The sequence below is a fragment of the Dasypus novemcinctus genome, chromosome 27 (genome assembly GCF_030445035.2).
Source record: "Dasypus novemcinctus isolate mDasNov1 chromosome 27, mDasNov1.1.hap2, whole genome shotgun sequence".
NCBI classification, from domain to species: domain Eukaryota; kingdom Metazoa; phylum Chordata; class Mammalia; order Cingulata; family Dasypodidae; genus Dasypus; species Dasypus novemcinctus.
The window spans coordinates 25,276,783-25,559,089 of record NC_080699.1 but is presented as its reverse complement, the minus strand read 5'-3'; the positions used below and the strand labels follow the sequence as shown (position 1 = coordinate 25,559,089).

Sequence of the window (282,307 nt, the reverse complement as noted above, 5' to 3'; positions counted from 1 at the left end):
CAGACGGGTTGAAATGAATGCAGACCAGGCAGCATGGCAGGGGCGTGAAGGCAAGGAGGAAAACAGAGACAGCCTCCAGAGTGAATGGAAATGAGGAGAGACTGATACCAAACAACCTCAGCTCTGCATGGATCTATTAATGTAGCATTCTGCTTTTTTTATCTTGTTCAGCCTAGTTAGAAGAGCTACCACCTTTTTCCATCACTTCCCTCCTTTTGCCAGAGACCACCAAAGACGAACTAAGCCAGAAGGGCCTTACAGATATCTGCTCAAAGGAAGCAAACTGGTCCTCAGGCACGTTTTCTTTGGTTGAATAGTGCCATTTAAATTTTCAGATTGGTTATTAACATGTAAAAATCAGATTTTACATTAAACTACAGATTTCTTGTTTTTCTTGAAAAGCCACAGATGACCTGTCAATATTTCCCTGGCACTTTCTCCCAGTAAAAGCTGACTGGCTCTGAGAACAGGCTGCCCACTCCAGCAGGGCATAAACTCTCCAGTTTGCCACAGTCCCCACCTTACCCTATTGTACTGGGCCCACTACATTCACAGTTTCTGTCTGTTTGATCCCAAAAGCATGTGAGCCCTTTGCAAATCCAATTCCCTCATACTACAGATAAGGCAACTAAGGCCCGAATGGAAAGTGGTTTGACTGAGTTCACACAACAAGCTGTTGGCAGAGCCAAGACAGGAAACCTAGTAATTGCTGGTCAGGTTTTCACTCTTCCTCATTTGACAATGAGGGAAATACATCTGCCTTCCCCTACTTTGCATCCTTGCTGCCTAGCCTAGCATGTGGCACATGGTAGGTCTTTTAAATGCTTTCAAATAAAGGAATGTACAGAGGAATGATTGATTAAATGCCACTTTTTTCCAACTAACTTTGAAGTTTGCCTCTCTGTGCTATTCTGGCTCTACCCTCCAAGCCCACCCAAATCACCCACTCCAGGCCTAGCTGCCTCTCCCTGGACCAGAGCTCTCCTGCCAATCTCTGTGCCACGGGCCTTGCTGAGATATGATGGTGGCTGGGCTGGTAGGCCCAACATTCCTGTTGTCCTCTATAGTAGCCAAGTATAAGGGCTGTTCTCATTTTTTGGTTGCCTGGCATCTTTCTCTCCTTCTTTGGTAACTGTGCCTTGATTTTTTTCCTTCCCCACTCTCAGTCCATGGGTTTTGTCCTAGATTTGATGCCACCTTCTGCTCCCAGAGCTAAGGGCTGGGAGAATAGGCTGATTGGCTTAAACCAAGGAGCACAGTCCAAGAAATCCACTCCCCTGGCTTTGGTGATCAGTTCAGTGATGCATACCTACTCCAAAGCTGATGAGACAGGAGGAGACAGTCACTTGGTCCTCTAGAAAAGAGATTCCCTGGAAGCGGCTAGCTGCCATTGTGGGGCTATGAAGAGAAGGCTTACCTGAGAATGGAGTCAGTGCTAAAGAAGCTGAGTAAGGGGAGGAGGAACTGGCTCCCTAATAAATCATCAGAGCTCTGAATATAGCTGTACCCGGAGTTGACATACCCCCTGCATGGTGCAGTTATGTGGCCCAACAAATTTTATTTTTTGCCTAAGCTAAGTTGGGACAGGTGTTCCATCATTTGAAACAGAGAGAGGTCCTGGGAATGGGGTCACATCCCCTAAGGAATGGAGGGCATTCGAGTCTGGACTCTTTGGGTTGCAAGTGATGGACACAAGGGCCACACTGCTGCGCATCCTTCAGCCAACACGTGTGGCCCTCCTCCTGTGCCTGGGGATGGCCGTCACAGCCTAGGGGCAAAAGAGGTGAAACTGCTCTTGGACAGGTGGGGGAGATCCAGCAGGACAGCCCAGGCTTGTAACCATTTAAAGGTGCTTGGACCAAGCAAAGGGTAACTACTAGAGGAATTTTTTATTTTTCCAATTTAAAAATAATCCTTGTTTATTAAAAAATTGTATTATTAATAAAGTTTTAAATCACCCATAGGCCTACAAATCAGAGTAATACTGTCAGCATGTTTTTCCTTCTAGCCTTTCTTTACACAATTTTTCTATTTTTGGGGATAGTTTTGAAATTGTGATCCTAGCCTCTTCCTTCTCTACATCTGATACCTGACGCAGAGGTCTGTTTTCTGAGGCCGACCACAGCCAGAAGGGGCTAGAAAAGTGGCTCACACACAGCAGGTGGGGGCAAGCGGACCACTCACTGGAGAGTGCTGGAGGAGCCTGGGAGCTCTGCTTTCTCTCCTTCAGCGCAGCGAGACGCTCTCCACCTCGCTCCTCTATGGCTAATGGGAGTCGTGGACTTTGGCATCACTGGGCACGAGGGGGCCCCTGCAGCAGGTGTGGCCCTCCCACTTCCTCGTTCACTTCCTGAGCTAGTCAAGCACCTGAGAGCACCCCTGACCACTCCCCTGTGGGATCCGCCGTTTCCTGAACCTCATCTGCCCACACGGGGCAGGCCTGCCAGGGAGATTCCCAGTCTGTTGGCGTCGTCTCAGGGCTCCCCAACTCCCAAGGTTTGGATTTGGGGCAGACGGCAGGGTGGGGGCGGGGAGCACAAGTTAGCTGCAGGTCTAAGCTAAACCGTCACATTTTATCAGAGAATTGGGGTGATTAGAAGGGGACCATATGTCCCGGTTTTCCTGGGACAGACCCAGTTTGTTTGCCTGTTCTCCTGGCATAATTATCCACAAATCCACTTTCACTCTGTTTTAGTCTACTAGGCTGCCAAAAGCAACAGAACAGAAATTGGGTTGACTTCTAATATGGGAATTTATTAGCTTACAAGCTTACAGTTCTGAAGCCATGAAAATGTCCAAATCAAGGCACCATCAGGCGACGCTTTCTCCCCAAAGACCAGCTGCAGGGGATCCTGGGCTCCTCTGCTATGGCGTAAGGTACATGGCAGCGTCCGCTGGCTTCTGCCTCCTCTCCCGGGCTTCATTGCTTCCAACATCTGCTTCCATGGCTTTCACCCTTCTTTCTCTGAATTACATTCTCCCTTAGAGGACACCAGTAAGAGGATTAAGACCCACGCTGGACCATGCCTCAGCTGAAGTAACTTCATCAGAAGGTCCTGCTTACAATAGGTTTATACTCACAGGAATGGATTGGCCTTTAGAACATGATTCTCTGGGGTCCATATAGTTTAAAACCATAACACACTGTGCTCGCTTCAGCAGCACATACACTAAAGTTGGAACGATACAGAGAAGATTAACATGGCCCCTGAGCAAGGATGACACACAAATTCGTGAAGCATTCCATGTTTTTTATATGGGAACCTCTTATGTTTTTTAATGTAACATTTTTTGTGATCTATTAACTTTAAAAAAAGATAATTAAAATTTTAAATTAAATTTTAAAAAAACATAACACACTCTCAAAAGTGTCTCTGTTTGAGCAGTAAATGATAGGGTGCTTGCGTAGATTAAGAGAATAAGTACTTCCTTCTTCTCTGGCTAGTAATTCTTGCTGTCATCTCCAATGGTGAAGGGGAAGCATGAATGATATGATTTAGGGCCCCAAACTCCTTCCAGTGGCTTAAGTGCCATAGCTTGGTTTTAGCAAGGTCACTGTCACCAGAGGATGTTCAGGTCAAGGAAGCAAAAGGACAATTAAGACAGCTGCTGGTTGATTAAGCTGTCACCTGGCTCCCAGCTGATGCCCACTCACCCTCATGCCTCCAATGCCCTCTCGTTTGTCATCATCTAAGTCCCGAACCTCTCACCTCAACCTGCACTGTGCACCACCACACTCCATATTTTTTCCCGGAGCCCCCAGCTTCCACTCTCATTCTTCAGCCTCTCGGGTGGACACTTTGAACCTTTCACACCTAACTTTCAGCTCCACTTTGCCGTGAGCTTCCTTGGCCGTCCTCCTTGATTACAATCAGTCTCTGGCTTTGCTGCCTCCAGCTGCCAGAATCAGCTTTCCTGTCCAGCCCCACCTGTAACTTGCACCCTCCTAGCTCTAGGCTGCAACCGCAGGAGTTACCTTGCCATGACCCAAACTCTGGAGACTGTAACCTCCACAGTTTTTCTTCTAGAAGTCCCCCTATTTCCTGCCCTATACTCCTGCCCCATCTTTAATATTTCCCCCTAGCTCCTTCTCCTACCAAGATAATCATATCTCCTACACCATTAGACCTTTGCTTATTTCTTCATTCACTCATTCATTCACTCATTCATCCTTTCAGTGTTAATTAGGTGTCTGTCAGGGCACCAGGCAGAGAACGCAGAGGTTTTCCCTCTCCTTTGCTTGTCACTGCTGCCCTGGTCACTCTGCTCTCTCCCTAACCTAACTTCTCCAGGAAATGACCTGTTCACAGCTTCAGTCTACTTGTTCCCACTCACTCCTCAAATCTGCAGTCTTTGGCCCCATTGATAGACTAAAACTGCCCCAACCTTAAGCAACCTCTAATCTACTTTCTGTCTCTATAACATTTTGCCTATTCAGTGCATTTCATATAAATTAAATTTATGCAATATGTGGTCTTTTCTGACTGGTTTCTTTCATTTAGAATACTGTTGTAACATGTATCAGTACTTCATTCCATTTTATTGCCAAATAACATTCCATTATATGGAGATACCACACTTTATTTGCCCTTTAATCAGTTGATGGACATTAACATTTTGAAGAGCAGAAGTTTTTAATTTTAAGGAATTTTAGTTTATCAGTATTTTCTTTTTATGTTTTTGGTGTTGCATCTAAGAAATCTTTATCTAACCCATAGTCATAATGATTTTCTATGCTTTCTTGTAGAAGCTTTATAGTTTCAGGTTTTACGTTTATGGCTGTGATCCATTTTTAGTTCATCTTGTTTAAGTTATAAAGTATGGATTGAGGTTTATTATTTTGCATATGGATGTCCAATTGTTCCAGAACAATTTCTTGAAAATCTATCCTTTCTCCATTTAATTGCCTTTGCACTTTGGTCAAAAATGAATCGGCAATATATGTGTGGATTTATTTCTGGAATCTCTAATCTTTTCCATTGATTTTTATGTCTACACTTTCTCCAAAGACACACTATCTCATTTCATTACAATTGCACTGAATCTACATTTGAGTTTGAGAAGAATTAATACCTAACAATATTGCATTTCCGGTTCATGAACATCGTTTATTTGGGTTTCTAATTTCTTTTGCCAGTGCTTTGTTGTTTTCAGCATACAGATTATACATTTATTTTGTAAGGTTTATACATAAGAATTTTATGGTTTGGTGTGCTATTATAACTGACACTGGGTTTAATTTTTTAACTTCCATTTCCAATTGTTCATTGCTAGAAATTATATAAAACTGATGAATGTGTGGTATGTATCGAATGGTAGAACTGTATAGTGACCTTGTATTCTGTAACCTTGCTAAATTAATTTATTAGTCCTAGTAGCTCTTTTATAGACTTTTGGGTTTTCTACCAAGATAATCATATCTCCTGCAAATCGAGGCTGTTTCATTTATTTATTCCCAATCTGCCTGCCTTTTACTTCTTCTCCTTACCATGTTGCCCTGAGGACCTCCAGTATGGTGCTGAACAAGAGTGGAACGAGCAGCCATCCTTCCCTTGTTCCCCATCTCGGCGGGGAGGCATTCAGTCTTTCACTATTGAGTTGAAGTTAGCTGTAGATTTTTCACAGATGCTTTTTACCGGGGTACAGCTCATTGAATTACATACCACAGTTTAGACATATTCTTAATCTTAATCCGCATCCCCGTAAGTGTGAACTCTTAAATTGCATCTGTTGAAGATGTTATTTTTAATTTAAGGGTGGCCCACCAAAGCAAGCTGGGCCTTTCTGTGCAACTGGAGCCTTCATAAAGGGAAAAGAAGCTGGAAGCCAGGGCCAGAAAAGACCACAGAGAGAAACTGGAAGTCAGCAAGAACCTAAAGAGAAAAGAAAGTTTGTCGCCATGTGGCAGCAAAGCAAAGCAGCCCAGGAATCTCCAGCAGGCAGCATCAGCACACTGCAGTCTTCAGGGGGAATGAAAGCCTGATACATTTTTTTCCCCCATTTTTTAAGTATTTTTTAAAGATACTTAGATTACATAAATGTTACACCAAATATATAGGGATTCCCATATGTCCCATTCCCTGTACCTCCTATACCCTCCCACATAAACAATATCCTTCGTTACTGTGAGTTTTGCCTATTTGGAGCCATATGAATTTGATGTTTTAATTTTTCATTTCTGCAAAGAATGCTGTTGGAATTTTGATTGGAATTGCCTTCAATCATTAAATTGCTTCTTTTTTTAAACATATTTTTTATTTATTTTTAAAAGACACATAGGTCACACAAAATGTTACATTAAAAAATACAGGAGGTTCCTATATGCCCCACTCCACACACCCCCCACTCCTCCCACATCAGCAACTTCTTTCTTTAGTGTGGTACACTCATTGCATTTGATGAATACATTTTGGAGCACTGCTACACAGCATGGATTATAGTTTATATTGTAGTGTTTACACTCTCTCCCAGTCCATTCAGTGAGTTATGGCCCGACATATAATGTCCTGCATCTGTCCCTGCAATATCATTCAGGACAACTCCAAGTCCCGAAAATGCCCCCATCTCACACCTCTTCTTCCCTCTCCCTGCCCTCAGCAACTCCCATGGCCACTGTCTCCACATCAATTATATAATTTCTTCTATTGCTAGAGTCACAATAATTCTATAGTAGAATACCAGTAAGTCCATTCTAATCCATATTTTATTCCTCCATCCTGAGGACCCTGGGGTGGTGATCCCCACTCCACATCTCAATTGAGAGGGGACTTCGATTGGTGAATGGGAATCTTGTGCCTGCAGCTGTAGACTCTCTCGGTTCCCTGGGGTGGTGGTTATCTATCCTCACCTCCCTGTCAGCTGACCTGGGTAAGTCCAACGAACTGGAGGGTAGGTGCTACCACACCACTGAGGCTCAGGGCCCAGCTGGCACATGGACAACCCAGAGATTCAAGTCTCCTAGGCATACACCAACCCCAGTGCCAACCACAGGTGCAATAAAAGGGACAAAAGATGCATGTGTAGAGAAGTCTCATCTGAGTCCAACTCCATCACACTCAGCAGAACAAATTCCAAAGTAGCTGCCAGTATCTTGATGTTGAACTTCTGGCCCCTGAAACTGTGAGCCAATAAGTACTTGTTGTTTAAGCCGACCCATTGCGTGATATCTGTGATAGCAGCTCAGGCGAACTTAGATACAGATGAAGTAAGTTTCCTTTAATTCCTAGTTTGTATAGAGTTTTTATCATAAGTTGCTGTTAAATTTTATCAAATGCTTCACTCTCAATTTTAATGCACTGTGATATCGACCTCAGAATAGATAGGACAATAAAGCAGAATAGAGAGCTCCGCGACAGATCTATATATATATGGGCCATTAACATATGGCATAATTGGCATGACAAAATAGTGGGAAAGGGGGGAAGCTGAGCTTAGCAAAATGATTATCCATATGGAAAAATGAAATTTTATTCCTTTCTCTCACACGTTTAAAAGTCAGCGCCAGATGAATTAAAGACTAAATGTGAAATACAAAATGTTTAAGAATTTAGAAGATAAAATGGAAAATATCCTTCTAGTCTTGTTTATTAAAGAAGACACAGAAGGGAAATGGATGTGGCTCAAGTGACTGGGCTTCTTCCACCTACCACATGGGAGGTCTCAGGTTCAGTTTCCAGTGCCTCCTGGAGAAGGCGAGCTGGCACAATAGGTAGGCATGGTGAGCTGATGCAACAAGATGATGCAACAAAGAGACACAAAGACAATCAGAGACAGAACAAACCAGAGCGTTGAGGTGACTCAAGCAATTGAGCACCTCTCTCCCACATGGGAGGTCCCAGGCTCGGTTCCCATTGTCTCCTAAAGAGATGAGCAGACACAGAAAGCATGCAGCAAATGGGCATAGAGAACAGACAGCAACCTCAAACAACGAGGGGGGGTGGGGAATAAATAAATAAGCATAGATCTTTTTAAAAAGCTGCAAAAGCACTAATCATAAAAGACATAAAGGTTAATACATTTTATTACATTAAGATTGAGAATGAAGCATTTAACAAAATTTAACATCCACTCATAATAAAAAAAATTCTATGCAACCCAGGAGTTAAAGAGAACTTCCTCAATCTATTGTCTTAGTTTGCCTGAGCTTTGTAACTTACAGGTCTATAATAAATCTTGATACCCATTAGGACAGGTCTCCCCTATTCTTCTTCTTCAGATGTATCTTGGTTATTCTTTCACTTTGTTCTTCTTAAATTTCATTTTTTAAAAGACCCTTTTGGAATTTTGACTGATGTTACTTCAATTCTGTCCATAAATTTGTAGTAAAATACCATATCTCAAAAATTAAGTCAGCCTATCCAATAAATAGGATATGTTCCCCATTATTTAGATATTCTTTTTTTTTTAAGATTTATTTATTTTTTTATTTATCTCCCCTTCTCCCCCCCCCCCCCCCCCCCCAGTTGTCTGTTTTCTGTGTCCACTTGCTATGTGTTCTTGTTTTTGTCCGCTTCTGTTGTTGTCAGCGGCACGGGAATCTATGTCTCTTTTTGTTGTGTCATCTTTCTGTATCAACTCTCCATGTGTGCGGCGCCATTCTTGGGCAGGCGGCACTTTCTTTCACGCTGGGCGGCTCTCCTTAGCGCATGGGGCTCCCCTACACGGAGACACCCCTGCATGGCGGGGCACTCCTTGCGCACATCAGCACTGCGCATGGCCAGCTCCACACAGGTCAAGGAGGCCCGGGGTTTGAACCGCGGACCTCCCATATGGTAGACGGACGCCCTAACCACTGGGCCAAGTTCACTTCCCAGTATTTAGATATTCTTTAAAGCCTCTCAATAAAGAGCTTTAAATTTCTATGCTCAGATTTTATATATCTTTTGTTAGATTTATTTCTAGTTTATTTTGTTATAGCTATCATAACAAAATTTCTTAATTTACAATTGACTTCTGCATATAACTGATCTTACATACAGTCACTGTCCTAAAACTCTCCTATTTTTTCAAATAATTTGTAACATCTACTCTTTTGGATTTTCTATATAAAAATTATATCATTTTCAAGTAACAATAGTTTTATTTCATCCTTTCTGATCATATGTATGTGTGTATGTATGTGTGTCTTAACACTGAAAAGAACCTCCAATACAGTGTGGAACAGGAGTGATGATAGAAGGCATCCTTGTCTTCTCTATGATTTTATAGGGGATGTTTCTAGCATTTTCTCACTTAGAATGAAACTTACTGTAGGCTCTTTGTCAATTTCCTTTTTCAGGTTTTAGAATTATAGTCTATTTCTATTTACTAAGAGTTTTTATCAATAGATATTTAATTTTATTAAATATTTTCCTCCATCTCTTGAGATGCTCATGAGGTGGATTTTTGTTTGTTGTTTTTTTCAGAAAGTACCAGGAATTGAACCAGGGACCTCGTACATACAAAGCAGGCACTCAGCCACTGAGCTACACCCTTCTCACTCATAAGGTTTTTGTTTTTTAAAGATTTATTTTTTATTTATTTCTCTTCCCCCCCCCCCCCCCCCCCGCCCCCAGTTGTCTGCTCTCTGTGTCCATTCGCTGTGTGTTCTTCTGTGACGGCTTCTATCCTTATCAGCGGCAACAGGAATCTGTGTTTCTTTCTGTTTCGTCATCTTGCTTATGTGTCAGCTCTCCTTGCATGCAGCGCCACTCCTGGGCGGGCTGCACTTTCTTTCACGCTGGGCGGCTCTCCTTATGGGGTGCACTCCTAGCCCGTGGGGCTCCCCTATGCGGGGACACCCCTGCGTGGCAGGGCACTCCTTGCGCGTGTCAGCACTGCTCATGGGCCAGCTCCACACGGGTCAGGGAGACCCGGGGTTTGAACCATGGACCTCCCATGTGGTAGGCGGACGCCCTATCCATTGGGCCAAGTCCAATTCCCCATAAGGTTTTTCCTTTTTACTTGTTCAAAGACATTTTGGTTTTGGAATTTTATCTTGTTATCATTATTTTATTCAATTTGCTAATCTTTAGTTTAGGATTTTGCATATATATGATATAAATGAATGTATAATTTTCATAAACCATTCTGTCCCTGCCTGATTTGGGTAACAAGGTTATATAGCTTCATAGAATGAATGGGAAGTATGTCCTTTTTTTCTATTATTTGTATGATTTGAATAAAATTGCAATTATAACCTGCTCCTTAAAAATTTGGTAGAACTCTCTGGTAAAAATATGGGATGCTTTTGATATTATAGGGCTATTAAGATTTTTTTTTTTTAATTTCTTCCTGACTTAGTTTTGGTAAGTTATATATTTTCTAGGAATTTGTCCATTTTATCTAATATAACATTTATTGATATTATTTGACAGTATTTTATCCTCTTTTTAAACATTGTTATATCTATAATAATGTTTCCCTTTCACTCATAGTGTTTTATATTTCTCTCTCTGTTAGTAACACCACAGGTTTGTCTGTTCATCATTTTTGAGAAACCAACTTTTAGGTTTGTTTAGTCTATTATATCACTGTTTTCTATTTCACTGGTTTCTGCTCATATCTTTATTATATTCTTCCTTCTACTTTCTTTGGACTTAATCTGTTATTCTTTTACCAACCATTTAGGTTGTATACTTACCATATTATTGTTCTTCAGCCTTTTTTCTTTTCTAATATAAGAATTTAAAATTATAAGTTTCCCTTGAAGTTTTGTTTTGCTGCATTTCACAGGTTTCTTTTTCCTAAGTTTTTATATATAGGATTTTCATTACTGTTCATTAAATTCTTTTCAATGTGTTTTATGATTTCTTCTTGATTAATGAGACATATAGAAGTTTAATTTCCAAATATGGAGAGAAGTTTTAATTACCTTTTCACTGTAAAGATCTAATTGAATTTTTTTGTGAATAGAGACTCTATTATAATAATGCTTACTCTTTGAAATGGGTGGAAAATGTTAAATGATTAATTTTATAAATATTCCCATGTGTGCTCAAAAATAATGTGTTCTCTGTTGGCTGCCAAATTTTATATAAGTCCATTAGAACAAGCTTGTTAATGGTGACTTGCTTTCATATATACATAAAGTTGCTGATATATTTTTGCTTGTATCACCTTATATGAGGCATCATAAGGCCAGATGCAGATTGAGAGAGAGTGAGAAGAAGAGTTCGAGAGATTTATTACCCCCACAGTTCCCTGGGGAGAACACAGCATGCCATACAGAGAAAACACCAGGACCAGGCAGAGAGAACAAAGTAGAACTGAGGAAGTATCTATTGTGGTTTCTGTGGCAGCCTAGGATTGACTGGCTGTATATGAAAGTGGGTGGAGATTGTTTGCTTGTCAGTGGACTGGGACCTGGAATTACCTAGGAGTAACAAAAGTAGAGGTGGGTCTTGGCCACCTAGGGACACCTATAGATGTTAAAGCATCAATTTACACAGGGTAGGAAATGTGGCTAACACCATTGGCCCTGTGATGCTTTAACGTCATCATCTTTAGTATAGTTGGGGAAACTTTGGGTGTGATATGGAAGATATTTGTGCAGGGCCTACCTGTACAGTGGAGGAAACCTGTAAAGTACAGGGAATGAAGTGACCTAGAAGATGGTGCAGCAGCAGATTACAAATTAAAATAACTCAGAGAGATGCAAGAAAATAAGTCAGAAGCGTTAGGGGCTAGTGGTATTTGTTGAATAATTTAGTGAAAATATGGAAAATATCTTCCTTTAAGCGTTGTAGGGTCTTGCAGTCAAGTCCTGCCCAGTATTATTAATCTCCTTGGGGTAGGAGGTTCTATTGATTGAGCATGCTCTCCCTTGGGTGGCTAAAAGATAATCAAATATCAGTCAATCATTGTATGTCCTCCCATGGCCCCCTGGGTGGACTGTGGGAGAGTGTGGGCTATGGTGTGGACCATTGACCATGAGGTGCAGCGGTGCTCAGAGATGTATTCACCAAATGCAATGAATGTCTCATGATGATGGAGGAGGTTATTGTTATGGGTGGAGGAGTGGGGTGGGAGGGTGGGGGGTATATGGGGCTTCATATTTTTTGAATGTAACATTAAAAATAAATAGAGGAAAAAAATTAAAAATATATATATTAGTCAATCATCTATTATCCTATGAGTCAATGAATCTTGTCTTTGATTAGCTAATCTAGGGCTATTTATACTTTTAGGGCAAAGAAGGTGAGTGTGCTGACATTTGTTGTTGGCTTGAATAATCTGGATTTGTCAGGCCAGACTGGTCATTCTTGGGTCTCACCCACCATATCCAGTAAATGGAGCCAATTGTTGACCAGCACATCAGTGCTAGGATTCCTGTGTGAATTGGCCTAATTGTGCTTGCTGATCGTTGGGTCCCCTCCTTTTTCAAGTATATCTAATTAAGGGATGGAAAGCAGCAACATTCCACCAAGTGCCTGGACTTATGATGGTGACTGTGGCAACATCATGCCGCTGTTGCCACAGGTAATCTCCAGGGACCCTCCAGGTAGCCAAGGGATCTGGGGGAGGGGTGTCCTCTTCTAGCACCATGGTACCCAACAAGGGACTGAGGACGGGGAGGCCACCACATCCTGCAGTTGGAAGATGCCAAAGGGCCCAGGGTTGGCTCCATCTTGTACCAAGGGTTCTGCTTTCATGACCCAAGGACTAATGGGCAGCTGGATACAAGCTCAGGGGCTCATGAGGGTCTCCAATTCCAGAAGAGGCCAGTGTGAGGCCAATAATTGCCTCTGTAACATTGTATAGAACAGGCGGAGGAGAACAGTTTCTTGTTCTCTATCTTCACTTCCAATATGGTAGCCACCAGTAGCAATTGACCAATCAGCACTTGAAATACAGCTAATATGACCGAGGAACTAAATTTTTCATTTAATTTCATTGTAATTAATTTAAATTTAAATTTCTTTAGATAGTCAATGTGGTTAGTGTCTAGTTTATTAAACAGTGCAGATCTAAAAAGCATTGTTTTTTAACAGTACGCATCTTTTAATTTATATGAATAATACATGTAAGCTCTTAATACCTTAATACCTGGTCCTTTCCTTTTAAAGCCTAGTTCCTAGATAACATTTTGAAAACTGTTTCACTCACTCAACATTGCATCAGCAACATCTTTCCAATTCAATTAATGTACTTCTCAAACACTAGCACCTACTTAATGATAACACTAATAGGTTAGAAAGTATATCATGAAATTGGATTCCAATCACAGTAGAACCAAAAATCTATATTAGGATAAATTTTTAAAAGAATATGCATGACACAAATAAAAAATCCTGAAATATTTCACTAAGGTTTTTTTTTTTTAAGATTTATTTTTTATTTATTTCTCTCCCCTTCCCCACCACCCCCACCCCGGTTGTCTGCTCTCTTTGTCCATTCGCTGTGTGTTCTGCGTCCACTTGGAATTCTTGCCAGCAGCACCCAGAATCTGTGTCTTTTTGTTGCGTCATCTTGTTGTGTCAGCTCTCCGTGTGTGCGGCACCACTACTGGGCAGGCTGCACTTTGTTTCGCGCTGGGCGGCTCTCCTTACGGGGCGCACCCCTTGCGCGTGGGGCTCCCCTACGTGGGGGACACCCCTGCGTGGCAGGGCACTCCTTGCGCGCATCAGCACTGCGCATGGGCCAGCTCCACACAGGTCAAGGAGGCCCGGGGTCTGAACCCTGGACCTCCCATGTGGTAGACGGTCGCCCTAACCACTGGACCAAATCTACTTCCCTCACTTAAGTATTTTTTTAAAAAGGCAACTAGAAAAAGAACAAAGTAAAGCAAAAGCACTGATAATTAGAAATGGGTGAAGATAGCTTGGGTGGGGTTTGAGGCTAGAGCTCCTTTAACTAGAAGAGTCAGGGGGACATTTCAGGGGGGGTGATATTTTGAGCCAACACCTGAGGTATGAAAATGAGTCAACACAACCATTGACATTTGGAGCAAGATAATTCTTACCGGGGGCCGCCCTCTGAGTGCAGGATGTTTAGCAGCATCTCTGGCCTCTACCCACTAAATGCCAGTGGCACCCCATCCCCCATCCCTGCTGTGACACCCCCAAATTTCTCTAGATGTTGCAAAATGTCCCATGGTGGTGAGGGGAGCCACGCCAGGAGAAAACCATTGTACCAGACAAGTAAAGAGGAAGTTCAAGGTCCTGACTGTGGAAAGGGTGAAGCTGGCAGGGACTAACAGAGTCTCAGGGGTGGTGCTGCTGAAGGTGACGCAGGCAAGGCAGAGCGGGGCACGGGGTCTGTGCCCGTGGCCCCTTGTGAGAGTCTGAGTTTCTAAGAGAAATGAGGAGCCACGGAGCCACTGAAGAATTTTAAAGAGGGGTGGGACGCGATCTGCTTTAAATTTAAAAAGTCGTCGATTTGAAAAATGGGCTGTAAGGGCAGAGTGGAATCAAGGGGAGCCCTGAGGAGGCTCAAGGAACAGCACCTGGAACGGCGTTCAAGGGCTCCGCGCACCACCAGGGGGCAGACTTCTCTGTGCTTCCGTTTCCTCATCTGTAAAATGGGGGTGATAATAGTAAACCTACCTCACAAGGCAATGTGAGGATTCAGCTGAACTAGTATACGTAATGTACACAGAACAGTGCTGGCACACAGCAAGTGCTTTATGAGCCGTTTACTCTTGCATTACTCTAGGTGGAAGATGAGTAAGCTTTGACTGAAGGTGATGAAATTACTTCCGCGGAGGGCTGCAGCTGTAGAAGGCTGTGGAGTTATGATCAGGCGAAAGCACAGAGGGAAGAAGGAGAAAAGAGAGCAATATAGGAAGTGGGCAGGAATCACAGGTGTGCTTGGCACACGGGCGGTGAGGGAAATGAAAAAATCATGGATGACTTCAGGCTTTTGGGCTGAAGCAACAGCGTGGATGGGGTCCCATTTTTGCTCTGGAAAACACTGGAGGTCATTGGAACATTGGATTTGAGATGTCCATGTGGATAAATTAACTAGTTGATTGGGGGGTCAGATCTCAAGAGAGAGTTCTTAGCTAAAGATATAAACTTCTTCATCTTTTGCAGAGAGAAATATTTACTAATATAGTTTAAATTGAATAATAATATTAAACAGCATTCAAGTTCTTTGGAATGTGTCCAACAGATAGATCGCAAACATGTAAAACAACTTTTGAACAAATAATTAACTGAAGCATTGTTTGTAGTAGCACAGACTGCTATTCATAGAAGACTGGTTAAATGTAATGTAACATGGTGATAAATGGAATATTATACAACCTGTAAAAGAATAAATCAACTTTATATATCTTGATACAGAATGATCTACAAGAGACATTGCTTGATGAAAACCAGCAAGGCACATAACAGCATGTATAATAGACTACATTCATCTAGTCCCCCCAGGAAACAGATTAGCTAATACTGGAATTTGCCTGAAATAGTTCTGGAAGATACACAATTGTTAACAATGTTAACAATGGCTAGAGGACAGGTATTGATGAAAGATTTACCCTCCTCCCCCTTTTTTTAGGAAGTACCAGAAATTGAATCTGGGACCTTGTACATGAGAAGCAGGCACTCAATCACTGAGCAACATTGGTTTCCCAAGAGAGTTGGTTTTTTCATTTGATTGTTTGTTTTTTGTTTGTTTTAGGAGGTACTGAGGATGGAACCCAGGACCTCATACATGGGAAGCAGGCACTCAGCAACTTGAGCTACATCTGCTCCCCAAGATTTACATTTTACACTATGCTCTGTAATACCATAGCATTTGGAATCACATGCAAGTATTACAAAAATGTTTAAGTATATAAAAAATTTTTAAAGATTTGGAGAAAAAAAAAGATCACTCTGGTGGCAATTTGGAGGAAGAGACTGGAAGCAGGAGTCCCAACTAGCAGGCTACTGTAACAGTCCAAGCACGAGATGATGAGGACTAGGGCGAGGGCCGGGCGAGCGCCGGCTACAAGAGGCACTTCACAGATAGAATTTGGATTGAGGAAAGCGAATCCCAGGGTTTTGGCTGAGAAGGATCTCACACTGAGTCACTCCCCCAGGGTGGGTCTATTTTCCTAGAACTCATGATAGAATGGAAGGCCAGCGAGCTGCCTGGGCTGGGGCCAAGGCCCAACTGAAGAGAGGCTGCTGTCCAGGGCGCAGAGCGGGGTGTGACCGGCCAGCAGTGAGCGCCAGCCCCGCCCCGCACACCACCCCGTCCTGTGGGCGCCTGCCCTGATCCCCGTGCTCTCGTTCAGAGCACCTGGAGCTCACATGCTTTCCTACCCAGCGCGCTCTGGAAACAAGAGCATCCCAGGGACATTCTCCGCCTTTCCTTCCTGCCAACAAGCAGCAGAAATGGCTCCAACATAAAGAAAAGATTCCAGGCTTTTCTTCCTCTCCCCTAGCTGAGAGTTCGATTTCCCTCCTCTTGGGAGCAGCCTGACCCAGAGTAGCTGCAGGAGGCTTCGGTTATATGTTGCAGTCCCATTGGCTGCAGCCAGCTGGCCCCGGGTCCCGGGTACTTGTCAGCCTCTTGAGAAGGAGTCAGGGTTATTACGAGCTTGTAAATCAGGAGACCGCGGCTTGCTGACAAAGCCGTTTTGCTGCAGATGGATCCTGACGATGGGAAGTTGCGCTGGAGGTAGCCTCGGACAGCTCAGAACTCTGCCTGTGTTGGTGTTTTTTTTTCCCCCTAAAGACTGATAATAAAAAATAAAGTAAATGCGAACTCTGCTCACATTCCACAAGGATGAATCTTGTTTATCCCTAGGCATAGCTGTATCTGCCAAAAAACTGCTAATTCGTTTTCCCTTGACTGGAGAGACTGAGTGGGGGAAGGGGGCAGCTATTTTCACCTCTCAGGCGGCCCTTGCTGGCCCTGCCCTGGCTTTGGGCGGATGGGGAACCGCTGAGCTCCGCCGAGGCAAAGCAGCGAGCATCTGTGCCCAGTGTGGCTGTACAGGAGACAGGCACAGGGAAGATTCTACCCGAACATTTCACTAGTCTCCCTTGTAAAGGGACACTGTGACACTCTCTCAGTCCCCGGTTCTATGGGAGCCAGCCACCCACCTCTTCACCTCCAAACCCCCCTTGAGAGGACAGGGGCCACCTCACTCACAGAGTTCCTCAGTCTTATACCTTATACCCTCAATCTCTCTTCCCCGGCATTTCCCAAGCCAGGGCCTTCAGGCTGCAGCTCCCGCTCTCTCCTGAAACCGTCCACGCCAAGTGGCCTCTTTACTGCTAAATCGAATGATCCATTTCTGTCCTCACTCGACTCCACTGGCCACTCCCACGATGAAACTTCCCCGTTCCCACTGGCCGTTCTCTCCCAGCTCCCCTTGTCCTCTGGCCACGCCTTCTCGGGTCCACACATGCTTCCTGGGTGCTGGTTATTTGCCAGCCACCACCAGGGAGCTACCCTCTGCTCAGACCTTGCTCCTCGCCTTCAACCCAGACCTCTGCACATGGGTGTCCCATGGGGACCTCAAACTCAACCTGGCCAAAACCGAACTCATGATCGTTTGCCCCAAAGCTGCCTCCCCTCGGTGAATGGGACCTTCAGAGTAGCCACGCCAGAAACGTGGGGGTCCTCCGAGGCACCTGACCCGACACAGCCAGGCAGCGCCCACGCGCTGTGAAGTCTCCCAACTCTGGGCCTCTCCCATCTGTCTCATCTTCTCCATCTCCACTGCGCCTGCCCCACCTCAAGCCCTCATCCCCTCTCAACTGAACTCCTGCCCCTGGGCTCCCAGGTTGCTCTGCACCCACTCTGGGGCATCCTTCCAATCCCAGATGCCTCAGACTCCTGCCTGCCTAGCCGCATCCATGGTCCCCACTGCCTGCTGGGAAAAGTCTAAAATCTTTAACCTTTTGGTGGCCTGAACCTCCATCTCCACGTATCAGGCCCAGCCCCCCTCCCACTCCACACTCCACCCATATGGACCTTCAGAACACGCAGGTGCCCTGATGCACTTAACGCCCCGCCCCTCGGCTTCAGAAGCACCCTGCGGGCAACACCTTTCTTCCCCTTTCCAGAAAACCACCTCTGCTGTCTGCCAAAGCCTCCTTTGAATTCCCTCCTTTTTTGCCTTATAGGCAGCACCGAGAATACTCAATTACTTTTATTTCTTTTCATGTTCATGAAAAAAATATTGAGAGTCTACTTTGTGCCAGAAGCCAGAGGCTCTAGAGTTACAGCAGTAAACAAGACAGGCACGGACCTGGCCCCAAGAAAGTGTCAACCGTACCACCCTGCTTCCCTGGAAAGGCCCGCCGCTTGGCACATTCTGCAGGAACAGAGAACCACCTGGGCAGGAGAGAGCTTATGCGGCGCTCCAGTTTGTCCCTCACAGTCCCCAGGGTAGCCTTTCTAAAGAACACATCTGGCCATGTCACTTGCCTCCAGTTTCATGACTCCCCCAGGCCCCCATTACCCAAGTCCAAGCAGGCAAGGGCTGCATCAACCTGCTCTTTCCCAGTTCTCCAGTGTCATCTCTCAATTTCCACTGCCTCAAGCAACCCCAAACTGCCTGTATTTTCCCAGATCTGCTTTGCTTTCTTTTGTCCCCTAGGCCATTTGTTCATCTCCATGCTTTAAATGTCCTCATCCCTCTCGCCAGATTTATTAGTTACCTAGTGCTCTGTGACATGCCACCCCAATTAGGAAGTAAAGGCAATGGCAATTCTGTGGGTCAGCAGTTCGGTCAGGGATCAGCTGGGATGGTTCATCTCTGCTCCACGGGCTGGGCTCCCACATGCCTTTGTGGTCAGTTGACATGTGGGCTAGGGGCTGGGTATTCCTGGAGGGGCTCGCCCAGTGCCTGCCAAGTGGAGGGGTCTGTTAGCTGGAGCACTTCTGTTCAGGCTTCTCCATGTGGCTAGCTCTGCCTTCCTCACGTGGCAGCTGGGTTCCAAAATGCAAGCCCACGTGGGCAAGCACTTATCAAGTCTCTGCTTGCATCACATTTGATAAAGTCCCATTAGCCAAGGCAGGCATACGGCCAAGCCCAGAGTCAACGTGGAGAAAGTGTGAGTCATTGGGGGCCATTAATGTAGGAATCATTGTCTGCCCTCTGTCCCTAAAATGATGTACACCCCACATGTGATGTCCCACTTGTGAGATAAGTTTCACTCTTTCCCATGCCCCCAAAGTCTTAACCAGTCATGGCATCAGGCTCAAAGTCCATGATCTCACAGTGTACAGCAGATCTGGACGTGGAAGAGGTTCCTGGGGTTCAACTGATCAGGTATGCCTCCTCTTGACCTAGAGACCTGTGAATCTGGGAGTATAAAATGGTGTAGTCACTGCTGAAAGCACCATGGCGGTTCCTCAAAAAGTTAAGTATAGAATTATCATATGACCCAGCAATTCCACTCTTAGACACATACCCAGAGAACATGAAAACAGAGACTCAAATACTTGCACACCAATGTTCATAGCAACATTATCACAAAATCCTAACAATGGAAACAACCCAAGTGTCCATCACAGATGAATGGATAAACACACACCTGCACACAATGGAATATCATTCAGCCATATAAAGGAATGACATTGTAAGACAGGTTGCAACATGGATGAATCTTAAAAAAACATTAGGCTGAGGGGAAGCAATTATGGCTCAAGCATTGGGCTCCCGTCTACCATATGGGAGGCCCCGGCTTGGTTTCCCAGGGCCACCTGGTGAAGGCAAGCTGTCCCACACCCTGGAGAGCTGATGGCCCATGCCATGGAGAGCTGGTGCAGCAAGATGATGCAACAAAGGGAGACACAGAGGGAGAGACAGTGAGAGACATGGCAGACCAGGCAGCTGAGGTGGCTCAAGCGATTGAGTGCTTCTCTCCCACACCGGAGGTCCGGAGATCAGTTCCCAGTGCCTCCTAAAGACGACAAGAAGACAAGCAGACACAGAAGAACGCACAGCAATGGACACAGAGAGCAGACAGCAAGCAGCAGCGGGGGGGAGAATAAATAAAAATAAAATAAATTGAAAAAAAGAGAGAGAGAGAGCACTCTGGGCAGGCATTACCCAGAAGCATTAAGAAAATTAGGCTGTGTGAAATAAGCAAGGTCCATAAGGACAAATAACTGTATGATTTCATTTGATGAAATATATAGAAATAGCAAATTTGTAGAGACAGAAAGTAGATTAGCGGTTCCCTGAGACCAGGTGACTTAGTGGTTACAGAGTATAGCAAATTTTGGAAATGTTTGAATTTTTTTAAAAAAAAGAGATGCATGTAAACTAAAAAGACAAGATCCTGCCACTCCACATACCCAGAATATAACAGTGAACAGAGCCAGGACAGCTTCTGAGGACGCGCCCACTGAAAGGGGGGAGAAACTGGAGGCATGTAGCAACCACTGGTTGAAAGCGATTCAACCAAGCACATGATATCAGGACTCAGACTCTGGGAGCAGCGGATGTTTCTTGAACAGGGCCCAGTTCTCTTTGGTTCGTTCTTACACCCTCTGGGCTCTTGGTTCTGCCTTCTAAGAGGTCCTTTTTTTCCATAAGAAAAGGTCCATGTTTATATGGGTCAGCTTTCTGACCAGAGAAACTGGAGACCCAGGAGACTTTTTTCATTTTGAATTGGCACAGTCCCTTTTAGACCAAACAGGAGTGTTTGCCAATGTAACACTCTTCAAACTTTATAGATTTGCTGTTAATATTATTGTTGTTCACTCCATGCACCAAAATCCAATTACATAATTCATTTCAAGCAGATTCTATTATGCTGTGAGTCACTGTCCTTAATATTCTTAAAACTCCTTCTGTTCAGCTGAGATCTGAGGCACCACCTTACATCTTCCTGGGGTCTTAACAAAAAGTCCTACAGCCATACCTGTGATTTATTCTTTACCTTTAGGTCAGTTCTTATTTTGAGAATCTTTCACTTGTTCGAGAAACTGGAAATAAGAACAGGTTTTATTTTCCAAACTGCAAACTGGATAGGTCCTTCTTTAATTCATCTCTCTTAAAATACCTCATCCTAACAGCTAGAAGCATTCAAATGACATTCAGTATTCTGTCTGTAGATCTCCTTAGTTAAATAATAAATTCACTAGGTACATTTTCTATTTTTCCAGTCCCCAAAAAATTTCCTTACTATTTTGCAGCCTCCCCTAACAATTCCCCCCGCCAAGATGGCTCCCTCATCTGTTTGCTGGTGGTTTTGTTCGTTGTTTTGCTAACGATCTTGCTCATTGTTTTTGCTCATTGTCTGCTCGTTGTTTGTCTTCTTTAGGAGGCACAGGAACTGAATCCAGGCCCTCCCATGTGGGAGACAGGAGCCCAGCTGCTTGAGCCGCATCTGCCCACCCTCCCCTAACAGTTTGTCCATCATTCCTCCAGCCTGCACAACAACCTCCCTACCGCTTCTCTGGTCTTCATCCACCAGTGGGTCCAGAGCCACATGTTTAGATTTTTAAGGCAGCACCACATTTCTAAGTAGTGATTTATGTATCAGTTAATCATCATTACAGAAAAATTGCTCAAAAAACTTCAGTGACCTAAAGCAACGATCATTTTATGTACATGGATACTGTGGTTCCAGAATGCAGACTTGTCTCTGTTCCACAATATCGGGGGTCTCAGCTTGAAAACTCAAATAGTTAAAGGGATAACTCAAACAGCTTGGGGCTAGAACTATCTGGAAGCTTCTTTATTCACACGTCTGGAGCCTGGACTTGAATGACTGAGGACTGAGCTCACCTGGGACTGTCCACCAAAGCAGTGCCTCTGCGTGTGATGGCTTCCTTACAGCGCAGTGGCCACGGGGTGGCAAGACTTCTCACACAGGGGCTCCCGGCTCCAAGAGCAGTGTTCCAGCATCGCTTCTGCCACACTGTTGGTTGAAGCGGTCACAAACCTACTAAGATTCAAGAGGAGGGGACGGAGACTTCACCTCTCAATGAAAGAATGACAAATAATCTGTATCTAAGATACAAGCCACCACACTTGGCTTGTCGGAGACGGTTCATTTCAGCTGGGACTCCTGGGTCAACTGGGGTCTGGTTCATCCCAAATGGCAGTCGATGAGAGCTGGGGTGCCACCGTTCTCCAAATGGCTAGCTCAGACTCCCTCACAGGGCAACTGAATTCCATGAAGGCAAGTCCCAATGCACAAATGCTTATCAAGCTTCTGCTTGCACTGCGCTAGCTGGCACCTGGCCAAGCCTAGGCTCAGTGTGCAACAATCTACCACACCTGGGCAATTCCCACTCCACTATAAAGATTCTTAAGATTCAGCTAGAGCCTCAACTCCAAAGAGAAGTGGCCCTGACAGACAGGACCAGCCGATGTCCTCTGGGGCTCCCAGTCCCCTATCCACCTCACTCCCTCTGCACTGAACCAAGCGCCTTCTCACCATCTTCAGGCCTTTCTGTCTCCCTCACTGAAACAAGGCTTTAAGAGCAGACAGTGCTCTCTCATCTTTCTATTCCCCACATCTGGCCCTACGCCTGGAACGGAACGTTGATAGTGCTCAGCATTCTTTTACTTGATTAAACCTTCACAAATAAAATGTTTCAAACAAATATGCTGAAAATTAACCATCTCCATGGTTGCCTCGCCTTCTCTCCCTCTGCCCCTGTGTTCTAATATATAACCTTTTTCAATTTTTTACTTTTCACTCTCCCCAACCAGACAGCAGCCCCTCGGGGCACTCACCTCACTGGGGAGGGGCAGGGAAGTAGTTCCCAGATTTTTTGAACAGAGTAGTAACATTGTCAAAGATTAAGGGTCAACAGAAAGTTGCCTCTTTTTTTCCAGATAAGGATGCAAACATACGTACCATCCATCACCACCATTCTAAGAAAGGTGTAAACTTGAAATGAAATATAGCCCCTCCCAAGGGAGGGCAGGTGACAGCCTGAAGCTACGTTCAGCGCTCGCGGCAGGGTCTTTATGTTTCTTATTTCTCAGTGGAGTCGGTCTAGCACGGGAGCAGGGGAGCCTGGGATGCAGACAGTCCAGGCTGTGCCTCAACTAATTGTCTGACCGCTGACACAACATGACCCCTTCTTGGACCTCCATTTCCCAACCACGAAATGACAAGGAGGCTTCTGATACCTCTGTGATTCTAGAAAAACAATCCGATGACACCAGTGAGTCCTGAAGTGTGAATGGCTGCCAGTTCCGTGGCCGGTCTTAGAACGTGTGTTGTTAGAGGAGCTTCTTGCCCCATGGGTCCCCAGCTGGGGCCACTGGAGATGGTGGGAGAGAAGAGATCTAAGGGGCCAGCAGAGAAGTCTCTCAGGAAATCTTGCCTTGGGTAATGTCCCTTAACCCCTTCCTGCTTTCAGCGCTCCAGGACTGCCCGTTTTTCAATCTTCTTCCCTTCGCCTCTGTGTCCCATCCCAGCCCCCAGAATGTCTCCTTTGAGCCATCACCGCCGTCCAACCTGGAACTCTGCTTAAGCACTCTGCCACGCCCTCTACACTCCCCTCCCCTTCCTGAAGGCAAAGTGCTTGGAGACACAGAAAGTAGGCCAGGCCCTGGACCAGGACCAAAATAGCACAGCGGGGCCTCCACCTGCAGCCCTCAGAGACAGCCAGAAGGGAGTCTGGGGGCTCATCCAGCTGGGAACCAGAGACCCACTGCCGTCAAGCGGCTTCTGGAGAGCCTCAGGTCCTGCCAGAAAAGGCACCCTCTCCAGTCCCTAGCCGGGGTGGAGAGTCGGGGCCCCAAGCTAAAGTGGTTGTGTTCAGAGAGGAACGCTCCCTGGACTGACGAGCAGAGAGCTGTTAAGCGGGGAAGGACACACAGCCGTGGAGAGACACACAGTCATGGAGGGACAGGGAGGAGGCTGGTGGGTCTGGAGGGCAGCAGGGAGACTGAAGAACGTGAGGCGGAAGAGGTGGGCTGCCAGGGACCAGGACCCCAGGGCCCTAAAAGTTACCCTAAGAACAGTGAGAAGCCTATGGACAGGGTGGTCTTACCAGATGGGGGCTCCATGGCCCCCGGGGAGCGTGTGGCAAGTGCAGGTGCAGCGGCTCCACTACTAGATGAGCAGGCACCAGGTGGGCAAGGGGAGCTGCATTCTTCACAAAAGCTTTCCCAAAACTTCCGTTGTTCACCAAAATCAATAGCTTCTGGACGCTTCCACGGGAGGGAGAGGGAAGCGACGCTCCCACTGGGGAGCCCGGGCATGGCCTTCCACAGTGTCATTACAGTAATGGAAACCGCGGAGAAGTTGCCAGGGCTTTCTGTGAAGAAACAGCAGAGACGGGCAGGCAGGCTCTGAGAGACAGGGCCTGCCCACAGCACGTCTTGACCAGAATTCACCAAGAGGTCCCAAGGATGCAAATCAATCAAATCAATCTTTGGTCAAAAAAATTCACTGCACCTGTGGCTTGGAGATGAGCACCGGCAGTTGGTGGGGAGAAGAAATGAGGGCTTCTGGTGACATCAGATTTATGGGGCAAGGAGAGGTGCCTCGGGGGACTAAAAGCTTGGCCTCAGCCTCTTGCTCTCCAGTTGGTCCCCGTCTCTGTTTATTTTTTCCTTCTCTTGCCTGTCGTCTGCCCTTTACCCTCTCCCTGGGCAGGCAGGCAGCGTTGCTGAGCAGCCAAGCGCTAAGGGACTGCAGCTCCGTGGCCCAGGCCACCTGGCCCTTCCACTGACCAGGCATGGGTGAGACACGGGGATGACAACACAGCAGGCGGGGGCTGGTGACTGCGGCCAGGGTGCCATGTCCCCAGCCTGATAGATGCAGCGCTCCTTTCTTTGTCTGAAGACCTAAGCATCAGACGGCCTGGAGGAAATGAAATGGGAAAGAACCTTCCAGTTGCCTGGACCCGGGAAGGCCAGGAGCTGAGGGAGGTGCCAGGGCCCAGAGCTGGGAGCATCTGCCGCCCCCCTGCTGGGCTGGGTCTTCCGGATGGGTGAGGGGTGGCACAGGCCTTGCTTCCATTGTGGAAAAACACCCGACCAGCTTCCTGTGGGAGGCAGGCTGGAAAGGCCCGACTCCAGCGCTTCCCACTGGAGGGACTGGAGGAGGTGGGCTGGAAGGGGAAGGAGGAAGAGAGGACACCGCCCAAGGAGTCGGCCTCCATCCTCCTCCGCTGCCTCCCTGAATTTCCCACAGCTTTCTGAAGAATAGGCCAGAATATTCAGGTAAAGCCTAAAAAGGGAGCGATCACTGCGGGGCTCTGGGCGGCGGCGGCGGTTCCTGCGGCCCCTCTTGCTGTCCCCGCGGGTTCCCCGGGTCCCCGGCCAGGCCTGCCAGCCCCAGGGCCCAGGGCCCCCTCGCTCTGCGGCAGCCGGCCCACTCCCACCCCGGCACGGGACCGCCTCCTCCCCACCCCCCACCCCGGCTCTCTGCCCCCCTCAGCCTCTGATTGGCTGAGCCCCGGCGCCCTCCCCGCTCCCCCGCTCTCCCTCTCCCCCCACCCCGGGTGAAAACTGCGGGCGCAGAGCAGGGTGCAGCAGCTGGAGGCGGCCGCGCGTCCGGAGGAGGCTGCAGCGGCCGAGGAGCGGAGCCCAGGTGGGAGCGGGGGCCAGGCCGGGGCGGCGGCGCAGGGGGGTCCCGGGCGCGCGAGCGGGCCCCCCATCCCGAGGCTCGGGGAACGGTCCGGGGACGCCCTTGGGGGAAGCCGCGCCGGGCCTGGGGAGGGGCAGGAGCGGGAGGCAGCTGCGGGCCCGGGCCGCGCCGACGGCCCTCCGCTGCGGGCGCGTCAGTTTCGCCCACCCGGGGACGGTGGTCTGGGGCTGGGACGCCGGAGACCCGCGAGACAGGGTGCCAAGGAGGGCCGCGGGTGCCGCGGGCCCCCCGGGCGGCCCAAACCCCGCGTGGGTGGGGGGGGGGACGCGGGATGGAGGTTGGGGGACAAGCGGGGAGGACTCTGCCCCGCGACGCGGCGGCGGGCTGGGTGCGCGGCGGTGGAGGAAAGGGAAACCGCAGTGCGCGGGCGGGGGCTGGAGGCGGGCGGCCGGCGGGGGAGGGGAGCGTGGAAATGGAGGGGATGGGGGAGGGGGCCCCGAGTGGGAACGGAGGGAACTGGAATACAGAGCTGGAATAAAGCTGGGGCTGCACGAGCGGGGCTGGAGGGAGGCGGCGCAGCGCCTCGGGGGGCTCGGGGCGGCGGGGTCACCCGCCTCGAGCCCCAGGCCCATTTCTCCGTTCCCTAGCCCCGATCGCAGCACCCCTCTGCCCCTCCTCGGTGACTCAGTGCCGGCGAATCAAAGCCAGATGCTGACCCCTCCCCCTCCCCTCCGCCCCCCACCCCCAGTGACGGGGCCTCGGTGTCCCGCCCCCGCAGCAGCGCGGCTCGGGGGACCTAGACGGTCTGGAGAGCAGCCGCAGGCACCCGGCCCGCAGCCTCGCCCGCCGCAGGGCTCAGCCCGGCACCGCGCACTGGGCGAAGCGCGCACCCTGCGCTCGCGCCAGGAAGGGACCCGGCGCCCTGGCAGGCCCGCGCCTCCTGCGGCCCTTCTCCGCTGGGGACCCTCTAGGCTGGCGGCTCTATGTCGCCTCACCGGGCTGATGGTCCAGCCTAGGCTGCAAAAAAGACTGGGAGGCCACTGAAGCCGGACTGGAAACTGCAGCCCCAGAAGCACCTTTTGGCTCCTACGCCATGGGAAAGCGCTCTCATTTTCCCTCACCCACATCCCGGAAGCTCCTTAGCCAAGGACAGCCCTATCTGGGGACTCCTTAGCCACACACCTGCCTGGCATCACCGCTAACCATAGTCATCTAAGAGAAAGGAAATTACCGTTTGTATAACACTGGAGCAGCCCGAGTGCCAGGTGTTCCTCCTCTTTCTTAAGCTGGTCACAACCCTATGGCTAAGACTGATTCATTCTTTTTTTTCCTTCATTATCTTTTGAGCATCTGCTCTATGCCAGGAGCTGTTCTGGGCATTGGGGACTTTTTCTGAATAAGAAAGGGAAGTCCGTGTCCTCATAGGGCTTATATTCCTGAAGGGGGAGAGGGGTGAGGTTGTAAAGACAGTCACATATACTCCAAGTCACCCAGCTACTAAGTGTCCAGTGGCCAAGCTCAGACACCCACCATTACAGGGCGTATTCTAATGTACCCCCCACATACCCTGTTTTCCCTAAGGGGAAAAGAACCAAGTGGCAGTGCTGGGTTCAGGAGGGGGGATGTACAAAGGGGCTTGGATGCCCAGCCTGTGGCCATCGTGGCATGTCCCCAAGGGTCCCAGCCCTAGCGGTAAATGCATTGGCCTGCCTTGTTTCTTGGCTGATTCCTGTCCTCTCCCCACCATAGGTCCAGGACTGAGCTCTCGGCACCATGAACCCCGCAGTTGGCATTGCTCTCCTGCTGGCAGGTACCAGGCAAGGGGCAGGGCTGGCAGTCCAGCCACCCTGGCTCCCTCCCCTCAGAGCAGCTAGCTTCTTCCCCACAAGCTTGGAAGGTGGAGGTGTTTAGGGGGAGAGGGACCTCCTGCATTTCTGAGTCAGTGGTTCCCCAAACCTAGCTGATCTAACTGCCTGGGGTGGATTTGGGAAACAATTCCCTGAGTCCTGTCCCATACCACTGAATTGGAATCCCCAAATAGGAACCAGGAGCCTGCATCAGCTCCCCAAGACTTGAGCCCTTGGGCACCCCTGGGGTGGAGAGAAGGGCTCAGAGAGCAGAGCCCTGTGCCCTCCTGGCCAGGTCCCATCTCTGCTCTTGATGTGGGTGGGGAGTCCCCTCCTTCCCAGGCCCCTCCCAACCCGGAGGGGTCACTGCTGGTGCCAGTTTTGCAGATGGCCCGAGGGCAGAAGGTGACCAGCCTGACGGCCTGCCTGGTGGACCAGAGCCTGCGCCTGGACTGCCGCCACGAGAACACCACCACCTTGCCCATCCAGTATGAGTTCAGCCTGACCCGTGAGACGAAGAAGCACGTGCTCTTTGGTACCGTGGGGGTGCCTGAGCACACGTACCGCTCCCGAACCAACTTCACCAGCAAGTACAACATCAAGGTCCTCTACTTGTCCGGCTTCACCAGCAAGGACGAGGGCACCTACACCTGTGAACTCCGCCTCTCTGGCCAGCCTCCCAGCATCTCCAACAAGAATATCTCTGTCTACAGAGGTGAGGCAAGCCCCCAGCACGGCCCAGGGAGCTGCGAGAGGCACCTGGGGGGCAGCGGGCAGCAGGCAGTCCCTGGGGTGGGCTGGCGGGAGCGTGGCCCCAAACGCCCCCTGCTTTCCCCTAGCTGCTCCCTGGTCCCCTGGGGGGCCCTTGGCACTTCCTCCATAACTCTGGGGACATCACAAGGCCTCCCCAACCTTCCTTCCCCCCATCTGGCAAGCAGGGATGGTTCTACCTGCCTCACCCACCTCACCCATGATGGTGTTAAGGATTTTGAAAGATGTTCAAGGGCTCAGGAGCTGCAAATGGGAAGGATAGTTGGTCCCAGCCAAGGTGTCACGCGGCCCTCTTCATTCCCGCCTGCCCCCCACCACTACCACATTTTCTCTCCGCAGACAAACTGGTCAAGTGTGAGGGCATAAGCCTGCTGGCCCAGAACACCTCGTGGCTGCTGCTGCTGCTGCTCTCCCTGCCCCTCCTCCAGGCCACGGACATCATTTCCCTGTGACTGGCTGGGTCCACGGAAGAAACTGGAAGCCACTATGCCCAGTCCAGAGATCCCACTTCTCTGTGTCGGCGGACCCCTCCCCCCACTCCCTCACACACCTTGGGGAGAAATGGGGTCCCCACCCCTTACCGAGAACCCCAGTGCTGCATGCCATGGTCCACCCACCCCCACACACCCTCTCCACATGCCACTGGCTGTCTTTTGTACTCTTTGTTCCAGAGCTGCTTCTGTTTGGTTTATTTAGGGTTTATCCTTCCTTTCCTTGGGGAGTTGGTGAAAAGAGAAGCCAGGGTTGGGGATCTGGTGGAGAGTGAGAGGATGGGCGGGGTCACGGGATGGGGGGGTACCCAGACCCTGGAAGTCACCTTTGCCCACCAGAGGGAGGGGGCTGAGGAGGAGCGGCGAGGGGGCGCGTTTGGGCCCAGCACGCTGTGCACTGCGCAGACTGCTGCTCGGCAGGCAGGGATGGCGCCCAGAGACCCCCGATGCGGAGGCGCTGCCAAGCCTCTGCGGCTCATTACGGGAGGGAGAGGGCGAAGTGTCCAGAGCATTTCAGCCACACCAAAAAACCCCTCTGACCATTGCGGAAATCCCCGGCGTACAGGCCAGGGCGCCCTCCAGGGAGCAAAGCTGATGGTGGGCTGGAAAAGGGACCTTCCGCCATCCCTACCTAAGGCAACTAAAATTAAATGAGCCTACTGACTTCCAGATAGGGCCCCAACCAGTAGCTGAGAGGGTGGCAGAAGAGGACAAGGCCCCTGCAGGCTGTCCCGAGCCCCGAAGAGTTTCCAGAAGTCTAAGAGCCCAGAAGAGCACCCAAGTCTGGGTGGAGGCCCGGAGCCTGGGAGTCTCTGACCCTGCGGGAGGCTCTTCTCCCTCTCCCCCATGGTGCCAGCCCCTGCTGGCTGTGCCTGAGCCCCTCAGGCAGCCCCCAGCCCCACAGGCCTGCCTTCTCAGGGACCTCTTGGGGTGGAGGGAGGGGTGGCCACAGGCAGGCCACGCCTCGGGGAACGGCTTTTCCCAGCACCCAGCTCCCCGCCCGGCGCCCTGTCCCGTTCTCTCACCGTGGGTAGTGCCACCACAGCTTATGACATCTCATCGAGGAAAAAGAAAACTGCACAATAAAACCAAGCCTCTGGAATCTGTCCTCACGTGCGCCTCTGCTTTGCTCCCCCATCGGCCCCAGGGCCCGCCTCCCGCAGCCAGGTGTCTCCATGAGCAGGGGGGCCAACTTGCAGGCGCCGGGCTCCCCTCTTCCCGGTAGCCATTCTCTCCCCGTCCTGTTCCAAGCCTCTGCCCACCCCTAGGGGCACACCGCTTCGTGCTGGGCTGCTTTTCAGAATGACTCTAACCGACATGTTTGCTCAAATAAACGAATGTTCCCTCTCCACTGACTCATCTGGCTGGAAGGGCAAACCCACCTGCCAAGAGAGGGCTGAGCCTCCCGACCCTGATGACACGTGGCTCGACGCTCACGAGCCCTGAGGTGCTGAGTCGGCTTTTTCTTAGATCTGGGTTTTCTTCAGCTATGCTGCCTCAACTTACCCCCGTTATTGAGAGAGCAAGTACTGGGAGCAGGGAGAGGAAGCAGGGGAGGGGGAGATGGTCCACACGCCGGATATGGGAGGAGTGGGGTGAGAAGGGTGGAGGGTATATGGCGACCTATTTTTTGAATGTAACGTTTAAAAAAAAAATAAAGGGAAATTTTTTTAAAAAAGAATAAATGGTTAGACTGGGGGGAAAAGATGTAAGGCAAGAACCTAAATCCAAATGAAGGACCAAAGAGGACACAACAGCGGCCGCCCCTGTAGGGGTGGAGCGGGAACACTGAGACCCCCCCCCCATCCCTAAAAGGGGTAGGCACAATGTGAAAGAGCATCGAGGCCGCCTGGCACTGGACCGGGGGCCAGGGGCTTGCGGGCTCCAGCTCCTCGGAAGACTTAGCGGCCGGGTGACGGAGGAGCGTGGACTGCCCAGAGGCTGACTCATTTGGTATTTGAGGCTGGCTGGGATGATTTTGATTAAAGGCCCCAGGTCTAAATTTATTCCGCCGGCTCTCCCTCTTCTTCCAGCTCCCGGCTGCACCTCTGCCTCTGCGGTGGTCCCCGCGGTGACTGTGCCCGGGGGGTGGTGGGGGGCTCGGAGGAGGAGGAGAAGCTGCCGGCAGTCCAGGCCTGAGGACAGCCCGTCCCCGTGCGGGGCTGACAGGGCACAGACAGCCTGGGGAGCCCCAGAGCGAGGACGCCCCTGGACGGGGCCCTCTGGTTCTGCCCCGCCCAGCGCGCCAACCCCTCCCACCGCGGACCCCGCGGAGAGGACCAGGCCCCGGTGAGGAGGGCCTTTGTGGGGGACAGGGGCTCAGACCAGGGAGCCTTGTGAGCTCCGCCCTCGGGGAAGGAAGAGCTAAGGGTTGGAGGCCTCCCTGGAAGGACTTGGGAGCCAGGAGTGCCACCTCCATGGTAGGATGGGTGGGTTGGGTGGGGCGGTGAGGCCCTGGCCCCTGGGGCACTCGCCCTCCTGGGCCTTTGTGGCCTCCTTTGTTTAGCTGAAAAGACCAGCAGCTGTGCTCTGGGAAGACTGCAGGGAGACCATCCCCCTCCACGGCCATGGCCCCCTCCACGGCCATGGCCCCCTCCATGGCCACGGCCCCTCCACAGCCACGGCCCCCTCCACGGCCACGGCCCCTCCACAGCCACGGCCCCCTCTACACGGCCACGCCTCGGGGAGAAGCAGCCACAGCCTGGAGGGGAGAGGGTTAACTCAAGAGGTCACAGAGACCATCAGAGGATCAGGGATACAGGAAGGCAGGAAAAGAAAGGGGCGCCCGTATAGCTCAGTGGTTGCACACCTGTTTTTCAGGTACGACCTCCTGGGTCCAATCCTTGGTACCTCCTAAAAATAATAATAAAATTGTGTACAGAATTTGAAAGAACATTTCTTTTAAAAAGGGCAGGCCTGGGTCAGGAGGCCTTGTGGAAGCTGTGGGGTGTCTCAAGTGAGGAGGATAATGGGAAAGACAGACCCCAGACCCCACCCCACCCCCCTCCGCCCACTCCCCTTTCCTTCCTCCGTGTCAGCCCTCAGCCAGCCCTTATGGGGTGGAATTCTTGCTTGTGCTACCAGCAGAAGCCCCTCTCCAGGCCCCTGTTCCTGGACTGGACTGTCCTCTGAGGCAGAGGAATGTCATACCCAGGGAAGGGTCAGGCCGGTTTCCAAAGGATGGTGAGACGCAGCAGCTGTAAGGACTTACCTTTACCTGTAAGCAAGTCCAAGGTTAAGAGCACAGCACCTCTCAGTGCAGCTGAGGAAGCACGGGGAGCTGGGGGTCCTTGGGAGGCCCCGCAAAGCCAGCAGGGCTGTCGACCCCTCGTGGCCCTACGGGAGGGCTTCGGGAGAGGGGAGGGATTGCCTGCCCACCCAGCCTCTCTGCTTCAGAAGCCTCAGTCCTAGAATTTTGTCCCCACCCCTCAGGAAAAGCATGTCCCGCAAAGACGGGAGGCATCTTCACCTGGCCAGGGGAGGACAGGGCATGCCTTGTACAGAGGGCAGAGGGGGCAGCGGGGGAGTGGAGGTCAAGCTTGGCTCCCCACGAGGAAGGAGGCGTCGGGGGCTGGAGCTGCCCTGTGACAGAGGCGGGGAGGGCCGGCCAGGGGGCCTGCTCGGATGGCGGCTGGAGGTCAAGTGGGTAGTGGAGCCGTTCCCTGACTTCAGTGGGAGCCTGGACTGGGTGACCTTAGTCACTCCACCCTTCAAGGCTTCACTTCTTGGATTTGTAAAATAAGATGGTTCAGGGAAGCGGATGTGGCTCAAACGATGGAGCTTCCGCCTACCATATGGGAGACCCGGGTTCAATCCCTGGGGCCTCCTGGTGAAAAGGAAGAGAAAGCGTGCCTGCACAGCAAGCCAGTGCCCGCGTGGTGAGCCAGTGCCCACACGAGTGCCTGCTCAAGTGCCCGCGTGGTGAGCCAGTGCCCGCTCAAGTGAGTCGCGCAGCAAGATGATGATGCATTAAAAGAGAGACGGGGGAGAGTCAAGGTGAAGCACAGCAGAAACCAGGAACCGAAGTGGTGCAATTGACAGGGAACCTCTCTCCCCATCAGAGGGCTCCAGGATTGAATCCTGGTAAATCCTAGAGGAGAAAAATGAGAAGAGAAGACAACACAGACAGCAAAAACAGCAGAGCAGGAGGAGGGGAAGGGGGGGAAATAGATAAATCTTTAAATAAAATTTTAAAAAAAAAGATGGTTGAGCTCAAATCATTGTTCTGTACAACAAACATTACCACCTGGAGGTGCCTGGCTCTGTGCTATGACACAGCCTCCGCTGAAGGAGGCCACAGTCCAGGAAGAAGCGAGTGGTACTGATTGCAGTGTAATGTGGTAAGTGCTGTGAGGCAGGGAAGCTGTGGCAGGGAATTTATGGAACCCATTAATTAGAACTGGCATATGTGGCCCAGTACAAAGACATTTCCCAGGCTCCCTTGCAGTGAGATGTGCCTATGTGGTTAAGTTCTGCCCATTGCGACATGAGCACAAAATGGCATGTGTAATTTCTATGAAGTGTTCTTAAAAGGAGAAGGCATATTCTGCCCCTCTCATCTTCCTGCTGGCTGGAATGTGGAGTTGATGGCTGGAGCTGGAGCAGCCATCTTGGACTATGAATGGAAGCTGTGTGTTACAAATGACCAAGCACAAGGTAGAAGGAGCCTGGCTCCCTGGTGATGGTGGAGCTGCCACAGCAGCCATGGGCCACCTTGCTTAAACTACTGATATTTGGGGTTTCCTGCACTTACGGCTAAACCTAAACCTACATGAAAAAGAAGTTAAGACACAAAGGAGCATTTTGGGGTGGTTACATGGGTGCATAAATTTGTCAAAACTGGGAAGTGGATGTGGCTCAACTGATACAGCATCCATCTACCATATAGGAGGTTCAGGGTTCAAACCCAGAGCCACCTGGGCATGTGGTGAGCTGGCCCACGTGCAGTAGTGCCGTACACAAGGAGTGCCATGCCACGTGGGGTGTCCCCCACATAGGGGAGCCCCACGTGCAAGGTGTGCACCCTGCAAGGAGAGCCACCCCATGTGAAAAAGTGCAGCCTGCCCAGAAGTGGCGCCACACACACAGGGAGCTGATGCAGCAAGATGACACAACAAAAAGAGACACAAATTCCTGGTGCTGCCAAGCATGCAAGCTGACAGAAGAACACACAGCGAATGAACACAAGAGAGCAGACAACGGGGAGTGGGCAGAAAGGGAGACAAATATATATTTTTTAATTGTCAAAACTTATCAAACTATGCACATAAAATGGATGCATTTCACGAAATGTAAATTATTCCTCAATAAAGTGCTACAAGGGTACATATGTAGGACACCTTTGCTAGGCTAACAGGCTTCCCAGATGACGAGTCATAAGGAGTTAGCACAAAAAGCAGACTATTTTTCTGTAAGCTGGTTACAAAGAAAGAAATTTTGTTTTACTTCTTCTCTATCCTACCAATCCTTAGAGTTAGTGGAAGCCAGTGCAGGTTCAGTCTGAGGCCAGGCCTGAGCTTCTCTCTAGGGGAACAGTCCCATCTGCTGGTTGATAGAACAGCTCTCAGAGCACACAGGCCCAGCCTCAGGGTCCCTGATTCATCCAATACTCATTCAAACGAAGTGTATAGTCCAGGCTGGTCCCTATACAGGGTAATAAACAATACAAACAAGTTCCTGCCCCTAAAACAGAGATTCTAGTGCGGGAGATGGACAATAAACAAGTAAACCAATAGATAAATAAGATAAATATAGACTGGGATCATTTATATGTAGGTAGTGAGAATAAGGCGTGGCCCTTTAGGTAAGATGAGCAGGGAGAGCCTTAAGACGTGGCATTAGAGCTGAGACCTGAAAGATGAGAAGCTGTCACCTGAAGAGCTGCAGGAAGCGCAACCCAGGCAGAGGGGCCAGGAAGGGCAGGCTCAGCGTGCGCAGGCGAGGCGGGCCCCAAGGTGTCACTGAAGAGGCAGGCGAGGGCCAGACCCCACAGGGCCTTGGAGGTCATGGTGAAGAGTTTGAATTTTATTCTAAAGGCAACAGGGATATGTGAAAGGATTTTATCTAAATAATGTTTCATTTCCAACTGCTAAAACAAAACCGCACCATGGGTTGTCTTAAAAAATAGGAATGTATTGGCTCACAGTTTCGAGGCTAGGAGAAGTCTAAAATAAAGGCATCGGCAAGGCGATGCTTTCTCCCATTCTGAGGCTGTGCGTTGGCAATCCTTGGTGCCTGGCTTCTCCATCACACAGCAATGCATATGACGGTGTCTTTTCCTTTCTCTTCTGGGTTCCGTTGACTTCCGCTCTACTGGCTGCTCCCCGTGGCTTCTCTCTGACTTTCTCCGTTTATAAAGGATTCCGGTGATCCGGATCAAAGCCCAACCTGCTTCATTTGGCCCACGCCTTAACTGAAGCATCATCTTGAAGATCATGTGTAAACAGGTCCACACCCTCTCGGACATGGACCAGACCAAGCACAAGGCCAAACGAGGGTACACAGTTCAATCCACAGCAATGATTTTAGCAGATCCCTCTTGCTCCTCTGTGTAAAATGGATTGAAGAAGAGTAAAAGTAGAAGCAAGAAATCAGGAGGACGTTGCAGTAGTTCTACAAGAGATCATGGCAGCTTGGACAAAAACTGTAGGGGCAAAAATTGAATTGGTGAGTTTGAGATACCTTTAGAGTTCAGAGAAGACTGGTGAAGTCTGAAGGTCTGTGGATTTTACCCACACCAGTTTCCTTGTTTTGATATTATACCACAGTCATGTCAGATGTCACCCCTGGGGAAACTGAACTGAGTGAAGGGAACCCGGGATCCACAACCTCCTGTGAATCTATAATTATTTAAGAAGTATTGTTTTAATTATCAAAAAAAATTTTAAATGAAGGTAAGTAATAACTCCAGAGGGAAGAAACAAGAATTATAGTCATAGCACATGATATGGCTTAGCCGTGAACAATATTTATATGGGCATACTAATGTAAACATTAGTGACTTTAACCAAATATTGGGATATGACTATACTGGGGAATGGGAGAAGGCTACATGTATGTGTTGGTGGGGAGGAAATAGGTATGGAAAAGAGCTAAGTAAAAGCCTCATTTTCCATAATTGAAAGTCAGTAAATAATACTTAAAACTGAAAAATCAAGTAATAGTTAAAAAGAAGAGAAATAACTATAAATATAAGAAATTTGGAGACGAGTTGAAAGTGGTAGCTTTGGGGAGTGAGAATTTGGGATGGGAAGAAAAAGGGTAATAATACTTTTTATCTATATAAACATATTAGTTTTTGCTCAATGTAAGTTGATAACTTTAGAGAACTATATTAATGCCAAAAACAGAAGACGTGTTTGTTAATGGTTTGGTTGTGGCAGGTGAGAGAAAGGGAGAAGGAATCCAGAATGACCCTTGGGTTTTTGCTTGAACAATGAGAAGATGATGATGCCATTTGTTGGAATGAAAAGGACTGGAGGAGAATTGGGGTAGGGGTGGGGATATGTTAAGTCTGAGAAGCCCGCTAGACATCTAAATGGAATTATCAAGAAGACACCCAGGTATCCCAGTCCCGAGCCTAGCTGAGAGGTCAGGGTTAGAGATAAAAATTTGGTAAACATCAGCATTTGGGTGGTAGACATCAGCCATGGGACAACTATGATCATGTAAAGAGAATTATAGAGAAATAATTGGGCCCAGGACTGGAATATGAGCCCATTCAATATTTAGAGGTTTGGTGAGGGAAGGAGAAGCTAGCAAAGGAGATTTAGGAGCAGCCAGTAAGGCAAGAGGGAAGCCATCAGTCTGTGGAGCCAGAGAAGGAAGGGTTTTGAAAAAAGTGATCAGCTAGGCCAACTGCTGTTAAGAAGTCAAGTAAGATGAGGACTATGGTAGCTAGTCCCCAAAGGTGGCCCCCTAAAAACACTATGTCTTTGCGTCATCCCTTCTCCTTGAATCGAGGTGGCCCTGTGTCTTATGACCTGTAGTGCCTGGTAGCAGTGATGGAGTATACCTTCCAGGAAGGTCATAAATTTTGTAGCTGACACCTGGTTCTCCTAGAATGTTCACTTGGGACACTCCCTCCTTGAACCGAGCTGCCATCCTGAGAAGCCCAGTCACACAGAATGGCCACGTTCAGGTGCTCCAGTCACCAGCCTTGGGTAAATTCCCAGCAAATAGTCCCTAGCAGGCATGGAATGAGCCATCTTCGATATCCAGCTCAGTCGAACCTTCGGATAACCCTAATCCTAGCTGCTGACAGCAATGTCATGGGAAACCCCAAGTGATAACTCAGCTGAGCCCAGTCAACCCACCATAATGAATTGTTCTTTAAAGCCACTAAGTTTTGGGGTGTTTTGTTATGCAGCAAAAGATAATCCGAATGGAGACCTTGACAAGGGCAGCTCACTGGGATAGTGGTAACAGAAGCTAGATTGGAGTAGGTGAGTGGGGTGAATGGAGAGTGTAGTCTTCCTTCTCAGGAAGCTTGACTGTGAAAAGAAGCAAGGGCCAGTGAGAGAGGTGGAGTCAAGACGAGTGTGTTTACTGTTAGGATGGGAGACACCAAAGTGCAGTGTATGTTGATGGAGATGATTCCTGGAGAGAGGAAAAGACTGATGAAGAAGGTGAAGAAAGCAAAGAATCAGAGTCTTTGAGAAGGTAAGGAAGGAAGATCTGGAGGAATTAAGGCAAAGAAGATGGATGTGGAAGGCGGGAGGTTTATAAGCCCTGAGAGTGGCAAGTTCAGGTGTTTTCACACAAGTGCCTTCTATTTTGTCGAGGAAGTATGAGAGGATGAGGGGGCAGAGGGAAGTGCAGGAGGTTTGGGGAAAAAGGCGATATAAAATAGTCCGATTACTTCCTGGGTCTGACTATGTGAAGCTTAAATTTGAAGAGCTCACCAGTGTAATCAATCCAGCATTAGACAAGTATTTTCCGTCAGGCTCAGGAGTGAAAATTATAGCTGAGCCGGGCCGCTATTATGTTGCATCAGCATTCCCACTTGCAGTGAAATATACTGCCAAAAAAAAAAAATTGTATTAAAGGAACACACAGTCTCTGACAATGAAGATGAATGAAGGGAACGCACCTTTATCACGTGAATGACGGAGTATACGGGTCATTTATTTGCATCCTTTATGATCACGCTCGTGTAAAGCCCCTTCCTCAAAGGAGACCCAAGCCAGAGAAGTATTATTCCTCTAGCATCCGGGGACCCACCTGCAATGGCCTTGAGTGCTGTGAGCTGCCCAAAATGCACGTGGGCAACTGGATGCTGTTAGAGAACACGGGCCGCTCACCCGTTGCTGCTGCTTCCGATTTCAGTGGACTCCAGAGGCCAATTATCTACTTTGTGACGTCAGGGCCCACATGGCAAGTCGTGCAGCAAATCAAGTCACAAGTTTCTGCCCAAAGCCAGCGCTCTGCCCGTGTCCTGTGCTTGGGAAAGTGGGGTGAAAGGCCACCCGGCCACTTGTGCCCCGGCTCAGATTCATGTGTCAATATCATTTATGAAGCTGTTAACTGTGAGCTTTAGCTCGACTAGAGGGATTTGGGGAGGCCATTTAATGACTGCTAGTTTTGAAATGCCCTGATAAGAGAAGGGTTGGCACAGGTGCAGTGATATGGAAGACTAGGAGACAGGGCCACACATATCTGTGTTCCTATGGAAACCATTTGATTATGTTATATATGGGTTTTCATTCACTTGCACACGTGCTTCTAAAGATGCCCCTCAGCTGCCGAGCAAGCATTTGTAGCTTGTATAATGGCAGAATGGGCCAAAAGCTTAGAGTTGTGACCTGTTTTAAAAATTTATCTTAAAATTTAAAAAAAGTCCTATCATAAAGTGGGTGTGGGAGCAGAATTCTAAAAATAGCCCCTCAAGATTCCACAGCCCCTAATCCTGGGAACCTGTGAGTGAGAGGAGTTGTCCCCACATGGTTGTGTTACATTACATGGCATAGCTGAGCTAAGAAAAAGAGAGGTATCCAGGAGGGCCTAAGCCAATCACATGAACCCTTAAAAGAGGAGAACTTTCTCTGACTGGTGGCAGAAGAGGAAGGTGGAAGATGAAGCCAGCGTCAGCGCACGGGGCGATTTGGCGTGCCACTGCTGGCTTGAGGATGGAGGGGCCCCCCGAGGAGGGGGCAGCCTTAGGAGCAGAAGGCAGGCCCCAGCTGGGAGCCAGTAAAGAAAACGGGAACCTCTCACCCACCGCAGTAATGAACTGGATTTTGCCACCAACCTGAACGGGCATAGAAGTAGTCTTCCCCCACGCCTCCAGATACCAGCCCAGCCTGGCCTTGATCGTCGGCCCTTGTGAGACCCTGGCCCGAGCCCACCCACACGCTGACGTACACAACTCTGAGACGACCAGCAGGTCTTGTTTTAAGCTGCTCAGTTTGGGCGAAGGTGCCCAGCCACAGAAGAAAATCAATCTCGTGGGGAAAGACACACGCCAGGGAGACATACTTAAAATACTGGGCAGCACCAAGTATGTACTTGGATTGTGGTCATGAGTATGAAGTGGACCCAACTGGGAGATTTTCTCCGGTACCATCCCTCTGCCTGGGAGCAGGCACAGCGAGACAGGTAAGGCGGCCTCAGCTAGGGCCCACATTCTTCCAGGGGCAAGAGCAGAAGAGCGAGGAAGGCACCAAGGAATGGAGGAAGGTGGTTTGAAAGGAGAGAGATTACAAACCTGCATTAAAGACTCCAAGCTGTGGGGGAGCATCTTATCAGCCGGTGGTGCAGATAACAGATCTAGAGAAAGAAGAAGTGAAGAGATAAAAAAACTACAGGCCCAGAGCACAATGTTAACAATCTGAGGCAGAATGTTTTCGACATAATTAGAGAACAACAAAGGATCCCAAGGCGGGGTGAAAGCTGTATTGCTTGAGGTCAGGAGAGGCTTCTTTCCGAAAGAGCATGGTTCATGGTCAGCACGTGCCTGGTTGATTTTGCTAAACCAAAATGTAACCTAAAACCAATGAAAATTTGAATTCAGAATTAGCAGCAAAATCTCCTGATAAGAAAGTATAGAAATTTTCAAATTTTAAATTTGTGATTATTTTTTAAAAACGAAAATATCACACTTTTAGAGTTAGTTGAAATTTCTAAATTAGTTGACTATTATGTCCACAAGATAAATCAAAGCAAGAAGAATTTAAAATATGCCTTCGCATCCCCTTCAAGGTCTCTAGTACACTCCATCCAACTTCTGCTCCTAGTTCCATTCCTTCCCGCTTAAAATCACAATGTGGAATAAAAGCCAATGATAAATTGACTATCATCAAATATTTATTGAGCAATTACTATTTGTAAGGTATTGTGAAATTAGGAAAAGAAATCATACTCAAATTTAGTCTGAATCTATTATATATGTATATAAAAAATAAACAATTCGATGAGTGAAAAAAAAAAAAAAAAAAGGGCAGGCCAGAGGATCGTTTGGATCATCCACATGTCTACATGGGTGATGAAGTCACTGAGAATGACAGGAGAAGGGGTGGAGAGGGAGACAATGAGCCAAGAGCGAGGTGTTAAGGAGTCAGAGAGTGGCCCAGAGCCAGCAGATGACTGCATCCAGGAAGGTGGCGATAGCATAACCAGATGGCAGTGGCTTCAGAGGGCAGCTGTGCTCAAAGGAGGAAGGAAAAGAGCAAAGCCACTTACCCCAGCACCTGCTGGGAGGTGTGTGGGGATAAAAGTAAAAAACAGGCTCCTCTTAAAAGGGCTTCTGGAAATGATGCGCTCAGGAGACAGCTGGGATTCACGTAAGGCAAGGAGATCAAGAGAACCTTCGGAGAAGAGCTTAAGGACAAAGCAGGGTTCGCTCATCGCAGAGCAGTGCCAGGGGTCTGGGAGGATGGGGGGGCTGGGGAGGGCTGGGGGCTGTCTCAGATGAGGTACAACCTGCATATGACAGGGATGCCCTGGATGCTGGGTGCCTGGGGATGAGACAGACAAGGAGAACCCGCAGGGCAGTCCATGGAGACAGTCACTGAGGACACACTGGGCAGTCGTTTACACTACGGATCTGACACTTGGTCCCACGGTCTGGGGACAGCCACACCCTCCCATGGTGCGGCCAGTCTAATGAGACTGCGCCCTCCTGCTGCGGGGCCCTGGGGCTGGCTCCACCACTGACCACAAGAGTGACTTAAGCTCCTTGAGGATAGCAGGCATCGGCACAGCTCTGGGCTCAAACTTTGGGGCCGTGCCCGCCATCTAGACCTGAGCTGCCCAATAGGGTAGCCCCGAGCCACACGTGGGCATTTCAGCCCAATGAAACAGCCAGTTCCTAGTCCCACTAGCCACGATTCAAGCGCTCCAAAGCCACCTGTGACTAGGGGCTGCCATCCTGGAGAGAGCAGAAAACATTTTCATCATCACAGAAAATTCTAACGGACCAAGTGGGACTAGACCACGGACATGGATTGCTTGAACCACCGCCCTCAGAAGGCAGAGCGGTCCAGCAGGGCCCGACCCCCTGAAGGGAAGGCAGAGCCAGGGGCCTCGATGGGACTGCCTCTCAGCCTAGCCCGAGGTGAGGCTCCCCTTCAGCCCCAGCATGGCTCAGAGTAGAACACCACCTCAGAGCCCAGGACACGGTGCCACGAGGCCCAGGGCAGGAAGGTTTCTCCTTGGCCCTGGTCCAAGGCCCGCCCCCACTCCCATTCTTTATTTCCTGCCCCCGCATGATTGACAGTGGAGAGTCTGCCTTCTTCAGAGGGACGAGGCGCCACCGTCCACAGGGCCAGGCCAGGCCTCCAACCCCAGCAAGGCACTCGCTGCTCACAATACAGAAATGCGTCGTAAGCGTCCATCTTAGCCAGTGTGGGACATGAGCAGGAATGGAGGGCGTCTACAGTCCGTCCAGCCTTCTCACGTTCTATCCCTTGGACGAGGCAGGACGTCTACCCCTGTCCTCCCCAGCCCTCTGTTTCTCTCCCCAGCTCCCACAAACATTTGCCAGGCCAAGGTCAGGCAACAGGGGTTTTTTGGTGGTTGTTTTGTTTTAAGGAGGTTCTGGAGATTGAACCCAGGACCTCAAACATGGGAAGCAGGTTCTCAGTGACAGCGATATCCGTTCCCCAATGAGAGGTTTGTGTTTGTTTGTTTTTCCCTTTTTAGGAGGTACCAGGGATCAAAACCAGGATCTCACAGACAGGATGCAGGTGCTCAACCACTTGAGCTACATCCTCTTCCCAAGGCAGCAGTTTTCTTCTAGCACAGGACACAGGACTCTCCTACAGGAGAAAGAAATGCTTTTCTCCCTCCTTCCCTCCTAAAAAAGTAAGATGCCTAAAAATAATTTCCATGCAACCATATTTAATAGTCTTCTCAGGCCAACAGTGGGTACTCGCTTTCCATTCCAGAAACTAAAAGGCCTTAATAGCGAATTTCACAAAGTAAAGAACTGGGCGGCCCCAGGGTGAATCGAGGCTCCCTCTCTAGAAACTGCACAAGCTTGCAACTCTTAAATGAAAGGTTTTCGGGCTTTTCCTTGTCAACGCTTCAAATATCACAGGATCTCCTCTCAGACAGGCCCTCCTTTACAGAGGCTGCCCCAGAGCTGGCTCTGAGCCCAGGGTGGTGTCAGGAAAGGCAAGAGCAGCTCGAGGTCCTAAAAGCCAGAAAGCACTAGATGTCTCCATACAGAACCAGATGCAGGGACAACACCTAACTCTCATGTACATTAAAACAAACAGGATTTGGGGAGCGGATGTAGCTTAAGTGCTTGAGCGCCTGCTTCCCACGTATGAAGTCCTGGGTTCAATTCCCGATACCTCCTATATAAATAAATAAATGACAATTTTTAAAACCTGGATTTATCACTCTCTTGTTGAAGATGCAGGGAGACCCTGAAAGCGCTAAAAAGTATAATAGGAAATTATACAACACACATTACTGCTGATGTGAGATTAATTGTAATGTTTGATTTAGTGAAGGTAAAATATTTATCAGGTACTTCATAGGTCACTCAAATCTTTTCAATCTTATTGTTGATCAAGAGGCTTCAATCACAAAACCTACTACTCTTTCAGAAATAACCGTTCTGGTTGAGGAGGAGAATATTATCAAGCCAGGAGAAATATAAGAAAAAAATACAGAACAAGGCAGAGGCAATGGGGATATAGAGACAAGAAGTATTACGAAATGTTGGAGGATTAGAGAGACACAGGACTCATTTCTCCCCCAGAGGACAAGCAGAGATGGTCTGAAAAAATAGTCTGGGGTTTAGGGTACCAGGGGAAGGCTGGACACCACCCAGAAGAGAGAGGGCCAAAGGAAAAGAATCTCGATGGGAAAACTCCAGGAGTAGAAGCTGCAGCTGCTGGCAACCACTCCCCCACCCTCAGAGCAGACAGCTTTGAATTTTCTGGCCTCTGGCCGGTGGCTATAGACAGAGGGGGCCACAGGGATCGAGTCCACCTCCCCAGAAAAGGGGAGAGAGAGGGACACAGCCTAAGGTTGATTCAGCTTTTGACCCACAAATTTGGTCTGCTGTGTCCCACGAGCCCTTCCAAGCCAGGTGAGGTCACACACACACAGGACTAAAGAGATCCAACCCTCTCACTCTCCCTCTCTACTGACTGGGACTGATTGTTGAGGATGCAGGAGGGAGTGGGATTATTTCCTACCAAGGAAAAGGGAGGCGGCTACCAGCACAGGTTGGAGAAGAGCCTCTAAGAAAGTTTGATTTGCAAGGCCCTTGAGGCAGGATCCTCTGTCACATTGTCGGGGTCAGTGTTGCAACAAACACATTGTGGCCAGGGTTTGAACTGAGGGCTGTCAAACAGCGTTATCTGCTGGTGGACCAAGGATATACACAGGAGGAAATTAAAAGTAAATAAGAGAGGCTTTTTTGCACCTTTACAGCCTTCCTCCCCAAGGCCCTGGAAAGTTAGTCTGCAACCCATTACTGGGTCCGTGGCCCAGATTTGAGCAACTAAACTGGGATAATCCTAAAGAGCTAGAACAGGTTGAACCAAGAATCAAAGAAGAGCAGTAACAGACACCACTAAATCCCTAAGAGAGAGAAACTGAGCATCAGCATAAACTCACCATCATAATTAAATGCTTAGACATCAGCAAAAAAAAGTAAAAGCCATAACTAAGAAAATGGAATATATGGCCCAAGCAAAATAATATATCAGGGGAAGCGGACGTGGCTCAACTGATAGAGCATCCATCTACCATACGGAGGGTCCAGGGTTCAATCCCCAAGGCCTCCTGACCCTCGTGGTAAGCTGGCCCACGTGCAGTTCTGCTGAGTGCAAGGAGTGCTGTGCCATACAGGGGTGCCCTGCATAGGGGTGCCCCACACACAAAGAGTGCGCCCCATAAGAAGAGCCACCCCACGTGAAAAAAAATACAGCCTGCCCAGAAGTGGTGCCACACACATGGAGAGCTGACACAGCAAGATGACACAACAAAAAAGAGATGCAGTTTCCCAGTGCTGCCGGATAATGCAAGCAGATGCAGAAGAACACATAGTGAATGGACACAGAGAGCAGACAATGGGGGGGAAGGGGAGAGAAAGAAATAAAATAAATCTTTAAAAAATAAAAGAATATATCAAAGCCCCAGGTGAGATATAGCATGTGAGACAACTAATCAATAAGATTCAGGGAAACGGACTTTGGCCCAGTGGTTAGGGCGTCCGTCTACCATATGGGAGGTCCGCGGTTCAAACCCCGGGCCTCCTTGACCCGTGTGGAGCTGGCCATGCGCAGCGCTGATGCACGCAAGGAGTGCCATGCCACCCAAGGGTGTCCCCCGCGTGGGGGAGCTCCACGCGCAAGGAGTGCGCCCGTGAGGAAAGCCGCCCAGCGTGAAAAGAAAGTGCAGCCTGCCCAGGAATGGCGCCGCCCACACTTCCCGTGCCGCTGACAACAACAGAAGCGGACAAAGAAACAAGACGCAGCAAACAGACACCAAGAACAGACAACCAGGGGAGGGGGGGAAATTAAATAAATAAATAAATCTTTAAAAAAAAAAAAAAAAGATTCATACACATCTCCTAAGTCAAACCAATGAGTTGAAACACAATATGGCTAAAGAGATAAAGGACATCAAGAAGATGCTGGGCAAGCAGAAAGAAGAATTTAGAAACCTGAATAGAAAAATAAAAGAGCTAATGGGAATGAAAGGCACAGTAGATGAGATAAAAAACACATTAATATCTGTACATCAGTTTCAGTAAATACAGTATGAATATGTAAAAAGATTATTGCTGTGGAAGGGAAAAGGGTTTTATGTTGGATATGTGGGAGTACTGTATATTGTATATATGAATTACTGTAATCCAAAACTTTTGTGAAGATTAGCTTAGTAATTAGGGAAAAAAGAAAAGAAAAAGTTAGGACATAGACACTGAGGAAAAGAGGGAAGTAGTTGCCTTGCCAATTTGCATACAGGGCAACAGTTATTGCAGTGATGGAAGGCAAAATATCAAAAAGAAAGCTTTTGCATTTTAAAATTTTTTGATACCCCAATTTATTTTTACCCTAATTTTTCTAAATTAATATGTATTCTATATCTAACCTTTAAACTCATCACTATATTCTATTTTACTATTAATGGAACCTGGCAATATATTGGGCTTCACTTTTGAAGAAGTTTGGATCACAGAGAGGTTCAACAATGGCAGGGGAGGAATACTGGTGTGGGGTGTTATTGACAGGGGACACATGGTAGGCAGGGAGTTCTCCAGGGCATATATCCAGAGTACATAAAAATGTTTGGATATTTTCATAGTGGTTACAATTAAAAACAACAACTGAGGGAGTGCTGAGTTCCTAGCCAGGGGAGTGCTATCACAGTCCCTAAAGGAACAGCAACAATCCCCCAAGTGCAATGGCAAAGACCAAAAAAGAAGGAAGGCCCAACAATGAGCCCCTGATACTAATGACTATGCTTGTGAGCCTGTGCACCTGAAATAAGAACAAGGCCTAGAGCTGCAGAGTGCCTAAGAGTTACCTCCTGAGAGCCTCCGTGTTGCTCAAATGTGGCCAGTCTCAAAGCCAAACTCAGCATGTAAATGTGTTGCTTTCCCCTCAGCGTGGGACATGACTCCCGGGGATGAGCCTCCCTGGTGCCGAGGGATTACTACCAAGTACCAGCTGATGATGTAACTAGAAAATGACCTTGAATAAAAGGGTCAACTCGGACCAGCAGAATATCTCAATCTACATATAATACCAGGAGTTAAAAATGATTTTTGACCTGAATAAAAGGGGGAAATGAAAAGGACAAAGAATTTATATGGCTATGAGTCTCCAAAAAGAGCCGGGAGGTTATCAGAGGGGTTGCCCTTATGCACAACTGAGCAGAGTCCCAGAGACAGATAAAGTAGATACAACCCCAGGTATTGGTTCTTCTGAGGGCTACAAGACCCACAGGTGCTATGGTCATGGCAGATGAAGTTCAATGCCATCTCAGCTGGCCCTACTTTGGAGTTTGTGTTTCTGTGTGATGGAGCTGGACTTAGATGTGATCTTTGTCCACAAGTCTCTCCTGTTACTTTTACCGGAACTGTAGTTGGTGCTGGGGTTTAACGTATACCCAAGGGACCTGAATCTCTGGACTAACCATGTGATAGCCAGGCCCTGAGCCTCAACAGACTTGCAACTCCTACACCCTGGTTTATTGGACTTACCGCACTAAGCTAACATGGAGGTGAAGAAGGTCAACCACCACACCAGGGAGCCAAGAGTGCCTACAACTGAAAGCAGGAGAATTGCATCCAGCATCCATGTGGAATCTAAGCCCCCTCTTGATATAGATGTGGAGTGGACACAACCATTCTAAGGTCCACAGGATGGAGAAATAGAGTATGGATTAGAGTGGATTTACTGATATTCTATTCATGAACTATTGTGATTAGTAATTGAAAAAAATGTGGCATTGGTGTGGAGAAAGTGGCCATGGTGGCTGCTGGGGGTAGGGAGTGGGAGGAAGAGATGTGATGTGGGGGTGTTTTCGGGACTTGGAGTTGTCCTGGGTGGTGCTGCAGGGACAGTTACCAGACATTGTATGTCCTCCCATGGCCCACTGGGTGGACTGTGGGAGAGTGTGGGCTATGATGTGGACCATTGACCATGAGGCGAAGCAGTGCTCAAAGATGTATTCACCAAATGCAATGAATATCTCATGATGATAGAGGAGGTTGTTGTTATGGGGGGAGGAGTAGGGTAAGGGGGATGGGGGGTATATGGGGACCTCATATTTTTTGAATGTAACATTTAAAAAATAAATAAAGACAGAAAAATAAATAAAAGAAAAAAAATAAAATGTATTATTTACTTAAAACACACACACACACACATTAGAGAGAAGTGGATTTGGCCCAACGGATAGGGCATCCACCTACCACATAGGAGGTCCAAGGTTCAAACCCAGGGCCTCCTGACGCATGTGATGAGCTGGCCCACACGCAGTGCTGATGTGCGCAAGGAGTGCTATGCTACACAGGGGTGACCCCCACATAGGGGAGCCCCACGTGCAAGGAGTGTGCCCCGTAAGAAGAGCCACCCACCACAAAAGAAGTGCAGACGGCCCAGGAACGGTGCTGTACACATGGAGAACTGACACAGTAAGATGACGCAACAAAAAGAGACACGGATTCCAGGTGCTGCTGACAAAAATACAGGCGGACACAGAACACTCAGTGAATGGACACAGAGAGCAGACAACACGGGGGGAAGAGGAGATAAATAAATAAATAATAAATCTTTTTTAAAAAAAACACACATTAGAGGCTTATGACAGAGCAGAATCGAAATTATAGAAGAAAAAATAAGTGATGTCGAAAACAGAACATCTGAAATTGAAAAAAGAGGAACAAAGAGAGAAAAGAATGGAAAAAAATTGAGCAGGGACTCAGGGAGTTGAATGATAACACAAAGCGCAACAATATACATATCATGGGAGTTCCAGAAGGAGAAGAGAAGGGGAAAGGGGCAGGAAGAGTATTTGAGGAAATAATGGGTGAAAATTTCCAAACTCTCATGAAATAAATGAATTTACATGTCCAAGAAGCACAGCATACCCCAATAAGAATAAATCCAAACAGACCTACTCCAAGACATATACTACTCAGAATGTCAAATACCAGATAAAGAGAAAATTCTGAGAGAAGCAAACCATGACTTACAAGGGATGCCCAGTAAGACTCACTGCAGATTTCTCATTGGAAACCATGGAGGTGAGAAGATAAAATTAGGATATTGAAAGAGAAAAATTGCCAACTGAGAATTCTTTTATCCAGCAAAATTGTTCATCAGATTTGAAACTGAGTTTAAAATATTCACAAATAAACAGAAATTAAGATAATTTATAAAAAAGAATTTGGCTTTGCAGGAAGCATTAAAGGGAGCCTTACACATCTGCACACCCATGTTCACAGTGGCTTAATTCACAATTGCCAAAAGTTGGAAACAACCCAGGTGTCCATCTCCTGATGAATGCATAAACAAATTGAGGTGTATATACATGATGGAATATTATACAGCAGTAAGAAGAAATGAAGTCGTAAAGTATATGACAACATAGATGAACCTGGAGGACATTATATTGAGTGAAAGAAGCCAGACCCCAAAGGACAAATACTGTATGATTGTGGTATTATGAACTAAACATGTTGTGTAAACTTATGGAGTAAATAATTAGAATATAGGTCACCAGAAAAAAGGAGGATAGAGAATGGAAAGCTAAGGGTTAATCTGTGCAGAATTGATAAAAAAGGTGGTTTGTAAATCTTTGAAAATGAATAGAAATGGTTAAAGTATATCATGGTGTTTGTAACTTGCAGTGGTTGAAATGGAAAGTTTAAGGTAGTGTATGTTACTAGAAGGAAAACTAAAAACTATAACATGGGTCTCTATAAAATAGTAAAACCTCATTTAAAACACAAATATGGGTGATGTTGCATATATAAGACTTTTTACAAAATATAAATACAAATATCCTAGAGAGAAGGACAAAGAACTGCAGCTATGTACAGCAGGGAAGCATAGAGAGACTGAGAGGTGATGAGTTTTGGTTGGTTGTTTGTTATTATTATTATTGGAAAGAAAGTGCTCTAAGAATGATTGAACTGATGAATGCACAAAGATGCGATTACACCAAATACCATTGTTTATACACGCTGAATGGATTTATGCTTTATTAATACGTATTTATAAAATTGATTTGTTAAAAAAAAAAGGGGGGGGGGGAGATCTTACAGCCAAAAGAAAAAGACAGGAGAGACTTGAGAAGAGTGAAGAAGAGAAGACAATCAGAAAGGATAACCAAAAAAGTAAAATAACAAAAAAAATAAGATATGACATGAAAGCCAAAGAATGTCAGTGGAAGTAAATAATGCTTTTACAGTAATATCACTGAATGTGAATGGATTAAATTCTGTAATCAAAATATATAGGCTGACAGAATGGATTTTTAAAACATGAACCATCCATATGCTGCTTACAAGAGACCCACCTTAGACCCAGGGATGCAAATTGGCTGAAAGTGAGAAGCTGGAAAAAAATATTCCATGCAAACAGCAACGAAAAAAGAGCAGACATGGAAACGGACTTTGGCCCAGTGGTTAGGGCGTCCGTCTACCACATGGGAGGTCCGCAGTTCAAGCCCCGGGCCTCCTTGACCCGTGTGGAGCTGGCCCATGCGCAGTGCTGATGTGTGCAAGGAGTGCCGTGCCACACAGGGGTGTCCCCCGCATAGGGGAGCCCCACGCGCAAGGAGTGCACCCATAAGGAGAGCCGCCCAGCACAAAGGAGGGAGCAGCCTGCCGAGGAATGGCGCCGCCCACACTTCCCGTGCCGCTGACAACAACAGAAGCGGACAAAGAAACAAGACGCAGCAAAAAGACACAGAAAACAGACAACCGGGGGAGGGGAGGGGAATTAAAATAAATAAAAAATAATAAATCTTTAAAAAAAAAAAAAAGAGCAGACATAGTGACATTAACATCAGACAAAACAGACTTTAATGAAATGTTAAAAGAGACAGAATCAAACAGATATGGTCCCTACTGGAAATAGGGAATACAGTGAGGTGATATTTTTAATTATTGGGTTTGTTGCCTCCCTTTCCCCCCATATCCCCACTTTAAACAAGCAGCCAAGCTCTTGTGCTTATGCCTCAGTGGAAGGACGGAACAGCAAAAAGCAGGAGGGAGCGGGAAGCCCCTCTGCTGAGGCTCTGAATTGCGGAGGCTCTGAATAAAACAGAATGCGTTCCCAGCCTGGCAAAAGATGTGGAGAAAATACCTTCTATAAAGCAAGGCCTCCCACGGGTACTGCAACCTGCCAGCAACCCCATCAGCACCGCCAGTGGGCTGGTGTCAGGGGGCAAGCGAAAAGAGCACAGATGTCAGTGGGTTCTGTCCTCAGGGGCCTGAGCATCCGGGAGTGGAACATCCCCAAATAGGGTGTTTTGTTTTGTTTTGTTTTTTAGGTATCTGGGACCAGGGATTGAACCCAGGACCTCATAGGTGGGAAGCCGGCATTCCACCGCTGAGCCACATCAGCTACCCTGAGTTGGTTTTATCATTTGTTTGGCTTGTTTTGTTTTTGTTTTTTCAGCAGGCACCAGGAACCGAACCAAGACCTCCCATGAGGGAGGTGGGCACACAACCACATGAGCCACATCTGTTCCCCCAAATAGGTTTTTTGTTGTTTTTTTTTTAATTATTTATTTATTTTTAAAACTTACATTCAGAAAATATGAGGTCCCATTCAACCCCACCGCCCCCACCCCCCACTCTCCCCACAGCAACACTCTCTCCCATCATCGTGACACATCCATTGCACCTGGTAAGTACATCTCTGAGCTTCACTGCACCCCACAGTCAATGGTCCACATCATAGCCCACATCATAGCATAGCCAAATAGGTTTTTGAGATCTGAGGTCAGCGGATCCTGGCTCTTTTTCCCTAGGTAAACCTCCAGGAAGGAAACAAGACCAGAAAGAGGAAAGACCGCAGAGGGGAGCTGGAGGCAGCTGGGACCTTGGACAGCGTCACACACCCCAGGTTCCTGGGCAGCTTGAAACCAGGATGATTGCTACGTGCCCCGAGGTGACCTTAGAGACACCAGCCCGGAAGAGGCCAGGCAAATGGGAACCAGGCAGTAGACCTCTAAGTGGGTCCTGGAGTGGCCATTTCACAACAAAATCTGCTTCCTTCATGCTTTGGCAAGACACACAACACCCTCCCAAAATTTAGGCAATCCCTGGGGACAGGAGGGGCGATTCCCCTAGGTGACAAAAGTAAAGTTTCCACCACCTCCAGTAGACCAGGGGCTGGCTCAAAGTAGAAATGCAGTTAGGTCACCGAAAGCAATGAAACGTTTCTTGCACGTGTGAATTTGTAGACTAAGGTAGTACCTCTGTAAGAGTTAAGGAAGAGGGAGAAGCTAAAAATGACCAAATTTCTGGCTAAGGAATACAATTGTGGTGCCATTCATGGGTGTGGGGAATAAAGGAGGGGGGGCAAACAGTGGAAAATGATGGGTGTGAGGTTTGGTTGTGTTGAGGCTGAAACAGTGAGGAGACATCCAAGGGTATACCAGGAGGCTTTTGGATAATTAGGACTTGTCCTCGGGAGTGAGGTCTACGTATTTTAGCATCACCAGCCATATAAGTAGCAGCCAATGTGTGAGTGAATAGTGGATCATGTTGGTTTTACGCACTCACTCTACGCCAGGAATTTTAAGCTTTTTATGCATATTAATTCATTTATCCTCGAATTAACCCTACAAGACAGGTACTATTACTATCCCCATTTTTAAAATTGTGGTAACATACATATAACACAAAATTTTCCATTTTAAGCCATTTTTAAGGGTGCATTTCAGTGAAATTAATTACAATGCTACTATCACCACCATCTATTACCAAGAATTTTCATAACTCCAAATAGAAACTCTGTACCTATTAAGCATTAATTCCCCATCCCCCCCTTCCTCCAGCTCCTGGTACCCTCTAATCTATTTTCTATCTCTATTAATTTTACTTATTTTACATAATGGAATCATACAGTATGTGTTTTTTGCATCTGGCTTATTTCATTAAACATAATGCTTGCCAGGTTCATCCGTGTTGTATCATGAATCAGAACCGCACCACACACACACTTTTTTTTAACAAATGAAGAAGCAGATGGACAGAATTCCAGGTCTCACAGCTGGCAACCAGGGGAATGAGAAGTTATCCCAGGAAATCTACAGTCTGCACAAGTAATCACCATGCTGTAAGCTACACTGGAAATAGAGGATCAAGAAACATGAGAGGAAAAGGAGAAGGAGCTGACAGAGACCTAGAAGGAAAACCAGAGAAGTATTGTGCCATAAAACCAAAAGGAGGACCCTTCGGCATAGCCGTGGTGGCTAACGCAACCCCTAACCCATCACAGCTGCTGCAGCTAGAGCTTGTGGACAAGTGTGTAGGATCAAGAATTCACATTGTGATACAGAGCGATAAAGAAATTGTTGGCAAGATTCATAGACTTTTGAAATCACACCAGAAGGAAGGAGGATTACTATACTGGATCAGATTTTGCTAAACGGAAATAATAGAACATTGCTGGCTCCTGGAGAAGGACCTAAAGTATGAATGGATTTCCTTGACATATGCTAGATTCTGTTTTGTTTTATAATGGCAACAAAATGGAATTTTTATTTATTTATTTTTTACCTTTCACTGTTTAGAGTCTATCAAGTCAAGCTTCCCATTAAAGGGAAATGCTTTGAAGATGTCTTGTAAATACCTGTTTTTGTAAGTTATTCAAGATTATCTTGGGAAAAGGAGAAAACAATTTGCTGTTTGAAGACTTTAAAAATAAAGCCATTTTTAATAAAAATTAAGAATAAAAAAGGAGGAAAACATGAAGAAGTAACTAGTGGGATCAAATTTGCAGGAAGTCAAGTAATTGATTATGACTAAAATGTGTCTGTTGGATTCAATATCTACGAGATTAGTAATGACTGAGTAAAGGCAGTTTCCTGAAGTTGGAGAGACAGAAGGCATGTTATGTATGTTTGGAGAGACAAGGAGGTGAGGAAATTCAGTGTGCACAACCCTTTCAAGAATATTATGAAGAAGAAAGAGCTAGAACATAAGATAAAGATTTGACTTTGCTTTTTAAAAGGAAAGAAGTTGGAGCTTATTATATGTCCAAGGGAAAGTCGGTAGGAAAAGAGAGTTTTAGAGACACAGAACTCCAAACATGTGAAAGTAATTATGGATGTGCCTAGAATGCTGACTGGAGATGCTTTCCATTCATGATTTGATCGTTTTTACCCTGACATGGGTCCGTAATGCTGCCTGACAACCACACATTATTTCCACAGTCCATTCACTCTCCCACTCTCTAGTACAGGAATTCTCAAATGGTGGTCCCCAGACCAGTAACTTCCGCAACGCCATGAAAGTTGATAGAAATGCAAATTCTCAGTCCCCATCAAGATCTATTAAATCAGGAACTTTAGGTAGGGGTTTGAAAGGCTCTCCAGGTGATTCTGGTGCACTTTTTTATTATTATCATTATTATTTTAGGTACTGGGGCCAGGGAACCCGGGACCTCGTACGTGTGAAGCTGGTGCTCAACCACTGAGCCACATTGGCTCCCCTGAGTTGATTTTTTCATTTATTTTTGTTTTTAGGAGGCACTGGGACCGAACGTGGGACCTCCATGTGGGAAGCAGGTGCTCAAATGCTTGAGCCACATCTACTCTCCCATGCACTCTTAAGTTTGAGAACCATTTTTCTATGACTTTTATCACTCCTCTTCTCTAAATTTCCAAACCCTTCCTTTCCATCCTCACTCTCAGCCAACCTTGCCTCCTAAATCACTTAAGAAAAGAAGCTATTGGGAGAAAACTTCCACTAGTTTCTATATCGTTTTCATGTCCCTAACCAAAGCCAGCACCTCCAGCTGCACTAGAGCTCCCCCACCCCACTCCCTGTTCATCAGGGGCATTGCTCAGCTAGTCTTCTCCTCTCCTGCATTTATTTATTTTTTTTTAATATTTATTTATTTATTTTTTAATTACATTAAAAAATATATATGAGGTCCCATTCAACCCCACCGCCCCCGCCCCCCACTCCCCCCACAGCAACACTCTCTCCCATCATCGTGATACATCCATTGCACCTGGTAAGTTCATCTCTGAGCATCACTGCACCCCATAGTCAACGGTCCACATCATAGCCCAGACTCTCTCACGTTCCATCCAGTGGGCCCTGGGGGGATCTACAGTGTCCCGTAATTGTCCGTGAAGCACTATCCAGGACAACTCCACGTCCCGAAAACGCCTCCACATCTCATCTCTTCCTCCCGTTCCCCACACCCAGCAGCCCCCATGGCTACCGTTCCCACACCCATTCCACATTTTCTCTGTGGACATTGGATTGGTTGTGTCCATTGCACACCTATGTCAAGTGAGGGCTTAGATTGCACATGGGTACTGGATGCACTCTTCCCGCTTCTAGTTGTAGACACTCTAGGCTCCATGTTGTGGTGGTTGACCTTCTTCAACTCCATGTTAGCTGAGTGGAGTAAGTCCAATAAGTCAAAGTGTAGGAGCTGAAGTCTGTTGAGGCTCTGGGCCTGGGTGTCATATTATCAGTCCAGAGATTCAAATCCCCTACATATATCTTAAACCCAGCACTAACTACAATTCCAATAAAGTAGCATGCAAGTCTTGTGAAAAGAGATCCCCTCTGAGTCCATTTCCATCACGCAGAAACACCAGCTCCAAAGAAGGGCCATCTGTCATGGCAGTGAATCCCTTCTGCCATGACCATAGAACCCGTTGGTCTCTTTATCCCTCAAAAGAACCAATACCTGGTCCTCTCCTGCATTTAGTTTCACACTCCATCGGATCTTTCCTTCAGTATACAAACATGTAGTTATTTTGCCTGGTTTTTTTTTAATCTCTTCACCTTATCTCCTCTTTTAGTTCTCACCCAATTTCTCTTTCCTTTACAGCAAAACTCTTCCAAAGAGGCATCTACACTGGTTGCATCTCTCCTCTCCCACTCTTTTTCGAATCCATCTAATCAGGCTCTCACCCCCAGCACTCCACCAAAACTGTTCTTGTCAAGGTCACCAACAATCTACTAGATCAATTATCAGATTCATCTTACTTCACCTCCGTGCAGTGTCTGACACTATTGAGCGTTCCCTTCTCTTTCATAAGTTTTCTTTTCTTGGCTTCTGGAACACCACCCAGAGAGCCACATGGCTCACACCCTTGCCTTCTTCAGCTCATTCAAATGTCATCTCAGTTAGGCCTTCTCTGATGACACACTACAGTCCCTGTTGCCCTCCCTGCTTCGTTTTTCTCCATAGCACTTCCTTCAACCTAACATACTACATATTTCACATATTTGTTTATTATCCTTCTGCTTCTACTAAAATGTAAGTTCCTTGCAGAGAGGGATTTTGCCTGTTTTCTTCACTGCTGGATCTAGGAACTCCGTACTTGGCTGTGTAGTGCTGGAATAAGGGTCCTAAGGAAACAAAGGATTGGAATCCAGAAAGCATCCTCTTTCCCCAGTCACAAAGCAGAGGGAAAAACGGATGCAGACATGTAGGCAGAAATTTAAGGATTTCCCTCCTGATGTCCCTCTCTTTTTCTAGTATTTCTTTGTACTTCCCTCTATTTTCTCTGGGAATAGACAAGGGGGGCTTGAGGAGGAGGAGGAATAGAAATCCCTGTCCTGGAGAACAGGAGGAGCTAAGGGCACTTGGAAGGGTGACAGTCCAGATGAAGTTCAAACCCGGGATCTACCTAGTCGTCTAGTAGTGTGATTTTCTTCACCAGCATGCAGAGAGAGGGGAACGGTTATACACAAGGGATGAGCAGCAAAAATTCAAGTTTTGTCTCAGCTTTTTCTCGAAAGACCAGCCTGAATCCCTTCCACTAGCTCAGGGTCTCCGTTTACCCCGACATTACTAATCACTAGTCCCACGGAAGTGAAATGAGCAGGGAGTGCCTTTAAGGGCAAGAAAAAGATAAGAGATGGAAGACCAGGGCCACTGGGTGGCCAGGTGGGAAGGAAAGGGAATATTTCAACATTCCTAAAAAAGTGGAAGTTGATATGCCCCGGGGCTTAAATCCCGGGCCTTCTCCTATGACCTCCCCCCCCCCCCCCCCCATTTTCCAGTACCTTCCAGTTGCCCCGTGGCGTCCCATTCCAGTCCACTGCTTTCCGTGCTCCACCCCCTTCAAACTCTCCAGCTTTTCCTCCACGTGGAACGCTGTATATGTCGGTTGCCTGGGAAACCCTAGGTGGGCGGGGCCCAGTGACGCCACAATAGGAACAAGCCAATCGCCGTGACGCGGCTCAGTGACGCGCGACGCGGGGTGGGGCTTTGCCGGCCCGGGAGCAATGAGGCGGCTGCCCGCTGGGTGGCGCCGTTTGCCCGGAGAGATCCTTTCGGGGCCCCGGGCGGAGGTGGGGGAGAGGCGGGCAGGAGCCGAGGCCAGGGAGCCCTCTGCGTCAGCTGCCGCTCACTGCGCCGCGCCAGTACCAGCCGCGACTCGCCCGCAGCTCCATGCCTGTTCCCGGCTCGACTCGTCCATCCTCGGAGAAGAGGCAGGTACGTGCCGCGCCACCTGTCGGAGATCGGGGAAGGGGGAGGCGGAGGTCAGCGCCGGCTTGAGGCTCGGAAAGTGAGGTGTCACCGACAGCCTCGGCGAAGAGGACCTGGAAATGGAGGGGGGGAGTCAGCGGCGCGGGGGGACTCCAGCTGCGGGCTCCAGTGGCGTGAGGGGGGCTGCCCGCTGCCACCCGGGGTGCCAGGAGGACCATCTGTGCGCTCATCAGTGTGTTCTAAGGAAACGCCGCTTCGGCGGGTCCGGGGCGCTGCGCCCTGCACGGTGCGTGCCCGAGCGCGGTGCTGGGCTGACCCCCGCCTCCCCACGTGTGCGTACCCCTCCTCTTCAAGCCCCGGGGGCTGTCTCTGGTCAAGTTTTGCCAAAGGAAAGGGGGCAGGGGGCAGCGATTAAGCCGAAGAGGAGAGTTTTCCACTAATCTCAAACCAGAAGGAAGCATCTTTGAAATTCCCACCAATCCCAAACCAGAATCAGGCATGCGAGTTCCCAGGGAAGGAAGTTACACTTCACCGCGGAGGGAACCCGGTTAACCCTCCCTAGCCCTCCTGAGTGAGCAGCCCCGGGCCTCCTGACCTGCCCGCTTGGAGAACGGGGCCGCGTGGGAGATTGTGGAAGAGGCATGGCTACGAAGTGTTCGTGGGACCTCGTGAAGCCGAGGAAGGGAGAGCGGGGCCGGGCGAGGGCGGGGCATCTCCCACTCCTCTGGTGCTGTCCATGCCAGGCTGGTGGCGCAGTGGGGCCTGGAGGGCGTCCCCTTGAGTGCATCATCAGAACCTGGGGCTGAGTCAGGACCTCTGCTGAGACGGGCGGAGGCACCGGCCGCGGGCACTCCCAGTCCTCAGGGAGTGCCATCGAGGACCGGGGAGCAAGACAAGTGCTCCAGGCCCGGGAGGCCGAGGACCCTGCCCCTTCCTCTTGCGACCCTGCCCAGCCCAGCTCTGCTGCCTCGGATCCTTGAAGGCTCCTACAGGTAGAGTAGAACCAGCCCGCAGTGGCCGGCCCTTCTCCAGGAGGCCTGGCGAAGGTACATTTGCTAGAGTTTTCTAGGCAAAGAGGGAAGCAGCCCAAGTAGACTTGGCCCTTCTCTGCTTGGTGGACGGGACATCCTGGGACTACGGCAAGCCTCGTTTGCCGTCCTGAGTTAGGGGACACGGACTCATTCAGAAGGCCTTGGGCAGTTCCCTGGCATCAGGATAGAGCCCTCCCCAAGGGGGAGGTAACCTAGAGTCCTTTTTCTCCCTAGGAACGTTCACCTGGCACGGAGCTACTACCACTACCACTAATTATAGTAATAAGTAATAGAATTCTATGTAACAATTATCGTTTATGAGCTCTACTATGTGCCAGGACATGTATAAATACTTAATTTAATCCTCACAGCTCTGCGAGGTTTTGTAGTAGTCATAGTATTCCTGGTTTGCAGATTAAATAACTGAGGTTCAGAGAGCCTAAGTGACTTGGCCTCTATCACTGTGCCAAAAAGAGAAAGAACTGGAATTTCAGCCAAGGCCTAGAAGAACATTATGCTAAAATAGAATTGGACGGAAAGCCTGCGACCTGGCCCTCTGTCTCCCTCTCGTTAGCTGTGTGTCCTTGGGCAAGTTGCTTTAGGTCTCTGGGCCCACAAAGCTTGCCGACGCCACCTCAAAAAACTAAAGGGGTCAGACTAGCACTGGGGCTCTTTGTTCTCGAATTCTGTGCCCAGCGCCCCCAGAGAATACTCGTTCTGTATCATTTTGCCTCAGATGCCACCCTGAGCCCTCTTCCCTCTCTCCATTTCTGTTTCCCCTTGAGTCTCCCTCTTCCACTTCATAGAGCCCCCTTCATGAGTCCTGGTAGGGGCTCCTTGCCTGGTCCTGGCCTGCCCCTCGCGGGCGGGCACACCTCTGCCCCTTTAATTCTCCCCGGGCTTGGAATGCAAGTGAGTTGCCGCTAGCCATGGCTGTGAGGTCAGATAAGATACTATATATATCAGTCGGTAACCTGAGCTGCGGATTACCCAGCCCCAGTCAGTCTCCGGCTTCCAGGCTCTTCACTGTGTTCCCTGCCCTGCTGGGGAAGGAGAAGCCCCCAGGTCCCATCCAGGGCCCCTGGACACAGGTCAGTAGCTGCCCCTTTGGCATCGGAGCTTCACAGGGCTGCCATCCAGAGACAGACGTCAGAGAGTTTGGGGTGAGCAAGGAGAGGTCGCCCTGCTGGGCTGGGGGGCTGCTGTGGGCCAGGCCATAGCCTCCGGAGATTGAGGACAGACAAAAAGTCAGGCCCTAGCAGAGGCAGGTGGGCTGGGACCCTCCCCTGGGGCGGAGGTCACCAAGAGAGTGCCTGGCCCGTAGTAGTTGGGAGAGAGTTTAAGGATACCAACCCTGCATGGAGGCCCGTTTCTTTGCCTTGTCCTGGAAGTGCAGAGATGGCCACCCCCAAACCAAGAGGCACCCTATAGACACACGGCCTGGGGCCCACCCACTTCTTCTCCACCAGTCAGGATTCCTGCCCTAATCTCCAATCTCTTTGTCTTGCTTCTTCCTTCCTCCAGCCCTTGGGGAACTGCTGGGAGATAGAGGCCCAAATTCCCTTGGCTGACCCCCCACCGAGGCAGGCAATAGGCTTAGGCACTAAGCCGGTGCGTCCCTGGGGGCCAGCCCCTGACAGTGGAGCTGCTGGAGACAGGCTGGAGGGGCCGGGCGGGGCCGAGGTGCGTGGGGCTCGAGAGGAAGAGACAGATCTCCCCCACCCCCCGCGCCACTCTGTCCCCTCCATCCTCCACACCTGCTGGGACATCCCTCAGCCCATCGCATTTGACTCCCTTGACTCGTGCCCAGACAGTGCAGCAGGTGACCCGGGCAGGGGAGCCAGGCAGCCTGGAGGGTGAGGAGGAGAGTGTCGATGGAGGGGGGCAGGGCCCCTCCCTCCGCCGTCCCCACCCTGCAGGCTCAGCACCTCAGTAGCGCCTGATTCCAATGAGGTTAGCAAGCAGCTTTGGGAAGCTCTGAGGTCACCCGCTGTGGACGTTCCCAAGCACCTGGAAGGACTGGCTGGCACTCCCCACTCACCTGTCCTGGGCACCTGGGTAGGAGGAAGGGGACTTTACCCTTGTTTGGGCAACCCGGTACTCTCCATCCAGGCCGTGGCAGGGTCTCAGGCCAGCATGCCTTCAACCCGGAGGCTCAAGGAGCCAGAGCAGACCCAGACCCAGAGAAGGTTGCTGGGACGTGGGGCACCACCTGCCCCTTGCCCCAGGGCCAGGAGTGCCTGGGATTCCTGGGCAGCAAGTCCCTCCCCTGGCTGGGCAGGTTGGGGAGGCCTTCACGTGAGCGACAGGAAATGACAGGGGCTGATGCAAGCGGGTTGGCGGCCCCAGGGAGCGGGGTTCATCTTACCCCCTGACTCACCTCATGGGGGCACCTGGGGGAGTGGGTCAAGCCATGGTGAGGAGAGGACTTTGGGGAGCATATCCCCCACCAGGCCCTGGGCAGGGGCCCTGGGCTAGGGCTGGCTGCCGGCGCCAGGGGACAGCAGGAGCGTGAAATGGAGGCCTGCTGGACCATCTCGCGGCCGATCAGTCTTGCTCTGGGGCTCAGGTTGCACCTGGCTTGGCTTACATTCGCCTGCAGTGGAAAATCCACGAGGCCGCTCCCACGGGAGTCAAGACCCTACTGCTGCCCGCACAGTGGGTGCCTGCAGTCCGCAGTGCCCCCGCAGCGCCCCCAGCGCAAGGAGAGGCCAGGGGTGTGGGAACTAGGGGCCCTGGCAGGCAGGCCCCTCCCCACCCAGCCTCAGGGTGACTGGACAGTCCACATACCGTCCTTTGAAACCTGTCTCTTCCCTTATCTGTAAATGGGCATCATACCAGCACCTACTGCTTGGAGCTTCTGTGAGGATCCAGGGAATTAATGCACGGTGTCCCAAAAGCCTCTGTGCAGGTGTAAGTGTTAATAACTTCAGAAAGAGAAATGCGAAAATCGTCCCCGAAAACCTTCCCATGACAGTGTATTTCAGTTTCTTGAATGTTTATTTTGTTTTTGTGAATTTTGAATCTAAGATTTTTCATTTCATTTCAATGTAAGTGATTAAACCTTCAGAGGGTGATGTTTGTAAGTCTGAGGCCTTGATCCTCCTGGAATAATTCAAGCTCAGAACTGCACTCAGACTCCTGGGACCCGGTTAGAGGAAGGGCTCTTAGAAGAGCGCCAGGTGCTGGGCGAGGGCCCTGCCTGGGCATTGAGGCAGATGAGAAGGCGGGGCGGAAATGCTCGTGACGTCTCAGCACCAGGCCCTGGCCAGGGGCGCTGGCTGCGTGGCCAGGGCTCGGCTCCCGTGTCGCGGCAGAAAGCGGAGTCCTTTGTCAGACAGGAATGCTGCACCTCCCCAGAGGGGAAACTGAGCAAAGCACTGGGGAATGTCGGGCAGAGGAGAGCCGGGGTGCCTCGGCGGAGACGGCCGGAGGAGGCCTGGCGGGTGGACTGCCCCCAGTGTGCCGGGCACCTGGGGAGGCGCGGTGTGGGGCCGCATGCCCATACTTGCCTGCTCAAGGAAAACAGTGAGAGGAGCCCGGCAGCGGGGCCCCTCGCTGGGCGGTGGGGGGGGGCCAGGGCATCCCAGCCAATCGGCTCACCTCCCACTGCCCATGAAAGGGCCATTCAGTGCAGCGCGTTCCCGTGGCAACCGGGAGACTCGCGGCCATGTGAGTGCCCCGTCCTGTCCCTGTCTTGTGCAGCAGGGCTCCGGCCAGGGCTCCCGCCCACTCGCCCGCCCGTGGTGCGCTCTGCGGCCTCCAGGGACGGTCGTGCCAGGTAATGCCAAGGGGCGCCAACCCAAGCGGTCTTTTCAGCTGGACTCTTCTCAAGAGTGAAACTCGGGGTTTGGGAGCGGGATTAGGCATGCCCTAAGCCTGAGTCGGCGGGAGACAGGGGAGCACTCAGATTCAGGGCTGAGAGGCAGCTGCCAGGGGGTGTCAGGCATGGCATGACTCCCCGGGGGCTGCTGGGGGGCGGGCGAGGCCTGCCAGTTGCCTGCCAGATTGGAGCCAACAGGAAAGCCAGGATTTAGGACCTCTGCTGGGATTTAGGAGTTCTGCTGGGATTCAGTGGGCCAGAAGCTGTGGCTCCACCCCCAGCCCCCAACCCTTCCCAGGGCTCTCTGTCCCTCTCCACTGTACCTTGTTTGACCCCAGCCCTTCTGCGTCATCGGCAGGGCCGGGAGAGGTCACAGGCTTGGGGCACTGCCTCCTGCAGAATACCAATTCCCTGAGAGCCTTGGGGGGTGGGGGGTGGGTAAGGAAAGAGGTAGGAGGAGCCATGAGCTCAAGCCGAGGGCGGGGCAGGGGCGGGGCAGGGGCACGTGTCTCTGATTGGCTGCCGGGTGTCCTGGACCCAGCTCTGGGGACCGCGGAGTCTCAGACTTTGAATTATTGATGGAGTTCTCCAAAGCGAAACAGAGCAGCCTCATCCCGTGGCCTCTGTGTGTCTCCCCTCTTCCCCCCGCCCCCCAAACTTCACTTTCTCCCTTCTTTGTTCTTCTAAAAGCTAATCCAATGGGAGGAAAGCTTGGGGTTTCCCTCTAATCCTGAAAGGATCTTCCCCCAGTTACCTTTTCTAGAAAGGGGTGAAGGCTGGGCTGGAGGGGGAAGCAGAGTGGGCAAGGGAGTGTACGTGAAGGGTAGGGGGGTCCCCAAACCAGGCAGGAAACTGGTGGCCAGTCAGCATGGACCTGGCCTTTCTGAGGCCAGCTCATTCTAAGAAGTGCCGGGGGTCTCTGGCAAGGCCAAGAATTTCCGTTCCGGGCCTATATGGAGACTGTCACCTGCTAATGTCCCACCCCTGCACCCACCTGTGGACCAGGTTTCTAGTGCCCTCTGACAGGCTCTCAGCATTTAGGGCTTGGCATCTCCTCCCCTCTGTCCTGATGGGCTGGGTGGCCAGCCAAAGGCAGGCTGTGGCCGCCCAAGCCAGTGTCTGCTGAGCGGGTAGGTGTCTGCCCACTGCCTGCTGATCTCACCAGGGCTGGAGGGCGGGGGAGCCTGGCACCCAGGGTGCAGTCAGAGGCCGGCCAGCAGGGAGCCAGCCAGCCTGACATTACTACAGACACCACGGGAGGAGCCGGCTGCCCGGCAGGGACTGGGCAGGGGATAATAGCCACTGTCGTTGCTCAGCACTTTCTCGTGTTATTATCTCATTTATTCCTCACAACAACCCGGTGAAGGAGGTATCATTATAATGATTATTATACTCGTTTTACGGGTGAGGAAAACAAGGCCAGAAGAAGTTAAAGGACTAGAGCAAAATCTGCCAGCTGGTCGGTTGCAGGGCTGAGTTAAAACCAGGGTCTGCATATGCCAGTCTAGCTTTTTCCAGTAGCTCTGTCCCCCCAGGTCTCCTCCCACCAAGAGCCCCTGGTGGCCTTCAGGGAAGGGGGTCTGGTCCTACTGGAACCCTCCCGGTGCTTTGCTCCTCTCCCAAGCACATTTGCCCCTCCACCTCCCTGGTAGAGCAAGGCTGCACTTTTAGGGTGATGGAGGGACTCTGGGGGCCCTCAACCGAGCTTCAGTTTGATGGGGAGGGGTGATTCAAGGTAAAGTAGAAAGAGCCCTGGACTGGACATCAGAAAGACCTGGAGTCCAGGCCTGGCCCTGCTCCTGGGTGACCTCGGGCAAATGACATTGGATTTCTCACCTGTACATCAAAGGGGTTACAATGCTTGATCTCTTGGGGCCTCCTACGCTCCACGTTCATAGATCCTGTGCTCCTTCCCCAGACCCCACCCAGCCAGCAGCAGGGATGGGGCCGGGGCACGCTGCCTGCAGTGCAGGATTTAGGCCTCTAGGGGGCCCCCTTTGCACAAGCCAGGTGTCTCCTTGAGCACTTGGGGAGGGATATCTGCCCGGCAAGCCTGGGTTGCCCCAGAGCCCTAATCCTACTTAGAGCAGAAGGCTTCGCTCAGCGAGGGAGGGGGGTTCTGCTGCATAAGCTCCCCCCACCACGGGAGCAGGCAGCAGGTGCTCTGTGTCCCAGGAAGTTCAAGCTCCCCCTTGCCCCATGCTCTCCTCCACCACCCCTCCCAGTTAGGTCCTCTCATGCGCCCCCTTCTCCTCACAAGGGATCTGACCAAATGACCCTAAGGTCGTTCCAACTCAGGGGACCTGTGACTCCAAAAAGACCCCTGCTCTCCTCGCCAGAGACCTCAGGCACCAAGAGGGAGCAGGTCTTAACTCCTGAAATGTCAGTGTTTTCAGTCCAGAGCCTAAGCTGGGAGGAGCTGAGGAGAGGAACCTGCTGAGATCTGGATGGCCTCCTGTGCTGGCTTGGAGGGCGGCGGAGGTGGGGCAGCCCCTGCCTGGTTTGGGTGCTGGAGGCGAGTCCTCGAAGGATGAGCTGGGAGCGCTTTCCCCATGTGGCTTCCCTTGCACGCACACACTGAGGGTGGCCACACCACGGGGCCCTTGTGCCTGCAGGCATGTGTGCGCATGACAACACAAGTGTGTGCACGCAGACGCAAGTGTGTGCACACAGACGCGTGTGTGCCTATCCCAGCAACAGGACAGACGTGGTCCCTGGTTGAGACCTCGCTTCTGGCCCAGCTGGGGACGGAGAGCAGGTCCAGCAGGAGCCTGGCACCTGGCAGGCCCTTTGACAACTGGTCTCCTTGTCTTGCAGCCCATGAGGCTCCCAGTCCCCTCTGAGTGCCGCCCTGAAGGATGTCCCAGCTCTCCTCCACCCTGAAGCGCTACACAGAGTCGGCCCGCTACACGGATGCCCCTTACGCCAAATCGGGCTATGGCACCTACACCCCCTCCTCCTACGGGGCCAACCTGGCCGCCTCCTTCCTGGAGAGGGAGAAGCTGGGTTTCAAGCCGGGGCCCCCCACCACCTTCCTCACCCGTCCACGTACCTACGGGCCGTCCTCCATCCTGGACTATGACCGCGGCCGCCCCCTGCTGAGAGCTGAAATCGGGGGTGCTAGGCGGGCCGAGAGCCAGACCCGGGGCTCCGAGCGGCCTTCGGGGAGTGGACTCAGCGGAGGCAGCGGATTCCCTTACGGAGTGACCAGCAGCACCCTGGGCTACCTGCCTGTGAGTGCCCGTGACCAGGGCGCCACCCTCACCCAGAAGAAGTCCAACAGCCAATCAGACCTGGCCCGGGATTTCTCCAGCCTCCGGACCTCAGAGAGCTACCGGATAGATCCCGGGGGCCTGGGCCGGAGCCCCATGCTGGCGCGCACGCGCAAGGAGCTGTGTGCCCTGCAGGGGCTCTACCAGGCGGCCAGCCGCTCCGAGTACCTGGCCGACTACCTGGAGAACTACGGTCGCAAGGGCAGCGCCCCTCAGGTGCCCACCCAGGGCCCTCCCTCCCGAGTCCCTGAAGTCCTCAGCCCCACCTACCGACCCAGCGGCCGCTACACTCTGTGGGAGAAGGGCAAGGGCCAGGGCCCGGGCTCCAGCCGCTCCAGCTCCCCAGGGCGAGACACCATGGTGAGTTTACCCCTTGGGGACTCGGGGGGTGGGCTGGGGAGGCAGCCACTGAGGTAGAAGAGCCAGGGCAAGGGAAGGATGCCTGGAGAGGGAGGTCACGTCCAGACGTCTGGTGCCCTCATGGGTCAGTGGCAGGGCCTTTCCCACTCTCCCTAGGCACCCACTTCGGGACTTGTGCACTCGGGCTCTGTCCAGCAATGCTCTTGGGAATACTGAGCTCCCACCCTCCACCACCAGGATTGCATTTCTCCCCCCATTCGGGCTTTTCCTCCCCATCCCAGAGACCTAGCTTATTATTATGTGGGCACAAGGCATCAGGGAAGGAGAACCTCCGACTGACACACCTGGCTCAGGACAGCAGTTCTTATCCAATGCCTTTGCAGAAAATGGTAGAGAAATTTTTGTCTAGGGTCTCGGGAATGCAATACCTACCTGGGCTGGAATGAGGGCAGAGATTCCACTGCATGCAGATTGAGGGCTGGCCTGGCCTCACTGGCACCTTACCTGCCCTTCTGGGACACTCTGCATTTTCTGGGATTGCAAGTGGGTGGCAAGCTCCCAGAGGATGAGAAAGAAAGCTTGTCTCTGTGTCCCTCACCATGTGCCTAGCACAACATGGAACTCAACTGACCTGCTGATTACATGGACGGATGGATGGGTGGATGGATAGATGGATGGGTGGATGGATGGGTATATGGATGGATGGGTGGATGGGTGGATGGATAGATGGATGGGTGGATGGATGGATGGGTGGATGGGTGGGTGGGTGGATGGATGGGTGGATGGATGGATGGGTATATGGATGGATGGGTGGATGGGTGGATGGATGGGTGGATGGGTGGATGGATGGATGGGTATATGGATGGATGGGTGGATGGGCGGATGGATAGATGGATGGGTGGATGGATGGATGGGTATATGGATGGATGGGTGGATGGGTGGATGGATAGATGGATGGGTGGATGGATGGGTATATGGATGGATGGGTGGATGGGTGGATGGATAGATGGATGGGTGGATGGATGGATGGATGGATGGATGGGTGGATGGGTGGGTGGGTGGATGGATGGGTGGATGGATGGGTATATGGATGGATGGGTGGATGGGTGGATGGATAGATGGATGGGTGGATGGATGGATGGGTATATGGATGGATGGGTGGATGGGCGGATGGATAGATGGATGGGTGGATGGATGGGTATATGGATGGATGGGTGGATGGGTGGATGGATAGATGGATGGGTGGATGGATGGATGGGTATATGGATGGATGGGTGGATGGGCGGATGGATAGATGGATGGGTGGATGGATGGATGGGTATATGGATGGATGGGTGGATGGGCGGATGGATAGATGGATGGATGGATGGATGGGTATATGGATGGATGGGTGGATGGGTGGATGGATAGATGGATGGGTGGATGGATGGGTGGATGTGTGGATGGATAGATGGATGGGTGGATGGGTGGATGGATAGATGGATGGGTGGATGGATGGGTGGATGTGTGGATGGATAGATGGATGGGTGGATGGGTGGATGGATGGATGGGTGGATGAGTGGGTGGGTGGATGGGTGGATGGATGGATGGGTGGATGGGTGGGTGGGTGGATGGATGGACAGTTGGACAGACAGACGGATAGACAGGTGGGTGGGCAAACACATGGGCAAGAGGATTGGGTGGTGTGTCTCCTCCATTCCCTTCCATACCCTTCCCCTACTCCTAGGGCATTTGCCTTTTGGAAACAACATGGTGCCAAAGCAGGAAATACTGCTTAAGGGGCTTGTCCGGACAGATAGCGCAGGGCTTCAGGCAGGGCATGGGTCATAGACCTGGAAGCTGGTCATGACTAAATGTGCCAAGAGAACAACTGTAATAACGTTACTTAGCGAGTCTTGGCCTTGCTGGGCCTTTTGTGAAGTGCCACGGTGGCTCCCAGAACACGCAGACCCCGACAAGGCAGTGGGGGCTAGCGCTGGCTAGAGGAATGGGCGAATGCGCATGTGTCACGACAGCTGGCACGGGAGAGAATTACATGCTCTCAGAGGGCCGTGCGCTGTGCTCAGGCGGAGGACGGTTTCGTTTCGCTGTGTCTGGTGCTGCTCATCCTAGGGCACCAGGAGAGGGTGGCACTTGGTGGCGAGGCCTGGGTCCTGGAGGCCTCCCCCCTACTCAGAAGAGAAAGATTCTTTGTGGGAGGCTGTGCTCTCCAAGTGGAGTCTGCAGACTGCCTGCCTCAGAAGCACCTGCAGGGCTTAACAACTGCAGGACCTGGGCCCCACCTAGACCCCCAGAATCCAACTGGCTAGGGATGGAGCCTGGGAACCTACGCCCTCTTCCCCAGCCCCGCCACTCTGCACGGCTGAGGCTTCCTCTTGCCTGCAGGCCCGTTGTGGAGAAGACTGCTGGGCAAGTCCATTCCGACAGCCTCAGCCTCCTCCCACCCAAGCACATCATGCCCTCTCTGGAGTCCGACCCCCCCAACCTTTCCATAGGGGACACCCTGGCCCCAGCCCCACCCTGCTGTGGGCCAGGGTAAGGGGAGCAGTGCCATTCTGAGAGAGAGCAAACCCAGGAGGGAACCCGCGGGCAAAGTCCTCCACGCCACCACCCTCCTTCCATCCAGAAGCCACTCACAGCCCTTGCTTAAAGCACCAGTCACACCCCGACAACTGAGCAAGGGTTCTACTCTGAGCTCACGCCCCAGAAAACACTGCCAACTGGGAAAGGCCCCTAGAGAGCAAGGGGGTACCCTCATCTAACTCACCGTTTCTCAGCCCTCTCCTGCTCCTGTCCTAGAGCTGATTGCCTCTCGCGGGGCTGAGAACCATCCCTTCTTTGCAGCCCTCCATTGGGGGATCTTACCTTCTCATTCATTCATTTACGGCACTCACTTACGAGCAGTATAACCTCAGATGAGTTCCTTAGCTTCTGAGTCAGTTTCCTTCTCTGTAAAATGATAGTTACTGGGAGGAATTAGAAGGTAATGCATGTGAAGGTGCCGGCACGCCCTGGGTCCTCAGTCAGTGCTCGTCCTCCTCTTTTTGTTTGTTTTTGTTCTTGTTTTTTTACTCTTTAGCGTTGGTCCTCCTTGAGCTCTCCCAGGTGCTTTGGGAGGCAAGAGATGTGTGAGCCAAGGTCCCTGCCCTTGGTGCATTCACAGTTAATTTGTGGAAATAAGTTCTTCAGTAGTTGCCAGGGGGTTTTGAGCAGCCAGAGGTGGCAGGGAAGGGCGTGTCTGAGGCCGGGACAGGCTGCCCGTGACCCTGGGAGGAACAGTTTTCCTCTTTAACCTTGGACACCTACTATCTGAACTGTACTTCCTCATCTATAAAAGTAATGATGGGGGAGTGCATGAAGCTCAAGTGTTGAGCGCCTGCTCCCCGGGTACGAGGTCCCGGGTTCGAGCCTCAGTACCTCCTAAAAACAAACAAACCATCAACTCTCATTGGAGAGTGGAATTAGCTCCATGGTTAAGCGCCTGTTTCCCATGTACCAGGTCCGCGGGGAGGGTCCACCCCCACCCTGTGGGAGGGACAAAGCCCATCTAATACGGGCTGACTCCTGCAGACTTAAAGCTCAACTGACGTTTTGAACATAACATTTTGTGGGATCTATTCATCTTTTTTAAAAAGACAATTAAAAAAGCCAGGGTTCACAAATGGAAAAAAAAAAAAAAAAAAACACCTCACCTGACGTTCATAAAGGGACGTCAGAAGCAGGCCCGGCCAGGGAGAACAGTTCTACCCAGACTCAAGTCCCCTCATTAGTAGCAACAGCCAACACACACTTGGAATAACAGACTCAGCTGAGCGTGAGTAAAGAACTGGGGGGGGGGGGGGGCGTCATGAATACTGAACAAACCCCCACCTCGCTTGCATGAGCACCAACAAAATGCCAGTCCACGAAGGGTGCAGCTCAGCACTGAGATCACGAGAGCGTGCCCTGCGCCTCCACCCCCAGCGTGAAATGCAGATAAGAGAAGAGGGACGTGATGGTCCAGAACCTGAACGGGGAAAAGCTTTCACTACCCCGCGCAGCACCCGGCCCCCGTCATCTCCCCCACGCCGCCCCTCCCCTCTTGTTCCCGAGCCTATGGAAGGACAAGCTGTTCTCGCTGAGCCCTGCCAGGGCTGCGCTTGAACCCTGCAATCCTTCCTAATCCTCCTCCGCTCCACCCCCTCCAGCTGCTCCCTCCCCGGCCCTGGCATTCTGCCTGCAGGCCTCAGCCCTGCCCTGCCCAGGCCACCCTCTTCCCTCCCAAGAAGAGTCAGGAGTTGGCCCGGGTCCCTCCGGAACAGTCACCAGGCTGGGGCACCTGCTCCTCACAGGCACAGCCGGGGACTGAAGCTCAGTCTCGGGCAGGGCTCCTCCCCCCACCCCCAGGGTCCCTCCGCTCCCCTGCCCCCTGCCCTGGGATCTGTTTCTAGGAGTAAAGGGTCTGGGAAGCCAGAGTTCCTGGGTCCTAATTGCCACTGGGGCTGCTGACTCATCTCCCAAGGCCGTGGGCTCCAGCTGTTCAGGGACAGGAAGATTATATAAGCTGAGGTCACGTGATTTTCCTCTTGGGTGGGACTTTGAACTTGAAGGCTGCCCCGTAGAGACTGCAAGTTGAAGATAGCGGGGGTCCCCCTGGAGCTCCTGGGTGAAAAGCCCCACCTTCCTTCGTTTCTGGTCCCCTGCCTTCTCAAGCTCCTTGCTCCGCCGTGTTGGAATGCATCTTTGCTGGCCTGTATGTCCACCCTGGGGCCTGGCCGCCATCCCCAGGGCCACCCCTAGGGCTCACTCAGCCACCCAGGGCTGTTGCGCTGCCTGAGGGTCCCATGTGTTGGCAGAGTGGGAAGGTCACTCAGAGGGGACCTCATGGCAGAGGGGCCCCAGGGCTGGAGCAGGACAATCTGCTGAGAAAGCAAGGGCCATTGACGTGTGGTTGGTCATGAGACACGGAGGGCTCCATCCCTTAAAGACGCCTGGCCGCTGGCCGTGGTGCTGCGGTACCCAGGCTCGATTTCTCAATCGGTGCCCAGCACCCTCCTCCCTGCCGCCCCCCACCCCCCAACACACACCTCCTCTCGGGATGTCTTCAGGAGTTAATGGTGCTGGGGGGTAGGGCTAAGCAATACAGAAGTTAAATCAAGCCTGGAAAAATGTTCCTTGCCCCTGGGGGAGCCGCTCCACTGACCACTGGCTTCGGAAATGAACATCATGTTCAGAGCCCAGAGCTGCACACGTGGCCCCTGGCACCCTCTCCCCTGGATGGAGGCGTGAAACTGGTAACCCTGAAGCAAGCAGGGGGAGTGTGGGGACTCTGGAACCCAGCTGGTCCAGACCAGACTGCCAAGGGCACAGAGGAGAGCAGAGCTGATGCGGCACAGCAGAGCTCCCTGCAGCCTCCCGCCACGGGGCACACCTGCGGGCAGAAAGCCAGGGCCAGCCCAGCCCCTAACACTTCATCCCAGGCTCCTCCAGTCTGTCGGTCAGTCGGGCCACCAGTCTGTCTCTTCAGGGGTAGCGGCAAGCACATGCCAGGAACCCAAACCCTGCATCGAGCAGCCAATTAAGATCTGAACCAAGTGGGATCCTGGCAGAAGCTTGAATTTATTTACACTCCATCTCGTGCCAGGAAGGATGTGAGGTGAGGACAAGGACTGGCCCCCGGCCCCCGGGAGGCTGGCCGAGCCCAGGGTCTGAGAAGGGGCCGTCTCGGCTCGTGAATCAGCCCAGCTCTGCGTATATTTGAGGCACAGAATCACAGAGCCAGAGCCAGGGTCAGATGCCAGAAGTTAGCAGTGGCAGTGGGGAGAAAGGGTCTCACAGGGGGCTTGGCTTGCAGGAATGAGCCACGGGTCTTGGTTGGCCCAGCCCTCCAAGTGTCCTGCAGGCGTCGGGCCTTCTCCGTAAGACAGTCCTCCATGAACTCTGTCCCCTCACCCCGGCTTCTCCAAGACCTCCCAAGCCAGAGCTTTCCCCGTGTGGGCCTCCCTGTTGCCGGCCATCCTTCTAACCTTCTGCATCCCAGGAAAGGGGAGGGTGAGTCCTGGCAGAGTGCCAGTTGTCCTGGAGTGGAAGTGGCCAGATTACTGGGTTTCAGTCTTGGGGACACCAGCCAAATGCTGCACTGGGAGATCACCTTCCAGCAGCATGCCCCCCAATATGTTGGTTCAAAACAAAACCTGACACACCCTCCCTCTGAGGCGTGGTGGGACTCCCAAGATTCCCAGCACAGCCTGGTGGGCCCTCTAGAAGGATTTATTCAGCACCTCTGAGAGGACCCACAGCCCTGCCCCGGAGGGATTTCCAATACAAGGCACAGTCAAGACGAGCCCTGCGCAATCTAAGAATTTTTTCAAACATCTTAGAAGCAAACACTTGTGAAAACAAAGAGATAAGCACATTACGATAAATTAATACAGCATAAATTAAATGTTGGTAGTCTGGGGGAATGCAGTAATGGGGTGTTTCAAGCTGGGTGGCGTTAATTAGAGAAGGCTGTGTGGAAAAGCGGAATTTACAAGGAGATTGGCGGAAAGCAGGAAGGGCATTCCAGAATTTCCTAATTAAAAGCACGGGTTGTGCTGTAAGACAAGTCTGGGTTGAAAGCCCCACAGTCATTTACAAGCTCTGCGGTCTTGGCAAGTCGTTGGGCCTTCCCAGATTTAAGGTTCTTCATCTGTGAAATAGAGGTAATAGTAGCTGCGTCATTGAATTATTATGGAAATTAACTGGGATATAGATAGGTACATATATATTTATCTTTTTAGCCCAGCCTGGCATTTAATAATTTATCAGTGCTAGTTTGGTCGGTGGCAGGGGTTAGGGAAGAGCGAGGGTAGTGAGAAGGGAGCGAGCCTGCAGCCAGCCGGACAGAGTGACCTGAGGCTCTGGACGGGATGCAAAAGGCAGGTGCGGGGTCATTTCAGGGCACGAGGGCAAGCACTGCTGCAGAATGGCTGGCAAGAGGGAAACCTGGAGAAAACCAGGCTGTGAGTTTGGTCAGACTCTGGGCAAGGGAGGTCACTTAACATCAGCCCTCACATACCACCAGACCCGCCGCCCTGGCCCCCTGCCCCTACCCGCTGCTCCCACCACCACTGCCCTCTGCACCTGGGCCGCTGCCCTGTCGGCTCGTTCTCAGCATGGTTGCCGTGGTTGGGTGGCCCAGGGCACAGCCCATACAAGCGTCCCCACTCCTTCCCCATGTGGCTGTGTCGTGTGCACGGTGTGCCAGTGCATGTGGGGGGAGCTCGCCCAGGGGGACAGAAGGAGCCCGCAGATGAGTAACAGCACAGGCTGCTGCCTCCCAGAGTATTTTTAAATGCTAAAAATACTGGCTAAAAATAGCCAGCAAGCTCCAAACAAGAGACTTTCTCTAGGCAGATTCCTGTGGAGCCCCAAAGGAGAGGGGAGTGGAGCATCAGAAGTAAAATTCAAAGACCCCTGGCCCTCGGCATAGGTGCCCTTAGGGTCAGGGTATAATTCACCCACATGCGCTGAGCACCTGTTTTCACTCTTTCTGTTAACTTTCTCCCCACCTCCCAAAAACAAGTCAAAATTTGAGAATCTGCGAGAGATGGAGTTGGGTAATTGGTTAGAAAAGGCCGGAAAAACGTGCTTTCCTGGAGCCAAAAAGGATGGCTGACCTACTGTACCTTACAAAATAGGAGCAGAGTCTCTAGATAAAGGAGGGCTGGAGTAAAGACCGGGGCACGGAGGGGAGCTTATTCCGAGTACCCGGAAATCTATCTTCTTCGACTGGGTCCCTGGGCGCCCACGGACTGCGGACGCTGGTCTTCCACGGGGACCAAGTCCCCCCATTCTATACAAAACTTGGTGCGCACGTGCGTTTTCCCTGGAAGAGGCTACAGAGCTTTCGTTGGGTTCCCAGAATGGTCCGCAGCCCCCCAAAAGTTAGATATCGCAGGTTGCCCTACTGACACTTGGCCTTGGGGATGTCTTGTGCGGCCCCCAATGGCGACTCCCCTCCCCGCCTCCCCGCCAGTCCCATCCCTGAGGTCGGTCCGGGTGTCGGGGTGCTGGGGCCCGGAGGCCGGGGGGTCTGGGATCGGGGTCCGGAGGCCGAGGTCTCGGGGCTGGGGGCCGGGGATCTGGGGTTGGGGGTCTCGGGGCCGGGGGTCAGGGTCTGGGGGGCCGGGGATCTGGGGTCGGGGGTCTCAGTGCCGGGGGTCGGGGTCTGGGAGCCGGGAATCTGAGGGTGGGGGGCTCGGAGCCGGGGGCTGGGGCCGGGGGCCGGGGGCGCAGCCTCGCTCCTGCCCGCGTGCCGGCGCCCGGGGCGGGGCTGGAGCGCTGGCCCCGCCCCGGCGCGACGTCACGGGCCGCGGCGCCCGCGCGGCTGCCAGTCGGCGGGAGCGCAGGAGCCGGGGCCGGGGCGGTTGGCGGCGCGCGGCGGGAGGTTGAGGCGAGCGGGTGTCGCGAGCCCCGGAGCAGCGCCCGCGGCGGTTTACGGCCGGGCGCCGCGGCCCGGGACCTGTGGCGGCGTCGCCGGCCTCGGCGTCCGGGCAGTGGACCCGCGCGGGGACCCCCCGCGCCCCCTTGGCCGACGTTAGGCGTGGGGCCGAGCCCGCCGCCCGCCCCCCAGCATGCGCACCTCGTACACCGTGACCCTGCCCGAGGAGCCCCCCGCCGCCCCCTTCCCCGCCCTCGCCAAGGAGCTGCGGCCGCGCTCCCCCCTCTCCCCGTCCCTGCTACTCTCCACCTTCGTGGGGCTCCTGCTCAACAAAGCCAAGGTACGCGGGGCCCTGTTCCGGGACCCCCTCTCCAGGGCCTGGGCACCCGTCTCCTCCCCGGGACGCCCCCCCACCCCCACCCCCGCCGGCCGCGCGCCCCTCGGCCGCCCGGGACCGAGTCTTCCCCGCCCCCACCCATCCTCTCCCAGGGTCTCCCGGCAAGGAATGCCCCCTCCCCAGGTGATCCCACGCTTACTCGCAGCCCCCTCCCCTCGTTGATTCCCAGCCCCTGAATCCCCAGGGACCCCTTCCCCTCCCTCCTTCCTCCCCTCCCTCTCTCGCGACCGGGCACCAGGTGGCTCCTGGGCTCCTCATTCCTGGCACTATCAGGACAGGTGCAGGAAAGCGTAACCTTGACTAGGGAAACGCTGTTCCCGGTAGCTAGGACTCCTCCGGGGCCAAATCCCCGCGAGAAGGAGAGTCAGAGAGGGGCCGTCTCCCCCCACACACACTGTTCCCCAGGCCCCCCCCCCCCCCCCCCCCCCCGGTAGTCTGTCCCCGGTGTCCTTGGACCCCGTGAAGAGCAGAGAAGTTGCAGACAGGTGACAGAGCCACTCCCCTGCCCTTCCTCCCCTCTCCAGTTCTGCTAATGAAGTAGCCACCCCCGAGCACTGCAGGGGCTGAAGGCTGGGCACTGCCCCCGTGGGCAGGGGAGAAGGGGCCGGGGCTTGGCAGGTCTTATGTAAGAGGCAGCAGCTCCCCCGTTGGCAGTGTGTGCACCTGCCCGTGCCAGGGCCACCCCGGGCTCCTTGGCTGCAGCTGGCCCTCAGGGCTCAGGTGAAGGCACAGGGAAGCCCTTTACCGGAGACTTGAGCGTAAAGACACAGGCCTCCATCAGCCTTTCCTAGGGCACCATCCAGAGGTGCCGCCGCGGCATTAAGCCTCGGGGGGCTCTTCCTGAGGCCCCTGCTCCCTACCAGGGCGAATGCTGCCCGGTGACTGACGGGGGAGTGGTGACTGCTTGCTCCTGAGTCTCAATTAGGTGCACTGATGGTTTCATCTGGAGGAAGCTCCTGGTCACAAGGCAGCTCTTTGCACAGGAGCGCCAACGTGGCTGGAGCCGGTTTCTTCCATCCCAGGGAGAGGCTGGCCGCCCAGGGTCTCTCCCGGCTCGACCAGCTCTGACCTCTCCCTGTGAGCCCCCGGGGTAGGATTGTTTTCCCTATAAGAAAGGTCACTCCTGGGACATTTTGTTCCTCTCTGGAATGGAAAGCGCAGACTTTCCCTGGAGCTCCTGATTTCCTATGCATGGCAGAGGAATATCTGACCGGGTATGGAGCGGCCATGTCCCCCAGCCTCACCCCCCACTCCTGCCCCCTGACTCCTGCTTTCTCCCCAGAGCGCCTAGGAATTGGCAGGTGGGTTTGTGCTCGGGAAATGTCAGACCCAGGCATGACCCCCACTCTAAACACAGAAAGTAGCAAGGGGTCCTAGTTATGCCTTCAAGGAGCCTCCCCAGCTCCCCGCCCCCAGGCCGGTAGGAGGGTTAAAGCTTCGAAGCGTGACCGTGGGCAGTGACCGGTTCTCGACATCCCTCTGCTGGAGCATCAGTGTCTCTTTAGAACCCCAGAGCGCCGCAGGAGAAAGATGGCGCCCGTGTCCCACCCTCACCAGCGCACGTTGTCTCAGCCGAGGGCCCACTCGTGGGCACTGATGTGTCACCAGGGGAAGAATGCGTTCCTCCCACGGCCTGCTCAGACAGATGTGTGCGAGGCACAGGGAGTGAGAACTAATGAAGCATGGCCCAAAAGAGGACTAAGAACACAGATTCTGTAGTGGGCAGGCCTGGGGCTCTGGTTCTAAATGGGCAGCACAGGGACATCTGCTGTTTGGTTGGTCTGGGGTGGGGACCTCACCAGCTCTACCCAAAACTGCTGATGAGGTCTTGGTCCCAGGGATTGTCTCTGTTGGGGCCCTCTTACTGGAGCATCAGGGTTTAGCCTTTCAGAAAGGTAAGGTTCAAATTGTGCTTTGGGGCCACATATTAGCAGCCCTGACCGTCCCTCAAGGTGTTTATGCCCTACCTGCTGCCAGTAGGCTCTCCTCTCTCACTGCAGGTATAGAGCAGGGCTCCTTTCTGGGTATAGTTTTCTTCTGCACCTGTTAGCGTTGGACTGGTGACTGGCAGGAGAGGGATCCTCTTCCTTGTGGGGCCAGCAAGGCACTCCTGGAGAAGAGCCCTTCCTCGGCCTGCTCCTCCTGCCTGCCTTGAACTGACAGCCTCACGGGCTTTGAGCTGCTGACAGCCTGTAAGGCTGTCAGCACACGCCATGAGTAATTTTAGCTGCGTTATTTCAGGCTCCTGTTCTGATTGGGGTTGAGCTGGCCCCACGCATGCCCCAACCAGTGTTGCTCCACAGTTGCCTGCTCCTGGGTCCCTTCCCTGAAAAGAGGGGGTGGCAGGCTCGTCTCCAGACTGCTGCTTTAGCCTGGTGAGTCCTTTGGTTTTCGGACTCCTTGGAGGGATGCCCAGGATTGTTCGAGAGACCTTGACAAAGAGTCCTCAGAGTCCTCAGCCGCACACCTGTGCTCTTCCCAACCCCCTCACCAGCCTCCACAGTACGGACCAGAGCAGGGTGACACCTTCAACCAGGCGCTCCCCCCTTCGTGGCCACAATCTGCCATCACAAGGATTCCCAGCCAGGGGCCAGTCAGTGTGTTGAAACTTGAGCCAGGCAGGGAGGATTCTCCCAGCCTTTAATCAGCCCTCAGGAGCCGAGCTCAGGGAGAAGGAATTCCACCTGTCTCTGGCAGTTTGGCAGACTTGAGTTGAACCAAACTGAAGATCTGAACTTTGTTGCCGTGCACTGCCACTTTTCAAGACCTTCTTGAAGTGCCTATTGTGGCAGCTCCTTGCTATGTTGGACATCTAGGGGTACAAATCGAGGTAACTTGAGATAGTGCCTGAATTTGGGACTTGAAATTTCCTGGAGTAGCCAGGAGACAAATATGTCCCCAAATATAGGAATTCCGTGTCTCTGGTCTCAACTGTGGCAGAGAATGAAGTGTAATATAAGGATGGGGTGGGGGTGAGGGTGAATGCTGAGCCAATAAAAGAAAGCAAAGCCAGAATTATATTTTTGTGCATGTCAGACGCGATGGGCATCCCTCAGCCCTCTTGTCCTGCAAGGTGGGAGAGAGGGGACTATGTGCAGCCTGCTGCTCCTGGCTCCAGGGGGCAAGGACGCAGCAGAGCCTAGCGGGGGCCCAGCCTCTCTGTCCTCAGCCTTACAAGCCCTGTGTTCTCTGCTTCCAGAATTCTAAGAGTGCCCAGGGTCTGGCTGGTCTTCGAAACCTTGGGAACACGGTGAGTTCTTCGCAGCCTGCTTCTCTCCCGGAGTTTCCCGAGACAGTCCACCCAGAGTCCCCTCCTGGCTCTGCTGACCCCCTGGCCTCTAGGCCAGTCGGTACCTGTCCTTCCTAGCTGCTGTTTCACACAGCTGTTGGACCCTGCCTCGCCCCCGCCCCCAGAAGGAGGTGTCCTCTTAACTGTCGGCTCAGGTGCTTTCCTGGATCCTTCTCCTCAGGGACATCTATCACACCCACCCGCTGCTGTCCAACTCACCCACACCCTTTTGCACACCTCTATAGTAAATAATGGGCTCTGTCACCTGTGCCGTAGCGGGAAGCTGCCTCACTTTACCCCTTTCACCTCTGAAAGGAGGAACTCGGGGCTGTGGGAGGATTCATTTCTGGGGAACAAATGAGCCAGAGGAATGTGGGTACGAAGGGAACAGAGGTGTCCGACAGGGGTCTTGCCTCCCCGCTGACTCCCGGACTGTCCCCCGCAGTGCTTCATGAACTCGATCCTGCAGTGCCTGAGCAACACCCGGGAGCTGAGAGATTACTGCCTGCAGAGGCTCTACGTGCGGGACCTCAGCCACGGCAGCAGCGCGCACACGGCCCTCATGGAAGGTGAGGGCCGCCAGGCGCTGGTCCCCCCCCCCCACCCCGCCCGACACGTTTCCCACCTGCCTCTGCTGGTGGGGTGCTCTGTACTCATATCTCCCAGCTTGTTGCTTTGGCTCCTTTTTGTTGGGATTCTAGCGTCAGGGTTTCTTCTAGAAAAGGCCTCCCCCTCTTTTCCCAATAGAGTTTGCAAAACTAATCCAGACCCTATGGACTTCCTCCCCCAACGACGTGGTGAGCCCTTCTGAGTTCAAGACCCAGATCCAGAGATACGCGCCGCGCTTCGTGGGCTACAAGTGAGGGCCTGGCAGCGAGGGCCTCGCCCCGGGGCGGGGGGCGGGCGGCAGGTTCTCAGGCAGGGGGTTTGCTCACGCGTTTCTTGGGGCTCAGTCAGCAGGATGCTCAGGAGTTCCTTCGCTTTCTCCTCGACGGGCTCCACAGCGAGGTGAACCGAGTAGCCGTGAGGCCCAAGCCCAGCCCCGAGAACCTCGATCACCTTCCGTACGTGAGAGGGGTGTGGTGGGGGGTGCCAGGCTTTTGTGAAATTGAGGGCTTCTTTTTTAACCTACCCCTTTGGGGAGAATAAGCTTCGCTTTCAAATACTAAGGCTCTAGATCGATAGGCTGGTAAACCGAGCATGGTTTAAGCTCTGACCCCGTTGTCTTCCGCTCTCTGGTTCCCAGGGATGATGAGAAAGGGCGACAGATGTGGAGGAGATATCTAGAGCGGGAGGACAGTCGGATTGGGGGTAAGTGCGCGGGTGGGGCTGTCGGGCATGCCTCCTTGCACCGTGACCCGCCTTTGCCTGAGCAGAGCATGGAAAGCCCGAAGAGCCAGTGTCCTGCGGAACCTGTTTCTGCCCAGTGTCCGCCAGCCTGAGGGAGGAGCCGAGAGGACGCTGAGCAGAAGAGCGCAGGCTCCGCGCGTCACGGTTAAGCTTCTGTGTGCCCCTCTCCTCCCCAGACCTCTTCGTCGGGCAGCTAAAGAGCTCCTTGACGTGCACCGACTGCGGTTACTGTTCCACAGTGTTTGATCCCTTCTGGGACCTCTCCCTGCCCATCGCTAAGGTACACACCCTGTGGCCCCACTTTTTTTTTTTAAAAAGATTTATTTATTTCTCTCCCCTTCCCCCACCCCCCTGCCCCAGTTGTCTGTTCTCTGTGTCTATTTGCTGCATCTTCTTTGTCCGCTTCTGTTGTTGTCAGCGGCACAGGAATCTGTTTCTTTTTGTTGCGTCATCTTGCCACGTCAGCTCTCTGTGTGTGCGGTGCCATTCTTGGGCAGGCTGCACTTTCACACTGGGCAGCTCTCCTTACGGGTGCACTCCTTGCTCGGAGGGCTCCCCTACGCGGGGGACACCCCTGCGTGACACAGCACTCCTTGTGCGCATCAGCACTGCGCATGGGTCAGCTCTACACGGGTCAAGGAGGCCTGGGGTTTGAACCACGGACCTCCAATGTGGTAGACAAACGCCCTAACCAGTGGGCCAAGTCCACTTCCCTGGACCTGCTTTTGAAACCCCTGCTTTTACCCTTTCCTGCTGTTGACCTCAGCCCTTTGCCTTTTTCTCTTCCAGCGAGGTTACCCTGAGGTGACGTTAATGGACTGCATGAGGCTCTTCACCAAAGAGGATGTGCTTGATGGAGATGAAAAGCCAGTACGTCACTCTTGCAGCAGCAGCGAGGGGCCTTGCCTGGGAAGTGGCTGGACTCGGGCCCGGTCAGCCTCTGCCACAGGTCCTTTCTAACTGCGCCCGTCCTGTCTTTCAGACGTGCTGTCACTGCCGAGCCAGAAAACGGTGTATAAAGAAGTTTTCCATCCAGAGGTTCCCAAAGATCTTGGTGCTCCGTATCCTTCAGGGCCGTCAGGGTGAGGGTGACAGGCTGGGGACAGACGAACCGTGGCAGGCGTGCCTCCTGCTGTCGGTTCGCGGCTTCCTCGGCAGCGCTGCTGCCCGCGGGACTCTGGCCTCCCTGGCTGGGCTCTGCCCTCACCGCCTGCCCGTCCTTGACTCGTGTCAACCCCAGACCTGAAGCGGTTCTCAGAATCCAGGATACGAACCAGCAAGCTCACAACATTTGTGAATTTCCCACTAAGAGACCTGGACTTGAGAGAATTTGCCTCAGAAAACACCAGTGAGTATGGGGAAGAACCCACGGCACAGGTGGAGGCCAAGCGGGGAGGGAGGCCAGGACGCCTGGAGGCTGGGTGGGGCCGGTCCCCAGGGCTTGCCACCTCACACTTCCTCCTCAGACCACGCCGTTTACAACCTGTACGCTGTGTCCAATCACTCGGGCACCACCATGGGCGGCCACTACACAGCCTACTGCCGGAGCCCGGTGACGGGAGAGTGGCACACTTTCAACGACTCCAGGTGAGAGCGAGCGCTTGGGCAGGGCCCCAGCCGCCAGGCCCCCCCGTCCCACACCCGTCAGCCTGGCTTCCGCCCTGGCTGGATAGGACAGGTCAGGGCCAAAAGCCACGTGCCTGAGCCTGCCACTGGTCAGTCAGAAGATTCTCCAAAGGCCACAGCAGAGGTTGGCCCTGGGCGGGGAGCCCGCAGGCGCCCTCAGCCCTCGGCTCTGGGTCCCCGCGGCCACCCAGCGGGGCGCTGACTTCTCCCCGCTCTCTCCACAGCGTCTCACCCATGTCCCCCAGCCAAGTACGCACCAGCGACGCCTACTTGCTCTTCTACGAGTTGGCCAGCCCGCCCTCCCGCATGTAGCTGCCAGGAGCCGCGGCCCTTCCTCCCCTCCCCGCGGCGGCCCCACACCCTGAGTTTTTTAAAAAGAAAAGAGGAAAAAAAAAAACAAAAACCTGACAAATGAGAGAGAAATAAACTAAAATAAAGCTGCCGAGCAGCAGTTGGTGCAGCCTGGTCAGGGTCTGGGGCGAGGAGCCAGGTGCTCCCGGGCCGCGGCCCAGCGGGGACAACGGACAGGACACGGGACCCGAGCCGCACCGCGCTCCTTGGCGCCTCCTGCTTTCGTTCTTTGAGCTTGTGGTTTTCTCCGTGTGTGATAAACAACAGCCGGCTGCAGCGAGAAGGGCCTGGCGCGCCCGCGCCTCGGGGAGGACAGCGCCCTCTGGAGCCCGCCGGGAGCACCGCCGCCGGGCCCTGCGCTGCCCACCCCGCGCCCAGCTCGCGGGTCCGGAGCCAGGAAAACCCTCCAGCCAAGAGCCCTCTTAACGCTGCTAACTCCAGGGGCACAGACTAGGGGACATCTCTGAAACAAGCTCTTCTGGGTTTTCAATAGCCCACCCTTTTTTTTTTTTTTTAATTATTGTTAATACCATAACTAAAGTGTTCCGACCAGAGATGCTCTCCTTCACACCTCTTCAAGCTGGGATGTCGTGCTGGTCGTTTGTTTTTTTTTCAGTTCTTCAAATACAGCTTTTCTAAGGCTAGCCCCAGTGGTGCTAGGTGGGTGTTGGCCAGGCCCCCCAGCGCAGCCACAGCAGACCTGGGATCTGACAAGATTTTTTCTTAAACATTTTGGATGGAATCTAGTTGCCTCCAAGAATTGTGCCTTATAGTGTTTGGGACCAGGGGGTAACTGCCCCTCCCTGAAATAATCCCTCAGCCTCTTCCCTTTTCCTCAGTGTCATGTTCAAACCTGCTGGGGGAGGTAGGGGTCATCCCGTCAAGCCCCTGCCTCAGGTTCCGCTGTAGTGAGGGGAAGAGGAACAAAGGTCAAGGGAGACTTCCCGTGATAGTGTGTTAGGCCCACCCACCTCTCTAGCCCGTCCCTGGTCTGCTCAGCCGTGTGAAGGATAGCACAAGCCCCCTTTCCCTAGGGCTGCTCCCCTTTAATTTATTCCCTCTTAACATCCTTCCTGCTCCCTCACCCCCCGCCCCTGCCGTCTCAGCCTCCTAGACACAGGCCCTCTGGACCGAGTTTCTCAGGGACACCCACAGAGCCCCTCAGCTCCCCTCGGCATTGGTCTTCGGCCCCCCCCCGGGAACCAGAGCCTGGGTGTGTGGGGACATCTTGCCTCAGTCGTGTGATTCCCATGGGCTTGCTTTTGCCCTCGGTAGATGGACAAAGCCGCTGTCCCCGAGGTTAAAGCCGTTCAGCGCCGAGGCGTGGAGCTCTGTGCTGCTCTGCACACGCACCTGGCTGGGCCCGGCTGGGGCATCTTGGAGCTTGGAGGGTCGCAGTGCTCCTGGGAGGAGGCCTCGGAGAAGGACAACCCAGGTTTAGTTGGCCTGACACCCTCTCCAGGGCAGACCTGTGAACCTGAGCCGAAGGGCTGCTGGACACTTGTTTACTGTGTAAGCAAGAGTAGAAGAATGTTTGATGGACAGTGGAAACTTGTACAGAATAAACAGTAGCTTTGAGAAGTTGGTAAGTGATTGAATCTTGATTTCAGAGGGGTTTAAACGCAAAAAGGAATCAGCATATTAAGTGACTTTTTCAACCAGGTTGTAAACTCCCAAGTTTTGGGAAAAGTTAACTGCCCATTTTTTCATTTTAAAATGTTCAGTCCTACCAGAAAAAATAAGTACACATTTCAAATGCTGTATTTATCTAGATTCACCAATTAACATTTTGGTTTTTGTTTTGTTTTTGGGAGGGAGGAAACTGGGGTGAGGTGTCATGTCTCCATTTCTAAACACTTCAGCCCTGCATCTGCTAAAAACATTCTAAACAACCTCAACATTTCCACACCTAAGAAATTTATCACAGCTAACAGGTCTCTAAATGAACTGCCAACTGCTGGGATGGCCAGTCCGATGCTTCATGCCCAAAGCGTTTGGGTGTCTACACAGACCTGTGGTGAGCTAGAGGAGGTCCCAGCAGAGGCTGAAGAGGGCAAAGCTTGCTCTTAGAGCAAGGTGCAGTGTTCAGGGATTGGTCCTTGGCTGAAAGGTGTCAGTTTCCCCACTAAAACCTGAAAACAGCTGCGTTTGTGTTCTAAGTTTTGTTCTTTAAAGCTATGTTTGGGGAAGCGGATTTGGCCCAATGGATAGGGCGTCCACCTACCACATGGGAGGTCTGGGGTTCAAACCCCGGGCCTTCTTGACAGGTGTGGAGCTGGTCCATGCGCAGTGCTGATGCGCACTGGGAGTGCCATGCCACGCAGGGGTGTCACCCATGTAGGGGAGCCCCATGCGTAGGGGTGTGCCCCTTAAAGAGAGCCACCCAGCGCGAAAGAAGGTGCAGCCTGCCCAGGAATGTCACCGCACACGCAGGCAGCTGACGCAGCAAGATGACGCAGCAGAGGGAGAGACGCGGATTCCCGGTGCCCTTGATAGGGATGGGAGCGGTCACAGAGGAATGCACAGCGGGTGGATGTGGAGAGCAGACTACTGGGGGGGGTGGGAAGGGGAGAGAAATAATAAATAAATAAATAAATAAATAAATAAATAAATAAATGCTATGTTTTTGCAACTTCAAGTAGATTTAATCCCTTAAAGAGAGTGCTTCCTTTGGCTTTTTTTTTTTTTTTTTTTTTGCTTCCTTTGGCTTTTTAATTCTAAGTACTGATCTTAGAACTTGGAGAGCTGAAGGCTCCACCAGTTGAGTGCTCTATAGAGTTTCTTCCTAATTTCACTTCTCCAGGTACTGAAAAATCAAGGCTTACCCATTCTATCCTTGTTGAGACAAAAGCAGTTACTGTCAAACCTACCTCATGGGTGAGACAGCAGTGGGGGCGTTTTTCTGGGTATTTCCAAAGAGTGTAGAAGAAAAATTGAAAACTACAGTGGCCCAAACCTGGGACCTCTCCCCTTCGATAGGGGTCTCAGAAACTTCCCTGGCCTGCCCTGAGAATAGCCCGACCCAGGATCAGATTTAAAATGCTGAGTTCTCCAAAACCACTAGGGATCAGGAGCCGCTTCAGAATGGATAAATGCTGGGCTTACAGCAAAGTGGGCGAAGAGGTCCAGATGAACGGAGCTTTTGGAGCCCTCCCTCTCTGGTGCTCGCTGGAGGCAAGAGCCGCCCGGGGCATCTTGGCCACGTTCAATGGAGCACCAGTCAGACTTGGCAACGTCCAGGGCAGGGGCTCAATCCCAACCCGCTCCACCCTAATTCCCTGCTCTCTCTCAGTACTTGCTCTCATCCCCATGGCAACAGGTCCTGGCGCTACCCAGCTCCCTCCCACAGACGGGCCTGTCCGCGTGTTTCTCTGCCCACCCCACTTTGCCTCCCAGCAGCTTGTTTCCTCCCCGCTCTGTGCTCCAGGGCCAGTCTCCCCGGGGGTGCTGTGACCTTCCACAAGAGCCGCCCTCTTTTAGTGCCTCCGCTGTGACTTAGGAGACTGGGCTAGTGGATTTTGAAGGTGACTTTATTTATTTACCTATTTTTGAGGTACCAGGGGCCAGGGATTGAACCCGGGACCCCATTTGTGGGAAGCTGGTGCTCATCCACTGAGCCACATCGGCTCCCCTGAGTTGTTTTCCATTTGTTTCACTAGGTTTTTTAGGAGGCGCCGGGAGTTCCCAAGTGGGAAGCAGGTGCTCAGCCACCTGAGGTATATCCGCTCCCTTGAAGGTGATTTCTATACCTCTGGTTCTCTGATTCCATTTTATAGAAGTAAGATTTTTTAAGTGGCCAGGGCCCTTCCTGTAAAGCCTTAGGATTAGGGCTCTCACTTGGCCAGCGAGCACGCAGGCCTAGAGAAGGCTCACTCAAACCCACCTTGTTAGTGCAGAGTCAGGATGGAGCCAGGTAAGCTGAGCCCCCCTCGTCCCCTGTCCCTCTGAGTGCACTGCTTGTGGCTGAATAAACTGGCAGCGCTACGCAGGACTTCCAGCCAAGCCTCCAACCCTGAGTCTCCGGAGCTGAGCTGAGCAGCGCTGTAACCAGGGCCCTCCCTGACCCACACACACACCCCCAGGAGCAGAGCCGGCCCACTCCACCTCACCTGCGCAGGGGGAGGGCTGGGCTGAGCACCTCTGCACGCTCCCACGCCCCTTCCACCCTGATCACTGCGCAGGCAGAAACGAGCAACCGCGCAGGTTGCATAAGCAACGATGCATAAGGAGGCGGTGGAAAGAGACTAGCATATATAGTCCAAGCATATTGCTTACTTCCTCTGGGCCTCAGTTTCCTCGTCTGTAATCCAGGCGTGACGATTCCGACTCAGAGCTGTGAGTGCCAGTGAAGAGGATCGGGTGCCTGGCACATACTAGGTACCACGCTCAAGACACGTCCAACTCCTCCTCCCCAGGTTCCCAGACTGCCCCACCTTTGCTCCGTTGGGATGCTCGTGGCGGGTGGCAGCTGATGTTTCACTCTCCTGGCCCCTCGGGATGCTTCTGCCTTCTTCCCCAATAAGATAGTTGACAAAGGCTTAGGAACGCGTAGTCAGGATGACAGTGCCCAAGCTGAACAGAATTAGAGGCGTTCCAAGGCCAAGGGCTGAGCCCTCATTATGCCCCTGGTATTGAAGGTGACCTGCCTCTTGGAACTAGTGGTCAGCTGGCTGGACTTAAGCGCCAGACTTCCAGGCCCTTGGAGGCTAGGGAAGCTTCAGGACCCAGGAGGCTGAGAGGCAGAGCCGGCTGGCAGTGAGCAGGGAGATAGGAAGGAGTCCATTTGAGAGATATGGCAAAAGAAAAAGAGTCAGGCCCTGATGCACACCTGCCACACTCGCCCTGGGAGCCAGGGAAAGGAAGGGCATCCCAGACAAGAGGGGGAGCCTGGGCACAGGCCGAGAGAGGGTGGGCACAGGCAAGAGGCCACTGGGCCTGCAGGGGAAGGTCTGCACCGGAGAACTAGCGGAAGGGAAGGCTAGAGGGCTGGAGTCCTGGGACGGTACCGCTGACCCCACGCTGGCCTCACCCTTCCGGGGGCACAGGCTGTAGTGAGTGGGGGGAAGAGGACTACAGATGGGGTTGTATGTGTGTGTGTGTGTGTGTGTGTGTGTGTGTAGGACTACAGAGATCCAAGCTTTCAAGAATAAAAGGAGAAGCCTAATGGGGCCTGAAGGAAGCAGCCCAATAGGCACCAAGACAGAAGCAAGGAGCCTAGAGCTGGGGTCCCTTGCTGGGCCTCTCACCCTCCCAGGATCCATCCTCCTTCACACTGGGACTCGGGCACATGCTTCCTAACTGGCATTTTTGCCCATAGGCTCTTACCCCCAACCCATTTGTAATGGGTGGAATTGGGTCCCCAAAAGGGACACGCTGAAGTCTTAAGCCCCAGTGCCTGCACCTGTGACCTCATTTGGAAATGGGATCTTTGCAGACGTGGTCAAGGTAACACGAGGTCACACTGGATGGCGGTGGGCCCCAATCCACTATGACCGTGTCCTTGTAAGAAGAGACACACGTGAAGACAGAGACTGGAGTTGGGCTCCATGGGCCCAGGAATGCCAAGGACGCCACCAGCAGAGGCCAGGAAGAGGCCAAGAGGGGCTCTCCCCGGAGCCTGCGAGGGAGGCTGGCCCTGCCACGCCTTGGTTTCAGAGGCCTAGGTTCCATAACCAGAGGACGAATTCATCTTCTTTTAAGCCACCCACTTAGTGGCACCTTGTTATGGTGCTCCTAGGAAACTAAGACACCCATCTCTGAAGTTGATAGAAATAAGATGGAAAACGTAGAAGGAAAGAATAAAAGAGGGAGGGAAGAAAAGGACAAGGGAGAAAACTGAGGATCCTAAATCCAAGGTGGTGAAATCCAGCCCTGCTCCCAGCCCGCGGTCTGATTTGGGACAGAGGCACTCGACTTCTAGGGGGCCGTGGTGGGTGGAACTGTGTCCCCCATTGTGGACACGGTCTAGGTCTTGAGCTGCATTCTGGCGGGTGTGGACCTGTCCTAGGTAGGATCTCTTCCAGGTGCTACTTTGGGAAAGGTGCAGCCCCACTAAATCAGGCTGGCCTTTAATCGTATCACTAGAGTCCTTCCTGCGCAGGGCTAAAGACAGGAAGAAGCCACGGGAGCGGCCAGAATCTGGAAGCCAACAGAATCCAGAAGACAGATGCCAGGAGAGGCCACCATGTGCCAAATTGCCATATGATCCAAAAGCCAAGGACGAAAGGTCTCTGGCAGCCAGCGCTTCGGGAAGAAAGCATCGCCTCGCCGATGCCTCGAGTTTGGACTGCCAGCCTCAAAACCAGGAGCTAATTGATTCCCATCGTTTAAGCAAACGCAATGCATGGAATTTTGCTTTAGCAACTAGGTAAATAGGGAACAGTCTGGGAAATGGGAACAAAAATATCTCCCTTACCTTGCCTCCCCGGGCTATTATGAGGATCCGATGAGGGATGAGTTGGGGGTCAGCATTCGCCTTGACACTTGTGGTCACCTAGCTACACCACCGCCCCCACCCTGAAGGGCCTCCTCCCCTTTCCCCGCAAGGAGCCTGCGCCACAGGGCTGAGGCGGTCGTCAGGGATGGTCAAGGGCACGGCAAAGCCAAGCGAGAGGGAAGCAGCCCCCGCGGCTCTCCCCGCCTCAGCCCTTCCACTCTGTAAGAGGGTCTACTCCAACCAAGCTTCCATCCCACTTAAAAGGGATTAAAACCCAGCTCTGTGGGCCCACAGTGCCAAGCCGCTGCTCCTTCTAGAATTCCCTACCCAGCCAACCTCCACGTTCAGCCTATTAAAATCCTTTCAACCCTCAGACTTCAGAGGGAATAGCCCACCGTGCCAGGTCCCCCTGACACGCTCCCATCATTCCCACGCCCCCAGAGGCTGCCCCGGCTGCTTCAGCTTACTCTGGATGCACCCTGGTCTAATCGGCCATTCAGTCGTCTGCAAGCCTGTCCACTAAACCAGCAGTTTGCAAGGGATCCCTTTACCCTCTTAAAAATTATCAAGGGAAGCAGATTTGGCTCAAAGAATAGAGAGTCCACCTACCACATGGGAGGTCCAGGGTTCAAACCCAGGGCCTCCTGACCCGTGTGCAACTGGCCCACACAAAGTGCTGATGCGCGCAAGGAGTGCCGTGCCACGCAGGGGTGTCCCCCACGTAGGGGAGCCCCACGCACAAGGAGTGCGCCCCGTAAGGAGAGCCGCCCAGCGCGAAAGAAAGTGCAGCCTGCCCAGGAATGGCACCGCACACACGGAGAGCTGACACAACAAGATGACGCAACAAAAAAAAAAGAAACACAGATTCCCGTGCCGCTGACAACAACAGAAGCAGACAGAAAAGAAGAACACACAGCAAATGGACACAGAGAACAGACAACTGGGACGGGGGGGGAGGGGAGAGAGACAAATAAAATAAATCTTAAAAAAAAAAAAGCACCTTCTGTCCAGGAAGAGGCTTGACTCCCCAGATAAAAGCAGCCCAAGGCCATGAGAAGAACTTGAGGTGGGGAGATATCCTGGGTAGCTGCTCACCGAACCTGTCCCCTTTGCGTCTTCCCTCCCCTCTGCCACCAGAGGGCCTCAGCTGAGTGCAGGGTGAAGCAGGTGGGCCGTGCAAAGCCAGGGCTTTGGATTTACCCCGTCCTAGGTGCAGGGCCTGTCTCTGTAGTTTCCCTGTTTCTCTGTAGCTGTGTGACCATGGGAAAATCATTTCCCCTCTCGGAGCCTTAGTGCCATCATCTGCAGAATGGGTATTGCTGCTTGCGGAGTCATTAAAGGAGAGAAACTGCATGCCCCTCAGGCCGCGAGCCCAGGGCGAGCCCAGGACAGACAGCCTCTAAGCGGGAGCCGGCACAGCTGCCGCCGCCCCTCCTCTGGCCCTGCCCAGCCCCCGGCCTGAGCATGGCTAACGCAAAACACATTGACCGTCCCTTCCCTTGCTTCCCTTAGGACAGCTGGGCCAGGCTGGGATTTTCCAAGAGAATTTTGCTAAGGAATGAAGAGGCGTGAGACGGTCCAGCTCGCAGAGTGCAGGTCTCCTATCCCGCAAGAGCAGATGGCACCAACCGCCAGGCCCTGCCCAGACAGCTCCTGTCCCCATCCAGAACCTCGGGCTCCTTCTCCTCTGTCCTGCAGGCTTAGGGGTCTCAGGAACAGGCCACCGACTTCTCCAGATCCCCCTCATGCCAGCACAGGTACAGGCAGCCCACCCATCTTTTTTCTGACCATGGCTCATCAACTTGTCCTGGTCACACCGTGACCCAGCTTGGCCCGGCTTGGCACCAGCCTGATGGGGAGAAGCAGTGGGCAGCTGGCTGTGTCCAGGGCCCTTGGAATCATGGGCCTCGAAGCTGCCAGTGCCCTCTGCCCAGCTTCTTTCCCTTTCTCAGACCACCAAAGGCTGCCAAGCCTACAAAGTGGCCCATCGTTCTCCTCCTCCAGCCCTCTCTGGGGGCTCACTGAATACCTTGGGTGAAGTGAGAGAAGGGTGCTGCGGAGCACCCAGTTTTTGTGCTGGGTGAGCTCAGTCACTGCCTGTGCCTTTAAGAACTGCCCCCTGTGCCAGGGTCCTGACCTCAGCGTCCTCAGCTGAGTTGGATTAAGGGACCATTTCGTGCCTTTGCGAATTCCTGGCGGCTGCTGTCCCTGCCCCCAGCCAGGCACAGAGTAGCAGGAGCCCACGCGGTCCGCCAAGGGCAGCCGGGGAGCTGGGCTTGCCTGGCAGCGCTTCCCCTCCAGGCATAGAGGCTGCTCCTTAGGTGGGTGCTTTGGGGTCAGGGAGTGGGCCCTAGGGGTCTCGGGCTGTCACGGGGTTCCAGAAAGCCACGCAGCGCCTCGGGCCATGAGGGACCGCTCAGATGTCATCCTCCGGGTGGAGGCGACAGAGCCGAGCAAGGTAAGGGTCACACACAGGACCACCCTCCCGGACGCCAGCGCCCGCCTGCGGCTCCTCAGCCTCGCCGCTCCCTTCCAGACTGAGTTCTGCAATCCTGCTTTCGAACCCGGGACGGAGCCCGCCCGCCCTCCACCGGCCTTCCCGGAGGATGCCAGCGGCAGTTCCCGAGCCCCCTGGCACGGTAACCATCTCACCCCGCCCCCGGGGCTGAGGACGGGCCAGGGGTGCCCGAGGGAAGCGGCTCTCGCAGACGCCCCCTGCCTGCCCACAGGCCGGCGTCCCCGGGGGCTGCGGCCAGACTGCCACTTCTCCTGGCTCTGTGTGCTCCTGCTCGCCAGCCTGCTGCTGCTGCTGCTCGGGCTGCTGGTGGCCGTCACCCTGGCCCGTGAGTACCGGGGCCTGCTCGGAGGGGGACCGTTAGGACGAGGCTCCACGCGCCACATGCCGCGTCCGAGGGACCAGCACCCTCTGAATCCCACTCCTCCGTCTTCCTGCCTCCAGGCTTGCTACCTGGGGCCTCCCACAGCCCACTGCCAGCCCGAGACCCCAGGGCCACCGCTGGCACCCCTCCCAGGACCATCACCACCTCTCAGGCGACTGGGACCCCCAAAGCACAGCAGGAGGCTCGCATGAGCCCCACATCCCAGTCCGGTGAGCACTCGGGCAGATTTTCAAGGAGAATGGCCCAAGATGGTAGGGGAAGAGGTACCTTGGCAAGAAAAAGGCCTCTCTCCTCCTGACCTCTGACCCCTAGCCTCCATCTCTGCAGCCTGTGGGGGGCTCCTTCCCGGACCACGGGGCTTCTTCAGCAGCCCCAACTACCCAGACCCTTACCCCCCCAACACCCGCTGCGAGTGGCACATCCAGGTAGCCACGGGCCACACAGTACAGCTCAAGATCAACACACTCAGCACAGAAAGTGTGACCTCCTGTCTTTTCGATCGCTTGGAGATCTCTCCTGACCCTGAAGGCCCCCTCCTCAGGTGGGTCCCCCTGTCCCCAGGAGACCCTGGCCCTGTCTTGCCACCGAATCACTGTCTGGAAGGCAGAACCAGCAAGCTCCAGGGGGAGAGGCAAGACTGGGAGGAAACTGAGAGACTTGACCTTGGGGCCTGGCTCTGCTATCACCTTGCTGTTTGACCTTGGGAAGGTGACTTCCCTTCCCCGACCTCAGTTCCCTAATCTGGCAAGTGGAGCTCCTACTTGTCTTTCTATGATAAATAAGCAAGGATGAAAGTGCAGATGTTGGAGAGGACAAAGCTCCCAGGAAGTTCAAGGGGCCTTTGGACCACTGAGGGTCGCAGGGCCCAGGCAGGCCCCCTCTGGCTGGCCTGGAGCTCCAAGCCTCCATCACTCCCCACCTGGCTTCTCGCAGGGTTTGTGGGAGGGTGCCTCCCCCAACACTCAACACCAATGCCAGCCACCTCCGGGTGGCCTTCATCTCTGACAGCAGCGTGGAAGGATTTGGCTTCCACGCCTGGTACCAGGCTGTGGCCCCTGGGCATGGTGAGCCTTTTCCCTCCGGGTCCCCACCTGCCCGTTAAGCGTCCACGTCCCTCCCTACCACTGGCAAAGGGGGCGGAGACTCGGGGGGGTTCTGACTCTGCGGGTTCTGACTCGGGGGGCTCACTCCCAGGGAGCTGTGCACACGATGAGTTCCCCTGCGACCAGCTCGTCTGCCTGCTGCCTGACTCGGTGTGTGATGGTTTTGCCAATTGTGCCGATGGCAGTGATGAGGCCAACTGCAGTGCCAAGTTCCCAGGTGCGGCAGGGGGCCTGCGGGGCGCAGGGTGGGCACTCACTTGGGGCCTCTGGTCCAGGTTCAGGCTGGTCTCCCCAGCTCTGGCCCAACCCCGACCTCAGCACCCCCGGCGGCATCCCTGCCTGGCCTTCTTGTTTCCCCAGGGCCATGACCCCAAGTCTTGCTCTGCAGTCACCAGCCCTGGTTGGGTGGAGGCACCAATCCTGCAAGTTCACGTGCCCCTCTTCCTCCCTACAGGGTGTGGGGGGAATTTAACAGGGCTACAGGGCAACTTCTCTACTCCCAGCTACCCTCACCAACAGGTAAGTGCAGCACTTTGGGGGGTGGGGGACACACCTGGGCACTGGTAGGCACTGCCTGGTACTTGGGAAGGTCAGAGACCAAGAGGGTGGGAAGGAAATCGTATTAAATGCCTACTTTGTCCTCAGATGTTCCTGCTCTGGTTAGGCTGATGTCTGAGACCAGACAAGTTAAATGGTCCTTCCTGTCTCCCTCCCCCCCTCCAAGATGGCTCCCTCATCTTTCTGCTCACTGTCTGCTCGTTGTCTGCTTGTTGTCCCTGCTCATTGTGTCTGCTCATTGCATTCTTTAGGAGGCACTGGGAACTGAACCCAGGACCTCCCATGTGGAAGGTGGGTGCCCAGCTGCTTGAGCCACCTCCAATCCCCCCTCTTCCTATCTTAAGAGTCACCAGTACGATGGGCAGCAGAGGTAGCTCAAGCAGTTGAGCGCCTGCTTCCCACATACAAGGACCAGGTTTGATCCCTGGTACCTCCTAAAAACAAAAACAAACAAATGTAAAAAACCAACTTGGGAAAGCTGATGTAGCTCAGTGGCTAAGCACCAGCTTCCCACTCATGAGATCCTGGGTTCAATCGCCGGCCCTGGTACCTCAAAAAAGAGTCACCAATATGAACTGTAGGTGGGCAATGCCCACCCATTCCCTGCCTCGCTGGGGAAGGAGCCGCCTCTGGAGTTCAGGCTGGATGCCCAGACGGGGACTGGGGAAGGCCCCCATGAGGCCTCCTGTGCCCTCCCCAGCTCTGCACGTGGCATATCTCTGTGCCTGCTGGGTACAGCATAGAGCTGCAGTTCCACAACTTCAGCCTGGCAGCTCAGGACGGGTGCAAGCTTGACTACGTGGAGGTGTACGAGTCCAGCCCCTCGGGGACCCTCAGCCGCCTGGGCAGGTACAGCTGGAGCCAGGGATTGGAGCTGGGGATCAGCTCCATACTCTAGAATCTTCTGCTCAGGGCTGGGCCGACATTGGCCCTGACATATTCCCCAGCCCCATTTTCTTCTGCTACCCCAAGCCACAGCGCTCTTCACCGCCACCCTAGAAGAGGCTGGCACTTCCCCACCTCAAAGCCTTCACAACTCCCCGTCCCCAAAGGCCCTTTCCCTCTCCGCTCCCCGTCCCTGTGCTTACCCCTCCCCCCGCCCCTGCGGGGTCCAGGGACCCTCACTGATCTCCCCCATCTTAATCCTCTGTCCACGGAGCATGCGTGTCTCCCGCAGCCGACCGTCCGCTCCTTGCGTCCCCCCTCACCTCCGGCACCCCCAGGACTGCTCTCTGCTTTGGGCAGGTTCTGTGGAGCAGAGCCACCAGCCCGCCTCAGCTCCCCGCACCGAGACCTGGCTGTGATCTTTAGGACGCGTCATGGTGTCAGCAGCGGGGGCTTCTCGGCCACCTACCAGGCCCTCAATGCCACGGAGAGTAGGTGCCCCTGGACCAGGGAGCGTGGGCAGTAGAGGCAGCTCCAGGGGAGCAGGGAAGGGCTCTGGACCCTGCCGGGGCCCCAAGAGAACCCACGCCTCCTGTGCCCACAGAGCCCTGTGGGCCCGGAGAGTTCTGCCAGGACGGAGGGTGTAAGGACCTGCCGTGGGTGTGCGCCACGTGGAGAGGCTGTGCAGATGGCAGCGCGGCACACAACTGCAGCGGCCCCTTGTTCCCGCCCCCGGGTGAGGAGACTGCCCCGGGGCGGGGCATGGTCTGTTAGCGCAGCACGCTGAGCCATCCATCACGGAGGAACCATGTCCCTGTCCCCCAGATGGGGAGGAGGGGTGGCCCTCACTGCCCTGACTCTGGGATCACTTCTCCTGAGGCCCTCCAGGCAGTGGCAGCGGTGCTCAGTGCCACCCCCGAGGGAAGCAAAACTAGAAGGTGATGGCTGGGGCTTCTAAAACCAGACCATGCTCTAGCACCAGAAGCCTTCCACTGTCCCCCTCAAAACATGACGGTGAGACTTCATGTAGGAAGCAGGGGTTTCGCCCAGATGCCCAAGAGGTCCCTGCAAAGGATGGTGCCCCGTGTTCCCCGAGATCGAAGTGCCACGTGATGCCCAGGGCTGGTGACGGATGCTTGGATCGGCAGTCGAGGGTGACGGGAATCCTCAAAGTGCGCAGTGCATTTCTCCATGTTAGCTCCTGTGATTCTCACCCCACCCCCAAAGGACCCATGTAACAACAAGGACTCAGGTTAGGTGAGTACCCCAGGTCACACAGCGAGTGAGTGGTCCAGTGTGACCCTCCCCTCCTATCCCTGCAGAGTTGGCCTGTGAAGACATCCAGGTGGAGATGTGCATCGGTCTGAGCTACAACACCACAGCCTTCCCGAACATCTGGGTGGGCCTGGCCACCCAGGGGGAGGTGGTGGAGGTCCTCAGAGGCTACGAGGTACCCTGGGCAGAGAGGAGGAGGGATGCCGCACCCCAGGAAGGGCAGGGGGCCTGAGGGCAGATCTCCCCCTTCCACAGAGCCTGACGAGTCTCCCCTGCTACCAGGCCTTCCGGAGGCTTCTCTGCGGGCTGCTCGTGCCCCGCTGCGCCCTGCTGGGCAGCGTCCTGCCCCCCTGCCGCTCTGTCTGCCAGGAGGCAGAGCGGCAGTGCCTGCCCAGCCTGGCACTCCTGGGCACTCCCTGGCCCTTCAACTGCAACAGGCTGCCCGAGGCTGCTGGCCCGGAGGCTTGTGCCCTGCCCTGACCCGGAAGTGGCCCCCTGCCCTCTGCCTGTCCAGCCTCCTTTTGCCCATCAGGGTGCCCAGGCAGGGGAACAGAGGAGGGGGGCAGCATGGGGCCCTGCCCATCCTCTCTGGGGTCTCCAGGCTCCTGGGGCCCTCCCAGCCACCTTCCTGTCCCTTTGCTTGCTCAGGCCGCTCTGCTCACAGCCTAGGTGCTTCCAAATGAGCCTGGCCAGGTTGCTGCCTTCTGCCTTCTAGCCCGCCCGCCCCTTTTCCACCCGTTTTGTTTTGTTTTGTTTCAGAGTCTCACCACACCCTCTTCTGATTTTCTCATTTATACAATAAATATGTATGGGGTGCCTACTAGGGGGCAGGCCCTGCTCTAAGCGCAGGCCCAGGGGGCCGCCTGCCTCTGGAACTCTCCGCCCTTAGCTCCCCCTTGCATTTCTTCCCAGGACGGCAGGGTCCCTTCCTGGCCCGCTGGCTCGCACCATCTCCTTCCGGCTGCTCGGGGCTCCCTGCCTGTCTCCCACGGTTCTGCCTCTCGGTGCCCGGATCAAGCCTCTCCCCCTCCCTTCTCCCCCCCCCCCCCAAACGTTGGCCAGGCGCCCGCCGACACCACGAGTTATTTCCCTGCTATTTCCCGGCCCGGAGCTCTTGGCCCCCGAACAACTGGTTTCCTCTTGGAGTCTGGGAGGAGCGCAGCCAGCGGGGAGCGGACCGGGACCAGCTGGGCGGCGAGGGCGGGGGGTGCCCGGCCCGGGAGGAGCACCCGGGCGGGAGCAGGGGCCACCCAGAGGGTCCGGAGTAGCGAGCGCCCCGAAGGAGCAGCCCCGGGAGCCAGGACGGGGTGAGCCTGGAGGGGGGGGGGCTGTGGGAAAGCCTGGGCGGGGGCGCAGCCGCTCCCCGCCCTCGAGATTGGCTCCCTGGTTCTCGGGGGGGCCCCCCGCCTCGTCCGCCCCCCTGCCCCCCCGCGGCCGCCCAGCCTCGGGGAGATGGCGGTGGGGTGGGGACCGACTCGGCCGCGCTGGGCCGGGAAGGGAGCCAGGCGCGGGGACTCTGGGCCCCGACTCCAGGCCCGCCTTGCCCACAGGCTGCCAGAGGCCCCCGGCGTCCGGGCTCCCCGTGCCAGCGCCATGAGGCCGCTCCTCGCCCTGCTGCTCCTGGGCCTGGCGGCCGGCTCGGCCCCGCTGGACGACAACAAGATCCCCAGCCTGTGCCCGGGGCACCCCGGCCTGCCGGGCACGCCGGGCCACCACGGCAGCCAGGGCCTGCCTGGCCGCGACGGCCGCGACGGCCGCGACGGCGCGCCGGGGGCTCCGGGCGAGAGAGGCGAGGGCGGGCGGCCGGGTAAGCAGGGGGGCTGCCCGGCGCCCGCCCCTTCCCGCTCCGCGAGGGGTGGAGAGAGCCGGAACTCCGGGGACCCCCTCTGACCAGCCCGCCCCGCCCCCCAGATCCGCCCCAAGCCCTGCGGGGAGCGGCGGGAGGCGATGGGGGCCCTGGGTGCCGAGCGAGGCACTGGACGAGGAAGTGGCGGCCGGGGAGGGCTGACCCCGCCGCCGCCCTCGCCAGCGCCCTAAGCGCGCCGCTTGCTCCCGCAGGGCTGCCGGGGCCCCGGGGGGAGCCCGGGCCGCGAGGAGAGGTGGGGCCGGCGGGGGCGACCGGGCCGGCGGGTGAGTGCTCGGTGCCGCCGCGCTCCGCCTTCAGCGCCAAGCGCTCCGAGAGCCGGGTACCTCCGCCGTCGGACGCGCCGCTCCCCTTCGACCGCGTGCTGGTCAACGAGCAGGGACACTACGACGCCGCCACGGGCAAGTTCACCTGCCAGGTGCCCGGGGTCTACTACTTCGCGGTGCACGCCACCGTCTACCGCGCCAGCCTGCAGTTCGACCTGGTGAAGAATGGCGAGTCCATCGCCTCCTTCTTCCAGTTTTTCGGGGGGTGGCCCAAGCCAGCCTCGCTCTCAGGGGGCGCCATGGTGCGGCTGGAGCCGGAGGACCAGGTGTGGGTGCAGGTGGGCGTGGGTGACTACATTGGCATCTACGCCAGCATCAAGACAGACAGCACCTTCTCGGGATTCCTGGTGTATTCTGACTGGCACAGCTCCCCTGTCTTCGCTTGATGCCCGCTGGGAAGTGAGCTCACCCGGTCTTACTCCGGCAGGAGGCCCGAGTGCCACTGACAGCCACAGCCACTGGGAGGGCTGGCCCCCCAGAAGGCTGTGAACCGGCAGGGAGTGGTGGGGACCTCTCCATCCTGCTGCGGGCAGGGTGGGGGGCCAGAGGTGGTCTGAGAGCCGCCGGCAGCGTGGGGCAGTGGCTGGATTTCTGCCCAAGACCGAAGGGGTGTGCTCTGCTGGCCTGCAGGTGTGCCCGCTGCTCTGGCCCAGGACCCCACGCTGGGGTGCTCTCCTCCTGGCCCTCTGCTTCTCTGGACCCTTCCCCTGTCCATCCCTCCCGCTCCCAGGGCCTGCCCTTTTCTCAGAGATCATTCAATAAATCTACAAAACCCCGCTTCTGGCTTCAGCCTTTCTTCGTGGGCAGTGGGGATGTCCCGGTTCTGGGGATGAGGAAGGTTCTTAGGCAGGGGGCTATAGGGCGAGAGGTACAGGAAGCAGGTGGGGTGAGTGAGGCGCTGCCCCTCCCAGCTGCCACCTGTAGGCTGTGCCCTGAACAGGAGTGCCCGGCTGGAGGGGTGCCCTCCCGGCTAGGGGCTTTGTCCACCCGAGAAAGGGGCACCTTTTTCTCACACCAAAATGCCATGTGGACTGGGTGGAGCTGCCGTCACCACACACACGCCTGCCCGATCCAACACACAGGAGCCAGGATTCTCGTTCATGGATGTGCTGGCCGCGTGCCTGGTCCCTAGATGACAGGAAAGCTGTTTCTCTCTCTCATGCCAGGAGAGTGGACTGTCCCTGGTGTCGAGAGATAAGTCGTTTCTGACATGACCACAAGGGGGTGCGCCCGCTCCAGAACGCAGCCCTGATGGGGGTAGCTGCAGCTCCTGGTAACTGGGGCTGGCCGGGGCAGGGAATTGCAATCAGCCAATGGAATCGTGGTGGGGGTGGAGGAGGTCCTGGGCGCTCAGCTCAGGAAGTTTATCTTCTCTTGGTGTTGGGATGGGGCTACAGGGTAAGAGATAGCGGAAGCAGGCCGGGTGAATGAGATGCTGCCCCCGAGAGCTACCCGTCTGAGTTGATTTAGGTTGTGCCCTGGTGGGGGGCACAGTAAACAGAGTCTGGAAGGAGCCAGCCCTCCCCTTGCTCAGCTCCCTCTCCAGCCTATTTTCATAGTCCCTCATGGGGCTGGGGGGAAAGAAGAAACAGCAGAGCCCCCCCTCAGGCCCCCCAACTCTGAGGTCAATGTGGGAAAGCTCCCCCCCTGTGCTGGGCATAGCCTGGCAGGGTTGTGCGACTCAGCCTGAGGCTGGCACAGGCTCCCCGCCTTTGGCCTCCAGGACCAGCCCCAGCCCCGCCCCCCCCCCCAGCGGTGACTAACAAACCAGGCCTGGTCAGTTCCAGCTGCTCAGCCTCTCCGCAAGTTTCCTCCCGAACCACCACCACTAGCACCCCCACCCCACCCCCAGATTCCAGAAGGCTGCCCCCGCCATTAGGCTCTTGGAGGCAACATACAATTATGAGGGGGGTGCTCCCCCACTCTTGCCGGCCACGTGAGGGAGAATATAACCAATGGGAACTGCGCCCCACAGGTGAGCCACAGACGGGCCTCAGGAGAGCTGGGCTTCAGCTCCGCCCTCCTCAGGCTCCACGTCACGCCAGACCCTGTGCCAAGAGACACAAGGCCACCCACCCCACCGCAGGAACCCGCGGGCAGACTGGACTCCTGGCAGCAGGAACCCCAAGAGCCTTCTGGGGAAGAGCGGCTCCACAGGAAAAGCTGGGAAGGCTGAGTCCAGGAAGGGGAAAGTTCACATTCCCCTCTACAAGGGCTTAATTTCTGGCAACAGAAAAGAGGGAAGGCTTTCTGAAAGCCATGTGTGTGAGAGGGTGAAAGCAGTCCGGGCACAGCTGGCTTGGGCTCCCCGTAGCATGGCCTCCCATCCTATCTTCTCTCTTTCCCCATGCCCCGGCTTAAGCCCGGGTCCACCCCCCAGGTCACGCTTCTGGCTCCAGCAGGGCTGAAGGGCCCGCAGCAGCGTTGGCGGGCTGGGCCACGGCTCCTCCTTGCAGGCACACACGGAGGCTGGCAGAGCTGTCGAGAGAGCTTTATTCGCTGGAAACTGGACCAGGCAGATGCCCAGGGAGCTGAGTGCCCCAGGCCCTGACCCCTTTTGTTTGGACCCTAGTGAAATATGCACTGTCTGCCCTCCCCAGTGCAAGGAGAGACAAATGGAGGGGAATGCCATTTTTCTGTGATGTGGCCAGTTAAAGGGATTCTAGGGGAAATCTGGTTATCCTCCCGGGGCTCCCAGTGGAGCTGGGATGCCAGAGGGTACATGGTCCCAAAGCCAGGTGGAGATGTAACCCCACCTCCTCCAGGGGTGAACTTCTGATCCCAGACCAGGTGGGGAGAGGCAGCCTCCTAAGATCATGGCAGGCAGAAGTAGTAGCTCTAAGGGCACCAAAGCCCGCCAGGGCACAGGGGCTCTGCCTGAAAGCAAAGGTTCAAGATCGATCCAAGGCCCTTGAGTAACCAAAACACCCAAACATGTTGTGGTGTGGCTGCAGAAGCTGGGGTGGAAGCAGGAAGGGGGCAGGGAGAGGGCCTGCAAATCCCCAACAGAAAAGCCGGGAACAGGGAGGGCCAGCCCCAGAGGCTGGCATGTGGGCGGGCCCTGGCCGGCTCGAAGAGCACCCACAGTGAACAGTCTCGGGGCCCTTGCATAGTGACACACTCACCACCCTCAGCATCACAGGGACCAAGCAGTGCTGTTACCCTGCCCCTGCCCAGGTCATCGTCCAGAGTTCCCGTCCTGATGTCCTGGATGTCTGGCTTGGAGGCCTGCCATGACAGCCACTGGGGCAGGGAGGGGCTGCAGGCCAGGTCCGAGATCAAGAGTCAATGCCATCCCAGTGCAGGTGCTCGCGTGAAGTGTGGAGGGGTGGACAAGCAGGGAGGGGGCCTTCAGAGGTAGACATTGAGGGTCTGCAGGATGCCCCGGCGGCACAGGGGGCAGTTGCGGTGGTAGACAGGGTGGCGCATCAGGATTTCGGTGCAGGCCTGGCACAGGCACAGGTGCCGGCAGGGCAGGAGCAACACTGTCTTGCTCTGGTCCTGGCAGATGACACACTTCTTCCGCTCCTCCTGTTCTTTCAGCAACTTCCATGGGTCTTGCGCAACATCAGGCTCTTCCTCATTGAGTCTCTCCCGGCCCCGGGCAGGTGTCACTCTGGCTGTTCCCACCTCCTCCTCTTCTGCCTCCGATCTGGGCCCTGCTGCGGGAGCCTCCTGACCCCCAGTCCTGGCTGAGGGCACCCTCCTCGGGCCCGCCTGGGGGGCCCCAGATGCCCCTCCCCAGCTTGGCCAGCTTGCCAGCTGCAGGCTGCGGCTCCACACTCGGCGCCAGGCTTCCAAGTCCAGGGCAAGATGAGACAGGCGCACAACATCTTCTCGGAGCCGGTGGTAGGATGGCCAGGCATGGAGCTGACTGAGAGCCCAGGTGGCCAGCCTTAGGGTGAGGTCTGGGTGCAGCACGGTCACCGTCACTGCCAGCACACCAGCCAGCAACACCAGGCCAGGGAGATTGACAAGCACAAAGCTGGCCAGGAAGCGGGCAGTTGAGGCCAGCAGCTCCAGTGCCAGCTGGCAGGGGGTCCAGAGGAGGATGGCCATGGCCACAGCGCTGCTGGAAATGTGGCCCAGGAATGCAGCCACCACATCCGTCATCCTCCATAGGGGGCCCGTCACTGCATCCCACAGGGCCAGCAACAGGGAGAAGAGGTTCTGAGTGCCAATGAGGCAGATGTTGACCAGGCTGTTGACCACATAGGCCACCAGGCTCATGACGATGGCACAGATGTCACAGGCCTGGCGCAGCAAAGCATGGCCGTTGGAGACCACGCTGAGGACACCCCGGTGCAGTATCTCCCGGCTCCGCAGTGCCCCGTGAGAGGCGAGGTGCCCCAGGAGCTTCAGGCTCTCCAGGCCAGAGAAGCAGCTGTACAGCAGGGTACATAAGGCCTGCAGGCCCCCCAAGGTGAACCGGACCAAGGCTTCGACCAAGGCCAGCAGTGAAAGCAGGACCCCACGGCCCAAGTGCAGGAGACTAGTCAGTACCGTGTGAGGCAAGTTGTAGATGAAGGCCAGGAGCCAGGCCAGGGACGCCAGGAGGGAGGACACCAGCAGGAAGTTGAGGTCCAACACCAAGGTCAGCACGTCCAGTACCAGGCCCACCCCATTCACTACCAGGTACACAGCCTCCATGGCAGGGCTGGGGAGGGCAGCCTGGCTCTCGGTAGAGGGGGGTGTCAAGGTTGTCAGTGTTTTGGGGAGTCAGAGGTTAGTTTGTAAAGGAGGAATAAAGAATCTGGGAAAGAAATGGTAGAGGGATGTGGAGTCTCGGTAGCGAGAGGGGACGAGGTGTCAGTCCAGGAGTCCCGGGTTGGAAGGCGGGCTGGTTGCGGGCGGGACGCCAAGCATCTCTAAAGCAGAGGTGAGGCCGGGCTGGAGAAGAGACCTGGGCTCTGGAGGCCTGGTGGTGGCGGACCACGGCCAGCCACTGGGTCAGACGAGGAGACCGGGAACGGATGGGATCGGGCCGGGGCCGGGTGGGGGCGGCGCAAGCTGGGCGCGGGCTCGCGGTCCAGCTGCGCATATGCCCCTGTCCCCGCCCGGCCCCCGTCCTCGGGGCTCGTGGCGCTTCGCCCCCAAAGGGAGAGTGGAGAAGAGACTGAGCCTCAGCAAAGCCCTGGCGCGGCCTCTACTCCGCTGGGCGCCGCCATCTTGTGTGCGTAGGGGTGGGGCAAGAGGCGTGGCAAGGAGGGAGACGACGAACTCCGGCCAATCGGTGAGGCGCAACCGCAGGGACCGTCGAGCACCCATTGGTCCGTTCGAACGGCGCCCAACTATATTTACTCTTCGGAGGGCGGGAACGGAGCCAGAACAGCTCCGCCCCTTGGAGGTGGTGATTGGTCAGTGGACGGGCAGAGACGGGCTACGCTTCCCTAGCCCCGCCCTCTAAAAGAGCCAAACCTTGGACTTGGCTATATTTGGGGCCGTTCTTTTCTCCTTGCGACTAGGGGCGTTTTAGGCTCTTGGCGGCGGTGGCCGCCTCTGCTCTGGGCCCACTGGGATTGCGGCCTCAGACCCACGGCCTCGACGCCATCCATTCATTCAGTCAGTCATTAATCGAGCTCATACAATGGGTTAGGTAGGTCCACTCTGCTAGATAGGCATTGGGTATACAAAAAAATAAAAGTCAGTGCCTGCGCTCAAGCAATTCCCAAGGGAAGGGCTTTGAGTAAACAGATGGCTGCAGGGGATTCCCAAACTGCTATTTCAGACTGTTTCCCCAAGCTCCATCAGGTTTTCTCAGCACCCTTCGGAGACAACCTCGTTAGCTTTGAGGAAAGGGGACAGAACCCAGAAGTAGCTTTCCTTCCTGCCCTGTCCCCTACTAATTTTTTTTTTCACTTGTACACTCAGTAATCAGATATCTAATTGTGGTTGAGGACCTGCTTCCCATGTACAAGTCATGGGTTCAAGACCCCATACCTCCTAAAAAAAAAAAAAGACAATCTTTGGCTGAGCCTCTAGACTCCTCGGGAAACCATCCTTTTCTTTAATATTCAAACTATATTCAAAATATTTTGAGAAGCCTCGTGTTCCACACTAACTCCAAGGATAGTTGGGGAGTTTAGCCTTCTCCTAATCCCCATTTGCTTTAATTTCCTACTTGTATTGAATTCTCCTTTTCCACTCTGGCCTGGAGCCCTGAAAGTGTCTGTCCTCTTTACCTTTTCGTGAGCATTTACCTGAAGTCCTTCACTCTGCTAAGCACCACTGATAGAAAGCTGAGGGGTGCAGCAAACCTGCCCTGAGGCATTGGGGTTGCACTACAGAAAGGAATAACTGAAGTATTTAGAATGCAGTTGGTCCTCTCTCTTGCCTCTGTCATTCACCAACTCAACACTGTTTTCTCAGGCCCTTTCTCTTCCTCTGGAGATGAGTAGTGTATTTCTGCTCCAACCTAATTCAAGCTCTGAACACAAAAGGCCAATTTCTCTAAGCAAAAGAGAATAACAAAGGTTTGTTTTATCCCCCTGCCCAGAGTATGGTATGCTGTTGTAGTTATTGTTGCTGTCATTTATTTTTATTTTCCCACTGTGCACCCTTCTCCCAATTTTGACTCTTAGGAATATATGCCACTTCCCTTTCAAGATTCTTGGCCCCGCCACCCCTACCTTCTCCTCTTCAAAGGGCATCTTGGTTGATCTTCCTGCTGCTTTTTTTTCTTTTTCTTTTTTCAGGTGATACAAGGGATTGTACCTGTGACCTCATACATGCATATGTGAAGCAGGTGCTCAACCACTGAGCTATATCCGCTCTGCCTTCCTGCAACTTTTGACACCCCCAATCACTTCCTCCACCCTTGGTGGTCTTGGGGACATTGCCCCCTCCTGTATTCTTTGTTTGCCTCATGGCCTCCTCCCTTACATCTCTTCTGTACAATACCATTTCTAAATCCGTGTCTTCAGCCTGTACTTCTTCTGACAGACCCTGCATTTCACAAACACATGGGTTCCTCTGTCAATCAGAAGCCATTGTTCAGTGCTGCCACAGCAGTGCTGACAATCTTTGGAAGAGTCAAAAGATTGTATATGAGGGAGCAGAATTGGCTCAAGCGACTGGGTGCCTGCTTCCTACCTGGGAGGTCCTGAGTGCCTCCTAAGAAAAAAGAAGACGAGCACACAACAAACAGCCACAGAGAACAGACAATGAGTGCAAACAAGGGGGTAGAGTTAAATAAATAAATAAACTAAAAAAAACAAAAGGTTATATATGATATTCTCTGGATCTGCCCAAAGATGGAACATCTTGGTAAAACACATCGAATCTAACCTTACAACCACTCTTGGATACAAGATGGGAATGCTGACTAAATACTGTTAAAGCAAATAGATTTAATTTAGACAAAATACTGAAAGAGTTAAACAAAACAATAGAAGATCCTCAAATAAAGAGCAAATTATAGTTCTTAAGTGGGAAAAAAATTACTGTTGAATTCACACTACCCACAGATGTATGAGATGAACTGTTTTTGTTATTCATAATATTGACAAAAGTTTAACAAAGAATCTAATTTTGGCTGTTTTACTTTTTGAAAGGATTAAAAATATGTAAATTTTAATTTTAGAGAAATGGCTTTTTTCTAAATCTAAAGAAATTCCAATAAAATAGAAGGAAATTAAGCCTGACAATATACTCTGTTGACATAGCTATGGGGCAGCAGGCTCTTTCATACATTGCTGATAGGAAAACAAAATGTTACCACCCTTACGGAGGAGAATTTAGTGATACCTACAAAACTACATATCCAGGGAGTGGATGTGGCTCAGGCAGTTGGGTGCCCACCTCCCACATGAGAGGTCCCAGGTCCGGTTCCCAGTGTCTCCTAAAGAAGACAAACATGCATTGAACTGACAATGAGCAGACATTAAGCAAAAACAACAAGCAGACATGGAGCAAAAAACAATGAGCAAACAGACAGGGAGCCATCTGGGGGGGAGGGACAAAAAACGACATATCCATTTACCCTTTGACCTAGACATCCACTTATAGGAATCTATTCTTAAGATACATTTTCAACAATATGAAAAATATATATGCCCAAAAGTTATTTATTGCAGCATTATTTATAATTTGAAAATATCATAACATCTAAGTCTATGCAGCTGTTAAACCATAATTAAAAAATCGAATTAAGAAACATGGAAGGGGGAAGCAGATGTGGCTTAAGCAGTTGGGTACCCGCCTACCACATGGGAGGTCCCAGGTTCAGTTTCCAGTGCCTCCATGAGAAGGCAAGCAAGACAGTGCACACAATGAACAGACACAGAGAGCAGACAGTGAGCACAAACAATGAGGTGGGGGATTAATTAATTAAAATCTTTAGGGAAGCGGATGTGGCTCAAGCGATTGGGCTCCTATCTACCATATGGGAGGTCCAGGGTTCGGTTCCCAGGGCCTCCTGGTGAAGGCAAGCTAACCCACACAGAGTGCTGGCCTGCATGGCAAGCTGGCACAGCAAGATGACACAATAAAAAGAAGCACAGAGGAGAGAAAATAAGAGATGCAGCAGACAAGGGAGCTGAGGTGGTGCAAGAGATTGAGCACCTCTCTCCCACTCCAGAAGGTCCTGGGATTGGTTCTCTAGTGCCTCCTCAAGAGCGGACAAACAGACACAGAAGAACACACACAGTGAATGGACACAGAGAGCAGACAATGAGTGCAAAAACAATGGGGGTGGACAATTAACAAATGTTAAAAAAAAGAAAAAAAGAAACATGAAAGTCAAAGTCTGAGGAATTGTTCCAGATTAAAGGAGAGTAATGAGACACTATAAATGACTGCAAAAGGGAATTCTGGACTGGATCCCATACAAGGGGGAAATACAAAAGCTGGGGCAGACATTATTGGGACTATTGTCCAAACTGGAATATGAACTATAGATTAGAAATAAGTATTATATCAATTTAAATTTTTTGAATTTGTTAACTGTATGGTGGTTATATAGGAGTGTAGACTTGTTCTTAGGAAATACTGAAGCATTAACAGATAAATGGGGGAAGCAGACTTGGTTCACCTGATAGAGTGTCCACCTACCACATGGGAGGTCCAAGGTTCACACCCCGGGCCTCCTTGGCCCGTGTGGAGCTGGCCCATGTGCAGTGCTGACGCGCACAAGGAGTGCCATGCCATGCAAGGGTGTCCCCCGCGTAGGGGAGCCCCCCACACAAGGAGTGTACCCCCGCAAAGAGAGCCACCCTGCACGAAAAAAGCACAGCCTGCCCAGGAGTGGCGCCGCACACACGGAGAGCTGATGCAGCAAGATGATGCAACAAAAAGAGACACAGATTCCCAGTGCCACTGACAAGAATGCAAGCGGACACAGAAGAACACACAGTAAATGGACACAGAGAGCAGACAACAGGGCAGGGAGAGAAATAAATAAAAAATAAATCTTTAAAAATTAAAATTAAAAAAAGAGATAAATGGGCATGATGTAAGCAACCTAGTCTCAAAAGATTCATTAAAAATAAATAATTACACATAGGTACACAAATGAACATAGATGCTTGATGTGGTGAAAGAATAAAAAAGCAAAAAATATGGCAAAGCAATGAATCTGGGCCAAGGATATATAAGAGCTCTTTATATTATCCTTGCAACTCTTCTGAAAGTTTGAAGTTATTTCAAAATAAAGAGCTAAATAAACTTGAACCAGGAAGCAAAAACATTTGCATGATGGTGAAGAAGATTCACATACAAATAATCCACAAACCAATTTCTACAGAGACTCTCTTCTGGCTAAGATCTCAACTCAAAGAGATTTGAAGAAATGTAGCAACATATTGGTGTTTTGGGGGTTTTCTTCATAACCCCAAATTTGAAGAATTTGAAAGAAGTAAAACTTAAAACTTAAGAAATACCAAGTGGATCTAGATATTGCTTTAAGAGATGGTGAAAATTTCAGTAAAAGTGATAAAGACTTACATGATGAAAAAATATTCTTAATATAGTCTGGGATAAAATATTTATTATTTTATAATGTTTGAATATGTAAAATTTATGATTCATTTCTGAATCTAAGTATTGCTTTAAAATATTAGTAATACTTGTAGTTGCTAAGGCTTTGGTAGAGTGAAGTTTCTCCAAATGAAGTTAATTTTGTATCAAAAAACAAGAGCAACAATGATTCAAAAAGGTCAATTAATTTGACATTACTGGCAATAGAACATACAATGTGAGAATATTTTTATTATAACAATATAATTTGTGATTTTGTTGAAGTGATGGCTTGAAAAATAAATTTTATGGAATAAATACATAATGTATGAACTGTCTATGAGTTTATTTTCCATCCAAGTATTGCTGGTCCATCAGGAGAACACCCGGCATGTACAATAATAATTAAATTAATTTCTCTTGGACATATTGTTGACTTTGTCATATAAAAACCATAGCTTTACATAATTTCTTCTTTTATGACTAGAAGGTATATTTATCAAGATAGGGAGATAGAGGATATTTAACAGTTCATTTGATTTCTAACTTTCAAAGATCTAGACATATGGGAAGTAAGCTTCCATTTACACAAGCGGTGAACTTGTTCCTTCTATCCCTCTTTCAAACTATTTTTATTTAGTTCTGATCCTTTCATGGTTTCAATGTGAAGGTTAATAAATACATATATAATATGATATGCTATAATAAATTATATTCTGGCAATCACTCCATGATTAAGAGATCAACCTTAATCTTTTAACGGCTGTATAGGTATGGAGCTTACCCAGGGGATTGTTTCTAGAGGATGCAGTGAAGTGTTGTGTCCCACCTCAGGTTGGCATGGGAAGGAGCAGAGGCTGAGAAAAAGGTCTCAGGCACGCGGAGGTGACAGAGGGAGGATCGCCTTCTGGTGTGGCTGCCTTGGCTTGCAGGAGGCAGCTTCCCGAGAAGCGATAGGACATTTCCAACCCGTCATACAGGGACAAGAGGGGCCTGAGGAGGGAAATGCTACCTGGGAAAGTGGGCCTTTTGGTTGCACCCCTCTGGGGCTCGAATGCCGTTGGATCTAAAGCAGACTGGATACTGCCCTGCTCAAAACGATTCATACACACCCCGCCGCTCTTCACAATTTGCCATGGTTTACAAACCCTCTGTAATCTGGCTTCGTTCTTCACTAACTTCTTTCCTCTCTCGCAGGATACTAACCAGTTGCCAAGTGTTGGTTTACACAGAGCATGTTATATCACTTTAAACATCATACTCCATAAGCCCGTTTACCTGACTACCTACCAGTCATCCCTTAAAATGCAGCTAGGTGTCTCCTCTTCCAGGAAGCCTTCTTTGATGACTTGGGCTGGGCTAAGTACCTGTTTTGTGTACATACCTGCATCCTGCTACTTGGCACGTTACAAGTGTTTGCTTGTCTGTCTTCTTCGGTAGAGTTCCAGTTCCTCAAGCACGTGGACCTTGTCTTACTCATCATCTTGTCTTTAGACCCCAGCTTTGTTCCTGACATACAACGTCCTAAAGCCAGAAGCAGGACTGTGGGAAGATGGTGGAGTAGGAAGCTCCTGGAATCTGTCCCTCCATCAGAACCACCGGTGAACTGGAAGGAACGGTTTGAATCAACTATTTTGGAATTCTGAAGTCTAGTGGAACACTGTGCAGCCTCCAGAGAAGACCTGGAGGAAGAGGCTGGTAGCTCGCAGTGATGTAAAGAGCAGTGAGCTTCACCCTCTGTGCAGCGGCTGCCTATCCCCATCCTCCAGCCCCCGGGCAGGGCGGCAGTGGAGACCGCAGCCCGGGCTCCTGGCACAGCTTGCTGGTGCAGGGCGGGCTATAAGGACCTCGTCCTCCCCAGTCCTGAGAGTGGAGTCTGAGCAACTGCTTTTGATCAGCTACTTCAGATCACTGGGCTTTGAGGGCAGCTCTTGTCCAGACCCCAACCCCACTCAGGCAAAAACTGCAGAGGAGTCTTTAAGAGGCACTACTTTTTACAATTTCTTTTTTCTTTTTCCATTCTTCATTTGGGAGCTAAATCATTTGGAAAAGTCACAGATTGATGGCTCCAGCCCTCAACAAAACAAAACAAACAAACAAATAAAAGTCAGCAATCCCAGAGGAGTGGGAGAACTCAATTTCCAGTGTTAAAACAACAAATACTCAGAATGTCCAGTTCTATACACACACACTCACAAAATTACAAAACAAAGAAACCGGAAAGTATGACACATTCACGGGGCAGGGGGCTGCGGGGAGCTTGCTAGAAACCATATCTAAGGAAGTGCATACATTGGAAATATTAAAGACTTTGAAACACCTGTTCAATGAGTTAAAGGAATCCATATACAAAGAACTAAATTAGGAAATGGAAACACATTGTCTAAAAGAAATAAAAAGATGGAAGTGGTTAAAAGGAAACAAACAGAAATTTTGAAGTGTCCAATAAATTAATTGAAATGAAAAACTTATTAGACAGATTTAACAGCAGATTTGAATAGGCAGAAGAAAAGACAAGTGAATTTGAAGGCAAGACAGTTGAAATTATTTAGTGTGAGGAGCAGAAAGGAAAAAAATTATGAAAAAAAAAAGAAAGAATAGAGCTTTAGGGACCTGTAGGATAGCATCAAGCATACCCACATCTGTATCAGTGGAGTCCCAGAAGGACAAGAGAGAGAGGAAGGGACAGAAATAGTATTTGAAGAAATAATGGCCAAAATTTTCTGAAATCTGATGAAAGACATGAATATACACATCCAGGAAGATGAACAAACTCCAAGCAGGATAGACACTGAGAAATCTACTCTATAATGTGTAGATTTCTCACCATTATAGTGAAATTATATAAATCCACATTATATAAACTCATTATATAAACTCACATTATAGTGAAATTGCCAAAATCCAGAGACAAAGAGAGGGCTCCCCAGTAAGATTAACAGGGGATTTCTTATCAGAAATCATGGGGGAGCAGATGTGGCTCAAGCAGGTGAGTACTTGCTTCACACATGGGAGGCCCCAGGTTCAATTCCTGGTGCATCAAAAAAAAAAACCAAACAATAAATAATAAGCAAACAAACAAACAAACAAAAAAACTCAGGAGAGCTGATGTGGCTCAGTGGTTGAGCACCAGCTTCCCCACAAACAAGATCCTGGATTCAATTTCCAGCCCCAATACCTCAAAAATAAAATAAAAATTAAAAGAAAGAAAGAAAGAAAGAAATCATGGAGACCAGAAGACACTGGGATGGAATGTTTAAAATCCTTAAAAAAACAAAACAAACAAAAATACACCAACCAAGAATACTATATCCAGCAAAATTATTTTTCAAAAATGAAAGAGAAATTAAGACAGTTACAGTTAAACAAAAGGTAAAAGGATAGGCCACATGTTAGGCCACAAATCAATTCTTAATAAAGTTTAAAATATTGAAATCATACAAAGTATCTTCTCAAACACAATAAATAAATCTAGAAATCAATAACAGAAGGAAAACTGGAAATTTTACAAATATGTGGAAATTAACTAACACACTATTAAACAGTCAATGGGTCAAAGAAGAAATCACAGGGATAATTAGGAAATATCTTAAAATGAATGAAAATGAAAACACAACATACTGGAACTTATGGGATGCAGTACAGGCAGTGCTTAGCGGGAAATTTATAGCTCTAAATGTCTACATTTAAAAGAAGAAAGACCACAAATCAATAACCGAACTTCACACCTAAAGAAATTAGAACAGAATTTCTTAGACCAGAGATAGAGAAAAGAAAGAGAGAATCAACAAAATCCAAAGTTGTTTTTTTAAAAAAATATCAATAAGATTGACAAACCTTTAGCCATATTGACAAAGAAAAAGTGAGAGAGAGGACACAAATAATTAAAATCAGAAATGAAAGCGGGGATATTATTACTGACCTTACAGAAATCAAAAGGATTATAAGAGGGTACTATGAACTATCATATGGCAACAAATTAGAAAACCTAGATGAGATGGACAAATTCCTAGAAACCTACAAACTATCTAATCTGATTCAAGAAGAAACAGAAAAACTCAACAGAACCATAATAAGTAAAGAAACCAAATCTTTCCCAACAAAGAAAAGTCCAGGATCAGATGGTTTCATTGCTGAAGTCTACTGAACATTTAAAGATGATTTAAAACAACAATCTTTCATAAAATCTTCCAAAAAATAGAAGAGGAGGTATTACTTCCTACCTCATTTTGAGGTCAGCATTACCCTGATAACAAAGTCAGATAATGACAGTACAAGAAAAGAAAATTACAGACCAATTATCCCTTATGAATATAATGCTAACATCCTAAACAAAATACTGGCAAACTGAATCCAATAGATAGATTGATAGAGTGTCCGCCTACCACATGGGAGGTCCAGGGTTCAAACCCAGGGCCTCCTGACCCATGTGGAGCTGGCCCATGCACAGAGCTGATGCACGCAAGAAATGCCGTGCCATGCAGGGGTGTCCCCCATGTAAGGGAGCCCCACGCACAAGGAGTGCGCCCCGTAAGGAGAGCTGCCCTGCACAAAAAAAGTGCAGCCTGCCCAGGAGTGATGCCACACACATGGAGAGCTGATGCAGCAAGATGATGCAACAAAAGAGAGACACAGTTTCCCAGGGCTGCTGACAAGAATGCAAGCGGACACAGAACACACAGCAAATGGACACAGAGAGCAGACAACTGGCGGGGGGTGGGGAAGGGGAGAGAAATAAATAAAAAATAAATAAATCTTTTTTAAAAAATAAAAGGACTATACACTGTGACCAAGTGGGATTTATTCCAGGAATGCAAGGATGGTTCAACATAAAAAAATCAATGAAATAGACCACATTAGTAGAACAAAGGAGAAAATCCCCATGATATTCTCAATTGACATAGAAAAGACATTTAACAAAATCCAACATGATAAAAACACTCAAAAAATTAGGAATAGAAGATAACTTTCTGAACATGAAAAAGGGCATTTCTGAAAACCCACAGAAAAGTATCGTACTGAATGGCAAAAGATACCCAAGGATTTCCCCTAAGATTCAGGACCAAGACGAGGATGCCCACTGCTACCACTGTTATTCAACATGGTACTGGAAGTTTTAGGCAGAGCAATCAGGCAAAAGAAAGAAAGAAATGGCATCCAAATATGAAAAGAAATAGTCAAATTATTCCTATTTGTAGTTGACATATCCTATATATAGAAACTCCCCAAAAGTGTACAAGAAAAATACTCTAACTAATAAACAAATTCAGCAATGTTGCAGGATACAAGATAAAAATGCAGGGGAAATGGATGTGGCTCAAACAGTTGGGCTCCTGTCTATCCCATAGAAGGTACAGGGTTCGATGCCCATGGCCTCCTGGTGAAGGCAAGCTGGCCCACACGGTGAATTGGCCCACAAAGAGTGCCAGCCCGTGTGGGAGTGCTGTCCTGTGCAAGAGTGCTAGCTGATGTGGAGAGCTGACATAGCAAGATGACACAACAAAAAGAGACACAGAGGAGAGGCAATAAGAGACATAGAACAGGAAGCTGAGGTGGCTCAAGAGAATGATTGCCTCTCTCCCACTTCAGAAGGTCCCAGGATCAGTTCCCAGAGTGGCCTAATGAGAATACAAGCAGACACAGAAGAACACACAGTGAGCAGACAACAGGGGGAATTGGGGAGGAAATAAATAAAACAAATATTTTTTAAAAACTCATATAGAATTGCAAGAGACCCCAAATAGCCAAAAACATCTTGAGAAAGAACAAACTTATTTCAAAAGTTGTTACAGGGCAATGGTTGTGGCTCAAGCAGTTGGGCTCCCGTCAACCATATAGGAGGTCCGGGTTCAATCTCCAGGGACTCCTGGTGAAGACAAACTGGCCCGTGAGGTGAACTGGCCTGAGTGGCAAGCTGGCCCATGCAGAGTGCTGGCCTGCATGATGTGCTGGCCTGCGCAGGAGTGCTGGCCCACACAGAGTGCTGGCCCGTGTGAAGAGCTGGCACAGCAAGATGACACAACAAAAAGAGACACAGAGGAGAGACAATAAGAGACGCAGCAGACCAGGGAGCTGAGGTGGCGCAAGAAATTGAGCGCCTCTCTCCCATTCCAGAAGGTCCCAGGATCAGTTCCCGGTACCACCTAAAGAAAAGACAAGCAGACACAGAAGAACACACAGCAAATGGACACAGAAAGCAGACAGCAAGTGCAAAAACAAGGTGGGAGCAGAAATAAATAAATAAATCTTTAAAAAGTTATTTCAGGGGAATGGATGTGGCTCAAACAGTTGAGCACCTGCTTCCCACATGGGAGGTCCCAGGTTTGGTTCCTGGTACCTCCTAAGGAAAAAGGAAACAAACAACAAGCAAAAACAAACATAAAAACCAACTCAGGGGAGCCAATATGGTCCAGTGGTTGAGCACCAGCTTTCCACATATGAGGTCCCGGGTTCAATCCCTGACCCCCAGTATCTAAAAAAAAAAGTTACCACAAAGCTACAGTAATTAAAACTGTTTGGTATTGACATAAGGATAAACATACAGACCAGGAGAATAGAACTGAGAGTCCAGAGAGAAATCCATACATCTATGGCGAGCTGATTTTCAACAAGGGTGCCAAGTCCATTCAGTGGGTAAAGAAGCATCTTTTCAACAAATGGTGCTGGGACAACTGGAAATCCACATGCAAAACAATGAATGTGGACACCTTTCTCTGGCCATAAACAAAAATTAATTCAAAATGGATCATTCACTGAAATATAAGAGCTAAAACCATAAAACCCTCACAAGAAAAATACAGAAACTTTGTAGTAGATAATGGATTTTTAGATTTTACACCCAAAGTACAAGCAGCAACAACAAAAACACAGGAAAAATGGGCTTCATTAAAATTAAAAACAGCAGACTTGGCCCAGTGGTTAGGGCGTCCGTCTACCACATGGGAGGTCCGCGGTTCAAACCCCGGGCCTCCTCGACCCGTGTGGAGCTGGCCAGGCGCAGTGCTGATGCGCGCAAGGAGTGCCGTGCCATGCAGGGGTGTCCCCCGCGTGGGGGAGCCCCACGCGCAAGGAGTGCGCCGTGAGGAAAGCCGCCCAGCGTGAAAGAGAGTACAGCCTGCCCAGGAATGGCGCTGCCCACACTTCCCGTGCCGCTGACGACAACAGAAGCGGACAAAGAAACAAGATGCAGCAAATAGACACAGAGAACAGACAACCAGGGGAGGCGGGGGAATTAAATAAATCTTTAAAAAAAAAATTAAAAACAAAGGACATTATCAAGAAAGTGAAAGACAACCTACGATGGGAGAAAATATTTGAAGCTATAAAGGTTTAACATCCAGAATATATAAAGAACTCCTACAACTCAACAACAAAAAGGTAAACAACCCAATTTAATAAAAATGGGCAAAAAACGTGAATAGACATTTCTCCAAAGAAGATATTCAGATGGCCAGTAAGTATATGAAGAAATGCTCAGCATAACATCATCCATTAAAGAAATGCAAATTAAAACCACAGAGAGATACCACTTTACAGCCCCCCTAGGATGGTATTATATTAAAAATGGAAAATAACAAGTTTTCAAGGCTGCAGAGAAAAAGGAACTTTCGTACATTGTTGGTGGGAATGTAAAATAGTGCAGCTACAGTGAAAAATAGTTTGGCATTTCCTCAGAAAGCTAAACATAAAATTACCATATGACGCAACAATTCCACTCCTAGGTATATACCCAAAAGATTTGAAAGCAGGGATTCAGCAGATATTCGTACACCAATGTTCATAGCAGTATTATTCACAGTAGTCAAAAAGTGGAAGCAACCCAAGTGTCCCTCAAAAGATGAATGGATGAACAAATTCCACCCAGTGGAGCTTTACCAGTCAGAAAAAACAAGGAACTGCGGCCGCATGCTACAACCTGGGTGAACCCTGAAGACATCATGCTGAGTGAAATAAGCCAGACACAAAAAGACAAATATTCTACGATTTTCCTCATATGAAATACTTAGAATAGGCAAATTCACAGAGATAGAGAGCAGATAAGTGTTTACTGGAGTGATATGACGGGAGAATGGGGAATTATTGCTAAATGAATATGAGTTTTGGTTTGAGATGAGGAAAATAGTGTGGAAATAAAGAAAGTGGTGAACGTTAAACAGTAACATTAATTTAAACAGTAAACAAGTTCTTAATGTCACAGAATTTTCCACTTAAAATGGTAAAAGTTATTTTTACATTTTGTATACTTACCACAATTAAAAACAAATAAATTATTTAAAATATCCTGAAGAATCATGGGACAGAGAGACGGTTGCCACTTCAGTGCTCTCTTCCTTCCCTTGAGCTCTCTGTCCATGTCACCTCCATTTCCTGCAGTGTTGTCACTCAGGATGAATTAAAATGAGGCTGGCTTCTCTAACTCAACAATCCTGCTTTTCAATCCCCTTCTCAAACCCGCTACCTCGACAAATACACCTACCTTCTAAAATCCACTCCACATAATCAGAGAACAATACAAACTAGGGGCACCAGGGGGTGCTATGGGGCCAAGAAGAAATAGAACAACGTTAACCTAAATTCCAATTTCATCACATCACCTCGCTACTGCTCAAGAACCTGCAGTGGCTCCTTATGTCTTAACCGATCTTAAGAATCAAGCTCCTCCTCCATAACCTAATCCAACCACATCTGTCCAAGACGATCTCTCCCACATGTACACTCCACCCTATTGCATTTCTAGTCAGCACAGTGAGTACCAGTACAAACAGCATGCAGCTGTATAAGGGTGATGCCAAGGGGTGGTGGTAGTGGCTAAAGTCCTCTTCAAGGCACTCCAAGGAGCATATGATGGAAACAAAAGTAGTGGGCTTGCCATGCAAATAGAGCTGGAAGGCAGTCTCACAGCTCAACTTCAAGCCAGGTGGCTACTCTAAAACCTCCTACGTTCAAATTCCGCTGTTGGCGCTCTGTGTGCCCCTTTCTTCAGCCCCATCCCTCTCTTTGCTTGTGCCGTTTTCCCTGTCTGGAAGGATCTCTCCTTACATCACCCCTATCTACACCTGGACTCCCACTGAAGCCCCCACACTTCCAGAAAGACTTTCCCAGCTATTACATGGCAAAGGTCCACACTGACCCTCCTTTTTCTAAATCTCTATTGCACTTCCTGTTTAGACCACACAATTTGGCTCCTAATTCAGCTCCTGCTACAGCTACACTGCACGGGGTTTTGCAGTTAGATCATTCTTGCTTTGTATTTTTGGTTCCATAACTGACAGGCTGTGTGACCTGAGTTTACACAGCTCTCTGTGCTTGTTTCCTCACCTGTGAAACAGGGATCATGACATCCATCAGAGAGGTCTGTTGTAAAGATTAGGGTGCATACTGGTCATTGTTTCCAGTTCGGTTAAGTTGGATTTTAAGCTTGCATCCCGGCAGAGGTCAGGTGTGACACGAGGGGAAACTGAGGCCACCATGCAAAAGCTAAGATGGTGTGTTACCCGCAGGTCCCAAGAAGAGAGGCGGGCCACAAGGGGTTGGTGGACAGTGCGATTGGCTGGGGTGGGGAGGGACACATGGGCGGCTGCCCTTACTCCTTCATTGCAATGGGGGGGGGGGGCGGTCAGGGATTGGTGAGTTTAAAGCAAACACGCAGGAGAACGTAAGGGGGGAGGGACCAGGGGTCCGAGGGGGCGGGGTTTGGCAGCTTATCGTTGGGGCCAGTTCCGGGTTCTGGGGAGGTGCGTGGGGGATTGTGGGTGGCAGCAGGTGGGGATTTGAATTCTGGGGAGTCTAAGCCCCCAGGCTGGAAAACTGTTTATTAATCAGGCCAAAGGTCTGTGTTGAGGCAAGTGGCTTAGTCGAAGTGAGTTACCGCTGTCAGGCCAATGATCCCGCAGTGAAACGTCTAGTTGTAAGAGCACTGTACAAACATTAGGTCCGAGGGGCCTCTCCCCCCAGCTTGAGCTCCTCCGCGGCCCCTCGGAGCAGTCCCTGGCTGGGTACCTGCTCCCGCACAGCTAATTAAGTGGCAGGGCTGGCTCAGAGCCACCAGTGCCTGCCTGGAGCTCACTGCCAGGGTTTGAGACGGTTGGAGGGCAAGTGAAGAAAGGGAGTCCGACCTGGTCCGAGAGGGGCCTCTCTGCCCCCAAGGCCTGTCCTCGCCCCACTTTCCCAGTTCTCCCCAAGCGCCGGGCACTGGCATCCGGGGACGGCGAGCAGGCCCTGCTCTGCCTCTGGTGGACTTCTCACCCCTTTTCCAAGATCGGTCGTGGCGGCCACGGTGAGGGGGGAGGCCCCACCTCGGGGTGGGGTGCAGCAAGGCTCCTCTCCCCCAGGGCTCCGGCTGGGGTGCTGGGGAAGGAAAAGGGAAACGCAGGGCCTAGGCTCACCTCCTGCAGAGCAGCTGGACTTTCCTCAGGGGCATCGAAGTCGGATTTAAACCGCTTTCTGGGGACATTCCTCTCCCTCTGTGGCTGTGTTTGGGGGCGAATGTCACCCCCCCATCCCCATGAACCTTCATTCTCCAAGATGGAAGGGTTTAGGGCCTCAAGATGTACAGGGGACGGGGGACCGAGATCAAGGTACCAGACAGCAGTGGGTTCTGCAGGGCCCCAGCTCACAGGGGGGCCGGGACGCCCCCACCCCTGTCTGGACGCCGAATGCCTGACGGGGACCCAGGCACAGGACCCAGCTCTGCTCTTTCCCTGACCTGAGGTCAGGGTCGCGGGTGGCCCCAGCCTCGCGGCCCACCCACGAGGCCGCCGCCCCCCCTCCCGCGCAGCCTCTCCTCTACCCCCTCCCTCCACAACGCCCCCAGCTCCGCACCCCCCTCTTATTTTCCAGAGGAGGGGGGACCGGACAGACTGAATCACCGCTGCCGACCCGCCTCTGGGAAAGGCCAGGAGACCGGATTCGGGGCTTCCGGAGGGCCCCAGGGTCCCCCGCCCGGGCCCCTCCCGGCCCGCGGCCGCCGCGTGAGCATTTATGGTAATGTTTGGGTTGGGGCGAGCGAGCGGTGGCCCAGGCGCCGCCTCCGGGCCCGGGCGCCAGGCCTCGGGGAGCAGAGGCTCCTGGGACGCCCCAGGAGCTTAGCGCCGGCGCCGGCCCCCACGGGGCGCAGGGGCAGCCACCCGGAGCCCCGGGTCTGCAGGGTTGAGGTCGGGCACGTGGCGACGCCCCAGGGCCCAGGGCGGGCGGGGACCAGAGAGGCACCCCGGGTCCAAGGGATCAGCAGGGCTGGGGGCCAGGATGGAGGACTGTCCCTCCCCCACCCCGCGGTGTGTCCCCCTCACCCCCGGCTGCCCCCTCCTCCTGGCTTACGTGCCCTGGCCCCCAGGAAGAGTCCCCATGCATCCACATCCTCTTCCTCCTCCTCTCAGCAGGGAAGGGGCCGAGGGGAGAGGCGGGCAGCTCCCAGGGGAGAGGCTGGAATGCTGGGAGCCTGGGAACAGACCCTGCAGTCCCTGGGAAAGTCAGGCTGCGGGAATCCCACCCGCAGCCCCCTCCCCAGGAGGGGCCCCCCTGATGCGGGAGGCCCCAGCTCCCCAAGAGGGGACCCCTTGAGGGTGGCAGCCCCAACCTGGCGCGACCCCAGAGTTCAGTGGGCCAGCCGTGACGAAGGCAGGCCCCCGGCCGCCCTCCGCTTCCCCTGCCCGCTCCAGCACAATCCCCGCCATTGTGCCTCCCCGCCCCTCCCCGACCCCTCCCCTGGACCCCTGCACAATGGGGCCTTTGCAGCCTCCAGCACAGGGCGGCTGGAGATGCACTCCCGGCTTTCCAAGTTTAAAAAGAACCCCTCCCACCCCCCGGAGAACCACCCTCCTCGGCGCCCAGGGGTTCTGGGGTGCGCCTCTGCCCAGGCCTCCCCCTTCTTCCTCCTGCCCGGGGTCAGGTGCAAAGGACACGGCTGAGTCTGCGTCCGGCTGGGCGAGGGGCTGCTTCCCCCCATTCAATCTCTTCCCCCGTCTTCCACCCAGCCCCCCGGCATCCGGTTTCCTGGCCCGACGCTGTCCTTAGCAGCTACTGCCCCCCACCCTCCTCCCACCCTGTTTTTCACTCTCAGCACAATCTCCTCCCATCTTCCACCCGCATTCTGGCAAAACCTTCCAAAGACGCAGGCTGCGTCCCATCTTCTGGCCAGGCCAGGGGATTCCCCCAGCTTCCACAATTGCCACCCCCGCCTTCCATCCCCATCTCCTTCTCATCGCAGCTGCACACAAGTCTTTATCAGTTTCCTTCCTCCGCTCAGCCCACCCTTCTCACATCCTCTGGGTCACTGCCCCTTGGACAGAAGGGGGGACGTCCATTGTGCCCACTCTGCTAGAGTCGGGAGAGGTTTCCTAGGATCAACTCTCACCCCAGGGAGACCCCTGCACAGTGGGGCCCATCCTCCTGGTCCTTTTACGTCCCCCTCCACTGGGGCGGGGACCACGCAGGGTCCCCCACTCTTCTCCACTCTCCTAACAGTGACCTGAGAGGCCCACGCCCACCCCCTCACCCTGCCTGCTACCCGAGAGGCCCCGAGAGGCCCTGAGAGGGCATTCCACACTGCAGGGTCCTCTCACCCCCTGGGGGGTAAGGGGTGCAGCAGCATTCCTCCCCCTTCCTCCGGGAGAGAACCGAGACAAGGAATTGGGGCTCTGCTCTGGGGCTGCCTCGGCCTCGGCCTACCTCTGGACGAGGCTGCGGCCAAGCCCTTCCGTGCGCACGTGCCTCTGCTGGCCGCAAGAGCCGGAGCCGCCCTCCTGCTCTCCCCTTCGGGAAGTTCTGCCCCGGCCACCTTCTCTCTTTCCTGCTGCTGATGGAGCTTGATCCTCTGGCATCGCAGAGATGCTGCCCCGTACCCCTCTGCTCCCTCGTCGCTGCGCTCTGGCCTTCACTCCCCCTTTGTCCTGCTTTCCTTGCCCTCTGCACCCTCTCCGAGGTCCTGCGCTCTCTTTGGCTCATCACACCATCCCGAAGCTGCCCATCTCTTGCCCTCCACCACCCACCCCCACGCAGCTCCAACAGCCCTGGACCGCGGGCGTCCTTGCAGGCTGGTCTCGTGCTTGCGCGGTGGCCCGTGCGGGGAGGGGTCCCCCCTGGGCTCTCGCCTCATCGCCATCACTGCAGAGGCGCTCTTCCACCCCCACCCAGCCTCACTGCTCAGGACGGAAGAAGACTTCAGGACTGATTGTCCTTGGTGGTTGGCTGGCTTTGTTCTCAGACGGGAGAGAGGGCGAATAGATGAGTTAATGGAGTTAAGGGAAGGGAAGGGGGTGGGGGCAGGGAGGCCGAGCGCTGCCCGGCTCAGGCCTGCCAGGGCCGGCATCCCTCAGCCCTTCCCAGCCCTGCCTCTGCCCACCAGCGAGGGCGCCTCCCTTCCTCGCCGGGCCCTGGGCCAGTGCCTGCGCTCGCTCCGGGAGAGGGGGAGCCAGGGTCCTCCTCCTTGCTTGGGATGGAGACTAATGGACAGGGAGGAGGGGTCCGCGCGGCTCTGAAAGGCGAGGCCAATGTGGTTTGCTTGTCCCTGCGTCACGAACGCCACGCCAAGGCCTTCTCTCAGGTCACCTGCACGTCTCCCGCGTTTGCTGCCTCGCCCTGCTCCTCCCCCAGCCAGGCGGGCCTCACCCCAACTCCAGGCCAGCCCCCCCACTGACCCTCTCTGGTGAGACAGGCGCCATGCCCGTCCACCCCCACCCTGAGTCTCAGCTCAAGGGACCAGAAGACCCAGGGAAGGTCCCCCGATTTGGGAGGAAGGCTGCCTGCAGGGCGCCCTCACAGCGCCCCACATCTTGCTGTGCGGCGGGAAGCACTCAGGCAGAGCTTCGGGAAACCAGATTTGAATCCTATTCCCTGCTGCCTCCCCCACCCCCCACCCCGGCTGCCGAGCTCGATCAATGAGGTTGGGGCAGTGTGTGTGTGTGTGTGTGTGTCTGTCCCTCTCTGGTGTCCGGGGCGTGCAGCAGTGCTGCAGGGATTCTTTCAACCATCAGGAACAGCAACAGGTTTCCAAGCATCAGGCCATGGACCCTGTACTTACTAACTCTTTCTTCCTCCTTTCTTCAGGTGGGAGGAAACTGAGTCCCAGGCTAGGCTCAGCGAGTGAAGCGGGGAAAACATTTCTCCAGGTCTGGCCTGGGCCTGTGAATTCAAGCCCCTCCCTGCTTCCTCTAGGCAAAGATGCCTGGGCCGGAGCTCGGCTTTGCAGGGACAGCCTGCCAGGCGCCATCTCCACTCCCCAGCGCAGGTACCTCCGGGCCTGCGGGAGCTGGCACAGGGCTCTCCCCGCAAAGCTGCCAGGGCTGCCAGGCCATCGGTTCTGGGAAGCGACAGAGGCCAGCCCGACTGCTCTGTGGCAGGGGGTCGGAGGGGTAGAGGAGGGGGCGGGGAGCGGAGCCAGGATGGGAGGCCCCCCATGGGGACCTCAAGGCCGTGGTTCCTCTGCCTGGAAGTCCTCAGGGCTACGCTGGCCAATAGGGGTGGAGGCGGTGGGCACTGGCTCTGCCGGGGGGCGACTCTGGGCATCCGAGTCAGCTTTTGCCCGCTGCCGCCCCGCCCGGTCGTTCCGGCCCCGAGACACCTGTCACTGCCCCCATACCCTCCCCAGCGAGGGGCTGGGACCGCGGCTGCCGCCTCCCTCGCGGTGGCACGGGTCGGCGCGGCTCCCGGGCTCTCGGCGCTGGGGCCCGCCCCCTAGGGCTGCGGGGCGGAGGCGGGGGGCTGCGCGGGGCGGGGCGGCCGGCCGGGGCGCTCCAGCCCCCTCCCGCCCCCCTGACGTCAGCCCCCGGCCGCCGGGAGCGCCCTCACTTGACTCTCGCCCTCCGCCCGGGAAGCATGGAGCTGCCCGCGCTCGTCTGCGCCGTCCTGCTCGCCGCCTGCTGCTGCGGTCGCCGCGCCGCGGGTGAGTGAGCCGGGGGCTTCGGCAGCGGCCCGGGGGGCTTCGGCAGGGCGGCCCCGGGAGCAGAGCTCGCCGGGCGGCGGGGACCGGCCCTCGCGGCGGGCGGGCGCGCCTCCTGCCCGGCCCCGCGGCGGGCGCCCCGCGCGCGTGCAACTCCTGCGCGCAGCCCGTTTGCAGCCTCTCTCCTGGAGGAGCCGCGAGCAGGGCTGGGGAGGCGGGAAGAGGCTCCTGCGGGAGCGGCGAGGGGTGGAGCCTCGCATCCCCGGGCGCTGGGTGCTTACCCCGGGGGACCCGCAGCTGGAGCGCATCCCCGAATGCTGGGTTCCGCGCCCGCCTGTTGCTGGAAAGGCGGCTCTAGGCGGAGGGGGTGCGCCGCCCCTCCCCCTCCACCGGGCACCCAGCCAGGCTGGAGGTGAGCGAGAGGGGGGAGGCACGGCGGCTGCCCCCCCGTGCTGGGCGTTGGCAGGGGCTGCGGGGCGGTGTGGGTCGCCTGCGCCTCCTCGGGTGATTGGATCGCAGGTGGCAGAGACGAGGGATGGAGGATTCCCGGGGTGGGAGCGTCCCCGGACTCGTCTTGTCCCACTTCCCGCAGTGGGGCCACAGTCAGGTGGGAAGGGCGCCCCTGCGCCTCGGGTTTTTCTCTGGACCCGCCTGGTGACCGGTGCTCCTGGGTCCACGCTGCCCTTGTATGGCCTGCCGCGGTGTCGCGTGTTTCTCTTGGCTCCCTTTCCTGGGTCCCAGCCGCTGTCCGGCCTGCAGGGGGGAGGGCTGGGCAGTGCCCAGCTCCCTGGCCTCAGGCCCAGTGCCGACACCGCCCCTGGGGTACCCGGGTGGACTGTCTCCCAGGCCGACTTTATTTCTGGGGAAAGGGCTAAATCGGAGTCCGCAGCTGCAGTAGTTCCAGCCCCATCCTGCCCCGCTTTTCTAACTGGGGAAACTGAGGTAGGGACCTGAGGCTTCCGCTCTGGGGTGAGGACCGCTCCATCTGCCCTCCCTGTCAGGGAGCCAGTCTAGGGCAACAATCCAGGCACCCCAGAGTCCAGGCAGATGGTATTGGGTGACATCACCTCACAGGGCTGGCAGCACGCTGGCACCGCTGACGTAACTCCTGCCCATTGCCTGGACCTTGCCTTGACCCCTGGGGAGAAACTCTGACCCCTCCACACTCGCACGACTCCCGGGATGGGTCCCCTGGGCTTGTGTGAGGGAGTGTGAGCTGGAGCTTCTGGCCAGGGTTGGCCCACTGGGGGGGATTTGGGGAGGGGATCTGGAGGGCAGAGGGCAGGGTAGTGACGTCTTGCCCTGGGGAGTGGGGACACAAAGAGGCCTGTGTACCCGGGCCTGGCACATGCCTCGCATTCCCACACTCTGAGCTCACTCGGACAGAAGGGGACCTGGGAGGAAGGGGCGCTTCCTCCTGGCCCAGAGCCGGGGTCGCCCCTCCCGGCCAGCCTGATCCGGGAGCAGAGGGTCTCTGAGGACCAGGGATGGCCATCCCTAACTCCCGGGCCCTGGGGGAGGGCTGGCCCTGGCGGTGGGGGGCGCTGTGCCGGTTAGGAGGGGACAGGGCCCCCTTCAGCCCCTGGCAGCGGCAGGAGGAACAGCTGCGGCGAGCGGGCGCATGGGGAGGGATGGAGAGCAGCTGGAGCTGACGCAGCTGCGGGGGGCGTGCCGCCTCCCGCACCCCCAGGTGTGCCCGGAGAGGCGGAGCAGCCGGCGCCTGAGCTGGTGGAGGTGGAGGTGGGCGGCACGGCCCTCCTGCGGTGCGGCCCGTCCCACGCCCCCGGCAACCTCAGCCACGTCTCCTGGTTTTCCGTGAGTGCCCAGGCTGCCCAGGGGGCCGCTGGGTGGGGAGCCCTACCCCTCCTGCAGCCCCAGCGCCCTCACCTCTCCCCGCCGCCACCCCTCAGGTCCACAAGGAGAAGCCCACTCTCATCTTCCGCGTGCGCCAGGGCCAGGCCGAACCCGGGGAGTACCAGCACCGGCTCAGCCTGCAGGGCAGGGACGGCACCCTGGCCCTGGCCCACGTCACCCCCCACGATGAGCGCATCTTCCTGTGCCAGGGCAGGCGTCCTCGGCCTCAGGAGCATCGAATCCAGCTCCGAGTCTACAGTGAGCACCCTCTCCCCCCACGCCCCGCTTCCGGGTGGCGGCGAGCATGGCCGGTGGCGCCCCATGCCCCTCCTCGTTTCTCTTCCTTGTAGAAGCTCCCGAGGAGCCGAGCATCCAGCCCAATGCCGTGGGCATCTCGGTGAACAGTCTGGAGCCCGAGGAGGTGCGACGGGCCCGTGTGGCCAGGGGGCGGCTTGGCGGGGCCTGGGAGGCGGGGAGACTCACGGCCTGTCCTCCCCTTAGGTCGCTACCTGCGTGGGGCGGAACGGGTACCCGGTCCCTCAGGTCACCTGGTACAAGAACCGCCTGCCCCTGAAGGAGGAGAAGAACCGTGAGTTGCCCTCTGTGCCCTGGAGAGCCTTGCCCGTGGACGGGGACCACCCGGGAACCACCTTGCCTCTGATCTTCGCTTTTAACTTTTTTTCAAGTTACACAAGTGATGTTTAAAAATAGTCTCATGAGAATTTAAACTGTACAGAAAATAAGAATGAAAATTCCTTTCTGTCCCTTACCCCTCCCGGAAGTAACTTCTACTATCATTTAGTGTTTCTTCAAGCCTATTTCTGTGTATTTACTCACACACACATACGTAGATTTAGAAATATTTTAAAATCTGATCGGTGGTTCTCAACCCAGGATGATTTCTGTCCCACTCCCAACCCCCCCACACACCTCCTCTGGTGCATTTGGCAATGCTTGGAAACAGGTTTTGGTTGTTACAACTTGGGGGGAGGGTTGGCATTTAATGAGTTGAGGCCAGGGGTGCTGCTAAATGTCCTTCGATGACTAAGACAGCCCCGAACAACGAAGAACTATCTGGTCCAAAAGCGGTAGTGCCGAGGTTGAGAAACCCCGATACTGTATGGTATAATACCTCATTTTCTCCTTTCAGCAACGAGTCTTGGAAATCTTTCCAGGTCTATTTAGATATCTGCCTGGTTGCTTTGCCTCTCCTGCAGACTATTCCATAACTCATCCATGAATATATTGGTATATAATGAAGTCTACCCTTCCCCTTGCAGCACCCTTGGTACCGGTGCTGATGTGTAAACACGCCTCTAGGGTAAGGAGCAGTGAAAGCCCTCCCTCTCTCCCAGGGGTGCTCATTCAGTCGTCGCAGATCGTGGAGTCGAGCGGCTTGTACACCTTGCAGAGCGTCCTGAAGGCACAGCTGGTGAAGGAAGACAAAGACGCCCAGTTTTACTGTGAGCTCAGCTACCGGCTGCCCAGTGGGAACCACATGAAGGAATCCAGGGAAGTGACTGTCCCCGTTTTCTGTGAGTGCGGACCCATCTGTCTGTTCCTGAGGCTGGCAGAAATTCCTGCCAGCGCGCCCCCTGCCAGCCCAGGGCTCAGCTCTAGGGCTGAGGGCTGTCCCCGCTTTGCCTCCGCAGACCCGGCAGAAAAAGTGTGGCTGGAAGTGGCACCTGTGGGGATGCTCAAGGAGGGGGACCGTGTGGAAATCAGGTGTCTGGCGGATGGCAACCCCCCACCCCACTTCAGCATCAGCAAGAAGGTGGGGGGGAGCCCAGGCTGGGTGCCTCCAGGGGTGCAGGAGGGGTGGTGGGAGGAGCACGCGGCTCACCCCTTCACCCTGTCGCAGAACCACACAACCGGGGAGATGGAGGAAGAGAGCACCGACGAGGACGGGGTCCTGGTGCTGGAGCCCGCCCGCAAGGAGCACAGCGGGCTCTACGAGTGTCAGGGGCTGGACCTGGACACCATGCAGTCGCTCACAGCCAAGGAGAAGCTGCTGGTGAACTGTACGGGGCTGGGGCCCAGGACGGGGGGCCACAGGGAGCTCGGCCCGCCCCGCCTCGCCCAGGCTGACGCTCCCGTTGTGCCCCAGATGTGTCTGAAGTCCGGGTGAGTCCCCAAACTACCGACGTCAAGGAGGGCAGCAGCCTCAACCTGACCTGTCAGGCAGAGAGTAACCAGGCCCTCGAGTTCCAGTGGCTGAGAGAAAAGGTACCCAGGCCGGCCTGGGCCGGGGGGCCGGGGGCCGATGGGAGTGTGGGCCAGGGCTGGCAGCAGCTCGCTCCTTCCCAGCTCCCCTGACCCGTCCCTTACCCCAGACAGGCGAGGTGCTGGAAAAGGGGCCCACACTGCAGCTACCTCACCTGGAACGGGAGGCCGGGGGCGGCTACCTCTGCATGGCATCTGCGCCCGGTGTCCCCGGCCTGAACCGCACACAGCTGGTCAACGTGGCCGTTTACGGTGAGGCCCTCTGGGCGGAGACCAGGCGGTCCCTTGAAGCCACCTGGGGTGGCTGGCTTCATGCTCTTGGAGGAGAAAAAGGCAGCTGCTGCCCTGGGCTGCTCCAGAGGGCGGCGTGAGGCAGGCCCGCAGTGTGCTGCCTCGCCCTACCCTCGCCCTCCCTCGCCCAGGGTCCCCGTGGATGGCATCGAGGAAGAGGAAGCTGCGGGTGAAAGAGAACGAGGTGGTGAGTCTGTCCTGTGAGGCGTCAGGATATCCTCGGCCCAACATCTCCTGGAGCATCAACAGCACGGTGAGCGGCCCGCCCCGTCCTCCCGGCGCGCAGCTGCCCCGTCCCCGCCGCCGCCCCCTGAGCCGCGCTTCCTTCCTCACAGGCCCAGGAACAAGACAAGGACCCGCAGAGTGTCCTGAGCACCCTCAGTGTCCTGGTGACCCCGGAGCTGTTGAAGATGGGTGCCACATGTGAGGCCTCCAACTCCGAGGGCAGCAACACCACCGTCATCTCCCTGGAGCTGGGTAAGGGCCTGTGCGCTGCAGAGGGCGGCAGGGCGTGCCCAGGCGGGGCATCGGCGGGCGCGTCTCTAACCCCCTCCCTCTGCCTACCAGTCAACCTAACTACCCTCCCACCTGACTCCACCACCGCTGACCTCAGCCCCTCCACGCACCTCCGCACCTCCACTGTCAGTCCCCATGCCAGAGCCAATGGCACCTCCACAGGTAAGTCGGGCCTGGCAGGAGGACAGGGCCGGGCCAGGGCACCCTCCTTCTGCCCCGGCTGGCCCCAGGAGCCCTGTAGAGGAAGGTGAGTAGCGCCCCACCCACCCACCGTCGTCTGTCAGCCCTGGGCTGGGTGAGGTGGTGTGGGCAGCGTGGCAGCTGGGGGCAGGGAGTCACCTGGAGTATCTTTGGGGACAGAGAAGAAGCTGCCCGAGCCGGAAAGCAAGGGAGTGGTCATTGTGGCGGTGATCGTGTGCATCCTGGTGCTGGCCGTGCTGGGCGCTGTCCTCTATTTCCTCTACAAGAAGGGCAAGCTGCCTTGTGGGCGGTCAGGCAAACAAGAGATGTAAGCACGGTGCCCCCCGCCCCCCGCCTCGAGCTGCCCGGCCTGCTGCCTCCTCAGTGCCCACTCACCTTTGGGAGCAGGAGGGCCCTGGGTGTGGGTGCACCCGCTTTACTGCCCTCGGCCCAGCTTCCAGCACCTCTTCATTACCCACTTCCCTTCCCTGAGCCGGCCCCAGAGCACCTAAAGGCCCACCACACAGGCTGCCATCTTTCCCCCCGCGCCCCCCTTCCCCGGCCTCTCCCCAGTCGCCAACCTCTCGCCTCCCTCCCTCCTCCCAGCACACTGCCCCCGTCGCGTAAGAGCGAGATTGTAGTTGAAGTTAAGTCAGATAAGCTCCCAGAAGAGATGGGCCTCCTACAGGGCAGCAACGGTGACAAGAGGGCTCCAGCAGACCAGGTAGGAGGCAGTTCCTGTGGCCAGTGCCTGGCACATCTTCAGGGATTGGGGACCTCTGGGCTAGTGGGTCCTGATTGCCCAGCCCCCAAACACTAACTCTTCCTAGCCGTCCTCCTCCTTTGTTGGAGATAGGGAGCAGGCCCCACCTGCCGCCTTAGCACACCTACAGATGGTAAGGTGAGGCAAGCGGCGGAGGGACCCTGGAGACAGGGTAGCTCCCAAGGCCGAGAGCCAAGACCCGTCCCATCACCATCACCTTTTCCTGGATGGAGCTTTGGCTCAGGTCGCTAGGTGTGAAATGTGGGGCAGTCTCTCCTTGCTGGACCATACCATCCATTGCTTCTTCCCTCGAGGCTGCTGCACCTCGTTCATCAGCTTTCGCTTCAAGTCACTCCTCTGCCCTTTTAGCACTCACACCTTGAACTCAGGTCTCCAGCTCATGGTTGCCCTCTAACTTCTCTCCGACCATTTTTAGGGAGAGAAGTACATCGATCTGAGGCATTAGCCCATTGAATCACGCTGTGGTTCCTTCCCTGCCTGGGACAGTTCCTGCTCCCTGCTCGCTCTTCTCCCCAGCACTCAGGATGTGGCCAAAGCCTCGAAAGGCAAGAGAAGACCCTGCTCCAGCTCACCTGCAGACCCTTTTCAAAGGTCAAATGGGCAGGACCGGAGCCACCCTGAGAAGGCGCTTCCCTGGCGCTGAAGGTCCCTTTCTTTGGGGCCCAGCCCATCATTGACTGTCTCAGTTTGTTGAGTGTGGCTCATTCCCAAGGAGGGGGCCCTCAGCTTCCCAGGTGTGGGAGGAGAGTGCCTTACAGAATGTGTTATGGATGTAAAAATGCCCGTCTTCTACCAACAGGTGAATTAGGTAGACTGTCTATCTGAGCTGGTTTCCTGCCCCAAGGGCTGGCTTCAGTAATTCAGTTGAATCACTCAAGTGAAGATGCACTTGTCCCTGAGCCCTAGAGCCCAGGCCCCCATTCACTGCTAACCCCTGTTGCTCAGACTGGCCCTGGAGAGTACCCCAACATTATCGAGAAGCAGCTACAGTGCTGCTGCCGCCACCTTCCCGCCTACCTCTATGGGGCCCTCTTTGACACTCCTTTTCCTCAGCAGAAGCCAGGAACTGGTGTCCTTTCAAGGCATGCCAGGTGTATCCCATTGTCCCCTGCAGTGAGGAAACTGGGCGCTTCTGGATTTTCCAGTGTTAAGATAACTGAGCCTGAGCCCCCTGCATTCGTGTGGCTCCCATTGCCCTCTGAGGGGACTGCCTAAGACTGTGAGAGGTGGGGGTAGACAACAAGGGGAGGTTCAAACTGTCATTTGTGGGGACTAAAGCTACAGTTACATTAGCATTAGATTTCTGCAACCCTAGGAGAGAGGCCCAATGGGAGAAAGGTACTTAGGGATGAAAACCTGGGGCCTGGTTAGAGTTTTGGGGGGTATGTATGTGTGAGTGTGTGTGTGTACATATATACATATATATATATATATGGTCTTGTGTGTACATTTGCAAACTGTTTCTTTTTATATATATGTATGTGTGTGTGTGAACAATAAAGCTTAATTGTCCCAGAAACCTTACACTGCTTTTTATTCCTCATGGGTGCCCTGGGAACCTGAGGGCCTTCAGAATTGCAGCTTTGCGAAAGGACCACAAAATCCTTTGCACCTGGACCAAGGCAGGGAGCAAGGCCCTCTACCTCCAAGCAAATGTTCAAAACCCACCAGAGGACAAGCGTCCTCCTCAGCAAAGCCACCCGGCTCGAGGCAGAGCCTGGCAGGCTGTCAGCGAGGAGCCGTGGCCCCTTCTGTGCTTTCCTGTGACTTTGATTGCCCTCGAGGAGGCAGGACAGACCAGCGTGAAGAAGCGGCGGAGGCACCTGGCCCCCGAGCTACCTACCGTACACACCCTCCTCACACCCCTCCAATGAGCAGGAACAGCAATTCTGCTACAACAAAAGAAACTTTATTTAAAAATATTTTTTACAGACATGGGTGCTTGAAAAAGCTCTTTAGTTAACTGGGTATGGAAATGAAAAAATTAATAAATAACATTAGTATAACAGACCTCTAAACATCAATACATTGGGAAAACAAGGGACTTAAATGAGAATGAATTTTAAAGCTCTGCTATTCTCTGTAAGAATATTTACCTTCTGTTTTTTTTTTTTATTCTTTACAGATGAGATTGATTAAATACTGGTAATATAAATTCTTTTTATATTAATGACATTTTAAAATAGTCCATGAAAATTTCATCTAAGTTTTTGTTTTCTTTTTTAACACTGATATACAAATTGGGACATCACCCTGGAGAAAGCATCAAGTTCTCTCCGGCCCCACCCATGCCAAGAATTTCAAATTCCTGAATAAGGAGGACTTTAAAATAATTGTTCCTCTCTCCCAATTCTTTCTAAGTTAAAGGCAGGGAAGAAGGGAGAAAAGGGCAACAGCTAAGTCAAATGCCACTACAGAGGACACTTGGGTTTTTGCTGAAACGCAGGATGGCCACAATAGGGACGCCAGCCTTTCTTCCGGCAAGTGTTCCTTGCCGCATATCCCTGGGGACCTGGACCCTGCAGATGGCACTAGCTACTCTAAGTCTAAAATTTCAAATGAAAAGGAAGCCAAGTCTGAGGGAGAGGCAGGAGGTCAAGGGCAGTTTGGGATCCCACGAAAAGAAAGAAACGAACACCCCCCCAAGAGCGTTCATGCTACCATTTTCTAGGCAGTTTGGGCCATTAATATGAGGCTGGGAAACTTGCAATGGTACAGAGTATACCTAGAAGTCATGGAACAATCTGTCTCTTTTCCAGAGACAAAGTATTCATCCTGATAACCAAGACTCTGATTTGAAGCAATGAAATGATCGTCGGGTACAATGTCCTCTTCCAATTAAGCATCATCGCAGGGGAAGGGACCACTTCTCCAGCCGCAGAGAGCACTCCTTCCTCTCCCCTTGACTCTAGGGGCTAATGATACTCAAGGTAGAGGAGTAGGACTCTGGTATTTCCATATTAAGTCCTAAAATGCAGCCTGGGATACAGTGCTGCCTTAGAAAGGCACAAAATGTTTGGCGCTTTTTTTTTTTTCCAGTGTGCTAAAAATTGCTTTGTTTTGAAGAAAAAGATATATAAGGTTAAAAATCCCAAGTCACCACAGCCAGAAAGCAGATGTAGGAGGTACCGCAGAGCTGCCATGCGCCTAGCGCAAGTGTCAGCTGGAGGTCGGGCTTTCCCTTCAGAGCCAAGACACTACAGCAGTGCTGAGCAGCGAGGTGAGGAGGCATCCACTCACAGGCCTGGCGCCTGCAGGAGAGAGAGGCTACGCGAGAGCAAGCAGCGTTCTACAGACTCAGGAGCAGTTCTCTGACTGCCGTAAGAGGGGCCACCCTTGTCCATAAAGGGGTCAGGGGGAGGGAGGAGGAAACTGACACACAGGGCACATTACCACATACGTGAGGGCCGGGCACCCAGCCCCCGGGCCTGGCGTCAGCACAAGGCCTCAGGAGTTGCACACAGCATGCCTTGAGCAACGCTCCCCTCTGGCCTCCCGGTCTGGCTCAGAGTAGAAAGAGACCTTGTGAGAGGCAATGTGGAGCTTTCTTTTTTTTGGTTGAGTCAAGACTATGGAGCCAGGCAATCAGCTCTCTGATTTGTAAGGCTGCCAAGTCAGTAGGAGATCTGAGGTTGGCTTTCGGCTTTTGCTCTGCACAAACACAAGGAGTGGTCAGGCACATTTTTCTCAAGGGGACGGGCAGTCAGCCCTCCAAACAGCTATTAGTCAACAGCTGCCCCTTCAGCATGGTACTTTCTATCTGACTAGTCATAAGCCTCCCCATGTGGGGCTTGCTCTCCCCATCTCTTAGTCTTGTGCTGCTTTCTAGGACCAAGGAACACTCATAATCCCCCCTGAAATCAACCCCAATGTCCCAGGATGCTGTGAAGGCACATGGCACTGCTGTCCCCTTGCTCCTTAATTTTGGCACCTTGCCTAGAACATCAAATGTAAAGTATAATGGCCCCGTCTTCTTCATGTGCCTCGATGCATATCTTTGGAATATTAAGTTACTTCTCTGTATATCAAATTACTCTACCAGTTAAAAAGTTATAAGTAATTATGAAATGCCTTGCTAATTCATGACAGGCTCTAGGATGAAATACGAACAAAAGATTCAGGCAAGCAGAAGCCTGGTTAAAAAACAAACAAACGAAAGATAAAAGCTTTAATAAAGGACTAAAAAGAAAAATTATACAGGAAAACACAGGTATCCTACCTAAAGAACTCTTCAGTAAAACTCTATTCTAACCTGGAATCTTTATCTCATTTATATCCTATTAACTGTCCCAACTACTAAGAATGCTTCCTGGTTGTAGCAAAGTAGTTTCTGAGGTACCTCAAAGTCTTGCCTAAGAATACTACTGCAGAGCTCACCTCAGATACGAAAGAGCAAATGAAAGGACAAGGAGGCAGGTGGGGAGGAGACAGGCTATGGGCCCCTAAAATGATTCTATTTTCAGTGCTAAGTCTTGAAGAGAGCCCAGAACTCCACAGGCAGGGGCTCCAGTGGGATCTGTGGTCTCATCTCCAAGTAATATATGAAAGAAGGCTAAAAACCTGAGATTGTGTGAAGACTAAGAAATGCCACCCAAGAATAGATCAGTTCTGGAAGAGGAGAAACTGGCCCTAAAGAGGGACATAAGAAATCTTGGATGCCAAGACTGATAAAGGGAAGAAAAACAGGAAATAATAAGACAAGAAGATGGTGGCCAGAAGAAGTTCAGCCTAAGAATTTCCTCAATGTGGCAGACACTCTCCCAGGCCTGCCTGTGTACTCTCAAAAAAAAAGGCTGTACAATAGCAGTTTTACTACCAGCGGAGAAGTATTTTTAAAGTATCTATTCCTTTTTTCAGAACTTCCCCACTCCCTCCCCACCCAAAAGAGGGTGCTGCCGTTGCCCTGCTCATCACATGTCCCTGTGCCTCCCTGGCAAGGCTGACTGGCCAGGGGTAGGCCTACCTGGGCTGATCGTATTCTTCCTTGAGGATATGCATTAAGAGGAACTGGGAATCTGTTAATAGTAATCCCGGAGCTAGAAGGTCATATAGACTTGAGGACCAGGGTGCCTGTTTTGAGGCTATCATGCTGATAAACAGGCTGAGAAGCCAAGAAGATCTGCTAGGAGCAAAGTGCTATAGTTCCAATTACACACAAATAACTGTACTTCCTATTCTAAGTTCTCTGAAACACCTGCGTCCTTATAATGATTCCTTACTTTGTTTAGCTTGAGTAGTTGTGTTCATTGTATTGAAAGGATCCCTAATTAGGATAGCCAAAGATAACAACTTTTTAAATTTCTTCCACTAACCACTGAAAAGAACTATCCTCTTCCATTAATTACATGGCTATATGCATTTCTAAAGGAAGACTACTGTGTAGACTTAGCTCAAAGTAGTAATAATAATGCTTTAAGCCAAGTTAGAATACTTTAGATTGAATTCCTAAAGCCTTATGGTTTAGGAGAATGATGATGTATTGATTTTGATACTCAGTTCTAGGGTCTAAGCTCTCTACTCTGGGAGGTGAGAACTGACTGAATTCATCTATTTACTATCTGGCTCTTGGGAAACCAAACAACTTGGTTGGTTGAAGATCAGGACCCACAGACAGGTGCCCATCTCTTCCCTATACCTTCAGCCCTTCTAAGACATACAAATAGCTGCAAAGCTGTTGAGAGACTAGAAGACAGATTCCAAGACCTTTTGGCAGGTCCCAAAAGGGTGATAAGGAGACCTTCCCCACAAAGGTTAAGAGCACAAGCAGGTCAGTAAAAAGATCAAGGAAGGCACTAGATTGGCAAGGAGGTTGTAGGCAGATAAGCTTTGCTTAAACATTTAACTGTCTGTTGAGACTTAACACCAAGAAATCCCCTAGACATTAATCATCAAAGCTAGAGGAAAACAATAGGGATTAATGGAAGAGTCTTGAACTGATTTTTGGTTAAAAAAAAAAAAAAAAAAGAACAAGTCTACATTAAATTGCCATGAATATAAATTGCACAATTTTACTGAGAAGAGCTATTTTAGGGCCAATTGCAAGTACCCAAGTACAATCCCCCAACACCAGGAAACCACCAGGTGGCGGCAGGGAAGAACACAGAGCTGACCCTTCTGGGACTTGGTAAACATCAGCATCTGCTGAATGAACAAACTAGCTGTTACAGCCAGGCCAACGGCCAGAATACCATTATTCACCAGGCAGTGATCATTCCAGACTCAGAAAGGCCGGCAGCAAAAAGGGGGCTTACAAGCAATTTGAGAAGCAGGTCTAAACCTTCTCACCTTCATGATGCAAGGGAGGAGAATATTCTGTGTGAAAACCACTGCTGAGCACCTACACAAAAGACCAGATTTTGTTAATGGTGCTGTGTGCTACAAAAATTTTATTTGTAATTTTGCTGCTTGAACCATAAAATATATTTTCCTTTTCTTTAGAGGAAATGAATATTTTAAGTCTGGGAAGAAGAGGCTCTTCCTTCCCCAAAAGCGCATTTCAATCCACAAAAGAGCTAAATGAAAATACTAGACTACTAGTAGAATCCTACATTCCTGACCCTGGTAATGAGAGTCTGTATGATAAGAAGAGAAAGAACAGAGAATGGCAGAATATATAGAGTGGGCTCGGGGGGGAGAGAGGTCTAGTGGAAGAGAATGGCCACCCACAGGGATGGATCACTACTGACATATATATTAACAGATATATGCTGAGATGATAAACTGCCAAATCTATTATTTAACTGAAGGGAGGTATATCACAGAGCCCACAGGTTTGTTCGTTTGTTGTTTTTTGTTGTTGTTGTTGTTTTTCCTTTCCCACTTTAAGAACCCTTTACTTCAGTAGAAAAAATAATGGAGGGGTGGGGGGGGTGGGGGGGGTGTCCAGCCCTGGTAGCTGATTAGGTACTACAAAGCAGCTACCCAGCAATGAGGCAGACTATGCAATCCAGGGCAGACATAGGGAGAAGAGGAAATTTGGTTCAATAAAATAGTCTAAGCAATTGAGAAAACATCAAAGTGTCTTTCTGTTTTGTTTGTTTGTTTTACCTTATCAATCTTGATATAGTTAACAGCAGAAGAAACATTTGTGATTAGGAGGGTTAAAGGGGATGGGTTTTCCAAAAATGGCAAAACTCAAAGATAAAGCCTGTTTACAAAGGAACAATTTTAGTGCATTTCAGAACAGAATCAAAGGATTAAAAAACTGCCATACAAATGGAGGAGGAAGAACATGTTAGAGGTGCCTTCAACAGAGGAAAATATAAAAAATTAAAAATTTGGAAATATACTGAAAACAAGAGCCATGCAAATACTTTCCTAAGGCTGCTTGGAAATCTCAGGGTTGGGCCCAGGCATGTCCTCAGGGCAACCAGTCAAAGAGAAATGGCTTAGAACAATCTAGAACCCTGACTACCTGCAGACACGCATCTGAACAGCTCAGATTTGCTCTTCCAGGCTAACAAGTATGCCAATTCATGGTGCACATGTTCAGCACAGGCGCCTGGCATCTCAGTGCTGACCCAAAGAGCCACTCAGGAAAGGAAAGGAAAGGGAAGGGAAGGATGGCTTTGCCCTTAGCTGAGACAAGAACAAGCATCTCCAAAGAGTGAAACTGAGAACGCACCAGAAAGGTGGGACCAGCAACAGCCAGCCTGCCAGTGCTCTTCTCTCTTCGTGGAGCTTCAGACTATGGAAGTGACTACAGACCAGGAAAACTTCAGGCACTCCACTGGCTTTTAGAAGTAGGTGGTAGTTGACTCCTTCCTCTTTCCTGGCCACTTTCTCCCTCCCACACCTGATGGTGGGCTATGTTGTTCTCTGCAGTGTAGATGCTACGTAACCCCAGCAAATCAGCAAAAGGTCCTGCTCTGTCTACCCTGGGAATGTAAATGGACTTTGAGGCAAGAGGATAAAACCTCAAAAGACCATTCGGAAGTAGCAGAAAGCCAAGAGAAGAGCTAGAAAAAGTTAATTTTAACAGTGATAAGACTGGAAAGAAACAGAGATCTAAGACGGGTCATTTCTGTTTGGCCCTGAAGACAAAGGCATGATTAAGATTTTGGGAAAGGTAGATTTATCAAAGAGCAGGTCTGGTTTAGACGAGGAGGAAGGTTATGCACTGCTAGGGAAGGCGGCAGAAGACTCTGGACAGAGGCCTAACAGAACCTGAGGGATCATTTAGCAGTATCTAAGGAAACAGAACAGCCCTTCTCCAAACTAGACTCTGTTTATTTTATGAACCTGCAAATTGCACAAACTGCCAATCTTGTCACATACTGTCACTGACTGGAGTAAAGAAATTTATTACACCACCTGATGCCTAATAGAGAACATAGTAGCTAAAGAAAGTCCCAGGCCTGAGGTAAAGAGGAAAAGGGAAGGCAAGGAGGGAGGAGACGTTACATTCCTAAAGCCACAGGCACAAGAGAAAGCCAAGTCATCAGGTGGCACCCATTCAGGAAAGGTGCCAGTTATCAGTAAAATGCTATGCGACCAAGCGTGGTACCCCCATCCTTAAAGGGCAAAGAAAGAGTCACTTCTGAAAGTATAACCTGGCTCATGTTTATAGGGAGACACCCATATCAGCTGAAATTAATTTACTGGGGAGAAAAACTGACAAACTCTTATTGTCTATTTTGTGTACTTCATGTGTAACAACATAATAACGTAAAGAGCGGGTGACTCAAGCTTCCTAAAAGCTTCAGGGTATCCAGGCCAGAAAGCCATCCTGGAAACAAATGTTCTTCCCTTCCCATTAAATAGAAAACTTCTTGACCTACATCAGAACACATATCTGGCACCAAGGCAATTGACTCCCACAGATAATTTTCTGGGGAGGGCATGGAATGTATTTGAAGGCCTCTATCTCAAATCAGTCATTACATAATTAGGATAATTAAAATATCTTATTTTAACAAATTTAATATTCTATAGAAACAGTGCTTTGGAGTGACCAGTGTTAGCTGCTAGTATCAAACATAGTAATGATATAGCAACAATACTTTTTTCCCCATCTATCTACCAAACAAACCAACATGACCACACAAAATTAAGAACATTCTCTAAGCTGCTTGGCCTCAGTAAGGCTGTTCATAGCAAGCCCACTGCCAATGACAGAACACCAAGGAGAGGAAAGAGGAGGAGAAAGGAGGAGGTAGGGGAAAGGACAGAGGGAGGGTGTTCTAAAAATACAAGACTTCAGCTATGCACATGATAATCCAAGCCAAAGGGGAAGGCTGAAATTGTATTACACACTAGGGTTGGGAATAATACCACAGTAGACAGAAATCTTTCAAAGATTTCTTCTTAAACCTCTTGTGCTAATTCCCTGCTGGGATTAACACGGACAGCAAGTTAATCTCATAATCACAGGACACGCACACACACGCACACACACAAGGCCCCATCCTCCACCCTGGAGGGTCGTAAGTCCTCAACTAGGATTTACAGCACAATTCTTGTCCTACTGCTTTCTGGACTGTTCCCCAGGTAGGATGAGCTACACTACCATGTAATAAAAACCCACGCTCTCTCTAAATGGGGATTGAAGGACATCTTCAAATGCACTCTCAAACAAAATAAGAAAACATACTAGCTGCTCCATTTCCATTCCATTCCTTTGAAATCCTGGAACCACAGATGTGATGTCCCACAGATAGGGCAAAACTTCACTGTGAAGTCTCCAAAGGAGCCCCTGCCCGAGTAAGAGCTCCCAGCACACTGGTCCTCTAAAGCTGTGGCAAGGTGATGTGCTAGGTGGCTACGTGGGCAGGAGAAGAAATAGAAACAAATTCCCGGAGGATATTTTTGGCCATTTCAATGTTGTTGTGGGCGATGACCAAAGCTTTCTGAATATCCTGGTAGGAGTATCCCTGACTCATGAGGTTCTCAATCTCACTGGAGAGCTGAGGCGAGGTGGTGGTGGCAGCAGGAGTGGTGGCAGCACCACCACCCTGCTGGCAGCTACCTGCTTTGCGTTCAGAGTTGATTCTGCGAGGGAATGGTTTGGGGGGCCTCTCAGGAACTTGGGAACCCTCAGTGAAGTCTAGGAAAAATAAGAAAGAAAATATTTGCAAATGTGGGGAAAGTCTTCACTTAATGGAAACAATAATAATAATGTGCTAATATCAAGATGTCATTACTGACCTACTGTTGATCAGGTACATGTGCTCTTCATTAAAAAGGCTCGATTTTACAATTTAAGGATCTTAGTATATAGCCTCCTCCTCCTCCTCAAAGTACGAGCAACCTTCTAAATATACCATGCACCTGTTCTACTAACAATAACCACTGCTATCATAAGCATATAACATCTGCATTTGCATCTTGCTTTACACTTGGAAATTAGTTTTCATACACATTAACGACTTCATTTTTTTTTAATTTTGAGGGGGCCGGAGAAGATACTAAACTTCTCCTTTTACAAACAGGGACACAAATAAGCTTAAAGTGCAGTGAAGAAGCATTAACCAAGGCAGGGTGGGTGGGGATCACCGGCTGTTTGGGCAACTGGTTGCTTTCTATCTTTTTCACCGGCTGTCCTGAGGGCTGTCTTCAATTTCCAGAGTGAAAGCAACCCCACCAGCAGGTCACAGGTGCAAGAAGAGCAGCTCTTGACAGTCAAGGCCCAAATGCAGGCTGGCACCAGGCCCATTCAGGGTGCTTTCCAGAGCCAGCATGCCTCCTTCCCAATGGGCTAGGGGCCAGAAGTCTGGAAAGTGTGCTCTGAACCATCAAGCTGAATTACCACGGTAATAATGCACATCCGGAAGAGCTGGAAATCCTGCCCACCCCAAGTCATAATTTAAGGAACAACCTTAAGTCCAAGTAGGGCAAAATCCTGATGAGTCTGGCAACAGTTTAACTTCCTAATTTGGGAACTAAGACCAGCTTTCCTCCCATTTAGACACAAATTTGAGTCTACTCCTTCCCTCTACTGCCTCATTGCCACTAGGGGGCATCTATGTTTCAGTATAAACCAGGAGCCACACAGCAAATCAGAACAAACGCCAGGTAAGCTTGGGGACATTGTCACTCACTTGTGGGATCACCATCCAGAGACAACCAGGCCAAGGATGAGCTGGCATTAGAGATATCTGAGAGAGTTCGGCGGGCCAGCACTACTGGCACAGGCGGCTTAGGGACATCATATCCATCATCCTCATTTTCTGATTCCTCAGGAACAGTGTTGGCATGAGCTGCAGCCAAATTCCCTTCACCTAGAGAAAAGTTTGTGAAGTTATTCCTCAATTTCTTCTGGGAACACATTTCAGTATAGAAGTATCCATTCATTCGTGCATGTGTAAATTCATTTATGCCAGTCAGCAAACCATTACTAATGTCTACTTTGGGCAAAACACCACACAAGGCCCTGAGGGTAGAAGTAACAGAGGGAAAGGAAAACTGGGACCAACGCTGCAGTGCTCTCTCTTGAACATGTCAAGGGCTACGCTTGTCAGGGCAAACAGTGACTGAAGCCAAAGATCAAGTGCCATTTTTTTTTAAGGAGGTACAAGGGACTGAACCCAGGACCTTGTACATGGGAAGCAGGCACTCAACCACTGAGCCACACCCGCTCCCCAATGAGAGTTGGTTTTTTCATTTGTTTTTAGGAGGACCTGGGGATCAAACCTGGGACCTTGTACATGGGAGGCAGGCACTCAACCACTTGAGCAACATCGGCTCCCCTCAAATGTCATTTATTTTAATTTTTAAAAGATTTTATTTATTGCTCCCCACCCCCTTGTTGTCTACACTTGCTGTGTCTGTTCATCTTCCTTGTTTCTCTAGGAGGTGCCGGGAGCTGAATCTGGGACCTCTGATGTGGGAGGGAGGTACCAAATCGTCAAGTGCCATTTAATAGCACTCATTAAATATTTCTGCCTGCGTTTCACCTCAGAAGACCAGCCAAAGGGCCCTGTGAACTTTCAACCTGGTAAGCTAGATAATGTGGGAATTGAATATTCACCACCTAACACACCAAAGAATTTCATTAATGCTAAAATGCAAAAGGAGTAAAAGGGAGCTGTCACCATTGCAGCTGTAACATGAGTCTCCAGTAAGTAGCAGAACGGCTTCTTACCAAAGGTACTGCTCTCTGCAACAGATGACGTCTGGGACTGAATATTATACATTGCTTCATATGTACAGCTGTCAATCTGCTGGTCACAATCACATGCTCTGAAGAGGAAGGAAAGTGGCATAATGATCTTCAGAAACCAGACTCTGTTATCTGCAAACCTGTAAGACTCCTCTATTTACATCTACTCTAGACCCCAATTCTAGCAAAATAACACATTCTCCTTTTGCCAGTATTATTAATAAGTATCTTAAGTGTGAATTTTAGGGGTTATATATATCTTTCTGCTTTAATTATGGCTAAAATATACTGTGCAGGCAGTTAAGCCAAGCAGGTGAGTGATGTCAATTATTCATATTCATATAATTCATATGAATTATTCATATAAAGGCTTTTGATCCAAATCAGGAGTGTTGTGAACCTACCGAGAACTCTGAGCTGATTCCAAAGGCCGTTTCGGTTCTGGCTTTTGAAGTCCCAGAGGCCTAGAGGAGGGGGTCATATACTCCGTGTCCTCCTCATTTTCACACTGCTCCCCAGGTGGCAGCTTTGGCACGGGAAGAGGTCTGGAAGAAGAACAAAAAAACAAAAAAGAAAAAAAAATTGAAGAATCAACAAACTAGAAAACTTTCAAGTATGAAACAACTGGCTTCAAAACAGACCACAAGTCAAATTTGACACAGCAAAATATGTGCCATGCAGCTCAAGGTAGGTAACTACCATAAAGCACACTAATTCCAACTGTCACCTCTGCTTCAGCACCGGTTATTACGCTGGAGATGTATCTCACTGGGGTAGGTATTTGACACCATTTAGTCCCAATCCCAAACTTTTAAGTTTCATTATAGAGTCCCAGTACTAGAGCTAGAATCCTAGTTTAGCTTTTCCCCCACTAGGTATGAAACAAGAAACACCAGGGGGCTTTCTGACATATGCTAGTAATGTATACCAAATTCCAGATATAAAATATTTGTATGACTTAAAAAAAAATAGCATGTCAAAAACTTTCTCACAGGTTATCTCAAAGTATAAACACTTTTTATCCTCATTTTATATGTGAAAAATATGAAATAAAGAGAAGATACAGTGACTTGGCATTTAGCTTCAATTCTGGGACTTAATCCCAGATCTTCTGACTCGCACTTAAGAATCTTGCTGTTATACCCATACATACTGTCACCCAAAGGCTTTTGAAAACAAGACTTCTTCTGCTGCCCCACATCCTGAAACTAGACAAAAACCCAAAACAACCAATTGTATGAGGGATAAAACCAAATACCACCCCATCAACACACCACCAACAGGAAACAAAATTGCTTCTGGAAGTGCAAATTTATAAGTTTCTCCTCCCATCCCCTTTATACTTTTGCATATTCTTAATACTCTACAAGGAGCATCTATTTTCTTTCTATCTGTCTGTCTATCTATCTATCCCTTCCCCTCCTCCCACCCTGCTGTTTTTGCTGTCTGTGTTGTCTTTTTTTCTCATCTTCTCTCCTCTAGGATGCACCGGGATTGGATCCTGGAGACCTCTGATGGGGAGAGAGGTTCCTTGTCAGTTGCGCCACCTCAGTTCCTGGTTTCTGCTGCGCTTTACCCTGACTCTCCCCTTGTCTCTCTTTTTTTGATGCATCATCATCTTGCTGCATGACTCACTTGCGCAGGGCACTGGCCCACCACGTGGGCACTTGCGTGGGTACTGGCTTGCCACACGGACATGCTTTCTCTTCTTCTTTTTCACCAGGAGGCCCCAGGGATTGAACCCAGGTCCTCTGATATGGTAGGCGGAAGCTCTGTCACTTGAGCCACATCCACTTCCCAGGAGCACCTACTTTTTATTGCATTTATTTGTCTATGTTTATCTAATGTCTATAAAGCAATAAATACACCCTTGTTATTAAATTAAACACTTAAATGCTACAGAAAGTTAACACAGAACATGGTAGTCCACTGTTATGTGTCAAAAATCTTTAAATTTTTTTATGTCTACGTATTTTTATAATTTAAAAATCACCCATGTGTATACATTTGTTAAAACTCAGCAAATTTCTACAAGATTTCTACAGTTCATTGTCTGTAAATTTTACATCAAAAGAACACTGAAACTACAAATACAAGGATGTACTTTCATGAGCTAGAACAAATATATGGCACTATTACAACATGGCAAGAACATGGTGTTGCATGGGAGAATACAATTAATGTAACTTATGGACTACAGTTGTAATATTCTTGCATCAGTGTCAAAGAAGGTACTATATCGATGCTAAGGGTCAATAATGGGGGGAGGGTATGGGACTTTTTCTTTTGGACTAAGGAAAATCTTCAAAATTTTACGGAATAGCTATGACTCCACAATTCTGTGATGAAAGTGAGAGCCACTGAGTGTACACTTTGTACAGACAGACAAGGCATGGGACTGTATAAACATAGTGAATCATGGTGGATGATGGACTGCGGTTAACAATACAAATATGAAAGTGTTCTCTCATGAACTACAACATGGTGTTAAAACAAGGGGTGTATGGGAAAACACTACCAAATGTAAGTTATAGGCCATAGTTAGTGGCATCATGCTGATGATGTTTTTTATAATCTGTAACAAATGCTCCACAACAATGCAAGGTGTTGGTAGAGAGGTGATGTATGGGAACTCTGCACATCATGCATGATTGTTCTGGAAGCTCACAACTTCTCTAAGAAAAATAGATTTGTTTGAAAAGCAAACACTGAAACAAGTATGAAACTTTACTTAATGATATGCATATATACATTTTGAGGCATAAATGTAGTGGTGCCTGTAATTTACTTTTTGAAATGCATCAAAAAAATTATAGTCGGGGAGCGAATGTAGCTCAAGTGGTTGAGCATCTGCTTCCCATATACTAGGTCCTGGGTTTGATTCCCAGTACCTCCTAAAAACAAAACAAACATACCAAAAAAAGAACCACACAACTCTCCCTGTGGAGTGGATGTAGCTCAGTGGTTGAGCACCTGCTCTCCATGTAAAAAAAAATTTACAATGGATTAATGAATGGGTAGAAGTATAACTAGATATGAACCAACGTGTAATAAAACAAGTGTAATAAAATGTTAATAGTAGTTATCTAGGTGGTTAATATATTAGTGTCCACGTAAAAGACTTTCAACTTTGTTTAAAAATTTTCAAGAAAAAATGCCAAGTGTTGGTAAAGGTGTAAAGAAATGGATCCTTTCCTATAAAACTGTAGAAATAAGAAATAAGATAACTAACAAAATGATGATGGACAACCCCCATCCACACCATGCCCTCTCAAAAAAAGAGTATCTACAACTGCAAGCAAAACAGTTCCTTCCATCTGCCTCAACAGATCTAACCCTCCTCTCAGTCTGAAGCAGGGCAAGCATCACCATCCCCAAATCCTCAAGACTGAGGAATGAACAAACATAGGAGGGAAATGCAACCATGGACCAAAGTAAACTTACTATCAAGGAAGAACTTGTAACATTGATATAAAGATAGTGGTTGACAGAGTTTCTGTGGGGAGGGAGAGAAAAGAGCAGGTGGAACATAGGGCATTTTTAGGGCACTGGAATTGTTCTGCGTGATATTGCAATGATAGATACAGGCCATTACACATTTTGTCAAATCCCATAAAACTGTACTGTCAAAAGTGTAAACTGTAATGTAAACTACAGACTTTGGTATAAAAAAAATTTGTGTAACTTTTCTGGAGTACAATTCAAAGAAAGTATTAAGCCAAATGAATACACTCTGTACTCAGAAATTCCATTTCTAAAAATTTCCCTTCAGGAAACAACCAAGAATATTCACTAGAGCATTATTTTTAGTAGTGAAAAAATAGGCAACAACATAAATATCCAAAAATAATGTCCTGAATAAACAGTTTTGGAACACACATACAGCAATATATCCAAAGTCAATAAAACCGTGTCCCTCAGTGTCTCAAAGGTTCCAGGCAGGAGCCTCAGAGGTCTACTTCTGCTTTCATTGGAGAATGTCTGTTCTTATCTATTTTACATTTAAATCAGTTTCAATGCTTTACAATCAGTTTACAATAATTTGAAATGATGTGAAAAATCAATATAGTAGTTGGGAAGCAGTTGTGGCTCAATCGATTGGGCTCCTGTCTACCATATGGGAGGCCCTCGGTTCTTGTCCCAGGGCCTCCTTGTGAAGGCAAGTTGGCCCACACGCCACAGAGAGCAGACGGCCCACACGCTGCAGAAAGCAGACACCGCAAGATGACACAACAAAAGGGAGACAAACAGACACAGAAAGAATGCACAGCGAATGGACACAGAGAGGAGACAGCAAGCAAGCTGTAAGGGGGTGGGAAAAATAAAATAAAATAAATATTTTTTAAAAATCAATGTAGTAGAAGACTATGTAATGACATGGGAAGATGTTCAAGATATTACTAGTGAAAAACTGCACAAGCAATATGATTTTATACACCTAAGAAGGGCAGTGAACATAAATCAAACTGCTAGCAACGACTGTCTGACTCTAGACAGCAGGAGTATTGATAACTTTTATTTTAGTGTTGCTCATCTGGGTTTTCTAAGTGTTCTTTAATTAACATGTTTTACTTTGATAAAGAGGAAATGGTCATTAAAAGGACAATCAGGATAATTTTAATTGTAATTCTGTTGTTGATATTAATAAAAATACAAAACCATTACCTCTCTCTCATAGAGCATTTTGGCAATATATACCTTAAAAGCATTCACACCCTTGTGTCACAGTAATTGTACTTCCTAAATCTATTCTATCTTTGGTTGCATCTCTGGTTATGTGCAAGGATGTTCACTGAAACTTTATCATAGTGAAAACTTTTAAAATAAAATAAATGTCCAACAACAGAGGAATGGTACAACCCAATTTCATTAAAAATTTTTTATCTAGAAACATATATACCCTACATATGCTTATAACCATGGCCAAGTAATAAGTATCATTTAATCTTCTACCTATAAAGTACAACTCTAAAAAGCTGGATAAAATAAGGCCAATGGAGAGCAATCAGGCAGTCAGTACTCAAGAGGCCAAGATTGCAGAAAGAAGGAAAATACATTCAAGTGAATCCTTCCTTAGGTGTTCTGAATTTGGGATATGAGGTAGTCTCAATGAGCTAGGGAGAGAGAATTTGGGGTACCATGATGACTAAGATACGAGAGGCTAAAAATCCTGGAGGAGGGAGTGGCAGAGAAGTGGACCTGAAATTCTGCCTGCAATTTCCCCTACAGGTATTGCTAATTCCTAAACTGTGTATGCACCAGGCTAGATTCTGAGAAACTAAGCAGAAAGTAACTAAAGAGCTGAGCAGATATTTGACCATCTTGCCACGCTGAAGAGACAGAGTTGGAGTAATCAGATAGGGCCTTTAAAATAACTATTTTATGGTTCAATAAAGAAGGGGAGAGGGGGAGGATAGGGAATTCTGTTAGAGAACTGGACTCAATAAGCAAAAAAATCACACTAGAACCTAAACCATAATAAATTCTAGAACCTGAAAACATAATGTTTAAAAATAAGAATTCAATAGATGGATTTAAAGACAGATTAAAAACAGCAAAAGGGAAGAATATGGAACTGGAATATAGTAGAAACTATTCAAATTGAAGTAAAGAGAGAAAAAATAATGGAAAATACAAAATCAAGAAGAGGAGAAAAAGAGACTGCCTTCTTCACTAGTTTAAGAAATACTAGTTGAGAATTTTCTCAAACTGATAAAAAACATCAAGTAACAAATTCAATAAACTCTACAAACCTTAAGAAGGATAAAAACAAAGAAAATCACCCAAGAATGTAATTAAAACTGCTAGAAACCAAAGACAAAGAGATCTTACAAGTAGCCAGAAAAGAGCCATTACCTTCAAAGGAGCAGCATTAAGACTTCTCAGTCTTAATTTCTCAGTCTTATTTCTCAACAGAAACAATGGAAATCAGAAGACAGTGGAATGATATTTTCCAAGTGCTAAATAAAAGTGTTAAAATAAGTCCAGTTCAGAATGCAATATCCTTTTTAAAAAAATGATAGTCAAACAAAAATTGAGAAAATCCACTAACAGGATATACACTAGAAAAAAAGTTCTTCGGGCAGAGGGAAAATGATTCCAGATGGAAGCATGGCAAAACAGGAAGGAATGAGGAGCACTAGAGAGGATAAATATGTGGGAAATTTAAATGCCCAGAAAGTGTTAGGAGGCACTGACTTAAGAAAGATTCTAAGTCAAGGATACACGTTGGGGTAAGCAAATGTGGTTCAAGCAATTGGGCTCCCGTCCACCATATAGGAGATCCAGGATTCAATGCCCAGGGTCTCCTTGTGAAGGCAAGCTGGCCAGTGTGGTGAGCTGGCCCATGTGGAGTGCTGGCCTGCTCAGAGTGCTGGCCTGCACAAAGTGCTGCCCTGCACAGGAATGCTGCCATGTACAGGAGTGCTGGCCCATGCAGAGAGCTGGCATAGCAAGATGACGCAACAAAAAGAGACACAAAGGTGAGATAATAGGAGATGCAGCAGATCAGGGAGCTGAGGTGGCACAAGAGAATGACTGCCTCTCCCCCACTCTGGAAGGTGCCAGGATTGGTTCCCAGAGCTGCCTAATGAGAATACAAGAAGACACAGAAGAACATACAGCGAGTGGACACAGAGAGCAGACAATGGGGGAGGCGCAGGGAATAAACCAATAAATCTTTAAGAAAAAAAAAAGGATACATGTTGGAATCTCTAGGTTAACTATTAAAATAATAACAAAAGGGATGAACTGGTATAATGACTATTTCGTTAATCCAAAAGAAAGCAAGAAAGGAGAAAAAATGAACAAAGAAAAGATGGGGAAAATGGGGGAAAAGAGTAGGACCAAACACTCTAATTATTATAAAACAAAAGAATACCAAACTGGACTTAAGAAAAATACAAACAAGTCTATGCTGCTTACAAGAGACATACCTTTAGAAGGACATGGAAAAGTTGAGCATGAAAGGGTAGAAAAAGATATGCAAACATTAACTATTAGCTGACAAAGCCATATTAATGTAAGACAAAAGAGACTTAAGGTAGGTAAGAAGCAGAACTAGAGAGTATCTGGGACATTTCACACACAAAAAAAACCCCTTACCTTCTGTTTGGGTGATGGAAAAATTTTGGTAATGGATGGTTAGTGATGGTAGCACAACACTGTAAATGTAATTAACACCTCTGACTTGTATTCTTGAAAGTGGTTAAAATGGGAAATATCTTGTACATGTTACCGTAATAGACTTTTTAAAAAAAGTTCATACCATTTAGTGTCAATAACCTTAAATTTCTTTTTTTTTTTAAAGAATTTATTTTATTTATTTCTCTCCCCTTTACCCCCATTTGCTGTGTGTTCTTCTGCATCCACTTGCATTGTCAGGTGGCACCAGGAAACTGCGTCTTTCTTTTGTTGCGTCATCTTGCTGTGTCAGCTCTGTGTATGTGTGGCACCACTCCTGGGTGGGTTGCACTTTTTTTCATGCGGCGTGGCTCTCCTTGGGGCACAACTCCTTGCACTTGTGGCACCCCTATGCGGGGGCGCCCTTGCATGGCACGGCACTCCTTGCGTGCAGGAGCACTGCACGTGGGCTAGATTACCACATGGGTCAAGAGGCCCTGGGTATCAAACCCTGGACCCTCCATATGGTAGGCGGATGCTCTATCAGTTGAGCCACGTCTGCTTCCCAACCCTAAATTTCTATGTATCCTAATCACAAAGGCTAAATACATATACAACACAAATGGACAGAACTAAAAGAAAAAAAGAGAAATCCTCAATTATAGAGGGAAAATTTAACACACTCCTCACAGTAACCAACAGAAAATTTAACACACTCCTCTCAGTAACCGATGAAAAGATCCATAGAAGGAAGTGAATGTGGCTCAAGTGACTGGGCTCCCATCTACTATATGGGAGGTCCAGGGTTTGATTCCTGTGTCCTCCTGGTGAAGGCGAGTTGGCCCACACGGAGTGCTGGCCCCAGTAGAGTGCTGGCCCACGCAGTAAGATGACAGAACAAAAAGAGACACAAAGGAGAGACTAATTAGAGACACAGCAGACCAGGGAGCTGAGGTGGCGCAAGAGACTGAGCACTTTTCTCACACTCCGGAAGGTCCCAGGATCAGTTCCCAGTGCCACCTAAAGAAAAGACAAGCAGACACAGAAGACTGCACAGTGAATGGATACAGGGAGCGGACAATGGGGATGGGGAAGTAGAGTAGGGAGAAAAAAATCTTAAAAAAAAAAAAAAAGATCCATAGAGGGATATAAGATTTAAACACAATGACCTTGACTTCACTGACATATATAGTATGTTACACCCAACAACTGCAGAATACACATTCTTATAAAATGAATATGGCACATATTATTGAAATTTACTATAAACTAATCAATAAAGTCTCAACAAATGTCAAAGGATTTAAATCATATAATTTCTGACCACAGTGAAAGAAAACAAAAACATAAGGATAACTAGAAAATCTCCAAGTATTTCAAAATCAAGCAATACAAAAATAACACATGAATCAAAGAAGAAATCACAAATAGAAAAGAGCATATATTCTGAACTGATAATGAACATGACATCAAAGTTTGTGGAATGCAACTAAAGCATCCATCTCATGAAGTTAGAAAAAAATAGCAAATTAAACCTAAAGAAAGTTGGAAGAAAAAAGAAGAGAAATCAATGAAATAAAAAAAACAGATACCCAGTAAAAATTAAAAAGAAAAATCAACAAAATCAAAATTACTTCTTTGATAAAATAAAATTAAGAAGCCCCCTATGGTAGACTGAATCATGCAAACCCCCTCACCCCCGTAAGGACATGTTCAAGCCCTAACCCAGCCAAGCCAGAGGATGTGAACCCATCTGTAAATGGGTTCTTTGAAGACACTAAGACCAAACTGAAATAAAGGTGGGGCTTGGCCCCATATGACTGGTGACCTTATAAGCAGAGGAAATTGGATACAGTAGTGGTAGAAGGCATAGGAAGAGATAGAAAGAGACAGATTGCCACACGCAGAGATTGACTGCCAGGGACCACCACCAGCACACTACAGGCTTTGGGGAAGGCACAGCCGGCTGATACCTTGATGCTGGACCCAATAAATTCCTGTTGTTTAAGCCAACCAGTCTGTGGTTTCTCATATATCAATAACAACTGTGGCAACTAAGACACCCAGCAAGAGTGATGATCTATGTATATGGACATTGAAAAAACAATGGAAGGAAATATTCCAAAATACAAAACATAGTTATTACTACATGGTGCGAATGCACATCAACTTGTATTTTCTTCTCTATGTTCCTCTGGGTTTTCTAAATATTCTATAAATAAGCTGTTTAAAAGCACCAGTTCTACCAGATGAAGTACTGTTTTAGCGAACTTACCTGGAAGCAAGAGAATAAATGGCATTGGCAGATGAGGAAGGTTTGATTTTGGGGTGCTCACACTCTGGACCTGCTAATGGGTTGCTGCTATTCACATTCTGGAAAGAAAAGCCAAGTGTTGAAAAAGAACCTCCTCACCACAGCTATGCTTCTCCTTTACTTATCTTAACTTATTCAAAATAACAAGTACAATAATACAGACACAGACCTCACTTTCAATGCCATGCTCAGGGCAGATGTCAGGGGTTATGACATCTGCTTTCAGGCTCTAAAGGTTCAGATATAAGGGTTACGGAGACAGACATATAAAAAGAGCCAAGATTTTTTTTAATTCTAGAAAGACTTGAGTAATTTGGCTATCTACACAAACATTATTTCTGGGTTAAAAAATTTATATCCAAACACAAAAAGGTCATTCTATACTGATGCAACCAGAAAGTCAAACCTAATCCCTTCTCATTCCTCAGACTACCTGCCACGTGGATGCTGCTTAAGTGTTAGTTAACCTCCGCCTTTCCCAACAACCAAGAAACAGGCCATTCATTTAAGGATCACAGCTTCTGTCAATTTCAACCTTCAGGTTCCACCTCTTTCTGAGAGATTTTCAACTACCTACTGGCAATTCTTCTTTCAAATCCTGCTTCATCTCAAATCCAATATGTTCCTAGTTAGCCAGGTTCAAAACCTCAAGGTTTTTGATAATTTCTCCTCTTTTTTCCTCATCCACTGACTGCTTTTCAACCTTACTAGGTCATTGCTCACATTCTCTAAAGCTCTACCTACCTAATCTGGCTGCCCATTCCTGTTCTCCTTCTTGCCCATTCAGCACCAACTCTACTAAACCCCTTTCTTATTCCTCAAACAGACTCTGCAAATTCATGTATTTCCTCTTTGTCCGCAGCACAGGAATTTTTGTTTCTTTTTGTTGAGTCATTTTGTTGTGTCAGCTCTCCATGTGTGCGGCACCATTCCGAGGCAGGATGCACTTTCTTTGCACCGGGCAGCTCTCCTTACAGGGCGCACTCCTTGTGGGGTGCACTCCTGTGGGGCGTACTCCTTGCGGGGCGCACTCCTTGCACGTGGGACTCCCCTACGCGGGGAACACCCCTGCATGGCAGGGCACTCCTTGCGCGCATCAGCACTGCACATGGGCCAGCTCCACGCGGGTCAAGGAGGCCCGGAGTTTGAACCGAGGACCTCCCATGTGGTAGACGAACGCCTTAACTACCGGGCCAAGTCTGCTGACCCCTCTAAAATTTAAGAATCTGTTATTTATGCTATCCAGGGCATTTATTTATTTGTATATAAAGGTCATTTGTTGCAATATTTACAAACATGCCTTATCTTCTCTATGTACATACACACTTCTTGAGTGTGGGGATTAAGTTACATTGTCTCTGAATCCTGTACAAAATCTATCCCAAAACCGTGGCCCACTAAATGCCACCCACAAATATTTGTTAGCAGACTAAATAATTTTAAAATTAGGACTCACCATGGAGGTATCCAGACTGAATGTACCTCCGAGCCTAGGCACATCTGTTCTGGGTTCCAATTGTGAGGGCAATGAAAATGGAAGTGAGTGCCGGTTGGTTAATTCTCTTCCTGTCCAGTGGTCACTAGGGCTTGAGGCAACTACTGGTACTTTGGGGATTGGTCGGGGCAGCCAAGATTCCCCAAGGCGACTGGAGGGCACAGGGGGCAGCTTGTCCCTGGATGGACAATCGCTTGGTGTACAAGGCAGGGGGCGTCTCTGAGGCCGAGTTTCTGCTCCAACACAGTACGGCCGGTCTGGAGGGGGTGGTGGTGGGAGATCTCGAAGTGTTGGAGGTATTGGTAATGGTTTGTCTTTATGAAGAGAGCCAGAAGCAGCCTGTGGAAGCATGACAGAAACAAATCAAAACCCACCAATCTACAACAAAGAATTAGGAAACTGCAGAAATGACTAACGTTTTACCTTAGAAGCAGTCCCAGAACCAGAAGCATTTGAAGGAATAGATACTCTCTGTTGCAGAAGATCAAGTCGTGGTGGCACTGGGGGAAGGGAAGCTTGTGGGGCCATAGAGAATGGAGAAGGGGGCCGTTCCACCTAGGACAAATAAAATTTCCTAGTAGGTTATTCTTGTTTGGGTGAGTGTCATCTTTCAACTCCTCCTAAAACTGCAAGTGGCAAGTACTTTATGAACATTTAATACAACCACCAATGGACCATTCTTAGGCCTGGGGGCACACAAACCCCTCTTAAAAACTCAGAAACCTCCAGAGATTCTAGCACTTCCTGAATTATTTTTTGTTACCATAAGAGGGCACTCTCTCACAGAAATACCCAACAGATGGCAAACTGTGGGCAATTGTATTTAGAAATGGCCTTAAGATTTCCTCCTCCAATTACTGCCATGCTACAAAAAGCTTCCTAGCTTACAATTTTTAAAAAAGTACAAATTTCCACCTTCTCATTTTTTGAGAAAGAAAACAATCTTTTCAAGATTAAAAACAGGAACCCATATAAAAAGAAAGGCTCACACATTAACCTGGCAACAAATCAGCTGGGAAACTAATGGGGGAGAGATTAAGAAAATAATAAGCAGGAGCATGCGGAAAGAGATAAAAAATGATAAATTCCCTGTTGGTTATTATGATAAAAAGACAAAAATCATATCTGAGGGAAAAATCACAAACAATATCACTAAAAATATCCTGAGTCCTTCCAAAGAAATATTTTCAATTCAGTTAAAAGGGATTAATATTTTTGTCAATTTGCTTTCTAAAAAATGAGGTGCCAAAATAGAACAATACACTTAACAACCTTTCCGTTACTCTACATATGTGATGAACAGCTGACAAGGTTGTTGAAATATGCTGTCAAGATATATACAGTAACTCATACAAAATGCTATTATATTTTGCATTAGCATTCCCCGATAGGAAGCAACACTGATGGAACATAGGCAAATGTACATTACAAGCACATATAAAAGATGACAGCAAAAGCAACCATCCCTGTATTTAGTCCTGTCATTAGTGCTGGGTGGTGAATTAGGGAAAAGAAAGTTCTCATCATCCTTAGCTACTTCCTTTACTCGTTCTTAGAAAATGGGCTCCACATCAGCTGACAATGCAGTATGAACAACTCAACACCTCAAAGATTAAGAAAGTCAAAGGCTATTAGTCGCCAATATCTAGCTAGTCATATACTATACATCCTAATGATTTTTCCTTAAAAGATCTCATATCTATACATTCTTTTTCATTCTACTTATACTTTCAAATCTAATTTATTAAAAATAACCTTCAAGTGATTCTTCCAACTTCTAATTCTTCTCTCACCAAATCCTTTTGCTCACCATTACCACCTCACCATCCTAAAACACTCACCAGTTCAAAAATCATCAGTAACTCCTCAATTCTCATGTTGTCAAATCTCGCTCTCCTGCATGGCTTTCACAGGAATCTCTAATCTGGTCTCCCCACCCAAGAGCATTTCCCACAACACTTTACCAGGTACATTTGTTTTTCTAGGTAGGTTCATCTTTCTCTGTGTTTCCTGCATATGCTATGATTATTCCTACCTCCATGCCTTTGTTTAAGTTGCTTCCCCAAACTGGAAGACCCTCCATGCCTATTTTGATCCTGCTCCCTTTTCATTTCTAAAGTACAAAAGGCTGAGCTAATCATATCCTTGGTTCACAGCTCAACATCATAAATGATTCCTGCATGGCCCCCTTACTTTGCTTATTTATGCCTTTTTATTCCAACACTTAGCAGAGTTCAAAAAAAAGAGAAAGACATAAATCGAGAAGAAATTATCAAAGAAATAATATAAGAACATCTCCAAGACATGAGGACAATAAACATCCATACTGAAAAGGTTCATTGAATACCCAGTCCAATGAAGGAAAAGAAACCCAAAACAATAGCAGAAGGTCACAACTGTGGCAGGAGAGGGTCACTGGTACAGGGTGTCGGGGATTTGTGGGGGGAGGTGTACCTGGGGCATACTTCTTTGGCATATGGATATGTTCAAATGGTCATGGGTCATTGTCTCAGTGGGTAGAGATCCACACAATAACCAAAAGAATATTGAATTTCTATCCTGGGAAGTCCTGCTACATTCTCTTAATAGAGTGGCAAGAAACCCCCAAGTACATTGGTAGTGCCTAATGCAGGAGGACAGACCACTATGCCAGGCCCCTGATACTGATGGTTGTATTTATGGACCTTGTTCTTACAAAATTGAAACTTAGCCTAGTATTAAATATTGCCTAAGATTTACCTTCTGAAAGCCTCCTTGTGGGTCAAATGTGGCCTCTCTCTAAGTTAACTTCAGCATATAAACATACTACCCCAGTGCCCCCACCATGGGACATGACTCCCAGCAATAAGCCTCCCTGGTATGGAGGGATTATAACCAGGGATTATTACCAAGCACCAACTAGCAATGCATTTGGAAAAAGACCTTGACCAAAAGGGGGAAATATTAAATACAATGAGTTTTAATGGCTAAGAGATTTCAAAGTAAGTCAGAAGGTCATTCCAGAGGTTACTATTATGTATGGCTCAGCAGGATCTCATTGACTGCCACAGTAAACAGTGCCATGAGCAGAGGGCTCCTGAAGGCTCTCAAGACATCTACACACTATAGGCAGGGCAGACAATCCCAGGAATTCAGCATCCTGTCAGTGGGCCATACTTTGGAATATATGCTCCCTGGTGAAACAGAGTTTATAATTTCCCTACACATGGCTTTTCTGCCCTTGTGTTGAATAGTGTTTCTCTTGCATATATATTCTTCCCAAATAAAATTACTAGCTTTTTGGAGGCCCTGTCTTAAAATTTCTTTTATTTTAGGAGGTACCGGGTAGAACCCAGGACCTCTTACACGGGAAGCAGACACTCAACCACTGAGCTACATCTGCTTCCCAATGAGAGTTGGGTTTTTTGTTGTTGTTGTTGTTGTTTTGTTTTTAGGAAGTCCCAGGGATCAAACCTGGGACCTTGTACATGGGAAGCAGGCGCTCAACCATTGGAGCTACAACTGCTCCCCTTTTAAGAATTCTTGTTCTATATAGCATTCAACCAAAGCTACTTACATAGCACTTACTTACCTTACAAAATTAATATGTACTAACTGTAAAAAATTTTTTTCAAATATTCCACAAACGTTTGACTTATAAAATTAAAGTTCTCTAACCTTATATCCTCAGAAACAAAAGTGAGTAAATTGGTATGTAATGATCCAATTTTTTCCTCTATGCATCTGTTAAAAATTATTTACAGTTAACATTTCTTTTACAGAAAGGAGATCATATTCTACTACTACTCTACAGGTTGCTTCTTTTAAAAAAAAATATGCTAAGATATATGCATCAGCAGGATACTGCTGTGGAAGTAGTATGACTCTAGTAATGGAAAAAATTTTATCACTGATGTGGGGACAGTGGCCATGGAAGTTGTTGGGGGCAGTGAGAGGGAAAAAAAGGTGCGATATTGGGGCATTTTTGGGACTTGGGATCGTCCAGAATGATATTTCAGGGACAGATGGAGAACATTGTATATCCTGCCATAACCCACTGAATGGACTGGGAGAGAGTGTAAATTACAACATAAAATATAATCCATGCTCTATAGCAATGCTCCAAAATGTATTCATCAAATACAATGAATGTACCACACTAATGAAAGAAGTTGCCAATGTGGGAGGAGAGGAGGGTATGGGGAGTGGGGTATTTGGGAACCTAATATTTTTTACTGTAACATTCTGTGTGATCTATGTATCTTTAAAAAAAAAAAAAGATATATGCAACATAACATTTCCCATTTTAACCATCTTCAAGTATACCATTGGAAGGCATAAAATAACATTCACAATATAGTGCTACCATCACCACTATTCATTACTAAAACTTTTCCATCACTCCAAACAAAAACTCTGAACCCATTAAGCACTAACTTCCCATTCTTCCTCTCCCAGGTAGCCTGTAATCTACCTTCTGTCTCTCTGAATTTTCATACCATAGTTATTACACATAAGCAAAACCATACCTTATTGCCTTTATTTCACTCAACGTCTTTACGGTTCATGCATATTGTAGTATGTGTCAGAACTTCATTCCTTTTTATTGCTGAATACTATTCCATTGTATGCATATACCACATTTTGTTTATCCATTCATCTGTTAATGAACATGTGGGTTGTTTCTACCTTTTGACTACTGTGAATAATTGGTGTAGAAATATCTGTTCGAGACCCTGCTTTCGGTTCTGCTGGGTATATGAAATAGAAGTGCAACTGCCAGGTCACAGGGTAGTGCTAAATTTAACTTTTTGAGGAATTTGGCCAAATTCTTTTCCACAGCAGATGTACTATTTTACATTCTCACCAACAATGTACAAAAGCTCCTATTTCTCCATATCCTCTTCAACACTTTTTTCCCCATATTTTAATATTAGCAATTCTAGTGGGTGGGTATGAAGTAGTATTTCACTGAGATTTTGATTTACATTTCCCTAATGGCTAATGATGTTGAGCGTCTTTCCACTGCTCACTGGCCATTTGTAAGTCTTTGGAGAAATGTCTATCCATGTCTTTGGCCCATTTTTTAATAGGGTTGTTTGTCTTTTTGATGTTGAGTTGCAAAAGTTCTTATATATTCTGGATATTAAACCCTTATCAGATATATGGTTTCCAAATATTCTCTCCCATTCTATAGGTTGTCTTTTCACTTTTTTTGATAATGCCTTTTGAGCCACCAAAGATTTAATGTGACAAAGTCCAATTTATCCATTTTTTTCTTGTGTTGCTTGTGCTTTGGTGTAATGTCCAAGAATCCAATGTCTAAGGTCCTGCAGATATTTCCCTTTATTTTCCTCTAAGAGTTTTATAGGTTTAGGTCTTATATCTGGATTGTTGATCCAATTTTGAGTTAATTTTTTTACTTGATGTGAGGTAGGGGTCTACCATCATTCTTTTGCATGTGGATATCCAGTTTTTGCAGCACCCATTTGTTGAGGAGACTCTTCTTTCCCACTGAATGGACCTGGTACCTTTATCAAAAATCAGTTGGCCAGGGGAAGGCGATGCGGCTCAAGCAACTGGGCTCCTGTCTACCATATAGGGAAACCCTGGGTTCAGTTCCCAGGGCCTCCTGAAAGCAAGCTGGCCCATGCCATCATGGAGAGCTGAGAGCAGACAGTGAGCGCAAACAACAAGGGGGGGCAGGGATAAATAAAAGTAAAATGAATAAATCTTAAAAAAAAAAAATCAATTGGCCACAGATGTGTAGGTTTATCTATGAACTCTCAATTCTATTCCATTGGTCTATATGTTTGTCCTTGTGCTAGTACCACAGTGTTTTGATTACTGTAGCTTTGTAAAAAGTTATGAAATCAGGATGTGTGAGTCCTCCTATTTTGTTCTTCTTTTTCAGGATGACTGATTTGGTTTCTTTCCTAGGTTGTTCAAGCAAATACCACGAAATGGTTTGGCTTAAACAATGGGAGTTTATTCGCTCAGTTTTGAGGCTGGGAAAATGTCCAAATCAAGGCTTTATCAAGGTGATGCTCTCTCCCTGAAGACTGGAGTGCTGGGACTGGCTGTCAGTGATACTTGGGTCCTCTGTCACATGGCAGTGTCCCCTGGTCTCTTCCTTCTCTTCTGGGCTCCATTTCAGCTTCCTGCTTCCTGTGGCTTTCTCACTTTCTGAATTTCATTCTCTAATAAAGGACTCCAGTAACAGAATTAAGACCTATCCTGATTGAGGTGGGACACATCTTAACTGAAGTAACCTCATCAAAATGTCCTACTTACAATGGGTTTACACCTACTAGAATGGATTAAAGAACATGCTTTCCAGATGGTTTTGACTACTCAGGGTCCTCCATCAAGGACCAGCAAGATGACACAACAAAGGGAGACAAACAAATACAGGAAAAACGTGCAGCAAAATGGACACAAAGAAGAGACAGCAAAAGAAAGGAACAAGCCATGGCGGGGTGTGTGTGTGTGTGTGTGTGTGTGTGTGTGTGTGTGTGTGTGTGGAAATAAATAAATAAATAAATCCTTAAAAAACATTCCATATGAATTTGATGGCAGACTTTTCCATTCCTCCAAAGAAGGCTGTTGGAATTTTGATCTGAATTGCAGAGTCTGTAAATTGCTTTGGATAGTATTAAGATCTTAATATATTAAGTCTTCCAATTCATGAACATGGGATATCTTTCCATTTATTTAGGTCTTTAATTTCTTTCAGCAATGATATTTAGTTTTCCATGTACAAGTCCTTTACAACTTTGATTAAATTTATTCCTAATATTTTATTCTTTTAGGTGCTATTGAAAATGGGATTATTTTCTTGATTTCCTTTTCAATGCTTGATTTCCTTTCTTCAATGCTGGTATATAGAAGCACCACTGATTTTTATGTGTTGATCACCATTTTGCAGAATTCATTTTTCCGCTGTAGTAGATTTATTATAGATTCATTGTGATTTTCTATATATAGAACCATATCACCTGTGATTATAGATAGCTTTACTTCTTCCTTTCCCATTTAGATGCCCTTCATTTATTTTTCTTGCCTAACTGGTCTGGCCAGAATTCCCATTACAATGTTGAATACTCGTGGTAAAAACAGGCATCCTTATCTTGTTCATGATCTTAGGGGGAAAGCTTTCAGTCTTTAGCCATTGAATATGCTGTTAGCTGTGGGTTTTTCATATATGCCCTTTAACATGCTGAAGAAATTTCCTCTACAAGTTTCTGAATGTGGGTGGCTGTTTCTCACATTCACTGAATGTGAGTGCCTATTTCTCCACAATGAGTATCGCCCATCTTTAAAATTTCATGAAGGAATAAAAAAAGGTACTTTAATTTTTAAAAATACATACAAACTAAAGTGATCACTTATTTATCTCTGTTGATAAAGTAATGGTTCAGCCTCCCTAATATTCCAGGAGTTACCAGTAAATTCTAAGGAATGAACAGATAGTAATCTATACAAGATTATAAAATTCTAATTTACTATAAAATTGCTTTAGGGGGTCAAACAAATCTCTTAAAATGGAACTAAAGAACCTGTTATGAGGGGCCAAGACTTATCAGTGTCAAAAAAAAATACAAAGGAAGCGGCTCAATCAGTTGGGCTCCCATCTACCACAAGGGAGGCCCTGAGTTCGTGTCCCAGGGCCTCTTTGTGAAGGCAAGCCAGCCTGTGCACCAAGGAGAGCTGATGGCTCATGTGCCACAGAGAGCTGGTGCAGCAAGATGACACAACAAAGGGAGACAAACAGATACAGAAAAAATGTGCAGCAAAATGGACACAGAGAAGAGACAGCAAAAGAAAGGAACAAAGGGGGGAGGGGATAAATAAATCTTTAAAAAACAAAAACACAAGAATATGCCACTCAAATAGTCAAGATTTCCTCAACTATCCATTAGTGATCTAGCACCCATACATTCATAAAACTGTTTTGAAGTGCTTTCAATTCCAGTCAATTGCTGAAAGTAATTATTATGTGCTCAACTTTGAGTTGTTAATTACAAACATGACATCGGATCTTGCATTCCAAGAACTTATAATGAGAAATATTTTTTCAGAAAATATTACAGGGTAATAAGTTCTACAACAGACATTTTCACAGGGTCCCAGAAATACCTGGCAAAACCTAGATTATATGTGTATAGTAACACATATGAGTCGGGAGTGGGGAAGGTAAGATGCAGTCAGGCAAAATTTCTTAGGAGATGAAGACTGAGCTAAATTAACATAGAAACTACTCAAACAAAGCAGAGGGGAATTCTAAACAGTTTAGCCTTGCTGGAGCATAAAACACAAAGTGGAGAAGAGTATCAAGACAAAGAGCCTAGAAAGGAAAATAGACAATCTATTAAGTAATGAGAAGCCATCAAGAGTGTGAGGCAATGGGAGGGAGCACTGTGGCACCCACCCCCCTGGTAAAGCAATTCCAAAGGAAAGAGGGCAAAGGAAAGAGGTAGGCATATTTGTGCTGTAAATCAATCCCTGCATCATTTGCAGGGAGAATAAATGATGAGAGCCTGAAATAAGGCAGTAGCACTAGGGACAGAGAGAAGGAGATATACTGGATATAACTATTTAAGAGATAAAATCTATAATTTCCACATATATTTATTGAGCACCTACTACATGGAGGCAGACAAGTGCTGATATAAAAGAGCTGCTTCTGTATCAAGGCAATATGTACCATGGATTTGTAATACATTCTAAATGATAGAATGTATAGCATATCAAAACCTTTTGTTTGCCTAAAATCTTCAAGGACGGCCTTACTTCTAAGTGCTTAGTGAATAAACCCCTAATTTACCCTATTTTCTGATGTAATAGAATTTGATCACATCTTTTTTGCCTTTATCATTACTAGGGCCTTTCTAGTGAGTTTAGTTTCCACGTGGTACCTCCTACCACCCTCCAATCACTTTAGCTGACATTTATTTGGTTATTAAGATTGCCTCTCTTTTTATTTTTTTCCAACCTAACTTTCTAATGCCAGGACTCCATTTAGGGAAAAAAAAAAAAAGATAAAAATATATACTAGTACAGTAGCAAAATAAGGTCCAACTCCTCCCCCCTTTTCTCACCAAGCTATCTGAGTACAGTCTCAGGACTCAGGAGACAGTTAAGAGCACACCCTTTAAAGCCAGAACTCCTGTCACAGATCCTGGTTTAGCTTACTAGCTGTGTGATCATAGCATATTTCTTAACCTCTCTGTGCCCTGGTTTCTTCATCTGTTCAATGAAGGTAATAATATTCAATTTATAACCCTAGTTGGGTTGTTATAAAGATTATATGAGTTAAAGCAGGTACTTAGTATGATACCTGTCATATAGCAAATAAACAATAAACACTAGCTATTACTACTCCATATAGTTTGGATGTCATTAATTGTTCTTTAAAAGACAACTCCTAACAGATTTTGCCACAGTCTCCCAAATTGTAGCCTTACCTTGGCACCAGCCAACTCCTTCATCATGAAGAGAGAATCATCAGCTCGTTCATCGTCGTCATCATCATAATTAGGTGAAGGAGCTCCCTCTGCTCCTTGCCTCAAAAGGCTCCCACTTCCTCTAGGATCAAATGGATCTACCACAATGGGTTCAGTACCTTTAATCTCACATCGGCAGAAAGGACAGCCCTGACCTTCTGATTCCTGCAAAGGAAGCAAGAGATGGTAAAAGATGTCTGTGAAGGTAGCTAAAAATTCTTTGTTCACTTGGAAATACATTTCCTAGAGATGCAGAAGAATTTAAAAGTTTAAAACCTACCCCACCAACCAGGCCAACTTTTAAATCTGTAAAGGATACATAATACCCAATTCTTCAGAGGGATTACATAATGAAAAAATGCGTGGTTTGGATCCATACCTGCCAGGATGTAAGACAGGATGTGCACATGAGGTGGCCGCAGGGCTCAATCTTTACATCTTTGTCATTTTCAGCACATATTTTACAAAGTTGGAATGTAGAGCCCATCTCACAGTATAATTCATATTGTTCCTTTGATTAAAAAAAAAATTAAGAGATTGTTCAATCTATTGCCAATATTTTTTTAAAGAATGAATACTTGCAACCAGGAATGCTAAAAACAGGAAAACTCAAGAATGCTTTCGATACAAATTTTGCTTGCATAAAAACGTCAAAAACAGTGGTAGGCATTCTTCCATTAAACTAGAAGGTTTCTATTCCTGGTCCTGTTTTAAACTGGATGGTTTAAAAATAAATTGCACACACTATTCATTTTGCAAGCACATAAATACATTAATTTAGTCAATGATTTCAAATTAAAGTGCTCCAATCATTTAATACAATTACACTGTCAGTTCTATAAAGTATATACAAAAGCTTGACTACTTCTGATGGATTTAAGGATATGGTTATAATACAAAACAAAACTCACCTGGGTCACTTTGATGTGATCTTGGGGAGTTGGTTCACATAAGCCTGTCAGATCAGGATTCTGATTTCGTCCATCAGGAAACAAATAACTGTAAAAATAGTGACCAACCTTGGGGTTTTACTAAAGCCACTTTATCAGTGCTTGCTAATATAGACAAATGACATCCAAGGATTCCCTCAATCTAAAAGGGCAACTTTGTGTAAGTGCAAAGACAAATCTTACTAACACTTCAAAACAAAACAAAACAAAGCACAAACACACAAGACAATTCCAAGAAGATACTTTCTAAACACCAATATTCCTTCTCCAGGGCACAATGCCATGGATTTTATTTTATAATGGCAGGATTGGCCAACTTTTTTTTTCTGAAGGACCAAATAGTAAACGTTTTAGGCTTTGTGAGCCACATACAAATTCTTCTTTGGTTGCTGCTGTTTTTTAACATCTTAAAAAAGTAAAAATAATTCTAGCTTGCAGGCTGTAAAAAACATGCTGGCCCGAGTTTGCCGACTGACCCATTTTAGTATATGGATAGCCACAAGATATATTTCTTAATTTAAACTGCATTTGTTTTTTGATGAAAGACTTTAAATAGCCTTGTTTACAGATATAGCAAATTGAAAGAACAATTTAAAAGAAAGGTAACAAGAAGCAAATTAAGCCACTGAGATTATCTACCACGGAGCAGGTTCTAGCATACAACAACTGTGACATTTGGGGCAACACCTCTTTCAGCTCTAATACTACTACAGAGATGGGTGCATAATTGAAAATGGATTTTCCTAATCATTTTAAAACTTAAGATAGTTTTCTGATAGCTGGTCAACTGTCATTATTTTAGTACTTACCAATTGATAATCAATTTGAATTCCTAAATGAATAGCAATTTTGGAATATTGGAATAAATAAGAGCTTATCACAAATATTAGCCAAGGGTAGAAAATTCTAAAACCTGAAGAAATGCTACTGAGCCAAAATGAAGTCAGGATGAAGGGAGAAGACCACTGAGGTCTGTAAAAACATTTGTTCACTTTAATGCTGGCTAGTTATGTTACTGGTAAAATGTTCTGCTAAGTGATCTATTTTTAAATCTAATATAGACCTGAAAATGAGTTACTTATTTCTTTTCATTTTCCCTTTTCCATGGTCTTCACTCAAGAAATTCCTATAAATAAAAACAAAAGTCGTAAGGTCAAATCAGTATAACCTGTTAATGTTTCCTGAATCTTAATCTGTAGGAGAAAGAGAAACCTGGAATAAAGTCACTAATGATGAAGTTTTACAGCCCTTAAGTTCCTAGACTCTGGAAGACATGTAGAAGATGGTAAACAGTAGTTACTCACAAGCCTTCCCTGAAGCCATCAATCAGTGCTTGGAAGAGAGGTTTATTGTGAGGGATTGTCTGAAGAATGTTTCCATCTGCAGTGACATACCCAATAGCCCACTGACCCAGACGAGTACAGCTCAGTCGGAAAATATAACTGAAAACAGAGAGAAACAAATCTTTAATATATGCTGATATTGGGGTGGAAGACGAGAGGGACAAAAATCAAGAATAGCTTCTCAATGATTCTAGACCAAAAAGCAAAGTATATGTAAACCCAGTGCCTAAGTGGCTTGAAAGTGCCTATCAGATCATAGGATCTGAATAAATCAATTTCTCTGAAACAGACATTAATTCCATTGCAGAATCTTGGCCACTGGGGAACTATTAACAGATCGTGCTTCTTCTATTCTAGCAGAAGTCACAAGAGAATAAAATTTAGGAGAAGAAACCTCTTTGCTTCATGACACTGACCTGCCAGGTTTGTGAATGAATTTCTGGAGCCGAGCTTTCACTTCATCATATGTCAGGAAAGCCATGTAACCGGGATGAGTTACAGCAAGGCTGTTCCAATTTCTGAGCAAAGAGGACCAAGGCTTAAAGAAACAAGAGATTGATCACACACTCTTTGGCTCAAGACAAACATTTGGTTATTAACAATTGTCTCCTTTTTATTTTTTCCAACCTAACTTTCAGAGCAATGAAGAATGAAAGGAAAAACAAAAAACCTCAATTCACAAGTATATTGTCACTTTGAAGGAAGACAAACATGTTTGGAAGATAAGAACTCTGAAAAACTATGAAGAAAAGAATACATTCTTATAGGGAGAAATTTAATTGTATAAAATGAAATTCATGAAATTTGAAAACTGCTCTAACCCACAGCAGTGTGAACAACAACAAGCAAACAAAACCCAGGAAACCAGGACAGGGCCTTCATGAGCAACTAGTAAGTTCCAAATAAATGTTTATGCAGGTTGGCATATACACAATGGAGAAAGCATTATTTTTAGAGAAAGAAAGAAATGTGAAGCATCAATATATCTCAATATTAACAGTCAAGAATTTGAATTCATGGGGAGCAGGTGTAGCTCAGGATTGAGCACTTGCTTCTCATGTACAACGTCCCAGGTTCAATCTCTGGTACCTCCTCAAGAAAAAAAAATTCATAACTATATGAGAAAAAAGTTAGAAATATACACAAAAGTCCAATAACATAGAACTGATTAAATATGTTATATTCATTTTGCTTGATGTTCTACAACCATTAAAATGATGCAAACGAAGAAGATTTAATAACAAAGACTGAATGTGGGGGAAGAAAGCAGGTTGTATAGTTATTTTTTACTAAGCAAACATATTTGATATATACACATAAAATACACAGGATATTTTTTACCTATCTTATATTTTTGCTTGCAGTTTCTAGGAATGAATAAGGATACTTATATAATTAAGCAAAGGCCTCAAAGGTTATTTTGGAAAAGTTTTCTCATCAGAAAAGTAGCAAAAAACCAATTTGGCTAAATCTTTAATATCCTACCTGAAAGAGTCGTGTAAAGATGTCGAATTCAAAAACTGAAATATAATCATTGCAGGTCAGATCAATAGTGGATTTCAGAGCCATGGCCTCCAGCCCAGAACTGATAGGGTGTACTTCATGTAGGGCCTGTCGGAAGCTCTTCCAAGGGACTATTGTCCTGGGGTGGGGGTGAGAGAAAAGGCAGAGAGTGAGATAACAGAGTTAAGTCCCAGCACAGCTATAACCAAGGAAAAGAGGGGAGTGGGTGTAGCTCGATGGCTTGAGCGCCTGCTTCCCATGTACGAGGTCCTGGGTTCAATCCCTGGAACCTCCCAAATATATATCACCAAGGAAAAGAGAGACACATTAAGCTCTCAATTTCAATTCTCTCAAAGAAGGGGAGTTATATTTGGGATTGGGAACAGAAAGAAGGAAGTAAGGGATATATTTCTTAACTTTCTAATGACTAAACTAATAACAGAGAAGTCTTTTTCTACTATACTTTGGCAGAATGACATAAATTAATCCCCTGTCTGATCTTTCTTCAAACATTTGTTCTACTAGAGAAGGAGGAAAAGAGACATGAGATTATCCTTTTCATATAATAAATATAACCTGTGGCCAGACCTTTACTAACTGATAGCTTGTGTTTAAATTAACTTCTTAAAAGTGTGTACATGTACATGTCATATTGAGAAATCCACACTATCACTGACTAGACAGGAGGAGGCTTAAGGTACTGGAAGAACAGGTTCCCATAGATGAGGAAGAAATTATTTGACCTAAGAGTGATTAAACCCTAGAAAAGGTAGCAAGAGATACTACAGAATTTCTATTTCTCAAGACCTCTAAAATAAATAAAATTTCATTTCCTTTGGAAACTTTATGTATTCCCCTGCCCAAAAATAAGCATCAGATTAAGTGACATCTTGAAGTTTCTTTAATGTAAATATTCAGTTAAAGGTACAAAATTAAATGTATTCTATGCTCTTCAACTAGGTTCCAAAATTCAGTAATTATGCTGTATTTTATATATGAAACATGACTTAAAAAGAACAAAGTAGGCCTTAGGGAAAGACTTGTTAGGATCTGTATAGTCAACTGAAAAGTTTTATTGCCTTTCTACCTTTTCAGTTCTTTGATCTAAAATTTTAGAAGACATAGAAGGACATTAATATTTTTACTTAATGTAAGTATGACTCATAAATTTGTCTGTATCATCTAAAACTTCTGTACATCAAAAGACAATTTAACAAAGTAGAAAGGAAGCCACAGACAGGGAGAAAATATTTGTCATATATGTAACTAAGAAAGAATTAATACCCAGAACATATAAAAGACTTCCTACAGAAAAAAAAAAAAAAAAAAAAAAAAGATAAACAATGCAATAGGAAACTGGACAAAGAATAGGAATAGGTAAGCCTGAATAAGAAGCTCGACTGGTCATAAACGTGAAAATGTGTTCAACCTCACCTGTCATTAGGAGACATAAAGCAAAACAGGATACCAATTCATATTATCAGTGTCAGCCAAATTGGGGATCTGGCAGAAGTTTTGTATGTTACTTATAGGAATAGAAATATAAACAGGTACAGCTAGTTTGGAAAGCAATTAGACAATATTTAGCAAAGCAGAAAATGTGAAACCCCACGACTCAGCAATTCCTCTCCTAGGTATGTAATTGAAGAGAAATTCTTGCATAGGAAGAAGGACAAGACAAACACAATATTATCCACTGCAGCATTATTTGCAAAGACAAGTAACTTGAAATGTACATGTCCAAGCATAGCAGAATGGATGGGGAGAGAGAGAGGAGTATTCAGTCAAGGAGCATGGGTTTCAACCGAATCTGCAATGATTTATTTCTTTAAAAAATATATCTATATATATGATTGGAGCAAAAGTAAAATAATATTAACCAAAGCTGGGAAGCGGTACACAAATGTTTATTTTTCTCTATGTTTTCCCATGTTTTAAACATCAACAAAAAATTAAACAACAAAAAAACAACATAAGCACTGGTTTTTCATAGCTCAACATTGTTGTAAGACTTACTTTTCCCCAAAAGCTTTCCTCCAAAATTCTGCAGCATCTGCTTTAGTAATCCGAAATGTGTCTCCTTGAAAGAGCCCACTTGGAAAGATTCCTTTTAGTTCTGCCAGCATGTGGCTGAAGATCAGGGACAATTTGGTTAAGTTTCGCCTACAAATGAAGAGAAGTACAATAATTGAACACATACAATAATTTCTTAAAATGCACTGAATTCCCCATAATATTAATAGGTATCTAATTAATAAGAGCATTGAACCACATTTAGAAAGAACCTGTTCAAATATACTTTCTGGACAATATTATTCAAATACATATATACAATTATGAAAGAAAAGAGCTGAAGGAAGGTGCTGTTGACAATATTAAATATTCTATGATAATGTTATCTTTGTCCTAAGAAGGGTTTCAGATTAATTGTTTTGCTCTAACATCATATGAAAGATGCAAATATAATGGAAGAAAAACTATTGCATTCACCAGGTCCATTCCTATTCCCTCCATTCAAATTAATGTTACACAGTAAGTTTTGAAAAAAAATTAACAGCAATATATTTTAAGTCTTTTAAACTTAAATGAATCAGGCCTTATAACTCTGAGTATAAACTAAAGTGGCTTTTTTTAGGATGAAAGATAAAGAGAATTTTAAAAGTACCTAGTGTAAGAGAACTATTTAAATATCCAGTCCCAACAAATATTTTCACTAAATCAGGACTCAAAGAGATTAAGTTTTGCCCAAAAAACCTTCCCTTCCTTTACCAAAAGTGAAATGCTAACATCCAAACAATATAAAAATGTCTACATTTAAGTGCATATGTTACTATCATGTTTTAACAATTAGTTAACTTTCTTCTAATAATCACTCATTAATTATAAAGGTAATACCAATTTAACATACCAATGATATTTCTACATATTTCATCAGATTATCTTTAATGTCATTGTCACAGTACAGAATATAGATGCTGTGGCAGTAGTATTTATGAACTCCACAAAAGAGATACAGATTATGTTTGTAAACTGGTCTGTTCCTCTGAGGCATGATATCCCTTTGATTGTATCAGCTTCAGCTGAGGCATCTGATTAAATTATGTTAAGATCAGGGCTTTGATTCAACCACGTCAATAGAGTGACACTCAGAGTTGAGTCCCAGCCGTCTTGGTGGGCTGATAAAACAGACTCTTACATGGAAGAGGATACACACAGAGGTAGACACACAGAAGAACACAGAGGAAGAGAGACAGGTCATCAGACACAGCAAAGGCCATGGGAAAAGAGATGAGCCTGGTAGTCTACAGTTGACCTTGTGAGGAGAAGAAAGCAGCTGAGCCCAGAAAGAAAGGAGCCCTGGGGAGAGAATGAGCCCTATGCCAGCCAGCCTACAGCTGAAATAGGAAGACACTGGGACCATGGAGCCTTAAGAGGAAGAAGGAAGGCTGAACCCTCGCAGACATCACCCATGATCTTGCTTTAACACATGGCCAATGACTTTGGGTGAGAAAGCACCTCTTAAGGTACCCTGAGTTGGACTCTTTAGGGCCTTGTGACTGTAAGCTTCTACCCCAAATAAATGTCCTTTATAAATGCCAACAGATTTCTGGTACTTTGCATCTGTACCCCTTTTCACTGACTTAGCATAGACACCTTAGATACTGTTATACACCAAACCAGCTGATTATATGTGTTTATTTTCCCTTGCCTCAATAATTTGTACTTATGCATTCAAAAGTCTATTCTTACATTACAAATGAACTATATTTTTACTTAATTTATGATCATATTGACTGCCTAAAAATCCTCTTTAATAGGGAAAGATTTTTTTTCTTTTTCTCTAAGTTATACTGGAGGGTTACCATCAGTTCTATCTTAGTCTTTCCTGGATAAAATGCAGCACCTAATTAACCAGGTCACTTTAGTCCTGACTCTTTTGCAAAATGCCACTGAAACCTTTCCAATCAGCTTTTCCACAAAGCAGCTTCTGTTTTCTAATATTTCCTTATTTCATTTGTAGCAAGCTATTCTCTTTCTAGTTGCCTGTTTTCTGAAGGCACCTACAAAAGTGATAAAAGTCATCTTCTCTGAAGACATTCTAAAATAATTTGTATCCCAAATAGCTCAAGTGTAAAATAAAAACATACGCACTTATCCAATCCCTAACCCCCATAACTGTTTTCCGACTTGTACTTTCAGACCCTTCAATCATTGCTGTTCAGGACTTCTATCATTTTACCAAAGAGGAAACAAAAAATAGAGAAGATTAAGAACATACCACAAAGGAAATGCGATACTTGGTTAAAAAAAAAAAAGCAAACCTGCAAAGCACAAATCCTTTGCAATGGCTTTACTTTCAAGTCTTCAGCAAGACAGCAGCCTGCACAAAGGCCTGAAACTCAGATATTTAGATGACATTTCATCTAACATTAATCTTTAAAAACAGGTAGATATGATCCCATGAATCCCTTCAACTTTGTTAAATTATTTAGACTCTTCTATTCATAAAGGACTATGGTAGATAATATAGCAGAATAATGTATGAGATCATAGAAAATATATATACCATACTCCCAAGGCTGCAATAGAGCTGTCTGGAGGAAATAGATTTGGATCTTACTTCTTGCTGAAAATATCTTTCCTTGGTTCCTCCAGTGTATTCCTCTCTTAGTTCTCCTACCTGCTTTTGTTTATTCCTTGGGTTTTCTTCCCATTCGCTTAATAGAGGTATTTCCCAAGAATCTGTTCTCTGTTATTTTCATTTCTTTCTCCATGTACCTTCTTCTCTCCTTTTGCAATCTCAAAACTATTTTGCTAATGATTCCCAAATCTTAGGCCTTGGTAGTTTCTAACTCCCTATCACATTTCTTCACCTGAATATTAACATCCCAAAGCACCATGTTTATCATTTCACCTTCCTTCTCAAATCTGCTCTTTCTTCATGTTCACTATGTCTGTATTTAATGACAACACATTTCTGCTCATAAGGTCAAACCCTTGGCACCATCTTGGCTTCTTCCATTTCTCTTTGTTTCCCATATCCAATTTGTTGTTGATTTGCTGACAGCTTGTTGTCCATCCTACCTCTGAATTTTATTGTTATTCTAACACGAAGTTCTTGTTGCCTTCACCTGTGTTACTCCATAATTTAAACACCAGTCTTCAGTCTTTTCCTATGCAAGTCTAATCATATCAAATACAACTGCTTTTTAAGGGGGAAAAAAACAATTTCCACAGTGCCAATGCGATAAAATCCTAATTCAGCTTGGATTTTAAGACTTTTACTGATGAGGATCTACCTCTACCTTTTAATCTAATTTCTTAGTTCTTCATTGATATGTTCTAGCCAAACTGAATTATCTTATCTTTTCTTATACACACTACCCTTTCTTTGCTTTCCCACCTCTGAGCCTCTGCTTACCTGTTTCCCTAGTCTGAAAGAAGATCCAGCTTAAATGCCATTTCTTAAAAAGACAGCTGGAAGCAGTAAACCCTTTCTATCCAACACATATTCTCTCTGCTGTACTCTTATGTCATCTGAACCTATCTCATACTATAGGTATCTGTGTACATGTCTTATCTCCCCTAGCACTACTGTATTTTATAAGAACTGTAAATTTCCTGAGGGCTGAATCCATTCCTGATTTGTGTTTGTAACCCTCTGGGCACTGGCACAATTTCTAACTTTAATTATACCTTCAGGAAACATGTGAGTGTCTACTATGTGCTAGGTAATAGGGAGGGACATAGCAACGACCAAAACGAAATTCCTGGTTTCATGGCATTTATGTTCCCATGGGAAAGTATCAGGTGGAGGGAGAAAAGTGCTTTGAAGAAAAATAAAGCAGCATATAAGAAGAGAGCCAGGAAGGGGTTGCTGTTTTGGCAAAGGTGACCTTGGAAGGCCTTTCTGAGTACTGATTTTTAAGCAGAGCCTGAAGTGAAGGGAGGGAGGGAATCTTGGAATGACTGGTCCATGTCAGTATCTATGATTCTTGACATAATTTTCTAATGAGAACCTACCAAGTATCCAGCATTATGCTGGATCAGACATAAAATAAATAATAGACAGGAAGCTTTTTTAATTCATGAGGTAAGCCACAAAAAAATGGAAAGTTACTGATGACAAGGATGTAGTGGCACCAGGTACCTAAGAGCAGTGCAAAGTGCTGACTGAAATAGTTATTGAAAATCAATGGAAGACACTTTCCTACTCAAGAAAGCAACCCCCAAAAAGCCAGCATACATTTCTGAAAACCACCAGAGATATGCATTGTAAGCATCACACTTCTTATAGGGAAGTAAAAACCATCTATAAAAGCCTATGGGTCAGAATATTTTGTAACTGATCTGAACTGAAATGCTATTCAATAGCATTTTAAGATCTTAGGCTTATGGTTCAGTGTCAGCGGTGTACAGGGCAGCATTTAATCAGCAATTCTGTCTCAACATGAAAATTTAGAATGATAGATGTTTGAGATTATAAGGTAAACAATATTATTGAAAATTCTGTCAGCAGTTGCCCGACCTTTAACTCTAACCACCTACATCTAAGTAATTGTAAATTTTACTTTGTAGCTTTTCCATGTCCTCTTATAACCTGTCCACAGTCAAATGTTGATACTGTATGTAGGGCCAGTTTTAAAGTTGGTGTCAGCTCTTTCTCCCTAATCAGGTCCTACTCTAAAAACAACATACCTTAGGCCTAAAGTAATGGTACACATTTTTTCTGCATATAATTCCAGCTAATAAGGGACTAAGATTTATATGTCACCAATACAAAAGTATATTAAAAATTAAATGACCAACTATAGTTCCTGTTTGAGCTTCAAACAAAATTGAAAGATAAATAAAATGTTGATAGGAATCACAATCATCATTTCTACAGATCAAGACAGAAATTGAAAATTGGCTTTTATAGGGAAACGGACTTGGCCCAGTGGTTAGGGCGTCCGTCTACCACATGGGAGGTCCACGGTTCAAACCCCGGGCCTCCTTGACCCGTGTGGAGCTGGCCCACGTGCAGTGCTGATGCACGCAAGGAGTGCCGTGCCACGCAAGGGTGTCCCCCGCGTGGGGGAGCCCCCATGTGCAAGGAGTGCGCCCCATAAGGAGAGCCGCCCAGCGTGAAAGAAAGTGCAGCCTGCCCAGGAATGGCGCCGCCCACACTTCCCGTGCCGCTGACGACAACAGAAGCGGACAAAGAAACAAGACGCAGCAAATAGACACCGAGAACAGACAACCAGGGGAGGGGAGGGGATTAAATAAATAAATAAATCTTTAAAAAAAAAAAAAAAAAAAATTGGCTTTTATATGAATATAAGATAAATGTTTCCTACTAGTGAACTTACTACTACAGAGAATAGCAAAAAACAAGTTGCCTTGCAACCCTTGGTCATACAGTACTTTTCAGAGAAAGAGGAAATGGAAAAAAGAACACAGTTTGAGGAGATAGTTTAACCCCTTATATTAGAAATGCGTTTATTAATACTTAAGACAAATACTGAACAGTACTACTCTATTCTGTTTTAATGAGAATGCACAATCCCTTATAAGTACTGTAACAGTTTCAGGAAAAAGACTTCGAGAAATGAGTATTAACAGACTGAGGTCCTCCAGGCAAAATAAATTGATAACTTACAAAAATAATGAGACCAAAGTAATCATAAAGATATCTGCATTTAGGTTTACACTTTTTTGGGGGGGAAATCCATTTTGATATTCAGAGATAAATTCTACAATTGACAAGCATGTCCTGTTTATTCTTTCTACAAAGGAGTACCCTGAAACGTGTATATTATATATTATAATAGTCAAGAAGATTAGAGATCTAAAGTTTCTTGATCTACTGATAACTTAGTGGATCCCTAGGCAGTTATTTAAATTCTCTGGGCCTCTACTGTCCTAAATGTAATATGGTTCTAGCTTCCTCATATTACATTTGGTGCAATGGAGTTAAAGATCTCTTCTCCATCCATAAAAATATACGAATGTATGCCATACACTTGAAACTAGAAAAGAAATGTTAACTTCAACAGTTTTTCACTAGAGGATTAAAGAAGAAAGACATGAGAGAAAGAAAGCTAGTGCTTATCCTTATATGACTGAGGACTAGAAGTTATATCAAGAAATGATCGTAAAAGGTCTCTTATAGAATTTAAATGGACAAGTAATAACATGAATCTTATACAAGGCCTAAAAATTAACACAATCTGTTAAACTAAAGTGCTGTTATATAATCTACCCCGGGAATTTGTTGAGTCCCAAAATGTGTGGTAAATTATTTTACTCAAAGAATTTTATAATTTCTGAATATATAACACAGAAACATAAAAACTCATCTCAGTCATTTCAAAATATTGCATCAATATTGAAAATGGCTCAAAGACTCAGAAAAGTTTTTCATTTTTAAAAAGAGATGAAAACAGAACTTTCCTTTTAATAACAATAATTTAGTTAATTGTATAATCCAGATGGTAAGTACATTGGGTTGTAGTAAAGTTCTTTCAACTTTTCTGTTTGATTGAAAATTTTCTTAATAAAACACTGAGGAAAAGAATGAACACTAATTCAGGCTTAAATCTATTTTAACAATACTTACAGAAAGAATGATCCTTTATTTCCCAATGGGAAATTTTCAAAATGATTAACACATAATTAATTCAATGATTAACTAATATTAAACAACATTATACAATACCATTTGAGGTTGTAAAATATTCCCAAAGTAGAGATCACAATATAATCCATGCCTTGCCATTCAGCCATGATGTGGTCTTAAGAACTTGGCCATATCCATGACGAACAACAATTTATACTGCTAAAGGGTGAAGTGACAAATGCTTTCTAAGTATTCCTTTTTCTGTTACCATTTCAGTGATATCTGTGCTGCATTTCCTGTTCATTAAACTCCAAAAACTACTGTCATCCAAAGAATGCTGAGCGAGAACATACGGAGATGACATTTGTAACTCAGTAACAGCATCCTCTGCTCACAGTAATCAGCTTTAAAAATAGAAACAACGGAACTTCTTTCAACAAAGCTTCACAGGAAGTCAATGAAGTACTGTTTAACTCTACTTCTGCTGTTTAAAAAAAAAAAGTGAAGCGAAAATCTTCACCTACTAAAGGAGTTCTAAGCTAATATATTTTGAAATATCAATGACCCTTTTTACTAAACGTCTATTAAATATATTTGATACTACATTCACGGTTCTAAGTTTTGAGACTCTCAATTTATATAGTAATAGATTATCATCGTGAAACAATCATCCAGAGCATTCTGAGCAAATTATTTCACAGAATTCTAAAACTAAAGAGGACACTAATCTAATCCACCAAGTAAATGGGAAAGACTTCCCAATAACTATCAAAAAAGTTCAAACTGCCCAGTGTGTAAGTGAAAGCATTCACAATATGGTCCTAATTCATCTTTCTAAACACATGCTACTTAATGTTTCCTCAAACATCCCATACCTTCCTGAGCCCAGACCTCAGTTCATGGTGTATGTGCTTCTCTGCAGCTCTAATAGTTAACATTATATACTTACTATGTCAGACACTCCACCAAGCTACATATACACTTCATTTAATTCTTAACATAATGCTTTCAAATAAGAATTACTAATCCTATTTTATAAAAGAGGAAACAAAGACTCAGTGACATTAAATAACTTGTCCAAGGTCATAGAGCTAAGTAAGTGGCACAGCAGGTCTGCCTGATTCAAAGAGGCCAATCTCTGTATGACACATATTTCCTTTCCAATGACTATGGTTAATGAAATCCTGCTCATCCTTCAAAATTTATCTCCAATGCTACCTCCTTGATGGGTGGAGATGGGGGCTGCCAGTCTTCATTCAATGTTAACTTTCCAGCTTCTGAACCCCACAGCATCTTGTTCACGCTTTTATTTTCACAGGCTCCATCATGTTCTGTTTAGAATTGGTTGTCTTTTTTCCCCACCAAGATAAAATAAGAATTGGTTGTCTTAATCCTTCATCTATCTGGATGACAACTCTTAAGGGCAGGGGTAAGGAAGGTGTCTTAGTCAACAACCTAACTCCTGCAGCAGTGCCATTCAAAAGGCATTCAAAAATATGTAGAATTGAATTGGAAAAGATTATTTTTTAAATAAACTTTTTATTTAGAATATTTTTAGATTTATAGAAAAGTTGCAAAGATAGTAACAGTGAGTTCCCATATACCCCTTACTCAATTTGTTTCCCCTAATATTACCATCTGATATTATTGTGGTAATATTAAGTACTAAGAAACGAAAATTGGTACAATAGTATTAACTAACCCCGAGACTTCATTCAGCTTTTCCATTAATGTCCTTATCCAGTTCTAAGATCCAAGCCAGGATACCATATTACTTTTAGTTGTCCTGTCTCTTTAGTCTCTTCTGGTGTGTCACAGTCTCTCAACCCTTCCTTGTTTTTCATGACCTTAATAGTTTTGAATATTAGCAGTCAGATATTTTGTAGAATCTTCTTCAATTAATGTTTGTCTGATGTTTTTCTCATATTTAAACTGGGGTTGTAAGTTTATGGAAAGAACACTAGAGAGGTGAAATGTCTGTCTCACCACATCCATGGATACATGACATCCACGTGACATCACCGACAATGTTACCCTTGATCACATCATAAAGGGAGTGTTTGCCACACTTGTCCATTGTAAAGTCACTATTGGAAAAGATTACTTTTTCACAGACATATTTTTTTTCCTAATTCATCTGAGAACAAATCACTTATACTAGGGTCAATATTTTAAAATTATTGTGATACATTCTCATTAAAGCACATACTATCAGGGAGTGGATGTGCTCAAGCAGTTGAGTGCCCTCCTCCCAAATTGGAGGTCCCAGGTTCGGCTCCCAGTGCCTCCTGAAAAAAAGCAACAAGCAAAACAAACAGGAAAAGCCAACTCAGAGAAGCACATGTGGCTCAGTGGTTGAGCACCAGCTTCTCACATGAGGCCCCAGTTCAATCCTCGGCCCTGGTACCTTAAAAAAAAAAAAAAGAAAAAAAAGAGCACATACTATTGAAGCATACTAGTTATAAGTAACCAACCTCTGGTTTTTAGTGTGGTAGGAAAAAGCAAAAATAGTTCAAAAGTCATACAGACTATTTAGCAAATACTAACTAAACTAATTAATTTGTGGTACTACCATCGTTGTTTACTAAATTGTTCAAGAATATGATCAGACTTCTCTATATTTCAACATAACCTTTAAATTTACTCAACCAAAGTTCTGAAAGACAAGTATATTAAGTAAAGTTACATATACTGGTGCATTTGTCCACAGTGAAAAAGCATGTTAACTCTGACTACTGATTACTACTTCTCTATACTAGTTCCTTAAAGAGATGTGCAAAGACATCAGTAACATTAAAAAAAAAAAAAAATAGAACTCTCCAAAACCTCCCATACACTTCCTCCAACAAATGACAAAATCCCAAACCACCAAGCACCTCACAGCAGGTTCACCTCATGAACTTAAAAAATAAATTTAAGAACATATAGATACATTTACAGATAGAACAAAATTATGATGAGCAGGAAACCACTCTAATAGACACTAATAAAATATGTAGAAGTCTATCTAGCTATCATTAATTATTCAACTCTGAGTATATGACACATTGGACATCAATTTCCATTTAAATTTATTATTTCCTTGAACAAATTAGAGTGGCTATTACTACTGAACTTTGCTATTCTTTGCTATTCTGGTTTGGGCAACCAAAACCAGAAATCTTCATCACTGCTGTTTTCCTCAAAACACCTTCCACAAAAAATAACCTTCCTCAATTTCTAGATTCTGAGACTCTGTATAACTCTGGTCTTTGTTAGTAATGCCTTATAAAATTTAACTTTCATTAAGAATCCATAAACAAATTCAATGCTAGGTATCATAGGAAAGAAAAAGCCTTCCTAGACCTATGGCCTGGTCACCAAGGCAGACTCTGATGGGAGGCAGACTGGTGAGTCTAAAGTAAAATAAAACCCAAGTGCCACAAGAGCACAGGAGGGAACCACCAATCAAAACCAGTAAAATTTACAAGACTTCTTGGACTTTTAGGAATGGATGGGATTACAATAGCCCTTTTGGGAGGGAAAGAGATTCTAAGTGAAGGGAATGACTGCAGCAATGTCTCAGGAGTAGGAGAGTTCAGAGACTGGCAAATAGACTGGTGTAGCTAAAATATACAATCAAGGTAGCATATAGTAAAACCGGAAACCAGGCAGGTCTCAAATTAGAAACGTGACTAGCAGAGTGAGAGATAATACAAACACAATGGGAAGTCATTAAGAGTTTTGGAACTGGGGAGAGACATCTGATCTGTTTTAAGGCAGTAACTAGCAGCAGTGTGCAGGATCAATCAGAGGGAGAATCATATAAGCAGAGAGATCAATTAGGATAGTACCGCAGTAAAAAGGTAATCTGATTTGAGAGAGGCTGCAGAAGTACAATCAAGAGGATGTGATGACTGGGTAGGGAGAGATGATGAACCTCAAAATCTGAGACGGAGCCACTGGGAGAAGAGTATTGCTAATAAAATATTAATAAAAGCAAATACTTTTAAAGGATTTACTATGTGCCAGGCACCTTGCATATTTTATTATTTAATAAATCCTCATTCACAATCCTATTTTACCGATGAGAAAACCTAGGCACAAGGAAGTTAAACTAAGAATCAATCCCAGTAGTAATTCATGCTCATCACCACTACTTTATAATAACTCAATTAGGGAACATGGAAGAAGAAACTGGTTTGCTAACAAAGAAGATACATTTTGTGCTCAGACATGTTAAATGTGAGGTGTTTAAAGGATGTTAATAAGGCAATGTCTAGCAGGCAGCTTGGGGAAGAGGCAGAAGAAAGAGACAGATTTGCAAATAATTTGTATAAGACTGTTGACACTGTTGAGAGTAGAAAGCTCCTACTGCCCATATGCTCATTTCATCACATGGGACAATCAAACTGAAATGGAATTTTGAAAAGACTTAAGAGTTTTCCCCTTTGGGAGGAATGTGAGGGGAGGTGGGATGAAGTCAGATGGATGGAAAAGAACAGTACTGACTGGCTTTTCTTAAATGAAAAGCAGAACAAATCTACCTGAAAGATGTATGAAAATACAGGACAGCCAATGCCCCAAACGAGCTATATTTATCTTTATAAGAAAATCATGCTAATTTTTCAGTTGTTCTCACATTAGGCGGAAATTAATATTTCCTCTTTCGGACCCAGGGTTTGCTTCTCAGAATCTCTTATATAGACTTGATGAAAACATATTTAGTACCTCAGTACCTCTTGATAGTTTCATAAACTCTAGGGTTTCTACCACCCATTCAGTGGTATCCATCATAACTTCCATGGAACTTGTATATTAGAACTACTATATATCACAAAAGTACAAGTATTTATTTATTGTATTCACTAAATTCGATAAAGTTATCTCATATGATAAAATTTTCAGTATTGTCAAAGGGACAGAGGTATATTCAATGAATGGGTAAAATAACATATAAGAAAAAAATAAGTAAATTGCAAATGTATCTTGAGTAGGATACAAGAAACTTTAAAGATACATGAGAAATTTTTAAGAAAGTTAAAAGCTACCATAGTGAATTAGTAAAAATATTCAGAATTGTAAACTCTAAATATCTAATAGAATAGAAAGATAACTAAAAATACAGAAGGTATTTTTCTGTAAAAATACAGAAGCAGATGTAGCTCAGTGGTTGAGCGCTGGATTTCCAAATACAAGGTCCCGGGTTCAATTTCCATCCCCAGAACCTTAAAAAAAAAAAAAAAAAAAGGTAATTTAATTATAGAATATGATGACCTCTATTCTAAAACTTTCATTAATTTATTCATTCCATAAATGCTGAGTGCCTACTACATAGCAAGCACTGATTTAAACTTATCAATTTAGGGGAAGTGCTCTCAATATAGAGGTGGAGTGGACTTTCACCATCCCAGGGTCCACAGGATGAAGGAATAAAATATGAATTAGAGTGGATTTACTGATATTCTACTATAGAACTATTGTGACTAGTAATGGAAGAAATTGTAGCACTGATGCGGAGAAAAATGGCCATGGTAGCTGCCGAGGGCAGGAAGAGGGAAGAAGAGATGTGATGTAGGGGCATTTCTGGAACTTGGAGTTGTCCTAAATGCTATTTAGGGACAGATGCTGAACAATATATAACCTGCCATAAACCACTGAATGGACTGGAGGAGAGTGTAAACTACAGTGCCAACTATTGTCCATGCGGTGCAGCAGAGCTCCAAAATGTATTCACCAAATGCAATGAGTGTGCCACAATGATGAAAGAGGTTGTCGATGTGGGAGAAGTGTGTGTGGGGGGTAAGGGGTATATGGGAACCTCTTATATTTTTTAATGTAACATTTTTTGTGATCTATGTATCTTCAAAAAAATACATTTGAAAAAAATGATGGGGTGGGGGGATGGGGAGTGGGGTATATGGGAACCTCATGTTTTTTAATGTAGTGTTCTGTATGATCTATTAACTTTTTTAAAAGATAATTTAAAAATTAAATTAAATTAAAAAGAAAAGGAAGCACTCTAAAAAAAATTTTAGGGGAAGTGGACTATTTTTTTTAAAAAAAACGTAAAAAGTGACTCAAGAAGCAACAGATACCCTGAATAAGCCAATAACCATTAAACACAGTAGGTATCAAAATCCATTCCCTACACATCAAAAATAAATACAGTCATAACATGCATGCACACAAGCACACATTATTAAAGAAGAATTATTAAAGAAGCAAACATTTTTTTCCTTATGGTGTTAACATGTATATAAACACAAATTTTTCCATTTTAATCCATTTCTCAGCATACACTTCAGTGAATTAAGTGCATTCACAATACTATGCTACCACCACCACCATCCATTACCAAGACTTTTTCATGACACCAAACAGAAACTCTGTACATACTAAAAAATACCTCCCCATTCTCTCCTTCTCCCAATTCCTGATAACCATGATTCTATTCTCTGCTCTTGTGAATTTACTTATTCTAGATAGTTCATTTAAATGGCATCACACTGGGAAGAGAATGTGGCTCAAATTATAAGGCGTCTGCCTACCATATGGGAGGACCCGGCCTCAATCCCTGGGGCCTCCTGGTGGAAAAAAGAAGAGAAAGCGTGCCTGCGTGGCAAGCCAGTGCCCACATGATGAGCCAAGTGGCCACATGGTGAGTTGAGTACCCACGTGGGTGCCCACATGGCAAGCCGAGTGCCTGCACGAGTGCCTGTGTGGTGTGACGAGTGCCTGCGCAGTGAGCCAGTGCCTGTGTGAGTGAATCATGCAGCAAGGTTATGACACAACAAGAGACAAAGTGAAGAGTCAAGGTGAAGCACAGCAGAAACCAGGAACTGAGGTGGCACAAATGACAGGGAACCTCTCTCCACATCAGAAGTCCCCAGGATCGAATGATGGTGAATCCTAGAGGAGAAAGATGAGAAGAGAAGACAAAAAGAGAAACGGATACAAAAGATCACATAGTGAATGGACACAGACAGCAAAAACAGCCTGGCTGGGGAGGAGGGAAGGGGATCAGAAAAAAACATTAAGTGGCATCACACATTAGTACCCTTTTGTATCTGTTTTATTTCACTGTTAAACATGTTTAGTGAACCTTTAAAGGTTCACTCATGTTGTAGCTTGTTATCAGAACTCCTTTTTACAGCTGAATAACATTCCATTGCACAGATATATGATATATATTTATCCATTCATCTGTCCAAAGACACTTGAGTCATTTCCACTTTTTGACTATAGGGAATAACACACACTGATGTTCAAATATCTGTCTGCTTTCAATTCTCTGGGGTATATACATAGGAATGGAATTGCCAAGTTATATGGCATTTCTATGCTTAACTTCTTGAGAAAGCACCGGACTGTTTTTCCACAGCAGCTGTACTATTTGACACTCCCACCAACAATGTGCAAAGGTTTCTATTTTTCCACATCCCACCAACACTTTTTAAAAAATAACAGCCATCCCAGTGGTATGTGAAAAGGTATCTCATTGTGGTTTGTTTGTTTGTTTTCAAAGATTTATTTATTTAATTTCTCTCCCCTCCCCCCCCCCCCACCCCGGTTGTCTGTTCTCTGTGTCTCTTTGCTACGTCGTCTTCTTTGTCCATTTCTGTTGTTGTCAACAGCACAGGACTCTATGTTTCTTTTTGTTGCATCATCTTGTTGTGTCAGCTCTCCATGTGGGCGGCGCCATTCCTGGGCAGGCTGCAATTTCTTTCGCGCTGGGCGGCTCTCCTTACGGGGCACACTCCTTGCGCGTGGGGCTCCCCTACGCAGGGGACACCTCTGCGTGGCACGGCACTCCTTGCGCGCATCAGCACTGCACATGGGCCAGCTCCACATGGGTCAGGGAGGCCCGGGGTTTGAACCGCGGACCTCCCATGTGGTAGACGGACGCCCTAACCACTGGGCCAAGTCTGCTTCCATGCATTGTGGTTTTAATTTACCTTTCTCTAATTACTAATTATTTGAGCAAATTTTCATGTGCTTACTGGTCATTTGTAAATCTTATTGGGATGAAAGTCTCTTCAAGTCCTTAGCCTATTTTAAAAATTGAGTTGTCTTCTGTTGTTGAGTTGTAGCAGTTCTTCATAAATACATATATTCTAGATATTAAACCCTTATCAGATAAGGTTTCCAAATATTTTCTCCCATTTTGTAGGCTGTCTTTACTTTCTTTATAATGTCCCTTGTTGACCAACAGTTTTTAATTTTGATGAAGTCCAATTTATCTATTTTGTTGTTGATGCTTATATTTTTGGTGTCATAGCTAAGAATCCACCACTGAATCCAAAGTCATGAAGGTTGTACCTCTTGTTTTTTTCTAAGAGTTTTAAGGTTTCAGTTGTTGTATTTAAGTCCTTGATCTATTTGGAGTTAAATTTTGCATATTGTGTGATGCAGCAATTCGACTTCATTCTTCTGCATGTGGAGATCCAGTTTTCCCAGTATTATTTGTTGAAGAGACCTGAATGAACCTGGCACCTTTGACAAATCAGTGGGCTGTGAATGTGTGGGTTCACTCCTGGGCTCTCAATTCTATTCCATTGGTCTATATGTTTCTCCTTGTGTCAGTACCACAACATTTTGATTACTATGGCTTTGTGGTAATTTTTGAAATGAGGAAGTATGAGACCTATGCCTTTATTATTATATTATTACAGAAGAATTTTTCCTAAATATTCCCTGCAAAAGCTAATTTTTACAAACTCCTACTGAATAGAAAGGGAAAGGTAACTCATTTTGATTAATTTCAAAATCAGATACAACCATGAGAAAAATTATATGCATATTACTAATACAAATAAAGATGAAAAAAGACTAAATAATTATTAACAAATAGAATCCAGCAAAGTACTAAGGATATATAATTAAAAATTAGGGTTTATCCAAGGAATGCAAGGATGGTTTAACTTTAGAAATTTATCAACATAATTCACTGCAGTAAGAGACTACAGGGGAAAAAAATACGATTATCTCACAGTCAACCAACTTTTACCTTCTCTAGTTACCACCAGTAACCATTTGAAGCTGGGTGGATCCTAGATCATGTCCTCAGAGCTAATACATTCCTATGCATGTAAATCTATTGTAGGTGGGAACTTTTGATTATATTGCTTCAGTTAAGGGACTTTGATTAGATTGTATGACCCAGGATGCACCTTAGTCCTCTTACTGGAGTCCTTTTTAAATGGGAGAAATATGTAGAGATACAGGAAAAAACTCTTAGAAGCTGAGAGAGAAGGCCCCAGAAGCCAGAAGCTGAAAGCAATGAGGCCTGGAGGACAGGGGACAGACAAGTAGATGTCACCATGTGCCTGACTGCCCACAGTTGCAGCACAGGGGAAAAACATCTCTTGATGACCCTTGGACACTCTCACAACCTCAGAACTATAAGCGTATAAATTAATAAATCCCCATTGTAAGAACACATAGTGAATGAACACAGTGAGCAATGGAGGGAGAAGGGAGAAATAAATAAATAAAATCTTAAAAAAAATAAATAAATCCCCATTGTAAAAGCCAGTCCATATCTGGTATATTACCCTGGCAGCTCTCAACAAACTAGAATACTACCCTACTCCAAGCTACCATCATCTCATCTAGATTACTGCATTTTAATCCTAACTGGTCTTTGTGCTTTTCCTGGGTTGCTTGGCAATGAGCTAACTAGGACCAGGGGCTCCTGCTCCCCCTGGCAGAAAGGGTTTTCCCCAAATATCTTCCCAACGGTTCACACAGTCTTTAGGTATGAGGCAGGAGGTGTTCTCAGAAACTTCTTTAAACAACTGGCACCCAAACTCACAGTTTTTACTTCACTATCACACCCACGCCAACAAAAAGAGAGAGTACAAAAGTAGGGTAGGACAGTCAGAGAGGAATATCTTCCCCAGAGTCTAATCTCATCGCACATCCAGCTGTGCCCCAACTCAACCACATCTCTCTAAGGGACATCAAGAGAAGGTTATCAGTGTACCTGCTCATCCTTCTATCCATAAGTTCCAGCTTAAGAGATGCTACTGACATTTACCTAGGATCCCCTGCAATCAAATTCTCAAAAGTATTTGCTGAGGGAAGCGGCTGTGGCTCAATCAGTTGGGCTCCCATCTACCATATGGGAGGCCCTGGGTTCACATCCTGGGGCCTCCTTATGAAGGAAGGCTTGCCCACATGCTGCAGAGCACTGCCCACTGGCCTGTAGATGCCAGGGAGAGCCAACTCAGCAAGGTGACACAACAAAAAAAGGGAGACAAGCAAAAAAAAAAAAAGAATGCAGAAGATCAGAAGATCATGCAGCAAATGGACAGAGAGAGAGCAGACAGCAAGCAAGCCGCAAGGGGGTAGGGGAAATAAAATAATAAATAAATACAGACACAAAAGAACGCACAGCGAATGCACACAGAGAGCAGACGGCACACAAAAAGCCATGGGGGGGGTGGGAATTTAAATTTGCTGAATGAACACTTGCATAAAAAAATTTTCAATAGCCTCTAAATTGACTTATTTAACACCTTACCCTTCTCCATAATCAATGAGTACATACCTTCATTTTTTTTCATATTTTTTCACAAATAAATTTTATTGATAAATAGTAATAAAGCATAAATTCATCCCAAATATGCAATCAATGGTATTTGTATATCTCCAATTTCTTTTTTTAAGATTTATACCCCCCCCTCCTCCTGCCCTGCTGTTTTTGATGTCTGTGTTGTCTTCTCTTCTCATTTTCTCTCCTCTAGGATTCATCGGGATTTGATCCTGGAGAACTTTGATAGGGAGAGAGGTTCCCTGTCAATTGTACCACCTCAGTTCCTTGTTTCTGCTGTGCTTCAACTTGACTCTCCCCTTGTCTCTGTTTTGATGTGTCATTATCTTGCTGTGTGACTCACTCCCACAAGGCACTGGCTCACCACATGAGCACTTGTGCGGGCACTTATGCAGGTACTGGCTTGCTGTGTGGGCACACTTTCTCTTCTTCTTTTTAACCAGGAGGACCCAGGGATTGAACCCAGGTTGTCCCATATGGTAGGTGGAAGCTCTATCACTTGAGCCACATCTGCTTCCCTCTCTAATTTTTAAAAAAATTCAATACTTATGTCCTGCTTACTATGAACAAGGCACTAAGTGCTTTCTAAGTATTAAAGTATTTAATGTAGGGCGGCGGACTTGGCCCAGTGGTTAGGGCATCCGTCTACCATTTGGGAGGTCCGCAGTTCAAACCCCGGGCCTCCTTGATCCGTGTGGAGCTGGCCCATGTGCAGTGCTGATGCATGCAAGGAGTGCCCTGCCACGCAGGGGTGTGCCCCACGTAGGGGAGCCCCATGCACAAGGAGTACGCCCCATAAGGAGAGCTGCCCAGCACAAAAGAAAGTGCAGCCTGCCCAAAATGGCGCCGCACACATGGAGAGTTGACACAACAGGATGATGCAAAGAAAAGAAACACAGATTCCCGTGCCGCTGACAACAACAGAAGCAGACAAAGAAGATGCAGCAAATAGACACAGAGAACAGACAATGGGGGGGAGGGGAGAGAAATAAATAAATAAATCTTTAAAAAATAAATAAATAATGTATTTAATGTAATACAACAATCCTATGTGAACCTTTTCAAATGAGAAAACTGAGGAAAAGAGAGGTAACTTATCTAAGGTCAAATAGTAAATGGCAGAGGAGTCAAATCTGGGCAATCCAGCTCCACAGTCTGTACACTTAATCTTATTCTACATTGCTTTAATCTCACTGCTCCATACAACATGTTTATTCACATATATGTGAGCCACTGAATAAAAATGACAAGAGAAACTGTGCTATAAGCAGTAACTAATCATTTAGAATCTGCAGTAAAAGACCTAATATATAAAACCTTAATACTTGATTTTAAAAAATAAAACAGACTACTTCTCCATAGGTGGTCTGCCTATTAATTTTCAATCACATAGAGGCCTAATGAGCCCTGAACAAATGTACATGTCAGGAGAACTTAGTTCATTGCTAACAGAAACAACAATGGAAGATTTTTTTTCCTGAGTGGCTTTTCAATCGTGCTCATTAAAGTTAGAATAGGAGAAAGATCACTATTGTCCGGCTCAACGTTACAGAGGAAATTAAATATTCAACTAATTATTTTAAATGCGAATCATCTGAGAAAAATACCACAAATATAAGAATAACACAAGTGAAGAAACATTAAAGCTAAATCCTTAAACTTGGAATTTTACCATCTAAATATATTTTATTAGACACTAAACAGAATAACTGATTTGCATGTAAAAGGAGTAGAGGGAGGGTTTAAAGAAAAGGGGGAAAGAAAATGCTAATGAAGCTTTTTAACTAATTTAATACATTGAATTTGGTTTCAGGGGGAAAGATACATTTCAAGTTCAGTGCATAATAAATAAAAGTTAAAAAAAAAAAAAAAAGTAAGTTGCCAGCATTGAAGGTGCTTCTAACATCTTCTTACTACTAGGTAGCTTTAGCAGACATTTGGCGCTTTGTATATTATAGCCTGGCAAGAAAGACATTCTTGTAGCCAGTTTCTGAGTTTGTTCTTTAAGATGTTCTCATTTAAATGCAGTTGTAGACTTCACAAGTATTATGGCTTTAGAGCAAGTCTTAGTTGGCACTAGTAGAGCAAAGTGATTAGAAAAAGCTATTGCATATTCTAGTTGACATTCACTGCTTAATTCTCTGTAATGCTGGGCTTTTGTAAAAGTCATCACTGAGTTTTAGGGGGAAGGAAAGGGAGAGTATCTTCATATCCCTGCTTTATCGGCATAATCAAGCCTATGTCATGTTAGAAATATTCTAAGTGAAATTCTTTCATGTGAATATGTAATCCTGTGGTAATTCACACTATAGAATATTTTGGTGTTCAAAGATATGTCTATACTCATGCTTTAACTTCTCTATGTTTACATAGTTTAATAATATTTCATATAATACTTGAAGTGTGGTCCCCAAGGGATCATTTCTATAATATGGAATGAAATAAACAATCACCATTACTTTACATTCAAACAAACAAAAGATAACTGGTAATAAACATTCTAGGGACTATCTTAGACAAAAAGGCTCTGGCACTTATTAACCATATAAACACGGATAATTTATGGAAAGTTTATTCTAACTTAGAGCCTCAGTTTACACATTTGTAAAGTGAACAATACTCTCCTTACATAAAGGCAAAGACTGTTCATTTTGCTAAATATACAGTGTCTGGCACACAGGAAGTCTCAATTAGTAGGTGTAGTGAGATAAGAAGTAAGTGAAGGTGACAGACTATATTTTGAATATAGGCACACAGCAAGTACATGATAAATATTAATTGCATCTGAATTCGAAAAAATTTCAAATTAAATTTTAGATTGAGAGATTTTTTACTTAAGCCAAGATGAGACTGCAGAAACCAGATTTCCCTCCCATCTGGAAGAACTAAAAAACAAGACAAAATATATGGAACAAAGGTTTTCAGACATCTGCAAATACAGAATAGTTTTAGTTCCTCCAATTTGGATGTCTTTTATTTCTTCTTCTTGCCTACTTGCTGTAGCTAGAACTTCCAGTACAATGTTGAATAGCAGCAGTAAAAGCGGAAATCCTTATCTTGTTCCTGATCTCAGCATGAAAGCTTTCAGTCTTTTACCATTTCTCTTCCTCTCAAGTTCTTTCTGAGTCTAAGTTACCGCATCTCTCACATGGCCGACAGCAATAACCCTGTAATCAATCTATCCCCCTACTTCCATCACTGCTATAGCCACAAACCCTTATCCATTTTCCACTAGCAGCCAATACTTTTGGTGCAATACAAATCAGATCGTGTCCTACCTCTGTTTAAAAACAGTGGTTTAAAACAGTGGTTTCTCATTGCGACATTTATTTCTCCAGTTGCTCAAACCAGAAACCTATCCAATTCATCAGCAAATCCTCTCATGCTAGCTCTAAAATATATCGAGTTCTGTCCAATTTTTTCCATCTCTTCTATCACATTGGTCTGAGTCATCATCTCTCTCCTGGACTGAAGAGAGACAGAAGCATGGAGACGCCTCTTATCCAAATGCATAAAAGGCCTTCCTAAACCAGGTGGGAATTTTTCCCCACCAAGCCCAAATTCATCAACACAACAATGTAAGCTGCCATTATTATCAATAATCCACTTTTTTTTTTTTTAATTTCTCTCCCCTTCTCCCCCACCCCACCCCACCCTGGTTGTCTGTTCTGTGTCTATTTGCTGTGTTGTCTTCTTTGTCTGCTTCTGTTGTTGTCAGCGGCACGGGAATCTGTGTTTTCTTTTTGTTGCGTCATCTTGTGTCAGCTCTCCGTGTGTGCAGCACCATTCCTGGGCAGGCTGCACTTTCTTTTGCACTGGGCGGCTCTCCTTATGGGGCACACTCCTTGCGCATGGAGCTCCCCTACGTGGGGGACACCCCTGTGTGGCACAGCACATCTTGCGCACAACAGCACTGCGCATGGGCCAGCTGCACACGGGTCAAGGAGGCCCAGTGTTTGAACCGTGGACCTCCCATGTGGTAGACGGACGCCCTAACCACTGGGCCAAGTCCACTTCCCAATCCACACTTACTGAAATCTATTTTTAGGGTGCAAGGGAGAGACCAGAGCAGCACAAATACTTCTGTCTAGTTTGTGAAACACCAGTATTCTGCTGGAGTATACTTTGTAAACTACTGATTTACTGGAATAAAGGTTCTGTTTTGAATACTGATGGAAAAAGAGGACATAAGGCAGGGGTTCTTAACCTTTTTTGTTCCATGGAGCTCTTTGCCAGTCAGGTGAAAACCATGGACCCCTTACTAAGACCATACTATACTGTGCATTATTTAATAAATATATCACACCTGCACCAACACGGCTCCACAAGAATTATATATTTTTTTATTTTCAATTCAAGCCCTCGTTAAGAACTCCTGAAATAAAGTTATACATTTCATGAGAGAAGGAACTATGTTCATCCTATTCACTGCTCTGTCACTGCTCCTAGATCAGTGCCTGCCACACGAAAGACACTCATTACAATTTTTTTTTCTGTAATGAATGGTTATCACATGAGTTACTTCTGGATTATTACAAGCTGAATAAAACCAAATCTTGGTCATTTCAGTTAACTATCCCCAAAAGGAAAGAACAATTACAAAAGAAAATTTAATCTTACTTCCAAAATGGGTATCACAGCACAGTGACATTTGAAAATTAACTAGACTATACAATTCCATTCAGCTTTCACTGTAACTTCCTGAACAGAAAGGAAAACAGATGCAAAACTAGAGTTAAAGATCAAAGGCAAGAAAATGGCTTGTGCTTTTTGCCCAATTCATTTTTTACATGGTCTAAGAAAAATGAGGACAAATTTATCTTTAGAGAACTTAATTCATCTAATGCCCTTTCTAAAATAATGTCAGGAGGCAACTATATTATATACTGAGATAGTTTTGTACATGTATTTACAATAACTCTCCTAGAAAATATTTAAGGGATTGCCTCCCCAGCACCCAGCCTGGCAACAACTTTTCTTAAGACATAACGGATTTGGGGAACAGGTATGTTTCCCAAACCACAGCTGGTTAGTCTAGAGGTAGGCATCTGGCCCATGAGGGACTAATCATAATACTTGGCTTCAAGCTCTTTCTGGAGTTGATTGGTCCAGGGATAATCAAGTGATCTACACCAAGCCAGAGCCAGACCCTCTGCTGTACTAGAGGCACATAAGATGTAAAATTTGGATGTTACAGAGGCCAAATTCTCCTGCCACTTAGACATTAATCTGCACTAAAAGAAAGTAATGCTAGGAACATTGGAGATAGGAAGACTCTTACTCTGAGTTCCAGAAGATTAAAAAACCAGTATTTTTAACCCTTGTTTCAGTTGTTCCTGGAGCTTAAGGGCAAGACCCTTACTGTAACTTGGATATTAACTTTTTCTAGTATTCTAAAAATCCACAAAATTCTACTTTGGCTTAAGCTATTCAAGCTAATCTCCTGTTTATAATCAAGATTCTTTTTCATATACTTTATTTAAATAGGTCTCAGCTATTCTGTGACCTCATCTATCCTGAAGAAAAAAACCAGGAACTAAGCAAAAAAGCCTCTAATATCCTTTCATGATAAAAACCCTCAAAAACTAGAAATAGAAGGGATCTTCATCAATTTGATAAAATCATCAACAAATATCCCACAGCTAACAGGATACTTGATGGTAAAATACTGAAAGCTTTCCTTCTAAGATTAGCTACAAGACAAGGATGTCTGTTCTAGCTACTTCTATTCAGCACTGTCCCGGGGGGTTACAGCCAGGGCAATTAAGCAAGAAAAAGAAATAAAAGATATCCAGATTAGAAAGAAAGAAGTAAAACTACCTCTATTTGCAGATGACATAATCTTGTATATAAAAAATCTAAAGTAATCAATAGAAGTGAAAGACTTGAGGGAAAGTCTTCATTTCCTTGGATTAGGTAAAGGATTCTTTGACATAACACCACAAGTTCAAGCAACCAAGAAAAAATATTAGACTTCATCAAAATAAAACACCTCTGTGCCCCAATGTCTCATAATTTTGCTTTCACCTTTGGGTTCCCATCTTCAGTTCTAATAGTCTCCTGAATAATGACTTGTCTCACACTAACCACAGGATCAGTCTTTGTGGCCTGATAGTAAGTAATCCTCATTCCATAGTGAGAACAGATATAAGGAGCAATGACCCAGGGGAGTATATGTCGGGCAGTGGAAGCCCCAAACTCATTGATCTCAAGATGAAACCAGCTAGCCAAATCCCTGGAATTCATGGGGAGTGTCTCCAAGTCCCATTTACTGCCACCCTTCCTCCAGAGGATGTAGACGGTATGCCCTAGGTACACCACCTGAAGGTCATTACCTCTACCCAGGCTGGTAGGGCAGGGGCAAACCTTCATGTTATCTCATAAAGCCTTCAGTCCTGTTTCACTCAAGACACCCATGTAAAAAAAAAAAAAAAGGTATGCAATAACAATGAAAATAATGGCCAAAAATCAACTGGCTCCATTCCATACGTCACAAGGCACTAGGTTTACAGCCCCAAAATCAGCATACCAAGTTGCTCTATGGTGCACTTTGGCAAGGGAAGCTCAGGAGCAACAAAAACTTTTAATAAATGAATACCTTATTATTTCACACCACAGATCCAAAAGAGCAGGGAAAAAGATTCCATCATAACCAGTCTCCTAGGAAGGCCAATTGCTTGAGCTATGGTTGTAGATGGCTACTCTGCATGCCACATTTATCATCAGAGAGGAGAGATTCTGGGCTGTTTGAGTATTTATACACCCCAGTGGGAAGAGGCCAATCAATGTTATCACCTCTGTTCTTACTTCACAATCTGGGAAGAACACTGAAAAAATGGACTTATCGTGAATCATGGCCACCTGGCTCTATTACCAGTAGGCCCAATTAAAATCAAGTAAAGACAGCCATTGTTCCACTCAAGAACTTGATGGAATTAAAAGGAGTAATATTATCACTAATAAAGGCTGGGGGATGTTTATATAGGTCTCCTTTCTTGTGAGGAGATGACTCGACCTTGAGGTTTACACTTGAAGGATGAGGACACTACTATGCAAAGTGCTAAGGAAAGAATATTCCTTGAAGCAATCAAAGGAAGGGCAGCTGTCCATTTCAAGGAAAAGAAGAGAGTGGAGAAAAGTGATTGGGGATGCAATCTAAGGTGGATCTCATGTGGACGGTACATAGTTGGATCTTGAAATACCTTTCAATCTCATAATCTTTAATATGATTTAGGCAATTCACATTTAATGGCATTATTGACATATCTGGATTTACATACTCCACATTGTAAGTTTCTATTTCTCCTCTCATTTCTTCTTCAGTTCCTCTTGACTGTCTTCACTGGTATAAGTTATTTTTAGTGTACCACTTAAATTGATTTACTTTTAGGGAAATGGGTGTGGCTCAAGCAGTTGGGATCCTGTCTACCATATAGGAGGTCCAGGGCTCAATGCCCAGGGCCTCCTGGTGAGAGCAAACTGGCCTGCACGGTGAGCTGGCCCACGTGGAGTACCAGCCCTCACGAGAATGCTGCCCCAGGCGAGAATGCCACCCCACACAGGAGTGCCGCCCCACACAGGAGTGCCAGCCCATGCAGAGAGCTGGCACAGCAAGATGACACAACAAGAGACACAGAGGAGAGAAAATAAGAAGACGTAGCAGAACAGGGACCTGAGGTGGCACAAGAGAGTAATCGCCTCTCTCCCACTCCAGAAGGTCCCAGGATCAGTTCCTGGAGATGCCTAATGAGAATACAATCAGACACAGAAGAAAACACAGCGAATGGACACAGAGAGCAGACAAACGGGGAAGAAGGGGGAATAAATACATAAATCTTTAAAAAATAAAATACAAATAAATTGATTTACTTTTAAATTTTCTTAGTTATTCTTTAGGGATTTTAATCAAAAGTTTGGAATATATCTTATATTATGACAATCTATTTCAGATCAATGCTAATTTTATTCCAGAAATATAAAATCTTTGTTCCAATGTACCGCCATTTCTTCCCCCTTTTCTTTATGCTGTTGTGATATATATATATTTATATGTTATAAATACATCATGTAATGTTATAGTTATGGGTTTATACAACTTTACATCTCTTAAAGAAGTTAAGACAAGAAATGAGAAAATGTATACATGTAGAGCCTTTTCTATTAACCTACATATTTATCAGTTCTGGTGCTCTTCACTGCTCTGCTACAGAGTAATTTCTTTTCAGTCTGAAGTAATTTTGTCAGATTTCTCATAAGGCATGTATGACAGACTGAATTATTTGTACCCATAACTGCCAAGTTCTTATTCTTAATCCATGTTCCTCTGGGTATCAACCTGTTCGTAAATATCACCCTTTGAAGATGAATTGCCAGGTAATGTGTGGACTCATTTGAGAATAGGATTTTCTAAATTCCATTTTAGGGTAACCCAAATGAATCAGGGTGGGCCTTAATCCTTATTACTGGTCCTTTATAAGCAGAATTATATTGGCCAATATCAGCAGGAGAAAGTCACATGCAGAGATCTAGGATATCACCACTTGATGAAGGACTGACTCCAAAAGAAAGCACAGCCTGGCTAACATCTTGATTTGGACTGCAAGCCTTGACATTGTGAGGCAATAACTGTCATTTAAACTAACTACTGTGTGGTATTTGTCATAGGGTCCCTGCAAATCAAGAGAGCATATTTGTTAGCAACATATTCTCTTATTCTTTGTTTAAAATCAAAACAAAAATTTCTGTGCTTCAAAGGATACTGTCAAGAAAGTGAAAATCCAAAAAATGAGAGAGAAGTTTTGCAAATTTTATGTCTGATAAGAGTCTAGTATCTAAAATATGTAATGAACTCTTACAATTCAACAATAAAAAGGACAAATAACCCAATTTTAAAATGATCAAAGGATTTGAATAGATTTTTCACCAAAGATATACAAATGGCCAATAAGCACCAAAAAGATGCTCACATCATTAGTCATTACGGAAATTCATATCAAAACCACAATAATGAGAAAAGGGAGCTGGCATATTTGCTTCTGTGATGTGAGAGAGACTAACACACAAAAAAAGCTTCCAAGAGGCTCAAACAGGTTGGGTCCAGCGAGCAGCTCAAGACGAGACAATGAGCTCAGAGAGGAAGGCTGGGACCTCAGCAGAGATCAGCAGCCATCTTGCTTTGCCACATGCCCGGATAACAGAATCAACAGTACCTAACATTGCACTGTAACAGGGAATATTCCCTGCGAGTCCAAGGGTCCCCATGGCACCATGGCTGAATCTGCCAAGCCTATCCTCTATTCCTATTTCCAAAGCTCCTGGTCATGCAGAGTTTAAATTGCTCTAGCCTTGAAAGGGATTGACTATGAGACAATACCCATCAACCTCATACAGGATGCGGGCAGCAGTTCTCTGAAGAATTCCAGGCCCTGAATCCCATCAGGCAGGTGCCGGCCCGGAAGATCGATGAAATCACCATTCGCCAGTCACTGGCCATCACTAAGTACCTGAAGGAGACTCAGAAGAGGGCCAGCGTGCGCATGATTTCCAACCTCATCGCTGGTGACATCCAACCTCTATAGAACTTGTCTGTCCTGAAGCAAGTGAGTCAGGAGAATCAGCTGACCTGGGCCCAGAATGCCATCAGTTCTGCTTTAACGCTCTGGCACATCCTGCAGAGCATAGCAGGGAATGTGGAAGATGAGGTTTCCATGGCTGATTTGTGTCTAGTCCCTCAGGTGGCAAAAGCCAAAAGTTTCAAGGTGGATCTCACTCCCTACCCCACCACTGGCCTCATCAACAGACACTGTTGGCCTTAAGAGGCCTTCCAACTGTCTCACCCTTGCCGGCAGCCAGATAAATGCCCTGAGTTGAGGGCTTAGCTCCTAAGCCCTGTCCCATTGGTTATGGGATAGGGGAGGGGGCAAGAGCAGAAGTAAGGTAGGCTAAACAGGTCTGGAATTGAGCACCCTAGCTGGAGAACCAAGAGACTTGAACTCTAGCAATGAACCTGCCTCCCCCTGAACCTCTTTCTGCTTTAGTCCCCTCATCCTCATCTGTCAAAGGTGGCACGGGGAGGGGGGGGGTGCCAGGAAGGGAGCGTCAAGAACAATACCTGCGATCTATGTCATGAAGCAGTCATGAAAATAAAATGAGAATGTAGATTAAAAAAACAACAACAACAAACACAATGAGATACCTCTTCACACCCACTAGGATGGCCAAAATAAAAAAGACAGACAATAAACAGTGTTGGCAAGATTGAGGAAAACTTGGAACTCTCCCACACTGCTGGTGGGAATATAAAATTGTACAGCTGCTGTGTAATACAGTTTGGTGGTTCCTGAAATAAACTCTATTTATTCCTAGTTATATGTCTAAGAGAAGTGAGAATATAAATCCACACAAAAACTTGTCCACAATGTTCATAGCAGCATTATCCATTATAAACAGAAGCAACCCAAATGTCTACCAACTGATAGAGAAACAAAATGCAGTAAAACTATATAATGGAATATTATACATCCATAAAAAGGAACCAAGTTCTGATATTATATGCTACAGCATGGATAACTGTAAAAACATACTAAGTGAAAGAAGTCAGACACAAAAGACTCATGTCACATGATTCCATTTATGTGAAATGTCCAGAATAGGTAAGTCTATACAGACAATACACCAATCAGTGTCAAGTGCTGGGGAGGAGGGAGAAATAGGGAACGAATGCTAATGGCAATGATGTTTCTTTTCCAGGTGATTAAAATGTTCTGGAATTATATAGTGGCAAAGAATGTACATCCTTGTGAATATAATAAAAACCACTGAATTATACACTTTAAAATGGTGAATTTTATATTATATGACTTATATCTCAATTTTAAAAGTTGAATAGGAAAACATAAAAGGCCTCTAATGAACCAAAATACATATCACACACTAAAGCCAATATATTTTATCCTAAAACAAACCAAAAATCCTGATTCTCACCTGAAATCTATTTATTCTCATTTTACATATAATTTGTAAAAATCTAATTATATGGATTTAAAAATCAAAGCAGATTAAAAGCTTCATAATAGGGGGAATAAAATTGGTACAGATAGGCAAACTGACAGTAAGGTAGGAAAAAGGCAAAAGAAATTGTAAGCACAGGCTGAGGCCACTGACTTAAGGCAAATTGGTTTACATACGTCATTAAGTCCTAGCAGTACTGATAAACAAGACTTAAACAGGGAAGCGGACTTGGCTCAGTGGTTAGGGCATCTGTCTACCACATGGGAGGTCCGCGGTTCAAACCCTGGGCCTCGCTGACCCGTGTGCCGCTGGCCCACGTGAAATGCTGATGCGCGCAAAGAGTGCCGTGCCACGCAGGGGTGTCCCTGCGTAGGGGAGCCCCAGGCGCAAGGAGTGTGCCCCGTAAGGAGAGCCGCCCAGCGCGAAAGAAAGCGCAGCCTGCCCAGGAATGATGCTGCACACACGGAGAGCTGACGCAACAAGATGATGCAACAAAAAGAAACACAGATTCCCGTGCCGCTGACAACAACAGAAGCGGACAAAAGAAAACACAGCAAATAGACACAGAGAACAGACAACTGGGGTGGGGGGGAAGGGGAGAGAAATAAATAAATAAATCTTAAAAAAAAAAAAACAAGACTTAAACCGTAATAGCAATAAAATAATGACGATGAAAATAATAAGAGCTAACCCACTTATCACTTTCCATGTAACAAGAACTGTTCTAAGTACCGAACATTTCCAGATCTTTCCCCTGCTCTTCTGACTTCTGACTTCTAAGACATCTCCCAATTTCTTTCTTCCATAATTTCCTCTGCCCTCTGCCAGCACCTTAAGTCAGCAGCCTGGTCCCTTAGCTCCCAGGACAATCACCCACTGTACGCTCCTCCTCTCGTTCCAACAGTGGATTTACCTATGAGAAATGTTACAGATACATAGTGTGTGTGTGTGCGTGTGTGTGCCTAATTTTTAAAATACTTGATGGGAAGTTCACCTCTTATCAGCTCACTTATGAATAAATTACTCATTTAATAACTCCCTACAAGGAAAGTACTACTAGTACCTCATTTTACAGATGAGAAAACCGAGGGATCACATAACTAGTAAGTGGCAAAGTTAAGACTCAAACCTATGTTTCAAAGCCCACTATACTGCTTCTCAGTGATGTCCTTAAAAATTGTTTGACCATATTTGTTCAATATGCTCTAAGAAGACAGGAATATCTATCATTTTTATTTCACTATGAGAAAGTTCTTTTAAAAATGATGCTATGGAAACCTATTATCTATAGGAAAAAGTCCAGAGGTCAAATAACAGCCTTTTACAATCTGACTCCAATCTGTATTTCCAGCTTATCCATCTCCCCCAAATTCTAGCCAAACCAGACTTCTCATATTCCTTAAACATACAAGGCCTGTATTTTCATGTCACTTTAAAGACTTTCTCCTGGAGAGCAGATGTAGCTCAGTGGTCAAGCGCCTTGTACAAGGTCCTGGGTTCAATCGCTGGTGCCTCCTTGAAAAAAGGTGGGGGGAGTGGATTTGACTCAACGGATAGAGCGGCCGCCTACCACGTGGAATGTCCAGGGCTCAAACCCAGGGCCTCCTGACCCATGTGATGAGCTGGGCCATGCGCAGTGCTGATGTGTGCAAGGAGTGCCCTGCCATGCAGAGGTGTCCCCCACGTAGGGGAGCCCCATGCATAAGGAGTGCGCCCTGTAAAAGGAGACACAGATTCCCGGTGCCGCTAACAAGAATACAAGCGGACACAGAAGAACACACAGCGAATGGACAGAGAGAGGAGATAACTGGGGGCGGAGGGGGGAATAAATAAAAAATAAATCTTTAAAAAAAAAAAGACCTTTTTCTGACTTCTCTTCCTAGAAAACTCCTATTTCTCCTTCAAGTTCCTGTTCAAATAACTTTCTCTGTGCCACCTTATGCAAAACTGAGTTCACACGGCATTTTGTACATATCTCTATGAAAGCATTTATTATATCATAATTAAATGCTAAATTTTCTTTTTCTTCTCCTAGAATTAGATAAAACCTAGTTCATAGCAAGTGGCAAATAAATTTTAAGTGTTGCTACCAAATAAATTAAATTTCCTTTTTAAAAACTTGTAACACAAAACACTACCCCAATCAAGACGGCAGCATTAGAAGCTTCAGAGGTCCGTCCCCCAACACAAGCTTTGAGCAATCAGTAAGAACTGGCAGAAACATCTTTCTCAAGGCTCAAAAAGGGAAGGGGGGTACAGGTGTAGCTCAGTGGTTGAGTGCCTGCTTCACACGTAGGAGGTCCCAGGTTCAATTCCCAGTACCTCCTTTCGAAAAAAAAAACAGTTAAAGGACTACAGTAACGGGGCAAACACCAAAATCAACAAAAAGGCTACTTAAAAGTAGCAGGATCATGTGTCATCCTGGCTAGGCCCTCCCAATCCCTTATTAGCACCATGCAGAGCTAGCCTATGATCCCAGTGTAGACCCCTGATTCTGGTTCTAGAGACGGCAGAGATAACCTCATGCACACATTGGGAGCATGCATGTCTGACCCAATCTGTCTGGTGGTGGCCTGAGGGACTTGCCGTCCCAGAACTTGCCCTGTGTATAGAAGGTGGCACAGAGAGCACTCCTACAGAACACTGTGGGAGAGCAGTGAAGTGCCTGCCTGGGGCAAGGGACGGCTGGTTATAAGACATAGCATACAGTGCCCAGGGCCGTGAGGAAACTGGTTCCTAGGGAAGAGGGCACATTTGTATCTGTGTAAACAGGAGAATTCCTAGGGCTACACATGCATGCCTAAGATACATGCACAGAAAGGATGAGGGAAATTCTTACACTTTTGCCCGGAGCTATTCCTAAAGTCTTCACATGGATAAGTCCAGAAGGAGAGCACTCACACAGGTCAATCTGCCTGGGAAAGATGACCCCCCCCCCCGTTTTTTTCCATTCAAGGAAAGCTCTGTTATGATGTTAAGTGGATACAAGCTTAAGGAACAGACACCTCACAGAGTCTAAATTTCAGCAATAAAATATTAAAATATCAAAAGCCTTGGTTTCAAAAAAAATTACAAAACACATAAAGAAACAGAAAACTATTTCCTATTTTTTCTTTATCCAAGCAAAGGAGATGATTAAAGCATTAGAAGCCATCAAGGAGGACCAGACAAAGACTTTTAAAAAATGGTCCTAAGTATGTTTAAAAACCTAAAGGAAAACATGAACAAAGAACTAAAGGAAATCAGGAAAATGAACACAAAGGGAATACCAACAGAGAGATGGAAATTATCAAAAGGAACCAAACAGAGGTGAAGATTGCAGTAGCAGAAATTAAAAATTCCCTAGAAGGGTTCAACAGCAGATTGGAGCCGATGGAAGATCTGTGAATCTTGTGAACTTGAAGAAAGACAATTGAAATCATCCAATCTGTGGAGCAAAAAGAAGAAAAAATGACAAAAACGAACAGACCTTGAAGAGCCTGAGAGACAGCATCAGGCATACCAATGCACACATGGTGGCAGTCCCAGAAGGAGAAGAGAGAAAGGGGCAGAGAGAATATTCAAAGAAATGATGGAGGAAAATTTCCCAAATTCAACAAAAGACATGAATATATATACCCAAGACACTCAACAAACCCAAACAGGATAAACCCAAATAGATCTGTATCCCATCATGTTATAATCAAATTGTAAATGCCAAAGCTAAAGAGAGAATTCAAAAAAATACAGAATTTTTTTCTGTAAAGATCCAAAGAGCAACAATAATAAAAATGTGCTTTCATCAACTGTGACAAGTGTACCACACCAATGCATGATATTAATAATAGGATGGTATATGGGAATCCTGTATTTTATGCATGATTGTTCCGTAAACCCACAATTTCTATAATTAAAAAAAAAATTTAATTCAAATAGTAAATATTTTAGACTTTGTGGGCCAAGAGCCAAAAATTGAGGATATTACATAGGATTTATGACAAGAGAGAAAACAAATTTCCACAAATTTTTTCTCGGTGAAATTTTAAAAATATAATAATTGAGTAAAACTGTATAGGTCTACTAACATGAAGAGAATTCTTTTTTTGTGACAGGATAACATTTTGTTCAACTGGGTTCAAAGTAAGTGTTTCCTGTCACCAAAATAGTTTGAAAATTTTCATTTGCTAATACTGATCTCTAATGAAATTGTATGTATTTCATCTTTGAATATGTCTTTTCACAGATAAGCATGGCCAAAAACTGCTATCAATCCATGAGTATATGATTTCAATTAAGCATATTCATAATTTGGAAGGCATATTTAGAATTCTATTAGATTCTTCTCTTCATATTTGCCTTTTAATATGTTATTACATTGCAGATTTATCACCGTTAAAGATTAGCCCTTTAATCGCCGTCTTATGAATTTTAATATATAGACATTTCCTTAGCATGGTATGCTAGTTTAAGTTTAGAAAATTAATCCACTGCAAATTTTTGTGGGAATGGAGATATTGCTTCCTGTTTTAATTTCTGACAGCACAGGAAGTTTATAAACATAAATATTTACTTGTGATTCAAACAGCCTTAGTTGTCACTGAACTGACTTTTACCACAATATAAGTTTTGCCTTTAATTTTAGGCTGAATTCATTAAAAAACAGTATTAAACCTGCAGGAAAAGCTAGTTTTCAAAGTCACTTTGTGTTTGATAATAGTGGTTGAGCAACGAAAGAAAAAATAGATAAATGGAACCTCCTCAAACGTAAATACTTTTGTGCTTCAAAGGACTTTGTCAAGAATGTGAAAAGGCAGCCTACTCAATGGGAGAAAATATTTGGAAACTACATATCTGATAAAAGTTTAATATCCATGTTATAAAAAGAGACCATACAACCCAATGATAAAAAGACAAACAACCGTATGAAAAAATGGGCAAAAGACTTTAATAGAGGGAAGCAGACTTGGCCCAATGGATAGGGTATCTACCTATCACACTGGAGGTCCACAGTTCAAACCCCGGGTCTCCCTGACGCATGGGGAGCTGGCCCATATGCAGTGCTGATGCATGCAAGGAGTGCTATGCCATACAGGGGTGTCCCCCACGTAGGGGAGCCCTACGTACAAGGAGTGCAACCCATAAGGAAAGCCGCCCAGCGCGAAATAAAGTGCAGTCTGCCCAAGAATGGTGCCACATACATGGAGAGCTGACACAACAAGATGACATAACAAAAAAAAGAAACACAGATTCCTGGCGCCGCTGATAAGGATAGAAGCGGTCACAGAACAACACACAGCAAATAGACACAGAGAGCAGACAACTGGGGGTGTTGAGGGGAAGGGGAGAGAAATAAATAAAATAAATACATGTTTAAAAAAAAAAAAGACTTTAATAGACATGTCTCCAAAGAGGAAATACAAATAGCCAAAAAAGCATATGAAAAAAATGTTCAACATCATTAGCTATTAGGGAAATGCAGATCAAAACTACAGAAGATATCATTTCAAACCTTACAGAATGGCCATTATTTAAAAAACAAAAACAAAAAAACAGAAAACTATAAATGCTAGAGAGGATGTAGAAATAGGAACATTCTTTCCCTGTTGGTGGGAATGTAGAATGGTGCAGGCCTTCATGGAAGACAGTTTGGCGGTTCCTCAAGAAATTACTTATAGAATTGCTGTATGATCCTGTTACTAAGAATATACTCAGAGGAACTGAAAGCAAAGACACAAACTGACATCTGCACACTGATGTTCATAGCAGTATTATTCACAATTGCTAAAATATAGAAACAATTCAAATATCCATCAACTGATGAATGGATAAACAAAATGTGGTTTATACGTACAATGGAATACTATGCAGCCATAAGAAGAAATGAAATCAGATGCATATGACAACACGGATGAACCATGAGGCCATTATGTTGAATAAAATAAGTCAGACACACAAGGATAAATATGAACTAAATACAATGAGTAAACTCATGGAAGTAAACTCTAGAGTATAAGTTACAAGGAAATAGAATATGGGTTGAGAATGAGAGCTGATGTTTAATGTACATAGAATTTTTAATAAGGTTTCCTGTAAATGTGTGGAAAGGAACAGAGTTGATGGTAATACATTATAGTGAGTATAACACTGCTGATTTATAAATGTAATTATGTCTGAAAGAGATAGTCTGTGGCATCTATTTCAATTGAAAGGAAGCTAGAGAATAATCTAGGGACTGTATAACATAGTAATTTTGGTGGTAGATGAAGATTGTGGTTAATAGTATAAGAAAGATCTTCTTTCACAGTGTGTTAAGAACATGGTGATACATGGGAAGACCACAACTAACATAACTTATAGATAATAGTTAACAGTAATATTATAATATTTTTGCAGGAATGGCAAAGATGATGTATCAATTCTAAAGGACAACAATAGGGGGGTACGGGGGGTCTGGGATCTCTCCTTTTGGAGTAATAAAACATTCTAAAATTGATGTGATGACAGCACAACTCTATAAATAAGAGAGCCACTGAGTGTACACTTCAAATGGATTTTACAAAGCATGGCACTGTATTGTAACACCACAGTGAATCCTGTGGTGGAAGAAGTACTGTGTTAACAGAACAAATATGAGAATATTCTCCCATGAACTTTTAACAGTTATATAACACTAATACATGTTGTTAATAACTAGGTAGGTTGAGGAGAAAATACACCAAATGTTAGATATTGGCTATAGTTAGAAGCAACATTTTTATGGTGATGTATATCCTGTATGAGGATATGTAGGTTCGTTTTGTAAGTTCTCAGTTTTTACTAAACACTTATTATGTATTCTCATGTATGAATGATAAAGTTCTATTAAAAAAACAGTGGAAAGTTTTAAAAAATAGTGGTTGAGAGTAGTTCTATTTTTAAAAATTTCATTCTCAGCTCTGAGGGAAGAAAAAAAAAATCACAATAAAACATTATCACTGCTAAGCCATGGAACTGCTATGTGGTAGGATAAGTCAGGATATTCAGTTTCTATGGCTAAATCCTCAAGAGTAAAATCAAGTCCATTACTGACCCTAATGGTTCAGTAACATACTATAGATTCAAATATTTTCCACAAAGTACCTACTGATGGATAATACAGTGAATAACCATAGACTTAAAACACCTAATACTTTCACACGCACGTAAATGTGTCCAACTAAGCCCTTTTTCCCCTCTACACATATTTTTACTACAGTCAGTTGTAACACCTCTTAGAGGCTTCTGCTTTAGGTTGCACTGAATTGTTGCTTTCTCAACTTCTTTCTCACCTATAGTTGTTCCATGCACTATAAGCTTGGCATTCACTCCTCAAATAAACAATTCAGTAGTTTTAGTAACACATGTTGACTCATCAAGAGCCAAAGAAAACTACTAAAAAAAAAACCATTTGCCTTATTTTTTAATTAACTATTGATATTGTTCCTAATGTCCTGAACTTTTTGAGCAATTGTTCTCACCAAAAGGCCAATAGTCTTAAACAAGTTTAATTTCTCAGGAAACATTTCTTCTGCTGCTGCAATCAGAAATTATTTAATTAGCTCATGACTGGTAAAGGACTTTCTTTGCTTAGTTACCACACAAGACATTCAGGAACTTCCTTTGGTTGCAGCCTCATTTCTTTTTCTTTTCTTTTTTTGAGGTACTTGGACCAGGGATGGAACCTGGGGCCTCATATATGCAAAGCTGGCACTCAACCTGAGCCACATTGGTTCCCCAGAGTTAGTTTTTTTCATTTGTTTTGTTCACTGTTTTTTTTTTTGTTTTTTTCAGGATGCACCGGGAACCAAACCCAGGACCTCCCATGTGGGAAGCAGGCGCTTAAACACTTGAGCCATATCTGCTCCCCATTTCATTTTATTTCTGTAAAGAAATTCTACTAGGATCAGATAACCCAGGTTAGATTTTCTAAGTTTTCTGGCCATTGCTTCCCTGTGAGTTGGGAATACCATGATAGGCGCTTAGACTGGTCATGCCATTGTATACTGTATTCTTCTTTCACACCCACCGATAATAAAAACATTGCTTTACAATCTAATTCAATAACTAGTCCACACACCACTGTATTTAAAAGCATAACATTCAAAGTCCACTTTTCTTTCTTGTTTTGACATGATAGGTATTGCATACTGATAAAAAAATAAAATAAGCAAAAGGTCATGGTATGACAAAATTGACACTAAACTTGCAGACAAGTGAAATTCAGAATCATTTTTCTCAGAATCATTTTTCATAAATATCTTAAGGTATGCCTGCAAAGCTACAATTTCAACTATTTATTTTTTAGACCTAAGGATGTATAACACTTAATATTTAAAACTACTGTATTTCATTTTATTTGATTATAATACATTCACTTAAAAACTTATTTGTCATTAGTGTACTCATTAGGATATTTTAAAAATATTTACGTATCTATTAAGTCCAAAGCACTACAGGAAAAACAAAGGCAAAACAGACATAAATCACCTCTTCATGTATTTCACCCAATCACTGATAAAAAGTTGTTGAGTAGGACTGGGTCAAAGGCAGTCAGGAGGTTCAAAATAGTTATCAATCCATTAATCAACACTCTGACAGTTGTCAACCAGTTAAAAAAAAACACTCTATACTCATATTCAGCTCATATTTCTAAAACTTCTCAAAAATAACATAAACCTGCTTAACACTTTGCTCAAATTTAAATACATTATATCAAGAGCATTCTCTTGATTTCTAAATGTAATAGACTTAAATAAATCTTTAGGAAATGGAATTAGACATCTTCAAATAAACATAATCAAGATTATTGGGTTTTTAGCATTTTGGTTTTTGGTTTTAACATTAGTGTTTTTAGTTTTACTGGGTATTTGCCAAGGACCATTCAATGCTCATAACATCAGTTTACAACAAATTAAAATAACAACAATCTCAAGTTTTGTTTCTGAAGAATGGTGATTATACAGTACCTTGATGGATATAACAGACAGGGACATGTAAACTATGATTATCCTTTAACTAATGGATCTACATTTTCTCCTTCCTTTTCAAAACCTTTCTGAATACAAAATTATAGGTATTTATGGAATACCTATTATTCACTCTGAAGAGTAGAAGAGATGAAGCGTAAAAAGTAAATAAGATTTTTTAAAAAGGTAAGTATTGAGTAATTTAAGACTTTCAATTTCCAGGAATAATCATTTAAAAATAATAGTGAATCTAGAAAAATTACATTTCTTTCTTTTTTAAAGACAAAAAAATGTGGAGGATGTGTACTACCTTTACATGACAATTTAAATTGAGAACTCTCGATCTTAAAGGAAATACCATACTTAAGAATCTACAACTCTGAGTATTTTTTGCACTTCTTACAAAGATTCCTACAGATTGAGTTCAGTTAACAAATCTTTTTAACAAGACAAGACTGATATTCTGGATCAAATCTGAGTAATCTGTAGTAAACATAATTGATGTAGGTAAGTCTTAAGGGAGAGTCTAGGTTTCCCAGGATATAAGCCAACAGAGCCAAAAGAACGGCAGACCTCAGGGATCCCACGGAGTCAGTTATTCCTAAAAGCATGCACAGTATCCTAACGCCTTCATAAATTATTGTTCCTACTAATTCAAGTCACTCTTCAAGAATAATTTACTCCCTATAATGCTACTGGAATTCTATTTAATTTGTTTTAGATGATTCATATTTATTCCCAATTGGACAAAAACAAATATAATTATATCTGCATGTAAAATCAATCTATTTCTGTGCCAGGACATAATTTATGACAATCAAGCTAACAACAGATAAATTAAAACATAAAATTAAAACCAACTCAACTATACTTTTATGTATTACCCATTCAGGTAGTCACAGACCTGAATTAATATTTGTGTAGTATTCTCCATTACCTAGGCTGAGAATTCTCCTCATACATTCTTTCTTTCCCCTCCTTGAAAAGGCTTATGGTCTGCTTAGTTTTCTTCATCAAATTCTCCATGAACACCCTAAAATACTCATTTTCTCCAAGTGTCTCCATCTTCCCCTCATATCTTGACAAGATAGTTCGGAGATGCTGGTAGGTATCTGGCAGCAGGTCTAAGATATAAGGTGGGCTATTCTTTAGCGCCAGCTTTGGGTTCTGACACAACCGAACCACCTGCAACAAATGGAAAAGAAGGACTATTATTTGGAGGATCTTAAGGACAATTTCCTTTTTAAAATAAAAACTAAAATATATGCTCTTTTGCAGAAATATGAAAAATGTTAAAAGAATATAAGAAATGATCCATAACCCCACTGCCCACATACAATCATTTTAGATTGTAGTCCCCCCAGAAGGATGGGTTCTTAAAACTCATGGGGGGGAGGGGGGAGTGGATGTGGCTCAAGCGATTGGGCTCCCGCCTACCACATGGGAGGTCCATGGTTCGGTTCCCAGTGCCTCTTAAAGAAGACGAGCTGGCGCGACGGGCTGGCGCAGCAAGCTGATGCAACGAGATGATGCAATGAAGAGACACGATAAGGAAACACAATGAGAGACACACCATTGGGAGCAGATGTGACTCAAGAGGTTAAGCGCCAGCTTCCCACATGGGAGGTCCCAGGTTCGGTTCTCCGTGCCTCCTAAAAAGATGATGAGCACACAACGAGCAGAGAGCGAGTGCAAACAATGAGGGGGGAGGGGAGAAATAAATAAGTAAAATAAACCTTAAAAAAAAAAAAGCAGGGCTAACCCCACAAGAAAGTAAAGAAAATTCTCAGAGGCAGAAATAAATGGCAGTGGCTGTCCTGGAAGGTAAATCTCTACAATCCAGGAGGTTGAGTTTTAACAACCACTAGAGAACAGGAGGTCTTGGTCCCAGTAAGGCATGGAGTTGATCAACGGTATCTATTCCTTCCCATATAAAATGTAAGACTCTCAGAATTTGTCTGGTAATTCTTTTTCTCATCTTTTACTTTTAATTTTTTACTTTTAATTTAAACATAATTTCTTATGTTTGATGTAGGTCTCTTTTAAATAACGTATAGCTGGATTTTTAAAATCTAACATCACAATATGTTTTCTAACTGGTGAATTAAGTCCATTTTATATTTGTTGCAATGACTAATAATTTGCATTTATTTTTACCATCTTATTTTGTGCTTTCCATTTACTTGGGTTTTCTGTATCTGGGAAAGACAAACTAATAAAAGAGAAAAGCCAAAAATAGACCCACACATACACCGACCCTTGATTTATGATAAAGGAGTGCTCTTTTCCAAAATCATTTTTGGTATCAAACTAAATCCTCACCTTATACCATACACAAAATAAATTCCACGTAACTTACAGAAGTAAATGTGAAAGGCAAATTATAAAGCTCTAAAAGATAATACAATAAAATTAAGAGAAAAACTTCCTACATAGGCCCACAAAAAACCATAAAAGAAAATATTAATCAAATTATACTACTTTAAAAGTATGAATTTCTGATTATCAAAAGATACCACAGGGAAACGGACTTTGGCCCAGTGGTTAGGGCGTCCGTCTACCACATGGGAGGTCCGCGGTTCAAGCCCCGGGCCTCCTTGACCCGTGTGGAGCTGGCCCGTGCGCAGTGCTGATGCGCGCAAGGAGTGCCGTGCTACACAGGGGTGTCCCCCGCGTAGGGGAGCCCCACGCGCAAGGAGTGCACCCATAAGGAGAGCCGCCCAGCGCGAAGGAGGGAGCAGCCTGCAGAGGAATGGCGCCGCCCACACTTCCCGTGCCGCTGACGACAACAGAAGCGGACAAAGAAACAGAAACAAGACGCAGCAAAAAGACACAGAAAACAGACAACCCGGGGAGGGGAGGGGAATTAAATAAATAAAAATTAAAAAAAAAAAAAAAAAAAAAGATACCACAAAAAGAATACAAACACAAGTCACAGAATCAGAATCTCTGTAAAATACATAACTGATATATATATTTCCAGAATAGATGAAGAACATCTACATATCTATAAAATAATGACAGCCTAACAAAAAAAATGGATAAAGACATGAACGGGAGCATCGCTAAAGAAGGTATTCAAATAGCCAGTAAATATAAAAAATGGTACTCAATCTCATTATCCATTCAAGAAAATGAAAATTATAAAATCACAATTAGATACCACTATACACATGGCAAATTGGCAACGTCAATCACTGGCATGGAAATTGTGCAAGAGAAATCCTCGAAAACTGCTGATGGGAATCTATACTGATACAAACAACCTGGAAAACAGTTCAGCACTATATTGTCTGGTTAAAGATTTGTATACTCTTATGAACTTGCAGGTGCACTTCTAGAAAGGCAGAACAAGACTGTACCAAAAAAAAAAAAAAAGTACAGAACATTGCAACATTGTTAGGAGTAACTGAAAACAACCCAAATGACAACCAACAATAGACCAGATACATAAGATGGGTTATATTTATCACAGTGGAATACCACACAGTAAAGAAAATACACCACACTGACTGCAACACGTATGCTCCTCTCAAATAAAGCAATCTAAAGAAACCACAAACAAAATACATTCAGTATGATTACATTTAGATAGGCTTCAAAAAGTACCCTTCTAAACCATATTGTTTAAGGATGCAGACAAAGGTAGTAAAACTATAATAAAATTAAAAATTTTATCTGTATATTATATGATTGTCCTTGAAGAAAATAAAAGAGAATCAAGTACTGAAACAAAAATTTAGTAGGTTGCTAGAATTTAAGACTGACATATGAAAACCAGTAGCATTCCTAAATATTTTATAAATAATTAAAAATATATTTTTAAAGATGCCACTTACAAAGCCAATAAAATTGTAAGGTTCTGAGGAAAACATCTAACAAAAGATGTGCAAGACTTTTTATGAAAATATAAAACTTAACTGAAGAACATAAAAGACAGAAGTCAATGGTGAACTATACTGGGTTCTACAATAGAAAGACAATGAAAATATGTTAATTCTTACACAAAACTAATGTATAAATTCAGTGCAATTCTATCAAAATCCCAAGAAGCTTTTTCATGGAATGTTAAAAGCTGACCCTAAAACCCACATGGAAGAAAAAGGGACCAAAAATAGCCAAGCCCATCTTCAAGACTTAATATTTTCTTGTAATAAAAAGTGTGATAATGGCTCACAAATGGACAAATGGCTAAATGGAACACAAGAGAGCCCAGAAATATACCCATGCAAGGCTCATTTTGCCAAGGTGGGTTCTACCATTGGGTGGGGTGGACCCATATCCTGGGGAAGACTAATGCCGTCGAATAGAGAGAACTGTATCTCTCGTGAGAAAGGACGGCTCCCAGGGCATTAGATTGGCAGGCGTTGTGGGCCCTAAGGGGAGGGGAAAATGGACGTGCAATGGATGGAACAAAGGTAAAAATAAGGGGGCAAAAGAGGAGTTATGTGAGAGTACACGAGGATGAATATAAAACAGCTAATGTTACACCAAAAACATATAGGGGACGACAGACTAATAATGAAAACCATAAGACAAAACATAGGATAACTAAAAAATTTAGAAAACTGTACAACCTAAAGTATGGACCACATAGTAAGCACAAATGTTACCTTGTTTGAAAACTATAGTTTCGGAATCTGTACATCAGTTTCAGGAAATATGATATGAATAAGTTAAAAGATTATTGCTGTGGAAGGGAAAAGGTTTTATGGTGGATCTGGGGAAATACTGTATATTGTATATATGAATTTTGGTGATCTAAGACTCTTCTGAAGCTGGCATTATGTTGGGATTCACTTTACGGGAAGTTTTGGATCACAGAGTGGTTCAACAATGGCAGCGGAGGAATACTGATATGGGATGTTGTTGACAGGATATATATGGTTGACAGGGAGTTATACAGGGCATATGCCCAGGGTATATGGTAATGTCTATATATACTCATAGTGGAAACAATTAAAAACAACAGCTGGGGGGGTACTGGGCTCCTGGCCGGGGGGTCACTGTTGTGGGCCCTGGGAGAGCAGCGGCAATCCTCCAGGTGCAACGGCAAGAACCAGGAAGGAAGGAGGGCCCAACAGTGGGCTCTTGATACTAATGGCTACACTTTTGAGCCTATGCACCTGCAATAAGAACAAGGCCTAGAGTAGCATTGTGCCTGGGGGTTTCCTCCTGACAGCCTTCATGTTACTCAAATGTGGCCACTCTCACAGCCAAACTCAGCGTGTAGATGTGATGCATTCCCCCCAGCGTGGGACACGACACCCGGGGATGAGCCTCCCTGGCACCGAGGGATCACTACCACATACCAGCTGAAGAAGCAACTAGAAAATGACCTTGAATCAAAGATTCAATGCGGAACAGCAGAATATACCTGTCTACATATAATAACATGACTTCGGGAAGCGGTTTGACCTAATGTAAGGGGGAAATGGAAAGGAGAAATGAGATTATAAGGCTGTGAGTCTCTAAAAAAGAGTCTGGAGGTTGTCAGAAGGAATACCCCTATGTACAACTGAACAGAGTCTAAGAGACAGATAAGGTAGATACAACCTCAGGTATTGGTTCTTTTGAGGGATAAAGAGACCCACGGGTTCTATGGTCATGGCAGAAGGGGTTCACTGCCATGACAGATGGCCCTTCTTTGGAGCTGGTGTTTCTGCGTGATGGAAATGGACTCAGAGGGGATCTCTTTTCACAAGACTTGCATGCTACTTTATTGGAATTGTAGTTGGTGCTGGGTTTAAGATATATGTAGGGGATTTGAATCTCTGGACTGATAATATGACACCCAGGCCCAGAGCCTCAACAGACTTCAGCTCCTACACTTTGACTTATTGGACTTACTCCACTCAGCTAACATGGAGTTGAAGAAGGTCAACCACCACAACATGGAGCCTAGAGTGTCTACAACTAGAAGCGGGAAGAGTGCATCCAGTACCCATGTGCAATCTAAGCCCTCACTTGACATAGGTGTGCAATGGACACAACCAATCCAATGTCCACAGAGAAAATGTGGAATGGGTGTGGGAACGGTAGCCATGGGGGCTGCTGGGTGTGGGGAACGGGAGGAAGAGATGAGATGTGGAGGCGTTTTCGGGACGTGGAGTTGTCCTGGATAGTGCTTCACGGACAATTACGGGACACTGTAGATCCCCCCAGGGCCCACTGGATGGAACGTGAGAGAGTCTGGGCTATGATGTGGACCGTTGACTATGGGGTGCAGTGATGCTCAGAGATGAACTTACCAGGTGCAATGGATGTATCACGATGATGGGAGAGAGTGTTGCTGTGGGGGGAGTGGGGGGCGGGGGCGGTGGGGTTGAATGGGACCTCATATATTTTTTTTATTGTAATTAAAAATAATAATAATAAATATTAAAAAAAAAAAAAGAAATATACCCATGCTGGTATGGAAATTCAGTCTCAGAAGTGGCATTACAAATCAGAGTTCAAAAGAAAAACAACCAGAAAATTGGTTATCTACACCACAGAGGAAAACATAAAATTGGATCCCTAATACATTATATGAAAATAAGTTTCATATTGATTAGAGGTGTCAATGGGAGGAGGGAAAAAAAAATCGACACTTTTAGAAAAAAATATGAAAATCACTTTGTTAAATTTCATGAACTCAGATAAAGTATTAATATTTTTTAAACAAGATACAAAAAGCACAAATCATAAAAAGACTGATTAGTTTGTCAACATCAATATCTTAAAGTTATGCTAACTCATAAGATTATTGAAATACCTTTTATATTTTTCCATTCAGTTCTTAAAATATCAATGCAATTACACTTATTTTCCTTTTTGGTAAGCTGTACCTTTATATCAATGCAATATCCCTCTTTATCTCTATTAACACGTCTTGCCTTAGAGTCCACTTTAACTTTTATTAGTATAGCTAAACCAACTTTCTTAAGTTGGTATTTGCATGCTATCTTTTCCCATTTTTCTATTTTCAACCTTTCTGTATTCTTATACTTAATAATTTTTTACTCTTTGTAAGCAGCATATAACTGGTTTCCTTTTAACCCATTCTGACAATCTTTGATCTTAAGTAATTAGATCTGTTTCACACCTGATATATTATGAAACTGACATTTCTGTAGATCAAATATTGGCAATTTCATCTAGTTTGACTTAAAAAGTACTGATCCTCATAATGAATAACAATAATTTACTGTTTTCTATTTGTCTCACCTGTTCTACGTTCCCTTTTTGACCCACTTTTGGTTTAAGCATTTTTTATTTGCCCATTTTTCTCCCCTATTAGCTTGTCAACTATATATTCTTTTATGATTCTTTTAGTGGTTAAGTTAGAGATTATAACATGCATCTTTGACTAATGAAATCTAATATAAATTAGTACTTTTACTACTGCCTAGAGAACACAAGGATCTTGGAACACTAACTCCATTTACTTGCCCTTCAACTTTCATGCTATTACTATCAGATCCTTTATTTCCATACATCTTTTAAAGCTCACAAGTCATCATCATCACCATCACTATGATAAATAGTCAATATTCATTTTTATTTACCATGTATCTACCCTTTCCAGTGCTCTTCATCCCCATCACATCTGGAATTGTTTTCCGTCAGCCTAAAAAATATCTTTTAATATTTCCTTTAGGGCAGGTCTGCTGGTTACAGAATTTTTTCAGTGTTTGTTTGTCTGAAAACACCCTAATTTTGCATGTGCTTTTAAAGGATATTTTCACTGGCTAAAGATTGGCTGTTATTTTCTGCCAGCACTTTAAAGCTATTATTTCACACCTTCTGGATGTCACTGTCTCTGTTGAAAGCTCAGGTTGTCAGTCTAATTGTTACTTATTTACTTATTTGAAGGTAAATATGTTTTCTGGTTCCTTTTTTTTTTTTCTTTTAAGATTTTTTAAATTTATTTATTTCTCCCCATTTGCTGTGTCTGCTTATTGTGTGTTGTTCTTCTTTTTCAGGAGGCACCAGGAACCAATCCTGGGACCTCCGATATGGGAGGTAGGCACCTAATCCCCTGAGCTACTTACACTCCCTGCTTTGTTGTGTCTCCCATTGTGTTTTCCTTATGTCTCTTGTTGCATCAGCTTGCCACACCTGCCTGTCACATCAGCTCGCTGTCTTGCTCATCTTCTTTAGGAGGCACAGGGCACCGAAACTGGTACCTCCCATGTGGTAGGCAGGAGCTAATTCACTTGAGCCACATCTGCTTCCCTAGAGCTTCTTTAACTTATAGCTTGGTATCTTTCATCAGTTTTGGAAAATTCTCAGCCATCTTCTCATCAAACATTGTTTATGTCCCATTTTGTTTCCCCTCTCCTGGGACTTCAGATACATGTATGTAAGATCTTTTCACTATATTTCCTATGTCTCTTAGACATTTTTCTGTATTCTCCATCCTTTTTTCTCTCAATGCTTCAGTCTGGATTTTTCTTCTCTTACTTATCTTCCACTTCACTAAATCTTTCTTCAGCTATATGTACAATGTTAAGCCCATCTACTGCATCCTTAATAATCAGTTCTGTTTTTCAATTTTATAATTTCTATTTCATTCTTTTTTTATTGTCTCAAGTTTCTGTCAAAATGAAAAATTTTGTCTTTTAATTCTTCTAACATATTTCATAGATATATTTTTTAAAGTCTATGGCTGATAATTCAATTATATGGATCCCCTATGGGTCTGTCTCTAGTGTCAATTTTTCCTCTTGGTTTTTAGTTGCATCTTGTCTTTTACAAGCCCAGGTTATTTTTTTTATTGAATGTCAGACATTACATATAAAAATTACAGAGAAAATCTGAGGCTATGGATTATATTATTCAAAGAGGATTTATTTTTGCTTCTGGCAGGCAACTAGGCTAGGGACACTAGAAATCCCAGATTATCTTCATCCAGTGCAGAACTGAGAAGATTCAAAGCTAGGCTTCTGTCCCTTTAAAGACTGGTTACTTCAGTCTAACCCTTGTTCCTAGATTTAGGCCCTTAGGAACCCAACCCCAAATCCTAGGGTGTTTTCCAGGGCCCTCCATCTTGGCAGGCTCTAATTCCAATTCTTTGTCCTCCTTGATTCTTGAAAACTCTATTCAGCCAATCTCCTGTCATTTCTAGAATCAGCAATGATATAAAAGGGCAAGACAGCCTCCAACATCAGGCTTCCTCATCTTCTAGAACCTGGCCTCATAATCCCTCACTGCTTGATAGCTCTACAGTGTCTTCTAGCTTTTCTATTTGTTGTCATTAGTACATCTGGTTCAAAATAACATAGTCTAACACATTGGTAAAAGCAGAATTCTGACATCCTACTTTTTATTTCACATTTGAAACATCAAAATGATTCCATTTCATGGATATATCATGACATATTTTAATTATTGCCTGCTGCCTACTTTGTTTAAATATTTGTTTTCAAATCTTTACTATTACAAGCACCACTGTGATGAACATCTTTGTGCATTTTCCTTTTCTGAACGTTAGATTATATCCTTAGAAGAGATCTCCAGAATTAGAATCATAAGCTCTACCTAAATAACTGCAAAATTCCCATTTAATGACTAATCATTAATATGTCTTCAAATGATAAGGCATATGAAATGTTAAAAGTTAGCTATTTCATTCTCTGAACCTCATTATCTTAAACTCTTTAAAAAAAAAAGCCCTATAAGTCTACCAAATAAAGATAAGCAGAATCAACAAAAATATTTGATTTATGAATATTTTAACAGTACTTTAAGATGCTGCTCATTCAAGTAAGTGTTTCAAGCCAAAAGGAAACAACACAGCCATGAACAGACTCCACTTCAGAAGATAATCTAAATGCATCAGAGTAAAGAACTCATATTATTAAAACTCATTTGGAAGTTGGTTATTTGTAATTCACAATATATTTTATAATTTAAAAAATTAAAATGGTAGGTTACTAGGTTAGCCCATGGAGGGAGGGAGGTGAGACTGACATTGAGACTAAGATAATCAGGATCCAGCAAAAGAGAGCAGATGTGGCTCAAGTGGTTGAGCGCCTGCTTCCCACATGAGAGGTCCTGGGTTCCGTGCCCAGTGGCTCCTAAAAAAAGCAAATAAACAACAACAACAAAAAAAAAACAAGCAAAAAAAAAAAAAACACTCAAGGGAGCAGATGTGGCTCAGTGGTTGAGCAATGGATTTCCACATATGAGGTCCCAGGTTCAATTCCTGACCCTGGTAACCTGAAAAAAAGATCCAGCAAAAGCTACAAGACGTAGTATGACTGAAGGGGTTTTGGTCTTCTTAATATCTTTATTTTCACAGAAAAACTGAACATGTTTTATATTGAGAAAGAACTAGAAGAGAAAAAAGAGATAAACGACAGATTCAGGTTTCTGGCAAGACAGTAAGAAAGGGGATCTAGGACACAGGTGGAAGGGACTATACTAGCCACCACTGAAAGAGAAGGGACATCTCCTTCCTTAAAACAGGAAGAGGATGAAGGTAGGCTCAGAAAGAGACAAATATGTAGGGATGGAGGCAATAAGTTAAAGGAAGTTGTACCTGATGCTTTTCATTTTTTCCCATACATTCATTCCACAAATACATGTCAGTCACTGGAAGAGAAATGAAAAGACAATTTCCCTGAATATGAGAGTAATCAGGATTAAACAACAAGAAAAACAAACAAGAAAATTAACACATCTTATGCAGAATTACAATAGGGTAATATAACAAGAAAGTGCACTTTAACATAGTGATGAAGGAAAGCTTCTCTGAGGTGACATTTAGGCTTAAAGTTAGTATTACAGAAAGGAGCCAGCCATGCAGAAATGAGTGGAAGTATATTCCAAAAGAGGGAAACAGCTAGTCCAACAACTATAAAGCGGGAACACGTTTGGATTTGTCTGAGGACTAGAAAGAAGTGCAGAGAGGAAAGCGAAGAATAAGATTAAGAGAGATTTGTGGGGTAGGCAGGGAATTAACAAGGAGACATTACGAAGTCGAAAAGATAAATTCTTAAATTTTCACATACGATTTTTTTAAAGGACCAAATCATGTCTTAACATATTCTGATTACATCAAATAGCCATAACAAAATGTTCTACTTCAAGCCATTTATGTGGGGTAAATTCCTTAATCTCTGAAAGACAGATAATACCTACCACATTTTTTAAAAGTATATGAAAGGCCTACATAGTTTCCAATTTAAAAAGCGCCAAATAAGTGTTAGTTCCCCTCCCCAATTCCATACAATGTGACCAGGTTTATCTGCAGAGCAGGCAGAAGGTATCTATTAAAGACAAAAATGGTAAACCTCATACCACCCTTTGAAGGATTCTAACTAGTACCATTATTCCTACCAGTCTATGACACAGCTATCTTCCCAGTCCAGCACAGTGTCTGGTTAATTGGCAACCAAAGAAAAGACAAAACAGGAAGAAGTGAATAAGAGAAAAGGTAGCAAGCAACATAAGAATAGGGTGAACTTACAACTGCAAGCAGGAGAACTGCATCCAGCATCCATGTGGAATCTAAGCCCCCTCTTGATATAGATGTGGAGTGGACACAACCATTCTAAGGTCCATAGGATGGAGGAATAGAGTATGGATTAGAGTGGACTTACTGATATTCTATTCATGAACTATTGTGATCAGTAATCGAAGAAAATGTGGCATTGGTGTGGAGAAAGTGGCCATGGTGGCTGCTGGGGGTAGGGAGTGGGAGGAAGAGATGTGATGAGGGGGCGTTTTTGGGACTTGGAGTTGTCCTGGGTGGTGCTGCAGGGACAGTTACCAGACATTGTATGTCCTCCCATGGCCCACTGGGTGGACTGGGGGAGAGTGTAAACTATAATGTGGACCGCTGACCATGAGGTGCAGCGGTGCTCAGAGATGTATTCACCAAATGCAATGAATGTCTCATGACGATGGAGGAGGTTGTTGTTATGGGGGGAGGAGTGGGGTGAGGGGGTGGGGAGTATATGGGGACCTCATATTTTTTTAATGTAACATTTAAAAAAAAAAAGACAAAAAAAAAAAGAATAGGGTGACCAGTAAGCTGCAAGAGCTACAATGGCCACTTCTCCAAATGAAAGTATTTATATTTATATCCAGGACTAAACACACTAACCCATATAATCTCACTTCAGAATAGCAAATGCATTAACATCAATGAGCTAAGGCTAAAACGCAGTACTTCCCTAATACATCTGGAAAAAAAAGGAAATACTTCCTTTCAGAAAAAAAAATTGCTCTGATCTTACATACAATGCCCAACCTATAATATGCAATAAATAAAGGTTGTTAAAGACAATGAACTGAAAAATATATGTATATCAGTCCTCACAGCACACTGGTTTCAGTATATCAAATCACAACGAGTGTGGTTTTTTGCTTTTATTTTGTTGGGTTTTTTTTTGAGATACAGGTGATTGAACCCAGGACCTCGTATGCTGGACCTTTTAAGTGGGAAGCTGTCACTCAACCACCGAGCCACATCGGCTCCCCTGAGTTGTTTTTTTCCTGTGTTTGCTTGTTGTTTGTTTTTGTTTTTAGGTGGCACCAGGGACTGAACCTGGGTCCTCCTATTTGGGAAGCAGGCACTCAACCTCTTGAGTCACATCCGCTCCCCAACAATGGGTTTGTTTGTTTTTTTAAAAAGATTTATTTATTTATTAATCCCCGCACCCCGGCTGTCTCTTCTCTTTGTATCTATTTGCTGCGTCGTCTTCTTCGTCCACTTCTGTTGTTGTCAGCGGCACAGGAATCTGTTTCTTTTTGTTGCATCATCTTGTTGTCAGCTCTCCGTGTGGGCAGTGCCATTCCTGGGCAGGCTGCACTTTCTTTTGCGTTGGGCAGCTCTCCTTATGGGGTGCACTCCTTGCGTGTGGGGCTCCCCTATGCAGCTGACACCCCTGTGTGGCAGGGCCCTCCTTGCGCGCATCAGCACTGTGCATGGGCCAGCTTCACACAGGTCAAGGAGGCCCGGGGTTTGAACCGCGGACCTCCCATGTGGTAGACGGACGCCCTAACCACTGGGCCAAGTCCGCTTCCCAACAATGAGTTTTTTAAGTCTCCAAAACACTTGATTAATTTGGATTTTCAAGTTAGTACCTTTTGCCTTTCACAAATGTTATTTGACCCTCCTTAGAATGTAACCTTGTAAAGATCTTTTGGAGATGAATCATCACATGATCAGGGAAATCAGCACACCACTAACAACTCTAGTTTTTAACTGTGGAACACCGACCATAAGGAAAATACACTGGCCTACTCTTTTAACATTAATATTTTTTGAAAAGAAAAAAATAAGCCCTAAATATTTACAGCATCAAGAAAAATGTCCCCAAAAGGATCTGTGTGAATAGTTCAAGTCAGTAGTTAATAAACAATAAAAGCCAAAACAACCTGCCTTGACTGCTCGATGAATTTTAAACTGGCAGTTAACCTCTAAAAGCAAAAATGTATACTCAGCTTAAAACATATTCACCATAAAAAATTTCCTGCTTAGGGATCTCATAGTCAGCCAAAGTAGATACAACCCCAGGCAGTGGTGCTCCTGAGGGCTACAGAGACACCCAGGTCCTACAGTCATAGGAGATGGCTCCAGAGTTCAGTACTTTGCCAGTGGGCCCTACTTTGGAATTTGTGCTCCTGAGTGTGATGGAATTGGACTCAGATGTGACTTCTCTACACATGCCTCTTCTGTCCATTTTACTGAACCTGGGATTGGCGCTGGGGTTGGCATATGCCCAGGAGACTTGAATCTCTGGGCTGTCCATGTGTCAGCTAGGCCCTGAGCCTCAGCAGTGTTGCAGCACCTACAATCCAATTCGTTGGACTTACCAGGTCAGCTGACAGGGAGGTGAGGATGGACAACCACCACACCAAGGAACCGAGTCTACAGTTGCGGGCACAAGAGTCCCATCCACCAGGCATGGGGAATCGAAGCCCCCTCTCAACTGAAAGGTGGAATGGGCATCACCATCCCAGGGTCCTCAGGATAGAGGAAGAAAATATAGATTAGAGTGGACTTACTGGTATTCTACTATAGAATTATTGTGACTCTAGCAATGGAAGAAACTATATCATTGATGTGGAGATAGTGGCCACTGGATTTGCTGAAGTCAGCAAGAGGGAAAACGAGGTGTGTTAAGGGGGCATTTTCAGGATATTGCAGGGACAGATGCAGGACATTATATATCCTGCCATAACCCACTGAATGCACTGGGAGAGAGTGTAAACTACAGTGTAAACTATAATCCATGCTATGTAGCAGTGCTCCAAAATGTATTCATCAAATGCAATGAATATACCACACTAATGAAAGAAGTTGTTGATGTGGGAAAAGTAGGGGATGTGGGGAGTGGGGCATATGAGAACCTCCTGTATTTTTTACTGTAACACTTTTGTGGATATATTTATCTTTTAAAATTAAATTAAAAACATATTTAAAAAATAAAGCAAACAATTCATTAAAAAAATAAAATAAAGACGACAATTTTCTCTTAAAAAAAAAAATTCCTGCCAATCTGTCCTCCATTTGGCCAACTTTATTTTGCTTTCTAAGTCCTGCAGTAGCAAAAATGGCTGCCTTTTGTTTACTTCTGCCTGTACATTTACAACATCACTCAGAACAATGGCAAAAAAAAAAAGTATAAATAAACAAATAAACAAACAAAAAGCAATAAAAGAGAACAATGACAAAAAGAAATATGATGAGCTCTGGGAAACTAACAGTACTAGAGTACTCCATTCATAATAGCTTTCTCAACTGACCTCACTCTTCTCTCTTGCTTCTGCCAACTTTTGCAACAGAAAAAGTTCGTAAAATGTTATTATAGTAAAGAATAAAATTATGCTTGAAAATTGCTTAATTTTTAAAAAAAGAAGCTATAAAGAAAAGTGCCTAGGTCTAATTCTGAATACAGAATCTTTTCTAATAAGATATTTGCATTTATAATTTAGTAGAAAACTATAAGCATGGAGAACTACTGAATGACTAAGTATTTTTATCTCTATAGACCTCAACTTATCTATGGTTTCACTTCAAACATTTTCATTAGTTTAAATATGAATCAAATAAGTGCTCTACTACAAAAACTAGTATTGATAGGTTAAGCTTCATGTAAAGCAACATGTAAATATTTTAAAGAATCAATATTGTTCAAGAGAATGGGAGGAATGATGAAAAGATGAGAGGCCAGAGTACTGGATTCTAGCCCAGAGACTGACATTAACTGGCTATATAACATTGGGCAAACTATTTTCCTCTCTGGGTCTCAAATTCTGTCTTTATAAAATGAAGGAGTCAAATCCATTAATTTCTAAAGTCTTGTAAAAGCTTCCAGTTTTAGAAACCCCATCATCTCTAAAACTTGAAGAGGTTTACCCATTTTACAAGTGTAAATAAATACACAGTGAAGGTCTTAAACAAAAACACCCTCACAATTGCTTTCCAAAGACAAATCAGAAACCTATACTTGTTTTTAAAGAAACATATCATCACCAAATAATGGCCCCAAGGAAAAAAGCCCTTTATATCTAATTACTATTCTCCATCACTGATTTTATCAGAACCCCATTCAGGGCCTTGAACTATAATTACTACATTATACCTTTCATATACTACCCAATAGCATTTATTAAAAACACTATGCCACTTACAACTAATAACAAATAGCATTACTTTCTTTTATCACATCAATTGCAGGGAAAAAAAATACATCCAATAGGATTTTCAATGTTGCGCTCAGAAAGAGCATAGAAAGCTCCAGAACAACTACTGAGGCATAGGCCTTTTACATTCCTCAAGTCAAGGCAATGGGGGTGGGAGGCCATTAGTCCCCAATATATGGAAAAAATGACAGATGGAAATCATAATACAGGTGATAAGTATCAACTCTCTTATTCAATAAATGCTAGTATAAAGAAACAAATTAAACAAGTTTTAATGTATGAAGTTAAATAACTGAAATGTTTAATAAATAACTGAAATGTTTCTACTGCTTAACCATGAATTGTTATACATGAATTCTATTTTTAAAAGGAAAAAAATAATTCTCTACCCAGACTTCCCTATGCAGCTTTCAGCTGAGCAGTTCACATAACCTAGAGATGAATGGCTTTAGTACCACTTTAGGATGCTATACCCTAATGACACATCTGTAGACGTTCGCAAAAACACTTGCTTGGTCTAAGTCCCACAGTAATGGTTTGCCTCCTCAGGAATTAAATAATGATTGCCTAATGATTCCCTCAAAGGTTTCACAGAACCTTTTGTATACCTTCAATTACATCACACAAATTGTGAGTATGGGTACCCAGTCATCTTTAACTCACCAGCACCTGGCACATAGTTTATGTTCAATGAAAGTATGACTGGGGGAAGACGCCAACAGGATTTTCAGCTAAGCTAACTAACAATCAGCTGCCATAATTAAATTAACAAACTACACAAGGATTGTTGGTGGAAGTAGCTTTTCTGGAGGGTAATGTGGTAATAAATATTTTTTAAGACCTTAATGTATGAATCCTATGACTCAACAATTTCATTTCTAGGAGTTTATTCTAAAAAAAAATACTTAGAAACTCCATGATGGGGTCATTGTAGAATAGTTTGTAATAGCAAAAATCAGAAATAACCAAGAATATCAATATGACTTTATTAGATACTAACATGGAAAATCGTCATAACGTTGAAAATTTTAGAAAAGAAAAAACTTCTAGAACCATGTTTAAAAACCCCATTTTTGTCTAAAAATTTATAATTTTATGACTATGTATTATTTCCATAATTTAAGAACACAATTAAAATATTAAACATAAATAAGATACCCTACTGTCATTCCTTTTTAAAAATAATCTAGCAAGGCTATCTAAAATAAAAGCAACTGTGGTATATACAGCATTGCTACTACAAGTATGCCACCTAGCCCAGCTGCACTGATGTCACCTGGCAATGGGACAGAAATGCAAAAGCCCAGACCTACTCAATCAGACTCTACAGGGTTTTTTTTTTTTTTCCTCTTTTCTTTATTAGAGAAGTTGTGGGTTTACAGAACAATCACGCATAAAATACAGGATTCCCATATACCATCCCACCACCAATACTTTGCATTGGTGTGGAAAATTGGTTACAACTGATTGATAGCACATTTTTATAATTGTACTATTATTTAAAGTCCAGGGGAAGCAGATATGGTTCAAGCAGTTGAGGTCCTGCCTACCATATGGGAGGTCCTAGGTTCTGTTCCAAGTGCCTCTTAAAGAAAATGAGCAAGACAGTGAGCTGGAGCAAAGGCAGGCTCAGCAAGCTGATGCAATAAGATAACACAAGAGACATGAGGAAAAACATAATGAGAGACACACAACAAAGCAGAGAGCAGAGGTAGCTCAAGTAATTAGGCACCTCGCTCCCACATCAGAGGTCTGGGGTTTGGTTCCTGGTGCCTCCTATAAAGACTAGCACACAACAAACAGACACAGCAAATGCACACAGTGAGGGGGTGGGGCAAAATAAATAAAATAAACCTTTAAAATAAATAAAGTTCATGGTTTAACTTAGGTTTACTCCTTTGATTTTCATGAATTGAAAAAAAAAAAATTTACTGTTACCATATATACAATCTAACATCCTTCCCCTACCCCTGGTCACATTCAGATAAATTCTCAGTGCTGATAACTCCGTCCACAGTGTTGTGCTACCATCACCACCACCCATTACCAAAACATTTCCATCATTCCAAAAAGGAACCCTGTACATTTTAAGCCTGAACTTCCCATTCCCTATGCCTACCCCATCCCCTAGTAACATACTAGATTCTGACTCTATGACGAACTCTACATTTTAATAAGATCCCCAGATGATGTGAATTAATGTTAAAGTTTGAGGAGCACTCTTTTATAAGAAATTAATTGGCAGAGTCTGAATACCAGTTCAAGATTCACATAAAAAAACAGAAATATTAGCTGGATGACTTGGAAATGTTACTTAATCTTTATGAATCTCAATTTCATTCTCTTAAACACATTTTTTGAGATTTTTAATGTATCAACAGATATAAAACTGTAAACTGCTCTACAATAAAAGGAATCATTAACATTTAGCTGTCAGTCTTAGTGAGAAAATGCTAAAGTCAACAAATTACTCATATCAGTAAATCTTTCAAGGACAATGCTGCACATTCAACCCTCTCAGGGCCACTTCCCAAAAAAGTGATAAGGGCTGGAGTGATGGACAGCAAACTACAGACCAGGGGATCTTAACCAGGGGGTCTGCAAGCTTGAATTGAAAAAAATCAACTTATTTTCTTTATTTTTTCTGACCTTTAACTGCAATCTAGCATTTCCTTCACTTGTGAATGTATGCAATAAATTCAGTAGTATTCATTTTATATCACATTACACTGTAGCATATCTCGAAAAATTGCTTATGCTCACCCATACTTCAAAATTACAGTATTTGTTAGACACAATGCTAGCTGAGGGTCATAAAATTATCTCCCACTACATTCATGTATACGTTTTTTGTGTGGACATATGCTTTCACTTCTCTTGGGTATAGACCTAGGAGTGGCATTTCTGGGTCTTATGGCAACTCTATATTTAATTGGGAAAACTTATACTCTATGTTTAATTGGGGTCTGTGGTTTTCACCTGGGTGGCAAAGGGTGAACAAAAAAGTTTAAGAATCCCTGCTATAGACAGTGCCTATCTTTGAGGAGGATAGTTATTTGGGGGCAATGAAAGGAAAAGGGGAGCTTTTTACTGTATATTTGTTCTGTATATTTTATAATTCATAACTGTGTTTTTGTTTTTCTGAGACAGAGTGCTACACCTATGTGCTGCTATTCAAAGGCAGTCTAAGAAAGGAGGAGGCTGGGGAGCCCATCACACTCACTGAAGTACCAATGAGCTGCCTCATCTTAAGACTTCCTCCATGGCAGATCCCACAGCTGAAGAAAGTATGAGAATGTGCCCTGGCAGCCGAGTCTGCTAAGCAAGACCCACCACCCATCCCAAAAGCTACAAAGGAGACCAGTCACTTCCGATTTCTTCTGAGGGAGCTATGGGAGTTTCTCGGGTTGTAGCATCACAAGCTGCCTTTGTTGTACACCACCACTGCCATCATTACCAGCCCCTCCTGCTTTTGGAAGATGCTGAGGGACGGGAAGAAAGAGCGTGTAGACAGTGCTGAGGCTGGCTTCCTGTACTCCTAGTTGACTACTCCCACCTATTTCCCTCCAGGCCCATTTCACAGTGTCTTGCTTGTTATAATCCCCCTCTTCTAAAAATCCTAATGTAGATCAGAACTAACATCATCATTGGGAAGTTTGATTCAAATTTAGGCTGTTTTCAAACTAATACTTGGTTCATTTTTCTTTAAGTGCTCTAAATTAGTCATTAGGGAAATGATTTTTCATGGTATAAATGTTAAAGGTTTGACTATAACATGGACTCTGATGAAAGGGAAGAGTAAGGGATATCAGACTAAACCAATTTGACCATGTTATATCAAGTTCACTATATGAACACTCTGGCTAACAACATATAAAAAGCAAGTTTTCTCAATTAAACACAGAGTTGCCATAAGACCCAGAAATTCCACTCCTAGGTCTATACCCAAGAGAAGTGAAAGCATATGTCCACACAAAAAACTTGTACATGAATGTTTATAGCAACAGTATTCATAATAGCCAAGAGGTGGAAAAAACCCAAATGTCAATCAACTAAGAAATGTATAAACGAAATGTGGTTTATCCATATAATGGAATACTATTCGGCCATAAAATGCCATGAAGTACTGACACAAGCTACAACATGGATGAACCTTGAAAACATTACATCAAGTGAAAGAAGCCAGTCACAAAGACCACATATTAAGTGATTCCATCTATCAAATGCCCAGAACAGGGTAATCTACAGAGAAAGAGAGTAAATCAGTGGTTGTAGGGCAGGTGGGAAGGAGACAGGTAGAATGGGGAAGGGGAAAGCCAAATGAGGTTTCTTTTTGAGGTGATGAAAATGTTTTAATTGTAGTTTAAAAAGAAGAAGAAGAAGAATCAATTGACGGTAAAAAAATTTTAAAATAAAATTTTAAAAATTGACTATAGTGATATTTGTACATGCCTGTGAATAACTTAAAACCACTGAATATTTTCAATGGGTGAACTGGATGGTATGTGAATTATATCTCAATAAAGCTGTTTTAAAGAAAGGGTGGGAGCGGATGTAGTTCAAGCAGCTGAGTGCCTTCTTCCCACATGGGAGGTCCTGGGTACAATTCCCAGTGCCTCCTAAAAACAAAAAAACAACAAACAAACGAACAAAGAAGCCAACTCAGGGGAGCCAATATGTGGCTACCCACATACAAAGTCTGGGATTCAACCCTCAAAAAAAAAGAAAGGGCAAGGGGGTTTAGTATCACAAGAGTCACCAAAAACTTCACCAAAGTCACAAAATAAACAGAACAGAATACCTTTTTTCCTACTTTTATCCTATATACAATTCAAAAGTTCTATCACTAATACATGAATGCACAAATGAGCTCATGGCTTATAATATGGAATGATGAGGAATTTTGCATCCTTTGGGGGCAGTTCTTTTTTTTTTTTTTTTTTTTTTTTTTTAGAGTTAACATAATATATTTATTTTAAGTGCTTGGGGGCAGTTCTTAACAAATATAAAAACACAATCACGGGAAACAGATGTGGCTCAACCAATTGGGCTCCAATCTACCATACAGGAGGTCCAGGGTTCAATTCCCAGGGCCTCCTAGTGAAGGCAAGCTGGCCCACGCAGTGGGCTGGCCACGCAGAGTGCCGGCCCACGCAGGAACGCGGCCCCATGCAGGAGTGCCGTCCTGCATGGGAATGCTGTCCCACGCAGAAGCGCCAGTGGACACAGAGAGGGGCGCGGCAAAATGACATAATGAGAGACACAGTGGAGAGAAAAGAAGAAGTAGCAAAACAGGGAGCTGAGGTGGCACAAGAGGGTAATCACCTCTCTCCCACTCTGGAAGATCCCAGGATTGGTTCCCCGAGCCACCTAATGAGAATACAAGCAGACACTGAAGGACACGCAGCAAAATGGACACAGAGATCAGACAATGGGGGGGTTGGGAGGATAGAAATAAATAAAATTTTTTTAAAAACACAATCATGCTTTAGAATGACTATATATTACCTTTATCATTGAAAAAGGTAAAAAAAAAAACAAACCTTTGTTTATGTTATCTTAATCCAGCACTCAAAAATAATAATAATAAATCCAATTCCTACCCCAAATACTCCCGAAAAGGTAGAAAATGAAGTTGTTGTTTTGATTCCATTTCACTCTGTTATATGTTTGCATTTCCTTCAACAAGTACCTCGGTAGGCACAGGAAATGAAATTAAGACAAAGCCCAGGACACATTAGAGCAGGGGAAAGACAAATGTGTAAATAAATTGAAATACAAAGTGATAAATGCTAACCTAGATGAGTTAAGTATAACAGGAAAACAATGTGGACATGCCTCTACCATCACTATGCAAAGTAAGCAGCACACATAATTTGAAGAGACACAAACCTTTAACTTAAGGTAATAGATATTTCACTGATTGGTACTGTTTAACACCATCTTAACTAAACACCAGGTCTACTTTTCTTGAGTGTATGAATTGGAGGAATGCTGCTGGGTAGTGTATAGTGTGTAAGTCACTTTCTGAATAAATAAATGGCTTTTGTTATTCACTGAGACTTTGCTGTATACCTGAGAAGGTAGTATAGAAAGGAAATAACTAAGCCTTAGGAGCTGGGTAATCCTGGACTCCAAGTCAGGCTCCACTGTTAACTAAATTACTTAAACTCTCTAAACTTAAATGTCTTCACCTATAAAAGAGAGATGACATGAACAAAGGATACTGCAAGGAATAAATAAGATCAATGTAATTAAAATTCATTCCTACCATCTACACCTTCTCTTTACAGTTATTCCTTTGCGGCACACAAGGCAATTTAACAAGTATTTACAAAGCACCCACTATTATGTGAGTCCCCATGACTGAACACTGCAGGAGATAAGTAGTTTAGAGGAACTGCCCTCGTGGAGTTTACAATCGTTTGAGGTTAAGATAAACACAGAAAAACATGTATACATTTAAAATATGCTTAAACTTAAGAGATTCCATAGTACTCTGTATATACTTCTCCCATTGTCACTTATCACTATAAAGAAATCTCTGGAGTGTAAGAACTTCATCTTCTTACCCCGTGCACTATGCTTGGGATGAGCATGCAAAATGGAAGGAAGAAAGGAAGGAAGGGAGAAAAAGAGGGAAGGATGAATCCAATGAAAGATACTGACTCATAAATTCTACTAAGCACATCTTACTTCCCAAAATATTGGAATTTACCCAAGGTGCTGGTTTTGGTTGTTTTGCTTTTTTTTGGGGGGGGGGAAGCATGTTGGGGTGGGACACACAGAAGGTAGGTAAAAGGAAATAATAATCCTCTTCTGAGGATATTTTTTTAACTCATCCTTCATGAGAAGAGTTTGTCCAATAAATTATATCCTACTTTAAAAAATCATCAACAGCTTAATGTTTTAATGACGTAAGCTAATTTAAAATAAAACTCCCCACTCCTGCCCTTCCTAGCTGTCTCTTTCCTTACTAGCCACTTTCTTCACATAGAAGTACTTTTCCAAATATTTACTACAATATCATGGGAGACCAAAAAAAAACAAACAAACTATGTCTAACTTTTGTTTAATAACAAGCCTTCTAGCACAAGCATTTTTTCCAACAACAAGCTTAACTTCCACAACGGATTGGTAAATTAGTAAATTGAGCCTCTGTTGATCAGACCCCATGACTTGTGCCAACTCCTCCATCTGCGTACATCCAATATTGGGAGAGGGGGTGAGACTAATGGTTCCCAGTGCTAAATCAATTAATTAAGAATAGGCTGATATAATATTCTTTGAGCTTCAAAAACAAGGATAAAACAGACATTGGACTAAATTCAATAAATGTGGGACATCTGTGAACCTGACAGTAAGTTCTTCACCACTTTAATCATAACATATGAAGTCAAGATTTAGTGACACAATTAAGACTTTCAAAAATTAAAATAAAGAGGAAAAAAGAGAACAACCTATGCTCAAAACATCAGGGGAAAGGAGATGGTGCAATCTAAGACTACGCAATTCAGAAAATCTGGAAAGTGCTTTGAACCTATCAAGCTAAAACATCAGAAAGAAGAACTAAGTTTTCACTTCAGCACAACTAGTCATACATGATATAGAGCACAGGATCAAAACAAGCAATACACAAGAATAAAACACAATAGAATGGAAAAGCTAGAAGCCTATTTTCCTTGAAACTATCAAAACCTGGAAAGCATTTTGACCTGTCTTGAGCTCTTTACTCTTCCCAAATAATTAAACATTCTGTAGAAAAAATCAAAATTCAATACATATACTTTAAAGAGATGAAGGGGTAAGACTTAATGGGTGATCTAATTTGGGCTACCTTGTACAATAGGATTATCATATCATATCTTATATTTACAGAGACGGACAAGAGTTTGATAAAAAGCTTATTATTTTAAGGAGGGGTCACTAATAAATACAATTTTGAAATATTGCATCCACATCGCTCCAATTAGAACTGCAAATATTTTTTTCTATTCCAGGAAAACCTCTTTAGTTACTAATTATAAACCTACTGTAGCAGTTTGATACAGTTATGAATTCCAAAAATAAATATTGGATTATATTTGTAATTTGGTCTGTACCTGGGAGTGATTAAATTATGATTAGGGCTTTGATTGGGCCACATCATTAGGGCATGGCAAAGGACAGAGTCGGAGGAGTTTTTGATGTTGGAGTTTGATGCTGAAGCCTTTAGCTGGAGCCCCAGGAAGTAAGCCCACAGAGGAAACAGAAGCAAGCCCGGGGAAGAGAGGAACCCTGAACCCACAGAGAAGCAAGACCCGGGGAAGACAGGAACCTTGAACCCACAGAGAAGCAAGACCCTGGAAGAGAGGAACCCAGGAAGCCTGAACCCTCCCAGGGCAGCAGCCATCTTGCTCCAATATGTGAAACCAGACTTCGGTGAGGGAAGTAACTTATGCTTTATGGCCTGGTATCTGTAAGTTCCTACCCTAAATAAATACCCTTTATAAAAAACAACCAATTTCTGGTATTTTGTTTTGCATCAGCACCCCTTTGGCTGACTAATACACCTACCAACTTCAGATTTTGAATACATTCAATACTAAAAAAAAAAATGCTGCCAATGCATCTAAAGTTTCCTTTCCATGCCTAACTTCCGCATTGATTTTATTACAAATTCTAATAATGAAATTAGCACTACTACACCCACCAATATAATCAACGTACAAATACTTGTGTCATTAATTAGAATACCAATTATTTAACATGACAAAAAACAGTCCTGAAAAAGTGGTTCTAAACCACTAGAGTGCAAAATAGGGGAGTTCATTCACACACAGGACTTATTAAGCATTTATATAGCACATTTATATTTGCCAAGTGCTTCATAATCATTTTTATTAGCTGTTCCTAGTCCAAAACAAACCATGAAGAACTTAACGGAAGAGGAATGGAGGCCCAGAGAGAAACCAAAAAAGAAAAAAACAAAACAAAACCAATTTTACCCTGGAGGAAATGACACCATTCCCTTATACTATGCTCTTATAATAAGACTATAATAGCCTTCTAATCACTTTTCATTGCAGTATGAATTTTGCCAAAATGTTACTTATTAATGAATGTGAAAAATATCAAGGAAACATTGTATTGAATTCTAACAAATCATTTGACTGCTTAAACACTTTCCAGTACTTGGGACAAAACAGTGTATTTCATTAAATAGACACAACAATAAGGAAGTAAAAATTCTCCCAATTGTCAAACTCAAAGTGGCTAAATATAACAGAATTATTTTTCACACTTGCTTAAAAAAAAAAAAGGTCATCTAAGTTCACTGAACAAACTTAAAATCAGCTCCTGTAATAATCAGACCCGTTGATAATCAATTTAGAGCCGGGCTAAAAGGAGTGCATACAGGAGGGGAAGTTATGGAAGAAGCTTAGCCTGCTCAGTCAATCCATCTTACAGAAGATAATGGTTATAAGCAAACCTTGTGGTTTAATCAGTGCATATCTCAGTACCAGCAATGGATCACATCCAATGTTTTGGAGGAGAACGAAAAACTTGAGCCAGCGCTCAGTGTGGAGGAAAGTTCCTTCCTTGCCCCATTTAAACACCTCACATCTCTATCTCTTCTATCTTGGTGTAACGTCTTGCATGAGAAAAAAAAACTACACACTCAACAGGAGCACAGAGTCCGTCGGCGGAGTTGCCCTGATGCCAGGTCTCTAAACCAGACCCCTAAATGGGATTCCCTAGCCGGATCTAGAAGCCTCTTCGGCTAACAGCCCTAGCCGGTAAATCAGACATTCTTCGCCCTCTCCCATCTCCCGGGGCCAATTCTGTGACCCACATCCCTAAACCCTGCAGAGCCCCAAACTCCGCACCCCCCATTACACTTCCGCCCCCGGGGCTTCCCACTTAACCTTCACCCCAGCCCCCACCCCATCTGTGTCTCGCTACCCCAACCACAGCACCCCAACGTTCCCCCACGCCCAGCCCAGGCCCTTCCCCCACGGCCGACGCCCACCTTCCCGGGCCCTCCTCTCCCCACGGCCCCCCACCCTTCGGTCTCCCTCCGGGCCCCGGCACCCCAGCTCCTCGCCTCCCCAGCCTCGCGTGACCCGTCGCCTCCCCCAGCTTCCTCTGTCCCTTCCGAGCCCTCCCTCCCGCCCCCCCGCCCGTGCCCACCCCTGCTCCGCCGGGTGCTCCGGCCTTTCACCTTGTCCATGAGCTTCCAGCACTTCTCCACCATCTTCTTGTCCACGGTCCCCGGCGGGTGGGGGCTGAGGTGGTGGTGGTGGTGGTGCGGCTGGAAGGCGTCCTTCATGAGCCCGATCAGGCCGCCCGAGCCCGAGCCCCCGGAGCCGCCGCCGCCTCCGGCCCCAGAGCTCTTTTTCACGTTGCCGGCCATGGCCCGGGGAGGGTTGGGGGCCCAGCCGGGTCTGCCGGCTTCGCTCGGCTGCGAGCGAGGGAAAGAAGGAGGGCGTGCAGGAGGGGCCTCTCCCGGCTGCCGCCGCCGCCGCCGCCGCCGCCGCCGCCGCCGGCTCTTGGGGCCGAGGGAGGAGCGGCCTCTGGGAGGGAGTGGGCGGCGCCGGGAGCCGCGGGTCCGCGCGGGGCGCGCCCCCTCAGGGTGCGCGAGCCCGAGGGCGGGAGCAGCGCGGGGGCGCGCGGGGGCCTGACTGACTGACGGGCGGCGGGAAGGGGGCGGCCTCGTCAGCCCTGGGTAACGACCTCTCGCGCGCCCCTCCCTCCCGAGCCACCCGCCGACCAGCTGCTCCCGGAAAGCCGCCGCCAAGTTTCCGCGCGCGTCCCTCCGCCACTAGCCCAGGCCGAGCCGCCGCGGGGGCCCAGGCCCGCGCCTGCGCCCTCTGCTGGAGAACGGGGAGAAGAAGAGGGGATGGGGTCCGTCGCGGAGGCTGCGCACTAGGCCGCAGCCGAGGCCTCCATGTTCCTTGCGGGCTGTAGGTTGGCGCGTCGCGAATGGGTCCTCGATCAAGGTTTAGATTAAGACAGCAATAGAAAGAATCTTAACGTCGAGCCTTTCTCCTACGCTAGACAGATGAGGAAACTGAGGTTAAAGTTCTCCGTTTCTTCACAGTGTGTGAGGATGATGGGGAAAGAAGGGAAGTTATTTGTCCACCCAAGACGCCACCAAGGGCAGGAACGCCAACTGTTCGAGTCTGGTTAGGCCCCAGGAAGGCTTGAGGCGCTCAGGCTGTGATCTCTTCTTCCAGGCCCTTTGAAAACAAAGCACTTCCTCATGTTTTGCTTCAGAATATTGGTTCCTTTTCTGGGAATTAAATGCCCACTTAAGCGTCCCCGGCCCCGCAGCGCACCGCAAGTCTGCAGGGCCAGCGCCAGGCCCCGCCCACAGGAACTGAAAGGGCGCCGCGGGCCTGACCCCAGGGCTCCCGCTCCACCCGTGGGACAGAAATGCAGTTCCTGGGCACTTCCACTTCTCTAATCCAGAAATTCGTTGGAAGACCTTTGAAGAGGAACATCGTTTCTAAAGAAGGAAGTGCCCTGCCCTAATTTGTTCATTCTGAGTTCAACTCCGCGAGTTTGCGGACCCGATGTGTCAATAAGTACTCAGTTCCGTTTAGAGCCTCCTCCTGGCTCGTCCACTGAGCCTTTGACTGGTTAGGAAATTAAAGTTTATCAGGTGCTCCTTTGAAAAGGGAAATGTAGCACTGAACTCTAAGACCATTCAGCCAGATATCCTGATTTTGCAATTCAATCACCCTTATCTGAGAATCAACATTTCCTATCAGTAGAGTTCCTTTTATCAGCTAGCTTCCTAGAAGGTTCACAAGCTCATTTTTTTCTGTCATAGTCAGATCCTAGAAATAATGGAGTATAAGAAAAAAATTAACCTTTGCATCTGTGTGTGAGCTGGTCTAGGTATACATTATACAGCACTGACTTTGTTTCTGCTTCCAGTTTGTATTATCCTCAGCAGGGCCTCTATAGGATGGAGTTGTATGATTTGCGCTTTGACTGTACTTGTATGATTTTTCTATAAAACTACAACTGCTCTAAAAGTTAAAAAAATTTTAAAAAACAAACAACAAATGTATGCTCTCACAGTTCTGGAGGCTTGGAGTCCTAAATTTAAATTAAAAAGAAAAAAAAAGCACCTTGTTTCTGCCACAGTAGGCCATATTTTTTTTAAGACCGTATTTCTTTTAATGTAATATGCCCTATCTCTCAAATCTGAATAAAGGAGGGAGAGGAGTGATCTTTCCTCTATATCTCTTCAAAACTCTTAGATGGGATCATTTTCAAAGGAAGAGGGAGTTCTGCTTGAAATGATGTTTCCTGTTGTCATTTCTAAACTAAGGCTAATGAAAAGAGAAAGGATGATTGGCCTTTTTTTTGTTGTTGTTTTATTTTTATTTGGCTTGTTTTCAAAACTGTTCTGGAGATGGGATTGGCTCGTGCGTCACAATGTCATTCCCAGTCCTGGGTTATGCTATAGCTGGCTCAGTTTGTATATCACATCATGTGACATAAGGCGCTTTACTTACACCACTTTACCTTTGCCCCAAACCACATCCTCATTTTGCACCTGAAAGTTGGTTAACTGAACATATTTGTAAAGTAAGTGCTCATCTGAGGCATGACACATGGTTTGTATTCCATGATCTCTGTCCTCAATGTGTCGGTTCATGCATCAGAATAATGCAGACACTAATCATCCCATGCAGAAACCCGCCATAACCTTCAGGATGATGAGAAGGACAGGAGCAGGGACCCCCACTACATGCCTGGGCAGAAGGAGGGGGTTCTGGAGGGTGAATCAATGAGAAGCATGCTTCAAGATTAGAAGAAAAGTATCCTCCAGACCTGGAAGATGTGCACAAGGTTACCTGACCCTGAGTCATAGTGACTGTAAGTGCCAGGAAGGAGAAGCTTGGCTCCTCTTTGCTCTGTAATATGTGTGAAGGGTCCAGAGAAGTACCCCGAAGTTACCAAGGTGACAAATCAACGTGAATCAGCCTTTGCCTGCTCCCCAGATTTTATTCCCAGAATTGGCCATTTCTACCAATCTGCTCCTGACGACAAGCAATTGACCTTAGGGGGACAGGGATAGAGAGAGGCATCTAAAAAGAGGGTCTGCCGGTCCCTTAATCCACGAGGGGAAAGCCCTAAAGTTTATTCTGTTTTCATTCCAGCCAGTCTGGTGCCCAGAGATCCAGGTGGCGGAGAAACGACAAGGCTCCAGGATGGCTCAGGGCTGGGGTGGGGGGTGGGGGGGTGGGGGGCTTCCTGGCAAGGACAGGTCACCTATCATACTCCCTTACCCAAATTTGCTTCTCCATGGCGGCAAACTTGGCCCAGTGGTTAGGGAGTCCGCCTACGACATGGGAGGTCCACGGTTCAAACCCCGGGCCTCCTTGACCCGTGTGGAGCTGGCCCATGCGCAGTGCTGATGCGCGCAAGGAGTGCCCTGCCACGTAGGGGTGTCCCCCGCGTAGGGGAGCCCCACGCGCAAGGAGTGCACCCCATAAGGAGAGCCGCCCAGCGAGAAAGAAAGTGCAGCCGGCCCAAGAATGGCGCGGCACACACAGAGAGCTGACACAGCAAGATGACTCAACAAAAACAAACACAGATTCCTGTGCCACTAACAACAACAGAAGTGGACAAAGAAGACGCAGCAAATAGACACAGAGAACAGACAACCGGGGTGAGGGGGGGGAAGGGGAGAGAAATAAATAAATAAATCTTAAAAAAAATTTTTTTGCTTCTCCAACCACTTTTGACTCTAGCAAGATGCTAGGAAGTATCCTCAAGAGGGTGGCACCCCCAACATTGCCTGGTGAATAATTTAATATGAAAAATGTAGGCGATTGGGGACAAGATCAAGTAAGTCCCCTAGAGGGAGCCCCAACCAACTATATGCTGCGTGGAGTTTCGCAAAGTAGTTTCTCAGAACCTGTCTGAAAATCAACCACGTAAGTGAACAGGGGAAGTGAGATTAAATCACCAAGAGAAATGATAGCCATATAAATACCCAGTTAAACCCAGACATTTGATTTACAAAATCAAAGCGTTAAAGGCCAGGAACCTGAGGCTGAGCAAAGTTGAAAGGCTTGCCAAGTTTAGGAATACAGAGGGAGAACTAGATCACGTCTCTTGTCTCTGGCCAATTCCCTTTCTTCTACACCCTGGAGTCCCTGTCTCTCTCTCTCCTCTGTGTCTCATTTCTCTGCAATGGGAAATTCTCTCCTACCTGCCTCCTGCAACTCCCTCGTGCACCATAGAATGCCTTTTACTGAAGAGGACCTTGAGCTTTAAGCCTAATGACGGCTATCAGCAGTCCTAATTTCTGATGTATAAATCTTGTCATTTATATGCCTCCAAATTGCAGGCAGTGCCTACATGCACATGAGTCATAGCTATAATGGCTCCAAAGCCCTTTCTCCTCAAACTTCTTTTTTTTTTTTTGGATTTGGGGATAAGGAGAGGGTTGATCTTGGTATTTTGTTGTTTTTTAAAACAGTTCCCTAAATGTCAAATTCATTTTATTATTATTTAATTATTTTTGAGGTACCAGGGCAGGGATTGAACCCAGGCCCTAGTATGCAGGAAGCGGGCACTGCCACATCAGCTCCCCTGAGTTTTTTTGTTTGTTTGCTTGCTTATTGTTTTTGTTTTTGTTTTTAGGAGGCACCAGGAACCAAATCCAGGACCTTCTATGTGGGAAGCAGGCACTCAACTACGGGAGCCACATCCATTCCACTCCCAGGACCTCGGTGTTCTAAATTGAGTGAGATGATATAGCCCATTCTACCTTCCTGCAAGCTCCATGTTTCTCAGTTGCCTGGACAACTTGCCGTCTCCAAAAACTCAACCTTCCAGTTCTTAGTCCTGCCCCCAAAGGAAACTTGCCGGTCTGGATTGGCTCCTAGAACCCAGCCCCCTCCTCAGGCTCCTAGCTGATTGGTCCTTCACTCTGCCCCACTTCATTAGTGGGGTCACTCCACAGGGAAACACCACAGAGGCAAGAGAGGATCCTCGAGGCAGGAAGAAGTGAGGTGAGGGTGATGGGGGAGAGGACCAAGTACTGAGATTTATTTTCTCCAAAAGATGGTTGAGAGGGATGACTTCTGTGCATAGAGCCTGATTAGTACAGAGAAATGGCTCCGTCTAAGTTTCCAGGGAGATCGAGAACTGAAGCTTCTAGAAAGTGCAAGAGACAGACTTGGAAACTGGAATTCTCACTCTCCTGGGATTCCCTAGGCCAGAAAAGCATCCAGAGTGAATACCAGTCCCCTCTTTCCCCCAGAACTGTGAAGAGATGCCACCCAAGACCAAAGCAAAAGGGGTGAAAGCTGGGACACAGAAGAAGAAAAAGAATTTGGGTGCTGGTGAGTCAGGGTGGGTGGCAGTGGGGGATCCCCACTTCTCCAAGCTCTGGCACGGAGACCAAGCGGCAGTCCTCCCAAGACTCTTCAGCCCTCTGTATGATGAGATGGCAATTTCTTGACCCTCCCCCTGCATATCCTTGTATCCAGGTTCCATGGAGCTGGGAAATTGGGGAAATCAGCCATCTGCCCCCTTCCTTGAGCCCCTTCTGGCCCAGTTTCAGCTCTGTGCCTTTCCATATTTTGAATACCCATTCTATGCTGGGCAGTGAAGACACAGTGGTGACCCCGGTAGACCAGTAGATGCAATCTCAGCCAGCAGGGATCCATCGCTTAGGGGGTCCTCAGATCTCAGGAGGGAAGTCCAGGGTCTGGGTGAGGATAGGAGGGTGGTGAGGGGAACCGAGAGCAGGATCAGCTGCGGCTCTGCAACCCACTCCTTGCCAACTTGCCAGGGCAGATGTGGAAGCCGAGTCCAAGCACAGGCTGGCAGTGCTGGAGAAGGAGTTGCTCCGAGACCACCTGGGTAAGAGGGCAGGTGCTCCGGGAGGCCACAGGGGTGGGAAAATGGGGTATCCACCCACCTCCTCGGGGGATTGGAGGATTAGAGCTATGGTGGGGGGCTAAGCGGACCTTCACCATCCCCTAACGGGAAAAGGCTGTCAGGAATTGGGATTGTAGTGGGGAGGGGTGGACAGTGAGGTTTGATGAGGTCACTAGGGAGCTACTTTTATAGCCAGAATGGGGAGGGAATTTTTGTGCCTTAGTAATGAAGAGTCTGTGAGATTCTGGGGGAGTGGGGGTGGGGACGAGAGAGAGAGAACGGGAGGCTGGAGGCCCTGCCCCCAGGTTTCTGGAAGTGGGCGGAGTCCACCAATCCTGAGGGCTGCTGTGGGACCACCCACAGCTCTGCGGAGGGATGAGGCCCGCCAAGCCAAGGCCTCTGAAGACCGGCTGAGGCAAAGGTTGCAAGGGTTGGAGGCTGAACTGGAGAGAGCCCAAAGTGAAGGGAAGGCTGTATATGCAGGTATGTGGTGGGCTGAGCAGGTGGGCAGGAGACAGGGCCCTGGGAGAGGACAACAGAGAAGGGACCCGGGGGGCCTTCAGTCTGCCCTGCCCAATCTGAGTGCCAATGAGGCAAAAGACACAAAGGAGACCTGGCATCCCAGGCAGAGACGTTCCAGGATCCCTGATGCCATGCGCTTGATGCTTTGTAGGTTACAAAATGCACTGATATAGCCGCTACCCACAAGCCCCTGGGGGTAGCAGGAGGCAGACTAGACTCCCCACCCTGAGCTGGGAGCGGGGGAGGAGGCTGGGTTCCTCGGCTTCCCCCAGGTTTTCAGGGACTCCCCTTCTCGGAATCTCCATAGAGGAGTCAAGAAGGCCTTTCTGCTCCCATCCCGCTGGACCAAGCACAAGTCCCCCGAGTCCTCCCCACCCACAATTTCACCTCCTTTCTCCACACCTCATCCCCACTGGCACCCTGGCCACCCATTGCCCCCACCCCAGAAATGAGTCGCCAGTACCGGGCCCTGCAGGAGGATTCCGAGACCCGCCGCAGGCAGCTGGAGGACGAAGCGCGGGGCCTTCAGGAGCGGCTCGGTAGGCTTCCCCCGCGTGAGCCTGTTTCCTCCCAGGGTCACTGACCAGGTGCAGCCTGAAGGCGCGGACTTCAGCTGGTCCTTCTCTGGAAGGTGCAGCCTGGGCTCTTTTCCCACTCTCCCTGCTGACTCTCCCACCACTGATTATTGGGGCAGAGGGTTCAGGATGGCAAGGATCTCTAAGTTAGAAGTAAAGAAGAGGCTCAGACAGATCATTCCAGGAGGTAAGTCCTTTGGCCTTCTTGCTTGGTCTCTCCAAATGCAACCCTCACTTACCACCACTGCCACGTCTCTCATGAGCAAAACATAGTCCCTCTTACTTTAGCCAAGGTAGGATTTTTACAATGAAATGAATGGAAAATGTCAGGCTTATTTACTTCTATATCTCCAAGACCAAGCGCATGGTAGGTCTGCAATAACTATTTGCTGAATAAATGAACAAACCCCCAAAACACGCAAAAATATAAAATAGAGGAAAGCTTTGCTCTCTTCCCTCTTGCTAACAGGATAAAATCGAAACACCTTAGCATGGCACACAAGATCTTTCACAATTTTGGCCTCAAAATTTTCTTATCCAAAAATAGCTTGAGTTTAGCCACAAATACCCAGGAGCTGCTTATCTGGCACGCAGACCCTGGGTTCCTTTCCTAATCTCTGTCTTATCTCAAAATCAAATTCAACCAACAATTATCGAGCACTTCCTATATACCAGGTGCTTCCCATACATTAATCACATTTAGCTCTCATAGCACCCCCATCTTTAAAGGTGAAGAGACTGAGGCTCAGGAAGAGACGTGCTCGAGGTTGCACAGGTGGGAAGTGACAACCAGACTTTGAACACAGATCTCAGCTCTTTCCAGGGACTATGGGAAAGCTGATGACCCGGGGGTGTGTGGCATGATCTTACTCAAGTTCCACTGTCCAGATTCCTTTGGAGACTCCATGCAAGAGGAGAGTGTCACCATCTTGTCCTCTTTTATCCTTTGCCCTGTCCCCCAGAGAAATGCCAGAGGGAAGCTGCCGCTGCCCAGGGAGAGGCTGCACAGGCCCTCCGAGAGCGGGACCAGAGCCTGGCTCAGCTTCAAGCCCACGTGGCAGACATGGAGGCCAAGTATGAGGAAATCTTACACGTAAGCACCACCCTCTGGAGTCCAGCTCTCCCCCCAGGCCCCACGACCCCAGCTAGTGCAATGGTTGACAAACCAGCAGCTTCACAGGGAAGTCTGCTCTACTTTGAGGGCAGAAGAGGATAAAACGGTGCCTTGCCACTGAGGCTGAGAACTTTTTATTTTTTTAGGAGGTACCAGGGATCAAATCCGGGTCCTCGTACATGGGAAGCAAGTGCTCAACCACTGAGCTACGTCCTCTCCCCAATGAGAGTTGGCTTTTTCATTCATTTATTTTCAGGAGGTACCAGGGGTTGAACCCTGGACCTCATACATGAGAATGAGGCGCTTAACCACTTGAGCTACATCCGCTCCCCTGAGGCTGAGAAGTTGAGCAAACCATCAGCAAGGGAAGCTTACAAACCCAGCTGGGGTGCCCCCCCCCCCCCCCCCCGCTGCCCTCTGCCTTCCTGGGAGCTGACACTTGGTGTCTGTAGGGCAGCCTGGACCGGCTCCTGGCCAAGCTGAGAGCCACCCAGCCTCAGTGGGATGGGGCTGTGTTGAGACTCCACGCCAGATACAAGGAACAACTGCGCCAATTTGGACTCAACCCCCTGGATCTCTGAGGCTGCAAGTCTGTAGTCCCTGGGACTCTGTGAGGCCCCGGCAATAAAGCTGCCATGACATAAAACTCAGCAGAGCCGTTGGCTCTGAGTGCTTCTCATGGGGACATCTCGGTTCTGGGCTGGCCCCATGCCCCAAAGACTGAATGGCAGGAGATTCACAAGAAACCGGACCCCATGCATTGAACCCCAGGTCCTTTTGGTCCCTTCATATCACCCCCTACCCCTGCCCTCACAAACACAGGCACCCAGACTGTGGGGAAAGGCCATTTCTATAACATCAGATGCTCCAGGGACCAGGCACCAGCCCCCTAAGGTGGCTGAATCCTAAGATGCCCACCGAGGGAAGGTACAGCTGGTCTCCAAGCTCCTGCACTACGTCCAGGAGTCCTGAGTCAGGCCCAGGGCAAGTTCCAGATGGCTTCAGTCCTGGTCAGCCCCACCGCCCACCCTTCTCAGGCAGAACTGCATCCTTGGGAAAGAACCAAAAGCAGAGGGGAGGCCGCAGCTAGGAGCAGGCTCCCCTATGGGCTTGCCCAAGGCCTCTGACCACCCCCTCTGTGGGAGGTCCCATGGAAACAGGGGGAGACCCCATGTGCGGGAGCTCCAGCTTCTGGCTTATCGACAGCATCTCTTCTCCCACCTCCTCAGGTTGGAGAGTGAAGACACTCTCCTGGGTAGATCTGTCGCTACCCAGGGTTGCACTACAGCAGATCGGAGGCCGGAGCCCAGTCCTAAGTGGAGAGAGGATGGAGTTAGTCAATCTGGAACCAGGAGAGTTCCTTTTCCCTGCCCCCACCTGCACTAGAATGCCCAGAAATGGGACTTACTCTCCATGGCTTCTTCTGTCCCCCACCTACCTCACCTTTAGTCCCAATCTGCATGCCCTGCGCTGCGTCACCCTCCGGCCCTCCTATTCTGCCTTCCTTTCTGGCTCTCTGGCTGCTTAGTAGTCCATCTGTCTCCTCCTCACCTCTCCAGACTCTAGAGGAATCCAGGTTTCCCAGGCCTGCTGAGACCTGGCCGCCAGCTTCAGGCAGAGGGGTGGCTCAGCCTCGGCCAGCTGCTGAAGCCTTTCCGGGTCATTTTCTCCACCCACAGCGTTCCCGTTCACCTCCAGAATCACATCCCCCACTCGCAGCCCTGCCCGGGCAGCTGAGCTTCCAGGGGTCACCTGGGGGTATCCAGGGAAGAGGGGGATATAGAACATGGAACACCATGGAAAATCTGCTGGGTGCTCTAAGGCTGGAGGAGGGAGACAGGAGGACTCATTGGGAGGCAACTACTCTAAAGGCTCCACGGCCCACGGGGCATCATCACCTGGGAAATGAGGAGATTAGGGCCACCGGCCACACAGCTGAGTCGGAAGCCGTAGCCACCGCCAGGTCCAGGGTGGAGGAAGCACTGGCGAGGGCCAGAAAGGACAGAAGGCACAGCTGGGTCTTCAGCTGCTGGGTCCCTGGCCTCAACCAGAGGGGCCAAGAAGGTGTCCTGGGGAGAGGCAGAAGCCTCTGTGTTCTCCAAAAAGAGGAGCGGGGAGAGGCGAACCTGGAAGGAGGCAGACAGACCAAGCCTGTTGCTTCTCCCCACACCTGAGTCCTGCTCTGTCCCTGCCCCCGCCCCAGCCCCTGCCCTGGGCTCGCACCATGCTGAAGAAGCGGTCAGCCTTAGGGTCGATGACGACAAGGGACACACAGGAGCCCTGCGCCCGGATCCTGGACACCGTTTCCGCATGGCCCAGCCCCTCCACGCTCTCCCCAGCCACAGCCACCAGCCGGTCCCCAGCCTGCATCCCGGCCTTCTCCGCTGGCAGTCCTGGGTCCACGTCCCACAGGAACTGCCCTGGGACATAGACATCCTCTCACTGCCCCTCCCCTATTTCTCCCCAGTGCCACCGTGTGCACACTGGGCGACTGCCCCACGGGGTACACAGGAGGAGGAGGCCCAGGGCTGGGCCCAGGAGAGGGACATGCCTTCTGGGCACCCCTGTGCCCACCCCAAGGCCCATCCCACCCCCAGGGCTCCCACTCACCGAGGCGACCGCCAAGGCCCTTCTCCTCCCGGAGCAGGAACCCGAAGCCCTGGGGCCCCTTCTCCAGGTGCAGGCAGCGGGGCCTGGCAGGCAGTGCCCAGCCCTCTGCCAGGGGGGCAGCCAGGGGCATTCCCAGCTGGCGGCACTGTTCCTCCACGTCTGGCCCCGCCACCAGCAGAGTCACCTGCTCTCCACTCTGCCAGAGCTGTGGGGACCCAGCAGGCCGTGAGCATCAATCACCTGGGTGGGGAGGGGAGGGGCGATGCCTCCTCCCAGGCCCAGAAATGAGGCACGAAGGGGAGGGAGACTAAGAGCCTTGACATCCAGCAGTAAAGGGAAGGATGGGGATGGAGGTACAAGGTCAGGAGAGGAGATGTGGCGGGGGGGGGGGGGGGGGGGGGGATGGGGGGGCAGGGGGGTGTAGGGAGCCTGCTTCCTGAGTCAGGGGCCCCAGGCGCAGACGGGCAGGAAAAACAGGCAACCTTACCTGCCTGTTGAGTTGGCGGTGGGTGAACTTCTCCACGCTGACCCCATTCATTTCCAGCAGGCGGGCCCCGGGAGGCACGCCCGCCCGCTCGGCGGCCCCCCCAGTACTCAGCACCAACCAGAAAAGACCCTGCTCTCCTAGAAGCCGAAAAACGCAAGCTCCAGTCTGCTGCCAGCCCGGAGCAGGGACCGCCGCACCTCCTGCCCGCCCCCCCCCCCAAGCCTTTGAGCTCACCGTGGGTGACACTGAAGCCAAAGCCACCCTCATCTTTCACTATGTGGCACAGCCGGGGCCGGACCCCGGGGCCGAGGGTAGGACAGTGGCGGGCAGGGCTCCCCCGCTGAGCTCGGGCCACGTCATGCACGTGCCGTGCGCAAACCGTCAGCAGCACGCGGGGCCCGCTGGCCCGGATGCGGCGGACCACCTAGGGGAGGGCAGCGGGGTAAGGGGCCTGCCCGGCGCTCCTGGCCAACTCCCTCTCCCTAGCACCTGCACTGTCACCAGGGCCACTGGCCGTCTGGATGCTTCGCCCAACCCTTCTGACGCGGGCACCCCGACATCCTGGGGAGGACCTTGCTCCCTGAGTTCCACAGGGAGTTCCAGCGCAGCCTCACCGCCACGTAGTCCTCGTGCTCCACGGCATGGCTGTTCACCCCCAGGATGCGGTCCCCTTCCTGAAGTCCCTGGTGCTGGGCCGAGGTGCCGGGCTCCACCCCGCACACCACGTGGCCCGCCCCGCCCCGCTCCTGCTGCAGGTGGAAGCCGAAAGTCCTGCCGTCCCCTTTGCTCAGCAGACAGAAGCGAGGCCGCCCTGGGCTCCAGGGATCTGGAGGAAGAGGAAGGGCTGGTGAGGGGGTGTGGCCCAAGCACAGGTCACCGTGTGCCTGGCAGGCCCCGCTCCCCCACGGGGCGGCCTCCACCCTGTCTGGGGCCGGGCAGAGTGGCTGCCATAGAAGGAAATGCCCGGCGCCTCCTTCCTCCCGGTCAGAGAGAGCCGGAAGCGAGGGGGTACCCAGGAGAAGGGAGGAGGCCTTGTCAGAGAAGGGGGCCGGTAGGGGGTTACCAGAGAGGTCATGGTCTTCGGCCAAGGAGAGGACAGGATTATCAATACCCAGCTTTGGGTTAAACTCGAACTTCCTACAAGGAGGCAAGTGGGGGAAAGCTTTGCCTCCGGACTTGGACCCCAGGCTCTACGTCGGAACTAATGGCAGCCAAAGAACGTCCCTGCCTTCTCTTCCGTCCTCCCCTTGCCTCAACCCTCATGACACTTACAGAGTCGAGGAGGCCGTGTCCCGAAGATCTGCTGGGCAGAGAAGTGGGTGAGGGCACGAGCGACACCTGCTTGCCTCCTCAAGACTGCAGAACTCCCCAGCTCAGGACTTGAGCCTGGGCTCTGCTCACAGGGGGGCTTCCCTGCTCGCTGACGTGGCGCGTAGCGGGCTGGTGCGCCTTCCCATCCCTTCCCCTCCCCGCAAGTCCTTAGCACGGCAATTTCAGCATATCAGCAGAGGGCGTGGAAGCAGGAAGAAAACATTCACCTCTTCTCCAACTCCGGATCTGTTTGCTTCAGAGCTCCAGAGCCTCAGCCCCCAAACCTGTCCCGACTGACTGCCTCGACGTCTTCCCCCTCAACTCCCCCCGCCCCCGGGGAAAGGGTTTTTCCTGGCCTCCTACCTGCAGCTGTCTCCATAGCTGGATCAGCAATCCAGGGGTCAGGACAGGGACAAGGTCCACTGCAACCAGCTGACCTTCCCACCTACCCCCCCCCCCAGTCCCGCCTCCTTGAAGACGCTGCCGTGGAAGCAATGGGGTAATGGTTAACAGGGATAAGTGACTTATCCTCTTGGGAAGTCTTGTTCCTTCTGCCCCCATACCTGAGCCCCAACTTTCTCCAGGGACCCTCTACTGGTATCCCAGACTCCCCTCCGTCATGCCCCCCCCCCCCTGCCATGTGCAGAGAAAGGAAGCTTGCTCGTCCCTGTGATTGCGAGGCCAGGGTAAAGGGCGAGAGGAGTTCCATGGCCAGCATGGCCTACCCCACCCCGATATCTTGTTCATGGGCTCCCCCCAGCCCCACAGCCTCTGAACCTAGTGGCCCAGAACCACTTGCTACAGAAAGTGACCAGTTTTTCAACTAGAATGACCAAGGACAAGGTTCTTTCTCGGCAACACGACACAAGGAAGAGGAGCCAGCAGGAGGTGGAGGACACACAGCTCTTTAATAGCAGCAGGCCAGGGACTTGTGCCGGGGGCCACCAGGCCGTAGGTACCATCATGGCAGAGGGGGAGTGAGGGCGAGGAGAAAGCACCGGGAGAGGGCAGTGGCCGCCAGCATCCTGTGTCCACAGCCACAAAGGCGGGCGTGGAGGCGCGCTGTGGCTGGGGGGCATTTAGGTCCTCCAATACGTCTCCTAGATGGCAGCCCTCCCGGCTGGCGGCCATACCGCTGCCACCTTGGCAACATTACCAGAGGCTCCCTGAGAGGGGGGAGAGTCAAGGTTGGCGGTGGCGCTACAGGGCAACTTGGCCCCGAAGATGCCACCTTCTTCAGTTCTTTGAGAAGGGAGAGAAGGCACATTCCATCTCCAAGCCCAGAGCATCGATTCTTCACGTTTGGCCTTGGAAATTCCAGACTTGGGGGCCCTGGGCCTGCCCTAGGAAGGCACCTGGCACTGGTGTGCCCGTTCCTTTGCCGACAGCCCTGAGGGGGTCTTTCTAGAAGGAGCAGTGCAAGCCAGGAGGCCATAGCGGACAGGGGCTTGGGGGCCAGTGGTCACACAGCCAGGTGCCTGCTGCCGCAGCCTCAGCTTCCTGGGCCTCCCAGCTGCTCCAGGAGGGCCTTGACCTCGCCCTCCACCCGCAGCAGCTGCGCTTTGCGCCAGGGGTTAAGGGTGGCGCCCCGGCTGTCTTCCAGATCCCGCAGCAGGAGCTCCAGGTGGCGCCGGACCCGGGCCCGGTCCCAGCTGTTGAGGTTCCGCTGGACTTCGCTGAGGATCACCGACCAGTACTCGGACACCGCGGTCCCCTCCGTCAGCGACGCCACGACCCGGGCACCACCTTCAGCTGTGCCCGCCAAGTCCCGCAGAGCCTGGCGGCCCTCGGAACTCAGCTCATTGAAGTAGAGGCTGGATCGAGAGAGAAGAAACGTTCAGCAGGGCTCGGAGGAGGGGCAGGGGGAGGAGGGACAATGTCAGGAGGCCTCACAACTCCTCCCCTGGCTGCAAAACGCCCTGGGCAAGTGTCCGCAATAAGCCAGAGGTGGAGGGTGGCCAGCGGGAAGCAGGGACCAGTGCTAGAACTCAGTGGAACCAGGGGCAGTAGGAATGGGGCTCCAGGGCCTCGGACAGGGGTGGAGGAAATCGGGCAGGGCAAGAGCCAGCCACAAAGAGGGTGGCTGGCCTCCAACGAGGGGACAAGGATCAATCAGAAGCCAGGAAGACCACGGGCGCCCCCTAGAGTAGAAAAAGCGCAGTGGCAGGACAGAAAGAGGACGGAAGGGCTGCGGGTGGGGCGAGGGGTCCGGGGCAGGACTTACTGCAGCAGCTCCAGGGAAGGGTGTTCCCGGGCAGCCTTGGCCAGAGCCAGGGCCGCCCTGTTGCCGGCGCCGTTGTAGGCCACGTTCAGCTCCTGCAGCTGCCGGTTGCGGGCCAGCTGGGCAGCCAGCAGCTCCAGGCCCGCGTCCCCGAGGCCCGTGTGCAGCAGGGACAGGTGAGTCAGCGAGGTGTTCCCCGCCAGCCCCTCCACCAGCAGGGCCACGCCCTCGGCCGTCAGCGGGTTGTTGGAGAGCCTACGGCCACAGTCCACCCACAGTCATGAGGCCCCTTGGCACTTGGAACAGACAGGTGCACAGGCTGGCGGGGGGAGCTGAGGCTGGACACAAAGACACGCGGGCCCCCGGGGAGGAGGACAGAGAGCCAGGGATGGGGCATACTGCAGCGGAGGGAGAGCGTGGACGAGAGCTGGCTCTTCCTTCCTCTCCTCCCTCCTTGCCTTTCTCCCTTACTTCTTCCCTTTCCTCCTCTTCACCGTTACTTCCTCCTCCTTCCATCCAGCCCCCAGCCCGTGCTTCTCCCTCCCCTCCGACCACGCCATTCTCTCCCTCCTTCCTTTTTCCCATCTCCCCCTTCCAGCCAGAAACTGGAGACTCAGGCTTCTGGATTCCTAGCAAATCCGCCAACACTTTGGGGGCATCTACTGAGTGCCCAGCATTAAGGGACATCCTTGTGAGGCTGCAGGGAAGATCCTGGTTGAGAAGGTGGCACTGTTACCAGACAACCTGCCACCTCCCCGCGGGCCCTACTGCTGCTGGCATCGCCCCCCTGCCCCAGTGCTTGTCCTGGACCTGGAGGCAGGAGGCGGCCCAGCACGGGCTGTGCTGTGTGACAAGGCAGGGGGCTCACAGTTGACCCTAGATGGCTGTACGGATGGCCAAAGCCTCCCCTCCAGGCCCCTCTCAGGGGACTCACCGCAGGGTGGTAATTTGGCACTGGTCATGCAGCAGCAAGTCTCGGAGGTCCTTGCAGGCCTCAGGGCCCAGGCTGTTGAGTTGCAGACTGGAGCAGGAGAAGGTGGCCGGAGGAGGAGGCGGGGGACAAGGAAGGAACTCAGCACGGAGCCGAGCCACTCACCACACCCCTCACCACCTGCCGCCCGCAGTCCACACTTGCTCGGCCCCCTGCCCGCCCTCCCTTTGTCTAGTGCTCCCCTCACTTCCACCCACACCAAACTTCTCCATCCCACCCTTGGTCCTTCCTCAGCACCCCTGGTTTCCCCAGCACCTTCTCTTCCCACCTCTTCACCTCCAGCCCCGTCCCCTCCTCCTGCCTGCGCCCAGGGGCAGGACGGGGCCTCACCCCAGCTTCCGGGCACGCAGGAAGACAGGCATGAGGGTGTGCAGACCAGCAGGGTCCAGCTGGCAGGAGGCCAAGTTCACCTCCTCCAGGGCATGCCCTCCGCTGCCCAGCACGGCGGCCACCACGGTGCACTTGAGGGGCGTCATGCGGACGCCCGCCAGGTTGAGCTGGCGCAGGGAGCTGAGCACCTCGGCAGAGAAGCGCTGGTTCTGGAACTCGTAGTGGAAAAAGAGGTGGTCGAGGAGCTCCGAGGGGGGCAGCACCTGGCGGCCCAGCGTGCCCAGCTTCTTCCTGATGGCCTGGGCGTTCTCCAGGGCATCCAGGTTCTTGATGGGGCAGCCGAGCTGGGCCAGCATGGCCCGGTTGTGGGCGGACAGGAGCCCCCCCATGAACATGGGGAAGAGCTCGAAGACTTCGTCCTCGGGGGGCTCGTCCGGGTGGCGCCGTGGGCCCTCCACGCCCAGGATACTGGCACCCATCTGGTCCAGGACGTCGTCGTTGTAGTAGTCCTCCTCCCGGAACATCTCCAGCACCATGGCCTGGGCCACCGCCTCCCGGCTCTTCCCCACCACTCGCCCAAACACTCGTGGTACCACCTGGGAAAGGAAGCAGGGGAGGGGCGCTGCAGCCTCCGCGGCCCCCAGGGAGGGCAGCACCAGGCCCAGTCACCTCGAAGCTCAGCTGAAGTCACACCGCGCCAGCCACGGAATCTCCCCTTGAACTCAAAGCATGTTTGATCTCAGCGTTCCACTGCCCGGCTCCAACGCCTTCTGCGGCTCCCTACTGCCCATGTGGCCCACTCTCAACATTTAACCTGAAATACAAACCTTTTCATAATCTGACCCCAATTTGACCTATCAGAGTCATCTCTCACTTGTTCATGCGCTCCAGACACTAGGAACATCTGTCTTTTTCCCAAACATCCCTGACATTTTCAAGCCCGGGAAACAGCAGGAAGGAATTAGCATCAGGTATATGTTTTGTTAGGTGCCAGGCTGGGTGCTGTGACCATATCCCCATCATCCCATCATCATCATCACCATCACCACAGCACCCACTACTGATTAGCTCCACTACATAAGCCCCTGCCTGTCCCGGCCCCTCGCCCAGGTGCCCTGATCTAAGGCCTCTCACCCTCACGCACTGCACTCTTGCCCTCTCGGCTTCTCTCATTTTCTTGACCGTGTTAAGGTTTCTCCTTGTTCAAAGCCTTCTTCCAGAAACGTCTCCCCCAATTCTTCATCTGACTAATGCCACAGGGATCAGACTCAGTGGCCTTCCTGTAGACAGGCTTTCCACAGCAGCCCCCGTGGAAGGGCCCCCCTTACACACTTTCAGAGCACCTGGAACTTTTCTTTCCAGGTGCTTCACCACACTTTTTAATTATATAGTGACGTTTACATTTTGGGGTTTAGACAAAACGTGATCAGATAGGGCAGAAACCCGGGGTTGTATGAAATGTTTTTCTTTTTGTTCCACTCCCCCCTCCACCGATCTAACAATTGCCTTGGCATACAGCAGGCACTCCAATGTTCATTGAAGCATTGAATGTTTGGGAAGGTTGGCACATCATCTCCCATCCTCACAATGGTGCTGGAAGGAAGAACAGTTCCAGTCCTCTGGTGGTACCCCAAGATTGTTTTGTGGCACTTCCTCTCATGTCCGATTGGGTAATTCATTTTTTTTTTTTTCACTTCCCACTTGTGAAGTTCCTGCCATGGAGATCATCGTCTAGTACCTCTTCCCCCAACAACAGTCTGGTGACAAGACCAAAAACTGTCACCCTGTGAAGTCCAAGGTAAGAGGATCATGAAGAAGCAAATGGGCTCTCCTTGGTAACCCCCCTAAATTCTGGAAGGCTCTCGAGGTAGCTGGGGGCTTTCTGAATCCTGACGGTGCCAGAGCCTCTCTCTGCAACCTGAGTAAGGGACGCACATCCTCAAAGCTGTGAGGTGGCCTCAGCAGTGGCCACTACCTCATTGTCTGAGGCAGTGGTATGAGGAGTGGCCTGTTTTCTATACTTATTTAACCAATACTTCCATAGTACTTGGTGTGTGCCAGAGCCTAAGGATAAATTCATTTCCTCCTCCGATCAAGCCAGTGAAATAGATTCTAGTATTATCCCCATTTAACAGATAAGGAATTTGAGGCCCAGAGAAGGTAAGAAACTTTTCACAGACACACAGCTAATAAATGACAAAGCCTGGATTTGAACCCGGGCAGCTGCGTAACTAAACCCCTGCTCTTAACCCTTATGCTTTGCTGCCCATAAAAAGGGAAACTTGTCGAGATTTTGCCGACACTGACCAGGGCTCTGGCCCCTCTAGACCAACATGAGTCACTGAAACATTCCTGGAGACAACAGGGGTTACCTAGCAAGGGACCACAGCTTCGCAGGAGTGTCCACTCTCCATCAGGGTAGGATGGCAGCAAGTGCACAGGATTCAGAATCACAAATCGCTGACCTCATGGCCCAGCGAGTCTACTTATTATCTGAATGACCTTGAACAAGATACTTGGCCTCAGTATCCTTGTCTATAAAAGGGATCTTAATAGTATTTCATTGACAGGTTTGATGTAAAAAACAGAAGAAAGAAACCAAGAAAGCACCTGGCAGACATCAACAGGGAGTCTTCTTCCCCTCCAAAACTTACTGCATCCGCCCTGCTCGCAGCACAAGCCTCGGGCCCGTAATTTGGTTTCTGCAGTCATCTGAGCCCAGGACGGCTGTCCTAAGCTGATTAGCTCTAGCATTTATCCTGCCAGCATAAATTAATAAAACGGCATCTGCTTTATAAACCTTTCTCTGGTGATTTAGTTAGGATGAGTCACCATTTCCAAAACCTGATCACCTCTGGGAAAACAGATGCGAGTTTCTGGGCCTGCAAGGCCAAGGACATTCCCGGGGCTGGAGTGACCCCTGCCTCCCAGCCACAAAGCCCAGGAGGAGAGATGCACAAATGAAAAGCTCTGGGGGCCTGTCGGGTTGTTGCCTAAGTCCCTGCACCCTCAACCCCCTTTCCATCCTCCAAGCCTTGGGTCTTTGCCCACCTTGTGCCCTAGTCCCACTGAAAGCCAAACTGCCAAATCGGAAACCAGAGCCAAGCAGAGGATTCATTTCTATGCAGAAAGTAGCAGTTTCCTTCTGGGAGAGGAGCAAGCGGATGAGCGGGGGGGTTCTGGGGGCCGACAGCCTGGGGTGCTGGGGTCGGGAGGGGCAGATGCAGGGGCCCCAGGGCTGTTACCTTGAGCAGGTTGAAGAGCAGAGGCAGAGCCCGCAGGGGCAGCAGCTTGGCCACGATGCCCAGCACCAGGCTGACGTCCTCCCCCACGCGGCCCACGAGCTCGGTCACTTCCTTGCCCACGCGCTGCAGCGTGGTCTTCCGCAGCCCCAGCACGATGTAGAGGGCGGCCAGGTATTCCTGCATGGCAGGCGCAGTGAACACGAAGGCGCCCCGGTGCCCGGGCTCCACGCACGGGGCCAGGAAGAACCGCAGGGCGTCCCGGCGGAAGACGTGCAGCAGCTGGAACTCCTCCTCCGTCTTGATGCCGGCCTCCAGGCAGCCACGGACATCCTCTTCCGAGAAGTAGGTCTTGCGCGAGGACACCCCGTCGTAGGCCAGCTTGCCCATAGTTCGGGCTGCGTAGGCCATCAGGGTGAGCTTGGAAGGGTCGGTGCTGTCCAGCATCTCCCCGCTGAAGTTGAGGCGCAGGAAGCTGGTGTAGATGCTCGTGAGCGTCTGGCCGGGAGGCGTGGGGGCGTGCAGGAAGTGTAAGGTGGCACAGACGAGCCAACAGTAGGACGGCAGGAAGCAGGCGGCGGCGATCTGGTGGTGCCCCTCCAGGTTCCGGGAGAGCATCTGCACCAGGCTGTCACGCTGGGCCGGGGTGGCCGAGACACCTGTGCCCCCGGCGCCGTGCCCGCAGTCCTGCTGGTTGAGGCGCAGCTGGAAGTAGAGCTTCTGCAGGTTGGTATCAGAGAAGCCGCAGATCTCGCCATAGCGGCCCACGTACTTGCTGGGGATGCGGCCGATAGCGGAGGGCCGGGTGGTCACCAGGATGCTAGCCTGCGAAGGTCAGGGTTGAGCATTAAGAAAGATCATGGTGTCCTGGCTGCCCCACTCCCCAGGGAGCCCCTGAAGACTGCATGTCCCAGAACAAAGAGGATGATGATGATGGCAATCATAACTACCAATTCCTGAGCACCTGCTCTGATCCAGGGCGCTGTGCTAAGCACTGGATATGTAACATCTCATTTATCATTGCAACTCCCAGGGAGAAGAAGACTGAAGCTTGGGGTAGACAGTGACTTGCTCAAGGTCACAAAGCTGGGAAGTGGAGGGACCAGAATTTGAACTGAGCCAGGGCCTATGTTCCTACCCAATAAAGACGTGGGCCCAGGACACCAAAACCCTTAGGGGGCAAAGTCAGGGGGGACCTACCTTGGGCAGCATGTATTTGCGCAGCAGGTTGACGACAATGGCAGCCGGCGCCTGCCGCTCCTCAGGGTCGCTGCAAAGCCCCGTGTCCGCCAGCCGGAAGCTGAGGTTGAGATGCTCCAAGCCGTGGAGCACAAAGAGCAGGCGGGACCCGGCGCCGGCCATCAGGGGCAGGACCTCTTTCAGGGGCGTGTAGCGCTGGGCCACGAGCTGGCGCAAGGAGGCTGGGGTGGGGCCCAGGGACGACAGGTCCTCGCAGGAGAAGGGGACGAGCAGCTCGAAGGCTGGCAGCCGCCCGTGACACCAGTCCAGGACCATCTTGCGCACCAGTGTGCTCTTGCCTGTGCCCACCGTCCCGTAGAGCACCACGGTGTGCACCCGGCGCCCGCACGCGTCCGGGTCGAAGAGCTGAGACAGGGCCAGCGGCGGGAGCCGGGCGGGGGGCGGCTGGTGCTCCAGGGCCAGCTCCGCGGGTGGGCGAAGCAGCTCATCAGGGGTGCTTTCGCGGATCACAGGGTCCACGTGCACCGTGTCGAGCGCGAACGTGGGGCCAAACTGGCGCTCCTCCCTGGGCAGCCGGCTGAACCACTCGGCCAGGTTCCAGCGGTGCCGCTGGATAGCTTCTGGGTGGGAAGACGAGGGAGAGGGGCTGTGAGATGCAGGAACTCAGGGTAGCGGCAGGATAAGGAGTCAAGACCCAGCACTAGATACCGGGGCCCAAAATGATGCCGAGTGCACAGGACACTCTCAGAAAATACAGGCTGTCCAGAAAGTTCGGGACTCCTGCGGCAGAAAGGGGGGAGCCACTGGACGAGTGAGCACCTGGGATGGCTGGTTTCACCGCTCTCTGTGAGCAGTCCTAGCCTGACTGCCAGAACCAAAGCTGTTGAAGGCGGGGATGGAATATATCCCTCCCAATGCTGTGCACACATTGCGTGTGTGGTGCTTGAGAGCCGCAGGAAAGGACACATGGCCGATGGGTGATGGGGCGAGGCAGGGACTACTGATGGGTGATGTCAGCGGCTCCTCTGCACCTCCTTTGTCCTGCTTCTCCTCCAGCCCCATCCCTTCCCACCCCTGCCCTCGTGCTGCCTGAGGAGCCAGGCCCTTTACCAGCTGCAGAGGTGCTCCGGAACAGCTGTCCTTGCCTCGCTGATGGCGAAGCACTGCCCGCCGAGCTTCCACGGTGGCGTATAAAGGCCCTGGGAGCCAGGAGAAGGGATGAGTAGGGACTTAGATACTGGACACAGCCCCTGTAAAGGCTTCCTAAGGTCCAGGCCTAACGTTGAGCACCCGAGATGAGAGCCTTGGCTGGCTGTCACACCCTTCCCATGGGTGGAGGTCCCGCCCCTGGCCCTCAGCTCCCCACTCCTGACCTCCTGCCTGGGACTCGGGCTGGCCACTGCCAGGCTCCACCCCATTTCCCACAGCTCCTCCCTCCATGACTCCTATCGACCTAGGCCAACTTCCTCTTGGGCCTGGTTGATGCCTCTGGACCCTCCCCAGTCCCCTCACCCCAGGGGATCAGGCTAGCTCCAAATCCGGACCCTTCCCAGTCTACCCGGCTGTGCCTCACCTAGAGGGCCCAAGGGGACCTTCCCTTTTCAGGGGCCAACTCCAGTGGATCAGGAAGGGAGCGCGTTCATCTACAGAGAGAAGGAAGAAGAACAAGTAGCATACACAGGCCACACCCACATTTTTCCACCAAGACAGACCCCCACGTCCACGCCAACCTCCCATTATTTGCTCTACTAGCATCATGTACTGCTCCTTTTTAGCAGTTAGTATACAATTTTATATTTCATTGAGTGAAGATTTGATTAACTTGTATCGCCCCCCTCCATGAGAGCAGGGAGCACATGCTTTTGTTCCGTTGTATTCTTAGAATTTAGCCCAAGGTCTAGTACATAGCAGACACTCAAGAATGGAAAATGAAACCAGACCAGCGTTCCTGAACTTGGGTAGCGACAAGGACCCTCAAAGGGCATCTACTCCAGCTCCCTTATTTTGAGATGGTGAAATGGGACGCTCAGGGAGGAAGATGACTTGTCCTAGGTCAGCAGCTAGTGAACTGCAGAGCTGGGACGAGCGTAGGATCCCTGCTCTCTTGGAGGCACCCTGTGGACCCTGAAAAGGAAGGGGGAGGTAGAAACAGAAACTCCTGTTTCCTGCTCACCTGCTGGCTGGAGTGCTTTTCCCAGACCAGAGCTCCAAGAGGCCCTGGGCAAATGGCGGCCCCACCTCATGGTGGGACAGAAGGCCAGAGCCCAGGGACTTGGCACTGCCTTCTATCCTGCTCCCCTGCAAGAAGAACCGTATGAATGGAAGGGTCCCGAGCCAGCCAGGAGGGGCCTTCCTCCCAGGAGAGGACAGGCCCTTCTGTGAACGTCAGCACTGCAGAAGCCCTGTCCCGGCTTCCAGCTCTCCTCCCTCTCCTGGATCTAACACCTGAGCCATCCCACTCGATCTCCTCCCACCTACTGCCTCTCGCCTGAAACTTCGCAAATGTCTTTCTCCTGACCTCCAGCCTCACACATGGCTTTCTTTAGGTGTTGTTTTGTTTTGTTTTTGCTTGGCTGCCAGCAAGCTCAGGCTGGAACACGCCACGAGTTCCACCGTTCCTTTTCAGTGATTTCTCTGAGCTCTGGTCACCCAGTAATAATTATCCACTCCCCTTTTGCCTCTCTTACTTTGCTATCGGTTCCTTTAAAGCTGAGGTGTAATGGTTTTATCCTGTTATCTTCTCTGTGACTTTTATGCCAGCTGCCTTTGAGGCTGGCATAAATAATAAATAAATGAATGAACGAACTTCCTGCCTGACATCTCCACAGGGATGTCCTGCCAGTGCTTCACACTGCACGCCTGCCAACCGGAACTCAGCAGTCCCCTCCCCTTTTAGTGCCTTTCCTGCAGATCTTCCCATCCACACAATTTAGACTAGAAGCTGACCCTGCCGTCTTCAAATCTTGCTCCCATGCCCCTGGCTGGGGCTTAGCAGAACTCTCAGGGGCTGGGGGAGGGTTAGCGAGAGGGCCGGGAAACCTGAGAAAGCTCAGGAAAACTGGCTCAGGGGGTCAGAATCAGAGCCAGGGCCGCTGAGTCACGACGGGGCTCCTGGGGAGCAGGGTGGTCCGCCACCCCCCTCCCCAACCATCACCCCAGGTGGCCAGCGGACAAAGGAGGGGGCACGGCCAGGAAAGTACTGGGGCTGTGTTCGCACAGGTCCAGAGCCCCCCACTGAACTGCATCCCAAACACAGTCCCACTTCCAACTGGCTTCTGAGACAGAGAGAGAGAAAGTGCCAGACTGGCCACACCACGCAGGGCACCGGGCCCCCCAGCTCTCCCTGGCAGGAACCTGCCAGCAGCACTTGCCCAGCCCCCACCCGCCCCGCCCTGGGCCCAGCCCCCTGGCCCTGGCCCCGGGGTAGACAGGCGGCCGAGCTCGCTAGGCCTTTACCCGCGGCTGCCCAGCCCCGGGAGCCCTCGGTCGGCACCCCCCGGACCGGGCCTGTCAGCGGGTCGGCGGCCGGCGTCCCCGCTCGCTCCCGGCGTCCCCGGCTGGCGCGGCGCGGCGCTTCCTGCGCGCCTGACCCGCCTGCGCCGGCCCTGCCCGCCCTGGCATCCGGCCCGGGCAGCGGGCGCGGGAGGGGCCTGCGAGGGTGGCGCTCGGGCGCCGCGGGGTCCTGGGAGCAGGGGGACGGCGAGAGCGGCCCAGGTGGCCTGGAGAGCGGACCAGAGACAGGGTCCCCGTCCCTGCAGAGCACCCCGCTCCCCGGCGCCGGCTGAGCCCTCAATCCCGGCGAGCCCTGCGGCTAGTGCTGCCCTCTGCAGTTTGCCCAGTGCCAGTAACAACATCCGCTGACCTCTCAAATCTCCCTGGCAGGGCTTGTTGCTACCCCATTTTACGGGTGAAGAAACGGAGGCTCAGAAAGGGGAAATGACTTGCCCAGGTTGACTAAATTAGGAAATGAAAGAGCCAGAACGAGGATTTAGGGTTTGGCTCTTCCTACCTCATCCCTGGGCCTTCCTGATGTACAGGTCCCTGGGTCATCCGTCCCTCTGTCCCTCTTCACCTCCTCAGCCTACTGCCTGACTCAGACCCAAACTCCAGGCCCTCTTAAGTCCACACTTCCGTGCGTGGCCCTCTTCAGACCACAGACCCCTGGCCTTGCCTCTGGTCACTTTGGTCAAGGAAGGAGAAAGAATGATGGCTGAGGGGCCAGCTTCCACCCAGACCTGCTCTTCCGGTCTGGCACCGAGTCATGGCCTAGCCCCAGGGCTTCTCAGTCCTCAAGGCCCCCACCCTCATCCCTGTGCTTCCAGGACGGTCACACCCAGGCCCACACAGTCCAGATGAAGGAGCCACCCAGCACCCTCGGCCAGGGCGTGCCTCCACACGCAGTCAAGGTGTACCAAATACACCCAGCAGAATGAGAGCGGCTCCGAGGGCAGGCTGGGCAGAGGCCCTGGGAGCTCCAGCCTCCGTCCAGGCTGAGGACAGTGTTGTATTTCATTTATCCATTTAGACACTCGTTCATGCATTGCACACGTGGTAGGGGGCTAGCGCGGAGTCCCTCGCCCCCTTGTGCCAGGCCCTGCCTTAGGCTCTGGGGCAGGCAGGTGCCAGACCACAGCCACAGTGGGACCAACCACCGTGTTTACAACTGACGGTACTTCCGAGGCAGGCACAAGGGTTAGGGAAGCCCAGAAGAGGAAGGTACTGACTCTGCCTCGGGCCGAAGAGGTGACATTTGAACTAGATCTTGTAAAATAATTCCGGGGGAAGCGGATGTGGCTCAAGAGATTGGACTCCACCTACCACATGGGAGGTTCAGTTCCCAGTGCCTCCTAAAGAAGATAGCGAGCTGGCGCAACGGGCATGCACGGTGAGCTGACACAACAAGATGATGCAACAAGAGACACAAGAAGAAAAACATGAGCGACGCAACAGAACAGGGAGCAAAGGTTCCCAGTGCCTCCCAAAGAAGACGAGAAGGATGGCAAGCTGGCACAACAGGCAGGCACAGCGAGTTGATGCTACAAGAGACATGACGCAACAAGGGACATGAGGAAAAACATAATGAGAGACTCAATAAAGCAGGGAACAGAGGTGGCTTAAGCAATTACGCACCTCCCTCCCACATCAGAGTTCCTGATTCTGTTCCCAGGGTCTCCTAAAGAACCAAAGAAGATAAAGAGACACAGCAAATGCAAACAACGAGGGAGAGGTAAATAAATAAAATCTAAAAAAAATTCAGGGAAGAGAAGGGCATGCAGGCATGTCTGCATTTTAAGAGAAGTTCTTAAAAGGGGAGTGGAATGCAGAGGGGGAGGAAAAGGAGTCACCCTGTGAATGTGGTCTCAGGGGTGACAATTCAGGCCTAGGGGACTCCTCTAGCTTCACTCTTCTTATCTGGCCAGACAAGAACCTGTTCCACCTCTTTTTAAAATAGAAGCATCAGACATCACCTAATATATGCAGTCCCCACATGACCACATACTACGTGGCTATCACACTTAAAACACCCCATACCACCTGAGACACAGACATGCGTGGCAGACAGGCCCCTGGCTACACAGCTGGACACAGCTTAGAGTCCTCCCCATGGGTACCACAGACCAGAAGGTTCGATTAATAACATATAATTTGACAGGCTTCTGGCAGACAGAAGTACTGTGAGTCATGCTGGGGCTGTGCCCTCTGCTGTTTGACCTCCCAGTGGAGACCAGGTACTTTCAAAGCCACACAATGGAGAACTGTCCTGGGCATCTCTGCCCTCCAGCCCCTGGCACAGGCCCTGGCACACTGAAAGTGGTTGTGTTACAGCGGAGGACCTCTGACGGCTTTCAGGGAGAGCAGCCCATTTCATAACGTCCCTAGAAGGGCTGAGGGCATTTGTGCCCCAGCTCATCAGGTTACTGAGACTGGTGGGAGACGGGCCAGGCCAAGGAAGCAGGTGGTTCATGGTGGCAAGAGCACAGTATCTCGAGAGCCTGCTCAGGTCACTTCTCCAAGCCTTGGTTTCTTTCTCTGCAAAAGGAAGAATGATAACACCTACCCTAGCAGCCTCAGAGGAGTGTTGTAAGAATCAAAAGAGCTTTCTTTGCAACTATATGAGCCACTGCACAAATGTTTTTTGTGCCTGGATGGTCCTTGCAGACTCCAAAATGGTTTTACACCTTCTTTAGCTCCCCAGGGAACTTACAAATGTGTGGCTTTATAAATGCTTTACCATTCCAGGAATATTTGCATTTTAAAAGAAAAATTAAAGTTGAAGAATTTTTAGAAAGAGAAGCTAATGAATCTTATGGCCTCTGACTTATAAGGAGCCATCTGTTAGCATCACTCTGGGGAGAAGGTGGTACCCAGAATACCCCTAAAGCTAACTAGGATTCCAGAAACTAGAACTTCATTCCACGCCCCACTCCCACCCCCCATAAATGTCAGTCTATCTCCAAGCACCTGATCGGTCACAGATTGGACCCCAGTCTAGCCCAAGGCACTTAGCTCCACATGTAAACCAACTAGAATGTTCTAGGCAGCCGACAGGGTTGATGCCAGTCCCTTCCTTCAGTCCCTGAGCTTTAGGCCCAGGAGAGAAGAGGGTGAAATGATGTGCTGCTTCTTGAGTCATCCGGCCACAAGCCCTCTAAGCCCTCTGGACACTTGCCCATTCCAAACCGCAGGCCACCAGACTCACCTGCCATCAGTGAGTGTGGCCAGGTGGGAGAGAAGAGAGGAAGAAAAGGAGAGAGCTGGGTGGACCCAATGAGGCCCCTGCCACTCCCATCCTGGGGTATGAGGCCCCAGGGTCTTTCCTGCTTTTCATTGTTCTTCCTGCTCAGGAACCAGGTCTCATGGCCCCATAGGGACCACCAGGCACAGTGAGCCCAGAAGAGCCACGTATCACATGGGCAAGAACACAGCCATGCAACACATGGTACCTACACCCAGCACGCAAGGTCATTGCCCAGCACCAAGGTCATTGGCCAATGCAAAGAAATGAGGATTCTGGAGGCAGCAGACCTGGTTTCCAGGCCTGGTCCTTCCACCTCCAGTAGCTGAGGGTCCTCGGGCAAACCACGTCACCTAAGTCTCAGTTCTCTCATCAGCAAAATGGGTGGTCACGAGGGATAGTGCAGGGTTGGCATGGGACTCCCTCGAGGTAAGGAAGATGAAGCACTTGTAAGATGTAAAACGTGTTAGAGATAGTTCATCAGAGACACATTCCCAGCGTGGTGTAGACCTAGGACTTGCCATTCCCTGCCACAGGCTCTCTAACGCTGCCCCTGGTGCCAGGTGCCAGGCCCATACACATTGCCATACTGTATAAATATAGGTTTTATTAATAATGGATGAAATCCCACAAATACAACTGGCGTCTCCGTGTGATGGAGGAATCCGTGGCAGGGTGAGGGAAAAGGCAAGTGTATGGAATCAAGTGAAAAAAGAGCTCTGGGGAAAGGGACACTCAGCAGTAGAACGAGCCTGCACCCCACCAGGAAAGCCAGACGTGCTTCAGGTGTGCCTGCCACCCTCGTGCCCAGGGCCTGCTGCTGTGACACCCGGAGGCTGCCTCGGCCAAAGGGAAGGGGGTGGGGAAACAGGGACGGGAGCTTGGGTGAGCAACAAAGAGAATGGGGAGGAGCCGGGGTGGGGGGTGGGGGGTGGGAATGCCAACCTGCTGCACAAGAGGAGAGCCAGGGGGTGGCGACAGCCAAGCTCCACTTCTGCCCGTGCCTGTGCTTGTGCTGGCTCTTAAACTCCAGGGAGCTGATGCCCTGTGCCACCCCTGGCTGGGAGGGAGGGACTGCTGGGGTGGGGGAGGGGTAACACCTGCAGATCCGGGAGACACCCTGAACAGCACCGACCTCGTCCTTCGAGTATCCCAAGTGGGTCCCCAGGAGGAGGTGGCACTGCCCTCCCTGCAGCATCCCTGCCATCCCCACCTTGCCCCATCACTCTTCCTGGGAGCTGCAGGGGAGGCGGCTGTGGGGAGGGCTGAGATGGCCGGTTCGCAGGTACGTGCCTGTAACTCTGCAGGGGCGGGAGCACTGCGTGTCAGGAGCAGCAAGGGGGGGGGCGGGGCTTCCCCCACTCACTCCCCGGAATAAAGTGCATTCTCCAGTTCCAGGGGCAGGTGGGAGAGGAACACAGACATTATTGCAGAGGTGCCGCCAGGCCCTACGCCCCACCGAAAGCAACGGGGAGGGGGGATGCGGGCATCCCGTGACCCCAGGCCTCTCCGATCCCCAGGATCGGGAGGGGGGACTCAGACAGAAAGCCCAGCTTCTGTCCCAGCAGCGGGGAGGAGGGGAGGAGGAGGAAGAGACTTCCGGCGTCCTTCCCTGCTCCGTGCCAACACCTCTAATGGGACTTCCAGGGGACCACCCCAGGGGCCAGCCCTGGAACCCCAACCTTATAACAGTCCAGTTTACAAACACTTTGTGGTGGGGGCCCCCAGAGGAGGCCACTTTGGTCAGTTGTATGTGGGGGCCCGGAGAGCCTCGGGCTCCCAGGCAGACAACAGAGGGGTGGGGGGTGCCCAGGGCAGGAAGGGGGCCGGCCAGCCTCCCAGTGGTCTTTGCATGCAGGTGTTGGTAAGAGTAGGGGGGAAGCTACAGACTGCATCAACTTGGGGAGACTCCCAGGCAGGTGCGGGAGGGCTGGCGTCCTCACCCCTGGGCCGGAGCCAGGGGCAGAGTCCACCCAGCAGCCTGTGGAGAAGCCGCAGCCGGTGCCCAAGTCTGCAAGGTTAAAACAGCCCCAGAGGGCTGGGGCCGGGGGCTGCCTGCGTGGGGGCTGGGGCACAGGCCAGCGTGAGGCTCTATCTCTCCGACTTGACCCGGTAGCGGAGCACGAAGTATGCCAGCAGCCGCAGGGCCAGGAAGAAGATGCCCAAGACCAGGAAGTCCAGGTAGAGCTTGGCGTCCTCCACATCCAGCGCCCGGAGGATGCTCTGTGGCTCCCGGAACGGGCACCGTTCCTCCGAGCACGTCAGGTCTCCCCGCTCCATGCCGTAGATGGTCAGGATCACGCCCTCAAAGCCGTACCTAGGCGAGCAGGGCCGTCAGCGCAGGGCTCGAGGCCCAGGGCCCAGCGCCCATCCCCGGAGGCCGGCAGCAGCCCCCTGCCCAAAGGCGCCAGGCTCGGCGCGGCTCAGGGAGAGCTGGCGTGAGGAGCGGGTTGCACGGCGCAGGGAGGGGAGCTGACCTGACGTAGGAGAGGTAGGAACTCCACTGCAGGTATGTGGGGATGGTCTTGAAGCTGACAAAGAAGCCGGAGAACAGGAGGACGGGGATGGCGGTAACCGGGCCCACAAAAGTGGCCACCTGGGCAGGAGCGAAGAGGAGCCGGGCCATCACAGGGTGACCGGGACACACCCAGAGCTGAGGTGGCCCCAGGGTTTCCCCAAACATCCATCCCCTGACCCCCGCTTCCTCCCACGAGAGGCCCTGACCCCTCTCAGAGTCCCCCACCTGCCTGCCTTCCCACCTGCAAGGAGTTGGAGGCGGCTCCGATCAGCAGCCCCAAAGACTGGGCCACCAAGGCGGTGGCAGTGGCCAGGGCTGAGAAGAGCAGGAAGCGGCTGGTCTCAGCTGGCTGGCCTGTCATCCAGTACACGATGCTGCAGTATACCACCGGGCACAGCACCTGGGGAGCGGGCACAGGGCTGGGCAGGGGGCTGCGGGAGGGCTGGACCACACGCTTGTCCATGCGGTGCTTCTGACTGACACGTGTCCCCTTCTTCCCCGACTCCATGAACCTCATTCATCTTCCAGTCCCATCTGGACTTCCATTAGGCCCACTCTGGCCAGCTCTCCCTCCCCTGAGCTTCCAGAGTCCTTCCCATCTGTACCAGGTTAATCCTTAGGTTGTGAGTCAACTCTAACACCTGAGGACAGGGATCAGGCCTACTATGTACAGTTGCACAGGTTGCTCTCTGCAAAGGGTGCCCAACCAAGAGGTAACTAGAGGTCAAGGTCCAGCTCGTGCTCCACTCGCTAAGTCGTGCACCCGGGCACCGTGCACTGTCCACCCTGATGAAGGGGCACTTTTTCTAATTTGCACAAAGGTGTTCTACAGTTTAGCGGCAGCCCTGCCCTGGTGCCTGCACGGGGTGGTGTGGTACCATGTGCCAAGCTCTCTTCTAAGCGCCCCATATGCATTAACTCACTTAATCCTCACAAACAACCCAGAGGTTGTTTCATAGACGGGAACGCTGCCCGGTCTCGCGGGCAGCAAGCAGCAGGAAGGCGCCAGAGCCAGCCTGTGCTCTTCTCTCCTGCCTCTACTAAAGTTCACAGAGTCACCTGGGGGCCTATGACCTTCGGCATTTTGTTTGCTGTCACTTGTTCCCACTTGAACGTGAGTTCCCCGAGGTCCAGCCTATGCCCGTCCTGTTCCCTGCTGCCCCCCCAGTGCCTGGCATGGCGCTCACTCCTGTTTGCTCAGTGAGCAGAGGGAAGGCTGGAAGGGGACAGGGCCGGTGGAGGCAAGGGAGCAGGATGGAGGGAGCCAGGCAGGGCGGACAGTGGGCAGGCGGGAGGAAGAGGCGCACCTGGAAGGGCACGTCGGCCATGGTCTTGGCCAGGTAGTACGCTTTGAGGCTGTACCAGTAGTTGAGGTGCTCCCTCATGAAGACCGCCATCTCTAGGGGGACTGGGGACACAGGCAGATCAGACCGGGCTGGCCAGCACCTCGGCCCCACCCCGTGCCCCGGCACCCACGCCCCAGGCCCAGGGCAGCTCAGCTCACAGGTGAGCACGGTGGGCATGAGGGCGGCGAACATGAGGAACAGCATGGAGAAGAAGAGGCAGCCGGTGTTGTTGAAGACCTTGCTGGCGTCGTCGCCGATGTGCAGGTAGAGGAGGCCGATGAGCACGCCGATGAGCACGTGGGACGCGAACCGCAGGTGGGTCAGGACCTGGGGGCGGCAGGGGCTCGGAGCCGCGCTCACGGGCTCAGAGGCCCGCAGGCGCGCTGGGGGCCTCGGGCGGAGGGACCCCCTGCCCATCCGAGCTGCTGGGATCCGAGGCCCCCACCGGCCGGACCAAGGCGGGGCTCCTCTCCCCAGCTTGACGCCTCACCGTGTCCCTGAGGATGGACAGGAAGGTCCTCTTGAAGAGGATGCAGAACTGCGTGAGGGTGCTGGTGGCGAAGGTGTGGCTTTCGATGGGGTCCACTTCCTGGGTGGGAGGAAGTTGGATGGAGTAAGCTGTCCCCCCACCTCCACTGCCCACCAGCCCAGTGAACGGACAGCCCCCCGCAGAGGCCCTCCGGGTCTACGGGAGAGAAGCCTGCACCACGGACTGTGTGCCCACGGCGGGGTCTGGGGTGGCAGTCAGAGGGAGATCCAGAGAGAAACCAAGGAGGGGTGCAAACTTGGATCCCTCCTCTCCCGTTCTTTAATCTTTAAAAAGTTTACCTTCAGGTTATTATTCTTTATGCCTCTAGTTTCACAGTAATAATTATTTAATAATGATAATAACACCAACCAAGGCAATAACTAACTCTTCCAGTTTCCAAGGGTTATAGGATCTTGTTTAAGGAACCGACTCTGAACAAACACCTGCTACAGCAGGTACGGGGCGAAGAGCTTGAGGTGATTTTCCTAGTTGGTCCTCACAATAGCTCTGCGAGGTTAAGGACCGTCCCCACCAGGTTAGAGATGACAGTAAGCCGCGCTGGCTGCGAGGCCAGGGACAGTGCCTGTCTTGCTGACCAGGTGGGCACAGAAGACAACGCGCTGTAGATGGTCAGCAAGAATTTGCTGAATGGTAAGTGAAGGAGAAAAGCAGGCTCAACGAGAGGCTAACTTTACAAGGTCGGCCGGCAGCTACTAGAAGGCCTCCTCCAAGCCCTGTGTTCTTCCTAGGACCCAGGGGTGGCCTCGCTTCTGGGGACAGCCTCCTTGGCAGGGTCACGGGCCAGGGTCCCACCTCTCTCCCCCCTGCCTTCTCTGCCCCTACTCACCGGAGGGCAAGGGGGGCAGGGTGTGGGGGCCTCGGTCTTCTCGGGGCTGCTCTTCTTCTCGGCCATGGCGCAGAGCCCGTTCTGCACAGCTCGGAACAGCATGGGGTTCAGGTCTCCATACTCGCCGGAGGCCACCTCGATGACTGGGGGACACCGAGGGCACTGCTCAGCTGAAGATCCACCCTCGCTTCCCAGGCCAAGCCAGCCCCTCCTCTGGGGAAGGCAGTGACCTTGACCCCTCTGCCCTGGTAGACCCACCACGGGCCCCGGCGCCCAGCCCCCGCAACAGGCCGGCACTCACTGAAGTCAGCGGGGTTGTGGTAGGTGGGGCAGTGCAAGCCCAGCCCCTTCAGGTACGGGATCAGGTTGGTGACCATGCCTTTAAAGATGCACTGTCCCTGGCTCAGGATGTAGAGCTGAGGCAGAAAAAGAAGGCTGGGAAAATGTGACCAGGGCGCCAGGCAGGGGCCCCAGAAGCGTCTCTGCTCCCCCCACGCCCCGCTCCCGACCTCACCTTGTCGAACATCTCGAAGAGCTTGGCACTGGGCTGGTGGATGGTGCAGATGATGGTTCGGCCCCCCTGGGCCAGGGACTTCATGAGAGACACCACTTGGAAACAGGAGGCACTGTCCAGGCCACTGTCCAGAGAGAGGCCACCAGTGGCCGGTGAGGAGGGCGGGGCCGGCGGGGAGTTCAGGGTGGGCAGCTGCTGTGACGGGAGAGGAGCTGGCAGGAAAGGGCTGCTCTGGCCACCCCTGTGGCCTGCATGCCCCGTGCGGGTCAGGCATTTGGAGGAAACAGGAAGCCCTGGACACTGTGCAGTTTAGCACCTGCTGAATACCAGGCACTGAGATGACAATGACGAATAAATAAGACCTAGTCTCGGGGCTGGAGGGAGAGGTAGATAAGTGCACAGATGACTTTAGATCCTGTGGAAAGAGCTGTAGAACGTGGGGTGGAGGAAAGGGGGAAGATCCTGCCTCTGCTCTAAGGGGCATTGGAGGATAATCAGAGAAGTTTTCCCTGGGGGGGAGTCTGGAGAGAGTCAGAGCTCAGCCAGGTGAAGGTGGAAGGGGAGGGGCAGTGGTGAAGGGCATTCCAGGCAGAAGACATGACATATGCAAGGCTTGGAGGCATGAAACACATGGTTAGACTAGGGAATGAGGAGCAGGTCCTTATTATTAGAGCAGAAAATACAAGACAGGGGGAAGCAAGACACGAGGCTGGAGAAGTAGGTTGGGAGCAGGACCTTGTAAGTCATCTGACTTTATTCGGAGGGCGAATGGAAATGATTGCCAGTTTTTAAGCAGGGGAGTGGAAGATTTGCCTTTTAGAAAGACCATTCGGGCTGCAGTGTGGAGGAAGGATTGGCTGGGAGGGATTGGAGACCTGGAGGTAGAAGTCTGTTGCAGAAATGCAGGTGAGAGTCAACGATGTCTGGAACCTTGGCACTGGCACTGGGGATGGGAACAGGGACAAATCCAAGAGCTATCAAAAGGAGGTAGAATCGACAGGAGTTGGTGGTTGCTTGGCCATGGGGGAGGGAGTGAGAGGGAGATGTCAAGGAGGACATGTGAGCTTCTGCCTGGGTGAAGGACGGGCTGGTGGGAGGCAGGGAGGGCAGGCCAGGAAGTCCTTCTCCTGGACCCAGGGAGCTGCAAATGGAGGCTCTGGGCTCCCACGGTGGGGAAGGCGCAGCCTCCAGGCTCCCCTCAGGGAGGAGGGCAAGGGGCATGTCCTGGCGGGAGAGGAATGGGGGAACTACCTGGTGGGCTCATCGAAGAACATGACAGGTGGGTTGTTGACCAGCTCCAGGGCGATGGCCAGACGCTTCCGCTGCCCACCGGAGAGCAGGGCTGTCCTCGTGTGGGAGCAGGACATCAGGCCCAATGCCGTCAGGATCTCCGTCACCTGGCCCAGCCCCCCGACCCACTCCAGGTCAGCTTCCGGGGCTCTGCCTCCCCCGGGCTTCACCCCAGTTGAAAAGACAATCTCCCTTAAGTCCACTGTCCCAGCTTTGGCCACCACTCTCCCACCTCTCCCAAATGGGGGCCCCAGGACTCAGGAGCACCCAAAAGGGCAGCTGTCCTGTTTCCTCCCCCTTCTGCGCTCACCAGCTCCTTCTTCACTTCCTGCTTCTCACTCAGCTTCAGGTTAGCAGAGACCTGGGACCCAGAGAGTGGTCTAGTCAGCGATCTGTGGCCGAGGCTCTGCCTTAAGGCCCTCTGCTGAGGAACAGGGGCCGGCAGACAGCAGAGGGTGCCTGGGACAAGGGGGTGCCCCCCTAGCCCTCACCATCATGGCCTCCAACACCGTCAGGTGCGGCAGCAGCATGTCGTCCTGCATGATGTAACAGGACATCTTCCGGAAGGTCCTCAGCTCCCGCGGCCTCCCGTTGACGAGAATCTGCCCCTTCATGCCGGATTCCCTGCAGGAAGGTGGGGTGGCAGTGGGTGTCGGGTCCAGGGCATCTCCCCATACTCCCCAGGGGATCCTTCTTCCTGGGTGCCATCCCAGGCTCCTCCTCACCTGTATCCTGCCAAGAGGTTCATGAACGTGGACTTGCCAGCTCCCGACGGGCCCATGATGCCGATCAGCTCCCGGCGGCAGAATGTGCCCGATAGGCACTTGAGGAGCGTCTTATAACCTGCAGCCAGGAAGGGAGGAACTTGCGGCCAGGGCTGTCATAAACAGAGGCACCCCAAAACGCTTAGGAGCAGCCGTGAGCATCAGTGCAACAGGCAGCCCCTGCTAGGTGGGATTTGGCTGGGATGGTGGGGCAGCCCTCGGAGCCCGCCAGGACCCCTCACCCTCTCCTCCTGGCCTGCCAGGGATGACCATCATGGATCTCAAATTCCGAGCGTGCAGTCCTCTTCTGAAGGTCACGGGAAAGCCCATACATTTCAGAGATGGGCATGGAGAGTGGATCGAGATGATGGGAGACCCTGCTCCTTGTCTATAAACGCAGCAGCCACCGTCTCACCTCCAAGAAGGCTTTCCCAGTTGCCCAGCCTGACCTGGCTGCCTCTGCTCTGTGCTCTGATAGCATTTCTCATCCACCAGCACGTTTGTTACTTGATGTGCCTGTCACTTGCCTCCCTCCCCCAGCCTATTAGTCAATGAGCTTCTTGGGGCAGACTCTAGCCTGCAGTAGGTGCTCAATAAATGTTCATTCTAGAAGTGTGTGTTCTCAGCGCTTTAGCCTCATTCTGAAAAAGCCTCCTTACTTTGTGCTCTCTCTGCCCACCAGGTTTGTCTCTCCAGCCCCTTACATGGCCCAGTAAAATCTCACCTTTCATTCATTCATTGGGAGACAGCAAATGCATTAAGAGCACTAGTTTAGAGTTAGATGGATCTGGGTTCAAATTCTGCCTCCACCCTTACAGCTGTGTGACCTTGGGCAAGTTGCTTAACCTTTCTGAACTTCAGGTCCCTCATCTGTAAAGTGAGGATGGTAATACCCATCTCACAGGGTTGTTGTAAAGATTCAGAGAGATAATATATGTGAAGCATATGGCACAGGGCTTGGCACGGAGAATGCACTAAAAATGGCATTCTATTTATTAACTCCACTTGACAAACACTGATATCTGGATTTTTTAAAAGGAGGACAACACAGTTAGTGCTCCCAAGAAGTTTGCAATCTAGACAACAGAACATCTACGATCGGAGGAATAATAAAACAAGACTCTAACAGAAGTACAAATAATGTGCTACAAGAATGCAGAGCATGGAATTCACAGGGGTCAGGGGACAAGGGGAAGTCAGGAATGGCTTCAAGGAGGAGGCGGCATTTGAGCTAAGGTATGAGGATGAGCAGGATTTCAAAAAGCAGGGGGAAGGCAGAGGCCCTCTAGGCTTTGGGAGGGAAAGTTCTGCTGTGTCAAAGTGTATCTGTCGTCCCATCTAGGGGTCAGAAGGCAGACACTCTCTGGAGGTAGTTACTTGGTGAGACGTGGGGGTGGATGGGAAGGAGGAAGCCAACAAGGAGGGCCTTGCAGACCTCCAGCCAGTGAGCAGGGGACACAATCCACCCACCCTCGCGCTGACTTCTCCTCTGACCCCGGCAGAACCCAATCCCCACTCCACGCAGCCTCCTCCGTCAGGCAGAGGAGACGAGAAGGGATGCCGTCTCTAGCCCTCCCCCCACAGCACCCAGGCCAGTGCTCTGGGCCCAACTCTCCCTCTGGACACATCTCATCAGAAGGAATTCTGGGTAGTGCTTTACGGTTTGCCTCAGTAGCTCCTCCAGCAACTGGATGAGGCAACTGGAGCCCAGAGGCATCAGTGATTCACCCAAGGTCACACAGTCAGTTCTGTACAGGGAAGGGGAGGTCCTGGGCACCGACCCTCTGCCTCAGTCATCGTCACCATCAGTCAGAGAGAAGTTTGGCTATGCACTCCAGCATATGTCTTACAGAGCCACTCGCAGGAAGCAATTTCTTTTGCCGGGGAAGAAATCGGCAAAGGAGAACCTTTCCATCATTTAATCAGAGCCAAGCACCAGATTGAACCCTGATGCTATTTCAAATATCATCTTATACCTTCCTTCCGCAAGGCACTTTCAGCCATTTCATCTCAACTGAGCTTCATAGCAAGCCTGTGCATTGGGTGTTCTTACCATCCCTGTTTACAGATGAGGAAAGCGAGGCCAGGAGAGGTACACAGCCTGCCCAAGGTCACACAGCTAATGAACCCAGGTCTTTGGACTCCTGCTGTACCAGCACAGCTCAGCATGGAAGGGGCCCTGCCAAGCCTTCAGGCTGGAGAGACACTCGCCAGGAACAAATCACTTAGAGCCTTCACCCCTAGGAACAGCAAGTTATCTTCTTTCTCTGAAGCAAAAACTCATAACCAAAGGCCCATAGCCCCCTGAGTCAGCAGAGGGTCGAGCAACTCCAGGAAATGATAGCAAACTATGGGGTATGCACGTGCAGTCTTCTGGGGAGAGGGCTGACAGATTCTCAAAGGAGCCCCTGACTCCTTAGAAGTTTCTGAACCATTACTATAAAGCAAAGTTGAAAGTTCAATGGAAAAGGCAGACGCAACAAGAACCCTCGTTTTGCACCAATAATGTACTAGAAAGGTCACGAGACTGAAGTCAGGAGCCCAGTGCTCTCGTCTGGCCTCAGTCAGTAACTCTGAAATTTTGTCAAGTCACTTTGTTTCAGAGCCTCAGTTTCCTCACCTGTAAAATAAGGATGGTAATATCTCCTTCGAAGGGCTTAATAGAGTTATTGTGGACATTAAGTCAGATAAGTAAGAGTAATTAATAGGAAAGTGATTTGAAGAATAAAAAACATCATGTACAATTCAGAAGATGTGATGGTCACTGGCTTCTGCAGAGGCAGAAATCCCCTCCCCCCACACCCTTGCTCTTTCTTTTTTCTTCTCTCTGCCTAGCCCAAGTTGATTTCTGTCCTCTAAAAAGAGGGAGAGAGATTCAAGGGAAAAGAGAAGTAGAGAGAGGAAGACAGAGAGCAGAGAAACGGGTGAGGGATGGAAGAGATGGCAAGAATTGACAGTAAAGTGGAATGGGGTCAGAAGGAGGGAAGGACCAGGCCAGGGGGCCGATTAGTGGCCAGTGAGTTGAGGAAACCAGAGAGCTGCCCCTTTATCCACATTGCTTTTTTATCTTCATTTACCCTTAAAACTGTGAGGAAATGAGAGACGTTGAAAATAACAGTGACCTCATCATTTTGCCCAGAGCTGGCCTCAGGGCCAAAGAGGCAGCTCAGGGAGGAAGTGCTGAGCAGGGAGTCCAGGTGCCTCAGTTTCCACTGACTCAGGCCCTGTGATCTCTTGACCGCTCAGGGGAGTGAGGGTGGGGAGCACAGACAGCACATGCTCAGCCCTGCGCTGAAGCACCCCAAACCTATTTCTTAAACCTCAGAGAACAACATGCCGGCTCCACCCCTGTCCACACCCAGACTCTGGGAAACAGACCCAGCTTCTCTATTCCCAGCTCAAGCTGCCCGGGGCAGGGGATGCAGGGGATGACCAGGGCTCAGGGGAATGCAGAGCTCCAGGCCCTATCCAGACTTGTCCCAAGGAGGGGAGATGGGAATGCTGTTGTGCCAGGGAAGTCACGAGAGGGAACAGAAAAGTGCATGCAGAGCCGGAAAACCTGGCTTGTGGTCCCCGCGCTGCCACCTACTAGCTGTGTGGCATTTGTCAAGTTATTCAACTTCCCTGAGCCTTGGTTTCCTTATTAGTAACACGGGGATGACACTTGTCCTGCCACACCTCCACCCTTCCTGATTCCGAGGACTGGCAAGAATGAAGATGATGGAATGAGATACCTTCACAAATGAGCTGCACCCAAGAGGCACAAGGGACCTGCTAAGAGACACAAGGGAACTGCTAAACTCCAGGCAAGCCCTGCAGCTCCAGCTCTCCAGGGCAGGCGCCTTGGTAAAAATCAAGAGGAAAGTCATCAAGGACCACTCAAGGACCAAGAAGCAGAAAAGCCTCAAAAGCCAACTGAACCCATTGTCCTCCCCTGCCCCGCTCATGTATGTGGGGGGGGGTGTTGGGGGGTGTGTGGGAGCACAGACTCAACTGAGGCCCAGGTTTTAGGGCTCCCACAGGCCCACCCATGTAGGACTTCCCGACCTCAAGCTCAGGTGAGGCAACCCCGAGGGGCCCACAGCTCCCCACCAGGCCGCTCCCTACCCCGTTTGCGCCAGCAGGGCCCCTCCCGCACGGAATAGGACAACTCCAGGAACTCGATGTCCACCGCCGAGCGCCTGGGGAGGTGGGAGAAGCGCTGGGCTTCGGTGATGTGGTTCTCCACCTTCTTTAGGTGCGTGGTCAGCACAGGGGGCTCCGCCCCGTCCTCCAGCGCCACAGCCATGGCCACGGTCCCGGGTCCCAGGCCACAGCCCACGGCGTCCAGCGCCTTCTCCGCCATCACGCCGCCCGCCTGCAGGGAGAGGGTCTGCTCAGCCCGGGCAGACCCCGAGCCCCAGCGCAAAGCGCCCTCGCCTTCCGGTGCTGCCCTCGCCCCCACTGCCCTCCGCCTTCCCAGGGCAGATGTGCCGCTGACAGCTCCCGACTCCTCGCCGCCGGGTCCCCGCTCCCCGCCGCCGCCCCCCGCCCCCCGCGCGGCGAAGCTCCGTGTCCACCGCTCCTGGGTCCCGGGCAGCACCGGCGCTGCGCCCGAAGCCTCCACCCGCTCGCCAGTGCCCGCGGCCGCGCTAATCTCCTTACCCCGCAGGCAGCAGCCCCTGGGGACTGGGGGTGGGGGCGGGAAGGGGCAGCGGCAGAGGCTGCCCTCTAGGAGGTCAGGGTGGGGGTGGGCGAGGGCAAGGCGGGGAAAAGGAGGCCCTGGGCCTCCCGCTGCGTCCCCCTCCCTCTCCCTGGGTGCGACACCACCGTGGCGGGTCCCTGCCGCGGGCGCTCCTAGGTCCGCGCGCCCTGCGCTCTCCCCAAAGACGGGCTCTCAAGCCCCCCAACCCCCCACCCCAAGACAGGTTCCCCCCCCCCCCCCCCCCCCGAGCCCAGCATGCCTAGTCACCTTGACGCGCCCCCGGGCCAGTGCGGGGCCGAGATGCTTGGCGCTGCCACAGGCCGGAGCTGGCACCTCCCGGTTCTTCTTACCTGCCTCGGGCTGCGGCACCCGGGTCCCGGCTCCCAGTCCCGGCGGCGCGGGCCGGGGCGGGGCCAGGGCGGGCGCCCAGGGAGCCCTGTCCCGGGATGGGAAGGGATAACGAGGCTGGGGAGGGGCGGCTGGGGGGCGCGCCCCGATGCTCGGCTGCGCACACCCGGTTCCTAGAGCCTGGTCCTCCGCGCGGTGTCCCCCCGAGCCCGCCGGCGACTGCGCTCTCCTCGGAGCTCCGGCTCTCGGGGCGTGATGCTCTTAAAGGGCCCGCGCCGCCCCGCAGCCCGCGGGAGGTGAGTGAGGATGGCGAGGACGAGAGCAGCCGGGCCGCAGTGGGGGACACAGGATGGGAGGTTGGCCGCGATGTGAGGGACGGAGAGCTGGATGTGTGGGTCCGGGTGGGGATTACGGACTAGGCCGGGATGGCGGTGGTAGCGGTGATGAAAGTGGGGCGCTGAGTCCATGGGTCTCAAGGCCTTAGGAAGCCATCAGCCTATCTGCTCTCCTCACCCCAATTTTTTTTCCCCTTATTTCTGGCCCTTGAGTTTAGATTCTCCCCCAGGAATCCCCAAACTAGGTAAAAAGGTTTTGGAAAGCAGGGATGTTGGGACAACCCCCGCCCCCCCACACACACACACATAGACATTTCCCCCCAATCCTGTGTTGTTTTTTGTTTTTGTCTCTAAGGCTCAAGAAATCAGTTAAGAAAAGAGGGTAGTGGCTTTGGGAGTGCTTGCAGTCAGCTCCAAGGTTAAACTGGTATCCAGAGCTCAGCCTGCTCAGACGCAGAAACCCTTTTCATATTCCCAGCCAAGTCTGGCCTTCTAGACAGGCACAGGCCTGACCTGGAGACCTGTGTGTGCCGGGCGTGCACAGGATTCCGAGGCCCTGCCTTTGACATCATCTTATACACAGGTGCAATCTCTCCCTCATCCACATGCCTTCAAACGTAGGTCCCCAGAGCACTCCTGGTGCTTTCCCCTGCTCTGCCTCTTAGGCAATTCCTCTTGGTCCCTGCCGCCCCAGCCGCAAGTAGGTTAGCCCGCTGAGACACGTGACCTGCGTTTACATTCCCACCTGTCACACAGCAGAGACCCAAGGGAGGGGAGATTGCAGCTGCCGCTGCTGCCCCCCTGCTGAGGCTGCTCCCTACTGCAGCAGGCCAGAGGTTACTAGCAGTCAAACCTCTCCCAAGCCGCTCGGCCTCCACCCCACCCGCAACCCCCACCCTGCCATCCGCCACCCTCAGCCTCTCCAGAGTCCTGAAGACCCCTGCAGGACATCTTCAGATATCACCCAGCAACTGTGAGGTTTATGTGGGTTTTAGAACCACACACCCCTTCTCCCCCACCCCCACTTCCATCACCACCATTCCTCAAGACCAACCTTCCCATTCTCCAGATGGAGCCTCTGTTCTCCAAGTTAACCTCCAATGTTCTGCGATAAACTCTTCCATCTGCCAACAGGTACATTTATTGAGTAACTACTGTGCACCAGTATCATTTAATCTTTACAGTATCTCTATGAGGCAAGTTTTGCTATCACTCTTTTAGAAAGAAAGAAACTGAGGCACGGGGAGGTTAAACAATATGCCCAGGAGAACACAACTAGTCTGAAGCAGAGCAGGGCTTGAACCCCAATGTCCCTGCTTTTACCCTCTCTGCTATTGGGCCTCTCAGAACCTACATAGACTGCCTCCCTCTTCTTTTTTTCTTTTTTTTAAAATGTAGATAGTTTTAAATTTTTATTTAGTTCTCTTTTGTCCATCACTATCATCCATTAGCAAGACTTTTTCATCACCCAGAACAGAAACTCTGTACCCATTAAGCAAAACTCCCATTTCTGGGAAAGAGATGTGGCTCAACCAATTGGGCTCCCATCTACCATAGAGGAGATCCAGGATTCGATGCCCAGGGCCTCCTGGTGAGGGCAAGCTGGTCCACATGGAGTGCTGGTCCACGTGGGAATGCAGCCCCACACAGGAGTGCTGCCCTGGGTGGGAATGCCGCCCCGCGCAGGAAAGCCACCCCGCGCAGGAGTGCTGGCTGATGCAGAGTGCTGGCCGACATGGAGAGCTGGCGCAGCAAGATGATGCGACAAGAGACAGAGGAGAAAAAATAAGATATAGCAGAACAGGGGAGCTAAGGTGGCGCAAGAGAGTAATTGCCTTTCTCCTACTCCCAGGATCAGTTCCCGGAGCCGTCTGATGAGAATACAAGCAGATACAGAAGAACACAGAGAGCAGACAACATGGGGAATGGGGGGCGGGGATAAATAAGATAAATCTAAAAAAAACAGAAAAACTCCCATTTCTCCTTCTCCCCAGCCCTTCGTAACCTCTATTCTACTTTCTGTTTCTAGGAATATGCCTATTCTAAATACTTCATACAACTGGAATCATACAATATTTGCTTTTTGTGTCTAGCTTATTTCACTCAGCATAATGTTTTCAAAGGTTCACCCATGTTGTATCAGAACTTCATTCCTTTTTATAGCTGAATAATATTCCATTTTATAGATATGCCACATTTTGTTTATCCATTTATTGCTTCTCCATTTTTTAGACAGATTCTATTTTCTCAAGATAACTCCCATCTTTTAATGCCACCCCACCCCCAGTCCCTGGCACACAACTTTCTAATTCCCAAGAAAGTTTCTTCCCTTTTCTTAGGAACACACTGCCCCCATTCCACAGGACTTTCCCATCTTTTCCAAGTTTTCCATCAGCTTTCCCCACTATGGGATTCACGCCCCATCCCCTAGCACAGTGGTCTTCGGCCTTGGCTGAGAGCATCACTTAGGAGGCTTGCAACAAGCCACATGTCCAGATAACACTGCAGACAAATTAAATCAGGATCTCTAAGTAGTATTTTTTAAAGCTTCCCAGATGGCTCCACTCTGCAGGCAAAGTTGAAAGCCACTGCCCTAGATGGACATTTCATTCCCCGGATTAGAACCCCTTTCCTGACCAGTGCCCCATTAAAGGCCCTTTTCCTCTCTGGAATAGGCCTCCCCATTCTCCAGGATGCCCTCCCTCATTGGGAATAGATTTTCTTCCATGTCCTGAACTTAGAAGATCTGCATCCTAATCTTGGCACTATCTCTTACTTATTCTGTATTCCTAGGCAAATTTCTCCAGTTTTCTGAGCCTCATCCATATAATGGAGATAAAAAATATTGCATATCTGCCTCAAAAGGTTCCTATGAGGCTCAAGAGTCTGAGTGCTTAGTAACAGATAACTAAAATTTCTTCTCAAGAATAGACCATACACCATTATTCTCCAGGTCAGACTTACCATGGTTCAGGCTCATCCCCTTTCCCCAGGAGGATCCCCCATTTCCCTGACAAAGAAGGGGAAACTACCTTTGCTGATTGCCCACTACGTGCTACACCCAGCATAGAGATATGATCTGTGGGGAAGGGGCTAGGTCTTCTCTCTTTCCACTGTATTCCCAGAGCTTGTACACAGATAATGCACCCAATAAATGTTTGTCGACTGAATCATCTAACCAAGGCTCAGAAATGTTAAGTACAGGGAAGCAGATTTGGCCCAATGGATAGGGCATCCACCTACCACATGGGAGGTCCAAGGGCAAACCCAGGGCCTCCTGACCTGTGTGATAAACTAGCCCACGCACAGTGCTGATGTGCACAAGGAATGCCTTGCCATGCAGGGGTGTCCCCCACGTAGGGGGGGTGCACCCCATAAGGAGAGCCACCAGCACGAAAAAAGTGCAGCCTGCCCAGGAGTGGCGCCGCACACACGGAGAGCTGATGCAGCAAGATGACTCAACAAAGAGAGACACAGATTCCCAATGCCACTGACAAGAATACAAGCGGACACAGAAGAACACACAGCGAATGGACACAGAGAGCAGACAACTGGGGGGGGGGGGGGAGGGGAGGGAAGGGGAGAGAAACAAAAAGAAAAAAAAAAAAGTTAAGTACAAGGGTGAGATCCAGAGATTCAAATCCAGGTCTTACTGATTCTAAACCATGGCTTTTTCTACTGTGCCAAACTTTCTCATTCCTTAATAGTCACCCTCTCATTCTATGATCATTCTATGATCTTCAAGCAGATCCTTCCCCATTCCCTGTACAAACCTCTTTTTCTCTTTTCATTATAGGATATAGAACCATTCCAACCTCCCAGATATCCACTAGGATAGACCTTCTCTGTTTTGGAAGATACTCTCCCTCTTCCACCACATATCTCCTAGGATGGACCTTCAATTCTCCACAACCCACACCTCTAAGTCCTAGAATAGATCCTCGTTACTCAAGAGCAGTGATTCCAAACCGAGTGTACATCAGAATCACCCGGAGGACTTGTTAAAACACAGATTGCTGGGCTCCACTCCCAGAGTTTCTGATTCTGTTTAGGTCTGGGATAAGGCCAAGACAATTTGCATCCCTAATGAGTTTCCAGGTGACGTTGATGCTGCTGGTCTGGGGATCACACTTTGAACCACTGCTCAGGAGACCCTTCACTCCCCTGTAGAGACCTTACCATCCCCAGAACAAACCCTCCGTTTCCCATCACAGACTTTCCCGCAATGCCCAGATGCCTCTGCCATTTCCTCAAATAGATCCCGTCCCAGTCCGAGATCAGTCCTCCCCTTTCTCTAGAATCCTCTCAAACTCCCACCTTAACCACCTCTCCCAAAATACAGAGCCCCATCAGAGGCAGATTCCCTAGACCCAGGTATCAAAGGGTTAATGATAATTGGCTTAAATGCAGCAAGGCAGGAGCAGAAAATTCCCAGCTCAGCTCAGTGCCAGAAGCTAATCTAACAGACATGGGCTGTTCTGGGCAGGGATTTGTGGAAGAGTCATTGGTAAAGAGCTTTATGGGCCTTGGAAAGAGGAGGGTAGCAGGGTCCTATGGGAGTTGAAAAGGAATTTGATTGCTTTGGAATGGACCCAGTTCAGCTTCAACCACCCCTCAGCCACCCCACCTCCCTTACCCACCTGGACACTGACTCAGGTCTCTGGACAGCTGATTTAAAAGTGTATTAGATACAAGCCCAGGTATTGGTTCTTCTGAGGGCTACAAAGACCCACAGGTTCTATGGTCATGGCAGATGGAGTTCAGTGCCATTTCAGTTGGCCCTACTTTGGAGTTTGTGTTCCTGATGGAGTTGGACTCAGATGTGATCTTTTTTAAAAAAAAGATTTATTTATTTGCACACACACACACACACCCTGCCCTCCAGTTGTCTGCTCTCTGTGTCCATTCGCTGTGTGTTCTTCTGTGACTACTTCTATCCTTATCAGCAGCACCGGGAATCTGTGTTTCTTTTTGTTGCATCCTCTTGTTGTGTCAGCTCTCTGTGTGTGTGGCGCCATTCCCGGGCAGGCTGAATTTTCTTTCACACTGGGCGGCTCTCCTTACGGGGCACACTCCTTGTGCATGGGGCTCCCCTATGCAGGGGACGTGGCATGGCACTCCTTGTGTGCATCAGCTCTGTGCATGGGCCAGCTCCACACAGGTCAAGGAGGCCCGGGGTTTGAACCGCGGACCTCCCACGTGGTAAGCAGATGCCCTATCCATTGGGCCAAGTCCACTTCCCTCAGATGTGATCTTTGTTCACAAGTCTCTCCTGTTACTTTTACTGGACCTGTGGTTGGCATTGGGGGTTGGTGTATACTCAGGGGACCTGAATCTCTGGACTGTCCATGTGATAGCCAGGCCCTGAGCCTCAACAGACTTGTAACTCCTACCCTCTGGCTTACTGGACTTACTCCAGCCACTAGCAGGGAGATGAAGAAGGCCAACCATCACACCAGGGAGCCAAGAGTGCCTACAACTGCAAGTGGGAGAATTGTATCCATCATCCATGTGGAATCTAAGCCCCCTCTTGATATAGAGGTGGAGTGGACAAAACCATCCCAGGGTCCACAGGATGGAGGAATAGAGTATGGATTAGAGTGGATTACTGCTATTCTACTATGGAACTACTGTGATTAGTAATAAAAAGAAAACGTAGCATTGATGTGGAGAAAGTGACCACGGTAGCTGCTGAGGGTAGGGAGAGGGAAGAAGAGATATGATGTGGGGGCATTTTCAGGATTTGGAGGTGTCCCGGGTGGTACTGCAGGGACAATTGCTGGACATTGTATGTCCTGTCAGAGTCCACTGTGTGGACTGGGGGAAAGTGTAAACTATAATGTAAACCATTATCCATGTGGTGCAGCAGTGCTCAAAAATGTATTCACCAAATGCAATGAATGTCCCATGATTGTTGATATGGGAGGAGTGGGGTGAGGGGGGTGGAGGGGTATATGGGGACCTCATATTTTTTTAATGTAACATTAAACATAAATAAAGACCAAAAAAAAAAGTGTATTTGTCCATGGAAGAACCCTCTGCTGGCCACTCAGGGAGATGCAGCCCAGGACTGCAAAGGAGAGTCCATAAACAAGAGGGAGGCTCACCAAGCCTTTCCCTCCTGTGCTGGCTTCTGGGTCCAAGCCCAGCATATAACAGCAGAGCCCACCCTCTCCCACCTGGCTTCCCTGAGGTGGGCAGTGAAGACCGGCATAGGCCCTGGAGTGGGGGCAGTGGAAGGAGTAACCTATGGACTGCATTTCCTGATCTCCAGAAAGCCTAGTCCTGCTGTTTTTTATCCCCTCCCCCAATTCATTTATTCCTAATTATGGTAAAATATACATAACATAAAAATAAAATTTAAAAATAATAATTTTAACCATTTTAAGTGGACAATTCTTTGACATTAAGTACACTGACAACATTGAGTAACTTTCACCACTATCTCTTTACCAACTATTTTCATATACCTCTATTCATGAAATAGATGACGATGAGTCATGTTCTTTTCTCAGAAGGTCCTGGTCCGATGGTGGTCATGTGGTAGGTGGGTGCTCAACAGCTTGAGCCACATCCACTTCCCAGAAATTTCCTAATTTCACTTGTGATTTCTTTGTCTCATTGTTTGCTAAATAGTGTGTTGGTTAATATCCACATATTTGTAAATTTTCCAATTTTCCTTCTGTTATTGATTTCTAGATTTATTCCATTGTGGTCAAAGACACATTATATGATTTCAATATTTTTACATTTATTAAGATTTGATTTGGGAAGCGGACTTGGCCCAATGGATAGGGTGTCTGCCTACCACATGGGAGGTCCGCGGTTCAAACCCCAGGCCTGCTTGGCCCGTGTGCAGTGCTGATGCGCGCAAGGAGTGCCGTGCCATACAGGGGTGTCCCCTGCGTAGGGGAGCCCCATGCGCAAGAAGTGCACCCTGTAATGAGAGCCGCCCAGTGCAAAAAAAGTGCAACCTGCCCAGGAATGGCGCCACACACACGGAGAGCTGACACAGCAAAATGACGCAACAAAAAGAAACACGGATTCCCGGTGCCACTGATAAGGATTGAAGCAGTTACAGAAGAACACACAGCGAACGGACACAGAGAACAGACAACTTGGGGGGAGGGGAAAGGGGAAAGAAATAATAAATAAATCTTAAAAAAAAAAAAAGATTTGATTTGTGATCTAATATGTGGTCGAACCTAAAAGATGTTCCAAGTGAAGAATGTGTATTCTGCTATTGTTAGGTGGAGTGTTCCATATATGTCCATTAGGTCCCTTGGTTAATAGTGTTCAAGTTCTCTTTTTCCTTACTGATCTTCTGTTTATGTGTTCTATCCATGACTGAAAGTGGCATATTGAAGTCTCTGACTATTACTGTAGAACTATCTATTTCTCCCTTCAGTTTTGTCAATGTCTGCTTCATATTTTGGGGGCTTCATTGTGAAGTGCATATATGTTTATAATCATTATATCTTCTTGCTGGACCAAAGCTTTTATCTATATATAATATCCTTTGTTTCTTGAAATCCTTTTTAAATTTAAAGTCTATTGTTTATTTTATCTTTTCATTTATTTTTCTCTCCTTCTCCCTCCACCCCCTTGTTGTCTGCTCTCTTGTGTCCATTTGCTGTGCATTCTTCTGTGTCTGCTTACATTCTTGGTGGCACCAGGAATCTGTGCCTCTTTTTGTTGCATCATCTTTCTGAGTCAGCTCTCCATGCATGTGGTGCCACTCCTGAGCAGGCTGCGCTTTCCTCACATGGGGTGGCTCTCCTTGCGGGGCACACTCCTTGCATGTGGGGCTCCCCTACATGGGGGCATCCCTGTGTGGCATGGCACTCCTTGCATGAGGTAGCACCACACACGGGCCAGCTCACCACATGGGCCAGGAGGTCCTGGGTTCAAACCCTCGACCTCCTATACAGTAGGCAATGCTCTATCAGTTGAGTCACATCCACTTCCCTAAAGTCTGTTTTTTCTGACAATAATATATAGCCACTCTAGCACTCATATGATTACTGTTTGCATTACTTTTTTTCACCATTTAACTTACAATCTCTCTCTTTGTACCTAAAGTGTCTTGTAGACAGCAAATAGATGGATAATGTTTTTTCACCCAATCTGCCCATCTTTGCCTTTTAATCAGAAAATTTAATCCATTGACATTTAAAGTAATAACTGAGAAGGATTTACTTCTGACTTTTCATTGTTTTCTGTATGTATGTCTTTTGTTTCTATGTTCTTCAATTACTCCATTACTGCCTTTTTTCTTGCACTTAGGTTTTTATTTATTTTTGTAATATACATTCTGATTCCCTTCTTTCCTTTTCTCTGTATCTTTTAGTTATTTTCTTTGTGGCTACCTTTGTAATTAACATTGTAAACCATAACAACCTAGTTCAATGAGTACCACCCTAGTCTCAGTAGTATACAAACTCTCTACTCCTATATATCTCCCTCCCTCCCTTTTTATATTTTTTTAACAAATCAATTTTTTAAAAGATTTTTTAAAATTTTATTTCTCTCCCTTTTCCCCTCTCCAGTTATCTACTCTCCGAGTCCATTTGCTGTGTGTTCTTCTGTGACTGCTTCTATCCATATCAGCAGCACCAGGAATCTATGTTTCTTTTTGTTGAGTCATCTTGTTGTGTCAGCTCTCCGTGTGTGCGGCACCATTCCTGGGCAGGCTGAATTTTCTTTCGCACTGGGCGGCTCTCCTTACAGGGCTCACTCCTTGCATGTGGGGCTCCCCTACGCAGGGGACACCCCTGCGTGGCAGGGCACTCTTTGCACGCATCAGCACTGCACATGGGCCAGTTCCACACGGGTCAAGGAGGCCCAGGGTTTGAACCACGGGCCTCCCATGTGGTAGGCGGACGCCCTATCCATTGGGCCAAGTCCGCTTCCACAAATCAATTTTATTGATACATATTAGTAAAGCATACAATTCATGCAAAGTGTACAATCAATGGTATTTGGTATAATCACATACTTGTGCACTCATCACTTCAATCATTATTAAAGAATTTTCATTATTTCAATAATAATAATAATAAACAAAAAACAGACTAACAAATAAGAAAATTCTTCAATCTTTCTGTTTCCCTCTGCTGTACATAGCTGCTATTTGTGGCTATTCTTGCTTATTTAATTTATTTATTTAGCAGTTTTATTGAGATATATTCATATACCTTATGATCTATCTAAAGTGTATACTCAGGGAAGTGAATCTGGCTCAACTGATAGAGTGTCCGCCCACCATATAGGAGGTCCAGGGTTCAAACCCAGGGCCTCATGGCCTGTGTGGCAAGCTGGCCCACGTGCAGTGCTGATGTGCACAAGGAGTGCTGTGCCCATACAGGGGTGTACCCCAGTTAGGACAGTCCCACAAGCAAGGAGTGCACCCCTCAAGGAGAGCTGCCCTGCACAAAAAAAGTGCAGCCCACCCAGGAGTGGCACCACATACACAGAGAGCTGACACAGCTAGATGACGCAACAAAAAGAGACATAGATTCCTAGTGCCACTGACAAGAATGCAAGCAGACACAGAAGAACACACGGTGAATGGACACAGAGGGCAGACAATGGGGGGGAGGGGAGAAAAATAAAAATAAATCTTTTAAACAAAGTGTATGATCAATAACTTGTAGTATAATCACAATATTGCGCATTCATCATCACAAAAAATTTTAGAATTTCATTACTCCAAAAAGAAAAACTCCATATCCTTTAGCATGCCTTCCCTAGCCCTACCTAAGCACTAATCAAATTTCATCTTTTTCTTTTTAAGATTTTATTTATTTATTTCTCCCCAACTCCTCATTGTTTGCATTTGCTGTGTCTGTTTGTTGTGTGCTGGTCTTCTTTTTAGGAAGCACTGAAAACCAAACCCAGGACCTCCCATTTGGGAAGGAGGCACCTAATTGCTTGAGCCATCTCCACTTCCTACTTTTTTGGGTCTCTCATTGTTTTCCTCCTCATGTATTTTGTGTTAGCTTGCCATGCCTGCCCATTGTATCAGCTTGCTGTCTTGCTCATCTTCTTTACGAGACACTGGGAACCAATTCCAGGACCTCTTATGTGGTAGGTGGGAGCTCAGTCACTTGAGCCACATCCACTTCCCAAATTTTATCTTTAAAAATTGATTTATATTTACATTTTATACAAATGGAATCATACAATATACTGTATATTTAGTTCATAGTAACTCAGTCATACAGTATTTGTCCTTTTGTGTCTGGCCTGCTTCATTCAACAAAATGGCCAGTTTCATCCATGTTGTCATATACTTTATGACTTCAGTTCTTCTTACCACTGCATAACACTCCATTTTGTGAATATACCACAGTTTGTTTATCCAGTCATTGGTTGATGGACACCTGGGTTGTTTCCAACTTTGGCAATCATGAATAACGCTGCTATGAACAATGGTGTGCAGATGTCTGTTTGTGTCACTGTTCTCAGTTCTTCTGGGTATTGTAGTGGTATTGGTATTGCAGGGTCATGTGGCAAATCTATATTCAACTTCTTTAGGAACTGCCAAACAGTCCTTTACAGTGGCTGTACCTTTCTTCATTCCCACCAATAGTGAATAACTGTTCCTATCTCTCCACATCTTCTCCAACACTTGTAGTTCTCTGTCTTTCTAATAGTGGCCATTCTGAGTATGAAATGATATCTCATTGTAGTTTTGATTTGCATTTCCCTAATCATGAATGATGTTGAACATTTTTTTCATGTGTTTTTTTGCCATTTGTATTTCTTCTTTGGACAAACATCTGTTCAAATCTTTTGCCCAGGTGGCGGACTTGGCCCAGTAGTTAGGGCGTCCGTCTACAACATGGGAGGTCCGCGGTTCAAACCCTGGGCCTCCTTGACCTGTGTGCAGCTGGCCCATGTGCAGTGCTGATGTGCGCAAGGAGTGCCTGCCATGCAGGGGTGTCTCCCGTGTAGGGGAGCCCCACACGCAAGGAGTGCACCCCATAAGGAGAGCCACCCAGTGCAAAAGAAAGTGCAGCCTGCCTAAGAATGTCTCTACCCACACGGAGAACTGACACAACAAGATGACTCAACTAAAAGAAACACAGATTCCTGTGCCGCTGACAACAACAGAAGCAGACAAAGACGACGCAGCAAATAGACACAGAGAACAGACAACCGGGGTGGGGGGGCGGAGAGAAATAAATAAATCTTTTTTTTTTTTAATCTTTTGCCCATTTTTAAATCAGGTCGTTTGTCTTTTTACTGTTGACTTGTAACATCTCTTTATATATCATGGATATTAAACCCTTATTGGACATGTGATTTCCAAATATTTTCTCCCATTGTCTTTTCACCCTTTTACCAAAGTCCTGTAAGGTGCAGAAGTATTTAATTTTGAGGAGGTCCCATTTATCTATTTTTTTTCTTTTGTTGTGCATGGTTTGGGTGTAAGGTCCAAGAAACCACCACCTACCACAAGTTCTTGAATATGTTTCCATATATTTTCTTCTAGTAGTTTTATGGTCCTTGCTTTTATATTTAGGTCTTTGATCCATTTTGAGTTGATTCTTGTATAGGGAGCAAGATAGGGGTACTCTTTCAATCTTTTGGTTATAGAAATCCAGTTCTCCCAGCACCGTTTGTTGAAGAGACTGTTTTGTCCTGTTAACATGGACTTGATAGGCCTGTCAAATACCAGTTGACCATAGAAGTGAGGCTTTATTTCTGGACTCTTAATTCTATTCCACTGATTGATGTGTCTATCTTTATGCCAGTACCATTCTGTTTTGACCACTGTAGCTTTGTAGTATGTTTCAAGGTCAGGCAGTAAAATTCCTCCCATGTCGCTCTTCTTTTTTAAAATGATTTTAGCTATTTGGGTGCACTTTCCTTTCCAAATGAATTTGGTAATTACCTTTTCTATTTCTGTAAAGTAGGCTGTTGGAATTTTGATCAGTATTGCATTGAATCTACAAATTAGTTTGGGAAGGATTGACATCTTCATGATATTTAGTCTCCCAATCCATGAACACAGAATGTCTATTTGTTTAGGTCTTTACTGATTTCTTTTAAAATGGTTTTATAGTTTTTGGTACAAAAGTCTTATACTTCTTTTGTTAAATTGATTCCTAGGTATTTGAGCCTTTTTGTTGGTATTGTAAATGGGATTTTCCCTCTGATTTCCACCTCATATTGCTCAACACTAGTGTACAAAAACATTACTGATTTTTGCATGTTGATCTTGTATCCTGCCACTTTGCTGAATTTATTTATTAGCTTAGGTAACTTTATCATAAACATTTCAGAATTTTCTGTACTACAGGATCATGCCATCCACAAATAGAGTTTTATGTCTTCTTTTCCTACTTGGATGCCTTTATTTATTTAATTTATTTAGGTTGGTTTGTTGTTTTTTTGTTTTCTTTTTGGATGCCTCTAATTCTTTTTTCTTGTCTAATTGCTCTAAATAGAACATCTCCCTTTTATATTGTTATTGTCTCAGATTACATCTTTATATACTGTATGACCATTAATATAGATTAAAAAAAATTATGGGAAGCGGCTGTGGCTCAATCAGTTGGGCTCCCATCTACCATATGGGAGGCCCTGGGTTTGCATCTTGGGGCCTCCTTGTGAAGACAGGCTTGTTCGCAAGCTGTGGAGAGCTGCTGGCCCGGGCATCACAGAGTGCCGCTGGCCCACAAGTGCCATGGAGTGCCAGCTCAGCAAGGTGATGCAACAAAAAGGGAGACAAGCGAAAAACACAGAAGAGTGCACAGAGAATGGACACAGAGAGCAGACAGCAAGCAAAAAGCCATGGGGAGGGATTAAAAAAAAAAAGACATTGACCTAAGGAACAACTCTTTAAAAAAAAATTATACATTTGCCTGCTAAACCACTGTATGTCTGCCAAAGGGGTGCTGATGCAAAGTACCAGAAATCTGTTGGCTTTTATAAAGGGTATTTATTTGGGGTAAAAGCTTCCAGGTACAAGGCCCTAAAGAGTCCAACTCAAGGGTGCTTTCTCACCAAAGTCAGCTGCCACATGTTGAAGCAAGATGGTGGCTTACCTCTGCCTGGTCGCTCTTCCTGAGCTTTAGCTGTTTGAGCCTTCTCAAACAGACAAAATTCTCTCCTCTGGCATCTATGGGGCTCTCTCTCTTCCTGTGTGTCTGCTTGAGTGAGTGTTTATATTGGCCCACCAAGGAGGCAGGGACTCAATCTTAATCACACCCTACTGATATGGTCAAATCAAAAGCTCTAAATTGATTTTATCAAGTAAAGATAAATCCTTTGAATTTAACACAATATTCTATTCCAATGAATTCAGTCTCCACTCAATAGCTTATTTCCCTGTCGACATATTCTGGACTCCGAGTGGCTCCATTTTAAAATGTCCCTTTTTTGACCACACTTCTCAGGGTGCCCTCTACTTCTCAGCAGCCTCAATGGAAGCATCAGTGCTCTGATTCCAATTACCTTCCAGTCTCCCAGCACCCCCCCCCCCCCCCCGGTCCAGTTGGACCCAGCCTGGACCTCCTGGTACCTCATTTCGCACACACCCTCTCCAGCTGCTGCAATTACCTTGCTCCTTGGCTTTTTGCAGACCACATCCTGGCTGTCAAGCCATGGCTGTGGATCAACCCAGCGGTCTGTTTTCTGCTTTTGCTTCAAGGCTGCTAGCACCTGCTACAAAAAAATGCATGGTTGTGTTGAATTTGCGACTGCCCAGTCATGGTCTTCAAATGCACATGCTCTGACTTACTAATGGCATTTCTAAAACTTGACAGTTTTTATAAACCCTCTTAGTCCAACAGAGTATACCTTGATAACCTTAATCCTTATATTAGCAAGGAAAGAGACCACACTTCATACTTTATACAAACTAAATCCTCCTCCAATCCCATACTTCCTCCCTCCTTCTAGCTCAAAGGAAGGACTACCTCCATTCCTTTCCAGTTTTACTTTCTTGACCTGCATATATCTTCCCCTCCTAAAATTTAGGGGTCTAATACCCCATCCCCTCTATTTTCAAAACCTTCTCCCTCAAAGGCTTCTTCCCCACAGACAACAATTATACTGTGGTCTCCAATTATGGCCAGTTGATTTTCAACAATGGTGCCAAGTACACTCAAGATGTGGGGGGGAGAATGGTTTCTTCAAGAAACAGTGTTGGGAAAACTGTAAGTCCACATACAAAAGTTGGACCCTTATCTCACACTATATTCAAAAATTAATTCAAAATGGTCATTGGACCTAAATATAAGAGCTAAAACAATAAAACTCATAGAAGAAAACATAGCAGAAAATCTTACTGAGATTGGATCTGGCAATAGATTCTTAGATATGATACCAAAAGCACAAGCAGCAAAAGAAAAATACATAAATTGGACTTCACCAAAATTAGAAACTGTTGTGCATCAAAGGACATTATCAAGAAAGTGAAGGGAAACGGACTTTGGCCCAGTGGTTAGGGCGTCCGTCTACCATATGGGAGGTCCGCGGTTCAAACCCCGGGCCTCCTTGACCCGTGTGGAGCTGGCCATGTGCAGCGCTGATGCGCGCAAGGAGTGCCGTGCCATGCCAGGGTGTCCCCCGCGTGGGGGAGCCCCACGCGCAAGGAGTGCGCCCGTGAGGAAAAAGCCGCCCAGCGTGAAAAGAAAGTGCAGCCTGCCCAGGAATGGCGCCGCCCACACTTCCCTGTGCCGCTGACAACAACAGAAACGGACAAAGAAACAAGACGC

The 282,307-nt window shown here is 48.2% G+C and overlaps 11 protein-coding genes, 2 long non-coding RNA genes, 1 other non-coding gene and 1 pseudogene across 23 annotated transcripts; 9 read left to right on the top strand and 6 right to left on the bottom strand.

Moving 5' to 3' along the window:
* Positions 1-3,146: 3,146 nt before the first annotated feature.
* On the top strand, positions 3,147-3,253 carry LOC111763653 (U6 spliceosomal RNA). Its single transcript, XR_002796484.1, has one exon. It is a non-coding gene; the product is annotated as a U6 spliceosomal RNA (small nuclear RNA).
* A 21,354-nt stretch (positions 3,254-24,607) lies between these two features.
* On the top strand, positions 24,608-29,897 carry THY1 (Thy-1 cell surface antigen). Of its 2 annotated transcripts, none has more exons than XM_004456255.5 (4): positions 24,608-25,072; positions 27,189-27,249; positions 27,666-28,001; positions 28,397-29,654. In XM_004456255.5, exons 2-4 carry the CDS (start codon positions 27,213-27,215, stop codon positions 28,507-28,509), a joined length of 486 nt encoding a protein of 161 aa, XP_004456312.1. In that variant the 5' UTR covers positions 24,608-25,072; positions 27,189-27,212; the 3' UTR covers positions 28,510-29,654. The 2 variants fall into 2 exon arrangements, with proteins under 2 accessions (XP_004456312.1, XP_058145312.1); XM_058289329.2 differs by lacking the exon at positions 24,608-25,072 and adding an exon at positions 25,333-25,442 and having other exon boundaries at positions 28,397-29,897.
* Positions 29,898-34,659: 4,762 nt separating this feature from the next.
* LOC111763651 (uncharacterized) lies at positions 34,660-55,992 on the bottom strand. The gene is made up of 4 exons (XR_009183800.2): positions 55,742-55,992; positions 39,254-39,315; positions 37,452-37,567; positions 34,660-35,191 (listed from the first exon to the last, which is right to left on the bottom strand). It is a non-coding gene; the product is annotated as an uncharacterized lncRNA (long non-coding RNA).
* Positions 55,993-56,032: 40 nt separating this feature from the next.
* Positions 56,033-81,652, top strand: USP2 (ubiquitin specific peptidase 2). 3 transcript variants are annotated; one of them, XM_004456256.5, is made up of 13 exons: positions 56,033-56,174; positions 63,840-64,654; positions 76,655-76,705; positions 77,190-77,313; positions 77,492-77,603; positions 77,698-77,808; positions 77,991-78,055; positions 78,271-78,374; positions 78,884-78,964; positions 79,077-79,155; positions 79,335-79,442; positions 79,561-79,681; positions 79,945-81,652. In XM_004456256.5, the coding sequence occupies exons 2-13, from the start codon at positions 63,881-63,883 to the stop codon at positions 80,030-80,032; spliced, it is 1,818 nt and encodes a 605-aa protein (XP_004456313.1). In that variant the 5' UTR covers positions 56,033-56,174; positions 63,840-63,880; the 3' UTR covers positions 80,033-81,652. The 3 variants fall into 3 exon arrangements, with proteins under 3 accessions (XP_004456313.1, XP_058145310.1, XP_058145309.1); XM_058289327.1 differs by lacking the exon at positions 56,033-56,174 and adding an exon at positions 58,199-58,290; XM_058289326.1 differs by lacking the exon at positions 56,033-56,174 and adding an exon at positions 60,899-60,980.
* Positions 81,653-88,714: 7,062 nt separating this feature from the next.
* Positions 88,715-94,258, top strand: MFRP (membrane frizzled-related protein). Its single transcript, XM_004456258.4, has 13 exons — positions 88,715-88,965; positions 89,044-89,146; positions 89,237-89,350; positions 89,467-89,616; positions 89,735-89,948; positions 90,341-90,471; positions 90,602-90,727; positions 90,965-91,029; positions 91,769-91,917; positions 92,314-92,444; positions 92,558-92,689; positions 93,276-93,403; positions 93,484-94,258. Exons 1-13 carry the CDS (start codon positions 88,912-88,914, stop codon positions 93,706-93,708), a joined length of 1,722 nt encoding a protein of 573 aa, XP_004456315.1. The 5' UTR covers positions 88,715-88,911; the 3' UTR covers positions 93,709-94,258.
* Positions 94,259-94,391: 133 nt separating this feature from the next.
* Positions 94,392-96,194, top strand: C1QTNF5 (C1q and TNF related 5). Of its 2 annotated transcripts, XM_058289328.2 has the most exons (3): positions 94,392-94,535; positions 94,779-95,035; positions 95,287-96,194. In XM_058289328.2, the coding sequence occupies exons 2-3, from the start codon at positions 94,822-94,824 to the stop codon at positions 95,802-95,804; spliced, it is 732 nt and encodes a 243-aa protein (XP_058145311.1). In that variant the 5' UTR covers positions 94,392-94,535; positions 94,779-94,821; the 3' UTR covers positions 95,805-96,194. The 2 variants fall into 2 exon arrangements, with proteins under 2 accessions (XP_058145311.1, XP_004456317.2); XM_004456260.5 differs by lacking the exon at positions 94,392-94,535 and having other exon boundaries at positions 94,667-95,035.
* Positions 96,195-97,893: 1,699 nt separating this feature from the next.
* Positions 97,894-100,615, bottom strand: RNF26 (ring finger protein 26). Its single transcript, XM_004456261.3, has one exon. It carries the CDS (start codon positions 100,066-100,068, stop codon positions 98,770-98,772), a length of 1,299 nt encoding a protein of 432 aa, XP_004456318.1. The 5' UTR covers positions 100,069-100,615; the 3' UTR covers positions 97,894-98,769.
* A 19,509-nt stretch (positions 100,616-120,124) lies between these two features.
* Positions 120,125-127,614, top strand: MCAM (melanoma cell adhesion molecule). Its single transcript, XM_004456263.5, has 16 exons — positions 120,125-120,250; positions 121,938-122,062; positions 122,158-122,359; positions 122,452-122,522; positions 122,603-122,690; positions 123,457-123,636; positions 123,754-123,875; positions 123,963-124,122; positions 124,209-124,327; positions 124,435-124,576; positions 124,747-124,868; positions 124,951-125,092; positions 125,183-125,293; positions 125,492-125,639; positions 125,918-126,035; positions 126,511-127,614. Exons 1-16 carry the CDS (start codon positions 120,184-120,186, stop codon positions 126,538-126,540), a joined length of 1,947 nt encoding a protein of 648 aa, XP_004456320.1. The 5' UTR covers positions 120,125-120,183; the 3' UTR covers positions 126,541-127,614.
* A 368-nt stretch (positions 127,615-127,982) lies between these two features.
* Positions 127,983-227,716, bottom strand: CBL (Cbl proto-oncogene). 2 transcript variants are annotated; one of them, XM_058289228.1, is made up of 16 exons: positions 227,369-227,716; positions 202,457-202,704; positions 164,424-164,570; positions 162,390-162,546; positions 161,321-161,442; positions 160,866-161,003; positions 159,523-159,610; positions 158,991-159,122; positions 158,573-158,776; positions 149,550-149,681; positions 149,088-149,465; positions 147,593-147,690; positions 138,600-138,740; positions 138,178-138,275; positions 137,135-137,314; positions 127,983-136,140 (listed from the first exon to the last, which is right to left on the bottom strand). In XM_058289228.1, the coding sequence occupies exons 1-16, from the start codon at positions 227,558-227,560 to the stop codon at positions 135,848-135,850; spliced, it is 2,748 nt and encodes a 915-aa protein (XP_058145211.1). In that variant the 5' UTR covers positions 227,561-227,716; the 3' UTR covers positions 127,983-135,847. The 2 variants fall into 2 exon arrangements, with proteins under 2 accessions (XP_058145211.1, XP_058145212.1); XM_058289229.2 differs by lacking the exons at positions 202,457-202,704; positions 227,369-227,716 and adding an exon at positions 172,712-172,813.
* Positions 190,814-191,424, top strand: LOC101427398 (maleylacetoacetate isomerase pseudogene; annotated as a pseudogene).
* Positions 227,717-231,904: 4,188 nt separating the features above from the next.
* DRC12 (dynein regulatory complex subunit 12 homolog) lies at positions 231,905-235,922 on the top strand. 3 transcript variants are annotated; one of them, XM_058289465.2, is made up of 7 exons: positions 231,905-232,182; positions 232,439-232,520; positions 232,978-233,043; positions 233,425-233,544; positions 234,030-234,122; positions 235,121-235,251; positions 235,725-235,922. In XM_058289465.2, the coding sequence occupies exons 2-7, from the start codon at positions 232,451-232,453 to the stop codon at positions 235,851-235,853; spliced, it is 609 nt and encodes a 202-aa protein (XP_058145448.1). In that variant the 5' UTR covers positions 231,905-232,182; positions 232,439-232,450; the 3' UTR covers positions 235,854-235,922. The 3 variants fall into 3 exon arrangements, with proteins under 3 accessions (XP_058145448.1, XP_004456323.1, XP_058145447.1); XM_004456266.5 differs by having other exon boundaries at positions 231,906-232,187; XM_058289464.1 differs by lacking the exon at positions 231,905-232,182 and having other exon boundaries at positions 232,203-232,520.
* NHERF4 (NHERF family PDZ scaffold protein 4) lies at positions 235,391-240,098 on the bottom strand. The gene is made up of 11 exons (XM_058289463.2): positions 240,044-240,098; positions 239,642-239,669; positions 239,433-239,506; positions 238,984-239,195; positions 238,604-238,793; positions 238,370-238,506; positions 237,883-238,087; positions 237,496-237,692; positions 237,171-237,398; positions 236,824-237,024; positions 235,391-236,584 (listed from the first exon to the last, which is right to left on the bottom strand). The coding sequence occupies exons 1-11, from the start codon at positions 240,057-240,059 to the stop codon at positions 236,555-236,557; spliced, it is 1,518 nt and encodes a 505-aa protein (XP_058145446.1). The 5' UTR covers positions 240,060-240,098; the 3' UTR covers positions 235,391-236,554.
* A 471-nt stretch (positions 240,099-240,569) lies between these two features.
* On the bottom strand, positions 240,570-251,838 carry NLRX1 (NLR family member X1). 3 transcript variants are annotated; one of them, XM_004456270.5, is made up of 10 exons: positions 251,674-251,838; positions 249,838-249,962; positions 249,238-249,307; positions 248,775-248,863; positions 247,665-248,284; positions 246,468-247,289; positions 243,223-243,818; positions 242,836-242,922; positions 241,905-242,156; positions 240,570-241,494 (listed from the first exon to the last, which is right to left on the bottom strand). In XM_004456270.5, exons 2-10 carry the CDS (start codon positions 249,905-249,907, stop codon positions 241,173-241,175), a joined length of 2,928 nt encoding a protein of 975 aa, XP_004456327.1. In that variant the 5' UTR covers positions 249,908-249,962; positions 251,674-251,838; the 3' UTR covers positions 240,570-241,172. The 3 variants fall into 3 exon arrangements, with proteins under 3 accessions (XP_004456327.1, XP_004456326.1, XP_023443946.1); XM_004456269.4 differs by lacking the exon at positions 251,674-251,838 and adding an exon at positions 251,121-251,463; XM_023588178.3 differs by lacking the exon at positions 251,674-251,838 and having other exon boundaries at positions 249,838-250,942.
* On the top strand, positions 241,967-246,021 carry LOC131276335 (uncharacterized). Its single transcript, XR_009183839.2, has 3 exons — positions 241,967-242,077; positions 244,932-245,020; positions 245,793-246,021. It is a non-coding gene; the product is annotated as an uncharacterized lncRNA (long non-coding RNA).
* Positions 251,839-254,987: 3,149 nt separating the features above from the next.
* On the bottom strand, positions 254,988-268,282 carry ABCG4 (ATP binding cassette subfamily G member 4). The gene is made up of 15 exons (XM_004456272.4): positions 267,160-268,282; positions 266,316-266,565; positions 262,170-262,287; positions 261,936-262,068; positions 261,755-261,805; positions 261,406-261,551; positions 260,155-260,278; positions 259,942-260,056; positions 259,641-259,783; positions 258,755-258,853; positions 258,423-258,591; positions 258,226-258,326; positions 257,160-257,318; positions 256,878-256,996; positions 254,988-256,717 (listed from the first exon to the last, which is right to left on the bottom strand). Exons 2-15 carry the CDS (start codon positions 266,551-266,553, stop codon positions 256,492-256,494), a joined length of 1,941 nt encoding a protein of 646 aa, XP_004456329.1. The 5' UTR covers positions 266,554-266,565; positions 267,160-268,282; the 3' UTR covers positions 254,988-256,491.
* Between the last annotated feature and the right edge of the window lie 14,025 nt (positions 268,283-282,307).

Excerpts from the sequence above, each read along its gene's own strand:
- MFRP (XM_004456258.4), top strand. The coding sequence starts at position 88,912 with ATGAGGGACCGCTCAGATGTCATCCTCCGGGTGGAGGCGACAGAGCCG. Across the intron at positions 89,147-89,236 it reads TTCCCGAGCCCCCTGGCACG|GCCGGCGTCCCCGGGGGCTG; the intron begins GTAACCATCTCA and ends GCCTGCCCACAG. Across the intron at positions 91,918-92,313 it reads ACCCTCAGCCGCCTGGGCAG|GTTCTGTGGAGCAGAGCCAC; the intron begins GTACAGCTGGAG and ends TGCTTTGGGCAG.
- THY1 (XM_058289329.2), top strand. The coding sequence starts at position 27,213 with ATGAACCCCGCAGTTGGCATTGCTCTCCTGCTGGCAG. Across the intron at positions 27,250-27,665 it reads CATTGCTCTCCTGCTGGCAG|TTTTGCAGATGGCCCGAGGG; the intron begins GTACCAGGCAAG and ends TGCTGGTGCCAG. Across the intron at positions 28,002-28,396 it reads GAATATCTCTGTCTACAGAG|ACAAACTGGTCAAGTGTGAG; the intron begins GTGAGGCAAGCC and ends TTCTCTCCGCAG.
- CBL (XM_058289228.1), bottom strand. The coding sequence starts at position 227,560 with ATGGCCGGCAACGTGAAAAAGAGCTCTGGGGCCGGAGGCGGCGGCGGC. Across the intron at positions 161,443-162,389 it reads TCTTTACACGACTCTTTCAG|CCTTGGTCCTCTTTGCTCAG; the intron begins GTAGGATATTAA and ends TGTTTCTTTAAG. Across the intron at positions 149,682-158,572 it reads AGGAGTTGGCTGGTGCCAAG|GTGGAACGGCCCCCTTCTCC; the intron begins GTAAGGCTACAA and ends TATTTGTCCTAG.
- NHERF4 (XM_058289463.2), bottom strand. Across the intron at positions 239,507-239,641 it reads GACACGGCCTCCTCGACTCT|GAAGTTCGAGTTTAACCCAA; the intron begins GTAAGTGTCATG and ends GCCTCCTTGTAG. Across the intron at positions 237,693-237,882 it reads GGGCCTTGGCGGTCGCCTCG|GGCAGTTCCTGTGGGACGTG; the intron begins GTGAGTGGGAGC and ends TCTATGTCCCAG.
- NLRX1 (XM_004456270.5), bottom strand. The coding sequence starts at position 249,907 with ATGAGGTGGGGCCGCCATTTGCCCAGGGCCTCTTGGAGCTCTGGTCTG. Across the intron at positions 243,819-246,467 it reads TGCTCTTCAACCTGCTCAAG|GTGGTACCACGAGTGTTTGG; the intron begins GTAACAGCCCTG and ends TTCCTTTCCCAG. Across the intron at positions 242,157-242,835 it reads TGCCAAATTACCACCCTGCG|GCTCTCCAACAACCCGCTGA; the intron begins GTGAGTCCCCTG and ends CTGTGGCCGTAG.
- C1QTNF5 (XM_004456260.5), top strand. The coding sequence starts at position 94,681 with ATGGCGGTGGGGTGGGGACCGACTCGGCCGCGCTGGGCCGGGAAGGGA. Across the intron at positions 95,036-95,286 it reads AGGCGAGGGCGGGCGGCCGG|GGCTGCCGGGGCCCCGGGGG; the intron begins GTAAGCAGGGGG and ends TTGCTCCCGCAG.
- DRC12 (XM_058289465.2), top strand. The coding sequence starts at position 232,451 with ATGCCACCCAAGACCAAAGCAAAAGGGGTGAAAGCTGGGACACAGAAG. Across the intron at positions 233,545-234,029 it reads AGGGAAGGCTGTATATGCAG|AAATGAGTCGCCAGTACCGG; the intron begins GTATGTGGTGGG and ends CCCCCACCCCAG. Across the intron at positions 235,252-235,724 it reads AGTATGAGGAAATCTTACAC|GGCAGCCTGGACCGGCTCCT; the intron begins GTAAGCACCACC and ends TGGTGTCTGTAG.
- ABCG4 (XM_004456272.4), bottom strand. The coding sequence starts at position 266,553 with ATGGCGGAGAAGGCGCTGGACGCCGTGGGCTGTGGCCTGGGACCCGGG. Across the intron at positions 262,069-262,169 it reads AACCTCTTGGCAGGATACAG|GGAATCCGGCATGAAGGGGC; the intron begins GTGAGGAGGAGC and ends ACCTTCCTGCAG. Across the intron at positions 256,718-256,877 it reads TCCTACCTCTCCTACGTCAG|GTACGGCTTTGAGGGCGTGA; the intron begins GTCAGCTCCCCT and ends CTGCTCGCCTAG.
- RNF26 (XM_004456261.3), bottom strand. The coding sequence starts at position 100,068 with ATGGAGGCTGTGTACCTGGTAGTGAATGGGGTGGGCCTGGTACTGGAC.
- MCAM (XM_004456263.5), top strand. The coding sequence starts at position 120,184 with ATGGAGCTGCCCGCGCTCGTCTGCGCCGTCCTGCTCGCCGCCTGCTGC. Across the intron at positions 122,523-122,602 it reads ACAGTCTGGAGCCCGAGGAG|GTCGCTACCTGCGTGGGGCG; the intron begins GTGCGACGGGCC and ends TCCTCCCCTTAG. Across the intron at positions 124,869-124,950 it reads CCTGGAGCATCAACAGCACG|GCCCAGGAACAAGACAAGGA; the intron begins GTGAGCGGCCCG and ends CCTTCCTCACAG.
- USP2 (XM_004456256.5), top strand. The coding sequence starts at position 63,881 with ATGTCCCAGCTCTCCTCCACCCTGAAGCGCTACACAGAGTCGGCCCGC. Across the intron at positions 64,655-76,654 it reads CCCCAGGGCGAGACACCATG|AATTCTAAGAGTGCCCAGGG; the intron begins GTGAGTTTACCC and ends CTCTGCTTCCAG. Across the intron at positions 78,056-78,270 it reads GGAGGACAGTCGGATTGGGG|ACCTCTTCGTCGGGCAGCTA; the intron begins GTAAGTGCGCGG and ends TCTCCTCCCCAG.